The sequence below is a fragment of the Eurosta solidaginis genome, chromosome 1, assembly GCF_040869045.1.
Source record: "Eurosta solidaginis isolate ZX-2024a chromosome 1, ASM4086904v1, whole genome shotgun sequence".
NCBI classification, from domain to species: Eukaryota; Metazoa; Arthropoda; class Insecta; order Diptera; family Tephritidae; genus Eurosta; species Eurosta solidaginis.
The window spans coordinates 170,531,384-170,819,741 of NC_090319.1; the positions used below are offsets into that span (position 1 = coordinate 170,531,384).

The 288,358-nt window shown below is 40.0% G+C and overlaps 2 protein-coding genes, 1 long non-coding RNA gene and 3 pseudogenes across 3 annotated transcripts; 3 read left to right on the forward strand and 3 right to left on the reverse strand.

The window, feature by feature from the left end:
• The first annotated feature begins 35,015 nt into the window (after positions 1–35,015).
• On the forward strand, positions 35,016–226,002 carry Spf30 (Splicing factor 30). The gene is made up of 3 exons (XM_067760023.1): positions 35,016–35,147; positions 163,122–163,537; positions 225,668–226,002. Exons 1-3 carry the CDS (start codon positions 35,106–35,108, stop codon positions 225,936–225,938), a joined length of 729 nt encoding a protein of 242 aa, XP_067616124.1. The 5' UTR covers positions 35,016–35,105; the 3' UTR covers positions 225,939–226,002.
• On the forward strand, positions 90,121–193,080 carry LOC137236937 (putative nuclease HARBI1). The gene is made up of 5 exons (XM_067760024.1): positions 90,121–90,206; positions 190,292–190,591; positions 190,658–190,967; positions 191,021–191,291; positions 191,926–193,080. Exons 3-5 carry the CDS (start codon positions 190,711–190,713, stop codon positions 192,064–192,066), a joined length of 669 nt encoding a protein of 222 aa, XP_067616125.1. The 5' UTR covers positions 90,121–90,206; positions 190,292–190,591; positions 190,658–190,710; the 3' UTR covers positions 192,067–193,080.
• On the reverse strand, positions 139,891–141,705 carry LOC137238707 (diphthine methyltransferase-like; annotated as a pseudogene).
• LOC137238708 (T-complex protein 1 subunit eta-like) lies at positions 169,320–177,360 on the reverse strand (annotated as a pseudogene).
• Positions 199,816–202,639, reverse strand: LOC137236938 (uncharacterized). The gene is made up of 3 exons (XR_010948714.1): positions 202,449–202,639; positions 200,896–201,065; positions 199,816–199,956 (listed from the first exon to the last, which is right to left on the reverse strand). It is a non-coding gene; the product is annotated as an uncharacterized lncRNA (long non-coding RNA).
• A 40,283-nt stretch (positions 226,003–266,285) lies between the features above and the next one.
• On the forward strand, positions 266,286–267,396 carry LOC137238525 (uncharacterized; annotated as a pseudogene).
• Positions 267,397–288,358: the final 20,962 nt, after the last annotated feature.

Sequence of the window (288,358 nt, forward strand, 5' to 3'; positions counted from 1 at the left end):
ATTGATTTTGCTGATATTGTGTGAATTATGTTTCTTTTTCAATGCGGTACGTCTGCGGCGTTTCAAGCTGAAAACAAAAAATGGCGGATTCGCATAAAATTTTTTTGACATATTTGAGGGTACATAGCATGTAAGAAAAGGCAAGCATATATGGATCGGACATTTCAATTATGCCATCTCATTCTGTCATACTAACAATTGTGGAACAATGTGGGATATTTTGTTGTTGGTCGCCATTTTCGGTCACCAGATTTTTGCTGGGTAGCTACAGCTACAGGGTGTACCGATAAGCGGAGACATAACCCTCTGTTGTATTTCTGTGTATAACATGTAGCTGAATCAGTTGTGATAGATAGTGGACGCGCATAGAATACATGGAATTAGTGCAGAGTGTGAAACATGGACACATATTTCAGTTACATCTGCGTATAATGCGTTTTGAAATTTAGTAGAACTAATTTTATGCGTAGCAATTTCAGAGATGTATTTAAAGTTTGTCGCTTAGCAGTCCATATAAAGCTTAAGCGTAAACGTATATAGACGTGAAAGAAAAACACAGCTAGCTGTTGTTGTTGTTGTTGCTCCCCGAAGGCTTTGGGAAGTGTTATCGATGTGATGGTCCTTTTCCGGATACAAACCCGGAACGCTCCGGTACCACAGCACCATTAAGATGCTAGCCCGACCATCCCGGGAACGATTTATGTGGCCACATTAAACCTTCAGCCCATTCCCTCCTTCCCCACCCCGAAGTTCCATGAGGAGCTTGGGGTCGCCAGAGCCTCGTCAGAGCCGCGGATAGGTGAGGTTGACAATTGGGTTTGGAGAAGCTATATATTGCGCTTGCAACCTGAAGGTTTGTGCTACACAGCCCCTTGAATCTGGTATTTTAGTCGCCTCTTACGACATGGCTTACCTACCGCGGGTATATTCTGACCCCCTAACCCGCTGGGGGAAATAGACAGCTAGTAATATTGTTCGTTGATTTGCATTTAATTTAAATAGTAAGGTAGGACTAATAATTAATTATGTTATACCCTTACAAAATCTATTCTATTGGTAATAATTTTGATAAATTTTTTTCTTTCATATTTAAATACTAGTACTACGAGAACATTATCCAGCTTAAGTATTGGCTTAACTCTCGAGTAAATTAAAAAGGAACATTTTCCTTTTCTAATAATAGGTTATAAATTTAATTACTTCAAATGTTTACTGGATTCCATTATTGAGTACCTCATTACAAAAACAAGTAAAAAAATGGATTGGTCTCGTTTGAGTGTGCGTATCATTTAGTACAATAGTTACAACTACATATTGTAACGAATTTACTGAAATTCCGCTTATTCAAAATCTTCTACTAACGTTCGTATCGCTAAACTGTTGAATAAATAACTCCACTATTCAATAATGCAAAATTGCCTTTATTAAAGTACTTCACGATAAACACTTATACTTCGCAACTGATTCTCGCGCCTGTACTGTTGCTGCTTTTATACTGTGTGATTTCCTCGTTGCAACTTCTAAGCGCTTCCAGAATTTACTTAGTTACTGGTATATCATTATAACTACAGATGCACGTGTGTAGCTCTCATATGCGCGTGTATTTGTGAGCGACACTTCCACAATTATAATTGCATATTTAGGGAGCATCTCACATAAGATATCTGCATATGCTTGTACGCTGCTTCTCCATTGCGTGTACGTACATATGTGTGGACATAATGATTGAATTATTGCTTAGCATCGCTCAGAGATGACAGTACCCCTTAGTGTTGCTAATATTCCTGACACTGCCCTCCACCTAAGTGTAATCGTCCCGATCACACAAATCTCTCGATCTGAACGCCGCTAGCATTTCCAAATGTACCACTCTTCTAATTTCGTTTTCCAATGGTTTGTATGCGGTAGATGGTATCACTGATCATCTTCACAACTTTGTACGGGCATTCCCAACTGCACCGAAATTTTGATGGAACACCTTTCCGCCGGTGAGGGTTGTATAACAGTACCAAATCTCCCGCCCAAAAACCTTCCGAATTATTGTTCTCATCATACCTGCGTTTCATCTTACTACTCATTATCCTGGTTCGTTCCCTCGCACTCTATAGTTTGGCCAATGAACTACTTCGCAGAGCTTGCGCTTGACGGATTGGCTTCGCATAATCAGTATCGTTCCCACGTTTCACAACTGTGGTGCGTCCTGGCTTGAAACTACCCTCGCATTCCTCCTGGGAAATTCTTTCCTTCATTTTCGTGCGTTCCTTTGGTTTTATCAATGCCAGTGTTTCTCTCGCAGGTACTTTTGATTTCGGTTTATTTGGCCCTATTCCCTGTAACTGAAAGACTATGGGCATATGATAACCTTTACCTAAATAAATGTTGGAAGTATCCCTGAATAGTTTGTACACCTGACGTTGGAAAGAGTTAAGCCCAAGACACTGCTATGCGACTCCGTGTTGTCCACAGATCTATAGAAAGTATGTTTGTTATTGTTCAGACACCTAAGATCTGTAGTACTTAGCAGGTTATCTAGCATGGTACCCTTAGGAGATGATACTGTGTCACCAAAAGAAGCCAACTGCGCATTGAAATCGCCCGCAATAATGGTGTTGCCATTCTGGGTAGAAAAATTGAAAAGTTTGTTACAAGCGTCCGTGAAGTTTGCCAGAGGCAGATTCGGGTAAAAATATGTCGAAAAAATTTTTATATTTGGATTTAAATTTGTAGTGCGAATCCTTACAATTTCATAGTTACATGGGAAATTTATATGTCTAAACCTTATATGTTTTTTGATGCCTATAGCTACGCCGCCATGGATACCATTTCTAAATTTTTAAGTTAGATTGTAATTTAATAATATAAGGGTTGAATCATTTTCATTGAAAGATAAGATTTCCGAAAGCATTATGAAATCAATATCATTATTATTTATAAAATGTTCTAAATTATAATTTTTAGCGACCTTTTTACTTCAACTAATTGTCCTGTTTTGCTGGCTCGAGGTCCGTGTTTTATAAATTAAACACAATTGTTTCTTTTTTCAAAAAACCGATATATTTCGATTCCTCTACGGTAATCGCCTTCAAGGTTACAGAGCTAATAAAAACATAATAACAACAATTAACAAATATAGATATCAAGCATTTAACATATTTACACACTTTTCTTAACACGTTTGCTCTGTGTGACGTGGGGTATGGTACTGCCTTTTACTTAGCAGGTGTTTGTAAATATGAGCGGAATGGTCCACATCACTCTTATAGTTGAGTCGTATGTTTGTCGGTACGTTGATAATATGTAACATTTCAAGAGTAAATCGTTTATTATAGTGTTGTTCTTGTTGTAGTATTTTGGTCTCGTCAAAGTTAGGTATATGGCCGCTGTGAGTGCAGTTTTGTGATTATTTAGTTGATGGCATTGTTTTAAATCCGATTTGTGTTGTGATAATCTTGTTTTTAATTTTGACTTGGTTGTACCGACATAAATGTTATTGCAAGTTTCCCCAACATTGCCTTTACAGGGAATTTTGTATACAACGTTGCTTTTGTCCATATTTGATGTATTCGATTTGGTTTTATTGAAAATACTTTTTAATGTGTTAGAGGGCTTATGTGCTATTTTTACGTTTTCTTTGTTATAACAGTCAGACTTGGCCAGACGCTCCGAAAGTTTTGGTACATAAGCCAGCGACTTAAAAATAAATGGTTTCTCGGGGTTTTGAATGTTTTTTGGAAGTTTAGCTTTTTTTATTAATTTTTTAATTGTGTATTTCGGAAAATCGTTATTTCTTAATATTGTGAATATTTCCTTCTATTTCATTGTTGTATACTTCGTCCGAGGTGTGCAGCATTCTACGTATACAGCCCATTGCTGTATTGGTAATCATAGATTTAGGATGCTTTGAATTAAAATTTATTATTCGTCCTGAAGCTGTGGGTTTTTTATACCACTTTAATTTAAGTTGATTTCCACGTCTATTTATTTCGGAGTCCAGATAAGCTAATGTTCCATCGTTTTCTATTTCTAAAGTAAATTGTATACTCTTATCAAAATTGTTAAGTGTGTCCAGTGTATTTTGTACCTCATTCTCACGTACTATGGCGAAGAGGTCGTCGACATATTTTGTAAGTAACCTTGGTTTGTAGCGAAATTTTTCAATACTATTATCTAAAAGTTTTTCCATAATAATATCTGCTATAATTGGAGATGTTGGTGCTCCCATAGGCATTCCTTTCAATTGTGTGTATATGGTATCCTTAAACTTGAAATATCTGCTCTCTTGAATGAAAAATTTTAATATTTCCATGAACAGCTGTTTCGGTATCTTGGTATATTCTTTAATTATTTCCCATTTTTCTTGTATTGTGTCAAGAGCCAGATGTATAGATATGCTAGGAAAGAGTGATACGACGTCGAAGGAAATAAGTTTCTCGTCGTCAAATACTTAAGTGTTGTTCACCCTTTCCTTGAACTCCAGTGTATTTTGTTATGGAATCGCATTTACAGTGGAAGCAGTAAGGAAGGCGGTCGGCAGGATGTGTTGGTGCACAGTGGCTAGTCATTGTCGGCTGGGGCGGGTCCTTGCCAACCTTACTGTTCCTGCGCCATAAACAGAAAAAAAGTTCCTATCATGCCTATCAAAACTGAAAGCTGTCAAAATCAAAAACCCTGACAGAAGCGCAGAGACCGACTCAAAACGCTTATAAATTTAAACTAAAACGACATCCGGTCGAACCGGATGCCACGGACAGACCGTTAGACATTCAAAAATTTTAAATTCAAAAAGAAATAACCGCAAAAAAAAATGACCGGTTACTAATCGCTGAAAATCAAAATAAAAAAAAAACGCTGAAAAATTAAAGGAAACAAAAAGGCCGAATATACATAGGGGCGCCGCGGGTGGTTTTGCGACGCCCGGTGCATTATCCCATCCCTCAAAAACCATGGCCACCGTCGCCCCTATATTTCGGTGGCTCCTTACCTGGTTTACCCTATGCCTTCTAAATCATTGGCGACGCCAGCATTCCCATATTATTAACAACTTTTATTCAAAATTCATTATTACTACTAACATAGCTTTCTCCTTTTTTTCTCTTACTTCTTACTACAAGGGTTTTGAATATATTTAAGCTTATAAAAAATTTTTTTTTTTTTTTAAAAAACTTTATAGCAATCAAAAAGGCTATATATGTAATAAAATAAAAATTACTATATATGTAATAAAAAAAAAATCTTTTTTTCAGAAATTTGGATAAATGCCCTTTTCTCTTTTTTTGTTTTACAAATCTATCTTAGGGCTGTACAGTTTGAATACAACTTCTGATAATTGGGGCCCCTTACAAAATTAATAGTTGTTGTATTAAACTTACTTTGAGTTTAACTGAACATCATTTCGGTATTACACATAGTATAATGACAGTAATATGTACTATGCACTAAGAAATTAGTTATAAACGCAACTAGGACTAAACTTGGGGTAAATCCTACCCCTCAAAAAATATTGTTTCACAAGCTCAAGTAAAACGTAAGCTTTTAGATTCATGGAAAAATTACCGAAGTCATTCACCTGTTCAGGTAAAACATGAACCCTTTAAACTTATAGTACAATTAATGAAATTGTTTTACTTGTTCAGTTGAAACGTTAACTATTTTACATGTAACAGTCAGGGTTGGTATTGTTTCGGGTTTAGTTCGACTTGTTATTTGCGTCTCTCAATATAGAGTTAATGCATTTTACTGATAATGCAACTGAACTTGAATTACCAATAAAACTTTATTCCTTACCGAAACAATATCAACACTTTTGCTCACTCCAAAATCATATTCGCCACGATGGCATCAATTAAAAAAAAAAATGTAATAGTAAAATTCTACTACAACGCAAAGCAAATTTTAATACCTGAAACCCCTTTTCTTTGTTTCACAGGCAGTATAAATTGCACACTCTAATGACCATTAAAATATGCTTTGTTTGTGTTGGTTAAAATTTCTTTTCAGTATGCAACGACTGAACGTACAATAAGAATTGCTTCTTTTCTTTTTAACTTTTCATTTCCTCCGGTCATTGTGCATATTGCATTCGTATTCACAATTTGCTTTGATTCTACAATAGGGTGATAGCCCTAAATTGAGTATGGTGGTACATTAACATTACATAATGTTGCGGAGTCAAAAATACAATTTTAAAAGATAGGGTTAAGGCTACAAATACATAACTTTAGTTCAGTAGTGGAACGAACTCACCGCTTTAACCGCTGATGTTCGTTGTCGCAATTGGAATGCCCGCAGGCCTATACTCGCTGCCTCTGTGATCGTCATTGTAGCTGGTTTATTGTAGCCCGTCTGGTCGTAGCTGATACGGGTTGTGCTAGTATTGTTATAGCCGGGATGGACGCAGCCAATAAGGATGCGCTAGTAGTATTATTGCCGGTATGAACGCAGCTAATAAGAATGCGGCTAGTATTTGGGTCGGTGGTACCGCCTGTTGTTGGTGTTACCATTAGTGGCCGCAAGCCTATGTACGTGGCCCCGCTACGTGCGTTGCAACTGGTGTGGTGGTACGTCTGATGGTTGTTGCACTCGTGGTTGCGCTTATGAAGGAGTTGGGGGAGGTACTACCGATGGTGATGCCCGTGGTAATAGTAGGCACCGTTGGTGGCGGTTGGCGCTGTGGTCCGAGGTGACCAAATGACCCAGGTGGCGATAAAGCTTCGCGCTGGCCTTTACGCCGGTGGTAGTGTCCTCACTAGGTTAAGATTTATTACCACCCAATTTTTTTACATTTGCTGCGTTGCATACAATTGCCACTTGAACATGCCTAATGGTTGATAGGTTAAATGCAAATCTAATTCTGGCGTTGTTTCATTGATGGAAAATGTTCACGTTGTAGGTTCCAATAATCATTTATAAACACACTAGGTAAATACGTTTTACCACCATCATCTTTTTTGATGTCGATCTGGCCGGAAACTCGGCGATTTTTCTCGATTTTTATTTCTTACCAAAATTTTTTATCTTTCTTCATGTGTATGCCGCCGGAAACTCCTTGTCTTTTCTTCCCTAGTGATGGCAGGTCTGTCTTTTTCTTGTTTTCGATATTTTTTTATCGCCACTTTCGCCACATCGCTAGGTGTGTTCGCGTGAACACGCTCCAAGTGGATCGTAGCCGTAGACCGTAGCAGCAGACCGTAACAAACCTGCTTCGCTTTGGAGACTTGACGATGAAGCGAACAGGAAACCGGATCATCTGTGGAAGCTACTGTCAGGGATCTTCGACGACAAGCAACGTGGGGCACGACTCACCCCTGAGATAAGAGTCTCAAAGTCCTACTACGAAGCTAGCCGGGCAACATAGGTCCATCAAAAAAAACTAAGTCAGGTTGGGAATTAATTCTGTTTCCTAGTTTAAAAGGGCTTTGCGGCAATTAGACATTTGTTATGGAGAACTCGTCAAAACTCCGAAAGATGATTTCTAGTGGGTATCGCTCCCACAGGAATGCAAAATCAAAAAAAAAGGTGTAGACATTTTGATCTGGAGAACTCGTCAAAACTCCGAAAGGCTAGTCCGACCTAAGTGTGGACTGCCAGGGTGTTCACGGTCCTCGGCGATTACGCGCGTGAACATCCTATGAGGTCAGTGCTCGGGGAGAATACTGGGCGAGATGTCCCCGACCGCCAAAACGCCCAGACAAAAAAAAGTCCGATTGGTAGATATATAAAAAAGCATCAAATTGTAATTTAGCAAAAGAAACGCCCTTGTTGGTTCATTGCGGACGAATGTCCGAAGCATGGAAGCGACCTATCAATTTCCCGTTTAGGTCCTCGAGATCATACAATGCATTGCCTATTTTTCGGAGCACACGACACTTAAGGTATTTCGGCAGGAATTTGGCGTTAATACCCTGTTTAAAGTTACTTAAGGCAAAGTTTCTTCGGAAAACTTCCTGACCTTCCTTGTAGTTGACTTGCCTAGAGCGCTTGTTATAGGTGGTTACTCCCCTATCCTTAGCCTGATCTAAATTTTTACGGATTTGCTCACGAATATTAGTCAACTTGTCAATTCTGCTTACTATCGTAACTTGGTCTTCCCGAAGGCTGCCGAGCTTCGCTAAAATTTCGTACGTTGCGGCATGCTGGACCATATTTTGGCCATACAATGCAAAGTATGGAGAACACTGAATCGCCGTATGAAAATCACTTCTCAAAACTGATAAAATTTCGGGTATATGCTTATCCCAATCGGTGTGGTCAGGCTTATCCTTCAGGAAAATCCTAATCTTAGAAACAATTTCTCTATTGACGCGTTCAGATGCGTTCGCTTGGGGAGAATATAGCCCCGTCCTCACGTGCGTCACCCCGTAATTTACTAAAAATTGGTTCATTTCCTTCGAGGTAAACTGTTTACCATTGTCACTATGGATAAATTCAGGAACCCCTACAGTCAGAAAAATTTCGGAGGCGAAGTAATTTATAACGTTAACAGTGGTGGCTCTTTGCATGGGCTTTATCCAAACGTATTTTGAAAGATGGTCTAATACTATAAAAATAAATTGATTACGCCGCTTAGATCTTGGATACGGCCCTAGAAAGTCGCAATACAACCGCTGAAATGGCCTTTCGGATTCAAAGGTACTCCCTATAGGTGGTCTCGACTGCTGATTGGTGGGTTTTACCGTTTTGTTGTGTCACAACGCTGGACGTAGTCCCTGACGTCCTTAGCCTGCTGCGGCCAGAAGTACTTCTGCCTGACACGTTCTAAGGTTTTCTGCCATCCGCCATGGTAACTCCGGTTAGCGTCATGTGCTAATCTCACTGCTTCCTTAGTCAACCCTTTTGGCAACCATAAACGCCACAGCGAGTCTTCTTCACCTTCCACCCCCTTACGAAATTTAACTCTTTTGAAAACTACACCGTCCACAACTCGTAAATCTGGAAGTGATTCCTCGTTTTCGGTGACGGTCCGAATTAAGTCTAAATATTCGTTGCTGCTAAATTCGGGAGAGACTAAATCTATTTCTCCGGGTGTGGTAGTGAAAGACAACTCATCCGCATCAAAGCGCGACAGCGCGTCTGGTACTACATTCAGGGTGCCCTTACGATGTTCCATTCTAAAATCGTATCTTTGCAGTAAGAGTGACCATCTCGCCAACCTCCCGCTCAAGTCTTTTTGTGTCATCAACCACTTGAGATTGGAGTGGTCCGTAATAATCCGAAAAGGTAATCCTTCGACATAGGGTCGGAAACGCTTTACGCTGATTATGGCTGCAAGACATTCCAGCTCGGTTACTGTATAATTGCGTTGAGAATTATTCAGCTTTTTCGACACGAACGCGATTGGATGCTCAGCGCCCTCATCATCGACCTGGAACAACACTCCGCCAACACCTATTTTGGAAGCGTCGCATTGTATTACGAATTCTTTGGAAAAGTCTGGTTGGGCCAAGACAGGCGCCGAACTCAAGGCTACTTTTAGTTTTTCGAATGCCTCTATAGCTTCAGGAGTAAGCTTAAACGGGCCTGCTGACTTGCGGAGACGGTCAGTCAAGGGACCTGCCAAGTCAGCAAAATTGGTAATAAACGCTCGGTACCAATTCGCCATGCCCACAAACCTACGCACTTGCCGAGGGGATTTAGGGATCGGGAAGTTTTGCATTGCTTCTATTTTTCCCGGATCCACTTTCAAACACCCGCTGCCTATCAGGTACCCTAAATAGCGTATTTCTTTCTGGCAAAATTTACTTTTCTCGACGTTTATTGTCTTCAAAATTTGTACTACACACCATTAGATCATCTAGGTAGACGAAGACATTCTCTCGCAGACGCGAAGGGATTGCCTTGTCCATCAGCCTACTCATAGTCTGCGGTCCATTGCACAGACCAAATGGCATCACCTTGAAGTGGTACAGAGGCCTCCCCGGAACTGCGAATGCTGTTTTTTCCTTAGAGGACTCTGTCAATTTGATCTGGAAGAACGCGTCCTTCAGATCAATGCCACTAATAAAATGCGTATCCTTTAGTCTGCTCAATAAGCCGTTGATATGAGGCAGGGGGTACGAGTCTTTCTTAGTCACCGCGTTGACCTTCCTGGAATCTATGCACAGCCTAACTTTACCTGGTTTCCGGACCAGTACTACAGGACTACACCACGGGGAGTTGGATTCTTCTATAACTCCTAATTCGAGTAACCTGTCTAGTTCTCTAAAAGCTTCGGCTTGCCTCGATGGCGAAAGAGGGAAATGTTTGCTTTTTATAGGTACAGCATCACCGGTGTCGATGTGATGCTCCACTAATTTGGTTAGCCCTAGGCCTAATTTCTCGTATGAAGGAAACGTCTCGATGACCTTTTGTAATTCTAATTTCCGGTCTGGTGACAATTCATGGAGGTTAAGTTCCTCTTCCTTTTCAAGCCTAATCTCTAAACACTCTACGCTTGGGAATATTTCGGGAGCTAACGCAAATGCTCTCCAAAAATCTACCCCGAAGTATGCTTCTTGGAGCAATGAGGGAACAAGGTAAAAACGAATAACCTTTGTGATATTTTTGAAGGTGACTGGTAGGGATACTGGGCCTAAAATTTTTTGCTTGTTGCCGCCCGCGGTATATACGAACGCGTGTAAGGGCTGATATTCGAAGCCGTTATCCTCTAGGAATTCTACTCCATTTTTTCCCTAAGATGGAGACGTTGGCTCTCGAGTCCAACAACCCTACAAGAAAACTATCTTTAATTTTAGCCTTTACTAAAGGCCTTTCGTCCTCTGTAAGCGTTAACGTGGTGGCTTGCAGCAGTCTACGCTCCTGTACTCTCCTGTGGTATCTCTTTCTACACTTCAAAATATTTTCCGATACCGGGTAGTGTTCAAAAATGGTATGTCTTATTTGTTCATACTTATGTTCCCTTTCTTCTAGGTTTGGTGAAAGTTGCGTCTGGCAAGCGACATCCCTATGCCGGCGTCGCAGAATTTTAGTCGGCTCGCCCATCGCGGATGAAGACGTTTGACTCTCGGCTTCAGAACTATTCGAACTGTCCGTACTGTCAGGGTAAGTTATTATCACTTTTGAGGGCTCTTCTGCCAGGGTACTACTGCACCTCGGAAGCGTATCACCTCCATGCAGAGATTCACCCTCTGGTTCAGCGCACGGGACGACGCCTCGAGCACTGGCTGATGTGGGAGCTATGAAGCCGAACGAGGTTCCCCCGCCTTCTCGCTCGGGTACTGGTTTCCCTGCCTGCGATGGTCCCTAGGGCATTTAGGAGTAAATACACCCTTATACCCACTTTTAAAACAAAAGGGATTTTTTATGGGTTCCTCACAATATATATAGGAGTGCCCCATTCCCTGGCAATTCCAGCATTGGATTCCCGAATAGTCCGGTCTTCTGTTGCGTCGATATTCCAGCGCCTCTATCTGCGGATCCATCTCGCCGTCTTCGTTTTCCATCCTCATGTTCGGGGTTGTCACGCGTGCTTCGCTTACATGCCGTCCTGGGTAAGTGGCTCCCAGCAGCTTGCTTTCTTTCAGCACTTGTTCACCTCTGCGTGCTATATCGCGTAGATCATGAAGGGTCCTTACGTCCGCATTAAAAAGCATTAGCTTAAGGCTACTGTTGACGTTCCTTTTTATTATGTCAATCAGTAAAAGCGCGTTCAAGGAGATTATGTCCGTGTGAAACACGTCATAACACTCAATTGCTTTCTGCTTGCGCAGGGAGATCTCCATCATGATCTCGTGGTCAGTCTTCGAAGTACTAAATTCTCTTTTTATTGAGTAGCACAAACAGGCATATGCCGCGTTAGGGTTTTGTTTGGTGAATAGCCAGTACCACTCATCGGCTCGTCCAGAAAGGAACAAGTGGAAACTAACCATTATTTGTTCGTCCGTGCATTGTGTGCACCCACACAAGATGTTCAGTTTAAAAAGGAAATCGGCTACGCTCCCAGTGCCGTCGAACGAGATTTTCCACTCCTGCGGCTTCACTACTATATTGCTCGGAGCAGGGTATATTGGCGGTACCCCCGTTGGAAATGGGTTACGGTCCATCCTACTTGCGTTCCTGTTTTGCTGATTTGATTGCTGCGCGGATTCGAGAGCGGCGTTGGGCTGGTCCATATTGGTTCTAATTGACCCCATATCTCTCCGCATTTCCTCCCGCGAAGCCTGTAACAGCTGGTGTAGCACGTCAACACACGAGCCTCCACGAGTGGCTTCTCCCTGCATTCCTAGGGTATTCGCCCGATCACTTGTAGCGTCCCCAAAATTTCCCGTCTCCTGATTTGGTGGTAAAGCACCAGCTCCTTTGGGTGCATAGATCGATGCATTGGTTATTAGCCCCGAGATATCATGCGCGTTTAATAGGGGCGCGTTCAATTGACTGTTGCTTCCCGGTCTGTCCAATTTTTCGCGAGGGTCAGTCAGGTTCGGGCCCATATTCGGCCCCGCGGGATCTACATATGGTCCACCTACTGGGGTATGCACCACCAAGGGACGCCTAGCCTTGGGGAAAGCCCCCCTATTACTACCGCCCCGGTTCTGGTTTCCCCGATAATTCCCTGCACTTCCAAACGGAGTGTTCCGGCCCGGTTGCCCGAAAGACTGGTCGCGCGACATAATTAAAAAAAAATGGTCAAGTCGTAGGTCAAAAAAAAACTTTTGCCACGTAAGGCAGTTAAGGATTAAAAAAAAAGGTTTATGTATATAAATTTATATGCAAAAAAAAAGAACTTCCAAAAGCTGGAAAAAGAAAAGCGATTAAGCAATTTAAATATATCGTGAAATCAATGGGAATGCTGACATCCCCTTCCCGAAGGCACTCGGCTACCGGCGAAAAAAAAAGATTACATAAACTCATTCATACTTGTCCCTAGTGCTCCCAACCGCAGTGCGAGGGGGTCTTAAGGCCCCCCTCCGAGACTGGTTGGGGCCACTAGGGTCACTCCAGGCACACACGGGTTGGTCTCAACACGCCCAGCCGCAACGCAGGGGCAGTCTCCAGGGACTTGCCCCTGGGATGGTTGGGGGTGTTGAGGCCTCCCATCCATTCTCGCTGGACACCCCTCCTGCCTCCGCCGCAATGGGTGGAGCGGTTTCGGAACCGCTCCCCAGTCTGGTGGGACAGGAAGGGGTGTCACTCTGAATCCCAGCTCACCCCGTCACAATCCAGGTGGCACTATGGGTTGCCACCTTAGACGTGGGATGAGCTGGGGTCCTTGCAATTCACACACACACTCACTCTAACAACACAAATTCGGCATAGAAAAAAAAAACTATTAACTTTAAAAAAAAATTTAAAACCCCGTTAGCGGACAAATATTTTTCCAATGCCGACTAACGGACAACATTCCGGGAAAATAAAAACCCCAACTACAAAAAAAAATAAAGTGCGTGCAGCACTGCCTCATCGGGTGAAATAAAAAAAGTTCCGTATAACTTGACGTTAAGTCGCGTGGATCCCTCAGCTACCGGAGACGATGATCACTTCACAAGTTGACCAAAATGACCAGCGCGACAGCGCCTCGGGCACCAAATCCCGTTGGGCGCCATCTGTTATGGTTACGCATTTCCGATGGAAGCAGTAAGGAAGGCGGTCGGCATGATGTGTTGGTGCACAGTGGCTAGTCATTGTCGGCTGGGGCGGGTCCTTGCCAACCTTACTGTTCCTGCGCCATAAACAGAAAAAAGTTCCTATCATGCCTATCAAAACTGAAAGCTGTCAAAATCAAAAACCCTGAAAAAAGCTGAAAAGTAAAAGAAAGGGAAAAAGACCGAATATATAGAGGGGCGCCGCGGGTGGTGTTGCGACGCCCGGTGCTATGCCCACCCTCAAAATCCATGGCCACCGACGCACCTAAATTTCGGTGGCCCCTTACCTGGTTTACCCTATGCCTTCTAAATCATTGGCGACGCCAGCATTCCCATATTATTAACAACTTTTATTCAAAATTCATTATTACTACTAACATAGCTTTCTCTTCTTTTTTTTCTCTTACTTCTTACTACAAGGGTTTTGAATATATTTAAGCTTAAAAAAATTTTTTTTTTTTTTTTTTTAAACTTTATAGCAATCAAAAAGGCTATATATGTAATAAAATAAAAATATACTATATATGTAATAAAAAAATCTTTTTTTTTTCAGAAATTTGGATAAATGCCCTGTTCTCTTTTTTTGTTTTACAAATCTATCTTAGGGCTGTACAGTTTGGATACAACTTCTGATAATTGGGGCCCCCTTACAAAATTAATAGTTGTTGTATTAAACTTACTTTGAGTTTAACTGAACATCATTTCGGTATTACACATAGTATAATGACAGTAATATGTACTATGCACTAAGAAATTAGTTATAAACGCAACTAGGACTAAACTTGGGGTAAATCCTACCCCTCAAAAAATATTGTTTCACAAGCTCAAGTAAAATGTAAGCTTTTAGATTCATGGAAAAATTACCGAAGTCATTCACCTGTTCAGGTAAAACATGAACCCTTTAAACTTATAGTACAATTAATGAAATTGTTTTACTTGTTCAGTTGAAACGTTAACTATTTTACATGTAACAGTCAGGGTTGGTATTGTTTCGGGTTTAGTTCGACTCAGTCACCAAAAAATGTATACAACAAAAAGTTTTGTTTTGATAACGCAAGCTAACCCGCATTACTTGTTATTTGCGTCTCTCAATATAGCGTTAATGCATTTTACTGATAATGCAACTGAACTTGAATTACCAACAAAACTTTATTCCTTACCGAAACAATATCAACACTTTTGCTCACTCCAAAATCATATTAGCCACGATGGCACCAATTAAAAAAAACATGTAATAGTAAAATTCTACCACAACGCAAAGCAAATTTTAATACCTGAAACACCTTTTTCTTTGTTTCACAGGCAGTATAAATTGCACACCTATGACCATTAAAATATGCTTTGTTTGTGTTGGTTAAAATTTCTTTTCAGTATGCAACGACTGAACGTACAATAAGAATTGCTTCTTTTCTTTTTAACTTTTCATTTCCTCCGGTCATTGTGCATATTGCATTCGTATTCACATTTGCTTTGATTCTACAATAGGGTGATAGCCCTAAATTTGAGTATGGTGGTACATTAGCGTTACATAATATTGCGGAGTCAAAAATATAATTTTAAAAGTTAGGGTTAAGGCTACAAATACATAACTTTAGTTCAGTAGTGGAACGAACTCACCGCTTTAACCGCTGATGTTCGTTGTCGCAATTGGAATGCCCGCAGGCCTATACTCGCTGCCCTGTGATCGTCATTGTAGCTGGTTTATTGTAGCCCGTCTGGTCGTAGCTGATACGGGTTGTGCTAGTATTGTTATAGCCAGGATGGACGCAGCCAATAAGGAGGCGCTAGTAGTATTATTCCCGGTATGAACGCAGCTAATAAGAATGCGGCTAGTATTTGGGTCGGTGGTACCGCCTGTTGTTGGTGTTACCATTAGTGGCCGCAAGCCTATGTACGTGGCCCCGCTACGTGCGTTGCAACTGGTGTGGTGGTACGTCTGATGGTTGTTGCGCTCGTGGTTGCGCTTATGAAGGAGTTGGGGGAGGTACTACCGATGGTGATGCCCGTGGTAATAGTAGGCACCGTTGGTGGCGGTTGGCGCTGTGGTCCGAGGTGACCAAATGACCCAGGTGGCGATAAAGCTTCGTGCTGGCCTTTACGCCGGTGGTAGTGTCCTCACTAGGTTAAGATTTATTACCACCCAATTTTTTTACATTTGCTGCGCTGCATACAATTGCCACTTGAACATGCCTAATGGTTGATAGGTTAAATGCAAATCTAATTCTGGCGTTGTTTCATTGATGGGAAAATGTTCACGTTGTAGGTTCCAATGATCATTTAAAAACACACTAGGTAAATACGTTTTACCACCATCATCTTTTTTGATGTCGATCTGGCCGGAAACTCGGCGATTTTTTTCGATTTTTATTTCTTACCAAAATTTTTTTATCTTTCTTCGTGTGTATGCAGCCGGAAACTAAAAAATAAATAGTGATGGCAGGTCTGTCTTTTTCTTGTTTTCGATATTTTTTTATCGCCACTTTCGCCACATCGCTAGGTGTGTTCGCGTGAACACGCTCCCAAGTGGATCGTAGCCGTAGACCGTAGCAGCAGACCGTAACAAACCTGCTTCGCTTTGGAGACCTGACGATGAAGCGAACAGGAAACCGGATCATCTGTGGGAAGCCACTGCCAGGGATCTCCGACGACAAACAACGTGGGGCACGACTCACCCCTGAGATAAGAGTCTCAAAGTCCTACTACGAAGCTAGCCGGGCAACATAGGTCCATCAAAAAAAAACTAAGTCAAGTTGGGAATTAATTCTGTTTGCTAGTTTAAAAGGGCTTTGCGGCAATTAGACATTTGTTATGGAGAACTCGTCAAAACTCCGAAAGGCTAGTCCGACCTAAGTGTGGACTGCCAGGGTGTTCACGGTCCTCGGTGAGTACGCGCGTGAACATCCTATAAGGTCAGTGCTCGGGGAGAATACTGGGCGAGATGTCCCCGACCGCCAAAACGCCCAGACAAAAAAAGTCCGATTGGTAGATATATAAAAAAAAAAGATCAAATTGTAATTTAGCAAAAGAAACGCCCTTGTTGGTTCATTGCGGACGAATGTCCGAAGCATGGAAGCGACCTATCAATTTCCCGTTTAGGTCCTCGAGATCATACAATGCATTGCTTATTTTTCGGAGCACACGACACTTAAGGTATTTCGGCAGGAATTTGGCGTTAATACCCTGTTTAAAGTTACTTAAGGCAAAGTTTCTTCGGAAAACTTCCTGACCTTCCTTGTAGTTGACTTGCCTAGAGCGCTTGTTATAGGTGGTTACTCCCCTATCCTTAGCCTGACCTAAATTTTTTCGGATTTGCTCACGAATATTAGTCAACTTGTCAGTTCTGCTTACTATCGTAACTTGGTCTTCCCGAAGGCTGCCGAGCTTCGCTAAAATTTTGTACGTTGCGGCATGCTGGACCATATTTTGGCCATATAATGCAAAGTATGGAGAACACTGAATCGCCGTATGAAAATCACTTCTCAAAACTGATAAAATTTCGGGTATATGCTTATCCCAATCGGTGTGGTCAGGCTTGTCCTTCAGGAAAATCCTAATCTTAGAAACAATTTCTCTATTGACGCGTTCGGATGCGTTCGCTTGGGGAGAATATAGCCCCGTCCTCACGTGCGTCACCCCGTAATTTACTAAAAATTGGTTCATTTCCTTCGAGATAAACTGTTTACCATTGCCACTATGGATAAATTCAGGAACCCCTACAGTCGGAAAAATTTCAGAGGCGAAGTAATTTATAACGTTAACAGTGGTGGCTCTTTGCATGGGCTTTAGCCAAACGTATTTTGAAAGATGGTCTAATACTATAAAAAGAAATTGACTACGCCGCTTAGATCTTGGATACGGCCCTAGAAAGTCGCAATATAACCGCTGAAATGGCCTTTCGGATTCAAAGGTACTCCCTATAGGTGGTCTCGACGGCTGATTGGTGGCTTTTACCGTTTTGCAGGTGTCACAACGCTGGACGTAGTCCCTGACGTCCTTAGCCTGCTGCGGCCAGAAGTACTTCTGCCTAACACGTTCTAAGGTTTTCTGCCATCCGCCATGGTAACGGTTAGCGTCATGTGCTAATCTCACTGCTTCCTCAGTCAACCCTTTTGACAACCATAAACGCCACAGCGAGTCTTCTTCCCCTTCCATCCCCTTACGAAACTTAACTCTTTTGAAAATTACACCGTCCACCATTCGTAAATCCGGAAGTGATTCCTCGTTTTCGGTGACGGTCCGAATTAAGCCTAAATATTCGTTGCTGCTAAATTCGGGAGAGACTAAATCTATTTCTCCGGGTGTGGTAGTGAAAGACAACTCATCGGCATCAAAACGCGACAGCGCGTCTGGTACTACATTCAGTGTGCCCTTACGATGTTCCATTCTAAAGTCGTATCTTTGCAGTAAGAGTGACCATCTCGCCAACCTCCCGCTCAAGTTTTTTTGTGTCATCAACCACTTGAGACTGGAGTGGTCCGTAATAATCCGAAAAGGTAATCCTTCGACATAGGGTCGGAAACGCTTCACGCTGATTATGGCTGCAAGATATTCCAGATCGGTTACTGTATAATTGCGTTGAGCATTATTCAGCTTTTTCGACACGAATGCGATTGGATGTTCAGCGCCCTCATCATCGACCTGGAACAACACTCCGCCAACACCTATTTTGGAAGCGTCGCATTGTATTACGAATTCCCTTGAAAAGTCTGGTTGGGCCAAAACAGGGGAGGAACTCAAAGCTACTTTTAGCTTTTCGAAGGCCTCTATAGCTTCAGAGGTAAGCTTGAACGGGCCTGCTGACTTACGTAGACAGTCATTCAAGGGACCTGCCAAGTCAGCAAAATTGGTAATAAACGCCCTGTACCAATTCGCCATGCTCACAAACCTACGCACTTGCCGAGGGGATTTAGGGATCGGGAAGTTTTGCATTGCTTCTACTTTTCCCGGATCCACTTTCAGACACCCGCTGCCTATCAATTATCCTAAGTAGCGTATTTCCTTCTGACAAAATTTACTTTTTTCCACGTTTATTGTCAGCCCTGCGTCTCTCAAACATTGGGCCAATTCCGCTAGCAATTTCAGGTGATCCTCAAAATTAGTGCTACATACCATCAGATCGTCCAGGTAGACAAAGACGTTCTCTCGCAGACGCGAAGGGATTGCCTTGTCCATCAGCCTACTCATAGTCTGCGGTCAATTGCACAGACCAAATGGCATTACTTTGAAGTGGTACAGAGGCCTCCCCGGAACTGCGAATGCTGTTTTTTCCTTAGAGGACTCTGTCACTTTGATCTGGAAGAACGCGTCCTTCAGATCAATGCCACTAATAAAATGCGTATCTTTCAGTCTGCTCAATAAGCCGTTGATATGAGGCAGGGGGTATGAGTCCTTCTTAGTCACCGCGTTGACCTTCCTCGAATCTATGCACAGCCTAACTTTTCCTGGTTTCCGGACCAGTACCACAGGACTACACCACGGGGAGTTGGATTCTTCTATAACTCCTAATTCGAGTAACCTGTCTAGTTCTCTATAAGCTTCGGCTTGCCTCGGTGGCGAAAGAGGGAAATGTTTGCTTTTTATAGGTACAGCATCACCGGTGTCGATGTGATGCTCCACTAATTTGGTTTGCCCTAGGCCTAATTTCTCGTACGAAGGAAACGTCTCGATGACCTTTTGTAATTCTAATTTCCGGTTTGGTGACAATTCATGGAGGTTAAGTTCCTCTTCCTTTTCAAGCCTAATCTCTAAACACTCTACTTACTTACTTACTTAATTGGCGCTTAACCGTCTAAACGGTTATGGCCGTCCAACAAGGCGCGCCAGTCGCTCCTTCGCTCCGCCAACCGGCGCCAATTGGTCACACCAAGGGAGTTTAAATCGTTTTCCACCTGGTCCTTCCAACGGAGTGGGGGCCGCCCTCTACCTCTGCTTCCATAGGCGGGTTCCGATAGAAACACTTTCTTGGCCGGAGCATCATCATTCATTCGCATAACATGGCCTAGCCAGCGCAGCCGCTGCGTTTTAATTCGCTGGACTATGTTGATATCTGTGTATAGCTCGTACAGCTCATCATTAAATCTTCTTCGGTACTCGCCATCGCCAACGCGTAGAGGTCCATAAATCTTTCGAAGAACTTTTCTCTCGAACACTCCCAAAGCCGCTTCATCTGCTGTTGTCATGGTCCATGCTTCTGCCCCATATAGCAGGACGGGTACGATAAGTGACTTGTAGAGTATGATTTTCGTTCGCCGAGAGAGGACTTTACTTTTCAATTGCGTACCTAGTCCAAAGTAGCATTTATTGGCAAGATTGATTCTTCGCTGGATTTCAGTGCTGATGTTGTTGCTAGTGTTGATGCTGGTTCCCAAATAAACGAAGTCTTTTACTATTTCGAAATTATGGCTGCCAACAGTAGCGTGGTTGCCAAGGCGCATATGCGCTGACTCTTTGCTCGATGACAGCAGGTACTTCGTTTTGCCCTCATTCACCATCAAACCCATCTTTACCGCTTCTTTTTCCAGCTTGGAGTAAGCAGAACTAACAGCGCGGGTGTTTAAGCCGATGATATCAATGTCATCAGCATATGCCAGTAATTGCACGATTTTATAGTATATTGTTCCAGTGCGGTTAAGTTCTGCAGCTAGTATAATTTTCTCCAGCATCAAATTAAAGAAATCGCACGATAGACGGTCACCCTGTCTGAAACCTCGTTTAGTTTCGAACGGCTCGGAGAGGTCCTTCCCAATTCTGACTGAGCTGATGGTGTTGCTCAACGTCATTTTGCACAGCCGTATAAGTTTTGCGGGGAAACCAAATTCGGACATAGCGGCATATAGGCAGCACCTTTTCGTGCTGTCGAAGGCGGCTTTAAAGTCGACGAAGAGGTGATGTGTGTCGATTCTCTTTTCACGGGTTTTTTTCCAAGATTTGGCGCATTGTGAAAATCTGGTCGATGGTAGATTTACCAGGTCTGAAGCCGCACTGATAAGGTCCAATCAGCCGGTTCACGGTGGGCTTCAATCTTTCGCACAATACACTTGAAAGGACCTTATATGCGATATTAAGAAGGCTGATTCCACGATAGTTGGTGCATTTTGCAGTATCCCCCTTCTTGTGGACTGGGCAAAAAACACTTAGATTCCAACCGTCGGGCATGCTTTCGTCCGCCCATATTTTGCTAAGAAGCTGCTGCATGCGCCTTACCAACTCCTCGCCCCCGAACTTGAATAGCTCCGCAGGCAATCCATCAGCGCCCACGGCCTTGTTGTTTTTCAATCTGGTTATTGCTATTCTAACTTCGTCATAATCGGGCGGGGGGACATATATTCCATCATCATCGATTGCGGGATTGGGTTCTTCATCTCTGCGCGGTGAATTGCTGCCTCCATTTAGGAGAGCAGAGAAGTGTTCCCTCCATAATCTAAGCACTCTCTGGACATCAGTTACAAGGTCGCCGTTTTCATTCCTACAGGAGTTTGCCCCGGTCTTAAAACCTTCCGTCTGTCGCCGTATTTTTTGGTAGAATTTTCGGGCGTTATTCCTGGTGGCTAGCAGCTCAAGCTCCTCGCACTCACGCCTTTCTGCTTTTGCTTTTTTCTTCCTGAAAAGGCGTCTCGCTTCCCTTTTCAACTCACGATAGCGTTCACACACTCCTCTTGTCGCGCTCGCTTTTAACGTAGCCCTGTAGGCAGCGTCTTTTCTTTCGGTTGCAACGCGGCATTCTTCATCATACCAGTTGTTTTTTCGTGGCCGCCGGTAACCAATTTTTTCCTCGGCGGCAGTATGAAGTGCTTTGGAGATATGCTCCCACTGCTCATGTATTCCTTCAGGATGAGTTGTGCCCTCAGAGAGCAGGTGTGAGAGTCGAGTTGCGAAATCATTGGCAGTCTGTTGTGATTGAAGCTTTTCGACGTCTAGCTTTCCTTGTGTTTTTTGTTCCTTGTTTTTAGCCGCGTTGAGGCGGGTGCGTATCTTGGCTGCAACGAGATAATGGTCCGAATCGATGTTAGGTCCTCGGATCGTTCGCACATCTAAAACACTGGAGGCCTGCCGTCCGTCTATCACAACGTGATCGATCTGATTGCGAGTATTTCGATCAGGAGACAGCCATGTAGCTTGATGTATCTTTTTATGCATGAACCTCGTGCTTGATATGACCATGTTTCGAGCACCGGCAAAGTCAATCAGCCTCAGTCCGTTAGGAAAAGTTTCATTGTGTAGGCTGAACTTTCCGACTGTAGGGCCAAAAACACCTTCTTTGCCCACCCTGGCGTTAAAGTCGCCAAGCACGACTTTTATATCATGACGGGGGCAGCGCTCGTATGTGCGTTCTAATTGTTCATAAAAAGTGTCTTTCACCTCATCGTCTTTCTCCTCTGTCGGCGCATGGGCGCAGATGAATGATGTATTAAAAAATTTTGCTTTTATTCGAATAGCGGCGAGACGCTCGTCCACAGGCGTGAACGCCAGCACTTGGCGACGAAGTCTCTCTCCCACCACGAATCCGACGCCGAAACTGCGCTTATTCGCATGGCCACTCCAGTATATGTCACAATTTTTGATCTTCTTTCTTCCTTGCTTCGTCCAACGCATTTCTTGGATGGCGGTGATGTTAGATTTTGCTTTGACGAGGACATCAACCAGCCGGGCATCTGCACCAATCCCATTCAGGGAGCGGACGTTCCAGGTGCATGCCCTCAATTCATTGTCCTTCAAATGTTTGCCATGGTCGTCATCAATAGAGAGTGTATTTATCCGAGGCTTGTTGTTATATTTCATTGGAGTATGGTTTTACGTGGCGGGTTCCAAGCCCAGCGCACAACCCGCTCAGCGGGGGTGAAAATATTACTTGGCACGTTTATATAGCGAGCCGCTTGCTCCAAGACAGACGCCCGCTTGCAGCCGCACCTAGAGGTGTACAGACGCTGCCGATGAAATCTCCCTCCGGCTAGCCCTTAAACCGATTATGTCAGAGTGGCCTAGCCAGGTTGTCGCCTTCTCACATTAGCTCACCGCTAAACGGGTGTTTAGCGGCTACCCAGAGGATACTTGGCCGCAAGCGACCGGCAGTAGTGAGCTGCTTGAACCGCATGCAAAAGAATCGCTCTGGTCATTCCCAGGTGAATGGCGGTCAGAAGCTTTCCCCACTTTCGTGGACTTCTACACACGGCCTCACCTTCCAAACACTCTACGCTTGGGAATATTTCGGGAGCTAACGCAAATGCTCTCCAAAAATCTACCCCGAAGTATGCTTCTTGGAGCAATGAGGAAACAAGGTAAAAACGAATAACCTTTGTGATATTTTTGAAGGTGACTGGTAGGGATACTGAGCCTAAAATGTTTTGCTTGTTGCCGCCCGCGGTATATACGAACGCGTGTAAGGGCTGATATTCGAAGCCGTTATCCTCTAGGAATTCTACTCCATTTTTTCCCTAAGATGGAGACGTTGGCTCCCGAGTACAACAACCCTACAAGAAAACTATCTTTAATTTTAGCCTTTACTAAAGGCCTTTCGTCCTCTGTAAGCGTTAACGTGGTGGCTTGCAGCAGTCTACGCTCCTGTACTCTCCTGTGGTATCTCTTCCTACACTTCAAAATATTTTCCGATACCGGGTAGTGTTCAAAAATGGTATGTCTTATTTGTTCATACTTATGTTCCCTTTCTTCTAAGTTTGGTGAAAGTTGCGTCTGGCAAGCGACATCCCTATGCCGGCGTCGCAGAATTTTAGTCGGCTCGCCCATCGCGGATGAAGACGTTTGACTCTCGGCTTCAGAACTATTCGAACTGTCCGTACTGTCAGGGTAAGTTATTATCACTTTTGAGGGCTCTTCTGCCAGGGTACTACTGCACCTCGGAAGCGTATCACCTCCATGCAGAGATTCACCCTCTGGTTCAGCGCACGGGACGACGCCTCGAGCACCGGCTGATGTGGAAGCTATGAAGCCGAACGAGGTTCCCCCGCCTTCTCGCTCGGGTACTGGTTTCCCTGCCTGCGATGGTCCCTAGGGCATTTAGGAGTAAATACACCCTTATACCCACATTTAAAACAAAAAGGATTTTTTATGGGTTCCTCACAATATATATAGGAGTGCCCCATTACCTGGCAATTCCAGCATAGGATTCCCGAATAGTCCGGTATTCTGTTGCGTCGATATTCCAGCGCCTCTATCTGCGGATCCATCTCGCCGTCTTCATTTTCCATCCTCATGTTCGGGGTTGTCACGCGTGCTTCGCTTACATGCCGTCCTGGGTAAGTGGCTCCCAGCAGCTTGCTTTCTTTCAGCACTTGTTCACCTCTGCGTGCTACATCGCGTAGATCATGAAGGGTCCTTACGTCCGCATTAAAAAGCATTAGCTTAAGGCTACTGTTGACGTTCCTTTTTATTATGTCAATCAGTAAAAGCTCCGACATTGGCTCTCTTAAGCGCGCGTTCAAGGAGATTATGTCCGTGTGAAACACGTCATAACACTCACTTGCTTTCTGCTTGCGCAGGGAGATCTCCATCATGATCTCGTGGTCAGTCTTCGAAGTACTAAATCCTCTTTTTTATTGAGTAGCACAAACAGGCATATGCCTCGTTAGGGTTTTGTTTGGTGAATAGCCAGTACCACTCATCGGCTCGTCCAGAAAGGAACAAGTGGAACTAGCCAGTTTAAAAAGGAAATCGGCTACGCTCCCAGTGCCGTCGAACGAGATGTTCCACTCCTGCGGCTTCACTACTATATTGCTCGGAGCAGGGTATATTGGCGGTACCCCCGTTGGAAATGGGTTACGGTCCATCCTACTTGCGTTCCTGTTTTGCTGATTTGATTGCTGCGCGGATTCGAGAGCGGCGTTGGGCTGGTCCATATTGGTTCAAATTGACCCCATCTCTCTCCGCATTTCCTCCTGCGAAGCCTGGAACAGCTGGTGTAGCACGTCCACCCACGAGCCTCCACGAGTGGCTTCTCCCTGCATTCCTAGGGTATTCGCCCGATCACTTGTAGCGTCCCCAAAATTTCCCGTCTCCTGATTTGGTGGTAAAGCACCAGCTCCTTGGGGTGCATAGATCGATGCATTGGTTATTAGCCCCGAGATATCATGCGCGTTTAATAGGGGCGCGTTCAATTGACTGTTGCTTCCCGGTCTGTCCAATTTTTCGCGAGGGTCAGTCAGGTTCGGGCCCATATTCGGCCCCGCGGGATCTACATATGGTCCACCTACTGGGGTGTGCGCCAGCAAGGGACGCCTAGCCTTGGGGAAAGCCCCCCTATTACTACCGCCCCGGTTCTGGTTTCCCCGATAATTCCCTGCACTTCCAAACGGAGTGTTCCGGCCCGGTTGCCCGAAAGACTGGTCGCGCGACATAATTAAAAAAAAATGGTCAAGTCGTAGGTCAAAAAAAAACTTTTGCCACGTAAGGCAGTTAAGGATTCAAAAAAAAGGTTTATGTATATAAATTTATATGCAAAAAAAAAGAACTTCCAAAAGCTGGAAAAAGAAAAGCGATTAAGCAATTTAAATATATCGTGAAATCAATGGGAATGCTGACATCCCCTTCCCGAAGGCACTCGGCTACCGGCGAAAAAAAAGATTACATAAACTCATTCATACTTGTCCATAGTGCTCCCAACCGCAGTGCGAGGGGGTCTTAAGGCCCCTCTCCGAGACTGGTTGGGGCCACTAGGGTTACTCCAGGCACACACGGGTTGGTCTCAACACGCCCAGCCGCAACGCAGGGGCAGTCTCCAGGGGCTTGCCCCTGGGACTGGTTGGGGGTGTTGAGGCCTCCCGTCCATTCTCGCTGGACACCCCTCCTGCCTCCGCCGCAATGGGTGGAGCGGTTTCGGAACCGCTCCCCAGTCTGGTGGGACAGGAAGGGGTGTCACTCTGAATCCCAGCTCACCCCGTCACAATCCAGGTGGCACTATGGGTTGCCACCTGAGACGTGGGATGAGCTGGGGTCCTTGCAATTCACACACACACTCACTCTAACAACACAAATTCGGCATAGAAAAAAAAATTTAAAAAAACTATTAACTTTAAAAAAAAATTTAAAACCCCGTTAGCGGACAAATATTTTTCCAATGCCGACTAACGGACAACATTCCGGGAAAATAAAAACCCCAACTACAAAAAAAAATAAAGTGCGTGCAGCACTGCCTCATCGGGTGAAGTAAAAAAAGTTCCGTATAACTTGACGTTAAGTCGCGTGGATCCCTCAGCTACCGGAGACGATGATCACTTCACAAGTTGACCAAAATGACCAGCGCGACAGCGCCTCGGGCACCAAATCCCGTTGGGCGCCATCTGTTATGGTTACGCATTTCCGATGGATGCAGTAAGGAAGGCGGTCGGCATGATGTGTTGGTGCACAGTGGCTAGTCATTGTCGGCTGGGGCGGGTCCTTGCCAACCTTACTGTTCCTGCGCCATAAACAGAAAAAATTTCCTATCATGCCTGTCAAAACTGAAAGCTGTCAAAATCAAAAACCCTGAAAAAAGCTGAAAAGTAAAAGAAAGGGAAAAAGGCCGAATATATAGAGGGGCGCCGCGGGTGGTGTTGCAACGCCCGGTGCTATGCCCACCCTCAAAATCCATGGCCACCGACGCACCTAAATTTCGGTGGCCCCTTACCTGGTTTACCCTATGCCTTCTAAATCATTGGCGACGACTTCGCATTCCCATATTATTAACAACTTTTATTCAAAATTCATTATTACTACTAACATAGCTTTCTCTTTTTTTTTCTCTTACTTCTTACTACAAGGGTTTTGAATATATTTAAGCTTAAAAAAATTTTTTTTTTTTTTTTTTAAACTTTATAGCAATCAAAAAGGCTATATATGTAATAAAATAAAAATATACTATATATGTAATAAAAAAATCTTTTTTTTTCAGAATTTGGATAAATGCCCTTTTCTCTTTTTTGTTTTACAAATCTATCTTAGGGCTGTACAGTTTGGATACAACTTCTGATAATTGGGGCCCCCTTACAAAATTAATAGTTGTTGTATTAAACTTACTTTGAGTTTAACTGAACATCATTTCGGTATTACACATAGTATAATGACAGTAATATGTACTATGCACTAAGAAATTAGTTATAAACGCAACTAGGACTAAACTTTGGGTAAATCCTACCCCTCAAAAAATATTGTTTCACAAGCTCAAGTAAAACGTAAGCTTTTAGATTCATGGAAAAATTACCGAAGTCATTCACCTGTTCAGGTAAAACATGAACCCTTTAAACTTATAGTACAATTAATTAAATTGTTTTACTTGTTCAGTTGAAACGTTAACTATTTTACATGTAACAGTCAGGGTTGGTATTGTTTCGGGTTTAGTTCGACTCAGTCACCAAAAAATGTATACAACAAAAAGTTTTGTTTTGATAACGCAAGCTAGCCCGCATTACTTGTTATTTGCGTCTCTCAATATAGCGTTAATGCATTTTACTGATAATGCAACTGAAATTGAATTACCAACAAAACTTTATTCCTTACCGAAACAATATCAACACTTTTGCTCTCTCCAAAATCATATTCGCCACGATGGCATCAATTAAAAAAAAAAATGTAATAGTAAAATTCTACCACAACGCAAAGCAAATTTTAATACCTGAAACACCTTTTTCTTTGTTTCACAGGCAGTATAAATTGCACACCTATGACCATTAAAATATGCTTTGTTTGTGTTGGTTAAAATTTCTTTTCAGTATGCAACGACTTGAACGTACAATAAGAATTGCTTCTTTTCTTTTTAACTTTTCATTTCCTCCGGTCATTGTGCATATTGCATTCGTATTCACATTTGCTTTGATTCTACAATAGGGTGATAGCCCTAAATTTGAGTATGGTGGTACATTAACATTACATAATGTTGCGGAGTCAAAAATATAATTTTAAAAGATAGGGTTAAGGCTACAAATACATAACTTTAGTTCAGTAGTGGAACGAACTCACCGCTTTAACCGCTGATGTTCGTTGTCGCAATTGGAATGCCCGCAGGCCTATACTCGCTGCTCTGTGATCGTCATTGTAGCTGGTTTATTGTAGCCCGTCTGGTCGTAGCTGATACGGGTTGTGCTAGTATTGTTATAGCCGGGATGGACGCAGCCAATAAGGATGCGCTAGTAGTATTATTGCCGGTATGAACGCAGCTAATAAGAATGCGGCTAGTATTTGGGTCGGTGGTACCGCCTGTTGTTGGTGTTACCATTAGTGGCCGCAAGCCTATGTACGTGGCCCCGCTACGTGCGTTGCAACTGGTGTGGCGGTACGTCTGATGGTTGTTGCACTCCTGGTTGCGCTTATGAAGGAGTTGGGGGAGGTACTACCGATGGTGATGCTCGTGGTAATAGTAGGCACCGTTGGTGGCGGTTGGCGCTGTGGTCCGAGGTGACCAAATGACCCAGGTGGCGATAAAGCTTCGTGCTGGCCTTTACGCCGGTGGTAGTGTTAAGATTTATTACCACCCAATTTTTTTACATTTGCTGCGCTGCATACAATTGCCACTTGAACATGCCTAATGGTTGATAGGTTAAATGCAAATCTAATTCTGGCGTTGTTTCATTGATGGGAAAATGTTCACGTTGTAGATTCCAATAATCATTTATAAACACACTAGGTAAATACGTTTTACCACCATCATCTTTTTTGATGTCGATCTGGCCGGAAACTCGGCGATTTTTTTCGATTTTTATTTCTTACAAAATTTTTTTTATCTTTCTTCGTGTGTATGCAGCCGGAAACTGCTTGCCTTTTTTTCCCTAGTGATGGCAGGTCTGTCTTTTTCTTGTTTTCGATATTTTTTTATCGCCACTTTCGCCACATCGCTAGGTGTGTTCGCGTGAACACGCTCCCAAGTGGATCGTAGCCGTAGACCGTAGCAGCAGACACTCTATTTAATTTATTTGTATAATTTGTTCTTATTAAATTCAAAGGTGTAGTATTTTTTTCACTTTGTTCTTAATTTTAGAATATAGAAGTTTGCATTAATTTAGGAGCTACATATTTTGACAAGTATTCATTTTCTCTGAAATTCCTAATAGTAACAAATAATTTTTCGTTGATTTACATCTAATTTAAAATGAAAGGTAGGACTAATAATTAATTATGTTACACCCTTACAAAATCTATTCTATTGGGAATAATCGTGATACATTTTTTTCTTTAATATTTAAATACTAGTACTACGAGAACATTATCCAGCTTAAGTATTGGCGTAACTCTCGAGTAAATTAAAAATGAACATTTTGCTTTTAAAATAATAGGTTATAAATGTAATTACTTCAAACATTTGCTGGATTCCATAATTAAGTACCTCATTACAAAACAAGTAAAAAAATGGATTGGTCTCGTTTGAGTGTGCGTATCATTTAGTACAATAGTTACAACTACATATTAATAAAATTTGTGTATTTTTTTTTGTTGAGTTGGAACGAACTCAGCCGCAGTTGTTATTCTTGTTGTGGCTGCTGGTATGCCAAGAGGCCGTTAGGGTGGGCCTCTACCGTTTTGTTGTCGCTGCTGGTATGGCAAGAGGCCGTTGGGTGGGCCTCTGCTTTTTACTATCGCTGCTGGTATGGCAAGAGCCCGTTGAGGCAGACCTCTGCTTTTTGTTGTCGCTGGTGACCGGTGGTACAATGGAGGTGGTGGGGGTGCTGTTGATGGTGGAGCTACGAAATAAGAAAGTACACTTTGATTGTTTTATAAGCGACGAAAACGTATAAAAATTTACAAAGAATTATGTATTGCTGCATTTTGCAATAAAGCTAAATATTTACCCGCGATTGGTGTGATCCTGTTACGTGGCTGACTGTTTGGGTGGCGAGGGGCGGCGGCAAGCAGGTATGCTTGCGGGCCCAGGCAAGCTCGTCGTCCTGGGCGGGGTATTTCACCACCGTCCTCACCCACAGCCACATGAACAAAAAGGGGGTTCATACCTGCATATGTTGTAAAAGAAGGGAAAGCTGAAACAAATAGAAATAAACGTGAGGGGCAGAGTTAAGAGGGGAAAAAGATGGAGGCCTGTCCTGTCAGGTGGAGTCTAGCCTCCCTCTGCAGTGCAACTTGCACCGCACCTTGGGCACTGTGCTGACTCCTACTTCCTTACAGTGCCCCCAAACTTGACATGAGTCTGTCCCCTGTCACTCAGTCATTTTCCCTAAATACTCACCTTCACCTAACCTTTCCGCGCACAAGCGCAGCACCAACACCAAACTTAAAACTTTAGCCCTGCATAATGAATGTATTAAAATTTCATCCAAAGATAATTCTTATAATTTATTTACAAAATTTTTGGTTTCCAAATTACCAACTAATACACTACTACCAGTTTAATAATTTCAACAAAACTTTGAACTCAAAGTTTACTACAAAATAGTTTGCCAAGGATTCCAAAAGGCTTAACTAGTATCAATTTCTAATGTTTCTATTTACTCAAAGAAAAAAATGCTCAAATATAATGCTGAACTTTATTACTAGCTAACATTACAAATTCATGGGAATGCAGGAAGAAGTAGATAAATTTCAAATTTAATGCAATACAATATACCTATGACTAATAGACAAAGTGTCTGAACTCAAATATAGAATTTAAACTTTTAGGGCCACCCTAATGCACTATCTAAATCCTAAAGATACAAATTCAAATAAAATAAAATAAAATAAGAGGGCGAACAAAAAAAATCAAGTGCCCTAATCCCTGACCTACCGCAACCGCTCAAGCAAACATGAGATCAAAAGATGAAAACAAAAGATATTTTTTTATCGCCACTTTCGCCACATCGCTAGGTGTGTTCGCGTGAACACGCTCCCAAGTGGATCGTAGCCGTAGACCGTAGCAGCAGACCGTAACAATTTTTTACGTTATATGTCGAACTTGCCGTTAAGTTTTTTAATATTTCCGCGATATATTTGCAAAGTCCGTACGAGGGCGATCCAATGGCCAATGGGTTCCTTCTTTATGGATCTTCGGGAAGCCATAGATTCTGGGTGGCAATGCTGTGGTTGTTGTAAGTTTATTTCAATGGAAGATATTTTAATGGATTTAACAACATATAGGGTGCAAAGACAAGATCCAACATCACGACTACAGAACAAAAATAACTGCCTAGTAGAAAAACTATTTAAAATGGAATTAATAACAAAAACGGAGAGAAATAAACTTACAACAACCACAGCATTGCCACCCAGAATCTATGGCCTCCCGAAGATCCATAAAGAAGGAACCCCATTAAGGCCAATCTGTTCAGCCATTGGATCGCCCTCGTACGGACTTTGCAAATATATCGCGGAAATATTAAAAAACGTAACGGCAAGTTCGACATATAACGTAAGAAATACACTGGAGTTCAAGGAAAGGGTGAACAACACTTACGTATTTGACGACGAGAAACTTATTTCCTTCGACGTCGTATCACTCTTTCCTAGCATACCTATACATCTGGCTCTTGACACAATACAAGAAAAATGGGAAATAATTACATAATATACCAAGATACCGAAACAGCTGTTCATGGAAATATTAAAATTTTGCATTCAAGAGAGCAGATATTTCAAGTTTAAGGATACCATATACACACAATTGAAAGGAATGCCTATGGGAGCACCAACATCTCCAATTATAGCAGATATTATTATGGAAAAACTTTTAGATAATAGTATTGAAAAATTACGCTACAAACCAAGGTTTCTTACAAAATATGTCGACGACCTCTTCGCCATAGAACGTGAGAATGAGGTACAAAATACACTGGACACACTTAACAATTTTGATAAGAGTACAATTTACTTTAGAAATAGAGAATGATGGAACATTAGCTTATCTGGACTCCGAAATAAATAGACGTGGAAATCAACTTAAATTAAAGTGGTATAAAAAACCCACAGCTTCAGGTCGAATAATAAATTTTAATTCAAAGCATCCTAAATCTATGATTATTAATACAGCAATGGGCTGTATACGTAGAATGCTGCACACCTCGGACGAAGTATACCACGATGAAATAAAGAAGGAAATATTCACAATATTAAGAAATAACGATTTTCCGAAATACACAATTAAAAAATTAATAAAAAAAGCTAAACTTCCAAAAAACATTCAAAACCCCGAGAAACCATTTATTTTTAAGTCGCTGGTTTATGTACCACAACTGTCGGAGCGTCTGCCCAAGTCTGACTGTTATAACAAAGAAAACGTAAAAATAGCACATAAGCCCTCTAACACATTAAAAAGTATTTTCAATAAAACCAAATCGAATATATCAAATATGGACAAAAGCAACGTTGTATACAAAATTCCCTGTAAAGGCAATGTTGGCGAAACTTGCAATAACATTTATGTCGGTACAACCAAGTCAAAATTAAAAACAAGATTATCACAACACAAATCGGATTTAAAACAATGCCATCAACTAAATAATCACAAAACTGCGCTCATGGCCCACTATACAACTAGCGGCCACATACCTAACTTTGACGAGACCAAAATACTACAACAAGAACAACACTATAATAAACGATTTACTCTTGAAATGTTACATATTATCAACGTACCGACAAACATACGAATCAACTATAAGAGTGATGTGGACCATTTCGCTCATATTTACAAACACCTGCTAAGTAAAAGGCAGTACCATACTCCACGTCACACAGAGCAAACGTGTTAAGAAAAGTGTGTAAATATGTTAAATGTTTGGTATGTATATTTGTTAATTGTTGTTATTATGTTTTTATTAGCTCTGTAACCTTGAAGACGATTGCCGTAGAGCAATCGAAATATATCGGTTTTTTGAAAAAAGAAACAATTGTGTTTAATTTATAAAACACGGACTCGAGCCAGCAAAACAGGACAATTAGTTAAAATGTTCTAAGATCGCGGGCTCGAATCGAGCTCAAGGCCTAACAATAATTTTTTATCATTATTACATTATTAAGAACAAAAATTGTTAAAATGTTCTACGTTAAGTTTATTTGCTTTATAACTTTGGATTTTATGTTGGAGGAACCGCATTAAAATTTTTGGGGTAATTTTCAGGCTGACCACCATCTTGGTGTAAATTGTATTTAGTCATAAGGGGCTCAAACATATCTTTGGTTTTTGCGCACATTTTACTAGTTCGTTGATTATCTTTTCAAGCTCTGTAATCCGGTGTGGATTCACAAAACTTGCTGAAAGTGATCGAGGCTGCGCCTCTGGTGCTTTATATTTGTACGGTTGACTTGGCTGTTTAACTGCTTTTTCCTTGACTACACTGCTATACTTCTTTTTTGTGAGAATTTTTTTCACTTTCTGTTGAGTATTCCTTTCTGTTTCGGCTATGGCCTGACTACTGATTTCAGGGAACTCATCATCAGCAGTCTCTAAGAGGGCAAAACTGTTTTCAGAACCGAATTTGTTTTTAAATTCTTTGAACGATAAAATTTTAATTGTCATTATTTTTTGAATGTCTTGTCTTTTTGTTTTAACCGGACAGGACTTATTTTGCGAATCATGGTTTGTTGCACCACAGAGAATACATTTTAAAATCCCACATGTCCGATCGCATCGTGGGGTATTGCCACACTGGAGGCCTGCAAAAGCTAGCAATGTGTCCAAGGAGTCCACATTTCACACATTGTTTCACAGCAGGTACAAAATAATCTATTTGACATATTCACTTACATATTTTAACTTCTTTTGGTATTTTGTTGCCTTTAAAGGATATCTTTATCGAGGTGGTTTCAACATAAGAGTCACCATCTTTCCTAGTTAGTCTACTAATTTCCGCAATTAGGTATTTACTTTCAATGCTTTTCATAATGAAGTCAAAAGTTTACTAAGTCAACAGTGTACTTCACTGGGACTCGCCTAATGATACCATACTTATGTACGAGTGATCTAGGAATTTTTGCCGACAAGTTTTTGGCCTCAAAATCATTATTTTTGATAAAATTATTTCCATTGATTGCTGTATCAAAAATTAGTTTGGCCCTACCATTGCTTATTGCTGTTAAATCTTTTAATCCTATAAGGGAGAGGTCGTCAATCAGAGCCATAAGAAATAAATTCGAGAAAATCCTCTTTCTAATACCGTTTGAATCCGGTAGCACTTCAAGCAATACAATAAATGTCACCTGGTTATAGAAAAATGGATCCTTCTTTGTCGTGTTCATAATTTTTTTCTTATTTCCTCTGCAGAGGTAGCAGGAGCCTCCTCAGTCAGAGCAGCAAAAGCCAAGCAAGTACCAGCGGCCTCCTCCGCAGCAACCGTGACACCGCGTACTGCACCCATTTCATCGCTAAAAGTATTTGACATATTTGATTTCATATTGCTTTTTACGTTAGCAGAGGTGGCAATAACAGCAGCTGAAAAAGTGGCCTCTGTACTACTAGCACTCATTGAGTCATCTTCTTCACTGGATTCCATGTTCCGAATTTCTTCACAAGATTTAAATGTCTTCGCCATAGAAGACTGATAATTCCGCCCTTTTTTAGAGCATATGTCCCGGGTTTTTCTCTTTCTCTTTTCTTTTTTTCGCAGTTTGCCTTGCCCCCATGTGGAGGTGGGTAATTTAACACCGGAAAATTTATTATAAATGCACGAGAGTTCACAAGATAACCTCCGAAGAGATCTAAGGCCGAGCTTCTCTTCCAATTTGCGTCGTGCTCCTCTTGATTTTCCCTACAAATTGGCCGGACGGGACCTACATGTTTTATGCCGACTCCGAACGGCATCTGCAAGGCAGATGAGTTTTCACTGAGAGCTTTTCATGGCAGAAATACACTCGGAGCGCTTGCCAAACACTGCCGAGGGGCCACCCCGCTTAGACCAATTTTCTTCTAATTGAAAAACCTTATTTCTAAAATCGTTGATGTTGCTTTGCCCGGGGTGTGAACCCAGGGCATACGGTGTGGTAGGCGGAGCACGCTACCATCACACCACGGTGGTCGCCAGTGAATCATATATGTGTAGCCAATATTAACAAAAGCACACAAAAGTTGCTTTCGTCTATCGGGCTACACGTTTTTACGTTTGCTAAATTTGGAAATTAAAAAGCTTATATTTCATAAACTAAGAGTTTCCTAGAGCTGCGGATGATAATTTTGTGATTTATAGGACCCCCTCTACCCCTACAAATCAACAAAAGTTTGAAAATCGTGGCACCTTATATAAAATCCAACCCAAAAATTCTGTTAGCACTGATTGGGGCACGAGAAATACCATCGATAATTTTGCCGCTCTATTTTAAAGTCCAAGTGTGTTGAATTTGTGTTGAACGCAATTTCAAGAAATAGCCGAAGATTTACAAAATTATCAACTTCAGCTACAGCAGATGGTTAATTAGTTGTATGCGAATAACGAAAAATAACAGTAAATTCCATTAGTGCCCATTGACCACAGTCGAAGATGAAATTTGTCTCATAAAGGGGCCTTAGCTTTTTTTTCTGATAAAAATTCTGACTGCACTGATTGCTGTACGAGAAATACTATCGATAGTTTTGCCGCTCTACTTTACAGTCCAATTGTGTTGAATTGGTGTTGAACGTAATTTCAAGAAATGGCCGAAGATTTACAAAATTATAAACTTCAGCTACAGCAGGTGGTTAATTAGTTGTATAAGAATAACGGAAAATAACAGTAAAAAACGGTAGTAGTGCAGTTTACGGTACCCACCCTAAAGTTGGACCAAGATTTTCGAGTGAGGTATCAAAAGGCGTATTAATCTCACGAACAATAGGGGGACTCTTGAAAGCATATAAACTTATAAGGCGTAAAATTATATCAATTTTCACACGCGGTTATAGAAACCCACCTAGTAATACTCTTGATAAACTTGATTGTTTATCAGCTGTATTATTGCCAAACAAAATTTTTTTGATTGTTATACAAATTAAAAAATGCCAAGATTAAGTGAAAAATCAAAACTAAAACGACTTTAGTTGCTGTTGTTGGAGATTTCTGATGAAAATGCCGGGAAAATTTTAGAATAGCACCCCCGAGTTCGGGGTTTACCTTGGTATTAAATGAAAGAGGGAGTTGTCCCAATCACAAATGTATATATAAATTAGGTAATAGTCTAGTTGAGGGGTCGACTGCTAATACGCTACCAAAAATATCGAGAGAGGTGTCAAAAGACGCGTATTAATCTCGAGACCAATAATCCGATGGCGGAAAAGAAAAATTTTATCTATATCCGGAGATATTTGCAGTTGAAGTTGGCGATTTCCATGTGGTTGTTGTTGTGTTTGTACCCCCAAAAAAAATTGTGCATCACCGTGGCGGTAGCCACGGTTATACCACACACCCGGACTTGGCATGGCGTAGCCCAGGGTTATTTTTTATAAGCGCGGCCGAAGGCCGCCAACGCAGAAAGGTGTTCTGCGCAAAAATACTATGGATCCGACCCCCGGTTTCGGAGGTACCCGCGGGTCTTTTTCGGTTTTTCGTTAATATCTTTTGAACGCATTAAAATTTTTATTTTCCGCCTTCGGATTATTAATACTGATGTCAAGACGCGTCGTTTGACACATCTCTCGATATTTCTGGTAGCGTATTAGCAGTCGACCCCTCAACTAGACTATTACCACAATTTACACATCTTTCAAGACCTTAATCCTCATACATATCTATATAAATTGGCAACTATAAACTTAATTTGCATTTTTGTATATTTCACATTTCATTTTTGCATTGTTTTTACTTATAAATGTTTTTATTAAATCATGCGCATTAAATCAATCGTACTGGCGTAGCCTAGGGTTATTTTTTATAAGCGCGGCCGAAGGCCGCCTATGCAGAAAGGTGTTATACGCAGAATTAATGTGCATGGCGCAGCATGGATTGTGTATGGATTGGCTAACATAACAATAAACATAAGAGTTATAAGGTAATATCAGCTCGTTCACGAATGCAAAAAAGAGCTTTTAAAATTTTGATAAATAAAGACTAGAAAAGTTAAATATATATATCAGATGACAGGTATTTTTATAAGTTATTTTTCGATTCTGCACTTGTTCCGTTTTTAAGATGTGGCAACACAGATTTGTAATGTCATAAAATATATCTACGTATACACATATAGAAGGTGTATAGAAATTTGCAAAATATAACAACAAATAACTTTTAAATTATAAGTTTGCGCACTTTAAAATATATATATTTGTGATCGGGAATACTCCCTCTTTCATTTAATACCAAGGTAAACCTCGAACTCGGGGGGTGCTAAAACAAATCGCTGCCAAAATGCCTGCTGTAATGTCTGCAAGGTTGCATTCCTTTAAGTTTACCGCGTTTACACAATGAAATGTGCGCGTAAATTTATACAAATTGTGTAAATGATTTTTCATACAAAATTTGACAGCTCGTTTACGCACTAGATAAATTTATACGTTTACACTATAAGGCATTTATACGGTTACATAAGTCCCCCTAATATTCCGAAGGCGGATAAGAAAAATTTTATCTCTGGCCAGAGATATTTGCAGTTGAAGTTGGGTAATAGTCTAGTTGAGGGGTCAACTGCTAATACGCTACCAAAAATATCGAGAGAGGTGCCAAAAGACGCGTATTATTCTCGAGAACAATAATCCGGATTATTAATACTGATTATTAATACTGATGTCAAGATGCGTCGTTTGACACCACTCGATATTTTTGGTAGCGTATTAGCAGTCGACCCCTCAACTAGACTATTACCCGCAAAAATACTATGGATCCCACCCCCGGTTTCGGAGGGACCCGCTGGTCTTTTTTCGGTTTTTCGTTAATATCTTTTTAACAGGTAAAAAAGTTAACTTCTGCTTTCGGATTCTTGATCTAGACGTGAATACACGTCTTTTGATACCTCACTCGAAAAATTTGGCCCAAATTTGGGTGGGTACCGTAAACTGCACTATTACCTTTTTTCACTTTGTTCTTAATTTTAGTATGTAGAAGATTGCATTAATTTAGGAGCTAATAATTTTGACAAGTATTCATTTTCTCTGAAATTCCTAATAGTAACCGTGTTTTTTTTTTTACACGTTTATACGTTTCGTTTGCACGTGAAAAAACGCCTATCCTCGCTTAGATAATGCTTAGGAGACTCATCTAGCGGTAGTGGTCAAACAACTAGCTACAGCTATAGGGTGTACCGAAAAGCGGAGACATAACCCTCTGTTGTATTTCTGTGTATAACATACAGCTGAATCAGTTGTGATAGATAGGGGACGCGTATAGAATACATGGAATTAGTGCAGAGGGTGAAACATGGACACATATTTGAGTTACATCTGAGTATAATGCATATTGAAATTTAGTAGAACTAATTTTATGCGTAGCAATTTCAGAGGTGTATTTAAAATTTGTCGCTTAGCAGTCCATATAAAGCTTAAGCGTAAACGTATATAGACGTGAAAGAAAAACACAGCTAGCTGTTGTTGTTGTTGCTCCCCGAAGGCTGTGGGGAGTGTTATCGATGTGATGGTCCTTTGCCGGATACAGATCCGGAACGCTCCGGTACCACAGCACAATTAAGGTGCTAGCCCGACCATCCCGGGAACGACTTATGCGGCCATATTAAACCTTCAGGCCATTCCCTCCCTCCCCACTCAGAAGTTCCATGAGGAGCTTGGGGTCGCCCGAGCCTCGTCTGTTAGTGAAACAGGATTCGCCGCGGATTGGGTTTGGAGAAGCTATATATTGCGCTGGCAACCTGAAGGTTTGCGCTACACAGCCCCTTGAATCTGGTATTTTAGTCGCCTCTTACGACAGGCATACTTACCGCGGGTATATTCTGACCCCCTAACCCGCTGGGGGAAATAGACAGCTAGTAATAAATGATTGTTCGTTTCGGGGTTTGCGACCTGGCAACATGGCGCGATGAAACCCGTCGAGGGGTTGCCGTCGCGGAGACCAGAACATCTAGGAAAGTGGCACCACCCAAGACAGGAGCTGCATTGAGCGGATGTCGCAAACCTATATATTCTGTGCTGGCAGACGGTGCAAACGGAGGCAGGGACTAAGAGTCTGTTTCCCTGACATGCACGATTGCTGCCAGAAAAGAGGGGGGGGGAGAAGAAGACGGGGGAGGGGCTGATGCTCAGCATTGCTACCAGCTCTACTACGAAGGTAGTAGTTATGAGTGGTATCAGCTGTTTGAGTTGTTGGCGCCGTGGGGCGCGAGCAGCAGCGGGTACTTGTTGTGGCTTGCTGAGCAGCGAAGCTGCTGGAAGGTAGTGGGGATACGCTTAGGCGTAGACTACGGGACGCCCTTGGGCGTGAGCAGCAAGGAGCCACAAAAGATTTATAAAAGTTACGTGGACGTCGTGTTTTGGGATCAAGCCCAGAACAACCTGTCCGATGCAACCATCCATTGCACGAGACACACTGAACAGAGTATGACCGTCCTAAAAAGATTCTTTTCTGGCAAATGCAGCAAAACCATTTCTCAGGACCGGGGTCAGGAGGCGGACCCGGATTGGGTTCGATACCTTCCCGGAGTAAGAGAATATGTAGCAGTCCTGCTGCAAGGAGCTGCTGGGAGGATGACAATTTGTGGGAGGACGAAACAAATTAAATGGGGTCACACTGAAATGACAGTCCTTGGTCGGGAAAAATCCCGAGTCGCTCCGGTACATAGAACCGACTGCCTTGGGAAGCGACCGCAAATTATCTGGGTGGTCGGCAGGCATCGGTGCAATTCAGAAACGAAACATCAAAACAAAGGAGAATTAAACAAGGGGTGCCACAGGGTGGTGTCCTATCCCCGCTTTTGTTTAATTTCTACATATCTAAGCTACCTTCACCACCGGAAGGAGTCACAATCGTTTCCTACGCCGATGACTGCACAATAATGGCCACAGGCCCAGGCCCAGAGATCGATGAGCTATGCAATAAAATAAACGGCTATCTCCCTGATCTCTCCAGTTTTTTCGCCTCGCGAAACCTGGCATTGTCACCGACTAAATCTTCCGCGACCTTATTTACAACATGGACGCCCCAAATGTCGACCATATTGAACATCCACGTCGATGGCACTACGCTACCGACTGTCCTACACCCCAAAATCTTGGGTGTGACGTTTGATCAGGATCTACATTTTGGTGCGCACGCAACCCACAATTGTTCCAAGAATTCAGAGCCGTAATAAAATCCTCAAATCCCTTGCTGGCAGTACCTGGGGAAAAGATAAAGAAACGCTCTTGACCACATACAAAGCAATTAGCCAGCCGATTACGTGCTACGCGTCACCCATATGGTCGCCAAGCCTAAAAACCACCCACTGGAAGAAACTACAGGCCTGCCAAAATACTGCTCTCAGAATCGCCACGGGCTGTCTTCTTATGTCCCCAGAACACCATCTGCATAATGAGGCGAGAATACTCCCCATCAGGGAGAGAAATGAGATGCTGACCAAACAGTTTCTGTTGAATACCCAGAAACCTGGGCATCCCAACAGACATCTGATTGACGAACCAGCACCGCCTAGGGGCCTAAGGAGTCATCTCCGAAAGCATTTTTAAGAAATACGGCACCTGAGAACCGAGCCGTATGAAGCGAAAAAACACAAGCAGGTCCTTGGTGAACTCCATAGACAGGCGTCGGACCTTTATGTCGGGAATTGCCCGGTGAATCCAGTACTTGAAGAAAAATATCCAGAACTCGCAGAAGAGGAACGCATACTCCCCAGGGAAACGCGTGTCACTCTTGCTCAACTTCGTTCTGGATACTGTAACAGGTTAAATTCTTACCTATCCAGAATCAACCCCGACATACAAAATGTATGCCCCGCTTGCAATGTGTCCCCACATGACACCAACCATCTCTTTAATTGTAATGTGGAACCAACGCCTCTAACACCCCTTTCCTTATGGTCCACCCCTGTTGAAAAGGCAAGTTTCCTTGGACTCCCGTTAGAAGAGGATATTGATGACAATTTGTGATCGGTCGCGGCTATTAGGTGGGGCGAGCATTGCTACAACAACAACAACAACAACATAATTTGCGGTCCACCTTTTAAGACACGGGGGAAGGGTGGACCCTTCCAGGTTTCTATGTCGTTGTTGTAACAATGCTTCGCCCCACCTAACAGCCGCGACCGATCACAAATTGTCATCAATATCCTCTAACGGGAGTCCAAGGAAACTTACTGTTTCAATAGGGGTGGACCATAAGGAAAGGGGTGTTAGAGGCGTTGGTTCCACAGTACAATTAAAGAGATGGTTGGTGTCATGTGGGGACTCATTGCAATCGGGGCATACATTTTGTATGTCGGGGTTGATTCTGGATAGGTAAGAGTTTAACCTGTTACAGTATCCAGAACGAAGTTGAGCAAGAGTGACACGCGTTGAACAGAGTATGACCGTCCTAAAAAGATTCTTTTCTGGCAAATGCAGCAAAACCATTTCTCAGGACCGGGGTGAGGAGACGGACCCGGATTGGGTTCGATACCTTCCCGGAGTAAGAGAATATGTAGCAGTCCTGCTGCAAGGAGCTGCTGGGAGGATGACAATTTGTGGGAGGGACGAAACAAATTGAATGGGGTCACACTGAAATGACAGTCCTTGGTCGGGAAAAATCCCGAGTCGCTCCGGTACATAGAACCGACTGCCTTGGGTTGCTCAACTTCGTTCTGGATACTGTAACAGGTTAAACTCTTACCTATCCAGAATCAACCCCGACATACAAAATGTATGCCCTGCTTGCAATGTGTCCCCACATGACACCAACCATCTCTTTAATTGTAATGTGGAACCAACGCCTCTAACACCCCTTTCCTTATGGTCCACCCCTGTTGAAACGGCAAGTTTCCTTGGACTCCCGTTAGAGGATATTGATGACAATTTGTGATCGGTCGCGGCTATTAGGTGGGGCGAGCATTGCTACAACAACAACAACAACAGTGACACGCGTTTCCCTGGGGAGTATGCGTTCCTCTTCCGCGAGTTTTGGGTACTTTTCTTTAAGTGCTGGATTCACCGGGCAATTCCCGGCATAAAGGTCCGACGCCTGTCTATGGAATTCACCAAGGACCTGCTTGTGTTTTTCCGCTTCATACGGCTGGGTTCTCAGGTGCCGTATTTCCTCAAAATGCTTACGGAGATGACTCCTTAGGCCCCTAGGCGGTGCTGGTTCGTCAATCAGATGTCTGTTGGGATGCCCAGGTTTCTGGGTATTCAACAGAAACTGTTTGGTCAGCATCTCACATCTCTCCCTGATGGGGAGTATTCTCGCCTCATTATGCAGATGGTGTTCTGGGGACATAAGAAGACAGCCCGTGGCGATTCTGAGAGCAGTATTTTGGCAGGCCTGTAGTTTCTTCCAGTGGGTGGTTTTTAGGCTTGGCGACCATATGGGTGACGCGTAGCACGTAATCGGCTGGCTAATTGCTTTGTATGTGGTCAAGAGCGTTTCTTTATCTTTTCCCCAGGTACTGCCAGCAAGCGATTTGAGGATTTTATTACGGCTCTGAATTCTTGGAACAATTGCGGTTGCGTGCGCACCAAAATGTAGATCCTGATCAAACGTCACACCCAAGATTTTGGGGTGTAGGACAGTCGGTAGCGTAGTGCCATCGACGTGGATGTTCAAGATGGTCAACAATTGGGACGTCCATGGTGTAAATAAGGTCGCGCAAGATTTAGTCGGTGATAATGCCAGGTTTCGAGAGATCAGGGAGGTAGCCGTTTATTTTATTGCATAGCACATCGATCTTTGGGCCTGGGCCTGTGGCCATTATTGTGCAGTCATTCGCGTAGGAAACGATTGTGACTCCTTCCGGTGGTGAAGGTAGCTTAGATATGTAGAAATTAAACAAAAGTGGGGATAGGTCACCACCCTGTGGCACGCCTTGTTTAATTCTCCTTGGTTTTGATGTTTCGTTTCTAAATTGCACCGATGCCTTCCGACCACCCAGATAATTTGCGGTCCACCTTTTAAGACATGGGGGAAGGGTCTACCCTACCCTACCCTACAATCGTTTCCTACGCCGATGACTGCACAATAATGGCCACAGGCCCAGGCTCAAAGATCGATGTGCTATGCAATAAAATAAACGGCTACCTCCCTGATCTCTCGAAACCTGGCACTATCACCGACTAAATCTTGCGCGACCTTATTTACAACATGGACGTCCCAATTGTTGACCATCTTGAACATCCACGTCGATGGCACTACGCTACCGACTGTCCTACACCCCAAAAACTTGGGTGTGACGTTTGATCAGGATCTAAATTTTGGTGAGCACGCAGCCGCAATTGTTCCGAGAATTCAGAGCGGTAACAAAATCCTCAAATCCCTCGCTGGCAGTACCTGGGGAAAAGATAAGGAAACCCTCATGACTACATACAAAGCAATTAGCCAGCCGATTACGTGCTACGCGTCACCCACATGGTCGCCAAGCCTAAAAATTACCCACTGGAAGAAACTACAGGCCTGCCAAAATACTGATATCAGAATCGCCAGGGGCTGTCTTCTTATGTCCCCAGAACACCATCTGCATAATGAGGCGAGAATACTCCCCATCAGGGAGAGAAATGAGATGCTGATCAAACAGTTCCTGTTGAATACCCAGAAACCTGAGCATCCCAACAGACATCTGATTGATGAACCAGCACCGCCTAGGGGCTTAAGGCGTCATTACCGTAAGCATTTTGAGGAGATACGGCACCTGAGAACCCAGCCGTATGAAGCGAAAAAACACAAGCAGGTCCTTGGTGAACTCCATAAACAGGCGTCGGACCTTTATGCCGGGAATTGCCCGGTGAATCCAGCACTTAAAGAAAAGTACCCAAAACTCGCGGAAGAGGAACGCATACTCCCCAGGGAAACGCGTGTCACTCTTGCTCAACTTCGTTCTGGATACTGTAACAGGTTAAACTCTTACCTATCCAGAATCAACCCCGACATACAAAATGTATGCCCCGATTGCAATGAGTCCCCACATGACACCAACCATCTCTTTAATTGTAATGTGGAACCAACGCCTCTAACACCCCTTTCCTTATGGTCCACCCCTATTGAAACAGTAAGTTTCCTTGGACTCCCGTTAGAGGATATTGATGACAATTTGTGATCGGTCGCGGCTGTTAGGTGGGGCGAAGCATTGCTACAACAACGACATAGAAACACTGGCATTGACAAAACCAACGCACGAAAATGAAGGAAAGAATTTCCCAGAAGGAATGCGAGGGTAGTTTCAAGCCAGGGCGGACCACTGTTGTGAAACGTGGGAACGATACTGATTATGCGAAGCCAATCCGTCAAGCGCAAGCTCTGCGAAGTAGTTCATTGGCCAAACAACAGAGTGCGAGGGAACGATCCAGAATAATGAGTAGTAAGATGAAACGCAGGTACGATGAGAACAATAATTCGGAAGGTTTCTTGGCGGGAGAATTGGTCCTGTTATACAACCCTCACCGGCGGAAAGGTGTTTCATCCAAATTTCGGTGCAGTTGGGAAGGCCCGTACAAAGTTGTGAAGAAGATCAGTGATACCATCTACCGCATACAAACCATTGGGAAACCACGAATTAGAAGAGTGGTACATTTGGAGATGCTAGCGGCGTTCAGATCGAGAGATTTGTCTGATCGGGACGATCACATTTAGGTGGAGGGCAGTGTTAGGAATATTAGCAACACTAAGGGGTACTGTCATCTCTAAGCGATGCTCAGCAATAATTCAATCATCATGTCTACACATATGTACGTACACGCAACGGAGAAGCAACGCACAAGCACGTGCAGATATCTTATGTGAGATGCTCCCTAAAGTATGCAATTATAATTGTGGAAGTGTTGCTCACAAATACACGCGCATATGAGAGCTACACACGTGCATCTGTAGTTATAATTATATACCATTAACTAAGTAAATTCTGGAAGCGCCTAGAAGATGCAAAAAGGAAATCACACAGTATAAAAGCAGCAACAGTACAGGCGCGAGAATCAGTTTGATTTAAGCAAGCTATCAATCAGTTGCGAGGTATGTGTTTATCGTGAAGTACTTTAATAAAGGCCATTTTGCATTATTGAATAGTGGAGTTATTTATTCAACAGTTTAGCTATACGAACATTAGTAGAAGATTTGGAACAAGCGGAATGTCTGTAAATTCGTTACAATATGTAGTTGTAACGTATCATTCAGCGCACACTCAAACGAGACCAATCCATTTTTTTACTTGTTTTTGTAATGATGTACTTAATAATGGAATCCAGCAAACATTTGAAGTAATTACATTTATAACCTATTATTAGAAAAGCAAAAATTTCCTTTTTAATTTACTCGAGAGTTAAGCCAATACTTAAGTTGGATACTGTTCTCGTAGTACTAGTACTTAAATATGAAAGAAACAAATTTATCAAAATTATTCCCAATAGAATAGATTTTGTAAGGGTATAACATAATTAATTATTAGTCCTACCTAACAATTTAAATTAGAGGCAAATCAACGAACAATCATTTATTACTAGCTGTCTATTTCCCCCAGCGGGTTAGGGGGTCAGAATATACCTATATATAAGTATGCCTGTCGTAAGAGGCGACTAAAATACCAGATTCAAGGGGCTGTGTAGCGCAAACCTTCAGGTTGCCAGCGCAATATATAGCTTCTCCAAACCCAATTGTCAACCTCACCTATCCGCGGCGAATCCTGTTTCACTAACAGACGAGGCTCTGGCGACCCCAAGCTCCTCATGGAACTTCTGAGTGGGGAGGGAGGGAATGGCCTGAAGGTTTAATGTGGCCACATAAATCGTTCCCGGGATGGTCGGGCTAGCACCTTAATTGTGCAGTGGTACCGGAGCGTAGGAAACGATTGTGACTCCTTCCGGTGGTGAAGGTAGCTTAGATATGTAGAAATTAAACAAAAGTGGGGATAGGTCACCACCCTGTGGCACGCCTTGTTTAATTCTCCTTGGTTTTGATGTTTCGTTTCTAAATTGCACCGATGCCTTCCGACCACCCAGATAATTTGCGGTCCACCTTTTAAGACATGGGGGAAGGGTAGACCCTTCCAGGTCTTGCAGCAACGAGCCATGGTTGACCGTATCAAAAGCTTTTGATAGGTCTAGCGCTACGAGTACTGTTCTATGGTGGGGGTATTGATTTAAACCGCAATTTATCTGGGTGCTAATGGCATTTAGCGCGGTGGTAGTGCTATGGAGTTTTCTGAAGCCATGCTGATGAGAGGCTAGCTGCAAATTTGCTTGGAAATAAGGGAGCAAAATGGCTTCAAGCGTCTTTGCCACTGGCGATAGGAGAGATATCGGACGACGATACGACTCACCTATGTTAGCTGGTTTCCCAGGCTTTAGTAGCGGGACCACCTTGGCCATTTTCCATTTCTCCATGACAAAGGTGGAAGAAGACAGGTTGAAGACATGCGCTAAATATTTGAAACCCTCTTTCCCTAGGCTTTTAAGCATCGGCATGGCTATGCCGTCTGGGCCCACTGCTTTGGATGGTTTAGCGCGACCAATGGCGTCCTCAACCTCTTTAGCGGTGATGGTGATTGGTGACGCGCTGAATTTGTGTTTATGTGCCTGTCTATTGGCTCTCCGTCTATCTTTGTCGACCGTCGGATGCATTATATATTGTCGGCAGAAAGCGCTCGCGCATTTTTTCGCATCCGAAAGCACTTTGTCGCCAAAGGCGATGGAAACTTTGTCTTTGTGCTTAGTCGGATTTGATAGGGACTTTACGGTGGACCAAAGTTTACCCACACCGGTAGAGAGGTTACAACCTCTTAGGTGCTCCTCCCATTTCGCCTGCTTGTGTTCGTCCACAAGCAATCTGATGCGTTGGTTTATATCCCTTATTTGGGGGTTGCCTGGATCAAGCCGTCTTATAAGGTCACGTTCTCTCGCTAAGTTTGTGGCCTCCGCCGGGAAGGGGTGCCGGATTTCGGGAATTATCCCGGCGGGAATGAAACGTGCCGAGGCGGATTCAATGACCTTACGGAAGGCACGCTCCCCTTGGCGGGCATCAGTCGGGATAGGGAGGGCAGCAAAGCGGTTGTCTGTAAAAGATTTATATTCTTCCCACTTTCCTTTTTTGAAGTTTATGAAAGTGCGTTTTTCGGTGACGATGAAGTCGGGGGTACGCTCGAGCGAAATAAATATGGGCAGGTGTTCGGATGCCAATGTTACCATCGGCTGCCAGTTGACGCAGTTTACGAGTTCTGCGCTCACGATTGAGATATCTGGCGAACTGTGACAGCTTCCTATCATACGTGTGGGGGCGTCTCCGTTTATTGTGCAGAACGTCGTTTCTTCTATTTGATCCGCCAACATCTCACCCCTACTGTCCGCCCGCAAGTTTGAATGCCATAGATCGTGATGGGCATTGAAATCGTCCAAGATAATGCGATTGTTGTCAGTGAGTAAGGCTCTGATATTAGGGCGGTATCCACTGGGGCAACAGGTGGCAGGAGGGATGTAGATGTTGATGATTTCTAGGTTTGCATCGCCTGACCGGACAGATAGGCCTTGACGTTCTTAGACATTGTCCCTGCGGTCGATGCCAGGATCAAATATATAATATTGCACAGAGTGGTGTATGATAAACGCGAGGCCGCCTCCATTTCCGCTCTCGCGGTCTTTCCTGTGGACATTATACCCAGAGCAGGTCTGCAATGCAGATCTTGCTGTGAGTTTAGTCGCTTGAATCGCAGCAATGCGGATGTTGTGCCGCTTCATGAAATCGACTATCTCCGTAATCTTCCCAGTTAGTCCATTACAGTTTAACTGCAGAATTCTGAAGTACATAAGGGGAGACGCCGCCACTCTGGGGGTAAGTGACGGGTGAGTACGCCTGTGTTGTGGAAGGCCAGGACGCAATTGCTGTTGTGGCCCTGGGACTGGGCGTCCTTGGGCAAGCATTGGGGTTCCCGAATGAATTGGGTTTGCGACCTGGCAGCATGGCGCGGTGAAACCCGTCGGGGGGTTGCCGTCGCGGAGACCAGAACATCTAGGAAAGTGGCACCACCCAAGGCAGGAGCTGCATTGGGCGGATGTCGCAAACCTATATATTCTGTGCTAGCAGACGGTGCAAACGGAGGTAGGGACTAAGAGTCTGGTACCCTGACCTGCACGATTGCTGCCAGAAAAGAGGGGGGGGGGAGAAGAAGACGGGGGCAGGGGCTGATGCTCAGCATTGCTACCAGCTCTACTACGAAGGTAGTAGTTATGAGTGGTATCAGCTGTTTGAGTTGTTGGCGCCGTGGAGCGCGAGCAGCAGCGGGTACGTGTTGTGGCTTGCTGAGCAGCGGGGCTGCTGGAAGGTAGTGGGGGCGCTTAGGCGTATACTGCGGGACGCCTTTGGGCGTGAACAGCAAGGAGCCACAACAGATTTATAAAAGTTACGTGGACGTCGGGTTTTGGGGTCAAGCCCAGAACAACCTGTCCGATGCAACCATCCCTTGCACCAGACACACTGAACAGAGTATGACCGTCCTAGAAAGATTCTTTTCCGGCAATGCAGCAAAACCATTTCTCAGGACCGGGGTCAGGAGACGGACCCGGATTGGATTCGATGCCTTCCCGGAGTAAGAGAGTATGCAGCAGTCCTGCTGCAAGGAGCTGCTGGGAGGATGATAATTTGTGGGAGGGACGCAACAAATTAAATGGGGTCACACTGAAATGATAGTCTTTGGTCGGGAAAAATCCCGAGTCGCTCCGGTACATAGAACCCACTGCCTTGGGAAGCGCTCTCTTTTTATGTAAATTCTTGGCGTCGTTTGTGTCTGTTGTTTCAATTATTGCAGGTTTTAATCTATCAATAGGAATAGTTTTAATATTATTATCTATTTCAAGTTTGAAACATTTTTGGTCCTTTTCCACAATTTTGTAAGGTCCTTCATATGGTTGTTGTAATGAATGTTTATTAATGACTCGAACAAATGCAAATTTACAAGTTTGAAGATATTTTGGGACGTAAATTTCAGTATCAGCATCTTTATGATGACTTAAATTTGATCTAACATTTCGATAATGTTCACGTAAATTACTTAAAACTTCAGTTGATAAGAAATTTTTAGCTGATGGCACAACAAGTTCCCCTGGCAAACGTAAATTTTGACCGAAAACCATTTCCGCTGATGTAGCCGAAATATCTTCTTTGTAAATAGATCGCAAGCCAAGTAATATGACAGGTAACTCGTCATACCAATTATTTGTGTCCTCTCTAGCTATTATAGTAGTCTTTAATTGTCTATGAAACCTTTCAACCATACCATTTTCCTGAGGGTGATATGCGGATGTTGTAATTTGGTGACTACCAAATAATTTAGTTAACTCTGAAAACAATTTCGATGTAAATTGGCTACCTTGATCAGTTGTTATTATTAACGGAACTCCAAACCGAGAAATATATTCTCTAAAAAACTTATTTTCAATTGTAGTTCCTGAAATATATTTAAATGCATATGCCTCAGGCCAACGGGTAAATCTTTCAATAATCGTTAAAATATAACGATGTCCTTTTGAAATAGGTAATGGTCCAACTATATCTAGATGGATGTGTTCAAATCTATTCTTGGGAATTTGAATTTTGACAACAGGGGATTTTGTATAACGACAAACTTTAAACTTTTGACAATTAAGACACTCTTTTGACCAAATATTAATATCCTTATTCATATTAGGCCAATAATATTTTTTGACTATGAGCCGTTGTGTAGCTCTTGTACCCGGATGTGCTATTATTCCATGTAAAATATCAAATACTGTCTTTCGCAAATTACTCCGTACAAATGGCCTAGGAGTTTCTCCTGAATTTTCACACCAAATATTAAAATTTAAAATGGGAATACTAATTGGTTTTAAATTTAGATATTAAGAATCAGATACAAGTTGATTTAAGTCATCATCTTTTTGTTGTTCAGTTTGTAAAATTTTTAAATTCAATTCTGAATTATACATTGCATTAACCTCAAAAGCTCTAGATAGCGTATCTGCTACTGGATTATCCTTTAATGTATTGTATGTCATCAGTAAATTGTGCTATAAATTCCAAGTGTCTCGTTTGTCTAGGACTTTGTTCTGTTTTTGAATTTAAAGCAGTAGTCAAAGGTTTATGGTCCGTATTAACTGTAAATTGTCGTCCTTCCAAAAGATATCTAAAATATTTTATATTTAAGTAAATCGCCAATAACTCCCTATCAAAAGCACTATATTTAATTTCAGTTGGAGAAAGTTTTTTAGAAAATAACGCGATGGCTTCAATTTTATTATTGTAATTTTGTTGTATAACGCCCCCAATGGCTGTGTTAGATGCATCTACTGTTAAAGATAATTTAGCATCTTTGTTAAAATGATTTAACAGTATCGTAGATGCAAATTTATTTTTAATGCATTCAAAAGCTTCATTCGAATTCTCGTCCCATACCAAAGTTTTGTCACGTTTCTTACTTACTTTGTTAATTAGATCATAAATTTTGTGTGTAAATTCTGCTAGTTTTGGAATGTATCTATGATAATAATTTACCATACCAATAAATTTCTGTGCCTGCTTAACTGATTTTGGACGTTCGAAATTGCGAATAGCTGATACCTTTTCATCAGAAGGTCGAACACCTGTTTCAGAAATGTTATGTCCTAAAAGCTCAATACTTGGTACACCAAAAGTGCATTTACTTGGTTTAATGTTTAAACCGTACTCTGTAAGGCGTTGAAAAAGGATACGTTAATCTTTTAAATGTTGTTCTTCGTCTTTACTTGCAATAAGTAAGTCGTCGATGTAAGCATATACAAAATCTAAGTCACCTACTACCTCATTTATGAATCTTTGAAAGGTTTGTGAAGAATTTCTAAGTCCGAAAGGCATTCTCATGAATTCAAACATACCGAAAGGAGTTGTAATAGCAGTTTTATAAATATCTTCTTCAGCCATAGGAATTTGGTGATATGCCCTAACTAAATCTAATTTTGAAAATATATTTTATTATGAAGGTTCATATTAAAATCCTGAATGTGAGGTAAGGGATAATATCGGGAACAGTTACAATATTCAATCTTCTTAAATCACCACATGGACGCCAATCATTCAACTCTTTCTTAGGTACAAGGTGAAGTGGTGATGCTACTGAAGAATTTGAAGGCCGACAAATGCCTGTTCTCACTAAGAAATCAAGCTCCGTTTTCGCGACTTTGTTTTTTACCGGATCTAAGCGCCTGGGCTTAGAAAATGGAAGACTACCTTCTGTTACAAGTCGATGTACTGTTGTATGTTTAACAGGTTTAGTATAATCTGGCTCTGAAATAAGTGACGGAAACTCTTTTAATAATTTTGTAAATTTATTGTCAACCACAAATAATTTAGGTAATGGAATAACACAAAAGTAAGATACTGTATTAACTGAGAGATTGGTTAATGGATCTACTAAACGTTTATGTTTAATATCTATAAGAAGACCATATTTACAAAGAAAATCAGCGCCAATTATTGGCTTGGCTATATCCGCGATCAAAAATGTAAAGGGAAATTCACGTCTTAAACCTAAATTTACATTTAAAAGCATTTTCCCGTAAGTGGGAATTGTTGAGCCATTAGCTGCAGTGAGAATTGTGTCTGAAAGTTTCGTATGAGGAAATTTAGACGCGGGTAATACCGAAATTTCTGCTCCACTATCAATTAAAAAAATTTGTTTGTTTTCTCTATCAAAAATAAATAAGCGACGCGTCGAAAATTCTAAATTTCCGTTGTTGGTCGCTGCAACAACGGAAGAATTTAGTTTGTTGAATCTTTGTTTTTTGTTATAAGAACAAGGTTGTTCACAACTTCTAGCATTATTTCCAAATTTGTAGTGAAATCCACACAACCAATTTGGATTATTACTTGAGTTAACCCGATGTCTAAAATAATTTCTAAAATTATTCCTAGAATTAGAACGCGACCTAGATTTATTCCGATACACTTCTGTTTTAATTTCTGCTAATTCCAAAGAAAGTTTCTGAAAACTTTCACACATTAAAGAAGTGGTTTTAACTAAATTTTCAACAACCAAATTTTGAACTTTTGTGTCTGAATTTGTATTTACTGAGAAAACTTCGTTTTTATTCATAACTTCAGAAATGTTATCTGCTAATTTTGTTAACTCATTAGTATTGTCACAACTTGAGCTAGCCAAAATGGCATTTAAATTTTTTGGGAAGTTTTCTCAACCAAATTCTCTTTAAAATATTTTCACTAAAATTTGAACCGGCTAATAAAATTAATGACCGATAAAATTCAGAGCGCTTTCGATCACCCATCTCAGAATCGTTTAAAATTTTATCAAGTTTCGAATTTTCGCCGAGTATCTTTCTATCAACACTTTTAAGTTCAGTAAATTTGTTATTAATAGGGGGATTTTGGATAAAATCTAAAATAGTTATTATCACTTCCTGCGGAAGTGCTGTAATGATGTGTTCATATTTAGTGTTTTCTTGTGTAATGTTTTTAGCACTAAATTGTGTTTCGGCATGAATAAACCATGCTTCCGGACAATTAGTCCAAAATTGTGGAAGTTTGACTGATGTAGCACAAATTTCAGAATTATTTTGATTTGCATATGGATTTATTAATTCTTCTTGAGAAGAATTATTCTGTAAATCAATAAGCGAATCACTTAAATTTTGTGTAGAAGTATGTGTATTGTGTCGTGGAGAATAAAACATTTTAACTAAATTGAAGGAGTTTACAAATTTAGTAAAATATTAAATATCAATATTAAAAATATTTATATTTTATAATAACTGTTTAAATAAACAAAATATATATATATATATATATATATATATTAATTTAGAACAAACCAATCTCAAAATTCTTCTTCCAAAATTTTTGTTATTTTTTTTCTTCCAAATTTTGTTCCCTTTTAAATTGTGTGATTGCTTTAAAGTTGATTGATGAAATTTGACGATGGTTTTAATATTGTGCAATGGCTTTAAAATTGATTGATGAAATTGGTCAATGTATTGTACAATGGCTTTAAAATTGATTGATGAAATTGGACAATGCATTGTGCAATGGCAAAGGATTTCAAGTATGATAGTAGTTTTTGAAAATGCACTCCGCTGCTTTCAAAAAGTTTAGTTGTGCAGTAGTCTTTCCCCCTTTATTGAAATTTTCCAATTTTCATTATATAATGTTTGGTCATTGTTGCTCCATTAAATTCATACAAAACTACACTCAGTTGTCACTGTTATTGGTATTTTTTAGTTTTAGTTGTTGTTGCCACTGCACTGAATTCAATTAAATACGCGTTCTATGTATGTAGGTATATGTTAATGATTGGATCGCTGATCGATCTGTTGTTGATGTTTTTAAAGTTTATATTTTTGGTATTTTTCTTTCACTTCTGGCGAAGAGAATTTGCAATAATACAAAAACAAGTTGCTCTCCCGTTAGTTTTTTTTTTAAACTCTTTTTTTTAATATATTTTGCTCGGCGAGCAGTTACGATCAAATGTGCATGCCGTATTGTCTTCAGTAATTCATTCAACTCACGAGAGCGTTTCCGCTGATTTTATTTGGTTATTGCCGTTGTGTCGGTATGTGTTAGAAAATTCCTTTTCAATACTTTTTCTTTTTACGTCCACGCTGCTCTGCTCTTTTATCCAAAGTTAGTTGGCTTGCTTTTTCTTTCGCCTTTCACGTTGTTCGAAAAAAAATGCACGCTACACAATTTTTTAAAATAGGCAGAGATGGCCAATGTGGGGATTGAAACCACTTTTTAAATTTATATATAAAGAAACTTTTATTCAATAAAGAATACGCCTAAATGTATGCGTCAATATCTTTTATTTTTCACAACAATGAAAATTTTTGAAAATTGAAAATTCAATATTGAAACTTAAAATATTGATAATACATTTAAAAATTAGAAAGTTCAAAGTAACTAAAATACAAAGTTAAATAAAAATAATAAAAAACCTACAATAATTATAACTACAGATGCACGTGTGTAGCTCTCATATGCGCGTGTATTTGGGAGCGACACTTCCACAATTATAATTGCATACTTTAGGGAGCATCTCAGATAAGATATCTGCATGTGCTTGTGCGTTGCTTCTCCGTTGCGTGTACGTACATATGTGTAGACATAATGATTGAATTATTGATGTGCATACACGTCACTGCTTAGCATCGCTTAGAGATGACAATACCCCTTAGTGTTGCTAATATTCGTAGCAATATTAATAAAATTTGTGTATTTTTTATTGAGTTGGAACGGACTCAGCCGCAGTTGTTATTCTTGTTGTTGTTGCTGGTATGCCTAGAGGCCGTTAGGGTGGGCCTGTTGTTGTTGTTGTCGCTGCTGGTATGGCACGAGGCCGTTGGGTGGGCCCCTGCTTTTTACTGTCGCTGCTGGTATGGCAAGGGCACGTTGAGGCAGACCTCTGCTTTTTGTTGTCGCTGGTGATCGGTGGTACAATGGAGGTGGTGGGGTTGCTGTTGATGGTGGAGCTACGAAATAAGAAAGTACACTTTGAATGTTTTATAAGCGACGAAAACATATAACAATTTACAAAGAATTATGTATTGCTGCATTTTGCAATAAGGCTAAATATTTACCAGCGATTGTTTTGATTTTCAAAATAGATCCACCTGACAATGGTGTATTTAGTTTTCTTGATGCTGAGTTGACATTACTGGAATACTTGAATATTTAAGAAGGCACGTACGTTGCTTGTTATGTCTTTGTAATTCTCGGGGAAAATTACTTAGAAATAAGTACACTTTTGAAATCGTTTTCTCACAACTAATATATTTTCCAGCTTAATTAAAGAGTGCGTTTCGTGTCAATGGTCGCATACACGCCGCGCCACACTACTAGGTACTTGTACACCTTCAACCATACGTACACACATATATGTGTATTTGTTTAGGAACATAATAACATATCTCCATTTAGAGCTTAGTTCGAGATTTAGCATCTGAAAGGTTTTAACGTTAAATCTTACAAGTTTTAACCTACAAAATTAACTCTCGACACGCAGAAGATTTAAGTTAAATCTCATTAAATCTTTTGATCATTACAAATATTTCAGTTTGGCAAACTGCAATTCATATGTCATATAATGTTGGATAAGAAAATATTGAAAGGTTTGAGCAGTTTTTAAATTCATGTATGACAAATGCTTTGAAGATTTTTAAGTTAAAATTTGTATAACCAAATGTGAGTAAACTAGTAAAATGTACCAAGCTGGAATATTTAGATACTTTTTCTTCTATGAACACGTACGTGTCTAATTCGAAATTATTAAAATATTTTGTGCGAAAAAAAACCTTCTCAAAAGTTGAAACTGTGCATTTGCCTTACTTTATAAATTTTCAATAAAAAGAAAAATATACAGATATTTCTGATATTTTCAACAGAGTTTTCTATTCATATGACATTAATACCTGTGGAAAAAATAAAAGCCGGATAAACATATATTTAAACTTGCGTAGTTTTTTTTGTTTGTATAAATTACACATAAGTACATTTCATCCCTGCCTACCAAAACTGCGTAAAAAACTGGATAATGCACGAGTAAAAAAGTGGATAACTTTGTATAGGCAGTGTGCGGATTTTATCCATGGTGAAATGGAATATTTCGTGTACGTGTGAGCTGTTAGTCGGCAACTATTGCATACTTTTAGGAGCCAATGACACCTTTGAACGTCAATGTGTAGTGTTGCCAAACCGTCCTTTAAAATATCCAAAAACCATTTTCCTAATAGCTAAAAATTCCACATGCGGAATGAAAAATGCTCCAAATTTTTGTATTAACTGTGTTATGTACAAATATTCCATACTTTTTATTGATTCTTTTTTAATTTACAAATTTCATATAAAATTCATATAATTTACATTTTTGATACAAAAATTGTAATAAAATAACAATAGAATAAAATCAAATAAAATTGAAAATGATACAAAAAATAACATAAAATAAATTAAAATAAATTGAATTAAATAAAGTAAAATGAAACGAAACAAAATAAAATAAAAAAATAAAAGACAACTTTTTTTAAGTAAATAAGTAAAAATAAAATAAAATTTAATAAAATAAATAAAGTAAAAAAATAATTTGGAATGAATCTAAAGAAATTGAAATGGAATAAAATTAAAAAAATTGAATTGACATAAAAAAATGGAGTGGACCGATTTAAAAGAAAAATAAATTCAATGAAATGAAATGGAATGAAGTGAGATGAAACAAAATAAAATAAAACGGAAAGAAGTGAAATGAAACAGAAAAAAATTAACTGACGAAAAAATATGACACCATATGAAATTAAATGGAATGCAACGAAAAATTAGATGATATGGAAAGGAAACAAAAACGAATTATATGAAATCAGACGGAATGATATAAAATGAAATTAAAAACATATAAATCATATGGAAATTAAAAGAAATTAAACGAAATGATATGAAACTACATATATGAAATGCAACTAAATAAAATAGAATATTATGAAGTAAAACGAAATGAAATGAAAGAAATTAATTGAAATTAAATAAGATAAAATGAAATGACATGGAATTAAATGAAATGAAAAGAAATGAAATGGAATGAAATGAAATAAAACTAAATGAACAAAAAATGTAACGAAATGAGATGCAATAAAATTAAATTAAATGAAGTAATATAAGTGGTAATGGTAGGAAATGAAACAAGATTCAATGCAGTTAAAAGTATAGAAATCAAATGAAATGAAATGGAATAAAATGAGACGAAATAGAATAAAAGAAAATAAAATAAAACATAACAAAATAAAATAAAACAAAATAAAACAAAATTAAATTTAAATAAAATAAAATAAAAATAGAGTAACATAAAACAAAATTTAACAAAATAAAACAAAGACAATTGTTAATAAAACAAAAGAATAAAATAATATAAAATAAAATGAAATGGAGTGGAATGAAATTAGAATGAATCGAAAAAATTGAAAAAACGAAATTAAACAAAATGAAGTGGAATGAAATATGAAATACAATGAAATGTAATGAAATGATATAATGTGAAACAAAACGAAATCAAGTGGAATGATATTAAATGAAATGGAAATGAGGTAATATGAAGCAAAATGAAATAAAATAAAAAAAGTAAAATCAAATACAACGAAATTTAAACTAAACACAATTAAATAAAATGGAACGACATGGAATGTAATTGAGCGAAAAGAAATGAAATAAAATGAAATATATTGAAACGAATTTAAACTTCATGAAATATTACAAAATAATGGAAAGAAATGGAGTGAAATTAAATAGAATAAAATGAAATGATATGGAAAAGAGACAAAAAAATATGAAACTACACGAAATGAAACGGAATGGTATAAAATGAAATGGAAACAGTATAAATCACATGGAAATTAAAATAAATAAAACGAAATGATATGCATTTTGTTCTTTTTTTCCATCAAAGTTCGAAAAATGTCCTAAAAATAGGCTTTTCGAAAAACAGGTAGATCTGACAACTTTTATAAAAAAAAACAAATTTTATTTTTTGCTTCAACCTAGAATTAAATATTCTTTCGTTATAATACAAGAAAGCAGTAGGAGACCGTTTTATTTAGAGACAAACCAATTTTCAATACAACAAAAAAGAACAAAAACCACAAAATTTTCTAAGAGTTAAAAATTAATCAACTTTGAGCGTTTTTTGCCTCCTAAAACATCATTTTCTTTTTAATAAGAGTTATATATCGTTAGCTTAATGTGAAAAAGTGCTAAGTCACTTTTTTTGAAAAATTGTATTTTAATGCAGTTTTAAAACCGAATTCAAAATACATCGATCACAAAAAAAATTTTTAAATTTTAAATTTTTACGTGCTGTGGGCAATGATGTGTAAATGTGCTAAGTCAACCTGTAAATGATATCAATCTGAATTACTAGTAATTTCTTTCGGCGCGCATTTTATTTATTTATTTAATTCATTCAGTCTAAAAGTAAATGCTTTGTTGTCGTTATTGTATTAACGATAAAGACACTCCCCAAAGGCTTTGGGGAATGTTACCGATGTTGATAGCCCTTTGCCGGATATAGATCCGGTACGTTCCGGTAACAAAGCACTATTAAGGTACTGTTAGCTCCACCATCTCGGGAACGATTTATATGACTACATTAAACCTTCTAGGCCATCCCGTCGGCTGTCAATGAAACCGGATTCGCCACGGTTAGGTGAGTTGAAAATTGGGTTCGAGAAGCTATATATTGTGCTGGCAACCTCTTGAAATTGGATTTACCCTATTGATACATGCCTTTGGTGTATGATAAATGCTTTGCGCTGACTATGATCTACTTCAATTCATACATGTCGATAACTACATGCTTTCTTACAGACTAGTTAAAAATAGAAAACAATTCAAGCTTAAACTTATATAAGCTGTTATTAAAATTAATAACACTACTGAATCGATTTGTTAGATTTATAGTCCTAGCTATAGGTTTATTCATAGCATAATTCGTTTTATGAGTTATTTCGATAAATAATCTATTATGCCTAATATCATGCTGCGGAATATATGGAATGAACAAATTAGATAAATCAGAGCAATTCGTGCTAAAGTTTATTACATTATAGGCAAGCATGAGTGATATAAAAGTTCTTCTGTCATGCAAAGCCTGAAGACCAAGCAATTTGTGACTGCTGGTATATGATGGGAGGCCGTCTGGCCCGTGAAGCATACGTAAAGCAATTTTGCAAAAATTTTTGGAACTTTCTCAATTTTATAGGGGCTAGATTCATAGAAAGGATTCCATATTATTGAGCAATATTCAATACCACTTCTGATCAAGAATATATAAAGTGCCTTCAACGTCATAGGGTCCTTAAAGTCACTGGTGTTACGTCTACTGAACCCAACCATTGCAACAAATATTGAAACAACGAAATCAATGTGACTAGAAAAAGAGAGTTTGGAGTCAAAAATTACAACCAAGTCTTTACTCTCTTGACAACGATTAAGAGATTTAGCATTTAGTTTGTAGATAAAGTATGTGGCAGTTGTCTTAATGGAATAAGACACAGCATAGCATTTGTTTGAATTTACAAATAAGTTATTGTTTGCGCACCATCCGGCAAAAGAGTCCAGATCATAACCGTTAGAAATAAAATAAATAAATAAATGTAAGGCGCGATAAGCTCCGAAGAGATTTTAGGCCGAGCTTCTCTTCCAATTTACGTCGTGCTCCTTTTTTTAATTTTCCTGCAAATTGGCGGAACGGGACCTACTTTCTTTTCATGGCAGAAATACACTCGGAGTGCTTTCCAAACACTGCCAAGGGGCGACCCGCTTAGAAAAATTTTCGTTTAATTGAAAAACTTTATTTCTAAAATTTGGATGTTGCTTTGCCAGGGGTGTGCACTCAGAGTATTCGGTGTGGTAGGCGAAGCACGCTACCATCACACCACGGTGGTCGCCAATAGTTAGAAATAGTTTCACAAATAAATAGTATTTTTTGTGAAATATATAGTTTTAGTGTTATATTTCAATCATTAAAGGGGAGGAGTGATGGGGAAACATATTGAGTAAAAGGTGCTAAGTCAGGAGAAAAAATTTGTTTTTAGTGAGGAAATTGTGCTAAGTCATAAAATAGTTGCTGGGTTAGCATACATGATTTTTATTTATCTTTTTCAAAGCTTCTACACTCAAAAGTATTGCAACTAAGGTATCCTCATTCACAGTTTTTAAAAAAAAGGTTATTTCAAAAATTATTCAGTTTTTTTCGTCTCCTGTAAAATTCGTAAAAAGTGACTTAGCACGTTTTCACATTAAGCTAACGATATTCGTAATCCCTGGAAAATTCTCTATTTAATTCTCTATTGGGTTTATCGAACGCTTTCATGAAATTTTTGATTTTGGCCAGGCTTTTCGGGCAGAGGCGCCATAGTGCGCCGTGGGGCGCGTGCAACAGCGAGTACTTGTTGTGGCTTGCAGAGCAGCAGGGCTGCTGGAAGGTAATGGGGGGGGGGGGGGGGGTCGCTAAGGCGCAGGCTGCGGGACGTCGTAGGGCGTGAACAGCAGGAAGCCACAAAAGATTTATAGAAGTAACGTGGACGTCTGGTTTTGGGATCTAGCCCAGAACAACCTGTCCGATGCAACCATCCCTTACACGATACACGCTGACAAGAGTATGACCGTCCTAAAAAGATTCTTTTCCGGCAGATGTTATTGTCATTTTGTTGTTGTAGCAGTGCCACCTAACAGCTGCGACCGATCACAAATTGTCATCAATATCCTCTAACGGAAGTCCAAGGAAACTTGCTGTTTCAACAGGGGTGGACCATAATGAAAGGGGTGTTAGAGGCGTTGGTTCCTCATTACAGTTAAAGAGATGGTTGGTGTCATGTGGGAACGCATTACAAGCGGGGCATACATTTTGATAGGTAAGACTTTAACCTGTTACAGTATCCAGAACGAAGTTGAGCTAGAGTAACTCGCGTTTCCCTGGGGAGTATGCGTTCCTCTTCCGCAATTTTTGGGTACTGTTCTTTGAGTACTGGATTCATCGGGCAATTCCTGGCATAAAGGTCCGACGCCTGTTTGTGGAGTTCACCAAGTACCTGCTTGTGTTTTTTTTGCTTCATACGGCTGAGTTCTCAGGTCCCGTATTTCCTCAAAATGCTTACGGAGATGACTCCTTAAGCCCCTAGGTTGTCATGTCGTCCCGTATTGTTGCTCTGGCGCCGAGCCCTGTGTAAGAGCGTGTGGTGGCTGAGGGAGCATTTTCGGGAGCTAGATTTTGAGTCACGCTCCTCAGGCTTCATCACGAGAAACGCCTGGCACTGCCTTAGCACGTGTCGCTGCCCACATAGACGGCATTTCTGCATCTCCGTAGATCTGCGGGCCCGTATTTTTTAGGTGTGGGTGAGGGTGGCTTATATATCTTTTGAGATTGGTAGGGGCATGAAAGCAGGGGGTACCAGAGGTAGGGTTAGCACTGCTAGGCAGCTGGTAGTACGCACAGTTTGACAATATTTTGGGGTTATTAGTCCGTTTTGGGGTTTGAGTTCCACAACTCGAACATGGTTATCCGATCCAAGGTGTAAAGTGATTACCCGCCCCAAACGCCATTCATTCGGGGGTAATAAATCATCCTTTACCACGACTAAATCTCCAACTTGAATATTGCGTTGAGGGCATTTCCATTTGTACCGCTTGTGCAGCTCCTTGAGGTACTCGTTCTTCCATCGTGTGCTGATCTGGAGGTGAAGCACTTTCAGTTTCTGCCATTTGCTGACCAGTGTGAGATGGCCAGCAGTTGGCTCCGGCAATGACAAGAGTGGCGCGCCACGTAAGAAATTCCCTGGGGTTAGGACTATTGGATCCATTGGATCTTCGGACATAGGGGAGAGTGGTCGGGAATTGAGGAACGCCTCTATGCGTACTAAGAGGTAGTGAGACCAGCCTAATGTATGATGGGTTCTTGTTATATGTACTTGTCTCAGCGCGCAGAGTACAAGTTATATGGGTATATATGTACGTATGTATATATATATTTATAAATGGGTAAAATATATTTATTTATTTAATTATTTATTTATTTATTTACTAGCCTTTACCCGCGGCCCAGTCCGCAAGGAGAAAATAAAATATATGTGCTATTCACGTTAGCCTGTTTATCAAGTTGTCTGTTTAAAAATTTTTTCTGTCAATGTATTTTATTTTTTAATACAGTAAAAAAAAAGAGCTAACTGAGCTGATGGGCACGCTTACATGAATAGTACAATACACTTTTTTCGAATTAAAAAAAATACATTTTGTTTCTAAGTTAAATTAATTGATATGACAGGGGTAAAAGAATTACTACTCATAGAACAAAGGAGTGAAACTACAATTAGCTAAAACCAAAAAGAAGTTTTTAAATAAAAGCAGTGTTGCTTTTTCGGGTATTTAGTTGGTTAAATATTACAAAAATTTTAATTATAGTTGTAATAGTTCGTTACAGGATTCATTTAAAAATAGAACGAAAAAGCTGTGATATATTAAAGATAAAACATACCGAATTTTAATTACGAATAATTTGCCGTAAATCCACGGCCATGTGTGCTGAATTACCGGTTTCGAAGAGACCTAAAATGATCCCGGAAGTGTCCCTAAATGACACCAAATAGTCACGAAATGATGCCGACGGGATCCTGGACAAATCTCTAAAACTATCCAGAAATGATGCCGGAAGGGTCCCAAAATAATCCCGAAGTAGTCACGAAAAGTCCCGAAATGACCCTTACGGGATCCCGGACGGATCCCGAAAACCATCCAGATTTGATTCCTGAACGGTCCGCAAATGATCCCGATATAGTCCGAAAAAGTCCCGAAAAAACTCTGACGGGATCCCGGACAAATCCCGAATATCGCCCAGAAATTATCCCGGAGGAGTCCCAAAATGATTCCGAAATAGTAGTCACGAAAAAGGCCCGAAATGACCCTGACGCGATCCCGAAAACCATCCAGAAATGACTCTGGAGGGATCCCCAAATGATCCCGGAAAAGTCCACAAACCATCCAGAATTGATCTCTGAAGGTTCCGCAAATGATCCCGAAATAGTCCCGAAAGTCACGAAAAACTCAGACCCATCCCGAAAATCATGAAGAAATTATCCTGGAAGGGTCCCAAAATTGCCCCGAAATAACTCCGACGGGATCCCGGACAGATCCTGAAAATCATCCAGAACTGAGCTCTGAAACGTCCGCAAATAATCCAGAAATAGTCCGGAAAAAGTCCCGAAAAAACTCCGTCGGGATCCCGGACAGATCCCGAAAATCACCCAGAAATTATGCCGGAGGGGTCCCAAAATGATTCCGAAATAGTCCCGAAAAAGTCCCGAAATGACCTTGAGGGGATCCCAGACCGATACCGAAAACCATCCAGAATTGATCTCTAAAGGGTCCGCAATTTATCCCAGATAAAGTCGCGAAAAAACTACGAAGGGATCCCGAACAGATCCCGAAAATCATAAAGAAATTATCCCGGAAGGGTCCCAAAATGATCCCGAAATAGTCCCGAAAAGGCGCGAAATAACCCTGACGGGATCCCGGACGGATCCCGAAAACCACCCAGAAATGATCTTTAAGGGCAACTGACCCCGAAATAGTCGTGAAAGTCCCGAAATTACCCCGACGGGATCCCGAAAACCATCCAGAAATTATCCCTGAAGGATCCCCAAATGATCCAAGAACAGTCTCGAAATTCCCTGACATTTTCCCGAAAAAGTAAAAAAATAAACTCGGACGGATCCCGAAAACGATCCAGAAATGATGCCGGAAGGGACCCCAAATGATCCCGAAAAATTCCCGAAATTCCCCCGATGGGATCCCGGACGGATCCCGGATCATCCAGAAATGATGCCGGTTGGTACCCCAAAATGATCCCGAAATAGGCCAGAAATGACCCCGTCGGAATCCCGGACGGATCCCCAAAAGTATACAGAAATGATGCTGGAAGGTGAAATGATCCCCTTAAAAAAAGATGAAAAATGAAATGATCCCCTTATAGTTCCGAAATGATCCTGACGGGATTCCCGACGGATCCCGGAAACTATCCAGAAATGATGCCGGAAAGGTTCCCAACTTATCCCCAAATAGTCCCGAAATTACCCTCACGGTATCCCGGACGGATCACGAAAACCATCCGGAAATGATGGCGAAAGGGTCCCCAAATGATCCCGCATTAGTCGCGGGTTCCGAAATGACCCTGACGGGATCCCCGAAGGATCCCGGAAACTATCCAGAAATGATGCCGGAAAGTTTCCCAAGTTATCCCCAAATAGTCCCGAAATTACCCTGACGGTATCCCGGACGGATACCGATCTAGAAAAGTGGCCGGAGGATACCCCAAATGATCCCGAAAAAGTCCTGAAATGATCCAGACGGGATCCCGGACGAATCCAGAAAACTATCCATCTAGGTACCCCAAATGATCCCGAAATAGTCCCGAAATGACCCCGCCGGGATCACGGGCGGATCCCGAAAAAGTCCTGAAATGACCCCGACGGGATCCCGTACGGATCCCGAAAATCATCCAGAAATGATGAAGGTAGGTACCCAAATGATCCCGAAATAGTCCCGAAATGATCCCGGACGGATCCCGAAAACCAACCAGAAATGATGCCGGTAGGTACCCCAAATGGTCCCGATATGACCCCGTCGGGATCCCGAACGGATCCCTAAAACTATCCAGAAATGATGCCGGAAAGGTCCCCAAATAACCCCCTAATGATCCCGAAATTACGCCGACGGAATCCCGGACGGATCCGGAAACTATCCAGAAATGATGCCGGAGGAGACCCCAAATGATCCCGCTAAAGTCCCAAAATGACCCCGACACCATCCAGAAATGATGCCGGTAGGTACCCCAAATGGTCCCGATATGACCCCGTCGGGATCCCGAACGGATCCCTAAAACTATCCAGAAATGATGCCGAAAGGGTCCCCAAATGATCCTGTATTAGTCGAGAAAAAGTTCCGAAATGACTCCGACGGGATCCCGGACGGATCCCGAAAACCATCTAGAATTGATACCGGAAGGTACCCCAAATGATGCCGAAATAGTCCCGAAATGACATCGACGGGATCCCGGACGGATCCCGAAAACCATCTAGAAATGATGCCGGAGGAGACCACAAATGATCCCGCTAAAGTCCCAAAATGACCCCGACAGGATCCCGGACGGATCCCGAAAACCATCCAGAAATGATGCCGGCGGAGACCCCAAATGATCCCGCTAAAGTCCCAAAATGACCCCGACAGGGTCCCGGACGGATCCCGTAAACCATCCAGAAATGATGCCGGAAGAGACCCCAAATGATCTCGCAAAAGTCCCAAAATGACCCCGACAGGATCCCGGACGGATCTCGTAAACCATCCAGAAATGATGCCGGAAGAGACCCCAAATGATCCCGCAAAAGTCCCAAAATGACCCCGACAGGATCCCGGACGGATCCCGTAAACCATCCAGAAATGATGCCGGAAGAGAACCCAAATGATCCCGCAAAAGGCCCAAAATGACCCCGACAGGATCCCGGACGGATCCCGAAAACCATCCAGAAATGATGCCGGAAGAGACCCCAAATGATCCCGCAAAAGTCCCAAAATGACCCCGACAGGATCCCGGACGGATCCCGTAAACCATCCAGAAATGATGCCGGAAGAGAACCCAAATGATCCCGCAAAAGGCCCAAAATGACCCCGACAGGATCCCGGACGGATCCCGTAAACCATCCAGAAATGATGCCGGAAGAGACCCCAAATGATCCCGCAAAAGTCCCAAAATGACCCCGACAGGATCCCGGACGGATCCCGAAAACCAGACAGAAATGATGCCGGAAGAGACCCCAAATGATCCCGCAAAAGTCTCAAAATGACCCCGACAGGATCCCGGACGGATCCTGTAAACCATCCAGAAATGATGCCCGAAGAGACCCCAAATGATCTCGCAAAAGTCCCAAAATGACCCCGACAGGATCCCGGACGGATCCCGAAAACCATCCAGAAATGATGCCGGAATGGACCCCAAATGGTCCCGAAATGACACCGACGGGATCCCGGACGGGTACCGAAAACCATTCAGAAATGATGCCGGCAGGTACCCCAAATTATCCCGAAATAGTCCCGAAATGACCCTGACGGGATCGCGGACGGATTCCGAAAACCATCCAGAAATGATGCCGATAGGGTCCCCAAATGATCCTGTATTAGTCGAAAAAAAATTCCGAAATGACTCCGACGGGATCCCGGACGGATCCCGAAAACCATCTAAAATTGATACCGGAAGGTACCCCAAATGATGCCGAAATAGTCCCGAAATGACATCGACGGGATCCCGGACGGATCCCGAAAACCATCCAGAAATGATGCCGGAGGAGACCCCAAATGATCCCGCTAAAGTCCCAAAATGACCCCGACAGGGTCCCGGACGGATCCCGTAAACCATCCAGAAATGATGCCGGAAGAGATCCCAAATGATCCCGCAAAAGTCCCAAAATGACCCCGACAGGATCCCGGACGGATCCCGTAAACCATCCAGAAATGATGTCGGAAGAGACCCCAAATGATCCCGCAAAAGTCCCAAAATGACCCCGACAGGATCCCGGACGGATCCCGTAAACCATCCAGAAATGATGTCGGGAGAGACCCCAAATGATCCCGCAAAAGTCCCAAAATGACCCCGACAGGATCCCGGACGGATCCCGTAAGCCATCCAGAAATGATGCCGGAGGAGACCCCAAATGATCCCGCTAAAGTCCCAAAATGACCCCGACAGGGTCCCGGACGGATCCCGTAAACCAACCAGAAATGATGCCGGAAGAGACCCCAAATGATCCCGCAAAAGTCCCAAAATGACCCCGACAGGATCCCGGACGGATCCCGTAAACCATCCAGAAATGATGCCGGAAGAGACCCCAAATGATCCCGCAAAAGTCCCAAAATGACCCCTCAGGATCCCGGACGGATCCCGTAAACCATCCAGAAATGATGCCGGAAGAGACCCCAAATGATACCGCAAAAGTCCCAAAATGACCCCGACAGGATCCCGGACGGATCCCGTAAACCATCCAGAAATGATGCCGGAGGAGACCCCAAATGATCCCGCAAAAGTCTCAAAATGACCCCGACAGGATCCCGGACGGATCCCGAACACCATCCAGAAATGATGCTGGAAGAGACCCCAAATGATCCCGCAAAAGTCCCAAAATGACCCCGACAGGATCCCGGACGGATCCCGTAAACCATCCAGAAATGATGCCGGAAGAGACCCCAAATGATCCCGCAAAAGTCCCAAAATGACGCCGACGGGATCCCGGACGGATCCCGTAAACCATCCAGAAATGATGCCGAAAGGTTCCCCAAATGATCCTGTATTTAATACAGTGTATTAGTCGAGAAAAAGTTCCGAAATGACCCGACGGGATCCCGGATGGATCCCGAAACAATCTAGAAATGATGCCGGAAGGTACCCCAAATGATGCCGTAATAGTCCCGAAATGACATCGACGGGATCCCGGACGGATCCCGAAAACCATCCAGAAATGATGCCGGAAGAGACCCCAAATGGTCCCGAAATGACAGCGACGGGATCCCGGACGGATCCCGAAAACCATCCAGAAATGATGCCGGAAGAGACCCCAAATGATCCCGCAAAAGTCCCAAAATGACCCCGACAGGATCCCGGACGGATCCCGTAAACCATCCAGAAATGATGCCGGAAGAGACCGCAAATGATCCCGCAAAAGTCCCAAAATGACCCCGACAGGATCCCGGACGGATCCCGAAAACCATCCAGAAATGATGCCGGAATGGACCCCAAATGGTCCCGAAATGACACCGACGGGATCCCGGACGGATCCCGTAAACCATCCAGAAATGATGCCGGAAGATACCCCTAATGATCCCGAAATAGCCCCGAAATGGTCCCGACGGGATCCCGGACGGATCCCTAAAACCATCCAGGAATGATTACGGAAAGGACCCAAACTGACCCCGAAAAAGTCCCGTAATGATCCCGGAAACCATCAAGAATTTATCTCTCGAAGGTACGCAAATGATCCCGAAAGTACCCCGACGGGATCCCGGACGGATCCCGAAAACCATCCAGTAATGATGCCGGAAGGGTCCCCAAATGATCGCGAAATAGTCCCGAAATGATTCCGGAATAGTCCCGAAAATGTCGCAAAATAACCCCGACGGGATCCCGGACGGATCCCGAAAACTATACAGAAATGATCCCGGAAGGGTCCCAAAATGATCCCGAAATAGTCCCGAAAAAGTCCCGAAATTACCCCGGCGTAATCCCGGACCGATCCCGAAAACCATCCAGAAATGATCCCGGAGGGTCTCGATATGACCCTTACGGGATTACAAATAAGGTGAAGCTAATTATAAAACCATGTTAATAAGGCAGCAGGCGCATTGGAGCGAATAAAAAGTTACATAGAAACATACAGGTAAAGCTAATAAAAGCGTGCTAATAAAAACAATTGATGGAGGGCGGATGGCGGGAGTAGAGGAGAGGGCCACTGATCGTTCCTCCAAAATTGTCTAGATCTCGTTCTGTATGTACCAGATACCAAAAACTATTGATTTAGGAGAAAATTTATATTGAGTTATAACAATTTATAGATTTTACACCAGAGGGGGAGATAAAGGGGGGGGGGGGGGGCGGGCGGAGGGTGTCACTGCTTACTTTGTAAGCCCTCGACTTATTTGACCCCTTGAGTCTGTGATATTGGTGAAGGCCAGTATACGTAAAGTTATAATGTGTAAAAATTATTGAAAAATAATTTCTCGCAGGGGTCGTGGGACCCCCACCCCTCTTTCCATGTTCGAAAAAAATTTCGCTAGTAGACTACTGTCTGTGTCCCAAATTTCATCAAAATCCGTGTAGCCATTCTGGCGTGATTCAGTCGCAAAGACGAAAAAATATAATAATTAAATTATAACTGTTCCTAGGGGGCGGGGACTACGCCTCTTTTCAAAAATATATAGTTAGTAGATCCTTCTAGACTATTGGCTATATGTGTGCAAAATTTCATCCAAATCGGTCCAGCCGTTCTTGCGTGATTGAGTCACAAAGACAAACGTCTGGACAAACATCCAAACATCTTCACATCCAAACTTTGCCATTTATAATATATATATTAGATTAGATACTAGCCTTTACCCGCGGCCCCGTCCGCAAGGAGAAAATTTAATATATGGGATATTCACGTTAGCCTGCTTATCAAGTTATATGTTTAAAAAGATGTTTCTGTCCAATACATTTTATTTTTATAATTGAGTAAAAAAAGAACTAAATGAGCTGATAACCTGACAGGATCCCCAAATGATCCCGAAATTATCCAGAAAAATCCACGAAATGACCCCGACGCTATCGCGGACAGATCCCGAAAACCATTTAGAAATGCCACGGAAGGGTCTCCAAAATTTCCCGGAATAGTACCAAAAAACCCGAAATGACAACGACACGATTCTAGACTTATCCAGAGAACCACAAAGAAATGATGCCTGAAGGGTACCAAAATGATCCCGAAATAGTCCCGAAAAAGTTCCGAAATGATCCTGACGGGCTCCCGGACCGTTCTCAAAAACCATCCAGAAAATATCCAGGAAGGGTCCTTAGGGGATCCACGACGGATCGCGAAAACCATACAGAAATGATTCCGGAAGGGTCCCAAAATGATCCCGTATTAGTCCCGAAAAAGTCCTGAAATGACCCCGACGGGATCCCAGACGGATTCCGAAAACTATCCAGAAATGATGCCGGAAAGGTCCTCAAATGAAATGACCCTGACAGGATCTCGAACGGACTCCTAAATGACCCTGACGGGATCCCGGACGGATCTCGAAATCCATCCAGAAATGATCTTGGAAACCCAAAATAATCCCGAAACAATATCTGAAAAGTCCAGAAATTACCCCGACGGGATCCCTCACCGATCCCAAAAACTATCCAGAAATGATGCCGGAATGTCCTCAAATGATCCCCTAATAGTCCCGAAATGACCGAAAACCATCCAAAAATTATGCCGGAAGGGACCCCAAATGATCCCGAATACCATACAGAAATGATGCCGGAAAATACCTCAAATGATCCCCAAATAGTCCCGAAAAAGTTCCGAAATGACCCGGAAGGGATCCCGGACGGATCCCGAAAACCATCCAGAAATTATGCCGAAAGGGTCCCCTAATGATCCGATACCAGTCGATAAAAAGTCCCGAAATAACCCCGACGGGATCCCGGACGGTTCCTCAAAATCATATAGAAATGATGCCGGAAGGTACCCCAAATGATCCCGAAATAGTCCCGAAATGACCCTGGCAGGATCCCGTACGGATCCCTAAAACCATCCAGAAATGATGCCGAAAGGCTCCCCTAATTATCCCGTATTAGTCCCGAAATGACCCCGACGGGATTCCTGACGGATCCCGAAAAGCATCCAGAAATAATGCCGAAAGGGTCCCCAAATCATCCCGTATTAGTCAAGAAAAAGTCCTGAATTGACCCCGTCGGGATCCCGGATGGATCCCGAAAACTATCCAGAAATGATGCCGGAAGGTATCCCGAAATAGTCCCGAAATGACCCTGACGGGATCCCGGACGGATCCCTAAAACCATCTAGAAATGGTGCCGGAAGGTACCTCAAATGATCCCGAAATAGTACCGAAATGACCCCGACGGGATCCCGGGCGGATCCCGAAAACCATCTAGAAATGATGCCGAAAGCGTCCCCAAATGATCCCGTATTCGTCGAGAAAAATTCCCGAAATGGCCCCGACGGAATCCCGGACGGATCCTCAAAACCATATAGAAATGATGCCGGAAGGTACCCCAAAGGATCCGAAATAGTTCCGTAATGAACCTGACGGGATCCCGGACGGATCCCGAAAACCATCTAGAAATGATGCCGGAAGGTACCCCAAATGATCCCGAAATAGTCCCGAAATGACCCCGACGGGATACCGGACGGATCCCGAAAACCATCCAGAAATGATGCCGAAAGCGTCCCCAAATGATCCCGTATTCGTCGAGAAAAATTCCCGAAATGACCCCGGCGGAATCCCGGACGGATCCTCAAAACCATATAGAAATGATGCCGGAAGGTACCCCAAAGGATCCCGGAATAGTTCCGTAATGAACCTGACGGGATCCCGGACGGATCCCGAAAGCCATCTAGAAATGATGCCGGAAGGTACCCCAAATGATCCCGAAATAGTCCCGAAATGACCCCGACGGGATACCGGACGGATCCCGAAAACCATCCAGAAATGATGCCGAAAGCGTCCCCAAATGATCCAGTATTCGTCGAGAAAAATTCCCGAAATGGCCCCGACGGAATCCCGGACGGATCCTCAAAACCATATAGAAATGATGCCGGAAGGTACCCCAAAGGATCCCGAAATAGTTCCGCAATGAACCTGACGGGATCCCGGACGGATCCCGAAAACCATCTAGAAATGATGCCGGAAGGTACCCCAAATGATCCCGAAATAGTCCCGAAATGACCCCGACGGGATCCCGGACGGATCCCGAAAACCATCCAGAAATGATGCCGAAAGCGTCCCCAAATGATCCCGTATTAGTCGAGAAAAAGTCCCGAAATTACCCCGACTGGTTCCCGGACGGATCCCGAAAAGCATCCAGATATGATGCCGAAAGGGTCCCCAAATGATCCCGTATATGTCGAAAAAAAGTCCCAAAATGACCCCGACAGGATCCCGGACGGATCCCGAAAACCATCCAGAAATGATGCCGGAATGGACCCCAAATGGTCCCGAAATGACAGCGACGGGATCCCGGACGGATCCCGAAAACCATCCAGAAATGATGCCGGAAGAGACCCCAAATGATCCCGCAAAAGTCCCAAAATGACCCCGACAGGATCCCGGACGGATCCCGAAAACCATCCAGAAATGATGCCGGAATGGACCCCAAATGGTCCCGAAATGACACCGACGGGATCCCGTAAACCATCCAGAAATGATGCCGGAAGATACCCCTAATGATCCCGAAATAGCCCCGAAATGGTCCCGACGGGATCCCGGACGGATCCCTAAAACCATCCAGGAATGATTACGGAAAAGACCCAAACTGACCCAGACAAAGTCCCGTAATGATCCCGGAAACCATCAAGAATTTATCTCTCTAAGGTACGCAAATGATCCCGAAAGTACCCCGACGGGATCCCGGACGGATCCCGAAAACCATCCAGTAATGATGCCGGAAGGGTCCCCAAATGATCGCGAAATAGTCCCGAAATGATTCCGGAATAGTCCTGAAAATGTCGCAAAATAACCCCGACGGGATCCCGGACGGATCCCGAAAACTATACAGAAATGATCCCGGAAGGGTCCCAAAATGATCCCGAAATAGTCCCGAAAAAGTCCCGAAATTACCCCAGCGTAATCCCGGACCGATTCCGCAAACCATCCAGAAATGATCCCGGAGGGTCTCGATGTGACCCTTACGGGATTACAAATAAGGTGAAGCTAATTATAAAACCATGTTAATAAGGCAGCAGGCGCATTGGAGCGAATAAAAAGTTACGTAGAAACATACAGGTAAAGCTAATAAAAGCGTGCTAATAAAAACAATTGATGGAGGGCGGATGGCGGGAGTAGAGGAGAGGACCACTGATCGTTCCTCCAAAATTGTCTAGATCTCGTTCTGTATGTACCAGATACCAAAAACTATTGATTTGGGAGAAAATTTATATTGAGTTATAACAATTTATAGATTTTACACCAGAGGGGTGATAAAGGGGGGGGGGGGGGGGCGGGCGGAGGGTGTCACTGCTTACTTTGTAAGCCCTCGACTTATTTGACCCCTTGAGTCTGTGATATTGGTGAAGGCCAGTATACGTAAAGTTATAATGTGTAAAAATTATTGAAAAATAATTTCTCGAAGGGGTCGTGGGACCCCCACCCCTCTTTCCATGTTCGAAAAAAATTTCGCTAGCCATTCTGACGTGATTCAGTCGCAAAGACGAAAAAATATAATAATTAAATTATAACTGTTCCTAGGGGGCGGGGACCACGCCCCTTTTCAAAAATATATAGTTAGTAGATCCTTCTAGACTATTGGCTATATGTGTGCAAAATTTCATCCAAATCGGTCCAGCCGTTTTTGCGTGATTGAGTCACAAAGACAAACGTCTGGACAAACATCCAAACATCCAAACATCTTCACATCCAAACTTTGCCATTTATAATATATACTAGCCTTTACCCGCGGCCCCGTCCGCAAGGAAAATTTTAAATATATGGGCTATTCGCGTTAGCCTGCTTATTATCTGTTTAAAATTTTGTTTTCTGTCTAATGCATTTTATTTTTGTAATTGAGTAAAAAAAAGAACTAAATGAGCTGATAACCTGATAGGATCCCAAATGATCCCGAAATTATCCAGAAAAAGCTACGAAATGACCCCAACGCTATCGCGGACGGATCCCGAAAACCATCCAGAAATGTCTCCAAAAGTTCCCCGAATAGTCCCAAAAAAACCCGAAATGAGAGCGACACGATTCTAGACGTATCCAGAGAACCACACAGAAATGATCCCTGAAGGTGTTCCAAAATGATCCCGAAAAGGTTCCGAAATGACCCTGACGGGCTCCCGGGCGGATCTCAAAAACCATCCAGAAAATATCCAGGAAGGGTCCCTAAATTATCCCGAATAACTCCAGAAAAAGTTCCGAAATGGCTCCGAGGGGATCCACGATGGATCGCGAAAACCATACAGAAATGATTCCGGAAGGATTCCAAAATGATCCCGAAATAGTCCGGAATTGACCCAGATGGGATCCCGCACAGATCCAAAAATGATCCCGGAAGGGTGCAAAAACTATCCCGGAAAAGTAACAAAAAATCCCGAAATGGCTCCTACGGCATCCCGGACGGATCCAGAAATGATCTCGGAAGGGTCCCCAAATGATCCCAAAATGGTCCCGAAATGACCCTGATGGATCCGGCAAACCATCAAGAAATTGTGCCGAAAGGGTCCCAAAATGATCCCGAAATAATACAGAAAAAGGCACGAAACGACCCCTAGAGGATCCCCAAATGATCCCGTATTAGCCCCGAAAAGGTCCCGAAATAACCCGACGGGATCCCGGACAAATCCCGAAAACCATCCAGAAATGATGCCGGAAGGAATCCCAAATTATTCCGTAAAAGTCCCGCATTGATTCCGACGGGATCCCGAACGGATACCGAAAATCATCCAGAAGTGATGCCGGAAAGGTCCTCAAATGATCACCTAATAGTCCCGAAATGACCCTTAAGGGGTCATGGACGGATCCCATAAACCATCCAGAAATGATCCCGATATAGTCCCGAAGAAGTCCCGAAATGACCTGACGGGATCTCGAACGCACCCCTAAATGACCCTGACGGGATCCCGGACAGAGCCCGAAATCCATTCAGAAATGATCTTGGGAGGGACCCCAAATGATCCCGAAAAAGTCCCGCAATGATTCCGAGGGGATCCTGATCGGATACCGAAAACCATCCAGAAGTGATGCCGGAAAGGTCCTCAAATGATCACCTAATACCAAAATGACCCTGACGGCATCCCGGACTGATCCCAAAATCCATCCAGAAATGATCTTGGGAAGGTCCCAAAATTATCCCGAAATAGTCTCGGAAAAGTTCAGAAATTACCCTGACGGGTTCCCGGACGAATCCTGAAAGCCATCTCTAAATGATCCCGAAAGTCCCGAAATGACCCTGACTGGACCCCGAAAGGATCCCGAAAACTATCCAGAAATGATGCCGAAAATGTCCTCAAATGATCACCTAATAGTTCCGAAAAGACCCTGACGGGATCCCGAACGGATCCCGACAACTATCTAGAAATGATGCCGAAAGGGCCCGCAAATGATCCCGTATTAGTCGAGAAAAAGTCCCGAAATGAACCCGACGGGATGCCGGACGAATCCCCAAAACCATCCAGAAATGATGCCGGAAGGGACACCAAATGATCCCGAAAAAGTCCCGCAATAATTCCGACGGGATCCTGAGCGGATACCGAAAACCATCCAGAAGTGATGCCGAAAAAGTCCTCAAATGATCACCTAATAGTCCCAAAATGACCCTGACGGCATCCCGGACAGATCCCGAAATCCATCCAGAAATGATCTTGGGAGGGTCCCAAAATTATCCCGAAATAGTCTGGGAAAAGTCCAGAAATCACCCTGACGGAACCCGGACGAATCCTGAAAACCAATCTTAAATGATGCCGAAAAAGTCCCGAAATGACCCTGATGGGACCCGGAAAGGATCCCGAAAACTAACCAGAAATGATGCCGGAAAGGTCCTCAAATGATCTCCCAATAGTTCCGAAAAGACCCTGACGGAATCCCGAACGGATCCCGACAACTATTCAGAAATGATATCGAAAGGGCCCGCAAATGATCCCGTATTAGTCGAGAAAAAGTCCCGAAATGACCCCGACGGGATGCCCGACGAATCCCAAAAACCATCCAGAAATGATGTCGGAAGGGACCCCAATGATCCCGAAAAAGTCCCGCAATTATTCCGACGGGAATCTGAACGGATACCGAAAACCATCCAGAGGTGATGCCGGAACGGTTCTCAAATGCTCACGTAATAGTCCCAAAATGACCCTGAGGGCATCCCGGACAAATCCCGAAATCCATCCAGAAATGATCTTGGGAAGGTCCCAAAATGATCCCGAAATAGTCTCGGAAAAGTCCAGAAATTACCCTGACGGGTTCCCGGACGAATCCTGAAAGCCATCCTTAAATGATCCCGAAAAAGCCCCGAAATGACCCTGACGGGATCCCGAAAGGATTCCAAAAACTATCCAAAAATGATGCCGGAAAGGTCCTCAAATGATCCCCTAATAGTTCCGAAATGACCGTGACGGGATCCCGAACGGATCCCGACAACTATCCAGAAATTATGCCGAAAGGGTCCGCAAATGATCCCGTATTAGTCGAGAAAAAGTCCCGAAATGACCCCGACGGGATCCCGGATGAATCCCAAAAAACATCCAGAAATGATGCCGGTAGGTATCCCAAATGATCCCGAAATGACCTCGTCGGCATCCCGGACGGATACCGAAAATTATCCAGAAATGATGCCGGAAAGGTCCACAAATGATCCCCTAATAGTCCCGAAATTACCCTGATGGGATCCCGGACGGATCCCGAAAACCATCCAGAAATGATGCCGGAAGAGCCCCCAAATGATCCCGAAAAAGTCCCCAAATGACCCCGACGATATCCCGGACGGATCCCGAAAACCATCCAGAAATGATGCCGGAAGAGCCCCCAAATGATCCCGAAAAAGTCCCAAATGACCCCGACGAGATCCCGCACGGATCCCGAAAACCATCCAGAAATGATGCCGGAAGAGCCCCAAATGATCCCGAAAAAGTCCCCAAATGACCCCGACATACTCCAGAAAAGGTTCCGAAATGGCTCCTAGGGAATCAACGACGGATCGCGAAAACCATACAGAAATGATTCCGGAAGGATCCCAAAATGATCCCGAAATAGTCCGGAAATGACCCAGATGGGATCCCGCACAGATCCAGAAATGATCCCGGAAGGGTCCAAAAACTATCCCGGAAAAGTAACAAAAAATCCCGAAATGGCTCCTACGGCATCCCGGACGGATCCAGAAATGATCTCGGAAGGGTCCCCAAATGATCCCAAAATGGTCCCGAAATGACCCTGATGGATCCGACAAACCATCAAGAAATGATCCCGAAATAAAACAGAAAAAGTCACGAAACGACCCCTAGAGGATCCCCAAATGATCCCGTATTAGCCCCGAAAAAGTCCCAAAATGACCCTGACGGGATCCCGAAAGGATTCCGAAAACAATACAGAAATGATGCCGGAAAGGTCCTCAAATGATCCCCTAATAGTCCCGAAATGACTGTGACGGGATCCCGACAACTATCCAGAAATGATGCCGAAAGGGTCCGAAAATGATCCCGTATTAGTCGAAAAAAAGTCCCGAAAGGACCACGACGGGATCCCGGACGAATCCCAAAAACCATCCAGAAATGATGCCGGTAGGTATCCCAAATGATCCCGAAATAGTCCCGAAATGACCTCGTCGGCATCCCGGACGGATCCCGAAAATTATCCAGAAATGATGCCGGAAAGGTTCCCAAATGATCCCCTAATAGTCCCGAAATTACCCTAATGGGATCCCGGACGGATCCCGAAAACCATCCAGAAATGATGCCAAAAGGGTTCCCAAATGATCCCGTATTAGTCGCGAAAAAGTCCCGAAATGACCCCGACGGGATCCCGAACGGATCCCGAAAACCATCCAGAAATGATGCCGAAAGGGTTCCCAAATGATCCCGTATTAGTCGCGAAAAAGTCCCGAAATGACCCCGACGAGATCCCGGACGGATCCGAAAACCATCCAGAAATGATGCCGGATGAGCCCCAAAATGATCCCGAAAAAGTCCCCAAATGACCCCGACGAGATCCCGGACGGATCCCGAAAACCATCCAGAAATGATGCCGGAAGAGCCCCAAATGATCCCGAAAAAGTCCCCAAATGACCCCAACGATATCCCGGACGGATCCCGAAAACCATCCAGAAATGATGCCGGAAGAGCCCCCAAATGATCCCGAAAAAGTTCCCATATGACCCCGACGAGATCCCGCACGGATCCCGAAAACCATCCAGAAATGATGCCGGAAGGGTCCCCAAATGATCGCGAAATAGTCCCGAAATGATTCCGGAATAGTCCCGAAAATGTTCCAAAATAACCCCGACGGGATCCCGGACGGATCCCGTAAACTATACAGAAATGATCCCGGAAGGGTCCCAAATGATCCCGAAATAGTCCCGAAAAAGTCCCGAAATTACCCCGGCGTAATCCCGGATCGATCCCGAAAACCATCCAGAAATGATCCCGGAAGGGTCTCGATATGACCCTTACGGGATTACAAATAAGGTGAAGCGAATTATAAAACCATGTTAATAAGGCAGCAGGCGCATTGGAGCGAATAAAAAGTTAGATAGAAACATACAGGTAAAGCTAATAAAAGCGTGCTAATAAAAACAATTGATGGAGGGCGGATGGCGGGAGTAGAGGAGAGGACCACTGATCGTTCCTCCAAAATTGTCTAGATCTCGTTCTGTATGTACCAGATACCAAAAACTATTGATTTAGGAGAAAATTTAGATTGAGTTATAACAATTTATGGATTTTACACCAGAGGGGGAGATAAAGGGGGGGGGGGGCGGGCGGAGGGTGTCACTGCTTACTTTGTAAGCCCTCGACTTATTTGACCCCTTGAGTCTGTGATATTGGTGAAGGCCAGTATACGTAAAGTTATAATGTGTAAAAATTATGAAAAATAATTTCTCGAAGGGGTCGTGGGACCCCCACCCCTCTTTCCATGCTCGAAAAAAATTTCGCTAGTAGACTACTGTCTGTGTCCCAAATTTCATCAAAATCCGTGTAGCCATTCTGGCGTGATTCAGTCGCAAAGACGAAAAAATATAATAATTAAATTATAACTGTTCCTAGGGGGCGGGGACCACGCCCCTTTTGAAAAATATGTAGCTAGTAGATCCTTCTAGACTATTGGCTATATGTGTGCAAAATTTCATCCAAATCGGTCCAGCCGTTCTTGCGTGATTGAGTCACAAAAACAAACGTCTGGACAAACATCCAAACATCCAAACATCTTCACATCCAAACTTTGCCATTTATAATATATATTAGATTAGATATTAGATTACAGCGTAAGCCTAGTTTGAACAATATTTATTAAATCACATTCTAGAACTTATCTTATAGGTAAGGTTTTACAATGTTCATATAGCCTGCTTTTAAATACATAAATTTCTTCACATTTTTTATTTCATTAGGCAATTCATTAAAGTTTTTAAATCCTTTATGGAAAAGGTTTTGTGTGTCCACTTCAGTTCTATAGAGTGGCAGTTTAAAATCATTTTTTCTACGGGTATTAAAATTATGGGTTTCGTTTATATATACAACATTATTTGTTAAGTATTCAGGTACATTTCCCTTTCGTATATTGAAGATCATTTTCATAGTATAATAAAAAATAATTTGTTTGACACTTAGCCATTTTAGTTTTATTAGCATGTCGCTTATCGACGCATCTGACTTTTCCCGTAACACAAATCTCATACACCTAGTTTGCAAATATCTGAAGTCTATCTATTTTTGTATCTGGTATAATGAATAAGACTGATGGGCAATATTAAAAATTATATTCAATCAATGTTTTGTATACAATATCCTTAAACTCTCTATTTATAAATTTACAGGTTCTTTGCATAAAACCGACTTGTTTAGCTATCTTTCCTACAGTGTATCGAATATGTTCATCAAATTTGAGTTTGTTGTCATACAATCCCAAGATATTTTATTGCTCTAACATTTCATCTTTCACCCTGAGCTGAATACTCGCAACTTCGCTTTCGATTTTTCGGCTAATAACCATATATTTTGTTTTACTCACGTTAAGTTTAAGTCTGTTACCACATAGCCATTTATATAAACTATCTAAGTCACACTGCATTTTTGTCAATGCAGTTGTTAAACTACTTTCACTTATTCTAAGCAGAGCATCATCCGCAAACAGTTTTATGTTACAGTACTTTACAGCTTTAACAATATCATTAATATAAATCAAAAATAATAAAGGAGCCAATACAGAACCTTGCGGTAGCCCTAATGGGACCGAAATTTCGTTTGACACTTCATCACCGATTATGGCTTTTTGTTTTCTGCCAGTCAAGTAATTTTGGAACCACTTTAATTCTATACCCTGAATTCCCATGACTTTCATTATCTGGAGCAAAATGTCTCGGTCCACTGTTTCGAATGCCTTTTTCAGATCCAGGAAAACGCAAACAGTGTCTTTTTTGTTATTTAGATCTTCCTTCCAGTTAGAGATCACTATATTCAGTGCCGTTTCACATGAGTGTTTTCTTCTAAATCCCGATTGTTCACCTATTATTAATTTATTGTCTTCCAAGTAATTTTCTAACTTATTTTTTATAACTGTTTCCATAATTTTTTCATCACATGGTAGTGTATTTATAGGTCGCATTTCCTCAGGTTTATACGTATTTTTTATTTTTTTTTACTGGTATAATGGTCGACGTTTTCCATCTTTGTGGTACAATGCCCGTTTCCATGCTTTCATTTATAATTTTTGCATAAAAATAAGCTGTATACTCTATTGAATCTTTTAAAACTCCTTCTGATAAAAGATTTTTGCCACCAATTTTGTTGTTGAATAGCCGAACTATTTTGACAATGTCATCTGCTACAACTTTATTAAATTTGAATGTCGAACTGCTATCAGATACGGTTAAATTTAAATCAAAATGTTCGATACTTTGGTTTATTTCTAAAACACTGTTTACGAAAAAGTTATTGAGCTCATTCGCAATTTCGATCTTTTCTTCGATTTGCTTATCTAATATTTGAATTTTGTTTATTTGTTGATGATCTTTTTTCAGGTTTATGGTTTGCTTTAGATTTTTCCACATTTCTTTGCTATTATTTTTACTAATTAAGATTTTGTTTTCCATATATTTCGCCTTTTTCTTTTTGATAAGTTTTTTGTATCTTTTGTTTATTTCTTTATAATGTTCCCAATTTCCGGTTTTCCTATACTCATTTAAAAGATTATATTTAAGTTTATTTAATTTTGTAAGTTCATGATCATACCACTTATTCATGAGTCTTACTTTCACTACTTTTTCAAATGTTAACCCTGTCATACATTGTAGAATTGCATTGTTTACTATGTCTAATTGGGATTCTATACTGGTTGAATCATTTATCACAAAACTGCATGCGCGCAACAAGTTAAGTAGATTTTCTTTATTATAAAGCTCCCATGAGGTAATTGTTTTTGTTGTTCTCATTTTATATGGTGCTGATGTATTAATTTTTATTTCTATCGTTTCATGATCTGATATTTTATACTTGTCCATGTTTTGACAAATAACATCATTCGAATTTGAGTATAGAAGGTCGATTTTTGTTTCAGTTGTATCTGTGATACGTGTGTTGAAGAGTATTTTTTGGCTCATTGCCAAATCATTAAACATATCTGTTAATTTCTTGCTATAGGTGTTGTTGGCATTATTAACGTTAATGTTATAGTCTCCAACCACGAAGCAATTCACACTTAACTCAACTTTTTCCAACAATATTTCATTTAGATAATTTAAGAAGTCAGAATCACTCGTATTAGGTGAGTGATATAGAACCCCTATTTGCCATTTTTTATCGCACTCTTTTAGTTTTATTACGATGCACCAAATGTTATTATTAATGCTGTTATTATATATAACGTTGTATTTCACAGAGTTGTGAGCATATATTAAGACACCTCCTGTGTGTCTGCTATGTGAGTCACATCTAATTACCGTATAGGCATTAATATGTAATGCCGGTAAACTGTGGTGTACCAACAATACCTTTTTGTTTGCAAATGCCAATGCACTTGATCTATTGACAAAGTAAATGTATGCCAATATGTAACCTATGATCTTCTTTGTTGCTTCCTTCTATTGTGTAGTTACATATGGTCATGCACTGACTTTGTTGAGGGTGGGTTTTTGGCTTAAGCAAAAATATGTGCAAGTGCGTGTGGTTGTTATGGGTGCATATACTTGTAAATTTGTATGCAAAATTCTCTTAGGTGCACCGGTAAAATAAACTTTGAGAAAAGTGGCAAAATTTGGCAGTGGATTTTCCGTTGATACGGGAATACAAATTTATGTATTGAAAAGATTATAAGGGTTTTTGAAGGGGCTGTACTTTTGGTACCAGTGGGTAGGAAAATGATTTTTTTTTTTTTTTTTGCCGTTCAGGCTATATGATGTGGGTTATACATATACCCAGGGTCCGGATATTTAGATCGGAGGGGTATATAAATTGGGGAATTTTAGATTTTGGGTGCGTACTTGTACTGATATGTTTTGTACTGATATGTTGTGTTGTAATGTTGGTGTTGCTTTTGTTGTAGTGTTGATGTGTTTAAAATTTTTCAAACAAACTTTTTCCAAACTAATTTCCATTTTCTTTTCAAATTTATGTATATATATATCGATATATTTTTTTAAAATTTTCAAATATTTCAATTTTATCTTAAAATTTTCGTTTTTTTTTGTTTTTTTAAATTTTCACTTATCTTTTTTGATTTTCTTCTCCAAGTATTTTATTTTCTTTTTCTCAAAATTATATTTCTTCCACAAAACTTTTTTCTTTCTCAACCTCACCCTCATGTGTTTTTTCCTTCTGTATATAAGTATTTGTTTTTTATTTTAATGAACAATTTTTATCTTTCCTTTGTGTTTTTAGGTACACAAGTTGTTGTCTATCTACGTTTGTATATATTTTGTTCAACTTATTAATATTTTTAAATAATTTTGTTCCTTGTTTTTTTTTCTCAAATAATTTTTTGTTAATAACTTTTATCCTTTTGTGGCCGTACCGAACCGCGTTTTTATGTTAAAAATGGTTTTTGTTTTCTTTTTTAATATTTGTGTTTGTTTAAATTGAGTATTTTTTCCACAAACTTTACTTTCCCCCTTCTTTCGTATTTCAGATTTTGTGTTCACTTTTGTGTTGTATTTGTATGTATTTTTTTTTTGTTTTTTTATTAAATAGCTTTTTTTTTTTAATTTGCTTCAATAGATTTAACTTTTTTTAGTTTAAATTATTATATTTTTTTTTGGTACTTTCGGTGGCTGGTGTTTTTGGCCGCGGTAGGACCATGTATAAGTATTCACTATGCACCTTACAACAATAGCACAACAAACTCCTTTTATTTATGGTATATAGAACCGTTATATTATTCTATTTCACTTGTATTACACAATATTTATAATACGATCGATGCGTGTAGTTGGGTAGTTTTAAGTAAACTGATTTGATTGTGCGCTGTGGTAATCAGCGAGCACAGCTGAGATGCACTTGCGCTTGGCCGCACTGGCCGGGTGTTGCCAGATGGAGGGGGCGGACTTAGTCCGAAAATTGGATCATGTCTTCAACAAGGGTAAAATTCTAGTTGAGAGGTCGAAATCAAAATACGCGTATTAATCTCGAGAACAATAATCCGAAGGCGGAAAAGAAAAATTGTATCTCTGTCCGGAGATACTTGCAGTTGAAGTTGGCGATTTTCATGTGGTTGTTGTAATGTTGTTGTGCCTACAAAAAAAATTGTGAACATAAGTGTTTTGTGCGGATATAATTTTGGTCTCCAAACCGGTGTTGGACCTACCCAGGGTAATTTGTTATAAGCGCGGCGAAGGCCGGCAACGCAGAAAGGTGTTCTGCGTAAAAATACTATGGATACCCGACCCTCGGAGGTACCCGCGGGTCTTTTTTCGGGTTTTCGTTAATATCTTTCGAACGAATTAAAATTTTATTTTCCGCCTTCGGATTATTAATACTGATGTCAAGACGCGTCGTTTGATACCTCTCTCGATATTATTGGTAACGTATTAGCAGTCGACCCCTCAACTAGACTTTTACCAAAAATAGGGTATTTTAGTGTAACACTTAAATTTGCTCTTTAAATTTTACACAAATATATACGTATCAAAAAAAGGATTTGGTATAATTACCCTGGGTGGGTCCAACACCGGTTTGGAGACCAAAACACCACTTAGTACAATATCATATATTTGATCCTGACATCGGCCGCAGGAACAATGTCTTAGAACGTCACGGCTTATCTCTCCGGTCAGGCGATGTAAACCTAGAATTCATCAACATCTACATCCCTCCTGCCACCTGCTGCCCCAGTGAATACCGCCCTAATATCAGCGCCTTACTGGCAATAATCGCATTATCTTAGGCGATTTCTATGCCCATCACGATCTATGGCATACAAACTTGCAGGCGGACAGCAGGGGTGAGATGTTGGCGGATCAAACAGAAGAAACGACGTTCTGCACAATAAACGGAGACGCCCCCACTCGTATGGTAGGAAGTTGTCACAGTTCGCCAGATATATCAATCGTGAGCGCAGGACTCGTAAACTGCGTCAACTGGGAGCCGATGGTAACATTGGCATCCGACCACCGCCAATACCTATTTCGCTCGAGCGTACCGCCGACTTCATCATCACCTAAAAACGCACTTTCAAAAATTTTTAAAAATTAAAGTGGAATGAATACAAATCCTTTACAGACAGCCGCTTTGCTGCCCTCCCTATCCCGACTGATGCCCGCCAAGGGGAGCGTGCTTTCCGCAAGGTCATTGAATCCGCGTCGGCTCGTTTCATTCTCGCCGGAAGAATTCCCGAAATTCGGCCCACTTCCCGGCGGAGGTCGCAAATTTAGCGAGAGAACGTGACCTTATAAGACAGCTCGATCCTGGCGACCCCCAAATAAGGGATATAAACCAACGCATCAGATTGCTTTTGGATGAACACAAGCGGGCGAAATGGGAGGAGCACCTAAGTGGCTGTAACCTCTCTGCCGGTGTAGGTAAACTTTGGTCCACCGTAAAGTCCCTATCGAATCCGTCTAGGCACAATGACAAAGTTTCCATCGCATTTGGCGATAAAGTGCTGTCGGATGCGAAAAAATGCGCGAGCGCTTTCTACCGACAATATATAATGCTTTCTTCGACAAAGATAGACGGAGGGCCAACAGACATGCACATAAACATAAATCCAGCGCGTCACCAATTACCATCACCGCCAAAGGGGTTGAGGATGCCATCGGTCATGCTAAACCATCCAAAACAGTGGGCCCAGACGGCATAGCCATGCCGATGCTTAAAAGCCTAGGGAAAGAGGGTTTCAAATATTTAGCACATGTCTTCAACCTGTCTCTTTCCAAAAAATGGAAAATGGCCAAGGTGGTCCCGCTACTAAAGCCTGGGAAACCAGCTAACATAGGAGAGTCATATCGCCCGATATCTCTCCTATCGCCAGTAGCCAAGACGCTTGAAGCCATTTTGCCCCCCTACTTCAAAGCAAATTTGCAGCTAGCCTGTCATCAGCATGGCTTCAGAAAACTCTATAGCACCACCACCGCGCTAAATGCCATCAGCACCCAGATAAATTGCGGTTTTAAACAAAACCCCACCACAGAACAGTACACGTTGCGCTAGACCTATAAAAAGCTTTTGATACGGTCTACCATGGCACGTTACTGCAAGACCTGGAAGTGTCTACTCTTCCCCCATGTCTTAAAAGGTGGACCGCAAATTATCTGGGTGGTCGGCAGGCATCGGTGCAATTTAGAAACGCAACATCAAAACCAAGAAGAATCAAACAAGAGGTGCCACAGGGTGGTGTCCTATCCCCACTTTTGTTTAACTTCTACATATCAAAACTTCCTTCGCCACCAGGAGAAGTTACTATCGTTTCATACGCCGATGACTGCACAATAATGGCTACAGAGCCAGGCCCACAGATCGATGAGCTTTACAACAAAATAAACGGCTACCTCCCAGATCTCTCCAGTTTCTTCACCACGCGAAACCTGACATCACCGACTAAATCATCTGCGACCTTATTTACAACATGGACGTCTCAAATGTCGACAATTTTGAACATCCACGTCAATGGCACTACGCTACCGATTGTCTTACACCCCAAAATCTTGGGTGTCACGTTTGATCAGGATCTACATTATGGTGAGCATGCAGCCGCAATTGTACCGAAAATACAGAGCCGTAATAAAATCCTCAAATTTCTTGCTGGCAGTACTTTGGGAAAAGATAAAGAAACGCTCATTACCACTTCCAAAGCAATTGGCCAGCCGATTGCATGCTACGCGTCCCCGATATGGTCGCCAAGCCTATAGACTACTAACTGGAAGAAGGTACAGGCCTGCCAAAATACTGTCCTCAGAACCGCAACGGGTTGTCTTTTTGTTGTAAGTTTTATGAAATATATTATTGCCTTGCAGATAAAAACACGTCTAGCTGGTTATACGAACGATGTTAGAGATAGCGATTTTAATAAAGATAACTTTTGCATATCGATATACATTACATAGTATAAATGTAATGTTAATTCACAATACCCTCACTCAAAAGTTACATTTAAACTTGAAATAATAGTAATAGAAATATAAAAAAATAATGACATTTAAGATAATCCATATTGTTGAATAAATTGAGATAACTTTGAATTGTTTACTGGATTCGTCATGATATCAGCTATCATTTCCTTGGTACAAAGATAGCTAAGTTTGATCAAGCCTTCCTCAACTTTTTCACGTATGAAATGACTCTTCACGTCAATGTGCTTCGTGCGTGCATGATAGTTGTTGGTCTTGGCTATTTGTATGGCACCTTGGTTATCGCAATAAAGCTGTATAAACTTCGGTGAATATTTCACCCTCAAAACGCTTGAGCCAAATTGCCTCTTGCATAGCCGCAACGATAGACATAAACTCTGCCTCCGTAGAAGACAAAGCAACAGTAGGCTGCTTACGTGTGGCCCACGATATAGCACCTCCCTGTAGTTGGAAAAAATATCCAGTTATAGAGCGTCGCTCATCTTCACCACCTGCCCAGTCTGCGTCGCAATAGCCCACAAGTTGACCCTCACTGTCTTTGCGATAGGTAAGCTTCATGTCGACTGTACCCTTGAGGTAACGAAGTACTCGTTTGACTGCAACCCAGTGCGCCTTACCGTAGTTTGTCACCCCTATTCTGCATTTCGACTTGGATTGGAATTTTTTCGATTTAGCAAATTTGGTATTCTGTGTTCCAATCTCTTTCGATCCAACTTCGAATCGTTCGATTTTGTGTATTCTGCATTTCGATCGTAGTTCCATTTTTCTCAGTTGCAAATTAGTTGGCGGAAAAATATTTTCTTTTTATTTTTTTATTAATTTAAAACAGAATTTTAACAAAAAAGTAAGTAAAACTTGTTAAGAAACGTAGAAGGCTTGATGATGATTATATAAATCCAGGTCAAAATCAACATGTCGATGGCGATCTCCTTGGACGTATTTGCCCCGCAAAGGTATCTAACACATACTTGAAAGCATCCTTATTAAGTCGAAAGTTTTTTTTGAACCTAAATTAGAAAATAAGTCATTAAACTTTACCACTTTTAAGTTCAATTTCTTACAATTCGTCACTCATCTCAAATAGATTACACAAATCTCGCAGTATTTGCCTTTCCATTCTCGCCTTTCCATTTTCGTATGCGTTGCTTTCCAACTCCACAAATAATGCCGCGGCTATTGATTCCATTATAATAGACAGTTATAATTTGTGTCTGTTCGTTGGGTCCAAAGCAAGCTGCCGGAGTAGAGGAAGGTGCAGCGAAAACGTAAACAATCCTTGCGGAAAGAATAAATAAATCATCATAAAGTATTTTAGGCCAGTGCAATGAAATTAGCATCCATAAAATTCAGAAAATGGGGTGTGTATTAAATCTGCTAAGTGAACTTACAGCAAAACCAATATCAGGACGACTGATTTGTGCGGCGTAAATAATGCAACCAATCGGCTCTTGGCATGGTATTGACTCCATCTCCTGTTTCTGTTTGTCGGATTTTGGACACATAGCCTTTGATAAACGTTGGTTAGGATCCATTGGAGTATTTCCCGGATTACTATCTTCCAAATTGAATCGACGTATAATTTCTAACAAATATCGCGTTTGGTCTATAGAAATTGAACCATCTGTATTTCGAGTGATGTTCATGCCAAGTATAGACAAGCAATCCCCATGTCTTCCATTTTAAAGTGTTTCGACAGGGTCTTCTTAAGCTTTGTTATCATTGTGTTATTGCTACCAAAAATTAAAATGTCATTGACATATATTGCTAATATGATGATGTTTTGAGCCGAATGCCGATAATATATGCATTGGTCAACCATTTATCTCTCAAAACCAAGTTGTTGTATTAAAACGGAGTTCAACTTCAAATTCCATGTTCGGCTGGATTGCTTCAAGCCGCAGAGAGATTTGCGCAAACGGCACACTCTATTGCTTTCATCCGAAAAGCCCTGTGGTTGACGCATGTATATTTCTTCGTCCAAATCACCCTGAAGAAATGCACTCACTGTATGCATTTGATGGACTGCCAAGTCAAGCTTTACAGCGGTGGCCAAAAGAAAGCGTATTGATGAATAACGAGCAACTGGAGAGTACGTCTCTTCGTAGTCAATACCCTTGACTTGCGAGTACCCTTTGATAACTAGTCGCGCTTTGTATCGATCTATGGCCCCTTCGGAATTTGTTTTTATCTTAAAACCCCATTTGCTATCAGTCAACTCCCAAGTTTTATTTTCAATTAAGGCATTTTACTCACATAACATCGCATCAGTCCATTCCTTAGAGTTTTCGCTGTTTAATGCTTGTTTAACTGTTGCTGGTTCACTGACGTCAGACGTTGTTGTCAAAAACCCAAACTATGATGTTATTGTATAATTTTCACTGTCTGTGACAGCTCACGATCGGTAACATCGACGGAATCATTTGCAGGATTCTCAACAGTATTATCTCCCTCACTGAATCCGTAAGAGGATCCGACTGACATACTGTTTTTGCTACAATTTGCACTAGGTTCCACCACGTTTGCCGTTAGTTGATCGTGCAATGTGTTGTCTTGAGTGGAATTGGCAACAATAATTCGGAATTAAACACGATTTAATTAGATAAATTATACTTTATATTGAGCAGAAAAAATGTATGTGTTGTAGCTTGTAGCTTTATACAAAAAAAGAAAAAAAAAAGCAACTGAATAAAAGGAATTACAATAGTAGTAGTACATAGCAAAGGAATGAATGTAAAATCGAAACATTACCGAGTGAACATTATGATATGAAAATGAAAGTAATTTGAATGCGCTGCGGAACGTAATTCCGATTGTATTCGTTCCAACACTCCTCATTCAAATGAAACCAAGTTGCATTTTTCTTCTTAATGTTTTGATTCGATTAGATGCCAATGGTTTAGTCAACATATCCGCCACCATCTCCTCCGTAGGACAATATGTGCATTTGACGGTTCCTTTGTCGACGTGATCTTTGACGTGAAAAAACCTAGATCTATATGTTTTGATCGATTGGTGAATCGCTCTTATTTAGCTAGTTTTAAGCAGCTCTGGTTATCTTCAAATATAATTGTTGGATCATTTAATGGTAAATTAAAATATTCTAAGATGCGTCGAATCCATTGCGCCTCCTTGCATGCCTCGGATAAAGCAATAAACTCCGCTTCAGTGGACGAAAGAGACACACATGTTTGTTTCTTGCAACTCCAACTAATGATGCCACCAAACAGTTGAAAAATATACCCACTATTTGATTTTCTATCGAGTCAGCTTTCTCCCCAATTCGCGTCAGCATAACTAATAAGTTGATTCTGTTCATTTGCCATACCGAGCAATAGTGATAGGTTCGCAGTGCCCTTTAAGTATTTTAGTACACCTTTGAGCTCATTCCAGTCTTCTTGGTTCGGTTCGTTGACCTTCTGTGCCAAAATTGTTGCAGCAGCTGATATGTCTGGACGTGTGTTCACAGACACGTATAGTAAACAACCGATCAATCGCCTATATTCATCATTGTTGATGAGTAATTCTGATTCGCTACCCTTTCCGTATGAAATGTTTATTGGTATTTCCGATATTTTTGCATTTTCCAGCCCAAAGGCCTTTACTAGGTTTGTTATATATGATGATTGGTTGATTGAGTAAATTTCGTCTCGATTTCTGCTCACTTTTAGTCCCAGGTAATTTGATATTACGCCAAGATTGGAATTTGGATGAAATTGTACGTTCGCATAGAATTAGCAGAACATCGTATTCGCATGCAACAAGTACGTCGTCAACGTATATTAGTATGTAGCACGATTTTTCTCCTTTTGTAAATTTGTATAAGCATGGATCGTTTTGACTCTGAATGAAATTAGCGTCAATTAAAACTTAATGAATTATCATGTTCCAAACTCTTGCTAACTGCTTTAAACCATATATACTCCTCCTCCAGAGACAAACATGACTTTCCTTGCCTTTGGTTGCAAATCCCGGCGGTTGCTTTATGTATATTATTTCGTCCAGCTTCCCGTTAAGAAACGCTGTTTTTGCATCTAAATGGATAATCATTAAATTCTCTTTTGATGCAATGACAAGTAAAGTTCGGAATGTAGCTTGTTTTACGACCGGAGCGAAAACTTGATCGTAGTATGTGCCGAATTTTTGGGAAAATCCCTGAGCTACCAGTCTGGCCTTAAATTGTTGAGAATATTTACCGATTTTTATTTTGTACACCCATTTACAACCTATAGCATGACGATCCGCGGGCAGTTCAACAAGATCCCATGTGTGATTTTCCGTTAATGACTTTATTTCGTTCTGCATTGCTGCTATCCATTCCTCTCTGTGATTGGAAGTAATAGCTCCGTTATAATGCTTCGGTTCCGGTGATTTTCTTTGATGAAGATGTCAATTTCTTCAATTAATTTAAGTGGTCGGATACCTTTAGTTGTCCTTTGTGACCTGCGCAATGTCTCCGTCATATTTGGTTCTTCAATATTTTTATTTTATTTTCTTCTGTTGCGTTAACATTTGACGCGCTTCTATTTTCGATTTCATCGGTGCCTTTGTGCTCGATAATTATTTCCGTCGCCTTCTTAACTTGATGGGTTTTCCAATCGCTGTCTTTATGTATAAGCCTTACGTTTCGATCGACGACGACCTTTCCTGTTGACGGTACATAGCATCTGTAAGCTTTTGACGACATATCATAGCCAACTAAAATTGCTTTAATTGCCTTTTGATCAAGCTTTTGTCTTCTTTCATCTGGTATAGACGCGTAACACTCGGACCCAAAACGTTTAAAATGATCAATGCTTGGTTTGGTTCCGAACCAGTTTTCAAATGGTGTTTTGTCAATTTCTTTTGCAGGTAAACGATTTTGTACGTAATTAGCCATTGTGATGGCTTCTGCCCAACATTTATTTTCCATTTTTGCGTCTAAAATCATGCACCGTGCCATCTCAATTGGCGTCCGATTTTTCCGTTCGGCAAATCCCGTTTTGTTGTGGGCTGTATGGAGCGCTTCAATGCCATGCTGCTGTAAATATACGTAAAATTTGTGGTTTAGTACTCACCACCGTTGTCCGTTCGAATGCACTTGGGTATCTTGTTAAACATGTTCTGGCACATCTTTATGTAGTCTTTGAATCTCTCAAGAACTTCGGATTTATTTGTCAAAAGGTAAATAACTGTATATTTCGAATAGTCATCAATCAATGTTAATATGTATCTTTTTCCTGATGGTGATATGGTTTGCATAGGTCCACAAACATCCGAATGTACTAAGTCCAAGATTGCTTTAGATCTGTTTTCCGATTTTTGTGGAAATTTGATTCGACTCATTTTTCCTTGTAGGCAAATTTCACAATTTAATTGGTTGTTGCATTCGTTACCGCATGTTTTAAATTCTACTCCATCAACCATTTCCCCTGATGCCAATGATTTGACCACTCGAATGTCACTTTGACCAAGTATACTATGCCATTCATGAACGCAGCTGCCCGAATTATTATTTACCGTGTATATCTGATTTGCTGTTCGCAGTTTGTATAAATTGCCATCCATATAGCAAATAGCAATTTGTGTTTGACCTTTTCTAATTTCGCATTTACGGTCACTGAAGTTTACTGTGTACCCTTTTTCGGTCAACCGCTTTACCGAGATTAAATTTCCTTTAATGCTAGGAATGCACATCTGTAATATACACTGTATTTGTGTTACCTTCTTCGTTGACAAATTTAACGCAAATCGTACCTTTTCCATTCGCTGTAACCTCTTGACCGTTTGCAACTAATACTTTTTCCCTGAGATCCGCATTGAATTTAGTAAATAGATTTTCATTTCCAACGATATGGCACGTAGCCGCAGAGTCTACTATCCAACCGTCAACGGATGATGTTGAAAATATATATTGATCATTTTTTCCGCCTTTTGCCAAGTTTGCTTTTTGGTTACCTTTTTAGGCTTTGCTTCTGTAGCCACTTTTTATATTTAACACAGTTTTTCTTTCAGTGCCCTTTACCTTTGCAAAAATAACATGTGATTTCTTCTTTATTTCTCGCCGAGTTAACTTTCAGTGCCGTTGAATCTATGTTACCCTTTCCCCGTTCTTCTCGTCGCCTGTATTTTTCTATTACTTTCGAAGTGATCAAACTCACTGTTAAATCTTTTTCTTCGCGTACTTCAAGAGCTGTAATTAATGGGTCATAACTTGATGGTAAAGACCCGAGCCATGTTGCACTCATGAACACTTCTGGTTTTAAATCGGTACCTAAACCAGTCAACTTTTGGTAAAGTTCATTCATAGTATTGACATGCGTTTCTACATTACCGCCTTCATCCAGTCGCTGTGTCATGATGGTACGTAAGATGTTGACACGATTGCTGGTGGTGTCTTTTTCGTAAATTTCTTTTAACTGCATCCAAGCATCTTTTGCCGTTTCGCAATTTTGAATGTGTTGAATTTGATCGTCTTCTAGGTTAAGTGCTATAGTCGTATGCGCCTTTTCATCCTTTGCCACCCAAGATTCAGTTTTTGGATCCGGAGGACTGTCGCTTATCGTACACCAAACGCACTTTTCTTTCAGAAGCCTTTCGATTTTGTACCTCCAGTTGAAAAAATCCCTGCTGTTGTTTTTTTTTTTTCGATGGTATACTTTGATTCAGATGTCATTGTATGTGCCTTATGTAAATTTTTCCTTTTAACACGTGCCTTTATTTCTTTAGTTGTTTACAATTTACCTTAATATGCAAAAAAATATTGCCGCCACACGACGTGAGATGGCCCATAACCTGTTGTCTTGAGTGGAATTGGCAACAATAATTCGGAATTAAACACGATTTAATTAGATAAATTATACTTTATATTGAGCAGAAAAAATTTATGTGTTGTAGCTTTATACAAAAAAGGAAAGAAAAAGCAACTGAATAAAAGGAATTACAATTATTATTATTATTCTTAAAAAACGTAGAGATGCTAGAACGGCTGATATGTTAAAAAAGTTGAACTGGTTGAGTGTCAAGCAAAAAATTTATTTTTATACCATGAAATTGATATTTAATATAAAACATGGAAATGTACCTGAATATTTAAGTAGTAACGTAGTTCTAGTGGAGCAAACACACAATATAAATACTAGAAACAGACATAATTTTAAATTGGCATTTTTTCGAACAGAAATAGATAAGCAAAACATTTTTTACAAAGGCCTAAAGAGTTACAACGAGCTCCCATTGGAAACTAAAAACTGGAATGAAATCTTAGTTTTTAAGGCAAAATTATATGAATTTTCTAAAACTCTACCTATAAGATAGAATAGTACTATTTGTATCTTGAATTAGGCTTTAAGCCGTAATAAATAAATAACTAACTAACTAACTAACATAGCAAAGGAATGAATGTAAAATCGAAACATTACTGAGTGAACATTATGATATGAAAATGATGAATTTGAATGCGCTGCGGAACGTAACTTCCGATTGTATTCTTTCCAACACAATGTATGCTCTAAAGCTTTATCTGGGCAACGATTTCGAACTACATTCGCTGCACCCTCACTGAATTCAGGAAACTCTTCATCGTCGCTAGAGTCCTCATTGTCGACAACCGTAGCTTTCCGCTGGCTTGTGGAACTTCTTGTCCTTGGTGGTAAAAAGGAATTATTTAAATTGCTTTTATCAGTAATTACTTTATAATTTGTCGCTTCAAAGAAAGTCGCGTCACGGCTAACAACCGTTTGCTTCGTTTTTTGATTGAACAGCTTGTATGCTTTGGATTGTTCGCTATATCCAAGAAATATGCATGCCGTTGACTTCGAATCTAATTTACCTCGGTTTGCTTTGGGAACGTGTACCATTGCAGTACATCCGATCACCCGTAGTGATGACAAATCAGGTTTAATTTTTGTCCAGATTTCCTCCGGCGTAGTATTTTCCTTGTCTACATGGTGTTCTGTTGACTAAGTAAACTGCTGTGAGAGCTGCTTCCGCCCAAAACTGCTTATGCAAACCCGCATCAATGAGAATGCAGCGTACCTTCTCGATTATAGTGCCATTCATTCTCTCCGCGACTCCATTTTGTTCCGGTGTGTACGGTGCTGTAAGTTGATGTATTATTCCGTATTAACCCAGAAACCGTTTGAACGCATTATTGCAAAATTCTTTGATATTATCGGACCTTAAAATTTAATCGTAGAGCTTTGCTGGTTTTCCACTAGCTTTTTAAAATTTACAAACGATTCAAATGCGTCACTTTTGCGCTTCATAGGGTAAGCATAGACGTTTCTACTATAATCATCCACAAACGTGAGTAAGTACCGGCATCCACTAAACGAAGATGTTGACATTAGTCCACAAACGTCAGTGTGGATTATTTGCAATACTTCTGTTGCGCGTGTACCACTTTGCTTAAATGATTAACGTGTTTGCTTCCCTTCTGCGCATATTCTACATGGATCAAGTTTACCTTTAGATATGTTGAAACCCTCAACCGACTATTCTATACGATTTAAGTTATTGTCACATGAATGCCCCATACGTCGGTGCCATAAATTTCGATTTGTCACTGCTGTTAATGCCGCACGTTGTGTGATACAATTGAGCTGATATAAATCATTTACAAGCGGTGCTTCAGCTATTATCTTGTAATTCTCATTAAAAATACGACACCCTTTGTCATTGAAAACTAGCGTTTTACCATTTTTAGCCATTCGACTTACCGACGTTGTGTGATACAATTGAGCTGATATAAATCATTTACAAGCGGTGCTTCACCTATAATCTTGTAATTCTCATTAAAAATACGACACCCTTTGTCATTGAAAACTAGCGTTTTACCATTTTTAGCCATTCGACTTACCGACAATAAATTGGCACAAATATTCGGTAAGTACAACACATTGCTTATGGTTACTTGCTCATTGCTTGCACGGCCTTTTGGGCATATTGTCATTTGCACATCTCCAGCACTTTTCACGTCGAGAAGTCCGTTATCGCCTATGTTATGTATGAAACGAGATGGCAGCGCCACGACAATAAATTATATATATATACATCTGGCAACTGTGTTGCCAGAACATTCTTTATCTTTTTCTTTATTACTTTTTTATCTTTCAATTGATACTTTGACGCATTACCTTTAAAATGTAACAATTAACTTATTTCATTAATTAAATAAACACTCATATATAAAAGTGGTGTCAGAAGTGTATTTAAAGATGAGCCTTACACCGGAGGATTTAAAAACAGTGTTGGATGCGCTAGCAGGAGCAATCCGAGGAGCTGTGGAGGAGGCTGCACAGAGTGCTGCGGCAAATACAAATGTAAATCGTTCGTTGTCACCCAAACCGCCACCGTTTAGTATTACGGAATACAAATCGGAGGATGGATCCTCAGTACAGGATTATTTCACACGTGTAGATTAGGCATTACAGTTGAACAAGGTTCCAGAAGCGGAACTGCACAAGTTCGTACGTGTACACATGGGGGCAGAGCTTAATACAGCGCTAAAAATTCTTGTTAGCCCAAGAACACCAGACTCGCTCAACTACAGCGAAATAAAAAATATCTTGGTTCGCCATTTTGATGGCTGTAGGAATAAGTATGCAGAAAGTATCAAGTTCCGGCAAAACAAACAAGAAAAGGGAGAGCCGATTTGCAAGTTTCCACTTCGGTTAAGAGAAGCCGCTGTACACTGAGTATGGAGAATTCTTAAATAGAATGCTACTAGAGCAATTGTTGTATGGCGTAGAATCAGCAGTTATTTGTAATGAAGTTATAGCAAAGAAACCAAAAAATGTTGCTTAAGCATACGAAATTGCGTATACAATCGAATTAACACAAAACGCCACAACAGATCTAAAGTGCACAGAAGTGATACAAACAAGCGAGCCAACGTATAAACTGGGATACGCACCAATTAAAACAAAAAGAAATACAAATTCGAAAAAACCGAGTGGCGAAGAACCGATACAGAGGGCAAAAGAGAAAGGGTCCAATTGTTACGGATGTGGGGGGCAGCACCTTAGAAAAGACTGCAAATTTAACAATTCCAAATGCTTTGCATGTGGAAGAGTGGGCCACATCGCCAAAGTGTGTAAGACCAAATTAGATCAGATTTCAGAGGATGAATGTGAATCAGTGCAAAAATTAAACAGTGTTAATGGATGCAATGCAGTAGATAGAAAAATGGTTCCTATATATAGATGGGAAACAAATTCAGATGGAATTAGATACGGGTGCACGATGTGCAGTAATGAATTGCAAAACTTTGCGTTCGATTAAACCAAATTTTAGGTTGTTAAAGACAGATCGACGATTTACAAGCTATACGGGCCACAAGGTGAACTGCATTGGACGGGTCGTAGTAACTGCGACAATGGGGAAAACTTCACGACGACTTAATTTGTATGTCGTTCAAGGAGATTGTGATACACTTTGCGGCCGAGAATGGATATCGCAATTCGCACGAGAAATAAACTTCACTGAATTGTTTTCATCGTCTAACCGAATCAATACTATAAATTCAACAGCACCAAAACTATCAATAAACCAACAAACGCGACTGCAACATCTCATTATACGTTTTGAGGACATCTTCAGTACGACAGCTGGGAAGTTGAGTGGGCCACCTGCAAAAGTAAAGCTCGAAGCTGGAGCAACACCAGTTTTCGCGCGAGCGCGCTATGTACCGATGGCCCTGAGAGAGGAGTATGCCCAGGAAATAGATCGTAAAATTCAGTCAGGTTTTTACAAGAGAGTGGAGCATTCAGAATGGGCCTCAACAACACACGTAGTAGCAAAAAAGAATGGGGGTATTCGCATTACCGGTAATTATAAGCCCACTGTCAATCCAAAAATGATCATCGACGAACACCCGATTCCAAAAGCAGAAGATTTGTTTAATAAAATGAAAAACGCTACAATATTGATATAACAGATGCATATACGCATTTAACAATTGACGATGAGTTTGCGCATGTATTGACATTAAATACAGTGACGCATGGGTTAATACGACCTACTCGTGCGGTATATGGAGCAGGAAATATTCCAGCTGTCTGGCAAAGAAAAATGGAGACTGTGTTACTTACAGGGAGTCCCAAATGTTTTAAATTTGTTAGATGATATCTTGGTGTTTGCTGAAAACTTGAGCAGCTACTGATAGTTTTGGAAACGACACTAAATCGCATTAAATCACATGGTTTGCATTTGAACAAGTCAAAGTGTGTCTTTGCGACACCATCGGTGGAGTTCCTTGGCCACCGCATCGACGAACAGGGCATACATAAATCCAAAAAACACACTGAAGCGGTACTAAACGTTCCCAAGCCAACAACTTTCGAAGAGTTACAGCTGTTTTTAGGAAAAAACACGTATTATAGCGCATTTATTCCAGATTTGGCCACAAGTGCACGGCCATTGCGGGATATGCTAAAAAGAGAGAAATTTTACTGGACTAAGGAGGCAAACGCAGCGTTTGCCCTATTGACGTTGGTTTCTTTCACCTCAAGTGTTGATGCCATACGACCCAACACTACCTGGACTACTGGCAACAGACGCGAGTCCAACAGGACTAGGAGCCGTGCTTTCACACCGTTTAGAGAACGGGACCGAACGACCAATTGCATACGCAAGTCGAACATTGAATGCTACAGAACAACGCTATCCACAGATTGACAAAGAGGCATTGGCAATTGTGTGGGCGGTTCAGAAATTTTTCAAATATTTATACGCGCGTCATTGGAGACTACTCACCGATCATAAGCCATTGTCACAAATATTACAACCCGACAAATCGCTTCCTGTATTATGCATAAGTAGAATGGGGAACTACACAGACTTTTTAAGCAGATTGGATTTCGAGGTAGTGTACAAGAGCTCAAAGGCGAACGCGAATGCCGACTATCTTTCACGCGCCCACTTTCAGCCACCGAAATCATTACAAATTAAGCAGTTGCAGCAGACAGCCATGGCGAATCTAGACGAATATGATGAGTTCGACCACTTCATGATTCGCCGAATCAACCAATTACCACTAAGTTCAGAACACATAGCAAGAGAGTCCAGAAAAGATGAACGAATGGTTAAAATAATTAAACTACTGGAAAGTGGCCCGTGCTTGAAAAGGGCAGGGTAAAAATCCCCAGAAATCAATTATAAGTTGTCCTCCGGATGTTTGACGTTCGAACATCGTGTTGTTATTCCACCAAAATATCGAAACAAACTGCTTGACAATTTACACACGGGCATTTAGGAATTGTTAAGGTGAAAGGGATTGCTCGCTCATTCATATACTGGCCGGGCATAGACAATGATATCGAGAATATTGCGAACCAATGTGATGCATGTGCAAGACAGGCAAACAAACCGACAAAAAGTGAGAATCATCATTGGGAATACCCCAAGGGACCATGGGAACGTATTCATATCAACTATGCCGGACCTTTCGAGGGAGCGATGTTGCTGGTAATCTCGGACGCATACAGTAAGTGGTTAGAAGTGAGAGTTACTAAATCTATAACAGCAACGGCGACAAATGCAGTGTTGGACGATGTGTTTGCGGCTTACGGCGTGCCGCTAACTGTCGTTTCTGATAATGGAACAAATTTCACTTCTGCAGAATTTAACAACTTTCTGACAGCAGTTGATGTTAAATATCACAAATATTCAGCGCCGTATCACCCAGCAACTAACGGACAAGCAGGGCGTAGCGGCGTAGCGTACAAACAGTCAAGAAAGCATTGAAATCGATGGGTACTACGAGTAGTTCATTAAAGATAGGCCGCATGCAACCACAGGGTCATCACCAGCACTACTATTTATGGGGCGACAGTTGCGCACAAGGTTTAATCTGATTCGACCAGAGGAAGGTTCAAAGAAGGTAGAAGAGAAGCAATACGTAAAGTCCAAGAAGACTATTAGAGAGTTTGAACCAAATCAAAATGTTTACTTTTTGTCTGGAAATCCACGAATTTGTAAGTGGCTCAGGGGAACCATAAACGCACGTCTAGGTGATCTGCACTATGAAATACTCTTCAATGGGAAAAGTGTAAAACGGCATGTGGACCAAATACGCAAAGCCCGGTTGGACCTGATAAAACAGCTCGGGAAGTTGATTATTACAAGGCGAGGCTGTCAACCGAAGACAACGCTAATGAAACCGAAGCATCAGCTGAAGTAGATAGCACTGAAGCAATAACGCAACCGGTGGTTACTGAAACTGCGCAAACTCGTGGGGATCGGAAGATTTTGAAGGCTTTGCTTCGGCCAATAGTACAATAGGGCAAAATCCTACATCGACACCGCATACAACACCCGAAAAAAATAGGATACTCAAATTCCACGGCGATCAACCAGACAGAGAAGGGCACCTGTCGGATACTCACCGTAGCCCTTGCAGAGGAGGGAAAAATGTTATGTATGAAACGAGATGGCAGCGCCACGACAATAAATTATTTATATATACACAGTTGCCAGAACATTCTTTATCTTCTTCTTTATTACTTTTTTATCTTTCAATTGATACTTTGACGCATTAACTTTAAAATGTAACAATTAATTATTTCATTAATTAAATAAACACTCATATATAAAAGCCGACAATAATCTCTTTGGATTTTGCTTCTCGCAATTTACTCAAATTGTTCGAAGACTTAGTCGTATGGGCAGATGCCCCAGAATCAATAATCCACGCATTATCTTTACTGATGAGCAAATGATGTTGACATGAGCAACAAATTTTTGATGACTTCTTCAATTTTGCTGGACATTTGTTCGCATAATGCCCCTTTTGATTACACTCAAAACATACAATCGATTTTTTGTTATTCTTCGCCGTCAATTTATATTTATTTTTCTTCGATATAAGCGCTACCGTATCATTGTGCATCGATTCATGGTTGATTTCTTGTAATAAATTGGTTCGTACTAAATCATTAGTCAACGCCTTCCCGCTATTTGCCAGTGCCATTACCATTGGGCGAAATTCGCTTGGCAGACCGCTCAGCATAATTTGCGCCACAATGTCATCGGGAATTTTGGTGCCAGATTTGTCTAATTTTTGTTTTGTGCTAGTCATTTTATTGACGTAGTCTTCCATGGAAGAACAGTCCGACAATTCCAGTCGCATCAAACATTTTAGCAAATCCATCCGGCGCAGTACCCCGTTGTCCTCAAATGCAGTTTCAAGTGATTTCCAAGCAACATTTGCGTTTCCACAATTCTGTATGTACGAATAATTTGATGGCTCTACTAACAGCCCTAATGCTGATATGGCATGTAAATTTTGCCTTTAAAAATTTCGCATCCTGCTCCGTACCTTCAATACAAGGCCAGTACCCCTTTTTAACACCAGATATGACTTCGCTGCAAATTTCCACGAGTCGTAATTTTCTCGTCCTCTTAATTTTTCAATTTTGTCAATTCCCATTGTAATTTGTACAAGCACGTGATTCTAACCTCAAAATCACCACAATTGCTCACCGCAACTAATATGTGCATAAATATACCAAATTGGTCGCAAAGTGAAAGGATCCTTCAGCAAATGTTTATACTTTAAATATATTGGCAATTATTTCATAGGATAAACGTAAGGCCCATAACCTGTTGTAAGTTTTATTAAATATATTATTGCCTTGAAGATAAAAACACGTCTTTCTGGTTATACGAACGATGTTAGAGAGAGCGATTTTAATAAAGATAACTTTTGCATATCGATATACATTACATAGTATAAATACAATGTTAATTCACAATACTTCTTATTTCCCCAGAACACCATCTACATAATGAGGTGATAATACTCCCCATTAGGGAGAGGGTGCTCCCTATTAGGGAGAGAAATGAAATGCTAACCAAACCCCCCAGCGGGTTAGGGGGTTAGAATATACCCGCGGTAGATATACCTGTCGTAGGTTGGGTTTGGTTGCAAGGGCTGAGCTGGACACTATAGTAACAGCTCACTACTTAGGCCACCAATGGGCCCATTGTAATACCTTATATGGTCTCAAAGAGGACCACTACCCTGCCTAAAGCGGGTCAAACGACTTCGTGGAATTTATATATTTTGCTAGAGCATTGACTTCATAGCTAGAGACCTCAGCAAGGTCATGTAGAAAAGGTTTACCAAGGATGGCCAACCTACGCCTACTAAGCGCTGGACAATGACAGAGAAGGTGCTGGACACTCTCCTGCTCTTCTGTACATCTGCAGCTGCGACAATAGTGGAAGGTCGTTGCCCCCATTCTAGCACCATGCGTGCCTATTAAACAATGCTCTGTTAGAACCCTTATCAGGGACGTTAGAACTGATTTGTTTAAAACCAGAAGCGCTCCTGTGCGCCCCTTGTCATATGAGGGCCAGGTTAGCCTGGATGTCTCACACGATGATATGGCTGACTATAGTGCATTTGCAATTATTATAGTGCTTGTGTTCACACGAAGCCTGAAAGTGGCCATGGGTATACCTACCGAATCATTTCCCGGAAGGATATGGTCGGTGGTGCCTCTTCTGACCAGCTCGTCTGCTCTGCAGTTGCCTTCAATATCTCTGTGCCCAGGTACCCATATAAGGCTGATGCTGAAGTGCTGAGCCATCTCGTTAAGAGGTCTGCGGCATTCAGTGACCGACTTTGCGTTGTCGACGAATGAGTCCAGGGCCTTTAATGCGGCCTGGCTGTCTGAGAAAATAAACACCCGTTTACCATCCTTAGGCATAGACCCGAAATGGTTCACAGCCCTGTGTATTGCCAGCATTTCCGCTTGGTAAATACTGCAGTGATCTGGTAGGCAAAAAGAGACCTCTAGACCCAGTTACGGTGAAAAGAGGCCTGCTCTCACCTTCCCGTCAAGCTTAGAACCATCCGTGATTGATGGCACCCGATACCGTATGTTGTCTGGTATTCCAGTCTTATCGCGATGGTATATATATACTATAGTTTTTAACGAAGACGTTCTTTAGCCTGCAGTAGTCAGTGCGCACCGGTATTGGGACTGGGGTGTTGCGTGTCCACTAGATCCACTTGACCAGAGACCTGTTTCGCTTATGCGTAGAGCGGCGATGACCGCTATTTCCTTCGCCACCAGATCAAGTGGTGGAAGGTATAGCATTGTTTTGAGTGCTTCAGACGGAGTTGAGCCGAGAGCCCCGGTAATGCAGAGCTCCGAACTCCGTTGCACCTTGTGAAGCATTCTAAGATAGGTACTTTTAGCTAGTGCAGGCCACCAGACCAAGGCACCATAAAGAAGAATGGGCGCACAATGGCTGTGTAAATCCATTAGGCTACCTTAGGGGAGAATACGCAAGAGGTGCCAATTGCCCTCTTGCAGGTGAACAGCGCTGCTGATGCCTTCTTGGATGTTGTTGTTGTTGTAGCAGTGCTTCGCCCCATCCAATAGGTGCGACCGATCACAAGTTGTCATCAATATCTTCCAACGGGAGTCCAAGGAAACTTGCTGTTTTTCCATTTTTTTATTTTTCGGGAATGACAAAGGTGGAAAGAGACAGGTTGAAGACATGCGCTAAATATTTGAAACCCTCTTTCCCTAGGCTTTTAAGCATCGGCATGGCTATGCCGTCTGGGCCCACTGCTTTGCATGTTTTAGCATGTCCGATGGCATTCTCAACCTCTTTGGCGGTGATGGTAATTGGCGACGCGCTGAATTTATGATTATGTGAGTGTCTGTTGGCTTTCCGTTTATCTTTGTCGACCGTAGAATGCATAATATATATATTTTTTTATTTATTTATTTATATAGTAAAGAATGGCTGTATCGTTAAGACATAGTCTTTTATAGTACATCAACTTATAAGTAAATACAGGAATTATAAAAAATAATAACTTAAAATATTTATATACAACTAATTGCGTATGTTTATATTAGAATGTATGAGAATTAAATGCGGTATTTGTTGGAGAAAATAAGATTTTACGTCAAAGAAGTAAGGACTTACATTAGCACACTGAGATAGAAATAGAAATAGGATGGAGCTAAACCGCAGTTACATTTACCCATTAGTTCCAAAGTAATTCTGTATAACGATCTTATAGTTACCTCGATTTATGATTGCCTTAATAGATTCAGGAATGGAGTTCCATAGTCTCACAGCATGAACAAAGAACAACCGCGAAGAAGATAAGTAGGAGTATATAGGGAGAATTAAATTATGATGCCTATTAGATCTTGTGAATTTTAGCTTCTCGTAAAGATAGCTAGGAGTTTTGAATTCAATAAGCTTATACAGGAATATACAGTTCCTAGCTGCAAGATAATCTAAGATACTGCATCCCAGAAGTTTATTCTTCCACAAGGAGATGAGGTCATATCGCTTTAAGCCGTAGACGTAGCGGGTAACATTATTGAACAGAACTAGAATTTTATGAGAAGAGACAGAGTCCAGCTTACTATATACAAGATCGGAGTATGTAATATGAGGTAGAACTAATTGCACAGCTAATTTTTTTCTTGTGTCTAACGGTGTAAACGAGGCTGACATACTTAGCCTGCGCAAAACAGCGTACACGTTGCTTACAACTTTGTTTATATGGTTCGAACAGCTCAGCGAAAAATTCATAATAAAACCCAAATTTTTTATCTTGTCAGTAAACATGAGACAGTTATTACCAACAAAAAGCTTGGGAATATCTTCAACATGGACAGTACTATTACTGATGGGTAACACATACGACTTGGACGCGTTTAGACGGAGACAATTTTTCCGGGCCCATTCGGAAATGGCTAGCAGATCACAATTTATTTTAAAGCACAAATCCTCGACAAGACCAATTCAACTGGACAAATACAACTGAATGTCATCAGCATAGGCATGCACACTGGCATACTGGCACACAGAGAACACATCATTAAGAAAAAGACTAAACAAGAGCGGACCAAGTATAGACCCCTGTGGAACTCCGGATCCAACACCAATTGACAACGAAAACCCAGCTCTACCCTTTACCTTTTGAGATCTTCCTGGCCATAAGTTTAACAGCACTATTTGAAAATGCAAAGTAGTATTTCAGCTTTTTACAAAGTAGATCATGGCTTACCAAGTCAAATGCCTTAGAAAAATCCAAAAGGCAAAGAAGAGTCAGATCTCCATCATCAAATTTTATACGAATGTCGTCCATTATTTTCATCATAGCTGTAGCACAGCTACGCTTAGGTCTAAACCCTGACTGTAAAGGAGACAAAAGATTATGTCTTTGTATAAACGACAATATTTGAGAGGCCTTAAAGACTCACACACTTTAGAAAAGGTCGGCAAAATACTTATCGGCCTGTAATCAGAAGGGTTAGTGGGAGTATTCTTCTTCGCAACAGGGATTATGATAGCCATTTTCCATGCAGAAGGAAAAGATAAGACAGTGAAAATATGATTAATTACATGTGTTAGCGTTCCCAGGATGAAAGGCAATACCAGCTTAACGAATTTTAAGGAAATTCCGTCCTCTCCAACTGCATTGGACTTAATGGCCATGACTGAAGTAACAACTTCTGTCCCAGTGATACCAACGAAATTGAACTCCTCACTCAGCTCATGCTGCACTGTGAAGTCTTGGGCTATTAAAATATTTATTTAGTACATTGGGATCAAGACTACATTCTGACTTCAGTCTTCCATGTACATTCAAGTTTCTAAGATTGCGCCATAAATCTTTAGATGAAAGCGAAGGGTTCAACTTAAAATTACAGAATTTACGCTTGGCCTCTCTGGTTATGGCAGTAGCTCTGTTTCGGGCGGCCTTTTACTGTGCCCAAGCAACATCAGTTTTGATTCTCCTCCACTTTGAGTGAAGCCTATTACGCACTTTAATAGCTAATTTAACACCATGATTGTACCAGGGACAAGACATATTCTTAACATTCTATTCCTAAGCTTGTCAAGATCGGACGACCACCATGGTGGTTTGTGAGTTTCCATAACCTTTTTAGTCGGGCAAGCCCTACCTAAAGCATTCCTACATTTTTGACTGAAATTATTTACAACCACGTCCAGCTCCTCCTCGCTTTCTGGGGCTCGCACCTCTTCAGATAGCTTTTTACTTATTATCTTCTTATAGTAGCCCCAGTTCGTTTTTCTAATATTTTGTATGTACTTAGGACTTATGTGCGCCTGTGATATAGAAAAGCTTATATATCTATGGTCAGAAAAGGGTGCTCCTTTAGAACTCTCTATGAAACGATCAGGTCACTGAAAGAGTATGTGACCGGGGTTATGTCAAGGACCTCTTCGCGCTTCGTCGTAATGAAAGTGGGGTCATTTCCCCTATTACATATACTTATATTAGTGCCTAAAAGATAGTTAAATAAAGACTCACCTCGGTCATTTGTATCACTGCTGCCCCACTGGGCATGGTGAGCATTGGCATCGCCCCGAGTAGGATGAAGTGATTTCGTGGATTTGCTGCTCTCACGAACTCCCTGAAATTATCCGGTGGTAATGCGTCTTGGTGATCGTGCGCAAGGTAGAAGGAAGCAAGTTTAAAGCTCCTCCCTAGCATCTCGACGCTTACCGCTGTCTGATCCCCGTCGCTAAAATTGGGTAGAAGAAAAACATTAAGAGTAGACTTAGCCAATATACATGTGCGAGGCTTACCCTTTTCCTGAGCGTTATAAAGCTTATACGCTGGTGTCCGCAGGCCACAGATCCTATTGCCAGTCATCCACGGCTCCTGGACTAGTACGATGTCTACCGTACCTGATGACAGGTGTAGTAGGAGTGCGGCTGATGCTGCTTTGCAGTGATGCACGTTTATTTGGAGGACCCGACTCACGGTTTGATTGGGCTCTCTTCTGTGAGCGTCGCGTCCGAATCGCCATCCTCCAGAATTTCACACTCAGAGTACAACCCTCTGAGAGCCAAGCTACCGCCCGAGCCTGACGAAGCGTAGCCCCCAGCTTCTTCGCCCTCGTCTACCTCCATCTCGTCTTGTTGTTCTTGTTGTTGTAGCAGTGCTTCGCCCCATCCAATAGGTCTGACCAATCACAAATTGTCATCAATGTCCTCTAACGGGAGTCCGAGAAAACTTGCTGTTTCAACAGGGGTGGACCATAATGAGAGAGGTATTAGAGGCGTTGGTTCCACATTACCATGGAAGAGATGGTTGGTGTCATGTGGGGAGACATTGCAAGCAGGGAATACATTTGTATGTCGGGGTTGATTCTGGATAGGTAAGAGTTTAACCTGTTACAGTATCCAGATCGAAGTTGGGCTAGAGTGACCCGCGTTTCCCTAGGGAGTGTGCGATCCTCTTCCGCAAGTTTAGGGTATTGCTCTTTGAGTACTGGATTCACCAGGAAATTCCTGACATAGAGCTCCGACGCCTGTTTATGGAGTTCACCAAGGACCTGCTTATGTTTTTTGGCTTCATACGGCTGTGTTCTCAGGTGTCGTATTTCCTCATAGTGCTTACGGAGGCGACTCCTTAAGCCCCTGGGCGGTGTTGGCTTATCAATCAGATGTCTGTTGGGATGCCCAGGTTCTGGGTAATCGGATTATTCTGGCCTTATTATGTAAATGGTGTTCTGGGGACATAAGGAGACAACCCGTGGCTGTTGTGAGGGCAGTATTTTGGCAGGCCTGTAGCTTCCTCCAGTGGGTAATCTTTAGGCTTGGCGACCATATCAGGGACGCGTAGCATGCAATCGGCTGGTCAGTTGCTTTGCAAGTGGTAATGAGCTTTTCTTTATCTTTTCCCCAAGTACTGCCAGCAAGAGATTTGAGGATTTTATTACGGTTCTTGATTGTCGTGGACGTTCAAAATGGTCTACATTTGGGACGTCCATGTTGTAAATAAGGTAGCCGATGATTTAGTCGGTGATAATGTCAGGTTTCACGAGGTGAAGAAACTGAAGAGATCAGGGGGGTAGCCGTTTATTTTGTTACATAGCTCACCGATCTGTGGGCCTGGGCCTGTGGCCATTATTGTGCAGTCATCGGCGTAGGAAACGATAGTAATTCCTTCTGGTGGCGAAGGTAGCTTTGATATATAGAAGTTAAACAAAAGTGGGGTTGGCAACTCTGAAAAGAGAAAGACTTAATTTTTGGATGCTCTTGCGAAAATTTTGTTAAATTATTAAATAAATTGTTATATCCAAAGTATCTTGCTTAAAAAATAGTGTATTAATTGAAAATAAGCACAGGTACATGGAAGCAATTGATGTAGTTGGTGAGGAAGGATGGAAGCAAGATATGACGGGTGCAAAGGCACCATTAGGACTGAAGTGGCGATTCTTAGGTTTATGTGCGATGATTGTTTGCAGTACATAAGTAACGTTGATGACATCCTTAAAGATATGCAAATGGTTGTGATACAAAATGGCCAAAAGCAAGCTGAATATAGAAACGAGCTCGATATTTCTCTGAAGAAAAATGAAGACGAAATTAAGCAAGTACGGAAGGCGGTAGAAATAGCATTTGCTGAAAGAATTAAGGCAATGAAAAAAGCTCAAAAGACATGTGAGAAATGTGTTAAAGAAGTAAATGAACTCCGTGATATAGCTGATGTTCTAAAGCAAAATAGCGAGCAGGTACGTAAGGTAATTGAAAACAACAAAGAAGATAACAAGAAAATGGTTGAAGCAATAACTGAAGAAAATGAGAAAATGTGTGCAGAAATAAAGAAAAATACAAAGAGAAGAGTTGCCAGAGCTAAGAAATGTAGTTCCTCTAATAATTAAGCCTAGTACCAAACAGGAAGTTGAAAAAACTAAAAAGATCTTAACTCAAAAGTTGATCCCAAAGAGTTACAAATTATGAACATAGTGGGTGGACAAGATGGAGTGGTAATCGTAGAAAGTGCAAAAAAACTAGAGAGAAAAAATATGAAATGCAATTGAAAAATAATTATGAGGTGAGGATCCCTAAACAAAATTAACCCATCTGTTCTTATAACCGGAATAAGTTACAAATATGAGATTGAGGAGCTTGCTCAAAGAATTAAAAGACAGAATAATTGCTTAAGCCAAACCGACATAAAAATTACCAAGTTATACCAAGTAAATAAAAATAGAAAGATTTACTACAATGCAGTTCTAGAATTGGGTGTCAAAGAATTTGCGAAGCTATTAGCTGAGGAAAGGTTTACTGTAGGATGGGAACGATGCAAAGTCTACGATGCAGTGCAGATTTTGAGTTGTTTTAAGTGCAAATGCTTCAACCATAAAGGTAAAGACTGTAAAGAAATGGAAGTGTGCACTAAATGTCATGGCGCACATATTTCCAAAGAATGCAAGGAAAGGTTTACTGTAGAATGGGAACGATGCAAAGTCTACATGGCGCACATATTTCCAAAGAATCAATGAGACAGCAGTTAATAAATGTATCAACTGCATTAGAGCAAACAAAGATCTGAATATGGGACTAGATATAAACCACGATACTATGGACAGATAGTGCTCTGTATATCAGCAGGAGCTGAATGTTAGGAAAAACATATGGGATACTAGCAACAAACCAAATATAATATGACTATATCACGGAAAACTAAAGCGTATACCACACGTAATAAGGAAGGCTGTATCCTGCAGTGCATATATCTTAATATTAATAGTATTGTATCAAATAAAGTAGAACTAGAACGTCTTATCGAAGTTAAACAACCAGCCTTAGTAGTGTGCTCCGAAACTTGTACAACATATAAATAATGGACTCCGAGTTAAATATTTCTATATATAAATTAATCCGTTGTGACTCACACAGTAGGCACACGAGTGGTGTGTTATTTTATATACATGAACAAGTAGAATTCAACAATGTATGTAATAAGTCTTTCGACATAAACATGTGGTGTATTATTATAAAAATTAAAAAATGCACTCTAAAGTGGAAATTTGGAGTAATCTATCACTCACCTAGTAGCAGCGATGCAGATTTTGTTAAATATTTAATTGAGATCGTCACAGAGCACCTTAAAGATTCGGATAATAATCTAATTATTGGGGACTTTAATATAAACATGAATATATCACCCACGTACTCTAACCAGCTTACAAGTGTATTTGCATAAATGGCCATGATACAAAGAATTGATTTTAACACGAGAGTAACGGAGCACTCAGCTACAAAAATTGACCTACTATTTGCCAATAATGACCAGATCAAAATTGAATGTGCCAGCGAATATAAAATATCTGATCATGAGACAATCTGCTTTCAAATACCTACTTCAAAATATTGCAGAAGGGGAAAATATGCTAATGCCGTCTATTGGGAGAACTATAGCGCGGAGAACCTGATAAATCTGCTGCGGATATGTGATATACGTTCTATATCTAATACAGTAATAGAAAATAGGGTTCAAGCTTTGAATGATATCTTGTCTGAAGCCATGCAAACGTTGACATACGAGAAGAGGATCAATATACAATTGCGAAATAAGTGGTACGACCGTGGACTAACAGTACTACATAAAAGAAAATTTGAATTATATAAAATTGCGATTAGCACAAGTCATTGGGATGATTATAATGCCGTTAAAAATATATATAAAAAAACTATAATACTTATAAGGAAGAAATACATGGAATATCAAGTGATTATTAATAAAGGAAATATGAAATCCATGTGGAAATGTTTGAAAGATGCTGTGGAACTTTCAGACAATTAAGAGCATATTAAAAAAATAGCATTTAACGGTGAATGTCTAGAAAATAGCAAGGATATAGCTAATGTCTTGAATTGTTATTTTGTTCAGAGCATAATCCAATGATAGTATTGAAACAATTGAACTTGTTGATGAAAGTGAAACAACCAACTCGGTAGCAACGTTTGAGCTCACCAGTATCGAGTTAGAAGATGTAATGAACATCACAAAATCATTTAAAAATAAATATGGCGGTAAAAATCTATTGTCAGAGGGTGTTATCAAGGCCTCTATGGTGTACATTGCACACTTATATAAGGACATTATAAAAGACGCGCTTGATAGTGGAATTGTTGAAATGCAATGAAACCTGACGAGCTGCGTCCGATTAATACCCTACCTGTTGATGAAAAAATTATGGAAACAGTGGTGAAAAAGCAGCTAGTGACATACCTAGACGATCATAATATAATCATACCAGAGCAATCAGGCTTCAGGAAAAGCCACTACTGCGAAACAGCATTGAACATGGTAATTGCAGAGTGGAAAGAGGTCGTTGCTGATAAAAAGGTAGTAGTATCTTGCTTCTTAGACTTAAAGAGGTCGTTTGAAACAATCGATCGAAATGAATTGCTGAAGTTAGTGGATAAAATTGGGATCAAGGGAAAAGCTTTGAAATGGTTTCGTAGTTACCTGAGTAACAGAAAGCAGAGGACGGTAATTGGAGACGCAGTTTCATCGGTTGTTGATGTTAACATAGGGCTGACAAGGCTCAGTACTTGCTCCGATATTGTTTATAATTTACATCAATGATATAAAAACTTGTTTGAGAAATTGTAAAATAAGTCTTTTTGCGGATGATGCATTAGTTAGCATTAGTGACAAAAATTTAGATTGCGCTGTCATGAAAATACAAGAAGACTTAAATAATTTATATAAGTGGCTGTGCAGCAGAAAGCTGTTGTTGTTGTAGCAATGCTCGCCCCACCTAATAGCCGCGACCGATCACAAATTGTCATCAATATCCTCTAACGGGAGTCCAAGGAAACTTGCCGTTTCAACAGGGGTGGACCATAAGGAAAGGGGTGTTAGAGGCGTTGGTTCCACATTACAATTAAAGAGATGGTTGGTGTCATGTGGGGACACATTGCAAGCAGGGCATACATTTTGTATGTCGGGGTTGATTCTGGATAGGTAAGAGTTTAACCTGTTACAGTATCCAGAACGAAGTTGAGCAAGAGTGACACGCGTTTCCCTGGGGAGTATGCGTTCCTCTTCTGCGAGTTCTGGATATTTTTCTTCAAGTACTGGATTCACCGGGCAATTCCCGACATAAAGGTCCGACGCCTGTCTATGGAGTACACCAAGGACCTGCTTGTGTTTTTCCGCTTCATACGGCTGGGTTCTCAGGTGCCGTATTTCCTCAAAATGCTTACGGAGATGACTCCTTAGGCCCCTAGGCGGTGCTGGTTCGTCAATCAGATGTCTGTTGGGATGCCCAGGTTTCTGAGTATTCAACAGAAACTGTTTGGTCAGCATCTCATTTCTCTCCCTGATGGGGAGTATTCTCGCCTCATTATGCAGATGGTGTTCTGGGGACATAAGAAGACAGCCCGTGGCGATTCTGAGAGCAGTATTTTGGCAGGCCTGTAGTTTCTTCCAGTGGGTGGTTTTTAGGCTTGGCGACCATATGGGTGACGCGTAGCACGTAATCGGCTGGCTAATTGCTTTGTATGTGGTCAAGAGCGTTTCTTTATCTTTTCCCCAGGTACTGCCAGCAAGCGATTTGAGGATTTTATTACGGCTCTGAATTCTTGGAAGAATTGCGGTTGCGTGCGCACCAAAATGTAGATCCTGATCAAACGTCACACCCAAGATTTTGGGGTGTAGGACAGTCGGTAGCGTAGTGCCATCGACGTGGATGTTCAATATGGTCGACATTTGGGGCGTCCATGTTGTAAATAAGGTCGCGGAAGATTTAGTCGGTGACAATGCCAGGTTTCGCGAGGCGAAAAAACTGGAGAGATCAGGGAGATAGCCGTTTATTTTATTGCATAGCTCATCGATCTTTGGGCCTGGGCCTGTGGCCATTATTGTGCAGTCATCGGCGTAGGAAACGATTGTGACTCCTTCCGGTGGTGAAGGTAGCTTAGATATGTAGAAATTAAACAAAAGCGGGGATAGGACACCACCCTGTGGCACCCCTTGTTTAATTCTCCTTTGTTTTGATGTTTCGTTTCTGAATTGCACCGACGCCTGCCGCCCACCCAGATAATTTGCGGTCCACATTTTAAGACATGGGGGAAGGGTGGACCCTTCCAGGTCTTGCAGTAACGAGCCATGGTTGACCGTATCAAAAGCTTTTGATAGGTCTAACGCTACGAGTACTGTTCTATGGTGGGGATATTGATTCAAACCGCAATTTATCTGGGTGCTAATGACATTTAGCGCGGAGGAAGTGCTATGGAGTTTTCTGAAGCCATGCTGATGAGGGGCTAGCTGCAAATGTGCTTGGAAATAAGGGAGCAAAATGGCTTCAAGCGTCTTTGCCACTGGCGATAGGAGAGATATCGGACGATATGACTCACCTACGTTAGCTGGTTTCCCAGGCTTTAGTAGCGGGACCACCTTGGCCATTTTCCATTTCTCGGGTATGACAAAGGTGGAAAGAGACAGGTTGAAGACATGGGCTAAGTATTTGAAACCCTCTTTCCCTAGGTTTTTAAGCATCGGCATGGCTATGCCCTCTGGGCCCACTGCTTTGGATGGTTTAGCGCGACCAATGGCGTCCTCAACCTCTCTAGCGGTGATGGTAATTGGTGACGCGCTGAGTTTGTGTTTATGTGCGTGTCTATTGGCTCTCCGTCTATCTTTGTCGACCGTAGGATGCATTATATATTGTCGGCAGAAAGCGCTCGCGCATTTTTTCGCATCCGACAGCACCTTATCGCCAAAGGCGATGGAAACTTTGTCTTTGTGCTTAGTCGGATTCGATAGGGACTTTACGGTGGACCAAAGTTTACCTACACCGGTAGAGAGGTTACAACCTCTTAGGTGCTCTTCCCATTTCGCCCGCTTGTGTTCGTCCACAAGCAATCTGATGCGTTGGTTTATATCCCTTATTTGGGGGTCGCCTGGATCAAGCTGTCTTATAAGGTCGCGTTCCCTCGCTAAGCTCGCGGCCTCCGCGTAAGGCCTCGATATTAGGGCGGTATCCACTGGGGCAACAGGTGACAGGAGGGATGTAGATGTTGATGATTTCTAGATTTGCATCGCCTGACCGGACAGATAGGCCTTGACGTTCTAAGACATTGTCACTGCGGTCGATGCCAGGATCAAATATATGATATTGCACAGAGTGGTGTATAATAAACGCGAGGCCGCCTCCATTTCCGCTCTCGCGGTCTTTCCTGTGGACATTATAACCAGAGCAGGTCTGCAATGCAGATCTTGCCGTGAGTTTAGTCTCTTGAATCGCAGCAATGCGGATGTTGTGCCGCTTCATGAAATCGACTATCTCCGTAATCTTCCCAGTTAGTCCATTACAGTTGAACTGCAGAATTCTGAAGTGCATGAGGGGTGACGCCGCCACTCTAGGGGTAAGTGAGGGGTGACTACGCCTAGGTTGTGGAAGGCCAGGACGCAATTGCTGTTGTGGCCTTGGGACTGGGCGCCCTTGGGCAAGCATTGGGGTACCCGGATGATTTGGGTTTGCGACCTGGCAACATGGCGCGATGAAACCCGACGGGGGGTTGCCGTCGCGGAGACCAGAACATCTAGGAAAGTGGCACCACCCAAGGCAGGAGCTGCATTGAGCGGATGTCGCAAACCTATATATTCTGTGCTGGCAGACGGTGCAAACGGAGGCAGGGACTAAGAGTCTGTTTCCCTGACCTGCACGATTGCTGCCAGAAAAGAGGGGGGGGAGAAGAAGACGGGGGCAGGGGCTGATGCTCAGCATTGCTACCAGCACTACTACGAAGGTAGTAGTTATGAGTGGTATCAGCTGTTTGAGTTGTTGGCGCCGTGGGGCGCGAGCAGCAGCGGGTACTTGTTGTGGCTTGCTGAGCAGCGAAGCTGCTGGAAGGTAGTGGGGATACGCTTAGGCGTAGACTACGGGACGCCCTTGGGCGTGAGCAGCAAGGAGCCACAAAAGATTTATAAAAGTTACGTGGACGTCGGGTTTTGGGATCAAGCCCAGAACAACCTGTCCGATGCAACCATCCCTTGCACGAGACACACTGAACAGAGTATGACCGTCCTAAAAAGATTCTTTTCTGGCAAATGCAGCAAAACCATTTCTCATGACCGGGGTCAGGAGACGGACCCGGATTGGGTTCGATACCTTCCCGGAGTAAGAGAATATGTAGCAGCCCTGCTGCAAGGAGCTGCTGGGAGGATGACAATTTGTGGGAGGGACGAAACAAATTAAATGGGGTCACACTGAAATGACAGTCCTTGGTCGGGAAAAATCCCGAGTCGCTCCGGTACATAGAACCGACTGCCTTGGGAAGCAGAAAGCTAAAACTTAATATTGATAAAACTAAGTATATGATATTTCACAAGAACCATAATAACTTAATCCAATCTAGTCTGAAAATAAAAACCAATGCAATTGAAAGAGTAGATCAAATGAAGTATCTAGGTGTAATAATTGATGAGAAACTAAGTTTCACAGAACATATGAATCATTTAGAGAAGAAAATTACACAGAAAATAGGATTTATGTATCGAAAATGTAAGCATATTAGCCAACTTCACAAAATATTAGTATATAGATCAATTGTAAAACCACATTTTATTTACTGCCCAACTACTACTAGTAACAAATGATACGTTAATTAATAAGCTCCAAATACAGCAAAACAAAGCAATGCGTTTGATACTAAAATGCTCTTATAGAACATCAAAAAGTATTATGCTTCCTATGTTAAATTGGCTTAGTATTAAGCAATTAATCTGTTATACATTACATAACACACGGAATGTTACCAAACTATCTGAGTGATAGGATACAGTAGAATCATGAGATCAAAAACTATGGAACTAGGAGTAGCAGAAATTTAAGACTACCCAAAGTAAGAACCGAGTTCGCAAAAAAGACCTTAGAATACGTAGGCTATAAAATGTATAATGAACTACAGCAGAGATAAAAGACTGTGAAAACGTTGATAAGTTTAAAGAAAAACTATTTCTATACTGTAAAAATTTAAATATGTAATACTGGTTAAACAATGATTTTACTCATTTCTTTTTAATGAAATAGTTTTAAGAAGCAATTATGAATTTTGTAAATTGTACTATACAATGAATAAGGCTTTTTTGGCCGTAATAAATAAAATAATAATAATAATAATAGGACACCACCCTGTGGCACCCCCTGTTTAATTCTTCTTGGTTTTAATGTTTCATTTCTAAATTGCACCGATGCCTGCCGTCCACACAGATAATTTGCGGTCCTCCTTTTAAGACTTGGGGGAAGGGTAGACCCTTCCAGGTCTTGCAGTAACGTGCCATGGTTGACCGTATCAAAAGCTTTTGATAGGTCTAGCACAACGAGTACTGTTCTATGGTGAGGGTCTTGGTTTAAACCGCAATTTATCTGGGTGCTAATGGCATTTAGCGCGGTGGTAGTGTTGTGTAGTTTTCTAAAGCCATCCTGATGAGAGGCTAGTGGCAAATTTGCCTTGAAATGGGGCAGTAAAATGGCTTCAAGCGTCTTAGCTACTGGCGATAGGAGAGATATCGGCCGATAAGACTCCTATGTTAGCTGGTTTCCCAGGCTTTAGTAGCGGGACCACCTTGGCCATTTTCCATTTTTCGGGAATGACAAAGGTGAAAAGAGGCAGGTTGAAGACATGTGCTAAATATTTAAAACCCTCATTTCCTAGGCTTTTAAGCATCGGCATGGCTATGCCGTCATGGCCCACCGCTTTAGATGGTTTTGCTTGACCGATGGCATCCTCAACTTCTTTGGCGGTGATGGTAATTGGGGACGCGATGAATTTACCTTTGGGCGCGTGTCTGTTGCGCCCGCCTAGCTTTGTCTACCGTAGAATGCATTATATATTGTAGGCAAAAGGCGCTCGTGCATTTTTTCGCATCCGACAGTACTTTATCGCCAAAGGCGATGGAAATTTTGTCGTTGTGCTTGGACGGATTCGATAGGGACTTTACGGTGGACCTCCCACTTCGCCCGCTTGTGTTCATCCACAAGCAATCTGATGTGTTGGTTTATGTCCTGTTGTATAACTAGCCGTTGGGGTAAGGCGGAAGTGGCATGTGGCATGCTGGCCAGCCCCGGCTAGCTCGTCGGGTGAGTTCAGTTTTTGCTCACCCGCCTTACCTACAGTTATACAAACAAAAGAGAGGTTCATGCCGGAAATCTACGAAAGGAAAGAGAGCGTTGGAAGAAAAGGTCTGTTCGTGTCAGGTGGAGTCATCCCTCCCCTTCCGCGTAATACATTGACGCAGTCTTGGGCGTTGCACTGACTCCGAACCTTTAGCAACGCCCCCTTAGCCTGACATTTTTTCTGTACGTTAATGTCCCATATCCCTAGCCCGTCTAGTCTGTCACAGTCCCCTCACACCCATGTCCCCTTCATTTCACTCGTGCAACACCGACACCAATTTAAAGTGTTTACCCGCTCATTATGAGATAAGCTCAACCCATTAAACTAATGAATATGATAGTTTGAATATCTTCATAAAACGTTATAAAACTCTTTATTTAATAGTTATACTAAAGTAATGATCAACAAATTCAAAACTTCACTAATATTGAATTTTCCTTAACACATTGACTGCCAAGGCACTTTCAGCAAATAAGATGCTGTGTCCACAGCATTTTTTTTTCTAATCTCATGACAGACATCAAAATTGGAATTTAGGGTAGTGATGGTAATATTTTCTGCTTAAAAAAAGGCAGTTTTTAACTAATTAGTGTGTCACACACATATGTTCGGCGTGGCGCCTACCGACTTTTTTTACTTCAGGGCCATGGCGGACATATATGCACGACAAAGACATTCAGCCCAACTCTAAACCAATATTCCGTGCGAGTTTTTTCCCTTCTCCCATTCCTCGTATTCTAAATAAAAATTCCTTGTGAGTTTTTTCACTTCTCCCTTTCCTCCTATTCTGAACAATGTTCGAAAAAGCGTGCTAAAATATGTATGTACATTCTACCACAATATTCTCACTGTTAATACAACAACAACTACAACCACAATATTCTTTATTTTAAGTCGAAAAGTATATCATAAGCAACGGTAGAGCTCTTGGTATACATATTTGATGCAGCTATCCAGAAATTGCGCAAGGATTTTTTAATAAGGCTTAAATAGATTTGGGCATATGACGAAGGACGAATTCAACTCAACTTGGCCGCCAGAAAATTGCTTTGCTGAATGAAAGCAGGCAACTCCGACAGATTTGTGTTATGCGGCCGCCTTCTTCTTATGTTCCGCTGTTGATGTTGCTGTGGCACCAATTCATTACTCATTTCAGTGAATACCACATGAAATGCAATAAATACTGTGCATTGTTTATATTTTATTTCGTAATTTCCAACAAATTTGCAACAATAATTAAACTTTTCAATTTTTTAAACAAAATAAGAAATGCGCAACGAAATTTCAATTGACAAAACAGATGACTTCGAAAATTCGAAATTCCTATTCCCCAATTATTGTTCTCCCTAGGAGAACAGAATTGGAGGAATTTTTCCGCGGGAATAAAAAACTCCGCGAGAATATTTAGAATTGGTCTGATTGGCTAAACATCAAAATACATCGTCGTCATACAAGCTCTACTTTAAGGAAGTTACGCAAACTAGGTATAGAATATCTGTTGAATATTATCAGTAGTAAATGCTTTTGTGTACAAAGAAAGATACGAAAAAAAATAATGCAAAAATACGGTGGTTTAGAGAACAAATTACTTCATCACTTCTAAATTTTCAGAAACCAGAAAAACATATGAAGCCAAAATCAGGGAATATTCATATTTTAAAAGTAAAACTAAGAGCAATTAATACAAAAGTACGTCGAACATGTACTTTATGTTATCCCAGAATAAAACAATTGGAAGGAAGGGAGATCGCCAGAAAGAGGGCTAAAAGAGTACACACGTATTGCCCGGATTGTCCCTAAGAGCAATTTATGTGTTTAGAATGTTTTAGGAATCACCGCAAACAAGTTTAATGGGTTCATTTGTATAACTACTTTATAAAAATAATATGTAAACATTTTTTTGTTCCTGTAATAAAATGAATAAAATTTTTTTGTTTCAAAACCAATTGTTTTTTGAGCTACGCCGAAACCACTATAACAGAAATTTCATTGTAAGCCATATAATTTATTATTGCAATAAAATCATATTTATCGTCAATCGGTGTTGTGTGACATGGCGAGAGAGAATAATAGTCGTGTCGGACATATATGTCTGACGTGGCGTAAGCCGCATAGTACAGTGTCACACATATATGTACGACGTGGCAGTCAATGTGTTAAGGCTAATTGTTTGAAACTAATTCTATCTAATTATATGTGTAACAAAAAATAATAACTGAGGATGATAAAGTTGCTAAGTTGAAGATAATAGAGAAAAGGAAAACGAAACTGGGTTGTAAGATTACCGCGAAAAGCACGTTACGCAATTCAAAAAAATTTTAAATTGAAAACTATTGAATAAAAATGAAAAGGGTTTTACGTAAAAAAAAAGAAAAATTGGAAAGTGCACCAAAAACTTAACTTGAAAATTACAGAATAAAAATGTGAAACTTTAGCGTAAAAAAATTAAAATTGAATATTACTAAACACCAATAATGCCGTCGTTATCGGACCGCCACTGTAGCCCAATAACTCCTTAGCCTCTGCTGGCTTCCAGTAGGCTTGTTTACAAATTATATATATATACGTATGTTTGTATTTAGACTATTTATGTAGGTAACGTTAATAACTTATAACTATAGCACTTACCGATGAATCCCGCGACGGTGGCGCCTGCGTCGAAGAGAGAGCGTGGCTGCAAAAGAACGTATACATACATATGCCTACAAACCTATGTTGGAAAGTGTTCCAGCCTAACATGGGAGGTATGTGAGCCAATGAATTACAATGGAATGTTATTCCGATCCGTGGATCAGAGGAACAAAAATAATATAAAAAGACAAGAATGAACTGATAAGAATTAATAATAATTCGAAATTCAAAGTCTATTAAAAAAACTATCTGGGTAAGGGGCTGCAAACAATTTTAAAGACATTTAAAAAAATTAGTAAGCCTACAGTGCGAAAGAAAACGCAAAGAAAAAAAAACATGCTGGGAAAATAGGTGGTGGTGAAAAGAAAGAAGAAGCAAATAAAAAAAACTATTCGTATGTACGAAAAGAAGTGCTGAAGTGAAGTGAAGAAAAGATAAAAATTTTGAAGTTATAAAGGAGATATTAAGGCAATACGAAAAGGAAAGGTAGATCGAATGAACGTAATACAAAAAGTTAATGCTTGAAGAAAATTTATACTAGGGTGCTATAATAAAGTTCAAAAAAAATTCAGTTCCGATAAAAACCTAGCATACAATTAAATGAAAATCAAAATTTAAAAATCGTAAATGACATTACACAAGTTTAGGGCAGTGAAATAATAAAAAAATGTAAACCCAAACTCCTAAAAATCCTAACTGGAAGTACGTTGCAGTTGGTAAACTTAAAAAGTAAAATAGACGAAAACCAAAACTAAACTAATGTATTTCAAACAAAAATGCCAAGGTCCCAATGCTGCAGCGCTGCTGGCCTCTCTTCTCTCCTCCAACTCGTGTTCCTCCAGTCTATGCTCAAGTTATAGTGTGTCGGGACAGGAGGGTCAAGATGCTCCTCCTTTCCCTTTGACGTGTAGACCGGCACCGTCTGTGTGTGTCCTCTGCCCTTGGTATATTCGTTACTACCCCGCTTTTGTGTATGTTTGTGACTCTCGATGGTGGTGCAGATGTGGCAGGCTTCTTGATAATAAATACTACCCCGCTTTTGTGTGTATTTGTGACTGTGCGTAAGCACTAAATGATGATGACTAGCGTGGCAAGTTTTAAACTTTTGCGCCGCAACCTAGAGGCAAGAGGCAAAATTTTAGGGACTAGGGTCATGCTAGCAATGAAAGGATACATTGGGGTGCATGTGAACTTATTGTATTTATTGCATTTTATCTAGTTATGTTATTTTATTTATTTACTTGCTTTTATCTATTTATTTCATTTTACCTATTTATGTCATTTTATTTATTCATTTGGTTTTATTTATTTTACTTAATTCTATCCATTAGATTTTTATTAAATATCTGGCTTTATTTATTTATGTATGTAATTTTAGTTATTTTAATTAGTTTTATATTTTATTTTATTTTATAATTTTAGTTAATTTATTTTAATTTTATTTTATTTTTAACTTTCATTATTTTATTTAATTCTATTACTTAATTTTATCTTTGTATATAATTTTATTTATTTTACTAAATATTATTGATTTTAGGTATATAATTGTATTTAAGTTCAATTTTCATTTTTAACATTTTTTATTTATCTTCACTATTAGTCCACATGCACCATGGACCGGGGAAGGGGGTTTCACTGAACTCACCCGTACAGGACACCGAATTTCTTTTTGTGTGGGCCAATAACGCGGTTAGCAACAACCGCAAGCCGAAACCAAAAAAACTGAATTTGCCAAAAAACTGAATTCCACTGAATTTGCACTTTAAATGACTAAGATTCCGCACTCACTTGCATGTACTTTGCATTTAGAACATGCCCTGTCATCGTTTAGCGATCGCACCCCATCGATCGAAAGCCCTTTTTTCTCACCACTTTCACTCAAGAACGAAATACACCAATACATACAATCCCATTTTGGCGGGAAACGACAGACATAAACTTTCACGATACTAATTTCACCCACACTAACAGATACATATTCATACATCTAAATCACGTTACTAACACACATAAGGGTAACTCCGTTGCTGTTAACGGACAGATACAGCGGTGTTCGGACTTTTGCAATGTTGCATTGACCCACAGGCTGCCACTACAAGCTCGGATGCCGCCGATGTTGCCTGCAACATGGAGCGTGTCCGTAAAAAGACTCAAAGCGCAGTCTGTACTATCTTGGTTTGGTGTGCCTAACATGTGGCTTCGACCCACGACCCAAAGCCGGTCTATCCCCTTACTTATTCATTATTTCGCTAAGGTAACGCGTATTTATTTTAGGGGCAATACTCAAAATTATTTTGTCTGATGTCTACTAAAATCTATATCATAGTTTATTATGTAAGGACTAGAATAGTATACATTCTCCGCTGCATTCCCTTGAGGGGAATAAAAAGCAGTTCTTATATGTTTAACTCCATACTTATCTAAAAATTTAGCAAATATGTCGGAGACAAATTGTTTCCCATTATCGAAATAAACGTATTCCGGGACACCAAAAATGTGAAATACTTCTTTTTCTAAAAATCTACAAACATCTACAGACGTGGCTTTACGCATTGGTTTCAAAAAGACAAACTTTGAGAAATGATCCAGACACACAAACACATAAACATTACCATCACCAGTACGTGGGTATGGACCCATAAAGTCAATAAACAAACGTTGAAAAGGTATTTTGGTTACGTGTTGCTTTCCCAAGGGTGGGTTATGAAATACGTTTTGTGTTTTGTTTCCCCAGCAAACTTCACATTCTTTAAGGAAAGTTTGTACATCGGTTACCATGCCAGGCCAATAGTATTTTTCGCGTATTCGGGCTAAGGTTTTATGGATGCCCCCGTGTCCGGCCGAAGGTGAGCTGTGGGAGGATTCCATCAGTCCTGCGTGCAACTCCGACGGTACCCAAAGTTTCCAGGCTTGGTCCTGCTGAAGATCGTCCCCCGGTAAAACTGAGTCCGTTTATATACGTAACCGTCCGACACGCATAGTTCTGGAAGTTTGTCCTGGTTTTCTGTCACGGTTTTTCTAAGTTCGTCATACTCTTCAGTTTAAAAGTAGTCCGAGTCCAAGTCAATGTCCATTAGTCTGTCTGATAGCTGCATTTCCACCATATGCGCTAGCGACAGCGTATCGGGTACAACATTGAGTGCTCCTTTTCTGTGCTCGATTTGAAAGTCGTACGCCTAAAGTTTTCAACTCCACCGCGCGAGTCTTCCTGACAGGTCCTTTTGGTTCTTCAACCATTTAAGACTCCCGTGGTCGGTTCTGATGGTGAAGGGTAAACCTTCGACGTACGGCCTAAACCTTTACACACTTATCACCGCAGCGTAGCACTGAAGCTCGGTGATACTATAATTACGCTGCGCTTTGTTTAGTTTGGCGGAAATGTAAGCTATGGGTCGTTCGTTGTTCTCGCCGTCTAACTGAAAGAGTACCCCGTCCACTCCGTCTGTCGAAGCATCGCACTGGTTGTAAAAGCCTCTATCAAAGTCAGGGTGTACCAGTACGGGAGCGGAAATCCAGCTCTCTTTTAGTCGCTCAAACGACTTTCTTGCTTCTTCTGTCATCGTAAACCTTTTAATTTTTTCTTTTGTGAGACGGTCGTGCAGCGGCGCTACAATGGTTGCGTAGTCTTGGACAAAACGGCGGTACCAGCCTGACATCCCTAGGAACCGTCGGAGCTGTTTTGGCGTGTTTGGTTCGGGAAAATCCCTCACAGCCGCAACCTTGTTCGCGTCGGTTCGGATGTATCTATCGCCCACTACATAACCTAGGTACCTAACTTCCTTGAAACAAAACTTGCTTTTCTCGACATTTATGGTAAGGTTAGCTTCACGTAAACACTTAGCGCCCTTTTCCAACAAACATAAATGAGACAAAAAATCGACAGAACATACTAACAAATCGTCTAAATACACAAAAACACAATCACGTAAAGAAGCGGGTATAACATTGTCCATTAATCTACACATTCTTTGTGCTGCATTACACAGTCCAAACGGCATGACTGTGTACTGGTAAAGGGGACGCCCTGGTATTGTAAATGCTGTATTCTCTCGAGACTTCTGGACCCAGCATGCGGTCTAGCTAAGCAAATACAAGTTTTTCAGCCCAATTCTAAACGAAAATTCTGTGCGAGTTTTTTCCCTTCTCCCATTCCTCGTATTCTAAATAAAAATTCCTTGTGAGTTTTTTCACTTCTTCCTTTCCTCCTATTCTGAACAATGTTCGAAAAAGAGGAAACCGGTTATGGGAGAAAAGTAGGTATTATGAATGTGAGGGAGAGGGAGATTTCTTTGCCATTTCATAGGAGTTTTTTCACTAGTTAAATTAAAGGGAATGCATCTAAATAGTTAACGGAAATTGGTTCTTTTAAGAAAAAACACTTATTTGTACAAATTTGTGCTAAAATATGTATTTACATTCTACCACAATATTCTCACTGTTAATACAACAACAACAACAACCACAATATTATAATAAAAGTATAACATAACCATAAAAGTATAATCATAACAAACTCTTTGTATATTTGACGCAGCCATCCAGAAATTGCGCAAGGATTTTTTAAGAAGGCTTAATTAAATTTTGGCATATGGCGAAAGGCGAACTCAACTCGACTTGGCCACCAGAAAATTGCTTTGCAGAATGAAAGCAACTCCGGCGGATTTGTGTTATCCCGCCGTCTTCTTCTTATGCTCCTCTGTTGCTGTTGCTGTGGCACCAATTCATTACTCATTTCAGTGAATACCACATGAAATGCAATAATGTGCATTGTTTATACCTTATTTCTTAATTTCAAACAAATTCGCAACAATAATTAAACTTTTAAATTTTTTAAACAAAATAAGAAATGCGCAACGAAATTTCAATTGACAAAACAGCTGACTTCGAAAATTCGAAATTCCTATTCCCCCAATTTTTCCTCTCCCTAGGAGAAAAGAATTGGAGGAATTTTTCCGCGGGAATAAAAAAATCCGCGAGAACAAAATTCCGCGAGAATATTTAGAATTGGTCTGTTTGTATCGCCGGTGATATCGGATAGTGCCTCTGTTTCACGGGGAGATTCTCATCGAGGACCTCAATCACGTGTTCCTCCACGTTGGTTTTCCCCAACCCCAATACAGTAAAGGATGGGAACTGCGCCCTTACTCTTTCTAGGGCAATACTTTGCTCTTTCGTGAGGACATGTTGCACGGCATCAAACAACAAATCGCCCTCAGCGGGTACCAATTCCGCAACGGCAGTGCGGGTTGAACGCACCATCTTTCCTCGACTAACAACATCTAGGTCGAAAGCCTCCCAAAAGTCTACCCCTAAATAAACTTCCTGTTGGAGGCCTGGCACGATTAGGAATTCGAAATCTTAAGTTCTCCTTCCCATAGAACTGACAGAGAGATAGCACATACTACCGGCGTTTCACCGCCGCACATAGGTAGATATTAGACATTTAGGCGGCCATAATATAATTTCTGAAAGTTGCCACAATTACAAAAAAAAGCACTCCCACAGCTTAAGAATAAACAGGGCAACAATAATTCTACCCCTTCCCTGTTGTGTGGGAATATTTATAAATTTCTTTTCATCACAACCCTTTAAGTATAAATTAAATACCGCCAAAAATTTTATACATAAAGTACTGACCATCAGCAATCAATGTTTTCATAACGCTAATATAGAAAAAATCAAAATGACGCTAAGAAATAACAATTATCCCAATAAATTAATATGTAATCTAATTGACCGTAAACAACAAGAATTAATAAATATTCCCACACAAAGCACAACGAAAGAGTCGCCGAATGAGCCAAAACGATATTTTAGTACGACCTATATTCCCAGGCTCTCAGAAAATCTAGCGCAACACATAACAAAAAACCCAAAAGTAACACTGGCTTACAAATCTAACCACACTCTATCAACATTCTTTACAAAAACAAAAGCCCGATCGACATACAACAACAAAGTAACGTGGTATACCAAATAGAGTGCAAAGGAAATAAAAGTGAACTTGCAATGTTGTATTGGCACTACGAAGAGGGCGCTAAACACACGACTTGCAGAGCACCAAGACGATATCAACAAAGAAAAACACAGCACGGCGTTATCACAACACGCGGTAAACAACAAACACACAGTAGATTTCACAACAACAAAAATAATAGACAAGGAGACGAGAGAAAGAACAAGGTACACACTCGAGAGCCTAAGAATAATGCAAAACAGAGAAAAGGCAATGAACAAGAAAGAAGGTACACAAGACATAGCCGCGACTTACTTATTATGCCTATGACACAGATAATTAGTTTTAGTTTGACAAGTTTACCATATAGTGATGGTAGCATTTAATGTTTTTGTAAAGTAATAATAAAATCTTTTTTTAAATACCAATGTCAGTGAATATACATAATTGTTTGTGGAGTAATATTTCATGTAAAATTCAAATTTATAATTGTGCAATACTTTGTTTGAAACTATGTAATTTAGATCGTTTAATTTTATTTCTAATGTTTTTTTTGTCTTTTGTATTTTGTTATAAACAAATATAACCGCCCCTGAGGAAGATAAGGATAATTATCGAAACGTTGGGCTAAATGGTGGAATAAATCGCATTTTATTTGCACTTGACCCTAATAGGTAAAGCTGAAAAACTACATACAAAGTGAATATTTTAAGTTTTAAGACAATTGAATTGAGTAATTGTGATGGATTCTGGTATTTCAGGTGAATACTAACATTATTAATGATGTTTGTGATTTTTAAAAGTTATAAATTGATGAAGAACAAATTTTATTTAGGATGTTAAAAATTTTTATAAATTTTTTTTTTGATTTTTGTTGTTCAAAACCAGTTTCGTTATGTTTCCAAGTCCGTCCAAGTGAAAATTAGTTTTGAACATGGTACTTGGCACAATTAGCTTACCAACAGCATTAAATTTAGCTGCAGATACTTGCAGATAGGGGGTTAGATTGAGGGTTTGATACACCCTTGTTGCTGTACAAGCAAAATAGCCTCAGTGCGCAGGTATTTTTTAGTGTTACACAGTGGAATATCGATTTTTTTAATATAACCGATTAATTACACAAATTATTATAACTTTTCATTTATTAAACAGTTTTAAGAAGATATAGGCAATAAAATATTTTTGGCCGCCTAAAACTTGAAAATCTACCTATGTGCGCCGTTTGCCGTACGGATGATGAACTTAATGATGCTATCCTCTCTGCCTTCTATCAGTTTTTCATAATTTTTACCTAGACAAATCGCGCCAGCCCCCGAATCTAACAACACTAGGTGATCCTTGCCTCCAATTTTAGTTTTCGCAAAGAAGCGATTATCTCCCTTGAGGGTTACGATAGTTGACACAATCTTATGCTGAATTCTTTTCATCATATTCCGCCTTTCGCGCTTTATAGGAATTTCTTCAAAAAAAAAAAAAAAATACGATGCCTAGCTTCCTCATAGTCTATTTTCCTGTGGTGTAGACTTTTTGGCTCGGCTTTCTTCCCTTCTGCTTTATTTTCCCTATCCTTCACCCCGCTTTCCCTCTTTACAATTTTGACGCTGGGTTGGTCTCCGGGTAGTCTGTCTCCTGGCGAGAGCTCCCGGCAATCTCCGCCAGTTGGGAGTTTCCCTTCTTAAACACACAAAAAGACTATCCTTACCACACGCAAGACAGATCATATTATGGAACGGGGATTTACAATGGGTTCCTTTCTTTAGCTCGGACGAATTCTTTACAAAAAAGTCGACAGGCATACCACACGCATAACACAACGTTAAATGGTAAGGGGACGCACAAAAAGAAATGGTGGTGGGATTAGGGTTCAACGTTGCCTTCGGCTGTGCCGAATTTCCTTGAATTTTTGTAGTCGTTTGTTGCTGGAACGGCGCTTTACGCTGGAAATTATTGTTCGTGATCGCGTCTACGGGAGCCTGCTTTACTTCCTCATCCGCAAGGGTCGCTTCGGGATACCCTAACTCACTAACTGCTTTGGCCGTACTTTTATTTTCTTTTATGAGCCGTTCCGCTCTCCTACACTCAGCCTTTAACTCAGCCAGCTTGTCGATTTTCGACGCAAACGTTAAATTTGCCAAGTAGGGCTTCAGGTTCCCCCTAATTATCCCTACCAGCTCCTTCTCTGGGATACTTTTCTGGAGCCGGAAAGTCAAATATGGACCTCACCGTAGAAGTCGTCGAACCTTTCCAGTGGTTGTTGTTTGCGTTCCGTTATCTCGCGGATTATCTCATAATCGGACTCTGCTGTCTTGAAGTGGGCTAGCAGCTCCGCCCTTAGCTCGGAGTACCCTAACTCGGGTTCGTCCGAGTGGTCCTCTAAGGCCTGCCAGTACCACTTCAAGGCAGAGTCCGTTACGAGACAATTGAAGTCGGTGAAGAGCTGAAAGTGTGAAATATTATGTTGCTGTCGCAACTTCTCAATTCTAAACAGAAAGCTCTCCATATACGATTCCTTTACTCGTACCGTAAAACTTCACGTGCCACTTGTCCAGGTCCAACGTCTTCCACTTCGGTGGGTCTTTGGTGATGCTCGATGAACCTGAACCCCCGAAGGTAGCATTTGAATCGACACGCTGGTTGGCTGCTTCATCCCTACCATTCTTCTCTGGAGTCGCTGACTGACCAGGCCGGTTTCCTATCCCTTGCGCCGAGGTTTTCATCGCAGCGACTCGGTTACTGAGGTTTGCAATATTGTCGCGGATATTGCGCACCTCATCCATATTCTGCACCATCACTTCATTTTGTTGCGCCATCATTGCCATCATATGGCTCAGCTGATTTATGTTGATGGCCGTTGAAGTTGATCCGCCTTGCCGCTGTTCCGCAACATCAGCACCCTGGTCCTTTGATGGCTCCTTGCGTTTAGAGATAGTCCCGGGTCCTAATCCGCCAATTACGCCACCAACTGCTCCATCTTGCTCCGTGTCGGACATATTGAAAAGTTCGTCGATTTTCCTCGAAAAACTACCTTCCCCGCCGGATAATGAAAACGTTTCGGTTACTCTAAAACTAGACGGACGGACTGATTGGACTATCTGTTCCCCCGATGACCTAAAAACCTGCGAAGCGCACCTGTTAATTAGGTCCGTTGGTAAGCAGTCGGAATGAGGTATTCCCGTATCGGTTTGGGTGAGTTTAAAATTAAAAAATAACGATAATTATCACTAGAAAAAAATTATTGTTCTGGCCTTGAGCTCGAATCGAACCTTGAATCATTTATCAATAGGCCGATAAAAACAAAAACAATTATGAACTAATATGTTTAAAAAAAAGTAAATAAAACGAATTTCAAAAAATGCTTACCTGTCGTACTGAATTCAACTCAGGAGTTTAAGTCGGAAATCAAATTTAATACAGGGCAAAAAAAAATCTAAAAATCGAATTATAAAATTATTGCCGAACCGTCAAAAAAAAATAAAGAGGAAAATTCTACTTAAAGTAAAATATTAAAGTAAGATTTCATATGTTCAAAAACAAAATTAAAAAAAATATAAAGGCAGTCCAACCAGGGTTAAGCTTAACTTCAACCTTGTAATCCCCGACTTCAAATGGGCGAAGCCTACAAAAAATACAGCGCAAAAAACAAACCCTCAAGCTGTACCGCTTCCTATGCAGAAAAAACCAAAAATACACCCCATCAAAAAATCTAACCCACCATCCAGCATTACTCCAACAGCATCCACAACAAACAAGTCACCGATGACCAACAAATCAACCAAAGCATCCACAGCCAACAACACAATCGCACCAACCAAACGCCCGGCCTCCTCCACAAACCCTTCTACGGAAGAATCCAAGAAAGTTATCCTAACCAACAACAACCTTTCAACCACCAAAACTACAAGCAACTTACCAAACACCCCAAAACATAATCAAGCTGTTACCACCAACAGCAGCACTCAATCACCTTTCTCCAATCTTACACAAATACTACTAAGCCAAAACGATTATTATATACAACAACCAGCGTCGGACCCTGTGTCCAACGACAACTTATAATTTATTTCGCCCATAATGATAGACAAATTCAACATATTGCAATGGAACATCAAAGGTTTCATTAACAAAAATATTGATCTTGAACTCCTTCGAAAGGAACACCAACCACATCTTATAGCCCTACAAGAAACGAATTCCCCAGCGGCTTTAATCCTATCCCTCCCAGAAACTATACTGCATACTTCGTCAACAATTCAACTACTTACGCAAAACAAGCAGCTGGCGTTTTGATTAAATCAAACGTGCCACACAAATAGACACCAATCCCTTCTCCAATCCAAAACGTCTGCATAGAAATAACCCTAAACTTTAAGTTCACAGGGATCTCACTTTACATTCCACCAAACCAAAATTTTACAACACAAGAAATAGATAACTTAATACGAAATGTCCAAAAACCTGTAGTACTGGTGAGCGACATCAACAGTTGGAACACTATGGGGCTCGCGAATAACCAACGCTAGAGGTGTAACATTTGAAAACGCCATCACACAACACAACCTGTGCATTTTAAATGACCAGCAACCAACTCACTTATCTACCCACAGCACACTCACGCACATAGACGTTGCTTGTTGCTCCGCATCCCTACTCTTAAACACATCCTGTTACACATTACCCGACTTACACAATAGTGATCACTTTCCGATCAAAACATCAATAACGCTGTGCAACACACAGCATCCACAGCCGTTCATACCTAAATTTATTCGACAAAAAGCCGACTGGGAGAATTTTGAGAAGACTATAAATAAAGAATTGGATAAAAGAAGTTTCACAAACCAAACGGTCAGAGACGCCTACATACTTACAAAATCTATCCGAGTATCCGCTAAGCTACACATTCCACAAACACGTCCACACAAAAAATCGACAGTACCATGGTGGTCAACTGAACTTTCTCAAAATGAACAGTTTGTACTCCTTTAAACGGCACCCAACGAAAGAAAACCTCATTCGCTACAAAAAGCATAACGCCAAATTTCGCAAAGCAGCAAAACTGGCAAAATGTTCATGGTTTCAACAATTCGCCGCATCCATAAACCCAAAAACCCCAATTGACAAAATCTGGAAGCAGTTAAGGCTGCTAAATAACAAAAACATTTACACTCAAATCGTTACGATAAATAGCAACAACAACCTGCTAAACAGTTTGTACTCCTTTAAACGGCACCCAACGAAAGAAAACCTCATTCGCTACAAAAAGCATAACGCCACATTTCGCAAAGCAGCAAAACTGGCAAAATGTTCATGGTTTCAACAATTCGCCGCATCCATAAACCCAAAAACCCCAATTGACAAAATCTGGAAGCAGTTAAGGCTGCTAAACAACAAAAACATTTACACTCAAATCGTTACGATAAATAGCAACGACAACCTGCTAACCGACTCAAAGGAAATCGCCAACCACTTCTGCTCGGAATGGACTGAATACAGTTCGGATCGAAACTTCTCCCCCGAATTCAATTGTGCAAAAAATAGAGCCAAACATTTATTGCCAAGAGCACCATCAAACGCACAAGCAAAAGCCCTCGAAACCCCTATCAACTTTTCAGAACTTACACATTCTTTAAACCAAGCAAAAGGAAGTACGCCAGCGGCTGATCGTATTACGTACCAAATGCTACGACACACCTCCAACTTTACCAAGAACAAACTGCTAAAACTTTACAATAACATATACAACAACGGGCACCTTCCTATTACCTGGAAAACGGCCCTATTAGTCCCTATTCCCAAAGCCAACAAAGATCCAAAAACAACGTCGAGTTACCGGCCATTATCGTTGCTCTCGTGTATTGCAAAAACATTGGAGAAAATAATCGCCAAACGCCTATCCTGGTTCATCGAAACATGGAAACTAGTTGCTCCAAACCAAGTCGCTTTCAGACCCAATCGGGGCTGCACCGACGCTCTTCTACATATATATTACTATACATCTGAAGCTCTGTCTTCACGTAATCATGTCTCTATACTCTCTCTAGATTTCGAAAAAGCCTTTGACAGGATTGGCCCTCACGTTATCTTGGAAACACTACATATGTGGGGCGTCGGACCCAAGATGTTAGCTTACATAAAAACATTTCTCCTCAACCGTCGCGTTATAGTAAAAATTAACAATACCTTATCCGAATCCAGACAACTGCAGAACGGAATCCCACAGGGATCCCCTCTCTCAGTAATTCTCTTCCAAATTGCGTCCAACCGCCTTAGTACAATCATTTTTCAACATAAGTCATTAGATCACTGCATCTTTGCCGACCTATACATCATGGCTAAAAGGAATTCGAACGACGACAACAACAGGTTATTCTCCTCAATAATAAGCGATATACATAATTGAAGCAACAAGCCGGCGCAAAAATCAACCTCCAAAAAACTTCAATACTACATATCTGCAGGAAACACGGTAGTACACCCAAAAACCTAACAATCAACAACACTCAAATCAACTATGTGGACAACTTAAAAATACTTGGCATAACATTCACAAAAAACTACAAATGGAAAGTTCATATTTCCAACTTAAGGAAATCAATAACTACCAGAACCAACATAATCCGTTACCTATCGGGAAAAGGCTATGCACATACAAATACTCTAACATATCTCACAAGGACCCTCATCCTGAGCAAAATCGATTACGGATTATTTTTATACGGCAATGCACCGAAGTCCACCTTAAACATATTAAAACCTGTATACCACCAAGGCATTAGGAAAAGCCTATACGCATTTCCCACTACACCCATCGCTAACCTTCTCACAGAATCAGAACTACCGGGTCTCGAAGAACGGTATAATTCATCAATTTACAGACTTTTGCCAAAAACAATCTACAAACAAAACTCAATCATTGACGCTGATGTCACCAAAGCAATGGCCAATAAAAGGCATCCCAGGCTCCCTTCTGCCATTCATCGCATTATTAGCAATCCGGCTCGAGACCGCTTGGACAGATCCCAACTTAACCTTCCGCAAAAAACACATCCGTGGCTTTTCAGCCCAAAATCATGTTTAATTGAGCTCACCGAACTCCCCAAACACAGTACATCAGCCGAAGCCTACCGCCAAGCATTCAACGAGTTAATATCCACATATCGATACCAAAACTATCAAATACTGTACACGGATGCATCAAAAAGCGTACACAACTTGGCCTATGCTGTAGTCGATTTCCAAGGACGAACAATCAAGAACAACATCTCCAACGATATAACTTCAATATTCTCCGCAGAAGCAGCTATACGTATAAGCAAAGAAAAACAGAAAAAACTTGTTATATGCACCGACAGCCTAGCAGTACTAAAAGCTACACAAAACCAGTTCAATTTGGATTGGGGATTAGTAAACACAATTCGTGACCACATATACAAAAACAAAAATATTGTAACGAATTTACTGCAATTCCGCTTATTTCAAATCTTCGGCTAAGGTTCGAATCACTAAACTGTTGAATAAATAACACCACTATTCATGAATGCAAGATGGGCTTTATTAGACTAGAAAACCAAGAAACCTTCCGAATTATTGTTCTTGTTTAGGCCCAATGCCTAACTTTCACTCGATTGACGGCGCCCCTCCCTAATGTTTTAATAATATTTCCAGCCACCCACACTCACGCCGCATTTGTGTGCATGCATGCACATGCATGCGTTGCGTACACATGCATGTGTGTGTGCAGGTTGTCAGCACCCATGCACGTATACGTAAGGGTGGTGTGTGTGCGGTTTTTTCCCCTCCTTAATACCAGAGGACCTTTTCGCGGCTTAGCGGTTGTCATCAACGGCACAACCGGCCTCTTTTTCGATCGACCGCCAACCAGCACACATCGCCGAGTATCACCGTCATCAGTTTTACACTCAAAGGTAATATATATTGTATATATTTTCCTACACTCTAATTAAAACACTATTATAACGAGGAAATCCTCTTTGCGTTTTGTTCTTTTACTTTCTTTCGAGAGCACTATCAACCCGAGATCGACCCCTGTGCGCCTACCCACTGCCGGTTCCAGACGCACTCAGGCCGAACATTGGTCCTCCTCACCAGGAACTAAAAGCGCCTCTTTATATATACAGTCCACAACACAGCACATTTGCCTACTACTGAATTTGCACGAATTGCCACAAAAAAAAAAAATCATCAAAAGTTTTATTTGTCACAGCATAGTCCAGCAGAACCACCAAAAAGTTGGAAGTTTGATAGTATACACGACATTAGCAGCCGCCGGAGCCACAGCCATCACATCAATTTTTCCACAAAAACAAAGTAAGTTTATATTTCTTGCCACTTTTTTTTTGAGTGTTGTTTTTTGCAAAGTAAAGAAAAAATCCCCGTGTAGTGCGCGAAAAATTAAAAATAAAAGTGAAAACAGTGAAGTGATTTAGTGAGCACCAATTTATTTTTCTAATTTCAAAGGTTAAATCACTCGGTTTGTTAGCCTTTATTTTCAGTCCTTGTGATTATCTGGTCTATCCCCCCACCAGTGGTAAGGTTTTCCAGACACAACACAAGGAAGAGGGCAACCTAACCTCACTTTCCGCACCATACTAAATAGGTTTTTGTTGTTTTTTTTTGTACTTCACAAACACGAAATTAAGTTCACTTTAATTAATTAATCCGGTGCTCACTTCACTTTTTAAACACTTTTTACACTTTTTTGGCGCTTGTTTTGCAATATCGCACGCATTTTTTCACTTTCACCAAAATACACCCATTATTTGTGGAGGTGGCGAGTGGTCCCCTTTTTGTTGTTGCCGCTGAGACAAAAAGTCTGTAAATTAAACCTTTTTGCTGTTGTCGCTGCTGTGACAAAAAGTCCATAAAATAAACCCTTTTCGTTGTCGCTACCAAGACAAAAAGTTTGCAATAAACAAAATAAATAATAAACTCGAAGTTCAATAGTTTTTATTTAGGGCTGGGCAGGCATATTAACTCAGAAAAGTTCTATTTTACTAATCGGAAATTTTCTCGTTAATAAACGTAAATAAAACAATGGAAACCTACATCCGTTTAGCAGAATCAATCGCAGAGTTTGATAAAGATTACAGCCTTATTCCGGAGAGCGACCATAGCAAACACACCCTTGCAATACAGCAGGAAGAGTTGCGGCTCTTGTGGAAGAAGGTAAAGTCTGCGTTTGATTCGCTATTGGGATCTGATGAGGTGTCAGCGGATGACGTTATGGCGATCAGAAAGAAGCAAAAGGCAGCATACGCAATCTACGTGCGATGTTCAGCGTCTATATCTGCTGAGGCAGAAAAATACAAGAAGGATGAAAAGAACGTCAACCCTGAGCAAGAACCTCATGGGCATAAAATTCGCCTCCCGCCTTGCGACACGGAAGTTTTTAAAGGGGATTATCTGTCTTGGCCAACTTTTCGCGACCTTTTCACGGCAATTTATATAAACAATTCCAGCTTGAAAGGGGTGGAAAAGTTATTCCATCTCAACAACAAAACGCAGGGCGAAGCAAAAGATATCGTTAAAAAATGCCCTCTCACAAATGAAGGTTTCGAGATGGCCTGGAAAAACTTGTGTGAAAGATACGAAAACAAACGTATCTTAGTTAACACACAACTACAAATTTTATTTAACTTAAAAAAGGTAGAGAGTGAGTGTGGCAGTTCAATAAAAAAGCTGCAAAATGATATAAATAATTGTATTTCGTCCCTCAAATGCCACAAAATTGACACTTCCAATTGGGATGCGATCCTGACTTATCTCTGCTCAACCAAGCTACCAGAGAGCACGTTGGCTCTATGAGAGCAAAGTATAGATCATAAAATGGACATATCCAAGTGGGAGGATATGGATAAATTCCTGTCTAATCGGTTTCAGACACTTGAAACAGTGTCTGGTTTTACAGGGCATGCCACTTCGAAAGTGCAAAAACAAAACGCGTCGCGACAATCGTCAGAAACCCCTACGAAAAGACTTGGTGCTTTTCAAACGAAAGTATCCAAACAAACAATAAAATAAATTTGTAAAATGTGTAAATCCCCTGAACACAGATTACGCAACTGTTCACGCTTTTGCGAGTTAACCCCTCCAGAAAGGATTAAATTCATAAAATCTACAAGTGGTTGTCTGAATTGTCTATCCCCAGGACACACAGTGACCAGATGCACCAGTTCCTACAACTGCAATACGTGCCACTCTCGTCACCATACGCTCCTGCATGCGGATACCCTACAGAAAAACACCACCTACAACCCGCCCCAACACTCCTACGATAATAGGCCCTCTACTTCTAGACAGGCATTAGCGAGACAGGAATCAGAAAAACCAGGTTCAAACGGGAACCAAAATGTGACATCCTGTCATACGAATTCCAGCACAGGTGTGCTATTAGGAACTGCTCGCGTACACATTCGCCATAATGGTACCGACTTCTCCGCACGGGCATTAATTGATTCAGGGTCTGAATGTTCCTTTATAACTGAAAGACTGAAACGCAGAATCAATTTGCCAGCGAGAAAAATGCATGCCCAAGTTTCAGGCATCACAAATGCGGTGTCAGCTCAGGTGAAAGAGGCATCCAAAATTGAATTACGTTGACCAGTGGATGCCTGCTTCAGCCTGACTACACCCGTTCTAGTCCTAGCCAAACTCACTGGGAATCTTCCATCCTGCCATATCAACGCCATGACTATGCAGGCATTCCCAGACTTGGTTTTGGCAGATAAAAGGTTCTACATCAACGAAGACGTAGACCTCATACTTGGAGGAGACATATATCCCCAAATTATACTGAGCGGTCTGAAAAAGAATGTACTAAATACACTTTTGGCCCAAGAGACAGTGTTCGGTTGGATACTAACCGGTCGCATCGAAGCACCGAGTCCAACGAAGAGCATCATGTCATTCTACAACGAGGTTGCGTTAGACAATCAATTAAAAGCTTTCTGGGAGGTAGAAAATGTGCCCAAAAATAAAATGCTTAATGAAGAAGAAAGGTATTGTGAACAATTATTTAAGGACACAACAAAACGTGATGAAAGTGGAAGATATACCGTTTCGCTACCATTCAGGCAGGATTACCCTGAGAATATTAAATTAGGACCGTCCCTAAAGCGCGCATGTTCACAATTCTTCAGAAATGAGGGGCGATTACTGAAAAACCAAGAGTTAGGGAAAGAATATGTTCTGGTGTTATCCGAATACGAAACGCTTGGACATATGAGAAAAATCAAAAACAACATTCCATCCGACGATTCCGATAGTTATTTCCTGCCCCACCACGCCGTGGTAAAAGCGGAAAGTACCACTACCAAAGTGCGCGTCGTCTTCAACGCGTCAAGTCCGACAGCAAATGGCATTAGTCTAAACGACATACTCCACCCAGGTCCAGTACTCCAAGCAGACTTGCCTATTTTAATTTTACGTTGGCGACTGTATCGCTTCGTCTTTAATAGCGACATCGAAAAGATGTATAGGCAAATTTGGGTGAACGAAAATCACACCAAATTTCAACGGATTGTCCATCGAACATCCCCCAACGAACCCATCAGTCTTTACGAACTAAAGACTGTCACCTTTGGTGTAAACTGCGCCCCCTACCTCGCGATACGGTCACTTCTACAATTGGCTGATGATGTAGAAAATACGCACCCAATAGCATCGGGTATATTACGAGAAAGTATGTATGTCGACGATGTTTTATCTGGAGGACATACAATAGCGTCAACCATCAGAGCAAGAAACGAGATTCGCGAAGCATTACACTCAGCTGGCTTTCCACTGCGCAAGTGGACATCAAATTGTGAGGAAATCCTTCAGGACATCCCCAAAACTGATCTGCTCAGCGAGGACTTCCTAGCGTTTGAAGAGGCTAGCTCGGTGAAGGCACTCGGAATACGATGGAACGCGCATTCATACATGTTTTACTTCACCGCAGGAGCTTTAGAGAGTAGCGAGAACATCACCAAACGCGTAATCCTATCCGCTATAGCCAAACTTTTCGACCCTTTAGGCTGGCTTGCACCAATAGTCATAGTGGCAAAAATACTAATGCAGCATATCTGGTTAGAGGGCACCGGGTGGGACGAACCTGTCTCCCCAACTACCTTAGAACGGTGGGAAAATTTCACCCAACACTATAACGAAATAGATAACATTAGGATACCGCGATGGGTAAATTTTACGCCCGAGGACGACATCGAAATACATGGTTTTTGCGATGCATCGGAAAAGGCATATGCAGCAGCAATCTACATGCGCGTAAAAATGGATGATACAATTTTCACAAATCTCTTGCTAGCCAAAACCCGAGTAGCCCCAGTGAAAACCATCTCACTACCACGTTTAGAACTTTGCGGCGCCGTGCTGCTCGCAGAAATCATGGAATCAATATTCCGAAACATTCATTTGGGGCCAGCAAAAGTTCACCTCTGGACGGATTCAACCATCGTACTCGCATGGATAAGAAAGCCGCCCTGTTCCTGGTCAACCTTCGTCGCACACCGAATCACTAAGATCATCGATATGGTCGGTAGAAAGGACTGGCTTCACGTGGACTCGGAATCTAATCCAGCGGATCTAGGAAGCAGAGGACTACTTGCCTCAGAGTTGGTAAACAATTCGTTGTGGTGGCAGGGACCTTCTTGGCTGCAAGAAGACAATTCCCACTGGCCAGCACAAGAGACCGAATACAAAACGTCCGTTGAGGAGAAGAGGGCACAAACATATGCCACGACAAGGGTAGATCAGGTAGATATTCTCGACCGTTTTTCAAATTTACCCAGGGCTTTAAAGGTTCTATCCTTTGTTAGGAGATTTTATAAACGAACTCACCCAAAAACTAAAGCAATGTTCCACGAAAGGTCGTGTATAATCTCAGCCGATGAGATTAAGGCAACGACTCAAGCATTAATACGAGTCTGCCAGAAAAAATTTTACGGTACAGAATATTTAAAATTGAAAAATAGGGAACCTATTGATCGGAAGAGTGAAATCCTGTCACTCAACCCATACATCGACAAAGATGGTATTATCAGAACAGGAGGGCGTCTAGGGGCTTCAAAAGACATGTCATACAACGAGCGGCATCCGATCATCTTGCCTTACAATTGTAGGCTGTCTCGCCTCACAGTTATGATGGCTCATCATGACTCCCTTCATGGCGAGAACCAGCTCATGCTCCGTCTCATCCGAACCCAATACTGGATACCGAATGTCAAGACCATGATCAGAGCCGTCATCCACAATTGCAAAACCTGCATTATTCACCGAAAGCAGGCACAGTCCCAACTTATGGGGACCATTCCATGCGAACGGACTACTTTTACCCGCGCGTTCACCAATACCGGGGTAGACTTTGCGGGGCCTTTCGACATCAAAAGCTACCGCGGTAGGGGATGTCGACTGTCAAAAGGCTACGTATGCCTTTTCGTCTGTTTTTCCACTAAGGCCATCCACTTAGAAGCCACTAGTGACCTTAGTACCCCAGGCTTCCTCGCGGCTTTTTCGCGTTTTATCGCGAGAAGAGGATGTCCGAAGAACATCTACTCCGACAATGGTACGAACTTTGTCGGAGCTTCCAGATCTCTACGATCGGAATTCAAAGCCTTCCTGGCAGAAAGCCGAGACAAAACAGTCTCCAAGTATAGCCATCAAGCATTAACTTGGCATTTTATTCCCGCTGGCGCTCCACATATGGGCGGCTTGTGGGAGGCGGGAGTGAAGAGCTTCAAAAGCCACTTCAAAAAGATCGCATCTCCCCATAAGTACACCATGTAGGAGTTCCAAACCATTTTGTGCAGGATTGAGGCGTGCCTCAACTCACGCCCACTCAGTCCAGGGTCGAATGATCCGACGGATCTGGAACCACTAACCCCAGGACATTTCCTAACGGGCAGCCACCTACTGGCTCCGCCAGAACCAGATGCTAGTGAGAGCTCTGCCTCGATGATAAATCGGTGGCAGAAACTCAAAGCCCTCCATCATACTTTCTGCAAGCGATGGAAGGTGGAATATCTATCCGAACTTCAAAAACGAGTGAAGTGGAAGCATCCCAAAGAAAACATACAAGTGGGAGATCTCGCCGTCCTCAAAGAGGACAACTTATCTCCCAACGAATGGAGGTTAGGTAGAGTCGTCAACGTACACCCCGGCGAAGATAACCGAGTACGTGTAGTCGACCTCATAACCGAGAAGGGTCAAGTCAGACGACCTTTGGTCAAACTGATCCTTCTCCCTACGGAGATCGAGTGTGGGACGACCACGAGTTCCTCCTAACAATCCGTCCGTTCCTCCACATACCTCCTGCCAGAAAATTCAACCCCAGCTCTCGTTCACCAGGAACGAGGCCAACCAACAACCCTAATGCAGATCCGCATCTGCCACAAAATACTTATTTTCAATTTCCAAAATCAAACCCCAATTCACTCACTCCCCAGAGCGAGGACACCAGAATCCTAACGCAGATCCATGATCTGCCACATAATGCATATGCACTCGTTCAAAGGCACTCGGCCAACAGAATTTATGAAAATTCATCCCATCACCCAAAACCTTTTGTTAAAAAAAAAAAAAAAAAAAAAAAAAACAGAATTTCTTCTACTCATAAATTTTGAGTTTTCCAATGAAAAAATCGAAAAATTAGCAAAAACAAAAACTTTTGTGAAAGAAGGACTGGCAACAAATTATAAAACAAGTTAAAATGCAAACCTAGATGCTTATACATATCGGACGATGTGAGCATCTACATTAGTAGCAAGTCAAGTTCTAAACTCACCCTCTTTTTGTTCGTTGATTGATAGTTGCGTGCTGTGACTGGATGTGTAACTCGTTCCACCACCAGATAAGTTCGGTACTTCCTGATCCATAATTTCATCGGGTTTCACTGGTTTCATAACGTCCGCAATGAATTGTGGATGCATATAAGCGTAACGTCTTTTATTGGGAAGCACACGACACCTAAATTTATGGAAAAGGAAATATGAGGTTTTCCATCACACATATTCATTGATATAAATACGGTTTATATCGTCTATGAAAGCTCAAACCACATATAAAAGTTTTCTACCATAGATGGGCCTTAATAACAAAAAAGTGGAAATAATCCCATAGCCCGGTAGTAAGCCGACAGTCTTGGAGGCGATTTGGTATAATCACTTCAAAAACTCAAAGAATACAACAACAAGAACAGTTGGTCGGAACTTTCACCGACGATATATATTTTAGATTACAAATTCTACTAACCGTAAGCTATTGTACTCTCGGTCAGGTCTACACTCAAGTTCTCTGTACGCTCAAGTTCAAAATCTTGTAATATTAAATAAACTAATAGGCAATAATTTATGTTGTGCTAGGTTTACTATTTTTTAAGCGGCCGTTTCTATTAAAGGAATATCCAATACAACTTAATATAAGGCTATGAAAGAGAAAAAAAAAAAAAAATCATTTCTTTGCCGTCAAAGGAAATGTATAGAAAACTTTACCAATCGATTATTTTATCTTGTAAAATGGAATACAAAAGCCTGTGCCAAATAAATCTCATCGCAGGCGTCGGTATTGAGGACATAAATAATATGAATATTGCATTCCCGAATTGGTCATAGTGTGCATGACACTTATGATGTTCCAAACGTTTATGTTTGCCACAATCATAGCCAGAACACATTGGTCAATTTCAAAATGCTTTGGTAAATTCCGAGCCATGCACCGTTCCACATTCTGTAGTTGAGTTGCAACTAAAAAATACGCTATGTGCCATAGCACGCAACTCATGAAGACTTGGAACTGCTCCACATGTTACACATATCACATTTGTTGGAGCCAATGGAATTGGTACAAATCTATATGGTAGCATTGCATCTCGTTTCGGCAAACAAACTGGAACATCATTTTGTAATGTAAGTGACGAATTCAATGGTAACAGAAGAAATTCCCGGTCTATGGGATCCAAATCCCACCAACCTTCGGTACCAACCGCAACACTATTACCAACAACGAAACGAACAAAAAGCAAAAGGTGGAAAACTACGTGTCTTCGAAAAAAAAAAAAAAAAATTCTATTAAAACTTAACATTTTCCATCAAAATTAATATATTTTTGGAGTCAATCAGCCTGTTGGCTGTGCGTGCTACCAACAACGGCGAAATGCAACTGTTACTTTCATCAATATGTCTGGCGTTGACGAGCGTCGTGATTGGAATAGCTCAACTTATTTCAAATAACTTCTAGTTTTCTTCTTACATAAAAGATTTAACAATCCTAGGACGGAAGGGAATTTTGGTACTTGAGTTAACTGACACTGTACAATTTAACATTTGCTTAAAATAATTGTGCGTCCTTTACGTGAGCTACATTTAGTTTATGATCGTAAAACGACCATGTCTCGACGTAGAAATCTTGATTTTCAATGCATTTATATTGCGGCACCAATCTGCACCATAGCAAATACCTTTATGTGCAAAATATTCGCCAACAATGGTGGGAACAATCAATTCCTCGTTGGAAAGTTGCAGGATACTAAAATTATGATACATGCAAGCTGCTAAAATGCGATCACCATGGAAAGGATCGGCCTTCAAACGCCAAATACCACCGCCAAGATTCAATTGTTCTAGTGGTGCTTTCATTGAGCGCGTATCGAATATGCGTAGATGTTCATCATAAGATCCAGTTAGTAATAAATGTTCTCGCATTGAATGACTAAGCAATGAAGTAACGCCGGCATTATGCGATTTGTTTGTGAAAATTCGGGAGGATGATCGTAGATCGTATGCTTGCAGGAGTATATCATCGACACCGCTGTAAATGCGGTTAATATCCCATTTATAAAAGGCACATGTCCATGCTTCGAAGCCATGTGCTGAGAATGTGTCAACTTTTTGAGACCCAGCTCTGGTTTGTAATCGATTAGGTTTAAGCCACCTTTCGAATCTGAGATTAGTATTTGAAATTGCTGACTTGTTGAACATCCCAAACGTCGCCAATCCAATGATAATGCTAATATATCATCATAAATAGGATTTAATTCCAAGTTACTTATCATTCTTAATATATCATCTTTCATTTCATATAATTCGACTTGACCAAATGAATTGACAGCTGCCAATAAAGGATTATCCTCAGATTGAGTATGTAACCACTTCATATCGAGAATGGCAGCTGTTTCCATAGGATAAATTTCCTGTAGTTGTTTTGTAGTCGAACAAAATCTATAAAGATATACGACCTTTTTAAATGCAAAAATATGCTTATTTAGCTATCAAAGTGTGTCTACATGTATACATACAAATATGTATATTCAATATCTACCTACCTACTACAAATTTAAATTTAATTTTTTTTGAATTCTCAACGCTTTTAAATAGCCAAGCGTGTATGTGATTTGTTTATATTGGAGGCTGGAACTTCCGTCGGTCGCGCATATCAAATCAACAAATTAAATAAAAAGCCTATAACAAAATAGCGACTTTGAAAGAATTTACCAAAACACTACAAAATAAAAAAAAATTCTTTGAATTAAGATATAAGCATCTGGATATAGCAACAGGAATTTTGAATCAACAACAATCCGTGCGCACAACAGCAACACATTTTGGATCGCTTACATTTTTTGCAACAACATTTTCACATACAACAACAACAACATTTGCCTCTAGAACAACAATACCTCAATCAGTTACATCATTTGCAACATTTACGCCAACAACACTACGATTATTATCAACAACAACGCTATCGCTTGTCCGCGCCGTCAGCAACGTTGCTGCCGCGTCGACAGTTGCAAGTGCCACACGAACCACAACAACAACAGCTAGTACAACCTGTGCAGGCGTTACAGCAGCAACAACAACATCATCAACATCAACACCAACATCAGCAGCCTCTGACGGCATCAACGACAACCCCAACGCCGCCGCCGCCGCTGCCGCCATCAACCACAACATCCTTAACATTGTTGTGCCAGGAAAACGACAACAACATTGCTGCTGCTTCCACAAACAGCCTCACAAGCCAAATATGATTGGTACCACAAGCCAAATATGATTGGAAATGTGGATGTGGGCACCATTCCACCGAATCGGCAGAATATTCCGTATCGACTGACTTCAAAGTGATGAAGTTAAGCTTTTGCATTGCGTATCCTTTATTTTAATTTACGTTCTCTAGAAATTAACACGCTTTTGTTTTTCTACCCAACGAACAAGAAAAATGTATTTGGTACTTGTGGTAAACGGCATAGTTGCCAGCATATTTCCTCTATACTTACGCGTTTAACTCAATCTTATGTTATGATATTCGATGATCGATTTTGTAATTATTTTCAATAGCGACAATATTTGTCCAGCGAGTCGCTACCAGCCGAATCGTCATTCTTGGCGTCCATTCTAACCGGCGCCGTTGCGTTTTACCCAAATACACTTGTTGTTTGGGACAAATACAAATATTACACTGTACAGCTATGTGGTGGATTGTGAAACGATTCCTGTTACCAATCTGCAGGATACCCTGCTTTGTCGAGTCTACGGCCGTGTGAATGGTCGGTCGCCGCACGTATTACATCAATATTTGCAAATGTTCTTTCGCCAATGCGCGGCTCTTTGAACTCTCATGTAGTTTTACACGTAGTTAGCGTTTTTGGCCGAATTTTTTTCCTTTATTCATGCAAAAGGAAACATTTTGTTTAAAAATGTTTTTTTGAGTCTAAGAGCAAATTCGCAAATGATTGTACTACGGCCACGCGCCGTAGTAAAAAGAATGAAACAACGGAAAAAATCTTTCGATTAGTCCCGTTTGTTTCAATTCTGAGAAATTTGCATCCTATACACGGGCGTGTATGAATGTTCGCAATTTTTTTTGTCTTTGCTGCCGGTAAATATCTACCAGTACGCGGACTTTTCAAGAGGAAAATGTTGGTAAAAAAAAAAAAAAAAAATTAAAATAGTAGTAGTTGGTAGATTTTTTACCAAGAAAACAACAGCTATAGTTCTTATTTGTCCCAAACACTTAATAATTCATTGTAAAACAAATAACGCGCATTTCAGAAAATGACACTTTAAAACTCGTAAACAAGACAAAATTACATGTACATTTGTATATACCTATGTACATTGCTTATGCCTATACGATACTCACTTTTTTCCTGTATCGTGAGTGAGAAATACCGACAAACATGCACCAAAACGTCTAATCACAACAATAATATTCCAAAGTACCAAAGGTACCGCCACAAAATAACCGATCTCGGCAGGTAATCGTTTCCGTAGAACCTTTTAGTTTCGTTCAAATCATTCAAAAATTTCTCTACTCAAAAATTTATTTCCTGTTTAAGTTCTTCAGAAATTTTTCAACATTGACTGAGTTGGTCAGTATCGCCTCCTAGTGTTAATTGGGTGGGCTCTGCAATTCAATACTTTAAAATTATCGCAGTATACGTTTTCAGTGCGAAAATACTGAAATATTGGTAGAATCTAAGTTTTTGGTAGCAGAAGTAGTAGAAAAAGGAAAATGGGTCAAAAAGGTCGGTCAAACTACCAATGCGGTAAAGTCCGTGCACTGACTGCCCATATACTTATACCAACGTATGTACATATATATGCCGAGTTAAATGTACATTATGTTAGGGATGCATAAAATGATGCAAACGGGTACCCAAAAACCCGTTTCCGGAAAAATCGGTACCGGAGCCAAATACCCTTCGGGAACCGTGTCGCTTGCTAAACGCCATCAATGAAACGGGACTACAAGCGTACTTGGGAAAGATTGAATAAATAACCGAAAGGTAATACAAAAAGAGAAAAATGATACATTCTACAAATGATTCTCCTCATCCAAAACGAACATTTTTTTTGTATGATTTTTAATAATCGGGGATTGCCCATATTGCTTTTTTTTTTTTTTTTTTTTTTTTTTTTTTTTTTAAATGTATGAAAACATTTGTTTGAAGCAATTTTTTAATTTTATAATTTATTTAATAATTTGGGAAAAATTTAAACAACGTGACATCAGGACGGACAAGGCGACAGCTGTTTCGATTATACCTTGTAAATCTCTTCAAAGCCTTTTCTCCCGGGAGTGGGAGTCGAACTCGCACCCCTACGATAGTTGAAATGGTTGTAAACGCATTCAGCTACGTCATGCCTGTTGTGAAGTCTTTCCCAATTGCCTTCTTTATGCATATTTTAATCTTTTACACATTGCATACTTCGTATGCAATTATGTGTTAAAGCTATGCTTGGTACGGCGGTTTTCAAAGAAACTTTGGTTTTTGTTGCTGTTTTCGTTCTATTTATAGAACTACAACGAATTAACCAATTTTGTCTGTTTGTATGATTTTTAATAATCGGGGATTGCCCATATTGCTTTTTTTTTTTTTTTTAAATGTATGAAAACATTTGTTTGAAGCAATTTTTTAATTTTATAATTTATTTAATAATTTGGGAAAAATTTAAACAACGTGACATCAGGACGGACAAGGCGACAGCTGTTTCGATTATACCTTGTAAATCTCTTCAAAGCCTTTTCTCCCGGGAGTGGGAGTCGAACTCGCACCCCTACGATAGTTGAAATGGTTGTAAACGCATTCAGCTACGTCATGCCTGTTGTGAAGTCTTTCCCAATTGCCTTCTTTATGCATATTTTAATCTTTTACACATTGCATACTTCGTATGCAATTATGTGTTAAAGCTATGCTTGGTACGGCGGTTTTCAAAGAAACTTTGGTTTTTGTTGCTGTTTTCGTTCTATTTATAGAACTACAACGAATTAACCAATTTTGTCTGTTTGTATGATTTTTAATAATCGGGGATTGCCCATATTGCTTTTTTTTTTTTTTTTTTTTTTTTAAATGTATGAAAACATTTGTTTGAAGCAATTTTTTAATTTTATAATTTTTTTTATTTTTTCTTTACATCGCATACAATTTTGCTGTCCAAACATTTTTTTTGTGGCGGGCAGGGAAGTTGTGGGGTTTTAGCACCAACAACACAAATAACAGCGAATCAAAAGAACCCACGCTATACACTTTCTACCCGGTCCGGCACCAGAATGTGCGAACCGAAAAATCGTAAATGCTCATTTTCTGCAGCACTAGTGTGCCCGTGGCCAACTAAAACGCTACCGGGTGACACAAAATAAACAAAATAAGGCACTAAAGACCCAGGCACATAACGTGCGGGGAAAGAGGCCATGCATAATGCACGCCACATATGAATATTTTTTTTATGCAGCGACAGACGTTTCCCCTTATGCGCGCGCTAATAAAATTTCCCAAATCCCCAATAATACAACTAGGGACCACTCGCCCCCGCATTTTCGAGAATGACTCGACCCAGTCAAACATATTGCTTTTCTTTCAGAAAAATGGGTCGCTTTGCCGCTATGCAACGAAGCGCTGCCAAGAACGTCATGCGTTATACGTCGGAATGCCGCGCTTGTTTTAAGCAACATCCCATACGCCTGTGCCCCATCTTTCGGGCCAAAAAACCCGAGGAGCATCTTTACTTAGCGATCCGCGGGAGCTGCTGTGGAAATTGCTTGGCTCTAGACCACCGCTCGAATACGTGCCCAAGCCAAGGCCGATGTAAAAAATGCGGCGAAAAACATCACACGATGCTCCACATCTCCTCGATTGATGAAGAGGAACAGCTACTCCACGAAGCCCGCTCCAAACCATGGAGTGTACAAGTTGAGGAGGAGCTGGAATCACCCCGTGAGCGGATTGACGACTCCATCTCGTTATATGCGTCAGATGCTGGAACGGAGACTGGGCCTCTTCGTCCAGCTCGAATCCACCGAACCGGAGCGGAGACTCGGTCTCTTCGCCCGAACACAACACCAGCAGCCAAATCGTATCGACCGCTTTTGCAGCACGAAAGGAAGCGGCTCCAGCACAACCCATCTACAGTCCAGCGCCATGTTCGTGACGGCCGAGCGGAGACTCGGTCTCTTCGCCGGCAAACTAAGGACCCTCAACGAAGACAACCACCGCGCGATCGCAGAGCGGAGACAAGGCCTCTTCGCCTGCAACAACGACATCACACCCATCATCAACCACGAGATCGCAGTCACGGATCCAACTCGCTGCAGCTCACCACCGTGTCCGCCTTCCGGGCAGGGCTCCTAGCCCCGCATTCAGCTGCCACCGCCACCATGATACCGACGGTAGCGATCACCCCCACCGCGGTCGTGAAAATAGAAGCAGGGGGGCGGCTACACCTCGTTCGCGCCTTAATCGATGGATGCTCCCCCACCACAGTGATTGCGGATGAGCTCGCCCAGGAGCTCCAACTTCCTACCAGCAGCATTGGCGGGCAAGCAGGATGTCTGCTGCGTATCCGAGGAAGACACGGACAGAACAAAAGGATTGCGACCCATGCTGCGGTCGTATCCAATTTTCGGCACATGACACCCACGACCAGCATCGACAGCGCTATCGCAGCCCCGTACGCACATCTCCGTCTTGCGGATCCGCAGTTCCATGCATCCGCGCCGATCCGCCTCATCCTAGGAACAGATGTCTATGCGGAGATAATATTACCAGGGATTCTGCCCACCACGTTTGGCCCTTTGCTGGCTCAGAGTACCATCTTCGGTTGGGTACTCTCGGGCACAACCAAGGCCTAACATGAAAATGTTCGGTAACGACCGAAATACAGGAATTTTTACACTTTTTATTCTTTTTTTATTTATTTTTTATTGAATTTCTGTTGTACACAGTCGCAAGAGGTGTGCATTGTGACTTCGTACAAGTGAAAAATCTTTCTACCCCTCCATTGCCATACCTACGTGTCAAATCATAGCTGACAGGGAGGACGGCTGTCGCGAAGGGCCAGAGAATGGAAGAAAGGTTTCTTTTCCTTGTGTTCGCCGTTATTAAATCGAAGTGCCATGAATTGCGCATTTGTTTCAAATCAGCTTTTCCTTTAAATTTGTATACAGAAAATCAGACTACAGATTAATACTCACTCGCTGGTCACTATTGTGAACGTTTTATCAAAAATTCGCCACTTGTATGAATTTACAATGGAGGTGTGCGTTTAAAATCCTGTATCATTACAATAAGTTATTTTTCATTGAATTTTCTTCATACAAAATTCTATGCTTGTTCATTTCCAATGAATTTGTAATAAACGGCAAGAAATATGAACATATATATCTTTTTACTTTTTTTGCAATCCCTAGCTCTAGGCAAACATGGCTCCGGCTTCTAACCATGACGGGAAAGTGGCGAATGACCGAGGCATCCGCAACCAAGCTCGCACACTACGCAACTCATCGTGCGTGCTGCCAAGCCGGCGGACTGGCCGTCGTTAGGTTAAGTTAGTTATAAGTTTTTTATTTTTTCCTCTTCTTTACGGTCGGTGATCCTTGGATGACTGTGAGGTTGCGTACCGCAAGGGGGGCGGCATGTTTAGGCCCAATGCCTAACTTTCACTCGATTGACGGCGCCCCTCCCTAATGTTTTAATAATATTTCCAGCCACCCACATTCACGCCGCATTTGTGTGCATGCATGCACATGCATGCGTTGCGTACACATGCATGTGTGTGCAGGTTGTCAGCACCCATGCACGTATACGTAAGGGTGGTGTGTGTGTGGTTTTTTCCCCTCCTTATACCAGAGGACCTTTTCGCGGCTTAGCGGTTGTCATCAACGGCACAACCGGCCTCTTTTTCGATCGACCGCCAACCAGCACACATCGCCGAGTATCACCGTCATCAGTTTTACACTCAAAGGTAATATTGTATCCTTGTATATATTTTCCTACACTCTAATTAAAACACTATTATAACGAGGAAATCCTCTTTGCGTTTTGTTCTTTTACTTTCTTTCGAGAGCACTATCAACCCGAGATCGACCCGTGTGCGCCTACCCACTGCCGGTTCCAGACGCACTCAGGCCGAACAGTTCTCATCGTACCTGCGTTTCATCTTACTACTCATTATCCTTGATCGTTCCCTCGCACTCTGTTGTTTGGCCAATGAACCACTTTGTAGAGCTTGCTCTTTACGGATTGACTTTGTATCATCAGTATCGTCTTGACGTTTCACAACAGCAGTGCGCGCTGGCTTGAAACCACCCTTGCATTCTTTCTGGAAAATTCGTTCCTTCGGTTTTGTGCGTCCATTTGTTTTTGTCAATGCCAGTCTTTCTCTCGCAGGTACTTTTGATTTCGCTTTATTTGGCCCATTCGATCCATCAACCTTTGCCTTTGACTTTCGTGGTCTTTATTAAGTCTTCTCCACCAGTACTCGATTACTACTGAGCCCTTTCGCCAAACTGAAGTTAAGTGGTATATCCGGGTTCTTATAACGCATAATCCTTCTCTGCATGTCGATCCTGATGTCATGGTCAACTAAGAAGTCCACTCCCAATATGACTTCATCAACGATCTCTGCCACAACGAATTTGTGTAGAACCATGATCTCCCCAATTAAGACTTCACATACCACTTCTCCCTGGACTTGGTTATACTCGCCAGTAATCGTACGCAATCTTGCTCCAGGTAATGGCTTTACTCTCTTTTTGACCAAATATGATCGGATTAAAGAATGAGATGCGCCCGTATCTACAGTCAGTACACGCTCCTTGCACATTCACATTTCCTTTGACGGTAAGACTGCTCCATTTCCTTCCAGTTTGCGAGATAGGTATCACCCGACATTCTATAGCTGGGGCAAGTTCTCGATCTTTACATTTGACTCGCTCTTGCTTATCTCCTCCAGCTTTGCGTTTACGACCAGCCAAGTTGGAACTACCATGACCGGTGCTGCAATGACGTGCAATGTTACTTGGGTTACCGCACTTGAAACATCTTCATAACTCCGGCTTTTTTTGTTGTAATCCCTTCAGTGCTTCTAAAATTGTGTCTACCCAATCTGGCCTTTCCACTTCCACGCGATGAGCTTTGTATGCGGGCTTACTCAAAAGTGACGCTGTTTTCTGAGTCAGTGCATGGGATACCGTTTCAGAAAATGTTGGCTTTGGGTTCGCATATGTAGCTCGTTTGGTTTCGGCATCCCGTATTCCATTTATAAAGCTCTGAATTTTAACCCTCTCGGTGTATTCCACGGGTGCGTCTGCATTTGCGAGATGAGCCAATCTTTCAACATCCGATGCAAACTCCTGCAAAGTCTCATTCGCCTTTTGGTAACGATTTTGCAACTCAATTTCATATATCTTTTTCCTATGCTCGCTTCCGTAACGTCTCTCTAGAGCACTCATCAATGTTTCATAGTTGTTCCGTTCGTACTCTGGAATTGTCTGTAAGATTTCAGCTGCAGGCCCTTTCAGTGCCACGAACAGTGCAGCAACTTTATCTTCAGCATTCCAGTTGTTCACTGCTGACATCTTCTCAAACTGTGCTTCGAGTTGTAATGTTTTGCGTGCCTCTTGCTCTTTTAATTGTTCTGCAATTTGTGACGCCATGTGTGTTTTCTGTTCATCCAATTGTGCTGCCATATATTTGTCTTCTGTTCTGCCAGTTGAGATGACACTGTCGATGAGCAGATATTGCAGCCAAAATCGTGCTCAAGTCTGTGCTCGTAACCGTCTGCGATGTTTCGTTTTTCTCTTCAATTTTTGTTGTTGTCTCGTCGACATCGAGATGAAAGAAATACTCTTCCACGTTAATTCCCTTTGCTTCCATTGCCTCTCGTAGCCGTGCCTGAAGTTCGAGTTTAACGCCGCTTGTATTCAATCCATGGCTCTCCAACTCCTTCAGTTGCTGGATCTTCAATTCACTTAACTTTGCCATGTCCTTGTTGTATTCGAAATCTTCGGAATTTATTCAACAATTCCTCTTCTGAAACCAATTGTAACGAATATACTGCAATTCCGCTTATTTCAAATATTCTACTAAGGTTCGAATCACTAAACTGTTGAATAAATAACACCACTATTCAGTAATGCAAAATGGTCTTTATTAGACTACTTTCAAAATAACACTTCTATTGCTCGACAGATAGCGTGCTTAATCAAAACTGACTCTCGCGCCTCTACTGTTGGTGCTTTTATACTCTGTAATTTCCTCGTTGCATCTTCTAGGCGCTTCCAGAATTTACTTAGTTACTGCCATATAATTATAACTACAGATGCACGTGTATAGCTTCTCATATGCGCGTGTATTTGTGAGCGACACTTCCACAATTACAATTGCATACTTTTGGGAGTATCTCAGATAAGATATCTGCATGTGTTCGTGCATCTCTTCTCCGCTGCGTGTACGTACATATGTGTAGACATAATGATTTAAGTATTGATGTGCATAAAGTCACTGCTTAGCATCGGCTTAGAGATGATAGTATCCCTTAGTGCTGCTAATATTTGTTACAATATAGTACTTATATGGTGCCCAGGACATGTTGGCATAACAGGAACTGAATGTGCTGACAAAGCAGCAAAGCTGGCTTGCATCTCACCAACAATACTTAATTCTTTAACTGAGAAAATTAATTTACAGCGTTACATTCACCACCAGATAAAGACCAATCACTCACTTCCCTCAATCAACAAGCACACTACAAAAACATAAACCTCAACCTTATGCCACCAAGATATCCAGCTAACATTGAAAAGCACAAAATCATAACTTTTTCCCGCCTACGGCTCGGGCACACTAACTACACCCACTCACACCTATTAGACAAAAATAGAAACAACCTCTGCCAATACTGTCAGGCTGCTACCACTTCTGTTTGGGACCGAAAACCCTATGACATTATTGCAAAACCCAACAATGGAAAACATCAATAAAATCTACAAATACATAAAAGCAATTAATATCAAAATATAACTATACCATAACACCACGTCATATATGTACTCGCAATTGATACGTACATACATATACTTTTTACATTTGACTACCTAGCCGATAGCCCCAGCAGCTAGTGCTAAATAAGCTTTAAAGTTATAGTTTTATTATAAGTTTAATTGATCAAATAAATAACTAAATAAAAAAAATGAATATTGCTAAACGCCAATAATGCCGTCGTTATCGGACCGCCACTGTAGCCCAATAACTCCTTAGCCTCTGCTGGCTTCCAGTAGGTTTGTTTACAAATTTTATATATACGTATGTTTGTATTTAGACTATTTATGTAGGTAGCGTTACTAACTTACAACTCTAGCACTTACCGATCAATCCCGGGACGGAGGCGCCTGCGTCGAAGAGAGAGCGTGGCTGCAAAAGAACGTATACATACATATGCCTACAAACCTATGTTGGAAAGTGTTCCAGCCTAACATGGGAGGTATGTGAGCCAATGAATTACAATGGAATGTTATTCGGATCCGTGGTCGCGGTCTGAATCAAAGGCTGTAAATAGTTATAGAGGAACAAAAATAATATAAAAAGACAACAATGAACTGATAATAATTAATAATAATGCGAAATGCAAAGTCTATTAAAAAAACTATCTGGGTAAGGGGCTGTAATAACGCAAAAATGTAAGGCAAAAAAGTTTAAAGACATTTAAAAATATTAGCAGGGTGCTATATAAAGTTCAAAAAGAATTCAGTTCCGATAAAAACCTAGCATACAATTAAATGAAAATCAAAATTTAAAAATCGTAAATAACATTAAACAAGTTTAGGGCAGTGAAATAATAAAAAAGTTAAACCAAAACTCCTAAAATTCCTAACTGGAAGTACGTTGCAGTTGGTAAACTTAAAAAGTAAAATAGACGAAAACCAAAATCAAACTAATGTATTTCAAACAAAAATGCCAAGGTCCCAATGCTGCAGCGCTGCTGGCCTCTCTTCTCTCGTGTTCCTCCAGTCTATGCTCAAGTTATAGTGTGTCGGGCAGGAGGGTCAGGATACTCCTCCTTTCCCTTTGACGTGTAAACCGGCACCGTCTGTATGTGTCCTCTGCCCTTGGTATATTCGTTACCACCCCGCTTTTGTGTATGTTTGTGACTCTCGATGGTGGTGCAGATGTGGCAGTCTTCTTGATAATAAATACTACCCCGCTTTTGTGTGTATTTGTGACTGTGCGTGAGAACTAAATTATGGTGGCTTGCGTGGCAAGTTTTAAACTTTTGCGCCGCAACCTAGAGGTGCAAAGAGGCAAAATTTTAGGGACTAGGGTCATGCTAGCAATGAAAGGATACATTAGGCTGCATGTGAACTTATTGTATTTATTGCATTTTATCTAGTTATGCTATTTTATTTATTTAATTGCTTTTATCTATTTATTTCATTTTACCTATTTATGTAATTTTATTTATTGATTTGGTTTTATTTATTTTACTTAATTTTATCCATTAGATTTTTATTAAATGTCTGGCTTTTTTTATTTATGTCTGTAATTTTAGTTATTTTAATTAGTTTTATATATTATTCTATTTTATAATTTTAGTTAATTTATTTTAATTTTATTTTATTTTTAACTTTCATTATTTTATTTAATTCTATCACTTAATTTTATCTTTGTATATAATTTTATTTATTTTACTAAATTTTATTGATTTTAGGTATATAATTTTATTTAAGTTAAATTTTAATTTTTAACATTTTTTATTTATCTTCACTATTAGTCCACACCATGGACTGGGGAAGGGGGTTTCACTGAACTCACCTGGATAGGGTACAGGACATCGAATTTCTTTTTGTGTGCCGGTGCTTAATGGGCAAATAACGCGGTTAGCAACAACCGCAAACCGAAACAAAAAAAACTGAATTTGCCAAAAAACCGAATTTGCACTTTAAATGACTAAGCTTCCGCACTCACTTGAATGTACTTTGCATTTAAGACATGCCCTGTCATCGTTTGGCGATCGTACCCCATCAATCGAAAGCCCCACTTTCTCACCACTTTCACTCAAGAACGAAATACACCAATACATACAATCGCATTTTTACTGGAAATGACAGACATAAACTTTCACGATACTAATTTCACGCAGACTAACAGATACACACATAAGGGTAACTCCGTTGCTGTTAACGCACAGATACAGCAGTGTTCGGACTTTTGCAATGTTGCATTGATCCACAGGCTGCCGCTACAGTCCCTTATTTGGGGGTCGCCAGTGTCTTATAAGGTCACGTTCTCTCGCTAAACTTGCGGCCTCCACCGGAAAGTGAGGCCGAATTTCGGGAATACTTCCGGCGGGAATAAAGCTAGCCGCGGCGGATTCAATGACCTTGCGGAAAGCACGTTCCCCTTGGCGAGCATCAGTCGGGATAGGGAGGGCAGCAAAGCGGCTGTCTGTAAAGGATGAAAGTGCATTTTTCAGAGACGATGAAGTCGGCGGTACGCTCGAGCGAGATGAGTACTGGCAGGTAGTCGGATGCCAATGTTACCAGCGGCTACCAGTTGACGCAATTTACGAGTCCTGCGCTCACGATTTATATATCTGGCGAACTGTGACAGCTTCCTACCATACGAGTGGGGGCGTCTCCGTTTATTGTGCAGAACGTCGTTTCTTCTATTTGATCCGCCAACATCTCACCTCTGTTGTCCGGCTTGCAAGTTTGAATGCCATAGGTCGTGATGGGCATTGGCATCGCCTAAGATAATCAGCCCAATTCTAAACGAAAATTCCATGCGAGTTTTTTCCCTTCTCCCATTCCTAGTATTCTAAATAAAAGTTCCTTGTGAGTTTTTTCACTTCTCCCTTTCCTCATATTCTGAACAATGTTCGAAAAAGAGGAAACCGGTTATGGGAGAACAATAGGTATTATGAATGTGAGGGAGAGGGAGATTTCTTTGCCATGTCATAGGAGTTTTTTCACTAGCTAAATAGTTAAAGGAAATTCGTTCTTTTAAGAAAGAACACTTATTTGTACAAATTTGTGATAAAGTATGTATTAACATTCTGCCACAATATTCTCACTGTTAATACAACAACAACCACAATATTCTTTATTTTAAGTCGAAAAGTATATCATAAGCAACGGAAGAGCTCTTTGTATATTTGATGCAGCCATCCAGAAATTGCGCAAGGATTTTTTAAGAAGGCTTAAGGAGATTTTGGCATATGGTGAAAGGCGAACTCAACTCGACGTGGCCGCCAGAAAATTGCTTTGCAGAATGAAAGCAAGCAACTCCGGCGGATTTGTGTTATCCCGCCGTCTTCATCTTATGCTCCTCTGTTGATGTTGCTGTGGTACCTATTCATTACTCATTTCAGTGAATACCACATGAAATGCAATAATGTGCATTGTTTATACCTTATTTCTTAATTTCAAACGAATTCGCAACAATAATTAAACTTTTAAATTTTTTAAACAAAATAAGAAATGCGCAACGAAATTTCAATTGACAAAACAGCTGACTACGAAAATTCGAAATTAATATTCCCCAATTTTTCTTCTCCCTAGGAGAAAAGAATTGGAGGAATTTTTCCGCGGGAATAAAAAAATCCGCGAGAACAAAATTCCGCGAGAATATTTAGAATTGGTCTGAATGCGATTGCTGCCAGTGAGTAACGCACTAATATTAGGGCGGTATCCACTGGGGCAGCAGGTGGCAGGAGCGATGTATATGTTGATGATATCTAGGTTTACATCGCCTGACCGGACAGATAAGCCATGACGTTCTAAGACATGTTATTGTGTTGTAGCAATGCTTCGCCCCACCTAACAGCCGCAACCGATCACAAATTGTCATCAATATCCTCTAACGGGAGTCCAAGGAAACTTGCTGTTTCAACAGGGGTGGACCTTACTGAGAGGGGTGTTAGAGGCTTTGGGTCCACATTCCAATTAAAGAGATGGTTGGTGTCATGTGGGGACACATTGCAAGCGGGGCATACATTTTGTATGTCGGGGTTGATTCTGGATAGGTAAGAGTTTAACCTGTTACAGTATCCAGAACGAAGTTGAGCAAGAGTGACACGCGTTTCCCTGGGGAGTATGCGTTCCTCTTCCGCGAATTTTGGATACTTTTCTTTGAGTACTGGATTCACGGGCAATTCCCGGCGTAAAGGTCCGACGCCTGTTTGTGGAGTTCACCAAGGACCTGCTTGTGTTTTTTCGCTTCATACGGCTGGGTTATCAGGTGCCGTATTTCCTCAAAATGCTAACGGAGATGACTCCTTAAGTCCCTAGGCGGTGCTGGTTCATCAGTCAGATGTCTGTTTGGATGCTCAGGTTTCTGGGTATTCAACAGGAACTGTTTGGTCAGCATCTCATTTCTCTCCCTTATGGGGAGTATTCTCTCCTCATTATGCAGGCGGTGTTCTGGGGACATAGAAGACAGCCCGTGGCAATTCTGAGAGCAGTATTTTGGCAGGTCTGTAGCTTCTTCCAGTGGGTAATTTTTAGGCTTGGCGACCATATGGGTGACGCGTAGCACGTAATCGGCTGGCTAATTGCTTTGCATGTAGTCAGGAGCGTTTCTTTATCTTTTCCCCAGGTACTGCCAGCGAGGGATTTGAGGATTTTGTTACGGCTCTAAATTCCCGGAACAATTGCGGCTGCGTGCTCACCAAAATGTAGATCCTGATCAAACGTCACACCCAAGATTTTGGGGTGTAGGACAGTCGGTAGCGTAGTGCCATCGACGTGGATGTTCAAAATGGTCGACATTTGGGACTTTCATGTTGTAAAGAAGGTCGTGGAAGATTTAGTCGGTGATAATGCCAGGTTTCACGAGGCGAAACAGCTGGAGATCAGGGAGGTAGCCGTTTATTCTATTGCATAGCTCATCAATCCCTGGGCCTGGGCCTGTGGCCATTATTGTGCAGTCATCGGCGTAGGAAACGATAATAACTCCTTCTGGTTGCGAAGGTAGTTTTGATATGTAGAAATTCAACAAAAGTGGGGATAGGACACCACCCTGTGGCACCCCTTGTTTAATCCTTCTTGGTTTTGATGTTGCGTTACTGAATTGCACCGATGACTGCCAACCACCCAGATAATTTGCGGTCCACCTTTTAAGACATGGGGGAAGGGTAGACCCTTCCAGGTCTTGCAGTAACGAGCCATGGTTGACCGTATCAAAATCTTTTGATAGGTCTAGCGCTACGAGTACTGTTCTATGGTGGGGGTTTTGATTTAAACCGCAATTTATCTGGGTGCTAATGGCATTTAGCGCGGTGGAAGTGCTATGGAGTTTTCTGAGGCCATGCTGATGACAGGCTAGCTGCAAATTTGCTTGGAAATAAGGGAGCAAAATGGCTTCAAGCGTCTGCTACTGTCGATAGGAGAGATATCGGACGATACGACTCTCCTATGTTAGCTGGTTTACCAGGCTTTAGTAGCGGGACCACCTTGGCGATTTTCCATTTATCGGGTATGACAAAGGTGGAAAGTTCACCATGCGTTCCGCTACGACAGTTGATATGAAACTTCGCGAGGCCCCGGTATCGATGATGGCTTCTGCTAGTTGCCCGCCAAGTTGGACTAGGGTGTAGAGACGGCCACGCTCCTTGTGCAAGCTTACTGGCATTTTGGCTCCGGGTTCTGTGGTTTCACCGCACCTTGTCCTTGGTGAATCCCTTTATCGTTTCTCGCACGTCGACGGGAGCATTCTATTGTTCGTCAGGCACTCCCAACAGAATAACCTTCTCGGATTTTGGCATCTGTCAGCGTAGTGCCTTTCTTGGCCACACCTTCTGCATACGTTGTTCGGAGTCGATAAATGCTTACAGGAGTACCTGTCTTCGTAGACCTACCTCCGGTGTAAAGCACAGATCAATGTCCGTTGATCTTCAGCCCAACAAGTTGGTACCAATCGGTGAGCTGGGGTGTTGGAGTCCACCAGCCTTGGTTTGGCCGAGGAGGACTATCCACCCTCCTCTTCCATTTTCGGGTAATGGCACCCGGTTGAACGGCAACTCCACCGCGAGTTCCGTGCTTGCCTCAGTATCCCTCTTTCATTGATTTTATAATCTCGGGTATCTAATTGTCAGGTCAATCAGATCGAGATTTGTGTTTTGTCGCAATTTAGGAATGTGACCAACCTTTTCTGTCATGTACATGAATATTATGAACAAAGTTTAAAGCTAAAAAAATGTCTTTGAAATATAATCTAAGAGAAGATGGACACGAGGCGTAGCTTCATAGACGCATATTAGGCACAGCATAAGCAATCTTGAGGTGTAGAGAGATCTGTTGCATGCCATATTTTGCAGGCGTCTACGAAGCTACGCCTCTTGTGTATCTTGCCTAAGTTCAACTTTTTAGGAGATCTAACATTTTTAATTAATATTGATGAATAACACCTAAAGCAAATACGCTTAAGGTGACTTTTGCGTCGTTTTGGCGCTTGCGTTGCGTCTACATCTGACTTTGAACACACGTGCTGTAATTGCTTCAGTCCATAAAGTTTCTTGCATTTTAGAAAAAAAAAACGGATTTTCTATTGCCGTTCAACTAAATAAAAAACATAATTTTTTATTCATATCGATTTCGTGATCGATCAGGAGAGACGGTGGAACATATCCTCCTGGAACGCGACGCAATCTGATGAGGGCACAATAGATCAACGGTCGCAGTGCAATCCCCAATAAATTTTCTATCTATCTTCATGTTATAAAAATTGTTGTATTTCATTTTTCCTCATGTGACAGGGGAACTTTTAACGTCCGTTATTTTAAAGTAACCCTTATTTGACGAATCACTGAACGATTTATTTCAAATAAAGTGTTTGTTAGCGTTCACCGAAGATGGTGAAAACGGCCCCTGGAATTGTTAGCTTATATAGCCAATGAAAGTTATGCATAAGCAAAATTTAGTCAGCACAAAACGTTAGAGAAATAGTTAGAGAAAATTTAAAATATAATGCAAATTTATAAAATGCATGCAATTTATGAAATCATTTTTATTATATAAAATTAGTCTGACATATCAGATTTGTCAATATTATTTTAGTCCTGCTACTTTTAACACATTTATAATATTTAAGAAGAACATTTAAGAAGTAAGAAACATGATTATTGCTTACATTAATACGTGTTTCATTTATTTTCATTGAGGAATAAGTTCGTAAAAATAAAAAGCACTTTTTTATAAAGTGCATGTGAAGCTCCATAGATAAAATGAGTAATAGAAGGAACATTGGTTTATATATTACATTTTTAAAATGAAAATCTCCTGCTAAAAAGTAATAGAATGAACATTGCTTTGTACATTACATTTTTAAAATGAAAATCTCCTGCTAAAAAAGGAGCAAAACCTAACTACATTTTTTTATTTTCGTACTTAACTACACTCCCTTTTGTGATTCAGGACTTCGGGCAAATTTTGAAAAAACTCCGAACATCAATTCCTTCATTATATGACATTCGACTGCCTAGTCCACTGCCTTCCACTCTATTCGCAACCTAACCTCAATTTAATCTGCCAAACTATATAGTAAACAATGGGCGAGAAGTTCCGCTAAACTGGTGAAATCTCGCCGGCGGATATACAGTAGGTAATTCGGACGGCTGTTCCGAAATATCCTCTACATCCGTTGCTCGTAACTGTAGCCGGCATGCCGCACCGCCAGCACGTAATCCTTGTATTTCTCCCGTGCGTGTTGTCTTCGCTGTCGTATGTCGTCGTCTAGACGCTCGAAATATCTGGCCGGTAAGAAAAATCGGAGGAAATCACACTTGAAGGCCGCACAGTTGGTCCAGTGTTCGTTGTTGTTGCGGTACCACTAAAGGGCGGTGTTGCATAGTAACTCTGGCATAGTCTTCGGGAGGCGGTCTGCGTTTACCGTGTATACCTCTGCAAATTCTTCCAGCCGTTCTATGAATGCTAGGGGAACCCGTCCACCATCGTATTTCACTGACCACCTCCGTACCCCTGTGGGCTAGGGGAAAGAATATGCCCACGGTAGGTATACCGGTCGTAAGAGGCGACCATAATACCATGGGTACCCAATCCATGAGTAAGGTGTTTTACTCGAAAGGTAGCAGGGTGGACGCGGGTATCACCCTGTGGGACCCTAGGCAAGGTCTTTATAAATACTGCTACCGCGGGAGCAGGAGAAGCCAGTGTGATCTGATGCACTGCATCGAACGATGCTTTGTTCTCAGGTCTCACCTCCTGTCCTGGGATGGCCCCCTTGTGGGAGCATCGCGGTGGTTGTGGTTTCGAATAAGAGTTCACGTTATGAAACGCTCTGAGTAGACTTGTTTTCCCTTGGGGACGCAAGACCCAAGGGAATTCGGTCTCTTGCTTGTCACAGATACCCAAATTTCATTGAGAAACTGACCCTGAGGGGCAGATGAAAGGTTGGTCACATCCCATAATTGTGGCAACCGGAGATGCCGGAGAAAGATGGTGAAACACGGTTGAAAGATGGTGAAAGAAGAAACGTATGTCTATCGTCAGCCGAAAAACAATCGATAATTGTACGAGTGGGCCGATGCTCATCTCGTCTTTTGAGATGTTTGAGGCTGCTTTAGACTGCGTAGCGAATAGGAGGCGTTCGCAGAGTGGATGGCCACATCCAAAAATGTGGCAGATTTAACGATGTTAGATCACTGCAGTGTGGCAAGCTGCTGTTGCAAAGATATTGCTGAGGCGGGGAAGCCCCCCAACACAGGTCTACGGTTGAAAAGGTTGGCCACAGCCCTAAATTGTGGAATAAAATGGAGCGTAATTTGAAGAATAATGAAGAATAATGAGGAAGATTATACAACGAAGCGAGTTATTAGAAGTTGTATACCACAGTAGCAAATAACGATGAATATGTGGGCATATATAAAGTAGCAAATAATGCAGAGCAAAGTTGCATAAAACTGAATAGAACGTTTAGCTGTGTTCAGTTGCAACATGATCATAAACGCACAAGTACCTGTGACTAGCGAGATGGGTCTTGATGTGCAAGTGGGTTATTACCATGATTAGTGAAGATGTATCTTGCGAGTGTTTGTGTCGTAAGTACTTGTGAGCATCACTGTCTGTTGACCAAACAACAGATAGTTTTATTCACAAGGAATTGTATGACGCTCTCACTCTATAGAACATTTAAGTAGCTATTCATGAGGAAAGACACTTGCGCTGATAGATTACATCGGTAGTCGGTTCACGGCGAACGGGCGGTTTTGATCATAACATGTGGTGCATAGCGTTGGAGGGAGGTGCCGCCTTCAAGCAATGTCTGAGCAAAATCAGCTCCGTCGTTAACAATGTATTATACATTGTTGTAACACTGCAGGACAGAAAAGGTTGGTCACATTCCTAAATTGCGACAAAACACAAATCTCGATCTGATTGACCTGACAATTAGATACCCGAGATTATAAAATCAATGAAAGAGGGATCCTGAGGCAAGCACGGAACTCGCGGTGGAGTTGACGTGCAACCGGGTGCCATTACCCGAAAATGGAAGGGGAGGGTGGATAGTCCTCCTCGGCCAAACCAAGGCTGGTGGACTTGAACACCCCAGCTCACCGATTGGTACCAACTTTTTGGGCCCAAGATCAACGGACATTGATCTGCCTTTTACACCGGAGGTAGGTTTACGAAGACAGGGACTCCTGTAAGCACTTATCGACTGACCACCTCCGTACTTGTTCGATAACAGGTGTGAGTACAAGGATCGATGCCTGATTACCTTGGGTTATCACATCTTTGGGGGTTACGGCGTTTGCTCCTGGTGGGGGTTGCCGGTTCTGTGTCGGAAATGCTAATTGTAACATTTCTGGTGTCTTTGTAGGACCTCTCGCTCCTGCCCCACTTGGAGTTCGTGGGATTGGTGCCTTTGGCCCATTCACGTTCATTCAAATTGGTTTTTGCGCTCCTGTATGTGGTTTCAATACATATGAATTTTGCGTATATCTCAGAGTCGGTCGGTGCCTTGGAAATTGCTAAAACTATCCGTTTTCGGATCTCCCGCGCTGTGCCTGTGTGCTCGATGTCTAGCTCTTGTGGATTGACACCAACTGCTCTTTGGCGACATTATCGAGCCACTTGGTATCAAGCAGGCATGCTTAACGAACGAAACGATATCATTTCGTTACGATAATCAACGCTAATAAACGGAACGAAGTCACTTCGTTTCGTTTATTAACGTTAAGATCGTCAAATTAACGTTAATTTGACGTTATTAACGTTAATAAACGAAACGAAGTGACTTCGTTTCGTTTATTAGCGTTGATTATCGTAACGAAATGATATCGTTTCGTTCGTTAAGCATGCCTGGTATCAAGTGACTCCAACATCTTAAATATTTCTATCGGGAGTTTTTCCCTCTGAATAATTAGTTGTACGACTTGGAGGGGCCCTGCTCGGGCGCCAATTGTTACGAACCTTCCCCTTGCCCCGTTGCTTTTTTAATAATTGCTGAGGTATACTCGCCGTGTCCAGGGTTCCGTACAATAAATTTATACTTTTCCAAGTCGTACACTTCACTTTATTTAAACTTATTTTACACTATCCCTTAAATGTATTATAATAAATATTTCACGTATTTCATTTGTTACCTTTTATTTGTACTGGGCGATTACGTGGCCTGCTTGGTAACGGTCCACGCGAGTCCCGTTGGCGTGCCTGCCCGCGTGTTTGCAGATACATATATTTTTTGAAAAAGTAGATTTATTAAAAGCGTTCTTACCAACTTAAGGACAAGAAATTAACAAACTCTTTGGCTTACGAATTCAACCAGACTTCTATCTGGATTTATCTGGCTCAAATCGTTGTTGTTGCATTTACATGCTAAATTGTTTATCTGACTCCGGAACATTACCACGGGATGATCGCTTCCCAAGGCAGTCGGTTCTATGTACCGGAGAGACTCGGGATTTTTCCCGACCAAGGACTGTAATTTCAGTGTAACCCCATTTAATTTGTTGCGTCCCTCCCACAAATTGTCATCCTCCCAGCAGCTCCTTGCAGCGGGACTGCTTCATATTCTCTTGTTCCGGGAAGGTATCAAACCCAATCCGGGTCCGTCTCCTGACCAAGGTCCTGAGAAATGGTTTTGCTGCTTCTGCCGGAAAAGAATCTCTTTAGGACGGTCAGACTCTTGTCAGTGTGTCTCGTGCAAGGGATGGTTGCATCGGACAGGTTGTGCTGGGCTAGATCCCAAAACCCGACGTCCACGCAACTTTTATAAATCTTTTGTGGCTCCTTGCTGTTCACGCCCGTAGTCTACGCCTTAGCGCCCCCACTACCTTCCAGCAGCCCCGCTGCTCAGCAAGCCACAACAAGTACCCGCTGCTGCTCGCGCCCCACGGCTCTACCAACTCATACGGCCGCTCCCACTCATACCTACTATCTCCGTAGTAGAGCATGTAGCAATCCCGAGCATCAGCCCCTGCCCCCGTCTTCTCCCCCCTCTTTTCCGGCAGTAATCGTGTACCTCCTACCTACCCTACCTCCTTTTGCACCGTCTGCCAGCGCAGAATATATATGTTTGCGAAATCCGCCCAATGCAGTTCCTGCCTTGGACGGTGCCACTTTCCTAGATGTTCTGGTCTCCGCGACGGCAACCCCGACGGGTTTCATTGCGCCATGTTGCCAGGCCGCGCAAACCCAAACACACCGGGTACCCCAGTGCTTACCCAAGGACGTCCAGTCCCAGGGCCACAACAGCAGTTGCGTCCTAGCCTTTCACAACCCAGACGTAGTCACCCGTCACTTACTCCCAGAGTGACGACGTCTCCCCCGTTGCACTTCAGAATTCTGCAGTTAAACTGTAATGGATTAACTAGGAAGATCACGGAGGTAGTCGATTTCATGAAGCGGCACACCATCCCCATTACTGCGATTCAAGAGACTAAACTCACAGCAAAATCTGCTCTGCAGACCTGTTCTGGGTGTAGTGTCCACAGAAAAGATCGCGAGAGCGGAAATGGAGGCGGCCTCGCGTTTACCATACACCACTCTGTGCAATATCATATATTTGATCCCGACATCGGCCGCAGGAACAGTGTTTTAGAATGTCAAGGCTTATCTGTCCGGTCAGGCGATGCAAACCTAGAAATCATCAACATCTACATCCCTCATGCCACCTGTTGCCGCAGTGGATACCGCCCTAATATCAGTGCCTTACTCACTGGCAATAATCGCCTTATCTTAGGCGATTTCAATGCCCATCACGATCTGACATTCAAACTTGCAGGCAGACAGTAGGGGTGAGATTTTGGCGGATTAAATAGAAGAAACAACATTCTGCACAATAAACGGAGAAGCCCCCACACTTATGGTAGGAAGCTGTCACAGTTCGCCGGATATATCAATCGTGAGCGCAGGACTCGTAAACTGCGTCAACTGGTAGCCGATGGTAACTTTGGCATCCGACCACCTGCGTATACATTGCGCTTTCACGTTCACATTTGCTCGTATAACACGATTGAAAGTCTACCGCTGTAGTAGTATATAGCAGTCGACCCCTGTTGTAGAATATTACACTGACGTTATATATGACTGTATATATGCCTTTTTACTGCTTAAAAAATAACCCCCTTATTTATAAAGTTGTTTAAAATAACATTCCCTTTTCATGCAAACTCCCAATTATAAGAATTTAATTATCCAATTTTATTTTTTATAAATAAGGGGGAAAGTTTTAGTACTAATAATATGCCATTCATGTACATATGTATAACAATACCATGTATGCACATATAAAGAAGTTGGTTGTTCTTAATGTTGAACAGGTCGAAGCAGGGTTACAAACGGATCCCAGAAATGTCGAACTACTAAAATTAAAAAAGGGCCTCATGGAAGTTATAGAATTAACTCGCGATCTGTTAAGAACACAGTTCGAAGAGCAAACAAAATCATCATACGTAGAACCTTCATCTGGGGTATCTATATCCGAATATTATGAGGAAATCGAGGCCGCTTTATTAGCTGCTGAGAAGTTGGTAACTTCCCCGCAGAACTGGAAGCCAGGTGACAAATGTCAAGCTAAATGGGCAGAAGATGACCGCTATTACGATGCTATAATTGAAGAAATAGGAGATCATGGGGAAGTAAGCGTTATATTTGATGCGTATAAAAATCGAGTGAAAACGTCTATTAACGAGCTGAGAGAATGTGCAACACACAACGAAGTATTTCCGACACCAAAGTAAGTTTACAATTTGATACCAAGCTTTTTGACGAGTTCCAAACCAAAACGCAATGAGTGCACTTTTAAATTTTTTTTGAGATGTTGATGGGGTTAACATTCAATTTCTGAAACCTTGTAATATCCTTATGGGAAGTCAAAAACGGAAAATTTTGCCATTCTGGAACATTCCAAACACTATGTTTTATAGCAAAACCAGGGTTCGTATTCGTAAACTTGTGGGAAATAAATTATTACGGAACTCAATGCACATACACATGAGCTGTGCAATATTAAAAAAATATTGAGCACACAACTCGTATGTGCGCCATATGGAATAAATCACATGCACACGCGTGTTCTTTTTGATTCAAATACTTTATAAGATCGCGGATTTGAATCGAGCTCAAGGCCTAACATTAATTATTTTATCATTATTATTGTTATGATACATTTTATCTTAATTGAAAAAAAAAATTTTTAATTAGAATAGAAGAAAGAAAAAATGTATACAACTGCCATAGCTCGTTGTATAGATCCATTTCGGGAACTGCTAAATTCCTTCATCGGCAACGTTTAGGCGCCGCTGCTATAACCATTCAGATATCACAGCGGTTTTTTGGTTGGCCTCATTATTTCTACTTCTATTCTGGTTCTTACCAATTGTTATTCACAGCACTGCGACATCTGTTGCAGAATGGATGTGAAAATTGGACTTGTTTCATGGCAATGATGCCATAGTGTCATATTTTATTGACACTTATTCCCCATGCTCTGGGATGTATTAACAATTTTTGTTGTTATATCGGCCTACTGATTTGTAAGATCGCGGTTTGAATCGAGCCCAAGTCCTAACAATAATTATTTTATCATTATTATTGTTATGATACATTTTTTCTTAATTGAAAAAATTAAGAAAAAATGTATCAGAACACAACAAATCACTCACAACGCTGTTGGTGATAAGGTCGTAAAAATATATCGTCCGTAAAAATATTAAATTTGTTGTGTTTAATAACATTGTCTGCATTTTGTACAAGTGGCAAACAAATAGCAATACATTTTGGTCATTTTGCATAGTGTTACATACTTAGTTTATTGTTTGACAGTGCCTTTACTGTGCGAAGATGTAAAGTAATCTGAAAAGTACACATACAAACACACAAGCATACATACATACATTTTCAATACATTATTATTGCGCCATTAGTTACGTTCCATTGAGACTTGAGCGAGATACGGATAGAAATTTAACATGCAAATGCAACAACAACGTTGTGATCCTGATATTTATCTGGTTCAATTTCTGATCCGTATAGCAGTTCTGTTCGTTTCGTTTTCTGTAGTAGATTTTTTGACAGCTAACCACTTTTGAGTTGGTAGCACTCATGGCTCAACTATATGGTTGGTTCATCTCTACAGCAACAACATACATTTGTTCACATTGCCAAAATCAGAGTGTTGCTGTCAGACGAATGGAATGTGTGATATATTAAGATATATTAAAATGAAAGAGGACAAACTTCGTTTTCGTATAAATTGCAACCCGGAAGAGAGCGCTTTTTTTGTTTCTTTATTTGACATTTGTTATAGCATTGCCACATCGGCATATACAAGAACTCAACCTAATGGCATGTTTACATAGTTCAACTTAACGCTACAATTTATGTATTAGCTTATCTCTCACAATACCCCCTTCTTAATTGGTAACATATACATGATTTTAATACAGACTTTCGCGCTTAGGATACATAATTTTGTTTGACAAGAAATTGTTATTTTCTCGGTCTTAAATTATAATGAGTAGTGGGTTCCCGTGACTTCGTTTTCTCATTACAAATAATATCGTTGGGTACGTTATAACTTGTATGTGTAGTTGTTTTTGTATTTTTGTCTGTACTTGTATCATCGGGACCACAATTATTAGTTAATATGTTTTGATTTTCATTACTTAAATTTGTTAAAGGTTGTAGTGGATCATCTAGTGATGAGTGCGATGATTCTTTTTGCGATAAGATAATTTGATTTGCGTGTCTTTTCCAAGATTTATTATGGTAAGTTTTTACAATATACATTTGCTTTCCAATTCTTTTGGAAATCACAGCTTTTGTCCATTTTACTTTCCCTGGAACCGAATAATCTTTAACTATCACCGCGTCATACACGTTAAAGTTGTTGTTTTGCTTTCCTTTAAAATATCTCTTTTGTTCATTTTTCTTTTTTTCAACAAATGCTGTGATTTCAGTATTGGTTAGATTAACAACATTTCGCTTTCCATTGAGTAAGTCTAATCGACATCTTAATTTCCTTTTATTAAACATAATGTAGGCTGGAGATACGCCCATACTAGCATGTACAGTATTTCGATAATCTAACAAAAAATTACTCAGAACTTTATTGAAGTCAGACAACGGTGTATTAAGTAAATTCCGTTTTAAGGCGGTCTTAACTGTTTTAACCGCATTTTCCGCCTGACCATTAGTGGGTGGGTGACCTACAGGAGATGTTACATGTGTAATTCCATTCTGTTTCAAAAAATTGGTAAACTCATTCGATGTGAATGACGTACCATTGTCCGAAACCACGCATTTTGGTAACCCAAAACGTGCAAATATTTCTCTCAACACTGCTATAAGAGCTCGGCTAGTTATATTCGTTCCCATGTCTATGCATTCCACCCATTTACTTGTGCTGTCTACAACGATTAAGCACCAGCGGTTTTTAAAAGGTCCAAAGAAATCTAAATGGATTCTCGACCATACTTCCTGGGGTCTCTTCCATGGGAGAAGCTCTTGCTTTGGTGGGTTCGGACGATTAAGTAAACAGGGCTCGCAACTTTTTACTACCTTCTCCAAATCTTTTCCCTGGTTCGGCCACCAACAACACTCACGAGCCATGCATTTCATTTTCACAATTCCCATGTGTGTCGCATGTAAAAATTCGACAACTTTATTTTGCAATGCTTTTGGAACCACAACCCGAAACCCCCAAAATAAGCAACCTGATTCTTCGCCCAATTCCAATCTTTTATTAAAATATGGTAACAACTCTGGATCCCGACATTTCTCTGGCCATCCCTCATGGTGAAATTTCTTTACTCGTTGTAGCGTATTATCCTGTGCAGTTTCAGTTTTAATGCTTTCTAGGTTAATCATTTCGCTTCGTCCCCCAAGCTCTTGAAAATAATTTACATAAACATCATCAGGCAAAACGCATTGATCCTCGGCACTGCTGTCGGGGTTTCGCGAGAAATAATCTGCTATATTGTTTTTAGACTTGACGTATTCAATGTCGAAACGATAACCTGATAGCGTTAGAGCAATACGCTGCAATCTATTTGACGCCATTTCTGGAATTCCTTTTTTCGGACTAAAAATGTGTTGTAACGGCTTGTTGTCAGAAACCAAGGTGAAATGCCTACCGAAAATATACTGATGAAACTTTTTTACACCAAACAGTATAGCCAATGCTTCTCGGTCAAGTTGCGAATACCTTTTTTCAGTATCCGACAATGTTCTTGAAGCAAACTCTATTGGTTTCTCTATTTCACCAGTCTCTACTTGCGTTAGAACCGCACCTACTCCCGTGGGACTAGCATCCACCGTTAATTTAATTCTTTTTTCGAGGCAAAAATGGGCTAGGCATTTCTCTGATGCCAATAAGTCTTTAAGTTTTGAAAATGTTTCCGAACATTCTTTTGACCATTCGAATTTTGTATTCGCCTGCAACAACTGATAAAGTGGGTGAAGCAAAGTAGATAAATTAGGTAAAAATCTTCTATAGAAATTTATCACCCCTAACAAAGATTGAAGCTCTTTTACGTTTGATGGCTCTTTAGCGCCTCTAATATCTTTCACTTTATCAGGATCCATATGCAAGCCCTCTTTGTTTATAATATGCCCTAAATATTTAATTTCGTCAACAAAAAACTCACACTTCGATTTAGACAACTTTAACCCTGCCTCACTTAACAGGGCTAACACTTTTTCAAGTCTTCGAGTAAGAAGTCTGACGTTGGTTGCTGTTATTAGTATATCGTCGAGAAATACTACCACGCCCTCAATGCCTACTAATAGTGTGTCCATAATTTTTTGAAAAATGGCGGGTGCGGATGCCAACCCGTATATCAGTCTTGTATACTGAAAAAGGCCTTTTGACGTCGAAATTGTTGTGAATTTGCGAGATTGTTCATCCAACTCGATTTGCTGGTACGCTGTACTTAAATCCAGTTTTACAAACTTCACCCCGCCGTGCATCTTGGCAAAAATCTCTTCAATACGTGGTAAGGGATACTTTTCCACATGCAGATGTGGGTTTAAGGTCACTTTAAAATCACCGCATATGCGAATTCCCCCATCTTTTTTTTGCACTGGAACAATCGGTGTCCCCCACTCGCAATAATCCACTGGTTCCAAAACTTTCAGTTCTACTAACTTGTCTATCTCCTTTTCAACTTTTTCTTTAATCGCTAAAGGTAATGGTCGAGGCCTAAAAAATTTCGGTTCGGTGCCTTCCTTTACATGTAAATGGGCTTTACTCTTCTTAAATAATCCCAAAGACCCATCAAATAGTTTGGAAAATTTTTGTAAGACATTGACGTCGCATCTGATTTGTTAGAAAAATTTAAGCTAGATAATTCAATACCAAAACTGTTTAAGAATTTTCGACCTAACAACGGCGGACCGCCGGCCTTAATAACCAAAAATGAAATGCATTTGCGTTGCTCTTTAAAGTGTACATCCACCTCAAACTCACCAAGCGGCACAATACTGCCACCGTTGTATGTCTTCAACAAAATTGATATCTCATTTAGTATATTTTTTCTAAAATGGCTTTTGTATGTCTCTTCCGACATCACATTGTTTTCTGACCCTGTGTCGAGCTGCATATCAATAGCGTTGCCTTCAACAAAAATGGTTACAACAATAGGTTTATCTTTCGCACTATTAAGTGAGAATAAACTTAACTCGTCTGCATTATTCAAAAAATTTAAACTTTTCTCTTTGCACATTTTTTTTAGGTGCCCCCTTTTTTTACAATTATTACATTTATAATTCTTAAACTTACATTCACTTTTGCTATGGTTAGTGTAGCCGCACACTTCGCATGGTTGCTGTTTCGGCTGGCCTTGATTTGACTTGTTTTTCCAATTTTGCTGTTTCTTTTGCTCTGCTTGCGACTTCTGATTTTTCTTCAAAAAATTTAGCTCTTCCTGTTTTACTTGTATAATATCCTCTTGTTGTTGCTTAATGTACTCTGCTGTATTTGCTATCGCTATCACTTTCTCGAAAGTTGCGCCTACATTTTCCAAAAAAATTTTGTCCCTGGCTGGACCCTTTTCCAGACCCATTACAAACTTGTCCCTTAGCGCCATATTTAAACTTTGGCCAAACTCACACTTTACAGCTAACGCTCTCACTCTAGCTGCCCAATCATTTATTGATTCTGACGCTGTTTTTGTAGCATTGTAAAATTTGTAACGCTCCACAAACGCAGATGTTGTTGGCCTATAATGGCTTCGCAGACAATCGAGACACTTTTCCAAAGTTACGCTGTTATCTTCCAACGCCTCCGGACGTACTAAGTTGTCCAACAGAGTATACGCACTTTCGGATAACGAAGTTAACAATATTGCCTTCTTTTTTACCTCCTCAATGTTAGCAGCAATGAAGAATTGCAACAACTGCTTCTCAAAGACAAACCATGAGTTTTTTTCGTGGTCAAAAAATGGAATATTAAAATTGTTGGTTGCCATTTTGCCAAAATATTATTAGCCGCTGATCACCAAGCACTTGCTACGCGTTTATAAATCAGTTTGAATTGTTTTCTGCTCGTCGCCACTGTGATATATTAAGATATATTAAAATGAAAGAGGACAAACTTCGTTTTCGTATAAATTGCAACCCGGAAGAGAGCGCTTTTTTTGTTTCTTTATTTGACATTTGTTATAGCATTGCCACATCGGCATATACAAGAACTCAACCTAATGGCATGTTTACATAGTTCAACTTAACGCTACAATTTATGTATTAGCTTATCTCTCACAGAATGGAATGAAAACATAAAACTTAGCAGCATTTGTATTTAGTAAGAAAATGTTGTAAATTCGTTGGTTTCATTTTAAGTTTGCCATCTCCTTCTGACAATCCCTACTACAGTGAAATGAAAAAAATAAAATCAGCTGGTGAGATGAGCCAACCATATAGTTGAGCCATTGTAGCACTGAACTAAATATGTGTACATTTGTGTATACATAAAAGAATTCGCCATATTTAAAAGCAAAAACACTGAAAGAGTAAACAACTTGAAGATGATGTAAGGAAAATAAATAGTTTGCTTACGTGCGAAACTATTTAAATGTTAATAATTCTATCAGTATCTTAAAATTTTGTGTACGTTTCTACTTATTTTCAACAAAACAGATGTTTTATATTAGTGCTGCCAGTTCTCATAAAGTTGATCCAGATCGTTCCAATGAGATTTTAGCCAGAGCCAGAGCTCGATAAACCAATGGAACGGCCCTAATATCTTTTGAGCGAAAAACGACCCAAGTAAGTGTCAAAACATTATTGAACAGGGTTGCCAGTCAGCTAACATATATGTTAACCCAGCAAAAACCGTACCCGTAAATTGCTTAGTTAAATGACTAAAATCTGTGTCGATGGAACACGTAAATCGTTAAGTAGCGTTTGTACAGGGCGGCGTTAACTTTTGTGACCAGTCCATTCCGTCGTACCTATTTATGTGATTGTCCATACTGCTCACACATATACGGTATTAGGTTATCGAAATGTAAACAAACTATAGTGCTGTACTGTTCTTACATTCACGTTAACCGTCAAATGGCAGTCATTTTTTAAGTTATATACCTGTAACTTTACGAGTATTTTTACAGTATTTTTACGTTAATATGACCGCCTTTTGACTAGTATTACGACCGTTTTTAGACTGAGTTGAGCAGAGCTCACAGAGTATATTAACTTTGATTGGATAACGGTTGGTTGTACAGGTATAAAGCAATCGAGATAGATATAGACTTCCATATATCAAAATCATCAGTATCGAAAAAAATTTTGATTAAGCCATGTCCGTCCGTCCGTCCGTTAACACGATAACATGTGAAAATATTGAGGTATCGTGATGAAATTTGGTATGTAGGTTCCTGGGCACTCATCTCAGATCGCTATTTAAATTGAACGATGTCTGACTTCGATATCGAAAATTTCGAAAAATCGAAAAAGTGCGATAATTCATTACCAAAGACGGATAAAGCGATGAAACTTGGTAGGTGAGTTGAACTTATGACGCAGAATAGAAAATTAGTAAAGTGTTGGACAATGAGCGTAGCACCGCCCACTTTTAAAAGAAGGTAATTTAGAAGTTTTGCAAGCTGTAATTTGGCAGTCGTTGAAGAGATCATGATGAAATTTGACAGGAACGTTACTCCTATTACTATATGTATTCTTTATAAAAATTAGCAATTTCGGAGAACGACCATGCCCACTTTAAAAAAAAAATTTTTAAAGTCAATTTAAAAAAAATGTTAATATCTTTACAGTATATAAGTAAATTATGTCAACATTCAACTGCAGTAATGATATGGTGCAACAAAATACAAAAATAAAAGAAAATTTCAAAATGGACGTGGCTCCGCCCTTTTTCATTTAATTTGTCTAGGATACTTTTAATGCCATAAGTCGAACAAACATTTACCAATCCTTGTGAAATTTGGTAGGGGCTTAGATTCTAGGACGATAACTGTTTTCTGTGAAAAAGGGCAAAATCGGTTGAAGCCACGGCCAATTTTTATACACAGTCGACTGTCTGTCCTTCCGCTCGGCCGTTAACACGATAACTTGAGCAAAAATCGATATATCTTTACTAAACTCAGTTCACGTAATTATTTGAACTCACTTTGTATTGGTATAAAAAATGGCCGAAATCCGACTATGACCACGCCCACTTTTTCGATATCGAAAATTACGAAAAATGAAAAAAATGCCATAATTCTATACCAAATACGAAAAAATGAATGAAACATGGTAATTGGATTGGTTTATTGACGTAAAATATAACTTTAGAAAAAAACTTTGTAAAATGGGTGTGACACCTACCATATTAAGTAGAAGAAATTGAAAAAGTTCTGAAGGGCGAAATCAAAAGCCCTTGGAATCTTGGCAGGAATACTGTTCGTGGTATTACATATATAAATACATTTGCGGTGCCCGACAGATGATGATCTGGGTCACCCTGGTTCACATTTTGGTCGATATCTCGAAAACGCCTTCACATATACAACTACCACCACTCCCTTTTAAAACCCTCATTAATATCTTTAATTTGATACCCATATCGTACAAACACATTATAGAGTCACCCCTGGTCCACCTTTATGGCGATATCTCGAAAAGACGTCCACCTATAGAACTAAGGCCCACTCCCTTTTAAAATACTCATCACCTTTCGTTTGATACCCATATTGTACAAACGCATTCTAGTGCCAACCCTGGTCCACCTTTATAACGATATCCCGAAAAGGCGTCCACCTATAGAACTAAGGCCCACTCCCTTTTAAAATACTCATTAACACCTTTCATTTGATACCCATATCGTACAAACAAATTCTAGAGTCACCCCTGGTCCACCTTTATGGCGATATGTCGAAAAGACGTCCACCTATAGAACTAAGGCCCACGCCCTTTTAAAATACTCATTAACACCTTTCATTTGATACCCATATCGTACAAACAAATTCTAGAGTCACCTCTGGTCCACCTTTATGGCAATATATCGAAAAGGCGTCCACCTACAGAACTATGGCCCACTCCCTCTTAAAATACTCCCTAATAAACATCCATTTGATACAAATTTCATACGAACACATTCCAGGGTTACCCTAGGTTCATTTTCCTACATGGTGATTTTTCCTTATTTTGTCTCCATAGCTCTCAACTGAATATGTAATGTTCGGTTACACCCGAACTTAGCCTTCCTACTTCTTTTACTTAGATTATATCTGAAATTGCTATATAAATAAAACATTTCTTTAATACAAATCCATTAACATTTCTTTTATTCAACATTTTTATAATATATTAGATTATTTATAATAGTTGTAAATTATTAACTATAAGTCATAAGGAAGGAATAGTTTTTCAGTCTTGTTGGTGAGCCGTAAATACAAATTTTATTGTATGTGATTGATGCATACAAAGTTAAGGGAAACTTAAATGAATTAATTAATGATATAGAAAACAAAAGAGAAGAACTAACAGAACTATTGGTTGCAGTAAACCATCAATTCGCGAGTAGGCAATTCACAATTTGAGTAAGTTGACTTGTAATTCGCCAATTTTAATACTATACCTTTTTTATTTTAGTTCAGAAAGCTGCAATTGAGGTTCGAAACTTACAATTGAAGTTCAAAAATTTCAATTCAAGTTCAGAAAATTTTAATTCAAGCTCAGAATTTCTATTTGTAGGTCAGAAAATTATAATTGAAGTTCAGAATTTCTGTTTGTAGTTCAGAAAATTATAATTGAACTTAAATTGTAATTTTCTGAACTTCAGTTGTAATTTTCTGAACTGCAGTTGAAATTCCTGAGTTTCAATTATAATTTACTGAACTTCTATTGAAAATTCCGAACTTCAATTGAAATTCCCGAGCTTTCAGAACTTCAATTGCAACTTTCAGAATTTTTTTACATAAAATGAACAATTATCATTTTTTCTGACAGTTAAAGTGGTGAATTGCCTACCAGTGGTTTGAAACGACTTGCATTCGTGTTGGCGATTCTCTGTATCATTAATATAACAATATGTTTTTAATAATTTAATTAATAGATAAATATAAATTTTTTTCCTTTACATTTTAGAACTGTGTACAAAAATATGTAATTTTACATATCGCAACCTAAACCAAAAAGTATTTCAACTCATATTCAGAGTAACTTTGTGTTGAATGTTGATTTATACCACAAAAATAACAAAGTTCTTAACAAAACCAGGCTAAACGATAACGTTAACTACCAAAAAAAAAGTTATTTCACGATGCTTTCATGAATCGAGTTACACTTAAATACCGATTTAAAATTTTTTAAGTTTTCACATTTTTTAGTGTAAAAGGCGATATATGGAATGATTTTAGATTGAGGGTACTTCGTGCAATTTTCTGTCTTCGTGATTTTACAATAATAAACGTATGTACTCATAGTAATTTTTTGTTTTGAATTATGTGATTACAATATTTATAAGGACCATTTAGTTGATGGTATTGGTACTGTCAGTTAAATTCATCAGCAATTATTTATATTCAAAATATTTTTTTGTTATACATCTATTTTATAAATTATGGTTAAAAATTATTGACAAATTCGTTGCAATAAAATCGCTTTAAAAATCTTTGCAAACTTTACGAGATTGTTGAATATTATTTTAATTAGAGCATAAAAAGCTTATAATAGTAGCGTAGGAAAAAACTTAGAATTATTTCAGTTAAGTTCATCACAAATATTTATATTCAAAATACTTTTTTGTTATACATCTAGTTTATAAATTTTGGTTAAAAATTATTGACAAATTCGTTGCAATTAAATTGCTTTAAAAATCTTTGCAAACTTTACGAGATTGTTGAATATTATTTTAATTAATAAATAAATAAATGTAAGGCGCGATAACCTCCGAAGAGATCTAAGGCCGAGCTTCTCTTCCAATTTGCGTCGTGCTCCTCTTGATTTTCCCTACAAATTGGCCGGACGGGACCTACATGTTTTATGCCGACTCCGAACGGCATCTGCAAGGCAGATGAGTTTTCACTGAGAGCTTTTCATGGCAGAAATACACCCGGAGCGCTTGCCAAACACTGCCGAGGGGCGATCCCGCTTAGAAAAATTTTCTTCTAATTGAAAAACCTTATTTCTAAAATTTTGATGTTGCTTTGCCCGGGGTGCGAACCCAGGGCATACGGTGTGATAGGCGGAGCACGTTACCATCACACCACGGTGGCCGCCGAGCTTAGATTAGTAACGTAGGAAAAAACTTAGAATTATTTCGGTTAAGTTTATCACAAATATTTATATTCAAAATACTTTTTTGTTATACATCTAGTTCATAAATTTTGGTTAAAAATTATTGACAAATTCGTTGCAATTAAATTGCTTTAAAAATCTTTGCAAACTTTGTGCGATTGTTGAATATTTTTTTTTTAATTAGAGCATGAAAAGCTTAGAATACGAACGTAGGAGAAAGCTTAGAATTATTATATTCTTAGATACTTTTTAACCAAGATTATTTTAGTGTGTGTTGTTCGTTTGTTGTACAAATTCGATGTATATTAATTTTCAGATCAAGAATACTCAAAGTTGTCGTGGCATCGTCTTGTTGGTCAATCGCACGCCGCAATATCCATTGATGGGAATTGACATTCATTATAAAGTAGCGAAAGCACGGTCCTGCGCAAACACATCGCCAACCTGTGTTGGCAAAAGATATGCTGAAATGTAGAGGAATAAACATTTTTAAAATTTAATAAAATCAAAATTATATTTCTGCTAAAAAGGGGTAAAGTATTGTATGTTAAAGTATAGCAAAGTCTCAGCGGCTTTATCCTGATAAAAATTGAGTTTGAATAGGTCTCATTCTTCATTCTCAGAAACATTTACAAAGGTACCTCGTAAGATATTAAAAATCCTCAACGCTTTTTGCAATAACTTCAAAAAAAACTCACATTCAAACCGGTGTCCTATCCCTACTTCTGTTTAACTTCTACATATCAATAGCTATCTTCAGCACCAAAAGGAGTCACTATTGTTTCCTACACCATATGGTCGCCAAGCCTAAAGACTACCCACTGGATGAAGCTACAGGCCTGCCAAAATGCTCCACAAACAGTCGTCGGACCTCTATATCAGGAATTGCCCGGTGAATCCAGTACTCAAAGAACAATACCCTATACTTACGGAACAGGAACGCACGCTCCCTAGGGAAACGCGAGTCACTCTAGCCCAACTTCGATCTGGATACTGTAACAGGTTAAACTCTTTCTTACATATCCAGAATCAAACCCGACATACAAAATGTCCCTGCTTTCAATGTGTCCCCACATGACACCAACCATCTCTTCAATTGTAATGTGGAACCAACTCCTCTAACACCCCTCTCATTATGGTCCACCCCTGTTGAAACAGCAAGTTTCCTCGGACTCCCGTTAGAGGACATTGATGACAATTTGTGATTGGTCAGACCTATTTGATGGGGCGAAGCACTGCTACAACAACAACATCAGAAGGCACACGAAGACGATGCCTCAAAACTAACAACCAAAAGCAATAATTATCATTTCACTGACACAAATTTTATAGTTTTTTCTTCCGTAGTTGGACACAATCTTTTCATTTTCATTTTTTTCAATTTGTATTTTGACTTTCCAGCAACAGCAGAATTATGTTTAATTGTACGCCGCACAATCATTATAGCATCATGTAACGAAAATTGTTCGGCAGTGCCACGTAGAATCAATGTACATGTTCTAGAATTAACGCAACCTTTAAATAATTATAAACTATACAAATAAAATTAATGTCAAACCCACTATCAAACCTTGGAAAATGTTAAAACGTTCACCACCAACTTGACGTTCTTCAAAGTAATCACATTGACCCAAAACACTTGAATTAATATCATTAGCTGTAGTAATAACAGCACCACCACAAGCTTTCATTGTACGTTTCAAATCTTCTTCTGGTACACGAACAGCACAGAACATATCATGATCTGCAAAATACTGTGTACCAACATCACAAATTGGTAGTTTAAATAACACAACATTGGCGCCTTACTTAGCTAGTTTATTGTACAGAATACGCCATTCATCATAAACAATTTTCTGATACTCTTGAACATTATCAACACGTACTTCAGCATTATCACGCTCAGCCTTCAATTCCAATTCTATATTTAATAATGGGAATTCAATTTTTTTTGGGTAACTTTGGGTCCATCAAAGGAAAGTACAGCATCCAAAACCATTTTAGAAAAGAAATCTTTTTGTTGATGAATAAGTTTGGAGGACATTGCTGTGGCAGCGCTTTTTTTCCAATAAAGCACGTTGATGTTCCTTTGATTGGCGCTTCGACATGTACAGCCATGTTATATTTTGGGCATGAATAATTGTAATGCTTTACGTACAGCTTTAATGATGATACGTGCATACACGCCTTCCTCAACATATGGTTTAACTTGTTTTAAGATTTCACCTGCTTAAAGTACTACTGAAGTGGTGCCATGGCCGACCTGATAAGAGAAACATTTTTATTCTACACATTCTAATATAACAAAAACCTTACCTCAGCATCTTGAGATTTGGCGATTTCGACTAGAGTTTTACGGCTGGATGCAAAAAATCCAATAGTTCATTTGAAATTGTGGCCCTACAACTGGAATCAACAATATGCTTGCCCATACTGTGTGAACCCAATGTAGTGCGTACAGCGTCCACAATTGATTGCGAGGCATTGATGTTGGATATGAGTTGAGGTTTACCTTGAGAGCTATCGGTACCCACACATTTTTTACACAAAAACTCATAGTACCCAATACGCTGTCCGGTGTGGTGTATGTTGGAAATATTCAGTTGGCACTGTTGAGAAAAAATATGGATCAATGAACACAAGTAAAAGTGAAAGATTTTTTTACCATCTGTTGTTACTTTACACATTAGACATTAGAACCGACGACCAGCATCTACAAATTGCATTTTAGCCTTGCAAACGATTACATCTAATTGAACCCGATTCAGCAAGATTTACAATGGGTGGCTCATATTCACCCTCAACCGTGCGTGCCATTGTGAGATGGTAAGTGTAAAGGACAAAGCTGTTGTTTTTAATAAATCAGCTGTTGCAGGTATGCAATACAAAAACGCCTGCCAGCGAGAAAGACCAATGTAATTGCCGAACAAAAAATTAATTTCGAATATCAATACCTAACGTAACGTGGCGAGGAGTTACCCTGATCTTGTACCACATATTTTGTGGTCACCAATGGTGGCAATAAACCTTGTTGATTAGTAATAAAAGCACCACAAACGCTGATTTTCAATGATAACGCTTATCGGATTTGGCATCTGATCGAGATCTAAACGGCGGTGGGCTTGATCATACTATTGCGCCTGTTGATATATACCAGTACCAGGTGCAGGTGGTTGCTAAAGAATATAATACAAAAATAATCATCAGCAATATTTGAAATATATTAGTTGTATTAGCATACATTATAACCAGGATGTGCGGGTATTGGGGGTTGACCCGGCATGGGTGGCTGACTGACCATTGGCGCTTGTCAGGTTGTGTTGGTGGCATCACTTGACCCACGTAACCACCTGGTGCACCTGGTAGTTGTATAGGATAACCTGGATGTTGAGGTTATGGAGAACAACCAGGTGGACCAGGTTGTGGTGGATAGCCCGACTGTTTTGGAATTGGCAGATAGGTTGTTGCTGCTGCTGTCGTGACATTGCACAACCCGGTTGCTGTTGTGGTATATACCTTGGCATAACTGGATGTGGTGTCATTACCCCACCTGGTCCAGTAGATGCGTGCGGCATACCTGGTGGACCATCCCAGCAAAAATCTAGTGACCGAAAATTGCAACCAACAACAACAGCTTGGATAAGCTATATATTTTGCGCTGGCAGCCCCTTGAATCAATTTGGTATTTTAATCGCCTCTTTCGACAGGCATACAGGGATTGTACGAGGCCACGAAATCAGTGGACACGGGCACGCCACAGGAAGCGGTGCTATCACCTCTGCTGTGGACGCTGGTCATCAACCAACTGCTCAGGCTTTTCGATGAGGGACCCGTAAAACTTACGGCTCAAGCAGATGACGTTGCAATTGTCATAAGTGGAAAGTGCCTTCCAACGATTAGTTCTTTGATGGATCGGGCGCTTCGGGATATTCATACCTGGGTCGGGTTGAAAGTCAATGCGGAGAAGACGGATATGGTCTTGTTTACAAAGAGGTACAAGGTCCCAAATTAGACGAGGTCTAAGTTAGGAGGGGTGACCTTACCTTGCACAAATTATCTAGGAATCATCCTAGACAGTAAGCTTTCATGGAAGCTCAACTTGGAGAAGAGGGTCAAGAGGGTCTCAACGGCACTCTATGCATGTAAAATAATGCTGGGGTGTACGTGGGGCTTATCGCCCTCTCTTTCTAATTGGGTTCAGGCCCTATTCTATACTATGGAGTTCTTCTTTGGTGGAAAGCCACACAAAAAACAACATACCTCAAAAAATTAGAGGGGGTATGCAGACTATCGATGCTCAGCATTACGGGAGCCCTGAAGACAACCCCGACGGCTGCACTGTATGCCATTCTGCACATTCCACCTGTAGACCTGGTAGCAAAGAACATAGCATTAACAACCGCAACCATGCTCGATGCCTCGGGGCAGCTTGAGCGCCGACCATATGGCCATAGTAGTATAGCGTCATCAATCACAAGACGAACAGACTACCTGATTCACTATCTACGCTTCTTAAGGCAATAGGAGTGGACGGTTGGCGAAAGGGTGCACAAATGGCGGACGAGACGATATATGTGTACACAGATGGTTCCAAAGTAGTGGAAGGAGTAGGGTCTGCGGTATACTGTGCTGATCCGGAAATAAGCAGATCCTACAGGCTGCCGGATTACTGTAGCGTTTTCCAAGCGAAAATATTAGCCGTAACCAAAACAGTAGAAACCCTGGAAGAGAATAGCTTAAGCTGCAACCGTGTTAACTTTTATATTGACAGTCAAGCAGCAGTTAAGGCAATAATCTCGCATAGCACAGCATCTAAATTCGTGTTAGAGTGTAAGCAGTCTCATGTGGGAACAAATGGGAATGAAAAAGCGAACGAACTAGCTAAAAAGGGCGCATCCCTTGAAGCTTGCTCCGTAGACGTCCCAATTAGACTGGGCGAGATTAAGCGAAGGCCAGAGGTGCACATGATCGACCAAGCGGGAAAGACGTCGGTTCAAGATTATGTGTAGGTCTTACAACCTTAGACTAACAAAGTTGCTTCTATCATTAAAAAAAGAGGACTGTAGACCCATGACGGGTATTCTGACCGGACACTGCCTTCTGGCTTCACATGCCTTTAAATTAGGCTTGGTCAGTGATAGCAGATGTAGGAAGTGTGGGTTGGAGGAGGAAACGATCGAGCACGTTCTGTGCTCGTGCCCTGCACTTGCTAGGCTAAGACTCCAGCTATTAGGAGTGATACAGCTGTCAGATCTAGAAGCAGCAAGTGGCTTAAGTCCTAGGAATCTTCTAGTATTTGCCAAGAGGACGGAGTTATATTATAACACAGGTCCTGGTTTTTGATAGGGTTTTTCAGTTTGGTCGTTAAAACAAACTTCTGCTAACACTACGGACCCAATCAGTCTATGTGAGGTCCTCATGGACCGGCCAGTTCAACCTAACCTAACCTGAACAAAGTACTATCTCCGTTTTTCGAACTTAGCCTCCAAAAAATAGATATGGGCTTACGAAGTTCGAAATTCTACATTTCGTAATTTTTTTTTTTTTTATTAACGCGTTCAGCAAATTGAAAAAGCAAAAATGTGGTCGTAGTTCGCTCTTTTCCCTTATTTGAAGGGCTGAATTATTTTTTTGAGAAATTTGAACGGAAAATTGAAGCTTTTCAAGGACAGAATAATGACATATCAATTTTAAAAATCGGACGTCAAATAACCAAGTTACAACGAAAAAACCTTTTCGGCTGTTTTTCGAAGGATCAAAAAAAAATTTAAAAAAATTTTTCCGAAACCCTCTCAACATAATCTTTAAATTTAGAGGCGGACATTAACAACTTTTTTTTTGTATGGGGACCAACCCAGTGTAGTGTACTCTGCGCCAATTGCCACAGAGTCAACCTACTTAATATCGCGTATAAGGTTCTATCCAGGGTACTGCGCGGAAGACTGCAGCCCATAGTTAACAAACTGATTGTACCTTGTCAGTGCGGCTTCAGACCTGGTAAATCTACTATCGACCAGGTTTGCACGATGCGCCAGATCCTGGACGAGAGTCACGACAAGAGAATCGACACTCACCATCTTTTCGTCGGCTTCAAAGCAGCATTTGGCAGCGGGAAAATAAGCAGAGTTTAAGAAGATATGCCAATAGTGCAGGGAATAAAAACCCAAATGTTCGCTTGCTAGGACATCTTGTTCGAATGGACGAAGACGCCTCGCCAAGAAAGTATTTCAGTCGACACCTCAAGTTTCAAAGCACAGGACGGGAGAGGCAGGTGGAGGAAGACTTGACTTCCCTTGGTCACTTCCCAAGGCAGTCGGTTCTATGTACCGGAGCGACTCGGGATTTTTCCCGACCAAGGACTGTCATTTCAGTGCAACCCCATTTAATTTGTTGTGTCCCTCCCACAAATTGTCATCATCCCAGCTCCTTGCAGCGAGACTGCGCCATATTTTCCTGCTCCGGGAAGGTATCGAACGCAATCCGGGTCGGTCTCCTGACCCCGGTCCTGACAAATGGTTTTGCTGCGTTTGCCGGAAAAGAATATTTTAATCATACTCTTGTCAGTGTGTCACGTGCAAGGGATGGTTGCATCGGACAGGTTGTTCTGGGCTAGATCCCAAAACCCGACGTCCTCGTAACTTTTATAAATCTTTTTTGGCTCCTTTCTGTTCACGCCCAAGAGCGTCCCGTAGAGTCCCAGGGCCACAACAGCAATTGCGTCCTAGCCGTTCACAACTCAGGCGTAGTCCCCCGTCACTTACTCCTAGAGTGACGGCGTCTCCCCCTATGCACTTCAGAATTCTGCAGTTAATCTGTAATGGATTCAGTGGGACGATCACGGAGATTGTCGATTTCATGAAGCGGCACAACATCCGCATTGCTGCGATTCAAGAGACGAAGCTCACAGCAAGATCTGCTCTGCAGACCTGTTCTGGGTATAATGTCCACAGAAAAGATCGCGTGAGCGGAAATGGAGGCGGTCTCGCGTTTATCATACATCACTCAGATCAATATAATATATTGATCCCGACATCGGCCGCAGGGACAATGTCTAGGAACGTCAGGGCTTATCTGTCCGGTACGGTGATGTAAACCTATAAATCATCAACATCTACATCCCTCCTGCCACCTGCTGCCCCAGCGAATACCGCCCTAGTATCAGCGCCTTACTCACTGGCGATAATCACATTATCTTAGGCGACGATCTATGGCATTCAAAATTGCAGGCGGACAGCAGGTGTGAGATGTTGGCGGATCAAATAGAAGAAACGACGTTCTGCACAATAAACGGAGACGCCCTCACTCGTATGGTAGGAAGCTGTCACAGTTCGCCAGATATATCAATCGTGAGCGCAGGACTCGTAAACTGCGTCAACTGGCACCCGATGGTAACATTGGCATCCGACCATCTGCCAATACTTATTTCGCTCGAGCGTACCGCCGACTTCACCATTTGACTACATTTCGTATCTTTTCTCTCAGATAGTTGCCAATAGAATAATTGTAGCATTCAATATCAAGCACCCCACGCTTTTTACTGTGAATTAAATTATTCTGTTAATAACTTAAATATTATTATAATTTTATTTTGAGGTGATTAACTATAAATGATTGTTTGTCCTTCTACTACTGTTATATAAACTCTTTTTAATTGGAAATTATTTTCTATTTTTTATTTCGGTTAGCTATAAAAGCGTGTTTTTGTAGTTTTTTTAAACTATTATTTATTTTTAATTTTTTAGTTCAAGTAATTTTAAAAGTTTTAGTCGAGAGTGATGAAACCTCGAAACGCCAGCGGTCCATGGATGAATCCAACCCCATGGCACCGAAAAGGGCCAAGACGCAGGGAGGCTGGACGCGGTATTTCGCCGAAATTGCCAAGGGTCGGCAGATCATTGGCAGCAGGATCCCAAAACAACAGTGGAAGTGGATCGGGGACGCGCTCGCTACGGTGGCGTTAAGGTTAAGAAAGACAACCCTGGTCCACCGCCATCTTACACCGATGCAGTGTGGTTCCAGGGCAATGTCAAGCTAATTGCCTGTGACGACGCCAGGTCGGTAAACCTCTATAGGGCCGCCGTCACGCTGATAGGGGTGGTATATCCGGGCGCGCGCCTCAAGGTAGTGGAGACGCGTGATATCTCCTCACGACCAAGGGCTAGAGCCTGAGTTCCAGTGACGCCAACGGACCCAGCTGACATCCTGGACCTGCTCCAGGAGTACAACCCGGGTATACCGTTCAAGAACTGGAAGGTGGTCAACGGGGAGAAATTTGAACGGGCCACGATGCAGATAGTCCTGTTGCTTGACAGCGCTAGCGTCGAAGCGCTGAAAAAGCAGGACTTCAAAGTAAGCTACGGCTTCAAAAATATAAGCCTTAAGATTTAGAAGGCTGATGTCGAAGCCTTGGTAAAGCTTCAGTCTCGCACGGAGGTGGTTGAACTCCCCCCCCCCCCACTGAAGACGAGATGGAGGTAAACGAGGGCAGTGGCTACGCTTCGTCAGGCTCGGCTGGAAGCTTGGCTCTCAGGAGGTTGAACTCTGAGGGTCAGCTTCTGGGGGATGGCGACCCGGATACGACGCTCACGGAGGAGAACGCAGACATTTTATGATCAGGGTCCTCCAAATTAACCTGCATCATTTTAAAGCAGCATCAGCTGCACTCCTACTGCACATCTGCGTCACCATGCGGGGGAAATTTCCGCAAACTCTTTGCAACCTAACGGAAGGGGCACTATCCAAAATTTCGCACTGGGCCACAGCCACAGGTTTGGAAGTCAACCCAGATAAAACCGAGCTTGTCCTCTTCACGAGGAGGTACAAAGTACCAAATCTTACACCGCCAAGAATTGGGGGTGCGTTCTTAGAGTTTATCAGTCATTCTGCATAAGAAGCTATTATGGAGTGACCATATAGTGGAGCTATCCACGAAGCCAGCAGCAGAGCTGTTCACCTGCAAGAGGGCAATTGGCACTTCCTGGGGATTCTCCCCTAAGGTGGCCTACTGGATTTACACAGCCATTGTGCGCCCGATTCTTCTTTATGGTGCCTTGGTCTGGTGGCCTGCACTAGCTAAAAGTACCTATCTTAAAATGCTTCAAAAGGTGCAACGGAGTTCGGAGCTCTGCATTACAGGGGCTCTCGGCTCCACTCCAGATTCCGTTACATACATACATGGATACATAGATAGATACAGGCCAAGCTAATAAAAGCGTGTTAAAAAGGGCTCCAGTATGCTCTTTCGTAGATGTGCCATGCCTCCACTTCTATCATTAATAAAGGAATGCGTTTTTCGCATTATGTGCAAGGTTTTAATTCTATGGCCATTTGGGGTGGTCATAAGTTCAATTGACCTTCTGTCCGTTAACCTTATGTCACCCCACCATCACATTATTGCATTGTCGTAGAGCCTTGATATGTGTGCAAAGTTTCAATCAAACTTATGGCCATTCAAAGTGGTAATAAGGCCAATTGACCTTATGGCCGTTGACCTTATGTCACCACACCATCACATTAATGCATTGTCATCGAGCCTTGATACGTGTGCAAAGTTTCAATCAAACTTATGGCCATTCAAAGTGATAATAAGGCCAATTGACCTTATGGCCATTGACCTTATGTCACCCCACCATCCCATTAATGCATTGTCATCGAGCCTTGATACGTGTGCAAAGTTTCAATCAAACTTATGGCCATTCAAAGTGGTAATAAGGCCAATTGACCTTATGGCCGTTGACCTTATGTCACAACACCATCACATTAATGCATTGTCATCGGTCCTTCATACGTATGCAAAGTTTCAAATTAATCAGACTTCTAGAAACCGGTGAAAATTAAGCTCAAAGATTCCGTTACATACATATGTAGATACAGGCCAAGCTAATAAATGCGTCTTAAAAAGGAAAGTTGGATGAATACAAATCCTTTACAGACAGCCGCTTTGCTTCCCTCCATATCCCGACTGATGCTCGCCAAGGGGAGCGTGCTTTCCGCGACGTTATTGAATCCGCCTCGGCTCGCTTTATTCCCGCCGGAAGAACCCCCGAAATTCGGCCTCATTTTCCGGCGGAGGCCGCAAATTTAGCGAGAGAACGTTACCTTATAAGACAGCTCGATCCCGGCGACCCCCAAATAAGGGAAATAAACCAATGCATCAGATTGCTTGTGGAAGAACACAAGCAGGCGAAATGGGAGGAGCATCTAAGTAGTTGTAACCTCTCTGCCGGTGTGGGTAAGATTTGGTCCACTGTAAAGTCCCTATCGAATCCGTCCAAGCACAATGACAAAATTTCCATCGCCTTTGGCGATAAAGTGCTGTCGGATGCGAAAAAATGGGCGACCGCCTTTTGCCGACAATATATAATGCATTCTACGGTTGACAAAGTTAGACGGAGAGCCAAGAGACGCGCACATAAACATAAATTCAGCGCAATTACCATCACCGCCAAAGAGTTTGAGGATGCCATCGGTCAAGATAAACCATTTAAAGCAGTGGGCCCAGACGGTGTAGCCATGCCGATGCTTAAAAGCCTAAGAAAAGAGGGTTTCAAATATTTAACACATGTTTTCCACCTATCCCTTTCCACCTTTGTCATTCCCGAAAAATAGAAAATGGCCAAAGTGGTCCCGCTACTAAAGCCTGGGAAACCAGCTAATATAGGAGATTCATATCACCCTATATCTCTCCTATGGCCAGTAGCCAAGACGCTTGGAGCCATTTTGCTCCCCTATTTCAAAGCAAATTTGCAACTAGCCTGTCATCAGCGTGGCTTTAGAAAACTTCATAGCACAACCACCGCGCTAAATGCCATTAGCAACCAGATAAATTGCGGTTTAAATCAAAACCCCCACCATAGAACAGTACTCCTAGTTAGACCTATCAAAAGCTTTTGATACGGTCAACCATGGTACGTTACTGCAAGACCTGGAAGGGTCGAACCTTCCCCCATGTCTTAAAAGGTGGACCGCAAATTATCTGGGTAGTCGGCAGGCATCGGTGCAATTTAGAAACGAAGCATCAAAACCGAGAAGAATTAAACAAGGGGTGCCACAGGGTGGTGTCCTATCCCCACTTTTGTTTAACTTCTACATATCAAAGCTACCTTCGCCACCAGAAGGAGTTACTATCGTTTCCTACGCCGATGACTGCACGATAATGGCCACAGGCCCAAGCCCACAGCTCGATGTGCTTTGCAACAAAATAAACGGCTACCTCCCTGATCTTTCCAGTTTTTTCACCTCTCGAAACCTGATATTATCACCTAAATCATAGGCGACCTTATTTACAGCATTCACGTCCCAAATGTCGCTACCGACTGTCATACACCCCACGTACGTTTGATCAGGATTTACATTTTGGTGAGCATGCAGCCCTAATTTTACCGAAAATCCAGAGCCGTAATAAAATCCTCAAATCTCTTGCTGGCAGTACTTGGGGAAAAGATAAAGAAGCGCTCATTACCACTTACAAAGCAACTGGCCAGCCGATTGCATGCTACGCGTCTCCGATATGGTCGCCAAGCCTAAGGACTGCTCACTGAAAGAAGCTACAGGGAACACGGGTTGTCTTCTTATGTCCCCAGAACACCATCTACATAATGAGGCGAGAATACTCCCCATCAGAGAGAGAAATGAAATGCTAACCAATATCCATAAACCTGGGCATCCTAACAGACATCTGATTGATAAGCCAACATCACCCAGGGGCTGAAGGAGTCATCTCCGTAAGCATTATGAGGAAATACGGCACCTGAGAACACAGCCGTATGCAGCCAAAAACACAAGCAGGTCCTCAGTGAACTCCACAAACAGCTGTCGGAACTCTATGCCAGGAATTGCGCGGTGAATCCTGTACTCAAAGAACAATACCCTAAATGTTCAAAAGAGGAACGCACTCTCCCTAGGGAAACGCGAGTGACTCTGGCTCAACTTCGATCTTGATACTATAACAGGTTAAACTCTTACCTATCCAGAATCAACCCCGACATACAAAGCATATGTCCTGCTTGTAACGTGTCCCAAAATGACACCAACCATCTCTTCAACTGTATTGTGAAACCAACGCCTCTAACACCCCTCTCAGTAAGGTCCACCCCTGTTGAAACAGCAAGTTTCCTTGGACTCCCGTTAGAGGATATTGATGACAATTTGTGATCGGTCACACCTATTGGATGAGGCGTAGCATTGCTACAACAACAACCTCCCTTGGTGCTCCCATTAGGCGTCAGTTATTGCGAAACAGGGATAGCTGGCGTGACTTCTTACGAAACGACCAAAATCGCTAAGTCAGGTAAGCGCTAATAAATGATGAATGAACATTGAAATCTAGTACGAGCTAGAATAAATTGTACATTATCGTTGTTTAAAAAAAAAAAAATTAATTGTACATTGTCGTTGTTAAAAAAAACAGCGCAATTGAAACTCTCTGGATATTTAATTCAATACTTTACTATACAAATGTTGAAAAAAAGTTGATCAAAGAGTGCATAATTAAAAATATAAAGGCATGCTATATCATCTACATATATCTATATATATCGTACTAGCAGCTCGTGTGCGACGTTGCTCGCAAAACGGATGTTTATTGTTGTACAAAATAATAACAAATTATACGTGAGGTATGTTATTGATATTAGAAAAGGGAATTACTGTAAATATATATATGGGGTATTTATTTAATTCTATAACTTAACGTACTTCCGAATACACTACATTTTTAGTTTTATTATCTGAAGGTAGCAGTATAGTTTGATTCTGAGGGTTCCCAGTTCTCGATATTGCAACATACAACTGCCCATGGGTGAAACACTCTGCACGCAAGTCAATACCAACATTGTGGAAAGTTTGGCCTTGTAATTTGTTGATTGTGACTGCAGAGGAAACCTTCACAGGAAATTGTAACCGTTTATATTGGAAAGGCATATCCATTGGAATAATAGGTATGCGGGGTATGAACGATATCTCTCCGGCCGCAGGACCCGTGAGGATCATTGCCTCGAGGATATTGTTATGCATTCGTTTTATTTGTAATCTCGTTCCATTGCATAGAGTTGGTGGCTTGATGTTACGCAGCAAAATAATTGGAATATCGTTTTTTAACTTCAAATTATGGGGCGGTATGCCAGAGGGATTAAGCGAATTTAAAAATTCAATTGGACAGTGTACGACATCTTCATTATTAAGAACAGTGTCATTTGATACTCGTTAACTTCGCCAGTAACTCTATCTAGAATTATCTATATATTAATAAGCTAACAAAATTTCCATACAATCAATTGACAGGCTGTTTCGCATACTTAGCATACGTAAAATCATATAAAAGTTATGAATCGATTCGTATTGATCAGCCGCAGTGCATAGATCTATTTTTGTTAACAAATATTACTCTATTTGTTTATAATTAATAGAAAAAGTTTTTTGTAAATTCGAAAATCTGTGCACCTATCGAAATTGCCATCTGTAGGACGCATTAGGTTCACAAACCCCCCTGAGTACATAGCACCAAATTCTCAATTGTCGCGTTGCTCAAATGTTTCATCTCTACATATGTATATATTTGTATACGCCAAACGGTGAGAGAACTACTGCTTCGCTCATTTTCTGTTGAAATAAAATATTGTTTCCCATTGTTGCCAATTACCTATATGTACCAAAATCCTTAAAAAATTGTTCTAAAATAACTGTTAGCGCACAAAAAAACTTTAAAGAGAAGTAATAACTTAACCGGCCTATTTTTTGGACAAATTTTACTTACACGTAAAAGCATAGGTCTTTATTTAACAGATTCTTTGTTTTTCATTTTAGGTGCTTTAAAAAAATGAAATCAGAAATAATGAGTCAACTTTTGTTCAAACTCACTAAATTTATTTATTTGCCATCGGTTATACTACAGGATATTACCATTAAGTATGAGTCGGTCGTTAATAGTTTAGGGTTCAAACTAAATTCCAATTTTAACTGTGTTGATCATATTAACTACGTTTTATCAAAAATTTATTTTGTGTTAAGGAAATTGTGGTACACAGCTGCTTTCATTCCTCCAAATGTCAAATTAATGTTAGTCAGATCACTAATAGTTCCTTTCATTTCGTTGGGAGGGTTAGTGTTTGGTGATATAGACTGCAGGTCTAGAAATAAGCTACAACTTGCATTGAACAATTGTGCAAGATATATCTACTTGAAGCGTAAATTTGACCACATATCAGAGTTTTCGTTTAAAATACTTGATTGCAGTCTTACTACCTTCCGAAACTATCGCAATCTAATTTTCCTGAATAAATTAATTTATAAAAAACAACCAGAATACCTATTCCGAAATTTATGTTTTGCTAGATCTGACAGAACCTGTAACCTCATCGTTCCACACCATAAATATCTCTCATCATCAAGGACGTTCTTTGTCAGTACTATCAAAGTATGGAACTCATTACCTAATTTTCTTAAAAATGAGCCCAATGCATCGCGCTTTAAATTGGCTTTGTCTGAATTTTTTGATATACGAAAAACACTATTCTAGCTATTTTCTCGAATCTACATTGTCTATTTCTGTTATTTGTTTTATATTAATATAAATATTGTTATACTCACATTATTATATTGTACACATATCCAAATATCGATGTACTTTAAGAGACAATAGTCTCACTTGTACAAATGTGTTAAATAAATTGAATTGAATTGAATATAACAATTAATTGCAAATTTGACCCAAATGTTTTTTGCATTTCCAGATTTTATGCTCATTTTAGATATAGCACGTCTTATAGTGAACAAAAAATAAATAAATTTGCTACAAAGATATTACATTAAAATTTGTATATTGTCTTTTATGCTAATTGATTTTGGTATTTCTTATTTTATTTTATTATATTATCTTTTATCACGTTGTATATTCAATTTGCTACAAAGATATTACATTAAAATTTGTATATTGTCTTTTATGCTAATTTATTTTGATATTTCTTATTTTATTTTATTATATTATCTTTTATTTCAACTTACTTTATTATTATTTAAATGCAACTTGATTGAATCGGAAAATTTCACGTTGTATATTAAACGAAAAAAACGATCCAAAAACGTTTTCCATTTTAGGTCGAAATATTGCATAGGCAGTATATTACACACTCTCTATATATTAATACGCTAACAAAATTTGCATACAATCAATTGACAGGCTGTTTCGCATACTTAGCATACGTAAAATCATATAAAAGTTATATGAATCGATTCGTATTGATCAGCCGCAGTGCATAGACCTATTTTTGTTAACAAATATTACTCTATTTGTTTATAATTAATAGAAAAAGTTATTTGTAAATTCGAAAATCTGTGCAACTATCGAAATTGCCATCTGTAGGACGCATTCAGCCCAATTCTAAACACAAATTCCGTGCGAGTTTTTTCCCTTCTCCCATTCCTCGTATTCTAAATAAAAATTCCTTGTGAGTTTATTCACTTCTCCCTTTCCTCCTATTCTGAACAATGTTCGAAAAAGCGGAAACCGGTTATGGGAGAAAAGTATGTATTATGAATGTGAGGGAGAGGGAGATTTCTCTGCCATTTCATAGGAGTTTTTTCACTAGTTAAATTAAAGGGAATGCATCAAAATAGTTAAAGGAAATTGGTAATTTTAATAAAGAACACTTATTTGTACAAATTTGTGCTAAATTATGTATTTACATTCTACCACAATATTCTCACTGTTAATACAACAACAACAACAACCACAATATTCTTTATTTTAAAGCTTGGTACGCAGATCACAAGTAATTGCTCAAGAAAAATTTTGCCTTTTTTCTTGCGTGAAAAATAGTAGTATGGAAGTAATTTTGACGTTTAAAAATCCACGATGAATAGCGAAGCAAGCGAGAAGAAGAGCACATAAACACAAGAAATGTAAATATTATAAAATAAACAAAAGAAATGAAAATATAAAACTGCAATAAAAGCTCGCGAATTTTTTCTAAGTTTTATACCTGCTGTTGTAGAAAATTACGGATTTTTTGGTGTGCTATTGAATTATACTTTTTGTAGTGATGGACGACGAGTAAGTAACACAAAATTTCACACAATTATGTATTGTTTTTGCATACAAATTTTAATTTTATTGTAGGATAAATTTTTTGAATCTACTAAGCTGTGGAGCCATGATGGCATACAGAGGAAATGCAGAGAAGCAAACGACGCAAGAAGGCAAGGCATTGGGTAAGCCCATACCTGAAAGATAGGAACGAAAAGGGCAGGTTCGCGAGTGACTTCGAACATTTGCACATGGACAGCAGTAGGTTCATTGAAAATTTCCGTATGCCGCCGGAAATTTTCGACGAACTTTTCGAATTATTGCAGCCGCACCTCCGTCCAAAAAAGAATACGAGGCCAAAAGATGGTATCCCCACCAAAACGAAATTAGCAATTGTGCTAGAGTAAGGTTTTAAAACATTGATAAAAATCAAATTTTATTGGTTTCTTTTCTTAGATACATGGCTGCTGGAACTTTACAGAGTCATATCGCCTCTTGCTACCACATTAGCAAACAGCATATTGGAAAAATCGTTTCCGATGTATGCAAGGCGATTTGCTGTGCCCTGAAGCAGGAAATTGCAGAGTGGACAGAGGCCACATTGCGGGAAGTAGCTGACGGTTTTCAAAAGCAGTGGAATTTCCCAAACTGCGTTGGTGCCATTGATGGGAAACATGTCGCTATAAAAGCACCACCAAATTCTGGAAGCTTATTCTATAATTATAAAGTAAGTTTTTGCACATACACATAGGTAATCCTAAATACATTTCATTCTTTGAGTGGTAGAGTTAACACATTTAGGATTCTCCAATGGAATAGTATCATTCCGAATCACTATAAAAGACTATGGGTCATGTTAATAGTCAGAATTAAGAAGGTACTTGAAGTAAGTACTATATATATAACAGTTTTTTGACATAATTTGCAATGGGCTATGTGTCAAAAAAGCTGCAACTAGTTTAAAGTACCTTCTTAATATTGCTTATGAATACGCCTCTATCGTAATTTAAAGCATTGGGAAGACTAGCATAATTTAGGTACCAGCATTGAGGAATATACTTTTACAGATATTCCAGTGAAAGATATTTTAAGGAATATCTATATATAAATAAAATTTTTTTTAATTTCTTTTGGTAAGCCCTTTGTCCGATTTGAAGCAACAATTATAAATAGAATGTTAAACTTCTAAGGAGAAAGAGTCCTGGACCGGCCATTTCAACCTAAAGAGTACGAGGAGGTTTAGGAAAGATGGAGTATCTTCAACACAAGTTCAAATATAAATAGAATTGCTTATGCTCAACTACCTCAGATTTGCATATTTAACCAAAAATAATAAACGATTTTAATTTATTTAATTACAGGGTTTCCATTCAATTGTATTAATGGCTACATGCGATGCGAATTATAGATTTACTTACATCGATGTTGGCGCTTATGAAAGTGAAGGTGACTCCAACGTGGTTAAAAATTCGAAGTTTGGCTCAAGTGTCCTTAATGACTAGTGTAACTTTCCTCCGGACACCTTCATCGATGGAAAAAAATACCGCAATTCATTGTAGGGGATGACGCATTTCCACTATGCAAGCGAATTATAAAACCAATTCGTGGCAAACCCCTTTCTACGTAAGAAAGGATTTTTAACTATAGGTTGAGCAAGGCAAGACGCTGCATTGAAAATGCGTTTGGAATTTTGAGTTCCAGGTGGCTTTGCCTGAGGAAAGTTTTAATTTGCCATCCTGATCGTGCGCAATTAGTTGCTTCAGCATGTTGCCTGCTGCATAACTTCCTTTTAAATAAGTCTCGGCAAACGTATAATCCAGCTATGTTCTCTGGATTTTAGACCAGCGACGGGAATTGGGAAGCAGGACAATGGCAAACAGTTCAGGAAGAAAGCTTAGAAAAGTTAGGTGAACTAGGTGCCTACCGAGGAAGAGGCTCTGATTATGGGAAATATATACGAAATGTACTGAAAGATTATGTTAATTCTGTCGCTGGGTCAGTTCCCTGGCAAAACAGTGCTTCATTTCTTTAATATATGTATGCACAGTGAAAATGAACTCTATTTTGTAAAATGTCAATTGGATTATGTACAGTTACAGAAATAAGTACACACTTGGTTTATTCTGATAAAAACTCATATTCAGTGGCTCACAGCTTAATTATTAATTTTTATTAAATAATTTTCATTAAAAACATCGCAATTTCCCTTACGGAAACCAAATTTAAAAAAATTTCAAAGGTCAGGAGAGTTAATCAAAATTTGAAAAATGGCCATCAAAATTTTTCGATATTTTGTATCAGAGTTTCGAGAAATTTTTTGAGTATGCAGTTTTGTAGCCCATTAAATTTTAGTATAATAATGTGCAAGTTAGAAAAAGCCCAAAAATTTTCCGGAATTTTCAGAATTTTTTTTGTTAATGCAATGTATGGAAGAAATTGCTCAACACCCTCGCCGAAAATAATTCTCAAAATTCAGGAAAAATTTTGAGCTTTTTCTAAGTAACACATTATTATACTAAAATTTAATGGGCTACAAAACTGCATACTCAAAAAATTTCTCGAAACTCTGATACAAAATATCGAAAAATTTTGATGGCCATTTTTCAAATTTTGATTAACTCTCCTGACCTTTGAAATTTTTTTAAATTTGATTTCCGTAAGGGAAATTGCGATGTTTTTAATGAAAATTATTTAATAAAAATTAATAATTAAGCTGTAAGCCACTGAATATGAGTTTTTATCAGAATAAACCAAGTGTGTACTTATTTCTGTGAGTAACCGTATATTAAAATTTAAATAGTATTTCTTTTATAAACTTTGCTGTATTTACGTATACTTTTAAGGACGCTGTTATCTTAATAAAATGCAGTACCATTGAAATAAGTATTTTTTTAATTAAGAACTTCATCGTTTGTTGTTTATATTTATTCAGTCTATAATTTTCACTTTCAAACTATGTATATATATAAAGAATCATTAAAAACTAAAAATAAGTATAGATACAAACAGTGGCTCAGAAATCTATAATAGAAACCACCTAAACAAAAGTTGCAAAAGTTACAAAAAATTAATTAAACTTTGAAAAACGTACATCAAAATTTGCACCTTTTTTGGCAGAGGGTCTAGCAAAATTTTGAGTACGCAGTTTTGTAGCCCAATCAATTTCAGAATAATGGTGTAAATGCTAGAACGACTAAAAAGTTTATCTGAATTTTCAGAACTTTTTTGTAGAGGCTGTTCAACATTTTCTTCCATACAAAAGAAACATTTTCTCATGCGTTGTATGGAAGAAATTTCTCAACAGCCTCTACAAAAAATTCTGAAAATTCAGATAAACTTTTTAGTCGTTCTAGCATTTATACCATTATTCTGAAATTAATTGGGATACAAAACTGCGTACTCAAAAATTTGTTAGACCCTCTGCCAAAAAAGGAGCGGTGTGAAGTTAGCCCCCCCAACTAAAATTTTTTAATTTTTTTAAATGCTAATCGTTTGATAGTCGTTTGATAATGATTGATACGCTTCTATTTTCGTTTGATAGTTATTCGTTTGTTAGAAAAAAAAAAATTTAAATATCTATGTGAAGTTAGCCCCCCCAACTAAAAATGTTTAATTTTTTAAAACGCTAATCGTTTGATAGTCGTTTGATAATGATTGATACACTTCGATATTCATTTGATAGTTATTCGTTTGTTAGAAAAACAAAATTTTTTAAAATATCTATGTGAAGTTAGCCCCCCCAACTAAAAATTTTTAATTTTTTAAAACGCTAATCGTTTGATAGTCGTTTGATAATGATTGATACACTTCGATATTCGTTTGATAGTTATTCGTTTGTTAGAAAAACGAAATTTTTTAAAATATCTATGTGAAGTTAGCCCCCCCAACTAAAAATTTTTAATTTTTTAAAACGCTAATCGTTTGATAGTCGTTTGATAATGATTGATACACTTCGATATTCGTTTGATAGTAATTCGTTTGTTATAAAAACGAAATTTTTTAAAATATCTATGTGAAGTTAGCCCCCCCAACTAAAAATTTTTAATTTTTTAAAACGCTAATCGTTTGATAGTCGTTTGATAATGATTGATACATTTCGATATTCGTTTGATAGTTATTCGTTTGTTAGAAAAACGAAATTTTTTAAAATATCTATGTGAAGTTAGCCCCCCCAACTGAAAATTTTTAATTTTTTAAAACGCTAATCGTTTTATAGTCGTTTGATAATGATTGATACACTTCGATATTCGTTTCATAGTTATTCGTTTGTTAGAAAAACGAAATTTTTAAAAATATCTATGTGAAGTTAGCCCCCCCAACTAAAAATTTTTAATTTTTTAAAACGCTAATCGTTTGATAATGATTGATACGCTTTTATATGCGTTTGATAGTTATTCGTTCGTTAAAAAAAATTTAAATATCTACATATGTCAAATTGCCCCCAGTTGATAATTTTTCAGGCTCTAGAGGCCTAGGAGCTCGAAGCGATGTCTATGTCATTCTCTGGTTGATAATACGTGATAATGCAACTGGCTGCACTCCCCTCGTTGCGGCTCTTAAGTTAGAAGGGCATACACATTTTATGTCATTTTTATATATAGGAAGAAGATAAACATTAATTTCAGGGTACCTCTTATCCGTAGTTTTGATTATATCTGTTAAACGGCTTTAAATAAACCAAATAGTTTACTTTTATGTCATCAGCATCTTTATTTGATATCCATTTTGTACAATTACATAAAAAAAATTCCGGGGTCCCTAATATGGGTCTCGACACCATAGGCAATAATAATAAAAAAGACTTTAGCCGATTGTCATATCCAATAGGTATACAAAATTTTATGAGAATCGGTCCAGCTGTTTCGGAGGAGTATGGTAACGAAAATTGGGCCACGAGAATTTTATAAGGAGAGTTACATATGTACAAACTTACATACAGGTTCAATTAATAAAAGAGTGTTAAAAATATTAAAATTTCATGTGAAGTTAATTCCCCAATTGATAAGTTATAATTTTTTCGAGTTGGGTACATGTATGCATATTTTTCTGAGTTTTAGTATTTTTTCATAACGAATTTTGGTCCCAAAAATAAACGCGTTGTGGCAACAATATAATGCAGTAGAATTCAAAACTACATACATATATTAAAATTTAAACCTATATTTTTGCATTGATTGTTATACCGTTAACTTCAAGTGATAGCCACGTCGGCGCTGACGAAAATCAACATACTGTAGACCATTAAGTTGAATAATTAGGGCTGATCACATTCAACACGGCGTCTACATACTACAACCACAATAAAGATAAGCTTGGCGACAACCGTAGCGAATGTCAGGGTCAAATAGATTATATTGCACAGAGTAGTGGGTGATGAAAGCAAGTCTTTTCTGTGACGTTGTAACCGTGTGCAACTCCAGAACTTCTAGGAAAGTGAGACCGCCCAAGGCAGGAACTGCACTGGAGGGATGACGCAAACGTATATATTCTGTAGTTGCAAACAGTGCACAACGGGACAGGTACTAAGAGATTGTGTCCACGACGTGCTTGTGTGTTTTTGCTGGAAAAGATAGGGGACGATGGGGGCGGGGGCCGATGCTCGGCATTGCTCCTGACTGTGCTACTATGATTGTAGTGATGGGTTGGAGCGGCCGTAAGAGTAGGAGGCGCCGATCGGCGCCAGCAACAGCGGGCAGTAGATATAGTATGCAAAGCAGTGTTGCTGCTGGAGTGTTGCACAGGTACGGTTCTGCGTCGGCCGCGGGGCGTCGTTAGACGTGAACAGCAGGGAGCCACAAATGCGTTGAAAATTTTTCGGGGACGGGTATGGAGCAAACCAGCAGGGTATGGAGCAAACCAGCTGCAGGGAATTGCTCCGAGGATAACAATTTATGGGAGGGACGCAACAAATAAAATGGAAAGTGCAGTTATGCTAGTTTCGAAATTAAAAAGGAAGTAAATGTAAAATTATAAATATTTGTGATTATTTAGAAAATAAAACTATGTAACACATTGTTTTAACACGAAAATAAAATAATTAAAAACAAATTTTTAATTATGAAAAAATACTAAAACTCAGAAAAATATGCATACATGTACCCAACTCGAAAAAATTATAACTTATCAATTGGGGGATTAACTTATTAATGTTTATCTTCTTCCTATATATAAAAATAACATAAAATTTGTATGCCCTTCTAACTTAAGAGCCGCAACGAGGGGAGTGCAGCCAGTTGCATTATCACGTATTATCAACCAGAGAATGACATAGACATCGCTTCGAGCTCCTAGGCCTCTAGAGCCTGAAAAATTATCAACTGGGGGCGATTTGACATATGTAGATATTTAAATTTTTTTAACGAACGAATAACTATCAAACGCATATAAAAGCGTATCAATCATTATCAAACGATTAGCGTTTTAAAAAATTAAAAATTTTTAGTTGGGGGGGCTAACTTCACATAGATATTTTTAAAAATTTCGTTTTTCTAACAAACGAATAACTATGAAACGAATATCGAAGTGTATCAATCATTATCAAACGACTATAAAACGATTAGCGTTTTAAAAAATTAAAAATTTTCAGTTGGGGGGGCTAACTTCACATAGATATTTTAAAAAATTTCGTTTTTCTAACAAACGAATAACTATCAAACGAATATCGAAGTGTATCAATCGTTATCAAACGACTATCAAACGATTAGCGTTTTAAAAAATTAAAAAATTTTAGTTGGGGGGGCTAACTTCACATAGATATTTTAAAAAATTTCGTTTTTATAACAAACGAATAACTATCAAACGAATATCGAAGTGTATCAATCATTATCAAACGACTATCAAACGATTAGCGTTTTAAAAAATTAAAAATTTTTAGTTGGGGGGGGCTAACTTCACATAGATATTTTAAAAAATTTCGTTTTTCTAACAAACGAATAACTATCAAACGAATATCGAAGTGTATCAATCATTATCAAACGACTATCAAACGATTAGCGCTTTAAAAAGTTAAACATTTTTAGTTGGGGGGGCTAACTTCACATAGATATTTTAAAAAATTTCGTTTTTCTAACAAACGAATAACTATCAAACGAATATCGAAGTGTATCAATCATTATCAAACGACTATCAAACGATTAGCGTTTTAAAAAATTCAACATTTTTAGTTGGGGGGGCTAACTTCACATAGATATTTAAATTTTTTTTTTCTAACAAACGTATAACTATCAAACGAAAATAGAAGCGTATCAATCATTATCAAACGACTATCAAACGATTAGCATTTTAAAAAATTAAAAATTTTTAGTTGGGGGGGCTAACTTCACACCGCTCAAAAAAGGTGCAAATTTTGATGTCCGTTTATCAACGTTTGATTAACTCTTTGTAACTTTTGCAACTTTCGTTTAGGTGGCTTCTATTATAGAGTTAGCTATTTTTTGAAAATTAGAGTGCCTTTCTGTTATGCAAATTATACAGCCTTCCTGTTATGCATTTTAATCGAGATTTTGATACAATATAGAATATTTAATGGTTCATCTAATGGCCTGATTAGATCAAAATTTAAAAAATGGCACACTCACGCTTCTGGCAAGCAAGTGACGATATGTACAGTGTTTCGCCAAAAATAAAGCACCGAAAAGTCTCTGTTGCTTTTGGTTAAATAAAATCTTCAGTTCAAGTTCTTAATTCAATGGGGCGTATACTTTAAATTAGTTGCAACTTTTTTGACATATAGCCCATTGGAAGTTTTGTCAAAAAGCTACAACTAACTTTAAGTACCCACTTAATTCTGACTATGAATATGCCCCAATATTTTGCTTTTATTTATGAAGACCATATAGACGGCTGGGTGGAACATCACCGTATTTCAAAACATTTTTCGAAAATACCCTTTCTCAGAAATTGTTTCACGAACGCCTTAAATTAGAACTTGTTGTTGTTGAAAATGCCCCATTTCAAAACTTAGTTCAAGAACGTCCTATATCAGAATGAGTTTCAAAAACGCCCTATCTCAGCTGGAAATGTATTTAGTTTTCGTTCAAATATGACATTTTGTAAATTCATTCTGAGATACGGCGTTTTGGAACTAAGTCATAAAATAGGGGGTTTTGGAAAAAATTCTAAGTTAAGGCGTTCTTGAAACAATTTCTGAGAAAGCGCATTTTTTTTAAATGTTTAGAAACAGGGTGATCTTCCACTCAGCCGTCGATATACTAAACATTTATATATTATATTGAGTATATGTTCTTCCTTAATAAAAGAGACTTAACATCCTAGAACTTATAATTTGACTTTTGTTGAGCTATGTAGATGTTCTGAAAGGAATTTCGGTGCTTTATTTATGTCGCACACTATATATCATAAATTTCACCAACAGACTTCAATATTTACTCTTGGAGAGCTCATTAATAATACAATACAATAAATAATAAAAAGGCATGCTTTCAATAAGCGCCTATAAACTTCCCCTCTTATCCATAAAAAAAATAAAATAGGTTTATTAAGCTCTTATAATTGGAAATTTGTATAGAAATGTCATTTTAAAATGCTTTATAAACCTTCAATATTTTATATGAATAATGGGATTAAATAAATATACCCCCTTATACATAAAAAATCATGAGGGTTTATAAAGATTTTTAAAATGACATTTCCATACAAATTTCCAATTATAAGAGCTTAATAAACCTATTTTATTTTTTTTTTTTATGAATAAGGGGTATAATTTATAACAAACATAAAATAACATTTCTTTTTATCTAATAATATATTAGGTAACATGAACAAAAGAGTTTGCTAATAGACTTCAATATTTGGACGCTTTAAGAGCTTATTAAATTCATTAAATGTATACTTTCAATAAGGGCCTGTATTAGGCTGAGGCGATTTCGTACGAACCAAAAATTTAATGTTGTTATAAAAAAAATTAAAAACTTAGAAGGAATCATTCGCAAATCTAAATCTTTTCCATTTTGAATTCAGAAAACGTCAACTGAATTTCAGAATAGGTAATTGGATTTCAGAATAGGCAATTGAAATTCAGAATGTGTGAAGTGGATTTCAAAAATAGACAATTCAATTTCGGAAGGCATCAATTGGATTTCAGATATCAAACAATTTATCACGCAAAGTTGGAAAATAATTTGTAAGTTCAAGGCAAATTTTATTTATTATTTATAGAACGTCATGCTGTTGCGCTTATTGCCAGACATCAACGCAGAATGTGATGCTGGTGCAAATGCGCAATACTGCTGTCGATATTACCATCTGCACCCATACTCACATAGTCGTATTGGGAATCGTTGTCACTAATTTGCGTGCTGTTCAAGTCCTCTGAGGGATCTAAGGGAGATTGGCTTGATTCCTCACTGAAATTCGATGAAGATGTAAATGTCCTGCAAGAGAGTACATGTACAATGTTAACATTTTTTGAAGTATACACACAGAATTCATGACAATGGATCAAACTTCAAAAACTTTTTTTATCAAAACTTGAATTTTTTTATCCGAATTTCCAAAAATTTTTCGAATATGCAGTTTTGTAATGTCCAAGTTAGAAGTTTCTCAGAAGTTTCCCCGAATTTTCAGAACTTTTTTTGTAGACAGTGTTGGTTATTTTCTTAAAAAAAAAATAAAAAATATTTCGTTTTTTATTCGATATTCAAAAGTTTCATTTCGTTGATATCAAAGTAAAAAAAATTGATTTTTAGAGTTTGAGTATGTTTTTCCATACAAAAAACGCTCAAAAAATTACAAAAAAATTCTAAGTTTTTGATTTTGTTTCTGATGCCAACATAACGAATTAAAAAAATTTTTTTTTGACTTCGTTGTCGAAAAAAAATGTTTGTTTATTTCGTTGTGCAGCCTTGTTTTCTTCCATACAACTCATGCACAAAAGTGATTTTTCAATCAAAACATATGGAAAAAATATTCAACACATTCGACAAAAAAAATTCTGAAATTTCGGGGAAACTTATGAGGTACTTCTAACTTACACATCTATCTATATATATAAAAATCAAATTATGTATGTATATATGTATGTATAGATCGAGTTGCGTCCTAAACGTATCGACCGATCACAACCAAATTTGCACAACCCACTAGAAACCTTCCAAGGATGGTCATAGGCTAAAAATAATATCGATATATAAAAGGGGCGCAGCACCTCCCATGCAAAATGAATATTTAGTACTACATAACTCTGAATATATTCATGCTAGAACATTGAAATTCAGTAAGGAGTTATATGAGGTCAATCCCCAACACAAACAAAATGTGGGGAGGGGGAGAAGGTCATCGGGAAGTTAGTTAAAAGTGGATTGCAAAATTACCTTCGTTTTTGTGAAACGTTTGGCAAGAATGCCATTTCCCCGGCAAACTCCCAATATAGCCGCATCCAACGCAGCGCCGCCGCTACTGCCACTCTTTTGCCGCTTGGATGCTCTGGCGTGGTAGCGATAGCTTTCCCGAAGGCTGGTCCACGCGTCTTTGCTTTCAATCACTAATGTAAATAACACATACAATTAAATGTGACACTTTGCATTTGCTCACACAATTGTTAAAACATGTCCAAAAATGTCGCGAGAGGTATATAAAGATACGTTTTGACTTCCGTACCAATAACACACTTGCAGCTTTCGGAACACGCAATACTTGTGCGTACACGAACCAAATGGAAATTACAGCAAATTTCCAACTTTGCTAGCAAATACCTATTTATGAAAGACAAAACGCGTCTTTTGACACTCCTCCATATATTTTTGGACGTGGTTTAACAGTTTTGAGTTAAAGTAAATAATTACCAATTAAAATACACAAATATGGTAATTGTTTACTTTAGCTCACAACTGCAAAAACCCGACCAAAAATATCGGGAGAGGTGTCATAAGACGAGTTTTGATCCCAGGACCACGAATCCGAGAGCGGAAATTCAAAATTTTATTTCTGTCAAAATTTATTTCCAAAAAACCGAAAAATGGCCCCGGAGCGCTCCGAAACCGGGGGTGGGATCCATAGTTTTCTTGCGCAGAACACCTTTCTGCATTGGCGGCCTTCGGCCGCGCTTATAAAAAATTACCCTGGGTGGGTCCAACACCGGTTTGGAGACCAAAACTATATCCGCGCAACACACTTTTACCCACAGTTTTTCTTGTGGGTACTACAAAACCATCAAAACAACAACAACCACATGAAAATTTTCAATTTTGTTTGCAAATATCGGTAATAGTCTAGTTGAGGGGTCGACTGCTAATACGCTACGACGCGTCTTGACATCAGTATTAATAATCCGAAGGCGGAAAATAAAAATTTCAACTCGTTTAAAAGATATTAACGAAAAACCGAAAAAAGACCCGCGGGTACCTCCGAAACCGGGGGTGGGATCCATAGTATTTTTGCGCAGAACACTTTTCTGCGTTGGCGGCCTTTGGCCGCGCTTATAAAAAATAACCCTGGGCTACGTCATGCCAAGTCCGGGTGTGTGGTATAACCGTGGCTGCCGCCACGGTGATGCACAATTTTTTTGGGGGTACTAACACAACAACAACCACATGAAAATCGCCAACTTCACCTACAAATATCTCCGGACAGAGACAAACTTTTTCTTTTCCGCCTTCGGATTATTGTTCTCGAGATTAATATGCGTCTTTTGACACTTCTCTCGATATTTTTTGACGCGTATTAGCAGTCGACCCCTCAACTAGACTATTACCCAAATATCTCCGAAACGAAATAAAATTTTGAATTTCCGCCTTCGGATCCGTGATCCTGGGTGCAAAGCGCGTCTTTTTACTCCTCTCCCGATATTTTTGGACGAGTTTTAGCAGTCGTGAGCTAAAGTAAACAATTACCACAAATATACATACAAAAAGTTTTATTAACATACCTTCTTTCCCAAGGGAGCTACTTAAGTGGACCCAGGCCTGATCCACTGCATTTTTGTTGCAATGCAATGGATCAGAAGTATCCCATATCCTGGGCCACTCTTTCACTTCCCTTATCAGAGCCCGTTTCTCCTCCGTCGTGAAATTTAATACGCGCTTTTTGCGTTTTGGTGCTGCAGCAATATTTATTTCCATTTCTGAAATAAAATAATTATTTATTGCAGAAAAATTAAAAAACCATTTGCTTACCTAAAATTTCCAGTTGTTTACCTTTTTTTCTTCAAGAAATATATGGCACTTGACATATTTCTTGCGGAAACCGGTGTTGCCGTATGTAAATTTGATGGAAAAATAGTAGTAAAGTATCGTACTAAATTTCTTGTAAACTGCGTACTACTTCCAGAAAATTTACCACAAGGAATTTTCTTGAGCATTTCTTGAGTGTTTTTTATATGGAATTTTTACTTTCTTGTGGTCTGCGTACCACGCTTAAGTCGAAAAATATATCATAAGCAACGGAACAGCTCTTCACATATTTGATGCAGCCATCGAGAAATTGCGCAAAGATTTTTTATGAAGACTTAAATAGAAATAATAAAATAATAAAATAGAAAATTGCTTTGCAGAATGAATGCAGGCAACTCCGGCGGATTTGTGTTATCCCGCCGGTCTTCTTCTTATGCTCCTCTGTTGATGTTGTGTGGCACCAATTCATTACTCAATTCAGTGAATACCACATGAAATGCAATAATGTGCATTGTTCATACCTTATTTCTTAATTTCAAACAAATTGGCAACAATAATTAAACTTTACAATATTTTAAACAAAATAAGAAATGCGCAACGAAATTTCAATTGACAAAACAGATGACTTCGAAAATTTGAAATTCCTATTCCCCAATTATTCTTCTCCCTAGGAGAAAAGAATTGGGGGAATTTTTTCGCGGGAATAAAAAAATCCGCGAGATCAAAATTCCGCGAGAATATTTAGAATTGGTCTGATTATGTTCACAAACCCCCCTGAGTACATAGCTCCAAATGCTCAATTGTCGCGTTGCTCAAATGTTTCATCTCTACATATGTATATATATTTCTACACGCCAAACGGTGAGAGAAATATTGCTTCGCTCATTTTCTGTTGAAATAAAATATTGTTTCCCATTGTTGCCAATTACCTATATTGGTATGTACCAAAATCCTTAAAAAATTGTTCTAATATAATTGTTAGCGCACAAAAAAACTTTAAAGAGAAGTAATAAACCGGCCTATATTTTGGACAAATTTTACTTACACGTAGAAGCATACGTCTTTATTTAACAGATTCTTTGTTTTTCATTTTAGGTGCTTTAAAAAAAATGAAATCAGAAATAATGAGTCAACTTTTATTTATAACAATTAATTGCAAATTTGACCCAAATGTTTTTTGCATTTCCAGATTTTATGCTCATTTTAGATATAGCACGTCTTATAGTGAACAAAAAATAAATAAATTTGCTACAAAGATATTACATTAAAATTTGTATATTGTCTTTTATGCTAATTTATTTTGATATTTCTTATTTTATTTTATTATATTATCTTTTATCACGTTGTATATTAAATTTGCTACAAAGATATTACATTAAAATTTGTATATGTCTTTTATGCTAATTTATTTTGATATTTCTTATTTTATTTTATTATATTATCTTTTATTTCAACGCAAAAAAAACTTTAAAGAGAAGTAATAACTTAACCGGCCTATTTTTTTGGACAAATTTTATTTACACGTAAAAGCATAGGTCTTTATTTAACAGATTCTTTGTTTTTCATTTTGGGTGCTTTAAAAAATGAAATCAGAAATAATGAGTCAACTTTTGTTCAAACTCACTAAATTTATTTATTTATACCAATTAATTGCATTTGACCCACATTTTTTTTGCATTTCCAGATTTTATGCTCATTTGAGATATAGCACGTCTTATAGTGAACAAAAAATAAATAAATTTGCTACAAACATATTACATTAAAATTTGTATATTGTCTTTTATGCTAATTTATTTTGATATTTCTTATTTTATTTTAGTATATTATCTTTTATCACGTTGTATATTAAATTTGCTACAAAGATATTACATTAAAATTTGTATATTGTCTTTTATGCTAATTTATTTTGATGTTTCTTATTTTATTTTAGTATATTATCTTTTATCACGTTGTATATTAAATTTGCTACAAAGATATTACATTAAAATTTGTATATTATCTTTTATTTCAACTTAGTTTATTATTATTTAAATGCATTTTGATTGAATCGGAAAATTTCACGTTGTATATTAAACGAAAAAAACGACCCAACAACGTTTTCCATTTTAGGTCGAAATATTGCATAGGCAGTATATTACCCACTATCTATATATTAATACGCTAACAAAAATTCCATACAATCAATCGACAGGCTGTTTCGCATACTTAGCATACGTAAAATCATATAAAAGTTATATGAATCGATTTGTATTGATCAGCCGCAGTGCAAAAAATAAATAAATTTGCTACAAAGATATTACATTAAAATTTGTATATTGTCTTTTACGCTAATTTATTTTGATATTTCTTATTTTATTTTATTATATTATCTTTTATCACGTTGTATATTAAATTTGCTACAAAGATATTACATTAAAATTTGTATATTGTCTTTTATGCTAATTTATTTTGATATTTCTTATTTTATTTTATTATATTATCTTTTATTTCAACTTACTTTATTATTATTTAAATGCAACTTGATTGAATCGGAAAATTTCACGTTGTATATTAAACGAAAAAAACGATCCAAAAACGTTTTCCATTTTAGGTCGAAATATTGCATAGGCAGTATATTACACACTCTCTATATATTAATACGCTAACAAAATTTGCATACAATCAATTGACAGGCTGTTTCGCATACTTAGCATACGTAAAATCATATAAAAGTTATATGAATCGATTCGTATTGATCAGCCGCAGTGCATACGCCTATTTTTGTTAACAAATATTACTCTATTTGTTTATAATTAATAGAAAAAGTTTTTGTAAATTCGAAAATCTGTGCAACTATCGAAATTGCCATCTGTAGGACGCATTATGTTCACAAACCCCTCTGAGTACATAGCTCCAAATGCTCAATTGTCGCGTTGCTCAAATGTTTCATCTCTACATATGTATATATTTGTACACGCCATACGGTGAGAGAACTACTGCTTCGCTCATTTTCTGTTGAAATAAAATATTGTTTCCCATTGTTGCCAATTACCTATATTGGTCTGTACGAAAATCCTTAAAAAATTGTTCTAAAATAATTGTTAGCGGAAAAAAAAACTTTAAAGAGAAGTAATAACTTAACCGGCCTATCTTTTGGACAAATTATACTTACACGTAAAAGCATAGGTCTTTATTTAAGAGATTCTTTGTTTTTCATATTAGGTGCTTTAAAAAAATGAAATCAGAAATAATGAGTCAACTTTTGTTCAAACTCACTAAATTTATTTATTTATAACAATTAATTGCAAATTTGACCCAAATATTTTTTGCATTTCCAGATTTTATGCTCATTTCATATATAGCACGTCTTATAGTGAAGAAAAAATAAATAAATTTGCTACAAAGATATTACATTAAAATTTGTATATTGTATTTTATGCTAATTTATTTTGATATTTCTTATTTTATTTTATTATATTATCTTTTATCACGTTGTATATTAAATTTGCTACAAAGATATTGCATTAAAATTTGTATATTGTCTTTTATGCTAATTTATTTTGATATTTCTTATTTTATTTTATTATATTATCTTTTATTTCAGCTTAGTTTATTATTATTTGAATGCAACTTGATTGAATCGGAAAATTTCACGTTGTATATTAAACGAAAGAAAACGACTCAAAAACGTTTTCGATTTTAGGTCGAAATATTGCATAAGCCGTATATTACTCTACTATCTATATATTAATACGCTAACAAAATTTCCACACAATCAATTGACAGGCTGTTTCGCATACTTAGCATACGTAAAATCATATAAAAGTTATATGAATCGATTCGTATTGATCAGCCGCAGTGCATAGGCCTATTTTTGTTAACAAATATTACTCTATTTGTTTATAATTAATAGAAAACGTTTTTTGTAAATTCGAAAATCTGTGCAACTATCGAAATTGCCATCTGTAGGACGCATTATGCTCACAAACCCCCATGAGTACACAGCTCCAAATGCTCAATTGTCGCGTTGCTCAAATGTTTCATTTCTACATATGTATATATTTGTACACGCCAAACGGTGAGAGAACTACTGCTTCGCTCATTTTCTGTTGAAATAAAATAATGTTTCCCATTGTTGCCAATTACCTATATTGGTCTGTACCAAAATCCTTAAAAAATTGTTCTAAAATAATTGTTAGCGCACAAAAAAACTTTAAAGAGAAGTAATAAACCGGCCTATTTTTTTGGACAAATTTTACTTACACGTAGAAGCATAGGTCTTTATTTAACAGATTCTTTGTTTTTCATTTTAGGTGCTTTAAAAAAAGTTAAATCAGAAATAATGAGTCAACTTTTGTTCAAACTCACTAAATTTATTTATTTATAACAATTAATTGCAAATTTGACCCAAATGTTTTTTGCATTTCCAGATTTTATGCTCATTTTAGATATAGCACGTCTTATAGTGAACAAAAAATAAATAAATTTGCTACAAAGATATTACATTAAAATTTGTATATTGTCTTTTATGCTAATTTATTTTGATGTTTCTTATTTTATTTTAGTATATTATATTTTATCACGTTGCATATTAAATTTGCTACAAAGATATTACATTAAAATTTTTATATTATCATTTATTTCAACTTAGTTTATTATTATTTAAATGCATTTTGATTGAATCGGAAAATTTCACGTTGTATATTAAACGAAAAAAACGATCCAAAAACGTTTTCCATTTTAGGTCGAAATATTGCATAGGCAGTATATAACACACTCTCTATATATTAATACGCTAACAAAATTTGCATACAATCAATTGACAGGCTGTTTCGCATACTTAGCATACGTAAAATCATATAAAAGTTATATGAATCGATTCGTATTGATCAGCCGCAGTGCATACGCCTATTTTTGTTAACAAATATTACTCTATTTGTTTATAATTAATAGAAAAAGTTTTTGTAAATTCGAAAATCTGTGCAACTATCGAAATTGCCATCTGTAGGACGCATTATGTTCACAAACCCCTCTGAGTACATAGCTCCAAATGCTCAATTGTCGCGTTGCTCAAATGTTTCATCTCTACATATGTATATATTTGTACACGCCATACGGTGAGAGAACTACTGCTTCGCTCATTTTCTGTTGAAATAAAATATTGTTTCCCATTGTTGCCAATTACCTATATTGGTCTGTACGAAAATCCTTAAAAAATTGTTCTAAAATAATTGTTAGCGGAAAAAAAAAACTTTAAAGAGAAGTAATAACTTAACCGGCCTATCTTTTGGACAAATTATACTTACACGTAAAAGCATAGGTCTTTATTTAAGAGATTCTTTGTTTTTCATATTAGGTGCTTTAAAAAAATGAAATCAGAAATAATGAGTCAACTTTTGTTCAAACTCACTAAATTTATTTATTTATAACAATTAATTGCAAATTTGACCCAAATATTTTTTGCATTTCCAGATTTTATGCTCATTTCATATATAGCACGTCTTATAGTGAACAAAAAATAAATAAATTTGCTACAAAGATATTACATTAAAATTTGTATATTGTATTTTATGCTAATTTATTTTGATATTTCTTATTTTGTTTTATTATATTATCTTTTATTTCAGCTTAGTTTATTATTATTTGAATGCAACTTGATTGAATCGGAAAATTTCACGTTGTATATTAAACGAAAAAAAACGACCCAAAAACGTTTTCGATTTAAGGTCGAAATATTGCATAAGCCGTATACTACTCTACTATCTATATATTAATACGCTAACAAAATTTCCATACAATCAATTGACAGGCTGTTTCGCATACTTAGCATACGTAAAATCATATAAAAGTTATATGAATCGATTCGTATTGATCAGCCGCAGTGCATAGGCCTATTTTTGTTAACAAATATTACTCTATTTGTTTATAATTAATAGAAAAAGTTTTTTGTAAATTCGAAAATCTGTGCAACTATCGAAATTGCCATCTGTAGGACGCATTATGTTCACAAACCCCCATGAGTACACAGCTCCAAATGCTCAATTGTCGCGTTGCTCAAATGTTTCATTTCTATATATGTATATATTTGTACACGCCAAACGGTGAGAGAACTACTGCTTCGCTCATTTTCTGTTGAAATAAAATATTGTTTCCCATTGTTGCCAATTACCTATATTGGTCTGTACCAAAATCCTTAAAAAATTGTTCTAAAATAATTGTTAGCGCACAAAAAAACTTTAAAGATAAGTAATAAACCGGCCTATTTTTTTGGACAAATTTTACTTACACGTAGAAGCATAGGTCTTTATTTAACAGATTCTTTGTTTTTCATTTTAGGTGCTTTAAAAAAAAATGAAATCAGAAATAATGAGTCAACTTTTGTTCAAACTCACTAAATTTATTTATTTATAACAATTAATTGCAAATTTGACCCAAATGTTTTTTGCATTTCCAGATTTTATGCTCATTTTAGATATAGCACGTCTTATAGTGAACAAAAAATAAATAAATTTGCTACAAAGATATTACATTAAAATTTGTATATTGTCTTTTATGCTAATTTATTTTGATATTTCTTATTTTATTTTATTATATTATCTTTTATCACGTTGTATATTAAATTTGCTACAAAGATATTACATTAAAATTTGTATATTGTCTTTTATGCTAATTTATTTTGATATTTCTTATTTTATTTTATTATATTATCTTTTATTTCAGCTTAGTTTATTATTATTTGAATGCAACTTGATTGAATCGGAAAATTTCACGTTGTATATTAAACGAAAAAAAACGAACCAAAAACGTTTTCGATTTAAGGTCGAAATATTGCATAAGCCGTATACTACTCTACTATCTATATATTAATACGCTAACAAAATTTCCATACAATCAATTGACAGGCTGTTTCGCATACTTAGCATACGTAAAATCATATAAAAGTTATATGAATCGATTCGTATTGATCAGCCGCAGTGCATAGGCCTATTTTTGTTAACAAATATTACTCTATTTGTTTATAATTAATAGAAAAAGTTTTTTGTAAATTCGAAAATCTGTGCAACTATCGAAATTGCCATCTGTAGGACGCATTATGTTCACAAACCCCCCTGAGTACATAGCTCCAAATGCTCAATTGTCGCGTTCCTCAAATGTTTCATCTCTACATATGTATATATTTGTACACGCCAAACGGTGAGAGAACTACTGCTTCGCTCATTTTCTGTAGAAATAAAATATTGTTTCCCATTGTTGCCAATTACCTATATTGGTCTGTATCAAAATCCTTAAAAAATTGTTCTAAAATAATTGTTAGCGGAAAAAAAAAGAGAAGTAATAACTTAACCGGCCTATCTTTTGGACAAATTATACTTACACGTAAAAGCATAGGTCTTTATTTAAGAGATTCTTTGTTTTTCATATTAGGTGCTTTAAAAAAATGAAATCAGAAATAATGAGTCAACTTTTGTTCAAACTCACTAAATTTATTTATTTATAACAATTAATTGCAAATTTGACCCAAATATTTTTTGCATTTCCAGATTTTATGCTCATTTCATATATAGCACGTCTTATAGTGAACAAAAAATAAATAAATTTGCTACAAAGATATTACATTAAAATTTGTATATTGTATTTTATGCTAACTTATTTTGATATTTCTTATTTTATTTTATTATATTATCTTTTATCACGTTGTATATTAAATTTGCTACAAAGATATTACATTAAAATTTGTATATTGTCTTTTATGCTAATTTATTTTGATATTTCTTATTTTATTTTATTATATTATCTTTTATTTCAACTTACTTTATTATTATTTAAATGCAACTTGATTGAATCGGAAAATTTCACGTTGTATATTAAACGAAAAAACGATCCAAAAACGTTTTCCATTTTAGGTCGAAATATTGCATAGGCAGTATATTACACACTCTCTATATATTAATACGCTAACAAAATTTGCATACAATCAATTGACAGGCTGTTTCGCATACTTAGCATACGTAAAATCATATAAAAGTTATATGAATCGATTCGTATTGATCAGCCGCAGTGCATACGCCTATTTTTGTTAACAAATATTACTCTATTTGTTTATAATTAATAGAAAAAGTTTTTGTAAATTCGAAAATCTGTGCAACTATCGAAATTGCCATCTGTAGGACGCATTATGTTCACAAACCCCTCTGAGTACATAGCTCCAAATGCTCAATTGTCGCGTTGCTCAAATGTTTCATCTCTACATATGTATATATTTGTACACGCCATACGGTGAGAGAACTACTGCTTCGCTCATTTTCTGTTGAAATAAAATATTGTTTCCCATTGTTGCCAATTACCTATATTGGTCTGTACGAAAATCCTTAAAAAATTGTTCTAAAATAATTGTTAGCGGAAAAAAAAACTTTAAAGAGAAGTAATAACTTAACCGGCCTATCTTTTGGACAAATTATACTTACACGTAAAAGCATAGGTCTTTATTTAAGAGATTCTTTGTTTTTCATATTAGGTGCTTTAAAAAAATGAAATCAGAAATAATGAGTCAACTTTTGTTCAAACTCACTAAATTTATTTATTTATAACAATTAATTGCAAATTTGACCCAAATATTTTTTGCATTTCCAGATTTTATGCTCATTTCATATATAGCACGTCTTATAGTGAACAAAAAATAAATAAATTTGCTACAAAGATATTACATTAAAATTTGTATATTGTATTTTATGCTAATTTATTTTGATATTTCTTATTTTATTTTATTATATTATCTTTTATCACGTTGTATATTAAATTTGCTACAAAGATATTGCATTAAAATTTGTATATTGTCTTTTATGCTAATTTATTTTGATATTTCTTATTTTATTTTATTATATTATCTTTTATTTCAGCTTAGTTTATTATTATTTGAATGCAACTTGATTGAATCGGAAAATTTCACGTTGTATATTAAACGAAAAAAAACGACCCAAAAACGTTTTCGATTTAAGGTCGAAATATTGCATAAGCCGTATACTACTCTACTATCTATATATTAATACGCTAACAAAATTTCCATACAATCAATTGACAGGCTGTTTCGCATACTTAGCATACGTAAAATCATATAAAAGTTATATGAATCGATTCGTATTGATCAGCCGCAGTGCATAGGCCTATTTTTGTTAACAAATATTACTCTATTTGTTTATAATTAATAGAAAAAGTTTTTTGTAAATTCTAAAATCTGTGCAACTATCGAAATTGCCATCTGTAGGACGCATTATGTTCACAAACCCCCATGAGTACACAGCTCCAAATGCTCAATTGTCGCGTTGCTCAAATGTTTCATTTCTATATATGTATATATTTGTACACGCCAAACGGTGAGAGAACTACTGCTTCGCTCATTTTCTGTTGAAATAAAATATTGTTTCCCATTGTTGCCAATTACCTATATTGGTCTGTACCAAAATCCTTAAAAAATTGTTCTAAAATAATTGTTAGCGCACAAAAAAACTTTAAAGATAAGTAATAAACCGGCCTATTTTTTTGGACAAATTTTACTTACACGTAGAAGCATAGGTCTTTATTTAACAGATTCTTTGTTTTTCATTTTAGGTGCTTTAAAAAAAAATGAAATCAGAAATAATGAGTCAACTTTTGTTCAAACTCACTAAATTTATTTATTTATAACAATTAATTGCAAATTTGACCCAAATGTTTTTTGCATTTCCAGATTTTATGCTCATTTTAGATATAGCACGTCTTATAGTGAACAAAAAATAAATAAATTTGCTACAAAGATATTACATTAAAATTTGTATATTGTCTTTTATGCTAATTTATTTTGATATTTCTTATTTTATTTTATTATATTATCTTTTATCACGTTGTATATTAAATTTGCTACAAAGATATTACATTAAAATGTGTATATTGTCTTTTATGCTAATTTATTTTGATATTTCTTATTTTATTTTATTATATTATCTTTTATTTCAGCTTAGTTTATTATTATTTGAATGCAACTTGATTGAATCGGAAAATTTCACGTTGTATATTAAACGAAAAAAAACGGCCCAAAAACGTTTTCGATTTAAGGTCGAAATATTGCATAAGCCGTATACTACTCTACTATCTATATATTAATACGCTAACAAAATTTCCATACAATCAATTGACAGGCTGTTTCGCATACTTAGCATACGTAAAATCATATAAAAGTTATATGAATCGATTCGTATTGATCAGCCGCAGTGCATAGGCCTATTTTTGTTAACAAATATTACTCTATTTGTTTATAATTAATAGAAAAAGTTTTTTGTAAATTCGAAAATCTGTGCAACTATCGAAATTGCCATCTGTAGGACGCATAATGTTCACAAACCCCCCTGAGTACATAGCTCCAAATGCTCAATTGTCGCGTTCCTCAAATGTTTCATCTCTACATATGTATATATTTGTACACGCCAAACGGTGAGAGAACTACTGCTTCGCTCATTTTCTGTAGAAATAAAATATTGTTTCCCATTGTTGCCAATTACCTATATTGGTCTGTACGAAAATCCTTAAAAATTGTTCTAAAATAATTGTTAGCGAAAAAAAACTTTAAAGAGAAGTAATAACTTGGCCGGACTATCTTTTGGACAAATTATACTTACACGTAAAAGCATAGGTCTTTATTTAAGAGATTCTTTGTTTTTCATTTTAGGTGCTTTAAAAAAAATGAAATCAGAAATAATAAGTCAACTTTTGTTCAAACTCACAAAATTTATTTATTTATAACAATTAATTGCAAATTTGACCCAAATGTTTTTTGCATTTCCAGATTTTATGCTCATTTTATATATAGCACGTCTTATAGTGAACAAAAAATAAATAAATTTGCTACAAAGATATTACATTAAAATTTGTATATTGTCTTTTATGCTAATTTATTTTGATGTTTCTTATTTTATTTTATTATATTATCTTTTATGACGTTGTATATTAAATTTGCTACAAAGATATTACATTAAAATTTGTATATCGTCTTTTATGATAATTTATTTTGATATTTCTTATTTTATTTTATTATATTATCTTTTATTTCAACTTAGTTTATTATTATTTAAATGCAACTTGATTGAATAGGAAAATTTCACGTGGTATATTAAGCGAAAAAAACGACCCAAAAACGTTTTCGATTTTAGGTCGAAATATTGCATAGGCCGAATATTACTCTACTATCTATATATTAATACGCTAACAAAATTTCCATACAATCAATTAGCAGGCTGTTTCGCATACTTAGCATACGTAAAATCATATAAAAGTTATATGAATCGATTCGTATTGATCAGCCGCAGTGCATAGGCCTATTTTTGTTAACAAATATTACTCTATTTGTTTATAATTAATAGAAAACGTTTTTTGTAAATTCGAAAATCTGTGCAACTATCGAAATTGCCATCTGTAGGACGCATTATGTTCACAAACCCCCCTGAGTACAAAGCTCCAAATGCTCAATTGTCGCGTTGCTCAAATGTTTCATCTCTACATATGTACATATTTGTACTCGCCAAACGGTGAGAGAACTATGCTTCGCTCATTTTCTGTTGAAATAAAATATTGTTTCCCATTGTTGCCAATTACCTATATTGGTCTGTACCAAAATCCTTAAAAAATTGTTCTAAAATAATTGTTAGCGCACAAAAAATCTTTAAAGAGAAGTAATAACTTAACCGGTCTATTTTTTTGGACAAATTTTACTTACACGTAAAAGCATAGGTCTTTATTTAACAGATTCTTTGTTTTTCATTTTATGTGCTTTAAAAAAAATGAAATCAGAAATAATGAGTCAACTTTTGTTCAAACTCACTAAATTTATTTATTTATAACAATTAATTGCAAATTTGACCCAAATGTTTTTTGAATTTCCAGATTTTATGCTCATTTTAGATATAGCACGTCTTATAGTGAACAAAAAATAAATAAATTTGCTACAAAGATATTACATTAAAATTTGTATATTGTCTTTTAGGCCAATTTATTTTGATATTTCTTATTTTATTTTATTATATTATCTTTTATCGCGTTGTATATTAAATTTGCTACAAAGATATTACATTAAAATTTGTATATTGTCTTTTATGCTACTTTATTTTTATATTTTTATTTTATTTTTTATGAAGGTATTCTCTATTCTATTCGAAATTTTCGTTTTCGTTTACATATTACATATGCATTTATAATTAATTTAATTTAATTAATTATAATTTAATTTAATTAATTATAAATACATATGTAATAGTAAAGCGCCAATTGCATATCTAACCGGTGGTGTGAAATAGGTTAAATTCCTTCAGCACATTTCTTCTTTCTTAAATAAAAATTCGTGTTTTTTGAATTATGACGCTATTGAAGTAAATGGGCGATATATGTATATGTAGTTTATATTGGTGATATAGGCCTACTCGGGAACCGAGCACCCAAAACTAACTTCGGTAGCGCGCCAACGGCGTATCTCCCGGGTGGTGTGGAAAAAGCAAATTTTCAATTCAATTTCAAGTAATTTCACCACAATTCTATGTAAATTTCATTTGATTTTACATTTTTGTTATATTTTTTTTTAGGAACTCCATACCAAAACTTATAATTACATTTGAAAAGTTTGTAGAAAATTTAAGAAAATACAATCAAAGATTATAACGTCTTAGGTCAAATTCAAAATTTGAATGAGAACTTTAAGTAAGATAGATCAGTTTGCTATATTTCCACTCACTGCTCAACTATTAACGCATTATTGCACTACCCCAACACTGGATGCATAGAGTGAGTAGAAAAAAATACAAGTTGGTCGAATTTCGACCACGGCGATACTAGTGTTATTTATTTCGTCTACAGTCTTATTCCTTGGTGAAATGATAGCCCGTTCGCATAGCCAAGTATATGGCTTGCTGAATAGCTCTTCAATATTTGGGTAAACTTCTGATATTAATTCGCTCACGTTGTGTACCACATTCCCAAGCTTTGAATCTACTATAAAGAAGGCGTTCTCAGTGAAAATTTTACCATCTCCAATATCTAATAAATCCTGGGGAAATGTATTTATAGTTACGTTAAGACGTGCTCTTATATTTGTTCGCAGACACAATTTTTCGAGGTGAATCCATAATAACGATGATTTGAAGCACGATTTAAAAATATCAGCTCGAGTTCCTTTCGCGACTATTGGCAAAGTTTGACGAAAATCCCCTGCAAAAAGGATTGTTACCCCATCAAAGGGTTTGTCGTTTGATCTTAGGTCTTTTAATGTACGATCTACTGCTTCAATATGTGCTCGGTTAGTCATTCCCGATTATGCTACAATCAGCGCCACGTGACCTTTACATCTGACATATGCGAGAACAATATTAAGTAAAAAGGTTTTTCCACAACCACCAGGAACATCGAAGAAAAATGCTTGACCACTTTTGTTTTCAATGCTGTCAACGACTTTATCATATGTCAGCTGCTGATCCCAAACCATTTTCGATATATTAGCTTGAAGGTAGTCATTTAAATAATTTAAGTCACATGGGCGCCTCAGGATTGTCTCGAAAAAAGAGCATTCCGGTCATTGAATATCACGATTTGGGGAAGGCAACCCAAAACTGGATAAATCTTTTTCGCAAAGGCCTATTACTTTGTCCTCGATGTCAATCAAATCTTAAAAGAAATGTTAACTACTTATTCAATCATTATCATAATAGTCGTAAAATTTTTTCAAACCTTGATTTATTAAATCTTCAGAAATTTGTAGATCGGGATCGTTACGCCTTCTGCGTTCATTGAGAAGGAAGTCTTCACAGAAGTCATCCTTTAACGTGTTCCATAATAACTCACCGCTGACAAAAAACTATTAAAATGGAAAAGAACTCTCTTAGCCTTGGCGAGTGCAAAAGAGCTGCCTCAGCTATGGCATTTTCCAATGGTTGTCGTTTTCCAAAAGTTGTAGTTCTCTGCAAGCGGCTTGAAAAGTTGGAAAAAGTACACCATTTACAGTCCTCAAGCTTTCAAAAGAGGTAGAACCTCGAATATTGTGAGGCAATAAGCGTATATAAAAACTTCCGTTTGATTGGGATATCCATTGTAAACTCTACCAAGTGCCGAATCCTTTTAAATCCCTGGGTTACCTTCAATAGATATTCCTTCTTGGAAAATTTATTATTGCTCCACGTATAATGAGACGGCACTTCATTAAGTGTTTTCGCAAAGGAATCGGTAGCGCATAGCTCAAAAAATGCTATCAACATAGTTTCACGGGGGTTTTCCAGAACTCGGTGTACATTATCTTCCGAGAAGTACACTCATTGCCCATTATCTAAATGCACTAGTAAGTGTAAAACAGTTGGATATCGCTCATGGATTGGAAAATCAAAAAAACGCCAGAAAGACTCTGAAGTGCTTATATACCGACCGTTGAGATATTTTTGAATCTCACCCGAAGTATTTTGAAAAGAAAATGTAGCTTGATCTGTGCCCTTATTAACATATTTGCAAATGTATTTAATAGCTTTAACGGAATGACAGTAATTCAACAACCCATCTATTGTCTATCCGGGTCATATTTCCACGTACATCAAGGTCGGTAGTATTACCTCCGTTTTCAGGACACCGTCTACCGTATGTTGGGTAGCCATCTTCGCCAGACGGGCGTCTCAGCGCTATAATTGCGGGGAAATCTCTTCACACACTTACCATCTGCCACGCATGGGGAAAATATATTATGTTGTCCACATGGTCCATGTATCATATTTTTGCACACAATTTCGTACAGGAGTGGGTCATCGTGTTGGCTGGGTATTCCAGCACAAATAATGCTATCTATTTCGTGTGGTTGAATTTTCGTCTGCAGCCAAAGCAATATATGACAATGCGGCAACCGACGTTTTTGCCATTCTACTGAGACCATGTAGCACCTAACTTCTCCAAATATGCATTTTTTGGTTAAAATAATCATTAGATTTCTCATTTTTAAGTGAGCAACTGTAGCTACAATATCATGTCGATCATGTGACTTTTGTGAATCAAAAGCTCTTGAGTTATTTCTAACCATTCAGGATTACATGTGAATGTTATTAATAAATCAGGGCGTCCATAATGACGTACATATGTCATCGCGTCTTGTGTTTTTTCCTGCATATAACGCGCTGAGCCCGTAAATGACGATTGAAGTATAACTTTTTGGCCTATAGTAGAAACATTAATATTAGAATCTTCATTGATAGCATCACGTAAGTGTATATATTCTTCAGCACGTAGTTTTTGCTGATTTCTGCCTATGAAATTCAATCTTTCGCAAATCATCTTTGCCATCATGTCCACGGAGTATTGATTAAATAAATTTTTAAAATAATGAAGGTGATTTAAAAAGTTATCTTTGATCATGAACCGGTGAGCATAGAACTGCATGCAAGATATATATTATGTTTGATCACAATTTGGCATGTTCAAACAGTATCAGTCTTCTATTACAAACATGGCCGGATATTGAAGAGGATCATACGCTCGATGTAGCTCAGAAACTCTTTGGAGTTGCCCTGTGCGACAGTGCAATACAATATCTCTAAGCCCCTATTCTTCATCTATCAAAAGGACGGCTACTTCATTTACTAAAGGTGAATTATATCGTCCCCTGTGATCATTACCCGGTAATTTGTCGGCGTGTATAACTAACCGAAAATCATTCGCAGACTCGGGCATGGGCATACGTTCCCTATTGCACTTAAAGCTTGAAATTAATGAATTATACATGTGCAATAAATTTTGGCGCATTTCAATAACATCCACATTTAACGAAGAATTCATGTTTGAGCGAATAGATGTTTGGTCAGCTTCAGAAATAAAATAAGTTCGTAAGTATTTAGCAAGTACATACGGTTCTGGCCAATGAAGAGGTATACCTGCCCTTGAATTTTGTATGTCGGCATGAAATTGCCTTCTCTTATCTCATGTGTACCAAAAGACGTCATAATAAGCTATTGTACTTTCTTGCATTATTTAGAAAATTCTTTAATAATGGATGATTACCAAGAATTAGGGACTTTAGCAAATCCGGTGGCTCCTGAAGATTATAAATAATAACTTTCCCTCCCGCACAACAAAGACTTCGCACCGCAATGTACACAAAGTACTTCCATTCTTCCTATTTGAAGGTCTTCTGAATTAGGATAATCTATATTTGCATGGTAATCAAACGCGCATCTATTGTAAAACAAATAAGCCCGCACCCGTTCTTCTACACGATATGAAGCAGCCGTTAACGTATTGTGCGGTGTTTTTCGGGATAGTCTCGTTCGCACTTTCGGCATTTTTCAATTCGTAAAAACTAACTTTCACTGATTTTAATTATTTTAAGTTATTTTTCAAATTCACACACATTCGCTACATAAACTTTCACAAAAGTAAAAAAATACTTTCAAACAAACCGCAAATTAGCTTTCAAACAAACTGAAAATCGTAACGAATTGTCTAAAACTAAATTCATACGCGCATAATCATAGTCCAATTAAAATAGGTTTTAAATTTAGTTTCAGCTTTTTTGACAGATAGCTCATAGAAAATTATGTCAAAAAGCTGCAACTAAATTTAAAATCTATTTTATTTTGACTATGATTATGCGCCATACTTTTTAAATAACAGCTGATAAAGGGATATTATAGTCAATGACATAACGATTAGACAGCCAAAAAAAAATCGCAATCCCCATCGCAAGTAAATAAATGCGGGTGTGCGATTTATCATCTCCTTTCCCGGCGCTTTTGATTCCTCTCCCCTCTGCTGCTTCCCCCAACTCCCATTCTCATTATACGCCGCCCTCACCTTCACCCTCATATGAATTAATATCCCCCAAAAATAAGAAATATGCAAATAAAAACGGTTTTGTATAGATGCAACCGTCAATAAATTGTCTTTGATACCCATAATATATGTATATAAACTTTCTGAGGTTACCCCGTTCCACATTTTCGATATCTCCCAAAGCAACTAAGGCAAAATTAAAACTACCTTGCATTAATATCCTCGTCAATGCCTATCGTTTGATACCCATATCGTATGAAAACATTATAGAGTTATCCTGGTCCACATTTTGGTCGATATCTCGCAATCTAAGTTTGATATTGAAATGAAATCAACTCTACATTAAAACCCTCGTCGATACCTATCGTTTGATACCCATATCGCATGACCACATTTTAGGGTTACCCTGGTCCACATTTTGGTCGATATCTCAAAAACGTTTCTAAATCTTTGCAGTTTTTAAGCCTGTAACTATGTCGAGCCACCACCAAATCTATGCTCAAAATTTCACCTCAATCGGTTCGGCCGTTCTCGAGCTTTGCGGTCCAGAAAAAACGGCTTTCGAATATATATTATACATATATAGATATAGATAGATAAGTGCACTTTATGCAGAATAAAGTGAAGATGCATCCGGGTGGTGCAATACAAAAATACAAAATGCAATACTTATCTTTTGTCACGTCTGGCATTTTTTTATTCGGTATTGAAATACAATTCATTTATCATAATTATTGACTGTTAGTGAATTACTGCGTCGATTTGTTTTTAAAATGTTTTCTTTTAACAATTATTGTTGCCTGAGTCAAAAAAATGAAGCTGTATATAAAAACTTCCAGCAAGGTAAAACTTGTTGGATTCACATTTAAGCCTTTGAGAATTCAATTATTTTCTCTCATTATTTCTTTCATTTCAGTCTACAGTCTACCAAGTTTTGTTCAAGCATCTGTAGTCTTTTGAGGGGTTTATAAAATGTTTGAAAAGATTTGTAAACCGATAAATGGTTTACAATTTAGTACCCCCATTACCGTTTACAACTCAACTCTGGTTAGGTTGAAATTTCGCAATTTGGTATTACAGATTACAATTCAACCTATCAAAAAAAGTTGAGTTGTCTAGTCTAACAACTTTTTGTGGCATTACCGTTTACAACCTTGTGTTGGTGTAGTTGTCAAAGACGTCAAAATCTTACAAATGATTACTAGCAGTTGTCTCATACAATTTTGCAGTTGTTTTGAAAAATGTAACGTTTTAGAAGACGGTTCACCACCTAATTTTTAACAAAAATTTTCAAAGTTTGGTATGAAAAGACGCGTTTCGACCTCCGATTTAAGAATCCGTAAACAAAAATTAAAAATTTAATTTCTGTCATATCATTTCGGCTAAAATTTTCATGTGGTTGTATTTTGCCAGATTTTTTGTACGCACTAATGCAGAAAGGCGTTGGAGCCACGCAGCAATATTTTAACATATCGCGGCCAAAGGCCGCCAACACAAAGATCTTCTGTGCAAAAAAACTGTGGATCGGGCCTCATATTTCGGACCCTCTCGGGCCATTTTGTAGGTTTTTGTAAATATTTTGCGACGCAAATAAAATTTTTAATTTCCGCTTTCGAATCCTAAAAATGGAGATCGGAACGCGTCTTTTGATACCACCTTTGATAAGAGTTATATGGTTGATGGGCTCATAAAACGTTACCAAGAAAAGCAACCAATTAGCAACCGATAGTTAAACCTTTTTTAATCAAACAATAATCAATAATTTTGTACACATTTATAGAAAAAATAACGTTTAAACGAAGGATTACGTTGAATAACTTTTTGTCTTTATGGAGCGACATTCCGAAGTTGGACGAGGCTGGCCGCAGTTCGGATGCAGCCAAAATAGATGAAATTATGCGAACGTGAGTCCCATTGATACTAATCACTACTCCTGGGAATCCTGTTTTAGAGTAAAATACAATTTTTGCTGTTTGGGTTTTAATCCAATTCGCACAAATATGCTCCTCAATAATATCTAAAACCAGTCCAACACCAAAATCATTTCCACAGCATTTTTGATAGCTGCCATATCAGCAAGGAAGCTGAGGGTGCCGCATAATTTTCAAATAGGGGTACAGCCTTCCCTGTTGTTTGCCCAAAGCGTTTGCGGAAATGGTCCTTAATTTTGTTTAGTAATGAGCAAAATGCTTTCAAATTTGCAAAATATCTTCATTTGAAGCTCATCATTTGTCACTTAAAAATTTATTACTTGGTGCATGGTAGTTCCAAGGGATTGGAACGCAATGATCACGCGAATGTTTTCCGTATTCGCGACATGTCAATCACAAACATTTTCGCCATTATAATATTGATTGCATGACATATAATATCTTGTAATAACAAAATCACTTTTGAAAATGCTTAAATTTTCGCCACAATTTTTTAACAGCTTTTCATTTATCTGTCAAATCATCACTTTCTTAGGTTGGCAATACCAATTCAACTTCAACTGAAATAAGTTGTAATTCGTAATACCAAACAGGAGATGAGTTGTCTGAAAGTTGAGTTGTTTTAACTACAACCCAACTAAGTTGAGTTGTATACCGTAATAGGGGCATAGGTTAAAATTTCTAACCGTGTATAATATAATAAGTACCATTTGAAAATGTGCCACCATTTAGGACTAGCCACCTTTTTCTCATTTGTCTAAGGACTTGTCATGAGTCATTTATTGTGTTTTGCTTGGAACTCCTTTTTTTTTCTACTTGACCCGGTTATGGGAAAAGTTTTAGTTGACTATGAATTATAGAAACCCCAAATATTCCTAAAACCAGACATTTTTTTTGGATTAATATGGTTGTAAACAAGACAAAAAACAACAAAAACGCGTGGTGGGCGGTATTTACATAAATATGGATGTAAGGGATTTTTTCAAACTAAATAAATGTGTAATTGAATTTTGAAATCTTTTTCGAATGTTATTAAGTATGTATGTCACACTCAAATATGTGATGAGTAAAATTATCTGATTCGTCGCAAATTAGAATTAGTTGTATGTATAAATTTCATATACATAAGTTTTCTGAAGCGTGTGTGTGCCAGGTAAGGAATCCAGTTATTACTATTATTTGGTGAGCACTAATTGTGCATTAATGAAACAATAATTGTTAAGGTCGATTTCTAAACGTTTCTGTAAAGACATTTGGTCTGTGATTATATTGTTCGATAAAAAGTGTGTACCAATTTGGCATTATTCGAATAAATTTGTATTTGTATAACTACATATTCGAATGAAGACATTTTCTAAGAAAATTTGTCAAAGCCAATTTATTCATGAATAAGTTATATCTGATTAAATTGTTTATAAATAACTTATTTTAGCATACGCGAAATTCGAATGAGTTTTGGACGTATTGCACAATAATTTATATGTTTTTTATGTGTTTAAAAAAAAAAGAAGGAGAATCCCCGAGTGAGATTCGAACTCGAGTCGTCAAATTTCTAACACCACAGGCGTACCATCAGGCTATATTTGCGTTTTCGCGTTTGTTCTTTGTTATTTATATATTTTTTATTTCCTTGGTGCAGTAGAGCCGAATCATTCTGATTCTATGTGTTACTCTGTGCACAAGGCTTTTTGTGTTGTTGCTTTTGGTTAAGCAGCAACTATCACATGAACTCTAGGTTTATTGTGATCTTTGATTGACATTCATAAAATTTGAATGAGTTTCAGACGTATTGCACAATCATTTCTTGATTAAATTATTGTACTTTTATTATGATGGAAAAACTGAAAGAAAATGGACATACTGGCTAATATTATAGCTATTTCGACCATGCCAAAGATCTCTTCAAATATCTTTGTATTTTTAAATTAAAATTATATTCCCGCGAGTGAGGTTCGAACTCATTTCTTCAAATTTTTAGCTTCATTTTTTCCCGTTTGTTGTTTTTTGTTATTTTTATTTCATTTTAGTTGCTGGATACAGTGCACCGGTTGTGGTAGAACGATACAAGTACTAGTGAGAAGTCTCGACAATTTTCCAGAAATATCTCAAGTATTTTGTACGCGATGCTTTTTACCAAGTGTTGAGTAATGTATCGATACCTTATCTCCGAATATATTTCTGCCATGAAAATCTTTTCAGCGAACGACGCAAATTCGAAGATCAGATCGACCTACTCTCTTCGGAGGCATATCGCGCCTTTTTATATGTCTTAAGATTTCTTCAGATTATAATTTAATGTACATGAATGAACTTTCTTTTGACTAGGGGCCAGCCTCTAGGAACATTTTTAAAGTCTGTTTCATTTCTTAGCTGATGTATTTTGAAAATGTGAAGGTTTTTTGTGTAGTTTTTCCTCAGTAGTAAGCAAGCAATCAGTCTATCAATGAAAAAATAGCTTTGCTTTATGAGAAATGTCTCAAGCGTACCACGATCCCGTGCCATTTCGTGCGTTTCCGTAAAATTGTCAACCAAGAGCAAAAAAATAATGTTTTCCTATAATAATTTCAAAGATGTCAATGGAAAGTTGCATAACTCGGTTTTTAAGACACGAAATATTGGACTGGTTTGTTGGCTGATATAGAAGATAATAACGGGTAATCACTATACTTAGGTGTGCATAGCGTTTGCAGAATTTGTTTGACAAAAAACGTAGGAGCCCCAATCAGGTGCCAGGACTTATGTCCTCCATCCTCTTGGTAAATACTACAAGTTTTCTAGAACCTAGCTTAATTGCTGCCTCGATATCTGGCAACTCTGCCGCCCCTAGTAGCTGCAGCCTTGACCTGGCGAGCGCAGGACACGAACACAGAACGTGCTCAACTGTTTTTTCCTGCAGCTTGCACTTTCTGCATCTGCTGTTACTTACGAGGCCTAACTTATAAGCATGTGACGCCAGAATGCAGTGTCCAGTTAGCATGCCCATTGTGAGCATTAAGTATTCTCTCTTCAGAGATATGATCCACTTTGTGAGTCAATATCGTAGGATTTGCACATGATCTAATAAATTTTGAAGCCCCGCGCTTCAGTCCACGCCTATCCCACTTTATGGACCATATGCAACTTCTGTCACCTATATTCTCCCAAACGGATTGGGACGTTTACCGTCGATTCAGCGATTGCTGCACCCTTCTTTGACATCTCTCGGCCTTTTCGTTACCTTCTATCCTTTTATGACCGGGAACGCAATATTGATGTACGTTCCGGCCTGAGCGAAGTTTTTCCAATGCTTGTTTGCATTCATGACACTTCTTGATAAGGTACTGTGTGAGATTATTGCCTTTATTCGCCACCTGATAATCAAAATATATATTAACGCTACTGCAGCTTGAGCTCGCGTCCTCCAGAATTTCTGCGGCTTTCTTCTCGGCTATAATTTCCGCCTGAAAGACGCTGCAGTAATGTGGCAGCCTGTAGGATCTACTTATTTCTGGATCGGCACAGTAAACAGCAGACCCAACCCATTCCATCAATTTGGAACCACATGTATAACGCATGTATAGTATTTTCTGTCATTTCTGCACCCTGGCTCCAACCCTCCGGCTGAATTGTGGCCCGTCCCCATATCTCGTTCGATACACAGGTACGGGACCATATGTGACCTGGAATCATCAAACGACCCTATTGTGCGAAAATACCCCTTTTCACTTTTTGAGTGATTCTTATAGGAAACAAATCGCATTTAAAGTACAAGCTGAATACCCCTACACGATAATTCAAATCTTTAAACGCGTTTTTCTCGAAAATTTTTATAAAAGTTAATAGAAATAAATAAAACTTATTTTTTTGTTTACATTTATTTATAATTTATTTGGTCGATATTTCGATCGACTCTCGATCATACATATCCATATGTCCCTGATGATGACTTCAGATTGAAGTCGAAATATCGACCAAATAAATTATAAATGAATATAAACAACAAAATAAGTTTTATTCATTCTGTGAAGCCTTCTAGCTCATCAAATCTAACAATTTACAAGATTCTTTTCCGGCAAACGCAGTAAAACCATTTCTCTGTACAGCGATCAGGTACAGGCCCCATATTGGGTTCAATACCTTCCCAGAGCAGGAGAATATGGCCCAGCCCCGCTGCAACGACCTGCTGGGAGGATGATGGCACGGTAGTGCACAAAGTTGGTACCAAAATGTATGCTACCATATCTAATATTATTTTATTTTCAAATTCATTGCAGGCGTCATCACCCTAATCAAAAAGAGTACTTAAAAAAGCGGAAGCAGAAAAAGTTACAGCGTTTTAAGGAATTAGAGGAAGAGCGAGAGTCTGACAAAATGAAGTGGCTACGTTTTAAAAATAAAAATTTGAAGAAACCTGGAATGAAAGTAAAAAGCATTTTCGCATCTCCTGATACAGTTACTGGCCGAGTTGGTATTGGTACATGTGGCGTATCCGGGAAGGGTATGACGGAGTACACGGTGGGAGAGAAGTATCGTAAGGGTTTCTAGTCATAAGAATGCATACTGTGTCATTAATCACTGCTAAATAAACAAAGTTTGTACCATAGGGACATTGGTTGGAGTTTATTCATTAATGAACTAGGGGGTGGGAAGGGCGGTATGGCCTAGAAGGTTTAATGTGTAAATCGTTCCTGAGATGGTCGGGTTAGTACCTTAATGGTGCTTTGTTACCGGAACGTACCGGATCTATATCCGGCAAAGGACCATCAACATCAATAACACTCCCCAAAGCCTCCGGGGAGTGTCTTTATCGTTAATACAACAACAACTACATTTCCAATTCGTATAGGGACAGCGTTTTTGTCGAACCATTTTGTCCTTTCGTCAACTAAGGTAAATATTCTCGCAACAATCTTTTCCAGAAATGATCTGCCACTTGTCCAGAGATTCGTAGGTTTTTATGCCGCAATATCAGTCTCATCAAAGCAGAATTTCCTTTCCTCGTTTGAACTACCCACCACAAAATGATTAGGCGTAATCGCGAATATAAGCAATCGGCTTTTCCCTAAATCGGATTAGCATGTCTACAAGAGACTTCGTGATTTCGGAATTTACGGACATATTATTAACAGCGGCGGCCGCATCCCACACCAGCCGAGTTTTGTTTCTGTTGACGTTAGGGACAGTAAAAATTGGAGTATACCCCAATCTAACACTATGCACAGTGTCCGAAATTGAAAATTAGGACGACAAAAATCATAAGTTGAAAACTCATGGATATAAAATTTCTAAATTTTGCACACATCATTTTCGTAACGAAAAGTAGGTTCAGGCAAAAAATTTTATAAATTCGCCCACTGCCACGTTCGGTTTACATAGGAACCACACAGTGGAAATGTTTTCCAACCTCAATAATGTATGTATATTGTTACATACAATGAAAAACCAAAATAAACTAATAAATTAGGTTTTTACTATCATCAAATTCCATATTTAATAATGGGCCTTTAAGCAATTTTATTATATATGAAGTAATGGCTCCTTTCTTGGTTTTGGGAGATTTCCTTAAGTTAGAAATATATCGATCAGACAAAATTATAAGTCTTTTTAGTAAATTGTTGTTTGTTTGGGTTCGAAAATTTTTTCGTCTGAACTCTAATCTGTAGCGTTTATTGTACTTATTTCTCGATTCTTTGGCTTCTTCAGATAATTGGCCAATAGGAAGAATGCAATGATCAATTACAATCTGGTCATGGCAAAGCACTTTGTGTAACGTAACTGGCATATAATACCAGTTAATAAATAAAAGTCCATACGTTCAAACGAATAAAGATCAAACGCCTCTGCATCAATGGAATATCCAGACATTAAGCATTCAAGTGCCACATGGAATAGTTGCAAAAGCTCTAAATATATTCCGCTTATTTCTGCCGACTTTCCTGAATTTCTAAAAAAAAACATTTAGCTGTTTTGCCGTCATTATACTCAGCTGAGCAGAGCTCACCGAGTATATTAATTTTGTTCGCATAACTTTATCCCGTAACGGCATAAACTAATCGAGATAGATATTGACTTCCATATACCAAAATCATCAGTATCGAAAAAAATTTGATTGAGCGATGTCCGTCCGTGTTTTCGTCCGCCCGCCTGTCCGTTAACACGACAACTTGAGTAAATTTTGAGGTATCTTGATGAAATTTGGTATGTAGGCTCCTGGGCACTCATCTCAGGTCGCTATTTAAAATGAACAATATCGGACTGTAACCACGCCCACTTTTTCGCTATCGAAAAACCGAAAAAGTGCGATAATTCATTACCAAAGACGGATAAAGCGGTGAAACTTGGTAAGTGGGTATATCTTATGACGCAGAATAGAAAATTAGTAAAATTTTGGACAATGGGCGTGGCACTACTCCTGGGAATCCTGTTTTAGAGTAAAATACAATTTTTGCTGTTTGGGTTTTAATCCAATTCGCACAAATATGCTCCTCAATAATATCTAAAACCAGTCCAACACCAAAATCATTTCCACAGCATTTTTGATAGCTGCCATATCAGCAAGGAATCTGAGGGTGCCGCATAATTTTCAAATAGGGGTACAGCCTTCCCTGTTGTTTGCCCAAAGCGTTTGCGGAAATGGTCCTTAATTTTGTTTAGTAATGAGCAAAATGCTTTCAAATTTGCAAAATATCTTCATTTGAAGCTCATCATTTGTCACTTAAAAATTTATTACTTGGTGCATGGTAGTTCCAAGGGATTGGAACGCAATGATCACGCGAATCTTTTCCGTATTCGCGACATGTCAATCACAAACATTTTCGCCATTATAATATTGATTGCATGACATATAATATCTTGTAATAACAAAATCACTTTTGAAAATGCTTAAATTTTCGCCACAATTTTTTAACAGCTTTTCATTTATCTGTCAAATCATCACTTTCTTAGGTTGGCAATACCAATTCAACTTCAACTGAAATAAGTTGTAATTCGTAATACCAAACAGGAGATGAGTTGTCTGAAAGTTGAGTTGTTTTAACTACAACCCAACTAAGTTGAGTTGTATACCGTAATAGGGGCATAGGTTAAAATTTCTAACCGTGTATAATATAATAAGTACCATTTGAAAATGTGCCACCATTTAGGACTAGCCACCTTTTTCTCATTTGTCTAAGGACTTGTCATGAGTCATTTATTGTGTTTTGCTTGGAACTCCTTTTTTTTTCTACTTGACCCGGTTATGGGAAAAGTTTTAGTTGACTATGAATTATAGAAACCCCAAATATTCCTAAAACCAGACATTTTTTTTGGATTAATATGGTTGTAAACAAGACAAAAAACAACAAAAACGCGTGGTGGGCGGTATTTACATAAATATGGATGTAAGGGATTTTTTCAAACTAAATAAATGTGTAATTGAATTTTGAAATCTTTTTCGAATGTTATTAAGTATGTATGTCACACTCAAATATGTGATGAGTAAAATTATCTGATTCGTCGCAAATTAGAATTATTTGTATGTATAAATTTCATATACATAAGTTTTCTGAAGCGTGTGTGTGCCAGGTAAGGAATCCAGTTATTACTATTATTTGGTGAGCACTAATTGTGCATTAATGAAACAATAATTGTTAAGGTCGATTTCTAAACGTTTCTGTAAAGACATTTGGTCTGTGATTATATTGTTCGATAAAAAGTGTGTACCAATTTGGCATTATTCGAATAAATTTGTATTTGTATAACTACATATTCGAATGAAGACATTTTCTAAGAAAATTTGTCAAAGCCAATTTATTCATGAATAAGTTATATCTGATTAAATTGTTTATAAATAACTTATTTTAGCATACGCGAAATTCGAATGAGTTTTGGACGTATTGCACAATAATTTATATGTTTTTATGTGTTTAAAAAAAAAAGAAGGAGAATCCCCGAGTGAGATTCGAACTCGAGTCGTCAAATTTCTAACACCACAGGCGTACCATCAGGCTATATTTGCGTTTTCGCGTTTGTTCTTTATTATTTATATATATTTTATTTCCTTGGTGCAGTAGAGCCGAATCATTCTGATTCTATGTGTTACTCTGTGCACAAGGCTTTTTGTGTTGTTGCTTTTGGTTAAGCAGCAACTATCACATGAACTCTAGGTTTATTGTGATCTTTGATTGACATTCATAAAATTTGAATGAGTTTCAGACGTATTGCACAATCATTTCTTGATTAAATTATTGTACTTTTATTATGATGGAAAAACTGAAAGAAAATGGACATACTGGCTAATATTATAGCTATTTCGACCATGCCAAAGATCTCTTCAAATATCTTTGTATTTTTAAATTAAAATTATATTCCCGCGAGTGAGGTTCGAACTCATGTCTTCAAATTTTTAGCTTCATTTTTTCCCGTTTGTTGTTTTTTGTTATTTTTATTTCATTTTAGTTGCTGGATACAGTGCACCGGTTGTGGTAGAACGATACAAGTACTAGTAAGAAGTCTCGACAATTTTCCAGAAATATCTCAAGTATTTTGTACGCGATGCTTTTTACCAAGTGTTGAGTAATGTATCGATACCTTATCTCCGAATATATTTCTGCCATGAAAATCTTTTCAGCGAACGACGCAAATTCGAAGATCAGATCGACCTACTCTCTTCGGAGGCATATCGCGCCTTTTTATATGTCTTAAGATTTCTTCAGATTATAATTTAATGTACATGAATGAACTTTCTTTTGACTAGGGGCCAGCCTCTAGGAACATTTTTAAAGTCTGTTTCATTTCTTAGCTGATGTATTTTGAAAATGTGAAGGTTTTTTGTGTAGTTTTTCCTCAGTAGTAAGCAAGCAATCAGTCTATCAATGAAAAAGATAGCTTTGCTTTATGAGAAATGTCTCAAGCGTACCACGATCCCGTGCCATTTCGTGCGTTTCCGTAAAATTGTCAACCAAGAGCAAAAAAATAATGTTTTCCTATAATAATTTCAAAGATGTCAATGGAAAGTTGCATAACTCGGTTTTTAAGACACGAAATATTGGACTGGTTTGTTGGCTGATATAGAAGATAATAACGGGTAATCAACTATACTTAGGTGTGCATAGCGTTTGCAGAATTTGTTTGACAAAAAACGTAGGAGCCCCAATCAGGTGCCAGGACTTATGTCCTCCATCCTCTTGGTAAATACTACAAGTTTTCTAGAACCTAGCTTAATTGCTGCCTCGATATCTGGCAACTCTGCCGCCCCTAGTAGCTGCAGCCTTGACCTGGCGAGCGCAGGACACGAACACAGAACGTGCTCAACTGTTTTTTCCTGCAGCTTGCACTTTCTGCATCTGCTGTTACTTACGAGGCCTAACTTATAAGCATGTGACGCCAGAATGCAGTGTCCAGTTAGCATGCCCATTGTGAGCATTAAGTATTCTCTCTTCAGAGATATGATCCACTTTGTGAGTCAATATCGTAGGATTTGCACATGATCTAATAAATTTTGAAGCCCCGCGCTTCAGTCCACGCCTATCCCACTTTATGGACCATATGCAACTTCTGTCACCTATATTCTCCCAAACGGATTGGGACGTTTACCGTCGATTCAGCGATTGCTGCACCCTTCTTTGACATCTCTCGGCCTTTTCGTTACCTTCTATCCTTTTATGACCGGGAACGCAATATTGATGTACGTTCCGGCCTGAGCGAAGTTTTTCCAATGCTTGTTTGCATTCATGACACTTCTTGATAAGGTACTGTGTGAGATTATTGCCTTTATTCGCCACCTGATAATCAAAATATATATTAACGCTACTGCAGCTTGAGCTCGCGTCCTCCAGAATTTCTGCGGCTTTCTTCTCGGCTATAATTTCCGCCTGAAAGACGCTGCAGTAATGTGGCAGCCTGTAGGATCTACTTATTTCTGGATCGGCACAGTAAACAGCAGACCCAACCCATTCCATCAATTTGGAACCACATGTATAACGCATGTATAGTATTTTCTGTCATTTCTGCACCCTGGCTCCAACCCTCCGGCTCAATTGTGGCCCGTCCCCATATCTCGTTCGATACACAGGTACGGGACCATATGTGACCTGGAATCATCAAACGACCCTATTGTGCGAAAATACCCCTTTTCACTTTTTGAGTGATTCTTATAGGAAACAAATCGCATTTAAAGTACAAGCTGAATACCCCTACACGATAATTCAAATCTTTAAACGCGTTTTTCTCGAAAATTTTTATAAAAGTTAATAGCCGTCAATATTGTAAATTGTTAGATTTGTTGAGCTTGAAGGCTTCACAGAATAAATAAAACTTATTTTTTTGTTTACATTTATTTATAATTTATTTGGTCGATATTTCGATCGACTCTCGATCATACATATCCATATGTCCCTGATGATGACTTCAGATTGAAGTCGAAATATCGACCAAATAAATTATAAATGAATATAAACAACAAAATAAGTTTTATTCATTCTGTGAAGCCTTCTAGCTCATCAAATCTAACAATTTACAAGATTCTTTTCCGGCAAACGCAGTAAAACCATTTCTCTGTACCGCGATCAGGTACAGGCCCCATATTGGGTTCAATACCTTCCCAGAGCAGGAGAATATGGCCCAGCCCCGCTGCAACGACCTGCTGGGAGGATGATGGCACGGTAGTGCACAAAGTTGGTACCAAAATGTATGCTACCATATCTAATATTATTTTATTTTCAAATTCATTGCAGGCGTCATCACCCTAATCAAAAAGAGTACTTAAAAAAGCGGAAGCAGAAAAAGTTACAGCGTTTTAAGGAATTAGAGGAAGAGCGAGAGTCTGACAAAATGAAGTGGCTACGTTTTAAAAATAAAAATTTGAAGAAACCTGGAATGAAAGTAAAAAGCATTTTCGCATCTCCTGATACAGTTACTGGGCGAGTTGGTATTGGTACATGTGGCGTATCCGGGAAGGGTATGACGGAGTACACGGTGGGAGAGAAGTATCGTAAGGGTTTCTAGTCATAAGAATGCATACTGTGTCATTAATCACTGCTAAATAAACAAAGTTTGTACCATAGGGACATTGGTTGGAGTTTATTCATTAATGAACTAGGGGGTGGGAAGGGCGGTATGGCCTAGAAGGTTTAATGTGTAAATCGTTCCTGAGATGGTCGGGTTAGTACCTTAATGGTGCTTTGTTACCGGAACGTACCGGATCTATATCCGGCAAAGGACCATCAACATCAATAACACTCCCCAAAGCCTTCGGGGAGTGTCTTTATCGTTAATACAACAACAACTACATTTCCAATTCGTATAGGGACAGCGTTTTTGTCGAACCATTTTGTCCTTTCGTCAACTAAGGTAAATATTCTCGCAACAATCTTTTCCAGAAATGATCTGCCACTTGTCCAGAGATTCGTAGGTTTTTATGCCGCAATATCAGTCTCATCAAAGCAGAATTTCCTTTCCTCGTTTGAACTACCCACCACAAAATGATTAGGCGTAATCGCGAATATAAGCAATCGGCTTTTCCCTAAATCGGATTAGCATGTCTACAAGAGACTTCGTGATTTCGGAATTTACGGACATATTATTAACAGCGGCGGCCGCATCCCACACCAGCCGAGTTTTGTTTCTGTTGACGTTAGGGACAGTAAAAATTGGAGTATACCCCAATCTAACACTATGCACAGTGTCCGAAATTGAAAATTAGGACGATAAAAATCATAAGTTGAAAACTCATGGATATAAAATTTCTAAATTTTGCACACATCATTTTCGTAACGAAAAGTAGGTTCAGGCAAAAAATTTTATAAATTCGCCCACTGCCACGTTCGGTTTACATAGGAACCACACTTTGTGTAACGTAACTGGCATATAATACCAGTTAATAAATAAAAGTCCATACGTTCAAACGAATAAAGATCAAACGCCTCTGCATCAATGGAATATCCAGACATTAAGCATTCAAGTGCCACATGGAATAGTTGCAAAAGCTCTAAATATATTCCGCTTATTTCTGCCGACTTTCCTGAATTTCTACAAAAAAAACATTTAGTTGTTTTGCCGTCATTATACTCAGCTGAGCAGAGCTCACCGAGTATATTACTTTTGTTCGCATAACTTTATCCCGTAACGGCATAAACTAATCGAGATAGATATTGACTTCCATATACCAAAATCATCAGTATCGAAAAAAATTTGATTGAGCGATGTCCGTCCGTGTGTCCGTCCGCCCGCCTGTCCGTTAACACGACAACTTGAGTAAATTTTGAGGTATCTTGATGAAATTTGGTATGTAGGCTCCTGGGCACTCATCTCAGGTCGCTATTTAAAATGAACAATATCGGACTGTAACCACGCCCATCGCCCACGCTATCGAAAAACCGAAAAAGTGCGATAATTCATTACCAAAGACGGATAAAGCGGTGAAACTTGGTAAGTGGGTATATCTTATGACGCAGAATAGAAAATTAGTAAAATTTTGGACAATGGGCGTGGCACCATCCACTTTTAAAATAAGGTAATTTAAAAGTTTTGCAAGCTTTAATTTGGCAGTCGTTAAGATATCATGATGAAATTTGGCAGGAACGTTACTCCTATTACTATATGTGTTCTAAATAAAAATTAAGAAAAATCGGATGACGAAAACGCCCACTTTAAAAAAAAATTTAATATCCTTACAGTAGATAAGTAAATTATGTCAACATTCAACCCCAACATTTGTCTCCAAAGCTCTCAGCTGAGTATGTAATGTTCGGTTACACCCGAACTTAGCCTTCTTTACTTGTTTTTATTTATTTTCAGGTGATTGCTTTGGCATATCTATAATAACCCCATTTCCGATCTAAATTTCTCCTGAATAAAAGTTTTTCCCCGCTGTACTCTGCATTTTCTGATCCCCGAAATTGCCATGATTTAATTTCCAACCTATAAGTTATATCCAACATGCCTTCCACAAACCGTATCCACAAGTGTAACGGTGACAAGCCAAATTCTAAAAATTCGGAATCCCCACACAAATAGCATACATATTAGGAACGAATTATATTTGGAAAGGGCAGTGCAAACCTTTCCACCAATCATGCATAAAATTACTTTTGGCTGAACATTAGGGCGGGTCGATTAAAAATCGCTCATTGCTCTGTGAAAATCGTATTCCAGGGATCAAAATAAGAAACTTTGCCGAAGGAACCATACCTCTAAAACGAATTCTGATGTTTCCCCCCCCCCCCCCCCCCCCCCCCCTTTGGGTCGAACTTTTGGGTAGGGGCAATTTCAATTCTACCTGCTGTGTCTTGTGTTGGCTTAAAAAAAACAACACAAGCAATTTTACGATCTGCAATTGTGTCACAGTGATACCTTCATTTTTTAAAACGGTTGAATAAAAAACCCACACAACTATGTTTACGACATGCAAATGCATCACAGTGATGCCTTGGTTTTAAAAGGGGGTTGTAAAAACGCTAATTTCTAATAATTTTTTTTAATTTATTTTCTATTACTAAGTTAAATTCATTTTTTCATTTACATATATTCTGACCAAATAAATTTCTAAAGAGAAAAATAAACTCCAAAAAGAAAAAACATAGGCATTTCAAAGTGGGATTTTTCAAAATTTGCAAGTTCGACCCAAAGGGGGGGACATCAGAATTCATTTTAGAGTTATGGTTCCTTCGGCAAAATTTCTTATTTTGATCCCTAGAATATGATTTTCACAGAGCAATAGGTAATTTTTTTGCCTTCCCACAAATCGATCCGGCCTACTGAACATATATACGTACGAATATATAGCGTTGGACCTCATCAACCAGCACGTTCACATTTGTTGGGCGACGTTCTGCTATTGGCTCCTTGATGCATATATATTAGCTCGATTAGTGGCCAGTCAGTGGTTTCCTTAGCAAACATAATTTTAATAGGACGGCAATGTCGAGCAGAGTTCGGAGCAGGATTTTGGTACAGTAGCAACATCTCACCTTTAAAATTATTCACATACAATTGAATCGGAAGAAGGGATATGCTAAATAAGTTTACATCGCTATTCCGCTCGTCTGACCAATTTTGCTTACAAGAGCTCTGATTTGCACCATCGCATCCCCATTTAAATGAAATTTGCATTTCAATATCAGTACATGAGTCTTGGTTCTCTCCAAAACAATATTACATGTAGCACCCAAGCTTTTTACGGTGTGATTTATCAGCGGCTGTAAATTTATTCAGCGAACGATTCCATCACTGTAATGTTTTCAGGGTAGCAGAACTGAGGGATATGAGGTATACAAATTAAGGCGTATAATTAATATATATTGTTACGAATATTAGCAACACTAAGGGGTACTGCCATCTCTAGGCCGATGCTAAGCAGTGACGTGAATTCACATCAATAATTCAATCATTATGTATCTACATAAAAGAATCAATAATTGCGTCTACACATATGTACGTATACGAGCAGCGGAGAAGCAATGCACAAACACATGCATATATCTTATCTGAGTTGTCACAAGAGAGGGCAATAATTTGTGCAAGTATTACTCAAATGAGAAGTTATAAACGTAGTTGTGGCTGGCGATTTTGTAGCTGATAACTAACTAGTAAGTTCTGGAATGGAAAAGACTAGAAGTATGCAATGAGAAATCAAATAGTATAAAAGGCGCGACAATAGAGGCGAGAATTCAGTTTCATTTGAGCTATCAATCAGTTTGGTTATTAAGCAAGCTATTCGTTGCAAAGTTTGAGTGTTATTGTGAAGTACTTTAATGAAGGCCATTTTGCATTATTAAATATTGGAGTTATTTATTCAACAGTTTAGTGATTCGAACTTAGCAGAGGGTTGCAAATAAGACGATTTGCAAGTAAATCCGTTACAATTGGTGTCAGAAGAGGAATTGTTAAATAAATTCCAGAGGACAACAAGGACATGCCAAAGTTCAGTGAATTGAAGATCCAGCAACTGAAAAAGGAGTTGGAGAACCGTGGATTAAATACAACCGACAATAAGATCGAACTTCAAGCACGGCTACGAGAGGTAATGGAGTCCCAAGGAATTGATGTGGACGAGTTTGTCTTTTATCCTGATGGGGACGAAATAACAACAAAAATTGAAGAGAAAAAGGAAACATCGCAGACAGTTACGAGCACAGACTTGAACATGATATTGGCTGCAATAACTGCTCAAACATCGACAGTGGCATCTCAGCTGGAATCGCAGGAGACACGTTTAACATCCAAGATGGAAGCACAGGAGGCACGCATTTCAGAAATGTCGTCACAAATGTCATCTCAACTGGAATCGCAGGAGACACGCATAACATCGAGGATGGAAGAACAGAAAACGTATATGTCATCACAGATGGAATCGCAAGAAACACGCATAACATCTAAGATTGAAGCTCAGGAGACGCGTATTTCCGAATATGATCCAGGAATTACAATTAAATCGCCTAGCTGTTTCAGCGAGTAATCCAAAGGTAAAAACACCATTCTTTGACGGTTCTGTTCCTTTCCAGGTCTTTAAGCTACAGTTTGAGAAAACTGCGGCAGTGAACAACTGGAATGCGGAAGATAAAGTTGCTGCACTCTTCGTAGCATTGAAAGGACCAGCTGCCGAAATCTTACAGGCTATTCCAGAGTACGAACGGAACAGTTATGACACATTGATGGCTGCTGTAGAACGACGTTATGGAAGCGAGCATAGAAAACAGATATTCCAAATTGAGTTGCAAAACCGCTACCAAAAAGCAAATGAGAAATTGCAGGAGTTTGCTTCAGATATTGAAAGATTGGCTCATCTTGCAAATGCGGACGCACCCGTGGAATACACTGAAAGGGTAAAAATCTAGAGCTTCATAAATGGCATACGAGATGTGGAAACGAAGCGGGCTACATATGCTAAACCAAAACTAACATTTGCTGGAACGGTATCCCACGCACTGACTCAGGAAACAGCGTCACTTTTGAGTAAGCCCGCATACAAAGCTCATCGCGTGGAAGTGGAAAGGCCAGACTGGGTAGACACAATTTTGGAAGCATTAAAAGGAACGCAGCAGAAAAACGATAGTGCCGTCAAATGCTTTAAATGTGGGAAGCCAGGGCACATTGCACGTTTTGCAGTACCAATCCTAACAGTTCCAACAATGTGGGTGGTCGTAAACGCAGAGCAGAAGGAGACGAACAAATCTGCAAGACCACTCAATCGTTAAACTAAAGCGAGTCAGCCGCAAGGGGCGACAGCTGGCTCCCTCAATTGAATGCCCCATAATCTCTATCTCGCAAATTAGAAGAAGGTCAAGCAATCTTACTGTCGGAGGACATGTGGATGGAAAGGAACGGTTACTGACTGTAGATACGGGTCCTTCCCATTCCATCATTCGATCAGATTTAGTCAAAAAGGAGATAAGACCATTGCTTGGAGCAAGATTACGTACAGCTACGGGAGAGGACACCCATGTAATTGGAAAAGTAGAATGTGAAGTAGCAATTGGGAACGTCACGGTACTACACAATTTTATAGTGGCAGGTATTGTTGATGAAATCATAATTGGAGTGGACTTCTTAATAAACCAAGGCATCAAAATCGATATGCAAAGCATGACGATGCGATATAAGAACATGGATGTGCCACTTAATTTCGGCTACGAGAGAGGCTACAGCAGTAAACGAGTGCTGGTGGAAGAGAGTCAGCAAATACCACCAAAATCAGAAGCAGTCATCTGGGCAAAGGTTGATGGAGATTGTGGGACAAACAAATTGTGGGTTGTCGAAGCAGCAAATAAATCAGCACTGAACATACCCTGGCTATGACAAAACAAGATGGACGTATTCCGGTAAGAGTACTCAATGAGTTCAAGTCACCATTCAATTTGACCAAAGGAGCTATTTTGTGAAGATGCCAATTAGTTATTAACTGTGAACAGCTCCAGGAACACGTTTCATCTAGTAATACCGATCCGTCAAATGACATCACGGCATGGACGCAGGGGTTAGAGGAAGCCTATCAGAGTAAGGCAAAACAAATGCTCCTAAAGTACGCGAACATATTTCACCAGATTGGTTCCAAACCAGGCCGCACCAATGTTGTGAAACATCAAATTGACACTGGAGATGCGAGACCGATCCGTCAAGCTCCACGTAGTGTTCCACTGGCGAAGCGGGAAGTTGTGAGTCAAATCATACAGGAAATGAGCGACAGCGGCGTCATCGAACCATCAGCTAGTCCATGGAGCTCACCGGTAGTACTTGTAAAGAAGAAGGATGGAAAAATGAGGTTTTGCGTGGACTACCGGAAGTTGAATGACGTAACGAAAAAGGATAGCTACCCATTGCCAAGAATTGACGACACTCTGGACTCGCTATCTGGTACGAAATGGTTTTCCACGCTGGACTTGAAAAGCGGCTACTGGCAGGTTGAGGTGAAGGAGGCAGATAAAGAGAAAACAGCCTTCAGTGTCGGTGATGGTCTTTGGCAATTTACAGTGATGCCTTTTGGACTTTGTAATGCACCAGCGACTTTTGAGAGAATTATGGACCAGGTACTGGAAGGACTACATTGGAAAACATGCTTGGTGTACCTGTACGACATCATCGTATTGGGCAAGAATTTCGATGAACATCTTAAGAACTTGGAGGAAGTTTTCCAGAGAATAGCTGGCGTTGGTCTGAAGTTAAGTCCCAAAAAGTGTGCGCTGTTTAAAAAGGAAGTAAATTATTTGGGTCACAAGGTAACGACAGAGGGCATCTGCACTGCGAACGAAAAGATAGAGGCTGTAAAGGATTGGCCAAGACCACAGAACCTACATGAATTGAGAAGTTTCCTTGGGCTGTGCACATGTTACCGCCGATTTGTACCAAATTTATCCAGCGTAGCCCATAGCATCCATGAGCTTAAAAGAAAAAATAAAGCTTTTGAATGGAAGAAGGAGCAAGAAGTGGCTTTCCAAACATTGAAGGAGCGTTTGTGTACTGCCCCAGTGTTAGCATATCCGATTCAAGGAGCAACATTTATTCTAGATACAGATGCGAGTGGATATGCTATAGGAGGCGTGTTATCACAACTGGTCGATGGACATGAGAAGGTACTTAGTTGCATATTACAGCCGTTCGATTGGAAAACCAGAGAGGAACTACTGCGTTACGCGGAGAGAGCTGTGGGCATTAGTAGAGTGCACTAAACATTTTCACAAATACCTGTACGGCCAGCGATTCCGTGTCAGGACAGATCACGCAGCGTTAAAATGGCTTCTGCAATTCCGCAATCCGGAAGGACAATTGGCACGGTGGATCGAGCGACTTCAAAGCTATGACTTTTCCGTTGAGCATCGGAAAGGTAGTACCCATGGAAATGCCGATGCAATGTCACGAAGGCCATGTAGTTTGGAATGCAAGCACTGTTCAAAGGCCGAGGCTAAAGAAGTCATTATAGATGTCCGGCTAATGACTATAACGTGTACGGATGAATGGAACAAGGAACAACTAAGAAAGTGTCAGCTAGAAGATACAGATCTGTCACATGTTATGCAAGGGCTCGAACGAAACGAAAGACCAAGCAGAGAGGAGATGTCAGCAGAGAGTCCCATTGCGAAGTCATATTTGGGCACAGTGGAACAGTTTAGAATTGATATCCGGTTGCTTGCATCGAGTATGGGAGAGTGAGGATGGTCAATGCAAGAAGAAACTGATAGTTGTTCCCAGAAAGAGGATTCCTGGCGTGCTCAGGGAGCTGTACAATGGTCCAAGTGGAGGTCATCTTGGAATCACGAAGACACTCGAGAAAATTAAGCAGAGATTCTATTGGGTTGATTGCCGTCAGTCGGTCACCGAGTGGATTGCCAATTGCGAGGTATGCAACAGAGCCAAAGGGCCCAAAACCCGAAGTCATGGCCAGATGAAGCAGTATATTTCAGGTGCACCATTTGAAAGGATCGCTATGGATGTCGCAGGTCCATTTCCTACTAGCAACCGCGGAAACAAATACGTACTGGTTGTTATGGATTATTTCAGTAAATGGCCAGAGGTATACCCAATCCCAAACCAAGAAGCAGAAACAGTAGCAGAAGTGGTTAAAAACGAATGGGTTGCAAGGTATGGTGTACCAATGGAGTTACATTCTGACCAAGGCAGGAATTTTGAATCAGCTGTGTTCCAAGAAATAAGCAAGAAGTTGGGCATTCGAAAAACACGGACAACTGCATTGCATCCTCAGTCCGATGGTATGGTGGAACGTTTCAATAGAACATTGGAGGAGCATTTAAGGAAAGTAGTTGACAAGTACCATAAGGACTGGGATACACACATATCATTATTCTTGATGGCCTACCGATCGGCAGTACATGACACAACGGGCCAAACTCCCGCAAAGGTAATTTTTGGCAATGACCTTCGACTGCCAGCTGATTTGAAGTATGGGATAGATGCCGATGCGGAGAGGAATGTCAAGAAATCCACTGGTGTCTTGGAAGAAGAGCTGAGAGATACACGATCTGGTAAGGCAACGAGCAAAGATTATGAGTGACAAGATGAAAGCGAGGTACGATAAAGCAATTCGGAAGGGTTTCAGGAAGGAGATTTGGTGCTGCTATACAGCCCACAACGGAAAAAAGGTTTGTCCCCGAAATTGCAGTGTAACTGGGAAGGCACAAAGTTGTAAAACGGATCAACGATGTAGTGTACCGCAGTGTAGTGTTTCCATTTAATTACCATTGGCAAACCACGAACCAAAATGAAAGTGGTTCATTTGGAGAGGCTAGCAGCGTTTAGATCGAGAGATTTGTCTGATCGGGACGATCAGACTTAAGTGGAGGGCAGTGTTACGAATATTAGCAACACTAAGGGGTACTGCCATCTCTAGGCAGATGCTAAGCAGTGACGTGAATTCACATCAATAATTCAATCATTATGTATCTACATAAACGAATCAATAATTGCGTCTACACATATGTACGTATACGAGCAGCGGAGAAGCAATGCACAAACACATGCATATATCTTATCTGAGTTGTCACAAGAGAGGGCAATAATTTGTGCAAGTATTACTCAAATGAGAAGTTATAAACGTAGTTGTGGCTGGCGATTTTGTAGCTGAAAACTAACTAGTAAGTTCTGGAATGGAAAAGCCTAGAAGTATGCCAACCCCTAATCCAGGGTGTTATGCGGACCGTGCCTACTGGACGATTTGCAGCCAGGGGATAAATTCGGCTGTATTCGAACGGAGCCTTCCCGATACCGGGCCATCTCGGGAAGTATTTATGGCCTTACCGCAGTAAGGGGCGCTGCTGTGGCGGACGGTTCTTTCCCCGTATATAATACTGGACCGCTGAGCCCGCCTTGTCGGGCAGGTGGTCGTACGACCAAGATGAACAACTCATTACCTGAACGTAATAAGGAGGATGTAAAGAGGAGGACTGAGTCGCAATCCAGGGACGACAAATACGAGTTAAGCGATGCGTCGGACTCGGGGAGCGAGAGTAGTGCTGATTCAATGAACTCCGTGTTGGAGAAGCACACAAATGAAAACGGAGTAGAAGAGTGGAGAAGGGTACGGAGCAGAGGAAGTAAAAGAGCTCTCTCGCAGTATCGTGCAGCACTAAGAATTGTACAACGCTTGGGAGCAGTGGTCGACCCAACAGAAGTGGAGATCGAGCGCTTGGAATGGGCCCATGAAGCGGTAGAAGTAGGTCGAAGGCAGTTCAAAAGGTTTGCTGCGAGAAACCCTCGGTTCTGCAACCGTTACGAGGAGGAAGAAGCGTCGAATAGCAGAATGAAGAGGCAACGTTCGGCAGAAGGCGACAAGCCTGCTTTCAAGAGGCAGAAAGGACCCAGTCCTAGAGCCGCGAGGCAGGGCAGTCGCATAGACAAGACAAGTAGGCCCAAAGCTGTAAGACAGATGGGTTCCAATAGCGAGGTAGCAACTACCTCGAAAGCTGCCAGTCAGAGGGAAGTTCCAACTACGGAAGTAGGAGATAAGCCAAAGGGAGATAACGCTAAGACTCCGGCTTTCTCGGAGGCGCTAAAGGGAGTTAACGCGAAGACTCCGGTGTTCTCGGAGGTTCCAAAGGGAGATAACACTAAGACTCCTGCTTTTCCCGAGAAGATGAGTGATGTGGCAAAGCAGTCACTGACTGTGGCGCTGGTTGATCGTAGCAGTCCGTTCGGACAAATGACTACTGAAAGGTGGAGATCTGTGGAAAGGGAGCTTATTAGCTTAATGCTTAAGATGATGCGGGAACAACCAAGTAAGCCCCTTCCAACCTTTGATTCGGGGGGATGGTATAATGGTGTGAAGATGATAGCGTGCGACAACATCGCGAACTTGCGGTGGCTGGAGGAAGTCGTTCCAAACCTCCAAAGGCAAGGCACGAATGCGCGGTTTGAGGTGGTGGATAAAGCGCAAATCCCCACGGTACCAAAAGTTAAGGTATGGATACCATGCGTGATGAAGTCGGAGGATACACTGCGACTTCTGCAGAATCAGAATCCGAACATACCGACACAGGATTGGAAGGTACTTACTGTATCTCGGCCTACCGAGGATGGTCAGTTCTACATCTTCCAAATAAACAAGCAGGCGGAGGATATTTTGTACACGCAGCTTGGCAAAATGTCCTTTGGCACCGGCAAAATTTACATGCGACTCAGGAAAAGAAGTCCCGAGGATAAAAATCCTAACACGCTGGAAGTGGGCGAAGTCGAAAAGGACCTCAGAAGCCTAAGGGAAAAAAGACAGGTGGAGGTCCCCGACGTCACCACGAACGTGCTAGAAGAGGACCAAACGCTAAATGGTGCTGTGACTCGCACAGAGGAACACACGGCACAACATTCACGAGGGGCTGAAGGGCGCCTCGAATACTCTAAACCAAAAGGGCAAGAGGAGGACGACGACGTCAAGACGAAGGTGCTGGAGGGGGACAAACAGCTCAATGGTGCTGCGAGTCCTACAGATAAACCTCCAACACAGTAAAGTGGCGTCGAGCGAACTCCTCCTAACCCTTGAGGAGGGTTCGTTTGACGTGGCGCTGATCCAGGAGCCGTGGCTCTCATCGGGAGGAAAGGTTTCTGGACTTAGCGCGCGCGGGTTTGGGGTTTACTACGCACAAACGGAAGGACGGGTGCGAGCTGTAGTAATGGTAAGGAAACAGCTGCATTCATATATGCTGCCTAATTACACCACCGAGGATCTCGTAGCGGTGGCCGTTGAGCAAAAGAATAAGCAGGCATTTATCCTGGCGTCCTGCTACATGGCCCATGCTGCGGAGGTTCCACCGATGGAGTGCAAAAGGCTAGTACAGGAGGAAGGGCGCAAAGGGCGGTTGGTCATAGGCGCAGATGCAAATGCGCACCACAATGCGTGGGGAGGAGCAGATACGAACGAGAGAGGCGAATCTCTATTTTGTTACATCCTGCAAAACAATTTGCAGATAGCCAACAGGGGAAATGTTCCTACATACATTGGTCCAACATCCAGCAATGTTCTGGATATTACATTGAGCTCCGAGCGTGATATATCAAGGTATGATTGGATGGTTCTCGATAGACCATCCTTCTCCGACCATGCGTATATAAGCTTCAGCATCCCACTAAAGAGGGTAGAGAAGGGAGGAACCTTTAGAAACCCTAGGGCAACGAATTGGACTAAATTCCAGAAACATGTAGAAACGAAACTGGGACAACCCAAAGAGGTTGATAATGTAGAGGAACTGGAGGAGTCGAATGAATTCCTAACAAGGACGCTTATGACTGCGTATAACAAAGCTTGCCCTCTAAGAAGATTCAGAGGAAAAGCAAAGCCGCCATGGTGGAGCAATGAGCTGAGTCTTCTAAGAAGACAGGTAAAAGAAATGTTTAAACTCGCAAAGACCGCGGAAAGCGAAGCGTGTCGGGACGAGTACAGGGATCTACTGAGGATCTACAAGCGTGAAATTACCAGGGCGAAGAGAAACTCATGGAAAAGTTTCTGTACGGACATAGAGTGCTCCAGTGAAACAGCACGGTTGAAAAAAGTCCTAGCAAAGAGAAACATAGTCCAGGGACTAATAAAGAAAGAGAACGGGGAATGGTCACGTGATAGTGAGGAATCCCTTGAGGTGCTTCTCGATACACATTTCCCATCGGGAGACGGTTTAGAAGAACCAGCAGACATCACTCACACTTCGATCACGGAGCTAGTGGTGCCGGGCTTGGTGACCGATACCAAGATCGAGTGGGCAGTGAAGACGTTTTCTAAGTTTAAATCGCCGGGCCCAGATGGTATATTCCCGGCCATGCTACAAGTCTCAAGTAGGGCGGTCGTGGAATGGCTTCAAATAATATTCGATGGGTACATAAGACTGAATCATGTACCGCACTCTTGGAGAACTGCTCGTGTAGCTTTTCTACCAAAGGCGGTGAAGATCGGTCACGTGTATCCCAAAGACTATAGACCCATTAGCTTAACATCATTTCTGCTCAAAACCTTTGAGAGGCTGATAGATGTGTACATAAAGTCCAACGTGGATGAAAAGCTGCTCTCCACAACACAGCATGCGTACACCAAAGGCAAGTCGGTAGACACCGCATTGCATAGGGTGGTAATAAGCATAGAGAAATCCCTGGAATATAAGGAGTATGCTCTAGGAGTCTTCTTGGACATTGCCGGGGCTTTCAATAATGTTGCAAAATGGGCGATTATGGATGGTCTTAATTACATTAAAATACATCCTGCCTTAATCAGATGGATCGGCTGCATGTTAAATTGCAGGAAGATTACATCACAATGGGGATTGTACGAGGCCACGAAATCAGTGGACAGGGGCACGCCGCAGGGAGGGGTGCTATCACCTCTGCTGTGGACACTGGTCATCAACCAACTGCTCAGGCAATTCGATGAGGGACGCCGCACCAATGTTGTGAAACATCAAATTGACACGGGAGATGCGAGGCCGATCCGTCAAGCTCCACGTAGTGTTCCAGTGGCGAAGCGGGAAGTTGTGAGTCAAATCATACAAGAAATGAGCGACAGCGGCGTCATCGAACCATCAGCTAGTCCATGGAGCTCACCGGTAGTACTTGTAAATAAGAAGGATGGAAAAATGAGGTTTTGTGTGGACTACCGGAAGTTGAATGACGTTACGAAAAAGGATAGCTACCCATTGCCAAGAATTGAAGACGCTCTGGACTCGCTATCTGGTACGAAATGGTTTTCCACACTGGACTTGAAAAGCGGCTATTGGCAAGTTGAGGTGAAGGAGGAAGATAAAGAGAAAATAGCCTTCAGTGTCGGTGATGGTCTGTGGCAATTTACAGTGATGCCTTTTGGACTTTGTAATGCACCAGCTACTTTTGATAGACTCATGGACCAGGTACTGAAAGTACTACGTTGGAACAATGCTTAGTGTACCTGGACGACATCATCGTATTGGGCAAGAACTTTGATGAACATCTTAAGAACTTGGAGGAAGTTTTCCAGAGCATAGCTGGCGCTGGTCTGAAGTTAAGTCCCAAAAAGTGTGCACTGTTTAATAAGGAAGTCAATTATTTGGGTCACAAGGTAACGACATCTGCATCTGCACTGCGAACGAAAAACTAGAGGCTGTAAAGGATTGGCTAAGACCACAGAACCTACATGAATTGAGAAGTTTCCTTGGGCTGTGCACATATTACCGCCGATTTGTACCAAATTTTTCAAGCGTAGCCCATAGCCTCCATGAGCTTACAAGAAAAAACAAAGCTTTTGAATGGAAGAAGGAGCAAGAAGCGGCTTTCCAAATATTGAAGGAGCGTTTGTGCACTGTCCCAATGTTAGCATATCCGATTCCAGGAGCAACATTTATTCTAGATACAGATGCGAGTGGATATGCTATAGGAGGCGTTTTATCACAACTGGTCGATGGACAGGAGAAGGTAGTTGCATATTACAGCCGTTCGATTGGAAAACCAGAGAGGAACTACTGTGTTACGCGGAGAGAGCTGTTGGCATTGGTAGAGTGCATTAAACATTTTCATAAATACCTCTACGGCCAGCGATTCCGTGACAGATCACGCAGCGTTGAAATGGCTTCTGCAGTTCCGTAATCCGGAAGGACAATTGGCACGGTGGATCGAGCGACTACAAAGCTATGACTTTTCCATTGAGCATCGAAAAGGTAGTACCCATGGAAATGCCGATGCAATGTCACGAAGGCCATGTAGTTTGGAATGCAAGCACTGTTCAAAGGCCGAGGCTAAAGAAGACATTATAGATGTCCGGCTAATGACTATAACGTGTACGGATGAATGGAACAAGGAACAACTAAGAAAGTGTCAGCTAGAAGATACAGATCTGTCACATGTTATGCAAGGGCTCGAACGAAACGAAAGACCAAGCAGAGAGGAGATGTCAGCAGAGAGTCCCATTGCGAAGTCATATTGGGCACAGTGGAACAGTTTAGAATTGATATCCGGTTGCTTGCATCGAGTATGGGAGAGTGAGGATGGTCAATGCAAGAAGAAACTGATAGTTGTTCCCAGAAAGAGGATTCCTGGCGTGCTCAGCGAGCTGCACAATGGTCCAAGTGGAGGTCATCTTGGAATCACGAAGACACTCGAGAAAATTAAGCAGAGATTCTATTGGGTTGGTTGCCGTCAGTCGGTCACCGAGTGGATTGCCAATTGCGAGGTATGCAACAGAGCGAAAGGGCCCAAAACCCGAAGTCATGGCCAGATGAAGCAGTATATTACAGGTGCACCATTTGAAAGGATCGCCATGGATGTCGCAGGTCCATTTCCTACTAGCAACCGCGGAAACAAATACGTACTGGTGGTTATGGATTATTTCAGTAAATGGCCAGAGGTATACCCAATCCCAAACCAAGAAGCAGAAACAGTAGCAGAAGTGGTTAAAAACGAATGGGTTGCAAGGTATGGTGTACCAATGGAGTTACATTCTGACCAAGGCAGGAATTTTGAATCAGCTGTGTTCCAAGAAATGTGCAAGAAGTTGGGCATTCGAAAAACACGGACAGCTGCATTGCATCCTCAGTCCGATGGTATGGTGGAACGTTTCAATAGAACATTGGAGGAGCATTTAAGGAAATTAGTAGACAAGTACCATAAGGACTGGGATACACACATATCATTATTCTTGATGGCCTACCGATCGGCAGTACATGACACAACGGGCCAAACTCCCGCAAAGGTAATTTTTGGCAATGGCCTTCGACTGCCAGCTGATTTGAAGTATGGGATAGATGCCGATGCGGAGAGGAATGTCAAGAAATCCACTGGCGTCTTGGAAGAAGAGCTGAGAGAGATACACGATCTGGTAAGGCAACGAGCAAAGATTATGAGTGACAAGATGAAAGCGAGTTACGATAAAGCAATTAATTCGGAAGGGTTTCAGGAAGGAGATTTGGTGCTGCTATACAACCCACAACAAAAAAAAGTTTGTCCCCGAAATTGCAGTGTAACTGGGAAGGCCCATACAAAGTTGTAAAACGGATCAACGATGTAGTTTACCGCATACAAACCACTACCAAACCACGAACCAAAATGAAAGTGGTTCATTTGGAGATATTAGCAGCGTTTAGATCGAGAGATTTGTCTGATCGGGACGATCAGACTTAGGTGGAGGGCAGTGTCACGGATATTAGCATCACTAAGCTATACCATCACTAAGGCGATGCTAAGGACATGCTAAGTGATATTTACGTCAATATTCAAATAATGTGGACACATATATAAGGCAGCCGAGAGATGTCACACACAGATGCATTTACTTATACGCCTATGTGTGCGCGAGAGACTGTAAACTACAAACATTCACATCAATAATTCAATCATTATGTATCTACATAAACGAATAAATAATTGCGTCTACACATATGTACCATGTACGTATACGAGCAGCGGAGAGTCAATGCACAAACACATGCATATATCTGAGATACTCCTATAAGTATGCAATGAGAAAAACTATAAAATTGTGCAATTGTAGTTACAGCTGAGATGTTTGAGAGCTAATGGACTAGTAGATTCTGGAAGCGCCTAGAAGATGCGAATATTAAAATCAAAGAGTATAAAAGGCGACAGATGTAGAGGCGCTGGAATTCAGTTTGATTTGAGCTGTCAAGTAGTTTCGATTAAGCGCTATCTAGCGAGCTATAGCAGTATTATTTTGAATAGTAGAGTTTCATTTGAGCTATCAATCAGTTTGGTTATTAAGCAAGCTATTCGTTGCAAAGTTTGAGTGTTATTGTGAAGTACTTTAATAAAGGCCATTTTGCATTATTAAATATTGGAGTTATTTATTCAACAGTTTAGTGATTCGAACTTAGCAGAGGGTTGCAAATAAGAGGAATTGCAAGTAATACGTTACAATATGTATACCTTTATGAATTATACCCTAAATACATATATTCTGTTGTACATTGAATTGATAATTATTAAATTGAAGGACAAATTAGACTTGCGCACTTTTGCACGCAAGCAAAATATTTACATTTTCGCAAACATAAATTTTAAATATAGGATCACCCTAACACGCATTGAATATTTGGAAGGGAGGTAGATACGCACAAAACATAAAAATGCAGCGGTTAATCAACCCTTTGCACACTCAAAATCCAATACACCCAGCTACAAATACAGCATACATAATAACTTAAGTGAACGGAGATCAGCAGCAAGTCGTCAAAATAAGCGCTGCCACTAATTGAAATTTCGCTATACATGTTTACGCACTAGCATACAACACACCAATGCACGCCATACAACAGACGGTAGAAGCATTGCGCAAAGCAAAACACAACATTAGAATCAGGTGACCACAAACAAGTGTACACACACACAATAGTTAAAGCAAAGGCTGGAAAGGACGGTATGAGTAAGTACAAAGGCATTGTATTCAATAGGTAGCATTATGGTGCGTGGAAATTCATGGGAAGGAAATATTCACCGTAATAACAGTTGTTTTATAGTGTTAATACTATTAGTTAGAAGTTGTTATTGTAAAATAACCGTTTGCCTGCGTGCAAAAATTAGTATATAAGGGCGACGAGTTCGCATTAAATTTCAGATATTAGGAGACAGGCATACGAGTCGGTAGGTTTTATGACTACCGACCAAGAGTACACCTGAAGGTTTTTGACTTCATTTGTACTAAAAGTATATTCGTCTGGAGATTTTATTACTCCATTCGACCGCAGAGGTTGGCCGAGAGCTTTATTACCTCAGTCACCTCTTACAAAGCAAGGAAATCAGCTAGGAGTAGAAATAGCATTTTTATTAAATAAATGCTTTTATAGCGTTTTTTATACAAAATAAACAGGGTTATTTGTTTATAGATGGACCAATTTATAATATTTGTGTTTGCTGGGTTGAGCACATATGGTCAAACTACAAAAATTGGAAACGGGCTTTCTACAAAAACTACTGAATTTGGAAATAAAGGAAGCAAACATAAACATTAAAATAATTGATAAGGACTTGAAACAAATAACGAACACACTAAGGGAGAGATTAGAAGTGAAAGAATATGAAACTTTGGTGGAAAAACGACACAATTTTTCGAAGCACATTAGCACTATAACAGAAAAAATTTACCAAAAAAAGCTGCAAGCTCAAATAACACAAAACAGTGACAAGTTTGGAATAAGGTTTAATGAAGATTGGTTCATCAACAAAACCAGCATTGAAGTACCACATGAAAGCCGTTGTTTACTCTCGTTTGGAACAAAATTTGCATTACCAGTAACAAAAGGTAACAACAAGAAAAATACATAATTCAAATGTTTGAAAACACAAAGAAATTTCTACGACAGCACAAGGGCAGTGTGGTGTTAACACAGTCGGATAAAGGAAACAAAACGGTTCTGATGAACAAAACCGAGTATGAGCAAAAAATGAGTGAACTACTTAACAACAGAAAAGTATACAAAACAATAAAGATCCAACGCAACAACTTATGCGAAAAAATAATGCAATTGTTAATGATTTATTTAAAGAAAACAAAATCAACATAAGAGAAAAATTTCAACTAGCTAGTACAGCAGCCATCGCGCCAAGATTATACGGTCTTCCTAAAATCCACAAAGAACATATGCCACTAAGACCAATCTCATCATCTACAAAGGTACCTTGTTACAAATTGTCCAAACATATTGGTGCGGTACTAAAAAACATATATCGGAAGATTTCAACATAAAAAATGCCTTTCAACTAAAAGACATATTACAGATTATTAAAATAGAAGATGATGAAACACTCATATCGTTCGACGTCATTTCACTATTTACAAACATTCCAACACACTTAGCAATACAGACGATAATGAAACAATGGTCACAATTGGAAAAACACACAAATATCTCAAAAAAACAGTTCCAAAATATATTAGAGTTTTGTTTACGAGAAAACAATTATTTTATGTACAACTCGAGGTTGTACCAACAAACGTACGGGATGCCAATGGGGAATCCCTTATCTTCGACTATAGCAGCTATAGTATTGGACAAAATACTTGACGACAGCATAGCTGAATTAAAAGAAAAGGACATATACATCAAATACATCAATAAGTATGTAGATGATGTATTCGCAATCATAAAAACCAAGGACGCGGAAGACATCTTAAAAATATTAAATGCGCAACATACAAGCATAAAATGCACTACGGAAAAAGAAGAGGCAAATAAAATAGCCTTCCTAGATGTAGAACTAAGTAGAAAAACAAACGGTTAGTAATGAATTGGTATACTAAATCCATCGCATCGGAACGACTAATCAATTATCACTCAAACCACCCATGGAAGCAAAAAATTAATACGGCAACATGTATGATTAGACAAGTAGCGCTACTCAGTGATGAACAGTACATTGAGGAAAACATGAAGAAAATAAAAAATATATTATTCAAAGATAGCTATCCAAGCACCCTCATTGATAGAATAATTCAAAACACAATAAACAGAATTAGTCAAAAACGCGACAATTTACCGCCGGACAGCACCAACAAAAAACACATCGGTGTAACATACATACCGGGTCTTACAGACAATCAAATACTACATAAAACAATAAACAACAAAAACATTAATTACGCGCACCATCCGAACAACACACTTAATTATATTTTTACAAAAATTAAAGACCCAATCCCAAAAGATCAACAAAACGATGTGGTTTACAAAATATCATGCAATGGTCGCGATGATGATAAATGTGGAAAATGTTATATTAGCACAACCAAACGACAACTGGGTATACGTATTAATGAACACAGAAAAGACGCAGCAAACAAAAAAACGAACACCGGTTTAGCCCATCACTTAACAAAGAGCAACCACGTAGCGGACTTTTCAAATGTTGAAATATTAGATATCGAAAAAAGATAAAAAACGAGAATTTCTCTTCAAAGCATACGAATACAACAACAAATACACAACACACTAAATTTCAAAGAAGACTTTGACAATATCAGCAGCGTCTACTCAGCTGTTATTCAGAGATGTAAATCAAAGTAAACAAAAATGCAAGTGCCTGTTTATGTATATTTGTTAAAATAAAGTGCAATAGTTAATTTAATTATAATACAATTAATGTAAGTAAATAAAAAATTTGTATGATGTGTCAGTTTCATGTTAATTGTTAGAAAGTGTTAGAAAAAAGTATCAAAATGTTAATATGTATATTATTTCTGCATATATATCATTAAAGAAATCCCCAGAAGATGACGTGAAAAAGGAACATCGAAACGCGTCGGGAAAAAGCAACAACAACTGTTGTTAATTTTTGACCATATGTACTCAACAGGGTTATTCTTTTAGAAGGACCGGTAGGAATTTCTACTTTCAGGAACCCTGGACGGACTGAGGCCAACCCCGGCAAAGTCAAAGGAAAAGTCCGTCACATCGTTTCCTACGTCGATGACTGCACAATAATGGCCACAGGCCCGGGCCCACAGATCGATGAGCTTTGCAACAGCATAAACGGCTACCTCCTTGATCTCTCCAGTTTTTTCGTTTCGCAAAACCTAGCTTTATCACCGACTAAATCATTCGCGACCTTGTTTACAACTTGGACGTCCCAAATGTCGACCATTTCGAACATCCACGTCGATGGCACTACGCTACCGACTGTCCTACACCCCAAAATCTTGGGTGTGACGTTTGATCAGGATCTACATTTTGGTGAGCATGCAGCCGCAAGTGTACCGAAAATCCAGAGCCGCAATTCAATCCTCAAATCTCTTGCTGGCATTACTTGGGGAAAAGATAAAGAAACGCTCATTACTACTTACAAAGCAATTGGTCAGCCGATTGCATGCTACGCGTCCCCTATATGGTCGCCAAGCTACAGGCCTACCAAAATACTGCTCTCAGAATCGTCACGGGTTGTCTTCTTATGTCCCCAGAATTCTCTTTATGTCCGCGTATTCTCCCCATCAGGGAGAGAAACGAGATGCTAGCCAAACAGTTCCTGTTGAATACCCAGAAACCTGGGCATCCCAACAGGTGTCTGATTGATAAGCCAACGCCGCCTAGGGGCTTAAGGAGTCATCTCCGTAAGTATTATGAGGAAATACGGCACCTGAGAACTCAGCCGTATGAAGCCAAAAAACACAAGCAGGTCCTCAGTGAAATCCACAAACAGGTGTCGGACGTTTATGCCGGGAATTGCCAGATGAATCCAGTACTCAAAGAACAAAACTTGCGGAAGAGGAACGCACACTCCCCAGGGAAACTACCTCAACTTCGATCTGGATACTGTAACAGGTTAAACCCTTACTTATCCAGAATCAACCCCGACATACAAAATGTATGCTCCGCTTGCAATGTGTCCCCACATGACACCAAACATCTCTTTAATTGTAATGTGGAACCAACGCCTCTAACACCCCTCTCATTATGGTCCACCCCTGTTGAAACAGCAAGTTTCCTTGAACTCCCGTTAGAGGATATTGATGACAATTTGTGATCATACGCACCTATTCGATGGGGCGAAGCACTGCTACAACAACAACAACAGCTCGACTTCTTATAGGCTTAGACAACATTAAACTTTGCATGCCACAGAGATTGCAATCGAAGGTAGGCTGTTTACTGATGAAAAACTCAGGGCATGTTTTTGCAAGTGATTTGTAATCAAAGTCAATTGTCAGCGGTTCTGCTCTTCTGACTCCACCAACATCCACCTCAACAAGGAACATGCATATAACGCACATTCTTTCTAAAAATAAGAGAGAAAATTCTGCACTTTTATGAGGAAATTAAATTTCAGTATGAGGGCCTCTAAAATATCGCATAGAATTTTGTTTAATATGACCTAAAAAAAAAATAAATGCGATAAAATAATTGACTTTATAATTATGAATTATAGCAGCGGACCAACACCTATCGATGTTGATAGACTTAAACTCTTTTCTTTACGTCTATATTGAAAATTTGACGGAAATGAGCAAATTCGAATGGAGTAAAACCTCTATTTTGCATGATAATGATAAATGACTTGCAGATGTCATCGATTTATTTACAAATATCGCTGTGAACGAAAGCCAGTCCAGAGGTCGATCTGCAATTATCTTCGATGAGTGCAGTCAAAGTAAAGAAAAGAACGAAGAAACTTACATAAAACACTGAAAGTAGTCAATTACTTTTCGCTTTGCGCTCGTCTTGGAAGAGAAGCTCAGCAGGTATAGTAAAATAGCTCCTTTTCGCATCTCCAGAAAGGGCCTTAATATTGTAACGGATTTACTTGCAAATACTCTTATTTGCAACCCTCTGCTAAGTTCGAATCACTAAACTGTTGAATAAATAACTCCAATATTTAATAATGCAAAATGGCCTTTATTAAAGTACTTCACAATAACACTCAAACTTTGCAACGAATAGCTTGCTTAGTAACCAAACTGATTGATAGCTCAAATGAAACTGAATTCTCGCCTTTACTGTCGCGCCTTTTATACTTTTTGATTTCTCATTGCATGGTAGGTAGGTAGGTTGAACTGGCCGGTCCATGAGGACCTCACATAGACTGATTGAGTCCGTAGTGTTACCAGAAGTTTGTTTTAACGACCAAACTGAAAAACCCTATCAAAAACCAGGACCTATGTTATAAAATAACTCCGTCCTCTTGGCAAATACTAGAAGCTTCCTAGGACTTAAGCCACTTGCTGCTTCTAGATCTGACAGCTGTATCACTCCTAATAGCTGGAGTCTTAGCCTGGCAAGTGCAGGGCACGAGCACAGAACGTGCTCGATCGTTTCCTCCTCCAACCCGCACTTCCTACACCTGCTATCACTGACCAAGCCTAATTTAAAGGCATGTGACGCCAGAAGGCAGTGTCCAGTCAGAATACCCGTCATGAGTATACAGTCCTCTCTTTTTAATGATAGAAGCAACTGTGTTAGTCTAAGGTTGTAAGACCTACACATAATCTTCGACACTTTACAGCCCCGCGCTTGAACCCACGCCTTTTCTGCTTGGTCGATCATGTGCACCTCTCGCCTTCGCTTAATCTCGCCCAATCTAATTGGGACGTCTACGGAGCAAGCTTCAAGGGATGCGCCCTTTTTAGCTAATTCGTCCGCTTTTTCATTCCCATCTATTCCCATATGCCCTGGGACCCAATATAGATGTATGCTTCTCCCTGTCCCGATTCTCTCCAGAGACTGCTTACACTCTAACACGCATTTAGATGCTGTGCTATGCGAGATTATTGCCTTAATTGCTGCTTGACTGTCAATATAAAAGTTAACACGGTTGCAGCTTAAGCTATTCTCTTCCAGGGTTTCTACTGCTTTGGTTACGGCTAATATTTCCGCTTGGAAAACGCTACAGTAATCCGGCAGCCTGTAGGATCTGCTTAATTCCGGATCAGCGCAGTATACCGCAGACCCTACTCCTTCCACTATTTTGGAACCATCGGTGTACACATGTATCGCCTCGTCCGCCATTTGCGCACCCTTGCGCCAACCGTCCACCTCTATTGTGGCCTTAAGATCTCCCTCAAAGTGCAGGTAGGGAATCATGTAGTCTGTTCGTCTTGTGACTGAGGACGCTATACTACTATGGCCATATGGTCGGCGCTCAAGCTGCCCCGAAGCATCGAGCCTGGTTGCGGTCGTTAACGCTTTGTTCTTTGCTACCAGGTCTACAGGTGGAATGTGCAGAATGGCATACAGTGCAGCCGTCGGGGTTGTTTTCAGGGCTCCCGTAATGCAAAGCATCGATAGTCTGCATACCCCCTCTAATTTTTTGAGGTATGTTGTTTTTTGTGTGGCTTTCCACCAAACAAGAACTCCATAGTATAGAATAGGGCTTACAATCGCTGTAAAAACCCAATGAGAAAGAGAGGGCGATAGGCCCCACGTACACCCCAGCATTCTTTTACATGCATAGAGTGCCGTTGAGGCCTTCTTGACCCTCTCCTCCACGTTGAGCTTCCATGACAGCTTACTGTCTAGGATGATTCCTAGATATTTTGTGCAAGGTTTCTCCTGTAAGGTCACCGCTCCTAACTTAGGCCTGGTCCAATTTGGGACCTTGTACCTCTTTGTAAACAAGACCATATCCGTCTTCTCCGCATTGACTTTCAGCCCCACATTAGATGCCCAGGTATGAATATCCCGAAGCGCCCGATCCATCAAAGAACTAATCGTTGGAAGGCATTTTCCACTTATGACAATTGCAACGTCATCTGCGTAAGCCGTAAGTTTTACGGACTTTTTTTTTGTTGTGGGTTGTATAGCAGCACCAAATCTCCTTCCTGAAACCCTTCCGAATTAATTGCTTTATCGTACCTCGCTTTCATCTTGTCACTCATAATCTTTGCTCGTTGCCTTACCAGATCGTGTATCTCTCTCAGCTCTTCTTCCAAGACGCCAGTGGATTTCTTGACATTCCTCTCCGCATCGGCATCTATCCCATACTTCAAATCAGCTGGCAGTCGAAGGTCATTGCCAAAAATTACCTTTGCGGGAGTTTGGCCCGTTGTGTCATGTACTGCCGATCGGTAGGCCATCAAGAATAATGATATGTGTGTATCCCAGTCCTTATGGTACTTGTCTACTAATTTCCTTAAATGCTCCTCCAATGTTCTATTGAAACGTTCCACCATACCATCGGACTGAGGATGCAATGCAGCTGTCCGTGTTTTTCGAATGCCCAACTTCTTGCACATTTCTTGGAACACAGCTGATTCAAAATTCCTGCCTTGGTCAGAATGTAACTCCATTGGTACACCATACCTTGCAACCCATTCGTTTTTAACCACTTCTGCTACTGTTTCTGCTTCTTGGTTTGGGATTGGGTATACCTCTGGCCATTTACTGAAATAATCCATAACCACCAGTACGTATTTGTATCCGCGGTTGCTAGTAGGAAATGGACCTGCGACATCCATGGCGATCCTTTCAAATGGTGCACCTGTAATATACTGCTTCATCTGGCCATGACTTCGGGTTTTGGGCCCTTTCGCTCTGTTGCATACCTCGCAATTGGCAATCCACTCGGTAACCGACTGACGGCAACCAACCCAATAGAATCTCTGCTTAATTTTCTCGAGTGTCTTCGTGATTCCAAGATGACCTCCACTTGGACCATTGTGCAGCTCGCTGAGCACGCCAGGAATCCTCTTTCTGGGAACAACTATCAGTTTCTTCTTGCATTGACCATCCTCACTCTCCCATACTCGATGCAAGCAACCGGATATCAATTCTAAACTGTTCCACTGTGCCCAATATGACTTCGCAATGGGACTCTCTGCTGACATCTCCTCTCTGCTTGGTCTTTCGTTTCGTTCGAGCCCTTGCATAACATGTGACAGATCTGTATCTTATAGCTGACACTTTCTTAGTTGTTCCTTGTTCCATTCATCCGTACACGTTATAGTCATTAGCCGGACATCTATAATGTCTTCTTTAGCCTCGACCTTTGAACAGTGCCTGCATTCCAAACTACATGGCCTTCGTGACATTGCATCGGCATTTCCATGGGTACTACCTTTTCGATACTCAATGGAAAAGTCATAGCTTTGTAGTCGCTCGATCCACCGTGCCAATTGTCCTTCCGGATTACGGAACTGCAGAAGCCATTTCAACGCTGCGTGATCTGTCACGGAATCGCTGGCCGTAGAGGTATTTATGAAAATGTTTAATGCACTCTACCAATGCCAACAGCTCTCTCCGCGTAACACAGTAGTTCCTCTCTGGTTTTCCAATCGAACGGCTGTAATATGCAACTACCTTCTCCTGTCCATCGACCAGTTGTGATAAAACGCCTCCTATAGCATATCCACTCGCATCTGTATCTAGAATAAATGTTGCTCCTGGAATCGGATATGCTAACATTGGGACAGTGCACAAACGCTCCTTCAATATTTGGAAAGCCGCTTCTTGCTCCTTCTTCCATTCAAAAGCTTTGTTTTTTCTTGTAAGCTCATGGAGGCTATGGGCTACGCTTGAAAAATTTGGTACAAATCGGCGGTAATATGTGCACAGCCCAAGGAAACTTCTCAATTCATGTAGGTTCTGTGGTCTTGGCCAATCCTTTACAGCCTCTATTTTTTCGTTCGCAGTGCAGATGCAGATGTCGTTACCTTGTGACCCAAATAATTGACTTCCTTATTAAACAGTGCACATTTTTTGGGACTTAACTTCAGACCAGCGCCAGCTATGCTCTGGAAAACTTCCTCCAAGTTCTTAAGATGTTCATCAAAGTTCTTGCCCAATACGATGATGTCGTCCAGGTACACCAAGCATGTTTTCCAATGTAGTACTTTCAGTACCTGGTCCATGAGTCTCTCAAAAGTAGCTGGTGCATTACAAAGTTCAAAAGGCATCACTGTAAATTGCCACAGACCATCACCGACACTGAAGGCTATTTTCTCTTTATCTTCCTCCTTCACCTCAACTTGCCAATAGCCGCTTTTCAAGTCCAGTGTGGAAAACCATTTCGTACCAGATAGCGAGTCCAGAGTGTCGTCAATTCTTGGCAATGGGTAGCTATCCTTTTTCGTTACGTCATTCAACTTCCGGTAGTCCACACAAAACCTCATTTTTCCATCCTTCTTATTTACAAGTACTACCGGTGAGCTCCATGGACTAGCTGATGGTTCGATGACGCCGCTGTCGCTCATTTCTTGTATGATTTGACTCACAACTTCCCGCTTCGCCACTGGAACACTATGTGGAGCTTTACGGATCGGCCTCGCATCTCCCGTGTCAATTTGATGTTTCACAACATTGGTGCGGCCTGGTTTGGAACCATCCTGGTCAAATATGTTCGCGTACTTTAGGAGCAGTTGTTTTGCCTTACTCTGATAGGCTTCCTCTAGCCCCTGCGTCCATGCCGTGATGTCATTTGAAAGATCAGTATTACTAGATAAACGTGTTCCTGGAGCTGTTCACAGTTAATAACTACTTCGGCCTCTTGGCATCTTCCCAAAATAGCTCCTTTGGTCAAATTTGATGGTGACTTGAACTCATTGAGTACTCTTACCGGAATACGTCCATCTTGTTTTGTCGTAGCCAGGGTTTTTCCTACAAGTATGTTCAGTGCTGATTTATTTGCTGCTTCGACAAACCACAATTTGTTTGTCCCACAATCTCCATCAACCTTTGCCCAGATGACTGCTTCTGATTTTGGTGGTATTTGCTGACTCTCTTCCACCAGCACTCGTTTACTGCTGTAGCCTCTCTCGTAGCCGAAATTAAGTGGCACATCCATGTTCTTATATCACATCGTCTTGCTTTGCATATCGATCTTGATGCCTTGGTTGATTAAGAAGTCCACTCCAATTAAGATTTCATCAACAATACCTGCCACTATGATATTGTGAAGTACCGTGACGTTCCCAATTGCTACTTCACATTCTACTTCTCCAATTACCTGGGTCTCCTCTCCCGTGGCTGTACGTAATCTTGCTCCAAGCAATGGTCTTATCTTTTTGTTGACTAAATCCGCTCGAATGATGGAATGAGATGCACCCGTATCTACAGTCAGTAAACGTTCCTTTCCGTCCACTTGTCCTCCAACAGTAAGAGTGCTCGATCTTCCAATCTTGCGAGATAGAGATTATGGGGCATTCAATTGCGGGAGCCAGCTGTCGCCCCTTGCAGCTGACTCGCTTTAGTTTAACGATTGTGTGGCACTGCCCTTCACCTAAGTCTGATCGTCCCGATCAGACAAATCTCTCGATCTAAACGCTGCTAATCTCTCTAAATGAACCACTTTCATTTTGGTTCGTGGTTTGGTAGTGGTTTGTATGCGGTACACTACATCGTTGATCCGTTTTACAACTTTGTATGGGCCTTCCCAGTTACACTGCAATTTCGGGCACAAACTTTTTTTTCGTTGTGGGTTGTATAGCAGCACCAAATCTCCTTCCTGAAACCCTTCCGAATTAATTGCTTTATCGTACCTCGCTTTCATCTTGTCACTCATAATCTTTGCTCGTTGCCTTACCAGATCGTGTATCTCTCTCAGCTCTTCTTCCAAGACACCAGTGGATTTCTTGACATTCCTCTCCGCATCGGCATCTATCCCATACTTCAAATCAGCTGGCAGTCGAAGGTCATTGCCAAAAATTACCTTTGCGGGAGTTTGGCCCGTTGTGTCATGTACTGCCGATCGGTAGGCCATCAAGAATAATTATATGTGTGTATCCCAGTCCTTATGGTACTTGTCAACTACTTTCCTTAAATGCTCCTCCATTGTTCTATTGAAACGTTCCACCATACCATCGGACTGAGGATGCAATGCAGTTGTCCGTGTTTTTCGAATGCCCAACTTCTTGCTTATTTCTTGGGACACAGTTGATTCAAAATTCCTGCCTTGGTCAGAATGTAACTCCATTGGTACACCATACCTTGCAACCCATTCGTTTTTAACCACTTCTGCTACTGTTTCTGCTTCTTGGTTTGGGATTTGGTATACCTCTGGCCACTTACTGAAATAATCCATAACCACCAGTACGTATTTGTTTCCGCGGTTGCTAGTAGGAAATGGACCTGCGACATCCATGGCGATCCTTTCAAATGGCGCACCTGAAATATACTGCTTCATCTGGCCATGACTTCGGGTTTTGGGCCCTTTCGCTCTATTGCATACCTCGCAATTGGCAATCCACTCGGTGACCGACTGACGGCAACCAACCCAATAGAATCTCTGCTTAATTTTCTCGAGTGTCTTCGTGATTCCAAGATGACCTCCACTTGGACCATTGTGCAGCTCGCTGAGCACGTCAGGAATCCTCTTTCTGGGAACAACTATCAGTTTCTTCTTGCATTGACCATCCTCACTCTCCCATACTCGATGCAAGCAACCGGATATCAATTCTAAACTGTTCCACTGTGCCCAATATGACTTCGCAATGGGACTCTCTGCTGACATCTCCTCTCTGCTTGGTCTTTCGTTTCGTTCGAGCCCTTGCATAACATGTGACAGATCTGTATCTTCTAGCTGACACTTTCTTAAATGTTCCTTGTTCCATTCATCCGTAGACGTTATAGTCATTAGCCGGACATCTATAATGTCTTCTTTAGCCTCGGCCTTTGAACAGTGCTTGCATTCCAAACTACATGGCCTTCGTGACATTGCATCGGCATTTCCATGGGTACTACCTTTTCGATGCTCAATGGAAAAGTCATAGCTTTGTAGTCGCTCGATCCACCGTGCCAATTGTCCTTCCGGATTACGGAACTGCAGAAGCCATTTCAACGCTGCGTGATCTGTCACGGAATCGCTGGCCGTAGAGGTATTTATGAAAATGTTTAATGCACTCTACCAATGCCAACAGCTCTCTCCGCGTAACACAGTAGTTCCTCTCTGGTTTTCCAATCGAACGGCTGTAATATGCAACTACCTTCTCCTGTCCATCGACCAGTTGTGATAAAACGCCTCCTATAGCATATCCACTCGCATCTGTATCTAGAATAAATGTTGCTCCTGGAATCGGATATGCTAACATTGGGACAGTGCACAAACGCTCCTTCAATATTTGGAAAGCCGCTTCTTGCTCCTTCTTCCATTCGTCCCGATCAGACAAATCTCTCGATCTAAACGCTGCTAATCTCTCTAAATGAACCACTTTCATTTTGGTTCGTGGTTTGGTAGTGGTTTGTATGCGGTACACTACATCGTTGATCCGTTTTACAACTTTGTATGGGCGGCCACCGTGGTGTGATGGTAGCGTGCTCCGCCTATCACACCGTATGCCCTGGGTTCAACTCCCGGGCAAAGCAACATCAAAATTTTAGAAATAAGATTTTTCAATTAGAAGAAAATTTTTCTAAGCGGGGTCGCCCCTCGGCAGTGTCTGGCAAGCGCTCCGATTGTATTTCTGCATGAAAAGCTCTCAGTGAAAACTCATCTGCCTTGCAGATGCCGTTCGGAGTCGGCATAAAACATGTAGGTCCCGTCCGGCCAATTTGTAGGGAAGAATCAAGAGGAGGACGACGCAAATTGGAAGAGAAGCTCGGCCTTAGATCTCTTCGGAGGTTATCGCGCCTTACATTTATTTTTTATTTTTATGGGCCTTCCCAGTTACACTGCAATTTCGGGGACAAACTTTTTTTTTCGTTGTGGGTTGTATAGCAGCACCAAATCTCCTTCCTGAAACCCTTCCGAATTAATTGCTTTATCGTACCTCGCTTTCATCTTGTCACTCATAATCTTTGCTCGTTGCCTTACCAGATCGTGTATCTCTCTCAGCTCTTCTTCCAAGACACCAGTGGATTTCTTGACATTCCTCTCCGCATCGGCATCTATCCCATACTTCAAATCAGCTGGCAGTCGAAGGTCATTGCCAAAAATTACCTTTGCGGGAGTTTGGCCCGTTGTGTCATGTACTGCCGATCGGTAGGCCATCAAGAATAATTATATGTGTGTATCCCAGTCCTTATGGTACTTGTCAACTACTTTCCTTAAATGCTCCTCCATTGTTCTATTGAAACGTTCCACCATACCATCGGACTGAGGATGCAATGCAGTTGTCCGTGTTTTTCGAATGCCCAACTTCTTGCTTATTTCTTGGGACACAGTTGATTCAAAATTCCTGCCTTGGTCAGAATGTAACTCCATTGGTACACCATACCTTGCAACCCATTCGTTTTTAACCACTTCTGCTACTGTTTCTGCTTCTTGGTTTGGGATTTGGTATACCTCTGGCCATTTACTGAAATAATCCATAACCACCAGTACGTATTTGTTTCCGCGGTTGCTAGTAGGAAATGGACCTGCGACATCCATGGCGATCCTTTCAAATGGCGCACCTGAAATATACTGCTTCATCTGGCCATGACTTCGGGTTTTGGGCCCTTTCGCTCTGTTGCATACCTCGCAATTGGCAATCCACTCGGTGACCGACTGACGGCAACCAACCCAATAGAATCTCTGCTTAATTTTCTCGAGTGTCTTCGTGATTCCAAGATGACCTCCACTTGGACCATTGTGCAGCTCGCTGAGCACGCCAGGAATCCTCTTTCTGGGAACAACTATCTGTTTCTTCTTGCATTGACCATCCTCACTCTCCCATACTCGATGCAAGCAACCGGATATCAATTCTAAACTGTTCCACTGTGCCCAATATGACTTCGCAATGGGACTCTCTGCTGACATCTCCTCTCTGCTTGGTCTTTCGTTTCGTTCGAGCCCTTGCATAACATGTGACAGATCTGTATATTCTAGCTGACACTTTCTTAGTTGTTCCTTGTTCCATTCATCCGTAGACGTTATAGTTATTAGCCGGACATCTATAATGTCTTCTTTATCCTCGGCCTTTGAACAGTGCTTGCATTCCAAACTACGTGGCCTTCGTGACATTGCATCGGCATTTCCATGGGTACTACCTTTTCGATGCTCAATGGAAAAGTCACAGCTTTGTAGTCGCTCGATCCACCGTGCCAATTGTCCTTCCGGATTACGGAACAGCAGAAGCCATTTCAACGCTGCGTGATCTGTCCTGACACGGAATCGCTGGCCGTAGAGGTATTTATGAAAATATTTAATGCACTCTACCAATGCCAACAGCTCTCTCCGCGTAACACAGTAGTTCCTCTCTGGTTTTCCAATCGAACGGCTGTAATATGCAACTACCTTCTCCTGTCCATCGACCAGTTGTGATAAAACGCCCACTCGCATCTGTATCTAGAATAAATGTTGCTCCTGGAATCGGATATGCTAACATTGGGGCAGTGCACAAACGCTCCTTCAATATTTGGAAAGCCGCTTCTTGCTCCTTCTTCCATTCAAAAGCTTTGTTTTTTCTTGTAAGCTCATGGAGGCTATGGGCTACGCTTGAAAAATTTGGTACAAATCGGCGGTAATATGTGCACAGCCCAAGGAAACTTCTCAATTCATGTAGGTTCTGTGGTCTTGGCCAATCCTTTACAGCCTCTATTTTTTCGTTCGCAGTGCAAATGCAGATGTCGTTACCTTGTGACCCAAATAATTGACTTCCTTATTAAACAGCGCACACTTTTTGGGACTTAACTTCAGACCAGCGCCAGCTAATCTCTGGAAAACTTCCTCCAAGTTCTTAAGATGTTCATCAAAGTTCTTGCCCAATACGATGATGTCGTCCAGGTACACCAAGCATGTTTTCCAATGTAGTACTTTCAGTACCTGGTCCATGAGTCTCTCAAAAGTAGCTGGTGCATTACAAAGTCCAAAAGGCATCACTGTAAATTGCCACAGACCGTCACCGACACTGAAGGCTGTTTTCTCTTTAGCTTCCTCCTTCACCTCAACTTGCCAATAGCCGCTTTTCAAGTCCAGTGTGGAAAACCATTTCGTACCAGATAGCGAGTCCAGAGTGTCGTCAATTCTTGGCAATGGGTAGCTATCCTTTTTCGTTACGTCATTCAACTTCCGGTAGTCCACGCAAAACCTCATTTTTCCATCCTTCTTCTTTACAAGTACTACCGGTGAGCTCCATGGACTAGCTGATGGTTCGATGACGGCGCTGTCGCTCATTTCTTGTATGGACCAGCCCAGCGCGCGTAATGCGTACGCGGTAGAGATGACCCTCAATAAAGCGTTTGAAAGACCGCTGTCGTCGTTTCTGTGCCTGCTGTTGTGGATGGTGTAGGTGTCGTTGAATGTCCTTGGTGAGTTGTTCTGGCAGTGGCTGAATACCGGAGCGATTCTCCCACGTCTCTGACGTGTCGGTTTGGGCGCTGTTCAGCCATTGTTGGATTTCGCCTATCATACTGCTGCCGTCTCCGTCGTTATTGTTGCGGTCGCCGATGTCCTCGTTGCTTGCCGTCAGACTTAGCACGTCGCTGCTGATGTCTTTGAGGCTGCCGTTGACCTCGCTGGCCATACGGCTTAATATGTTGATGTCGTCGTTGTCGTCGTTGAGGCTGACGTTGGCCTCGCTGGCTATACGGCTTAATACTTCGTTGTTGTCGTCGTTCGTTGTTGGTGGTTCGCATATCGCCTCCACGATCCTCTGCTTGGCCGGGGGTTCGGTTTCGACATGTGCGTTATATATGCGCATTCTGAGATTGACGCGCCGAGTGTACTCCACGAACCCTCGGCCCTGAGTCTCCTCGTCTTCCTGGCGTATCGAAAACTCGACCTGCTGTTTTGGTGGTGGTTCGTTGTCGTCTTCGTCCTCGCTCTCTGAGAAAATGGGGATCGGGGTAGGGTCCCGAACGAACGCCCACTCCTCGGATTCGGACCTGTAATCCTCGGTGCTGTCATCGCCACTTCCCTCCTCGTATGGGGCAGCTGGTGTCGTTCGCCGTAGCCGTATTCTCAACGGGGCCCACTCGCACCCTTCACTCTGGTTTTCAGAAAAATTGGAATAATTAGGCGTATTCATTGCTACTCGCTTTACGATACTTTGAGGTTTGGCCTACCGCGGCCCGGTTTATATATGTTTTCTTCTGACGCGTTCGACGGTACCTTTCCTGGCAGCGGGTATCACTCAATCCTTCTTACCAAATTAGTTTTTGTAACTTTCATCAGGATGCTGCTATGTTGTTGTTTGTCGCTTCCCTTCTAGTTGGTGGTATGTATGATGCCAGCCTGTACTTTAAATGAAAACTGGTGGATTTTCCTTAGGGTGTTTCCACCGTGTATGGTGGAATAAAAAAAAAAAAACGTGGTATATCATGCGCATAGTTAAAGAGTATATTTATGGGATATTTATGTAATTGTGGTTAGAGTTTACCGAGCTTTTAGTGGTTGATTCGACTTCCGGGTACTTCTTAATACAAAATTTCTTCGTGTATGATTTGAGACTGTCTCGGTTGGGCGTGTCCGTTACTACTGATTTCATTCGGATTGAAGTAGAATCTTACAAAATAGTCTGTAATTCCGCAGTTGTCTCGGGGTGTGTGTTCGTTTAAGGCTGCCATAGCGAACTGCCTTCCCAAGTGTAATCTTGATCCATGTGTCGGTTCTCTGGCGGTCTGTAATTATTTTCTGGAAATATTCGTACCTGATTCTCCGCAATGTTTTGTACTTGACCGTATCTGTATGCTATCAGCTGCGGACTTGTACCTTGGTTCTCTCCGTGTTGTCTCTCGGTCTCTTCGCTGACTCGTGTGAGCGTACCGCAAATGGCTACCTCGCTGTTATTTCTATGTTGTTGTACCTCGGGATTGTTGTTTGCTGTTCGATTTGACGATGTTGACGCGGTTTGATCTTCACTAGCGTCCTTCTTGTATCTCTGTTTATGACTTTGCCTCCTGGATTCGTTGTTGTCGGCGGCGTCGGCTGCCTGGTATGCTTTCAGCTCACTTAGGTGGGCTGTCCTCCTCCTTCCTCTGAAGAGTTTGTCTAGCTCTACGATCACTGGGGACACAAAGTTCGTTACCCGGTGAGGTCCACTGTACCTGGACGCTAGTTTGGCTGCAAAGTTATCCGCCGCTTTTGACAGCTGATGTTCCTTTACCAGCACTAGGTCGCCTATCGCCGGTCGCCATTGCCTTAGTCTTAAGTTGTAATACTTCGCTTGCTCCATAGATGCTCGGCCTTATCACGCACTCCATCGTATACTGTTTTTCGGAGAAGTTACTACAAAAGCATTCATTCATTTCGAACAACTCCGAACGTAAATTCGAAATTCGGAGAATAGCATTCACTGAACACGCTCTAAATATCAAAGTGTTAAATTTCCCACAATTTTTCTACGACAAGTTTTTGTAAGCGGACAATCCACGAAAAATTGAAATAAATTAAAACAAATTGAAAAAATTATAAAAATGTAAGTATTTATTGATAAACGCGTAATCAGTATTTAATTTGTCAAAATACAGGTCAAAAATAACAACAAGGCAACAGTATGCGGCTTTGCTGGAGTTGCTGCAAGAAAAGTCTTCTATGGTACACGGCTTTTCAAAGTGCTCTAACGAAGAAGCGTCGGAGTTTTGGAAAAGGTGGCGGAAGAGCTTAACAGCATGGGCTCACCTCAGAAAGACATCACTAGCTGGAAAAAGGTAAAATGTGTAATTTACTGTGCCTTGCTTGTGTGTATATATGTATATATATCGTGTTTATTAGGTATGGCTAGACTCGAAGGCGTATATTAAAAGGAAGCTAGCGGAAAACAAAAAAGAACAGAGAGCTACTGGTGGCGGTCGAAACAGGCAGCAACATTTTAATGAAATGGAGGAAGCTGTCATCCGATTGACATCACTAGAGACTAGCACGAATGGAATTGAAAACACTCTGAGCGTTGGGCTACCTGTTGCAGCCGACTCTGAAAATGAGATCGAGGCTGACGTGTCAATGACGTCATCAAGCCGCAGTCCAGCACTTCCGAGACGTGTTTCCTCTGCGCGCAAGCCAACTGATACAAATACAATACTTCAAGACCATTTTTTTTTACAAGGCATTTCAGGAAAAGACCATAGCACACTATTCAATACAGGAACAAAAGCTGGAAGATATTTGTTCCGGTATACGACGCTTATACCGGGCAATGGAAAAGCACTGCGGCCTGAAGAATGCAGAAGTGGAAGAAACTCGTAGACACAACCAATCCATGGAAGATTTGATCAATGCTAAAAATTCAATAAAAAAAATGTTATTAGTTGAAGAAAAAAGCTTAAATGCGATTTCCAAAAAACACTGAAATTTATACATATGTAAGTATTCCTTATATGTAAGTATTATTCCTTTATTTAAATACAAGTGCCTATCAAAAGTTTCAATAAAAAAGTGTAAATGAATTAATACGTATATGTATATGTACATAGCTTTATTTATATACCAAAAGTTTCAATAAAAAAAGTGTAAATGAATTAATACATATAAGTCTTGCTATTTTTTAATTGAATATTATAGTCGTGTTAATGTTGAAGATATAGATTCCCTTATCCGAATAGCTGCATCAGTATATGTTGAAGGAGAAGCTTCATACGTTTGATTAAAATGGTTTTCTTCAACATTTTCTGAAAAATCATCCGCCACGCGGTAATGGATACAAATATTGTGCAATGCTGCGGTAACATTCACTATTTGGCAAACCTCCATGGGTTCATAATAAAGCTCACGAGCACCCAGAAGGCATCTGAAGCGATTCCTAAATACACCTATGGTCCTTTCTATAGTATTTATCGCTTTTGCATGCATTTTATTGTAGTTTCCTTCGGCGCTTTCTGTTGTAGGTGAACGAAAAGGTGTCATTAACCAAGGCTCTAGAGCGTATCCAGCGTCTCCTGTGGAACAAATAAAATCATTTTAGCAAAAAATTATTCAAACGGTCTATATGTGTATGCACATACCCAAAAGCCAAGTGTTTCGTTCACCGTTTAGGTATTTATTTTCAAAAAAATTTCGCGCGCTGCTTACGTTCCAAATATGAGCATCGTGGTTGCTGCCAGGATACTGCGCATTCACGTAAAGTAAATGGATTGAGCCATGGGAATGTCGAAGTCTTTTACCACTCCATGCTGGCACCCACCCTCCGCAAAAAAACGTAATACGGAAGACAAACGATGGAGCGAAGAGATGGAGCACGGCCTCTGTGAGCGTGCATTCCCATCTACGACACTTAAGACGTACAAAAAGGCCGCCTTATTCAAGCGATAATTTTTAGTAAACCTGTTTCATAAAATAAAGTTAACCTATGAAGTTATTCCTATACTTACATTGTGTCCTCGACATCGAGCGGATTGCTTGCGTCCCTTAATATTTTTCGTTGAATTTTCATATTCGATCTACTTCTTTCACCTTCCGCCTCCACCAGCATTATAGAAAATATCAACGAAGAATCCGTAACACTTAAAAGCTTTGTTCTTCCAATATATATTTCAGTTTATTTAAATTTATTTACCCTTGTATTTATAGAAATTTCAATTTATTGCAAAACATCTGATTTCGAAACGTCAAACTTTAAAATATGGCAACAACTTTTTCGAATTCACATGGGTTGCATGATAAAAAATTGCTCCGATCCGGAGCGGACATTTACATTCGAAAATTTGCTACGATGGATTGTGTGATAGGGCAGGCTGTCTCTTGCTTCCGTCGTACCATCTCGAATATTTCTTTCATCCTCGTTGACTTCTCTCCTGGGTTCGCTAATTTCTCACCTGTACCAAATATCTGCTCATCGTAAAGGCTGTTGGGGATTCTCGGTTCCCTCCCTTGTGCTATGTGTGCTGGACTGTAACCTGTCGATTCACATTCACTTGTAGTCAATGCCAGCGTTATCTCTGGTAACAACTCATACCATGTCTTCTGCTCTTTTCCCGTAAATTGTGCTATCATCCTCTTGAGATTCCTGTTTGCCCTCTCTGCCGGGTTCTCCTGCGGTGTGTACAGTGCCGGTTATTGGTGTTTCACGCCAAGTTCCTCTAAAAATCTCTTAAAACGTCTGCTGATAAACTGTGCTCCGTTGTCCGTAATAAATACTTTTGGGACGCTGAACCATGCCAAAATCCTCTCTCAAAATCCTCTTATTAAACATTCTGTCGTGGCCTTTCTGATTGGTACTACCTCTACCCATTTTGAAAATTTGTCTAGGAAGACTAATGCCATCGTGTTGCCATGCTTCGATCGTGGCATTGGACCAACAAAGTCTGTACAGACTGTCGCCCAAGACTCCTCTGAAATCTTCGTTAGCATCTTACCCGCGGCTGGCTGTTCGGTTTGTATATTTGACATGTGTGACACTGCTGTACGTACTTCCTTATATCCCTGAACATTCCTGGCCAGTAATAACGTGTTGTTGCTCTTGCTATCGATTTTCGGATGCTCATATGCCCTGCGCTCGGTGTGTCGTGAATCTCCTCTAGCACTCTGCGTCTCTGTAGAGTCGGCACACATAGCTTCCATGGCACTGCATCTTCGCCATCCACCTGACTTCCTATGCGTCTGTACAACTTTCCATCCTCGATAACGTACTCTGGGAATTTCTCCGGGGCCTTTCTTATATCTTCCATCTTTGCTTTAAGCCACTTACACTCGGCTTTTCCGTCATCCGTCGTCAACGTACCCAACTGCTCGTCCATCGGTTGCCTTGATAATGCATCTGCCACAATGTTCAACTTTCCTTTTCGATACTTTACGTCAAATGAGTATTGCTTAGTTCCAGCGCCCATCTCGCAATCCGACCAGTCGGACTCTCTATCGCATTCAACCATTTCAACGCTAGGTGATCTGTTATTACTGTAAACGTGTATCCTTCTACGTATGGCCTCATCTTTCGTATTGCCCAGACTATTGTCAAACACTCCTTTTCTGTCTGTGAGTAGTTCATCTCTGCCTTGTTTAACCTGCAGCTTGCGTATGTTATTACTCGCCCTTCGTCGCCTGAACCTTGCGTAAGTACTGCACCAAGACCAAAATCACTTGTATCCGTCTGTAAACTAAACTTCCTTGAGAAATCTGGACAAGCGAGTACCGGCGCCTGCGCCAGTGCTGCCTTAAGTGCTTCGAATGCTGGTTGCTGCTCTTCAGACCACCTCCACTTATTACCTTTCTTAAGCATCGATGTTAACGGGTGTGCGACTTGTGAGAAATCCGGCACAAATATTCTATACCATGACACGACTCCTAGAAAACGTCGTAACTCTCGTATATTCTTCGGTGGTTCCAGTTCTTTGATGGCTCCTATCTTGTCTGGGTCGGAATGGATGCCTTCCTCGCTAACGACATGACCTAGATATTTTAACCTTTTCTTAAAAAACTCACATTTTTCCCGGTTTATCCTCAGTTTCGCTCTATGCAGCCTCCGAAATACTTCGGTTGAATGTGCAATGTGCTCTTCCAATGTTTTGCTTGTAATGATATATCGTCAAGATAAGCAAACGCGTATGGTTCCAATTCTGGTCCTATGACACGATAAAGTGCTCTCTAGAAAGTTGCTGGGGCTGAGTGCAAGCCAAATGGCATTACCCTCCATTGGTATAGTCCACGCCCAGGTACTGTGAATGCGGTGAATTGCTTGCTGCTTGCTTCCAAAGGGATTTGCCAATATCCATTTTTCAAGTCAAGGCGCGTTTCTTAATTTGTCCAAGATATGTTGTACACGTGGTAAACATATCCTTTAGCCCAAATTCCGTGCTGTAGGCTACCAGATCCTCTCGAGTGAGATAGTATATTCACGATACCTTTACCATTGTTATGCTTTATATCCTCGTCGTATTAACCCAGAAATGTGTGAATCTTGTTTCCCTCTTCGTTTCTGATGCTCTGAAAGTATATCTTAAAATTTGATTTGTTTCACCTGCTCGGGCGCCAAGATGTGACGGACTTTTCCTTTGACTTTGCCAGGGTTGGCCTTAGTCCGTCCAGGGTTCCTGAAAGTAGAAATTCCTACCGCTCTTTCTAAAAGAATAACCCTGTTTATTTCGTATAAAAAAGCATTTATTTATTAAAAATTCTATTTCTACTCCTAGCTTTTTCGACCAATCCCATTTCGACCAATTTTGAACCCGACCCCTTTAGAATTGGCTGAACGTTTTTCTTCTTTTTCTAGCTTGCGAAAGACGTTTTTCAGAATTTTTTTAACTTTTTTCATCCAACTCAAAAAAAGTTATGAATTTAAAAAAAAACACCGTTTTTGTTTTCAAAATGCTATAACCTTTTCAAAAATTGACCGTATGGGATCTTTTTTTTAATTTGTTTTTAAATGTACTTTTCGGAAAAAATACAAAAAAATTTTTAAAGTTTTTTTTTTATTTTTTAATTTTTCAGTTTTTCGTGATTTTTCGAATTTCGCCATTTTTTTTTCTCATAAAAACTTCAATCGATTCTGCAATCATCCCCACTAATCCCGGAGTAGGCCGATTTTGTTTATATTTTTTTTTATTTAATTGAAAAAAAAATTTTTATTTTTGAAAATTTTATTGATATAACAAAAAAATGTAAGAAAATGATTTTTAAGTATTCTTTTCTTTATATATTATTGTAATCTACGATTAAAATAACCAGGATTAATGACTGACACAGTAAACATGTAAGTTTTCTAAAATGAACCATAATATGTATATAAAAAAAAGAAGACTTAAAAATCATTTTCTTACATTTTTTTGTTATATAAATAAAATTCATAAAAAAAAATTTTTAGTTTTGAAAATTTTTTTTTCAATTAAATAAAAAAAAATCGGCCCACTCCGGGATTAGCGGGGATGATTGCAGAACCGATTGAAGTTTTTTATGAGAAAAAAAAAATGGCGAAATTCGAAAAATCTCGAAAAACTGAAAAATTAAAAAAAAAACTTTAAAATTTTTTTGTATTTTTTCCGAAAAGTACATTTAAAAACAAATTAAAAAAAAAAGATCCCAAACGGTCAATTTTTGAAAAAGTTATAGCATTTTGAAAACAAAAACGGTGTTTTTTTAAAAATTCATAACTTTTTTTGAGTTGGATGAAAAAATTTGAAAAAATTCCGGAAAACGTCTTTCGTAAGCTAGAAAAAGAAGAAAAACTTTCAGCCAACTCTAAAGGGGTCGGGTTCAAAATTGGTCGAAATGGGATGGAATACCCCATATGTATTTAGGGTATAATTCATAAAGGTAAACATATGTATATTTCATATAAAATGTATAAGTGACAAATTCAAATATAAATTCCAAGTTATTTCAAAATGTATGTTGTTTACAAAAATATATAGATATGTGTATGTTGTGAGGATACAAAGCCCTTGGATTTGGGGTCCTCACAACGATAGTAACTCCTGGTGCGAATGTAGCTTTGATATGTAGAAGTTAAACAAAAGTGGGAATAGAACATCACCCTGTGGTACCCCTCTCCTTGGTTTAGATGTTTCGTTTCGAAATTGCACCGATGCCTGCCGTCCACCCAGATAATTTCCGGTCCACCTTTTAAGACTTGGGGGAAGGGTATAGACCCTTCCAGGTCTTGCAGTAACGTGCCATGGTTAACCGTATCTAAAGCTTTTGATAGGTCTAGCGCAACGAGTACTGTTCTATGGGGCTTTTGATTTAAACCACAATTTATCTGGGTGCTAATGGCATTTAACGCGGTCGTGGTGCTATGGAGTTTTCTAAAGCCATGCTGATGACAGGCTAGCTGCTGAAGTAGGGGAGCAAAATGGCTTCAATCGTCTTGGCTACTGGCGATAGGAGAGATGTCGGGCGATATGACTCTCCTATGTTAGCTGATTTCCCAGGCTTTAGTAGCGGGCCCTTTGGCCTTTTTCCATTTTTCGGGAATGACAAAGGTGGCAAGAGACAGGTTGAAGGCATGCGCTAAATATTTGAAACCCTCTTTCCCTAGGATTTTGAGCATCGGCATGGCTATGCCGTCTGGGCCCACTGCTTTGAATGGTTTATCATGACCGCTGGCATCCTCAACCTCTTTGGGGGTGATGGTAATTGGCGACGCGCTGAATTTATGTTTATTTGCGTGTCTGTTTGCCCTCCGTCTACCTTTGTCGACCGTAGAATGCATAATATATTTTCGGCAGAAAGCGCTCGCACATGTTTTCGCATCCGACAGCACGTTATGGCCAAAAGCGATGGAAATTTTGTCATTGTGTTTAGACGGATTTGGTGGGTTTCATCGTACCCGTCCTGCTATATGGGGCAGAAGCATGGACCATGACAACAGCAGATGGAGCAGCTTTGGGAGTGTTCGAGAGAAAAGTTCTTCGAAAGATTTATGGACCTCTACGCGTTGGCGATGGCGAGTACCGAAGAAGATTTAATGATGAGCTGTACGAGCTATACGCAGACATCAACATAGTCCAGCGAATTAAAACGCAGGGGCTGCGCTGGCTAGGCCATGTTATGCGAATGAAAGATGATGCTGCGGCCAAGAAAGTGTGTCTATCGGAACCCGCCTATGGAAGCAGAGGTAGAGGGCGGCCCCCACTCCGTTGGAAGGACCAGGTGGAAAACGATTTAAACTCCCTTGGTGTGACCAATTGGCGCCGGTTGGCGGAGCGAAGGAGCGACTTGCGCGCCTTGTTGGACGGCCATAACCGTTTAGACGGTTAAGCGCCAATTAAGTAAGTAAGTAAGTTTAGACGGATTCCATAGGGACTTTACGGTGGACCAAAGTTTACCTACACCGGCAGAGAGGTTACAACCGCTTAGGTGCTCCTCCCATTTCGCCCGCTTGTGTTAATCCACAAGCAATCTGATGCGTTGGTTTATATCCCTTATCTGGGGGTCGCTGGGATCGAGCTGTCTTATAAAGTCACGTTCTCTCGCTAAATTTGCGGCCTCCGCCGTAAAGTGAGGCCGAATTTCGGGAATTCTACCGGCGGGAATGAAGCGAGCCGAGGCGGATTCAATGACCTTGCGGAAAGCACGCTCCCTTTGGCGAGCATCAGTCGGGATTGGGAGGGCAGCTAAGCGGTTGTCTGTAAAGGATTTGTATTCGTGCCACTTTCCTTTTTTAAAGTTTATGAAAGTGCGTTTTTCTGTGACAATGAAGTCGGCGGTACGCTCGAGCGAAATAAGTATTGGCAGATGGTCGGATGCCAGTGTTACCATCGGCTGCCAGTTGACGCAGTTTACGAGTTCTGCGCTCACGATAGATATATCCGGCGAACTGTGACAGCTTCCTACCATACGTGTGGGGGCATCTCCGTTTATTGTGCGGAACGTCGTTTCTTCTATTTGATCCGCCAACATCTCACCCCTACTGTCTGCCTGCAAGTTTGAATGCCATAGATCGTGGTGGGCATTGAAGTCGCCTAAAATAATGCGATTATTGACAGTGAGTACCGCGCTGATAATAGGGTGGTATCCGCTGGGCCAACAGGTGGCAGGAGGGATGTAGATGTTGATGATTTCTAGGTTTGCATCGCCCGACCGGACAGATAATCCTTGACGTTCTAAGACACTGTTCCTGCGGTCCATTTCGGGATCAAATATATGATATTGTACAGTGTGGTGTATGATAAAAGCGAGGCCGCCTCCATTTCCGCTCTCGCGATCTTTTCTGTGGACATTATACCCAGAACAGGTCTGCAATGCAAATCTTGCTGTGAGTTTAGTCTCTTGGGTCGCAGCAATGCGGATGTTGTGCCGCTTTATGAAATCGACTATCTCCGTGATCTTCCCAGTTAATTCATTACAGTTTAACTGCAGAATTCTGAAGTGCATACGGGGAGACGTCGTCACTCTGGGAGTAAGTGACGGGTGACTACGCCTGGGTTGTGGAAGGCCAGGCGCGACTGTTGTGTGGCCCTGGGACTAGACGTCTTTTGGTAAGCATTAGGTTACCCTGTGTATTTGTGTATGCGGCCTGACAACGTGGCGCAACGAAACCCGTCGGGGAGTTGCCGTCGCGGAGGCCAAAACATCTAGGAAAGTGGCGCCGTCCATGGCAGGGGCGCTAAGGCGCAGACTACAGACGTCCTAGGGCGTGAACAGCAAGGAGCCACAAAAGATTTATACAAGTTACGTGGACGTCTGGCTTTGTGGTCTAGCCCAGAACAAACTGTCCGATGCAACCATCCCTTACACGAGACACACTGACAAGAGTATGACCGTCCTAAAAAGATTCTTTTCCGGCAGATGCAGCAAAACCATTTCTCAGGACCGGGGTCAGGAGACGGACCCGGATTGGGTTCGATACCTTCCCGGAGCAAGAGAATATAGAGCAGTCCCGCTGCAAGGAGCTGCTGGTAGGATGACAATTTGTGGGAGGGACGCAACAAATTAAATAGGCTGACACTGAAATGGCAGTCCTTGGTCGGAAAAAATACCGAGTCGCTCCGGTACACAGAACCCACTGCCTTGGGAATCGAGAGAAGTCGAGCTCGTACTGCGTCTTGTTGATCCAGATATTGAAATGGTAAATTGAGGTTTGACACTGTACGAGCATTATAATAAATAAATACAAGGCGCGATAATCTCCGAAGAGATTTTAGGCCGAGCTTCTCTTCCAATTTGCGTCGTGCTCCTTTTTAGTTTTTCCTACAAATTGGCGGGGCGGGACCTACTTGTTTAATGCCGACTCTGAACGGCATCTGCAAGGCAGCCATGAAAGGCTGGCAGAAATACACTCGGAGTGCTTGGCAAACACTGCTGACGGGCGACCCCGCTTAGAAAACTTTTCTTCTAATTGAAAAATTTTGATGTTGTTTTGCCCGCGGCGTGAACCCAGGATCATCGGTGTGGTAGGCGGAGCACGCTACCATCACACCACGGCGGCCGCCTGTACACTGTAGCAGCATTATGTAGATAGAAATCTGGCGCTCTATTTTGTGCTGATATTTTCCACCCACCGTCCATTGTAGATAAAGTTCTTTCTCTGGGCTGTCCAAACCCAACTCGTTTGCTAAACTGTGCTCTATTACCGAGCATGCTGATCCTTCGTGTGTTTTGGCCGAACAACTTCACAGGTACATAACGAAACAGAGTGCGTTTACTATCCTTCAGGTAACATAAAATGGGAGACCATGATTCAATCGCAAGAGGTTTGCTCGGCAGTCAAAATTTTTGACAATTGCGGCCATCTTGCTCGCAAGTTGAGCTGACATCCCCTGACTGTGTTGCTTCTTGGCAAGTTTTTTTAAAAAAGGTAGTTAAAAAAAAATCTTAGTATAAAAGTATATTTCAGCAACTCTTATATCTATTTGACGTTATAGTTGTTATTTATTCTTGAAAAAAACAAAAAATAGTTGTCATCACATGAAAATTGGTAAGTTTAGACATAAATTTAAAGCTGCTGAATACTGCTGCTTAATGGTAAATTCGTATGCTTATTTTGAGGTAAGACAAGAAATTGTAAAATATAAATTTGAATTTTATTCGTAATCATTTTTCAGATTAAGCAAAAATATAGGGCCCCCATCCAAAACCATTGAGACGTGGAGTGACCGGTTCTGCACATATGAACAAGTAGTTTTTATACTTTGTGCAAAACTAGCATAAAAATAATAAAAATTTTGAAGTATGTTTAAGTCGTTCACTTTTAGTTTTAGCTCATTTAAATTAGTTGAAAGCACACACACATATACATACATATATACATTTACATATAAGTGCCGCTTCCCAGGTGGACGAAGTGTCTTACAGTCTCAAATGCGAATGCGCCGATTCTTTTTTTGATGATAGCAAATTTTTCGTCTTATCCTCATTTACTGAAAGACCCACTTTTTCACCTCTATATCTAATCCAATGAAGGCAAAACTCAAATAACCAAGTTGTAGCAAATATTTTAATATTCGCTTATACCCAATTTATTTCTTTATTTATTTTTTCGAAAATCAAAAACAACAACGGTTCTTACTGACTAAAACGAATAACTAAGCCTAACTACAAGAAGGAGAAAAATCAAGCATAATAGAATTAGAGATATCATTAAGTACACGTAGAGAGCGCGACAATGGAGCATTTATCGCATAGTTAGTAGACTGATTGCCCCTATTACGGTTTACAACTCAACTTAGATGAATTGTAATTAAAACAACTCAACTCCTGTTTGGTATTACGAATTACAACTTATTTCAGTTGATGTTGGCAGCCTAAAAAGTGATGATTTCACAGATAAATGAACAACTGATCAATTTGTGGCGGAAATGTAACCCTTTCAAAAAGGGATTTTTCTTTTAATAGCAAAATTATGACCTTCTAATGAAGTAATTTTGCATATTTCTAAGTAATTTTCGTTTAAATAAGGAAATATTTAGCTCCTTACTAAATGAAGGACCATTTCCGAAAACGCGTTCGAGGGATTTTAGTGTTGGACTGGACAACATCTACAGTTACACTAGATCACAAATTCCAATTTTTTTCTGCACCAGAGATGCCATTATGCAATTCCTATGTAAAATCACCGCCTGATTAGAAAATCGGGGTTATTTTTAATTCCCTGGTAAGGTTTTTGAGATATTTACGAATTACCGTTTTTTCAAAAAAAAAAAAAATTAAAAAAAAATTAATAAAATGGGTCCATTTAATCATATATATATCAATAACGAAATGAGTAATTCCAAAACGGTCCATTTAATCATATATATCTCAAGAACGAAATGAGTAATTCCAAAACGGTTGTTGTTTTGCCCGGGGCGTGAACCCAGGATCATCGGTGTGGTAGGCGGAGCACGCTACCATCACACCACGGCAGCCGCCTGTACGCTGTAGGAGCATTATGTAGATAGAAATCTGGCGCTCTATTTTGTGCTGATATTTTCCACCCACCGTCCATTGTAGATAAAGTTCTTTCTCTGGGCTGTCCAAACCCAACTCGTTTGCTAAACTGTGCTCTATTACAGAGCATGCTGATCCTTCGTGTGTTTTGGCCGAACAACTTCACAGGTACATAACGAAACAGAGTGCGTTTACTATCCTTCAGGTAACATAAAGTGGGAGACCATGATTCAATCGCAAGAGGTTTGCTCGGCAGTCAAAATCTTTGACAATTGCGGCCATCTTGCTCCCAAGTTGAGCTGACATCCCCTGACTGTGTTCCTTCTTGGCAAGTTTGTTTAAAAAAAGTAGTTAAAAAAAATCATAGTATAAAAGTATATTTCAGCAACTCTTATATCTATTTGACGTTGTAGTTTTTATTTATTCTTCAAAAAAAAAAAACAAAAAATAGTTTTAATCACATGAAAATTGGAAAGTTTAGACATAAATTTAAAGCTGCTGAATACTGCTGCTTAATGGTAAATTCGTATGCTTATTTTGAGGTAAGACAAGAAATTGTAAAACATAAATTTGAATTTTATTCGTAATCATTTTTCAGATTAAGCAAAAATATAGGGCCCCATCCAAAACCATTGAGACGTTGAGTGACCGGTTCTGCACATATGAACAAGTAGTTTTTATACTTTGTGCAAAACTAGCATAAAAATAATAAAAATTTTGAAGTATGTTTAAGTCGTTCACTTTTAGTTTTAGCCCATTTAAATTAGTTGAAAGCACACACACATATACACACATATATACATTTACATATAAGTGCTGCTTCCCAGGTGGACGAAGTGTCTTACAGTCTCAAATGCGAATGCGCCGATTCTTTTTTTGATGATAGCAAATTTTTCGTCTTATCCTCATTTACTGAAAGACCCACTTTTTCACTCTATCACCTCTATATATAAGGTTTTTGAGATATTTACGAATTACCGTTTTTTCAAAAAAAATAAATAAAAAAAAATAAATAAAATGGGTCCATTTAATCATATATATCTCAAGAACGAAATGAGTAATTCTAAAACGGTTTGAAGGTAAAAAGGAAGGTAATAAAAAAAGGTAATAAAATTTGATATAAACTGTGCATACAACACTTTTTGCTAGGCCCTGTATATTCAAAAATAACGACCAATCATTACGGATTTTTTTCAATTTTTTTTTATAAAAATATAAAAAAATTTGGACTTTGCGAGGAAGGATCTCGACAACTTTTTATTTTTTTGCAGATTTTTTCTTTCTTTATAAGCTCTGTTTAATTACAAAAAAAAAAAAGCTTTCATTCAACAAAATCGATGGAGTAATACAAAAGTAATTAGCATTCAAGTTGTTTAAGCGACTTACGTCACTTGAAGTCTTCGCGTGACCTTTTAAAAGCTTCAAACCGTTTTGGAATTACACAATTCGTTCTTGAGATATATATGATTAAATGGACCCATTTTATTTTTTTTTTTGTATTTTTTTATTTGAAAAAACGGTAATTCGTAAATATCTCAAAAACCTTACCAAGGAATTAAAAATAACCTCGATTTTCGGAATCAGGGGGTGAAATATACATAGGAATTGCATAATGGCATCTCTGGTGCAGAAAAAAATTGGAATTTGTGATCTACTGTAACTGTAGATGTTGTCCAGTCCAACACTAAAATCCCTCGAACGCGTTTTCGGAAATGGTCCTTCATTTAGTAAGGAGCTAAATATTTCCTTACTTAAACGAATATTACTTAGAAATCTGCAAAATTACTTCATTAGAAGGTCATAATTTTGCTATTAAAAGAAAAATCCCTTTTTGAAAGGGTTACATTTCCGCCACAAATTGATCAGTTGTTCATTTATCTGTGAAATTATCACTTTTTAGGCTGCCAACATCAACTGAAATAAGTTGTAATTCGTAATACCAAACAGGAGTTGAGATGTTTTAATTACAATTCATCTAAGTTGAGTTGTAAACCGTAATAGGGGCAATCAGTCTACTTACTTACTTACTTAATTGGCGCTTAACCGTCTAAACGGTTATGGCCGTCCAACAAGGCGCGCCAGTCGCTCCTTCGCTCCGCCAACCGGCGCCAATTGGTCACACCAAGGGAGTTTAAATCGTTTTCCACCTGGTCCTTCCAACGGAGTGGAGGCCGCCCTCTACCTCTGCTTCCATAGGCGGGTTCCGATAGAAACACTTTCTTGGCCGGAGCATCATCTTTCATTCGCATAACATGGCCTAGCCAGCGCAGCCGCTGCGTTTTAATTCGCTGGACTATGTTGATGTCTGCGTATAGCTCGTACAGCTCATCATTAAATCTTCTTCGGTACTCGCCATCGCCAACGCGTAGAGGTCCATAAATCTTTCGAAGAACTTTTCTCTCGAACACTCCCAAAGCCGCTTCATCTGCTGTTGTCATGGTCCATGCTTCTGCCCCATATAGCAGGACGGGTACGATAAGTGACTTGTAGAGTATGATTTTCGTTCGCCGAGAGAGGACTTTACTTTTCAATTGCCTACCTAGTCCAAAGTAGCATTTATTGGCAAGATTGATTCTTCGCTGGATTTCAGTGCTGATGTTGTTGCTAATGTTGATGCTGGTTTCCAAATAAACGAAGTCTTTTACTATTTCGAAATTATGGCTGCCAACAGTAGCGTGGTTGCCAAGGCGCATATGCGCTGACTCTTTGCTCGATGACAGCAGGTACTTCGTTTTGTCCTCATTCACCATCAAACCCATCTTTACCGCTTCTTTTTCCAGCTTGGAGTAAGCAGAACTAACAGCGCGGGTGTTTAGGCCGATGATATCAATGTCATCAGCATATGCCAGTAATTGCACGCTTTTATAGTATATTGTTCCAGTGCGGTTAAGTTCTGCAGCTAGTATAATTTTCTCCAGCATCAAATTAAAGAAATCGCACGATAGGGGGTCACCCTGTCTGAAACCTCGTTTAGTTTCGAACGGCTCGGAGAGGTCCTTCCCAATTCTGACTGAACTGATGGTGTTGCTCAACGTCATTTTGCACAGCCGTATAAGTTTTGCGGGGAAACCAAATTCAGACATAGCGGCATATAGGCAGCTCCTTTTCGTGCTGTCGAAGGTGGCTTTAAAGTCGACGAAGAGGTGGTGTGTGTCGATTCTCTTTTCACGGGTTTTTTCCAAGATTTGGCGCATTGTGAAAATCTGGTCGATGGTAGATTTACCAGGTCTGAAGCCGCACTGATAAGGTCCAATCAGCCGGTTCACGGTGGGCTTCAATCTTTCGCACAATACACTTGAAAGGACCTTATATGCGATATTAAGAAGGCTGATTCCACGATAGTTGGTGCATTTTGCAGTATCCCCCTTCTTGTGGACTGGGCAAAGAACACTTAGATTCCAACCGTCGGGCATGCTTTCGTCCGCCCATATTTTGCTAAGAAGCTGCTGCATGCGCCTTACCAACTCCTCGCCGCCGAACTTGAATAGCTCCGCAGGAAATCCATCAGCGCCCACGGCCTTGTTGTTTTTCAATCTGGTTATTGCTATTCTAACTTCGTCATAATCGGGCGGGGGGACATATATTCCATCATCATCGATTGCGGGATCGGGTTCTTCATCTCTGCGCGGTGAATTGCTGCCTCCATTTAGGAGAGCAGAGAAGTGTTCCCTCCATAATCTAAGCACTCTCTGGACATCAGTTACAAGGTCGCCGTTTTCATTCCAATTCCAGTCTACTAACTATGCGATAAATGCTCCATTGTCGCGCTCTCTACGTGAACTTAATGAGATCTCTAATTCTATTATGCTTGATTTTTCTCCTTCTTGTAATTAGGCTTAGTTATTCGTTTTAGTCAGTAAGAACCGTTGTTGTTTTTGATTTTCGAAAAAATAAATAAAGAAATAAATTGGGTATAAGCGAATATTAAAATATTTGCTACAACTTGGTTATTTGAGTTTTGCCTTCATTGGATTAGATATAGAGGTGAAAAAGTGGGTCTTTCAGTAAATGAGGATAAGACGAAAAATTTGCTATCATCAAAAAAAGAATCGGCGCATTCGCATTTGAGACTGTAAGACACTTCGTCCACCTGGGAAGCAGCACTTATATGTAAATGTATATATGTATGTATATGTGTGTGTGCTTTCAACTAATTTAAATGGGCTAAAACTAAAAGTGAACGACTTAAACATACTTCAAAATTTTTATTATTTTTATGCTAGTTTTGCACAAAGTATAAAAACTACTTGTTCATATGTGCAGAACCGGTCACTCCACGTCTCAATGGTTTTGGATGGGGGCCCTATATTTTTGCTTAATCTGAAAAATGATTACGAATTAAATTCAAATTTATGTTTTACAATTTCTTGTCTTACCTCAAAATAAGCATACGAATTTACCATTAAGCAGCAGTATTCAGCAGCTTTAAATTTATGTCTAAACTTACCAATTTTCATGTGATGAAAACTATTTTTTGTTTTTTTTCAAGAATAAATAAAAACTACAACATCAAATAGATATAAGAGTTGCTGAAATATACATTTATACTAAGATTTTTTTTTAACTACCTTTTTAAACAAACTTGCCAAGAAGGAACACAGTCAGGGGATGTCAGCTCAACTTGGGAGCAAGATGGCCGCAATTGTCAAAGATTTTGACTGCCGAGCAAATCTCTTGCGATTGAATCATGGTCTCCCATTTTATGTTACCTGAAGGATAGTAAACGCACTCTGTTTCGTTATGTACCTGTGAAGTTGTTCGGCCAAAACACACGAAGGATCAGCATGCTCGGTAATAGAGCACAGTTTAGCAAACGAGTTGGGTTTGGACAGCCCAGAGGAAGAACTTTATCTACAATGGACGGTGGGTGGAAAATATCAGCGCAAAATAGAGCGCCAGATTTCTATCTACATAATGCTCCTACAGCGTACAGGCGGCCGCCGTGGTGTGATGGTAACGTGCTCCGCCTACCACACCGATGATCCTGGGTTCACGCCCCGGGCAAAACAACAACCGTTTTGGAATTACTCATTTCGTTCTTGAGATATATATGATTAAATGACCCATTTTATTTATTATTTTTTTTTTTTTTTGAAAAAACGGTAATTCGTAAATATCTCAAAAACCTTACCAGGGAATTAAAAATAACCCCGATTTTCTAATCAGGGGGTGATTTTACATAGGAATTGCATAATGGCATCTCTGGTGCAGAAAAAAATTGGAATTTGTGATCTAGTGTAACTGTAGATGTTGTCCAGTCCAACACTAAAATCTCTCGAACGCGTTTTCGGAAATGGTCCTTCATTTAGTAAGGAGCTAAATATTTCCTTACTTAAACGAAAATTACTTAGAAATCTGCAAAATTACTTCATTAGAAGGTCATAATTTTGCTATTAAAAGAAAAATCCCTTTTTGAAAGGGTTACATTTCCGCCACAAATTGATCAGTTGTTCATTTATCTGTGAAATCAGCACTTTTAGGCTGCCAACATCAACTGAAATAAGTTGTAATTCGTAATACCAAACAGGAGTTGAGTTGTTTTAATTACAATTCATCTAGGTTGAGTTGTAAACCGTAATAGGGGCAATCAGTCTACTAACTATGCGATAAATGCTCCATTGTCGCGCTCTCTACGTGATCTTAATGAGATCTCTAATTCTATTATGCTTGATTTTTCTCCTTGTTGTAGTTAGGCTTAGTTATTCGTTTTAGTCAGTAAAACCGTTGTTGTTTTTGATTTTCGAAAAAATAAATAAAGAAATAAATTGGGTATAAGGGAATATTAAAATATTTGCTACAACTTGGTTATTTGAGTTTTGCCTTCATTGGATTAGATATAGAGGTGAAAAAGTGGGTCTTTCAGTAAATGAGGATAAGACGAAAAATTTGCTATCATCAAAAAAAGAATTGGCGCATTCGCATTTGAGACTGTAAAACACTTCGTCCACCTGGGAAGCAGCACTTATATGTAAATGTATATATGTATGTATATGTGTGTGCTTTCAACTAATTTAAATGGGCTAAAACTAAAAGTGAACGACTTAAACATACTTCAAAATTTTTATTATTTTTATGCTAGTTTTGCACAAAGTATAAAAACTACTTGTTCATATGTGCAGAACCGGTAACTCCACGTCTCAATGGTATGGATGGGGACCCTATATTTTTGCTTAATCTGAAAAATGATTACGAATAAAATTCAAATTTATGTTTTACAATTTCTTGTCTTACCTCAAAATAAGCATACGAATTTACCATTAAGCAGCAGTATTCAGCAGCTTTAAATTTATGTCTAAACTTACCAATTTTCCTGTGATAAAAACTATTTCTTGTTTTTTTCAAGAATAAATAAAAACTACAACGTCAAATAGATATAAGAGTTGCTGAAATATACTTTTATACTAAGATTTTTTTTTAACTACCTTTTTTAAACAAACTTGCCAAGAAGCAACACAGTCAGGGGATGTCAGCTCAACTTGGGAGCAAGATGGCCGCAATTGTCAAAAATTTTGACAGCCGAGCAAACCTCTTGCGATTGAATCATGGTCTCCCATTTTATGTTACCTGAAGGATAGTAAACGCACTCTGTTTCGTTATGTACCTGTGAAGTTGTTCGGCCAAAACACACGAAGGATCAGCATGCTCGGTAATAGAGCACAGTTTAGCAAACGAGTTGGGTTTGGACAGCCCAGAGAAAGAACTTTATCTACAATGGACGGTGGGTGGAAAATATCAGCACAAAACAGAGCGCCAGATTTCTATCTACATAATGCTCCTACAGCGTACAGGCGGCCGCCGTGGTGTGATGGTAGCGTGCTCCGCCTACCGATGATCGCGGGTTCACGCCCCGGGCAAAACAACATCAAAATTTTTCAATTAGAAGAAAAGCTTTCTAAGCGGGGTCGCCCGTCAGCAGTGTTTGCCAAGCACTCCGAGTGTATTTCTGCCATGAAAAGCTTCTCAGTGAAATCTCATCTGCCTTACAGATGCCGTTCAGAGTCGGCATTAAACAAGTATGTCCCGCCCGCCAATTTGTAGGAAAAACTAAAAAGGAGCACGAAGCAAATTGGAAGAGAAGCTCGGCCTAAAATCTCTTCGGAGATTATCGCGCCTTGTATTTATTTATTATAATGCTCGTACAGTGCCAAACCTCAATTTACCATTTCAATATCTGGATCAACAAGACGCAGTACGAGCTTGACTTCTCTCGATTCCCAAGGCAGTGGGTTCTGTGTACCGGAGCGACTCGGTATTTTTCCCGACCAAGGACTGCCATTTCAGTATAACCCCATTTAATTTGTTGCGTCCCTCCCACAAATTGTCATCCTACCAGCAGCTCCTTGCAGCGGGACTGCTCCATATTCTCTTGCTCCGGGAAGGTATCGAACCCAATCCGGGTCCGTCTCCTGACCCCGGTCCTGAGAAATGATTTTGCTGCATCTGCCGGAAAAGAATCTTTTTAGGACGGTCATACTCTTGTCAGTGTGTCTCGTGTAAGGGATGGTTGCATCGGACAGTTTGTTCTGGGCTAGACCCCAAAGCCAGACCTCCACGTAACTTGTATAAATCTTTTGTGGCTCCGTGCTGTTCACGCCCTAGGACGTCTGTAGTCTGCGCCTTAGCGCCCCTGCCATGGACGGCGCCACTTTCCTAGATGTTCTGGCCTCAGCGACGGCAACTCCCTGACGGGTTTCATTGCGCCATGTTGCCAGGCCGCATACCCAAATACACAGGGTAGCCTGATGCTTACCCAAAGACGTCCAGTCCCAGAGCCACTACAACAGTCGCGCCTGGCCTTCCACAATCCAGGCGTAGTCACCCGTCACTTACTCCCAGAGTGACGACGTCTCCCCCTATGCACTTCAGAATTCTGCATTTAAACTGTAATGAATTAACTGGGAAGATCACGGAGATAGTCGATTTCATGAAGCGCACAACATCCGCATTGCTGCGATTCAAGAGACTAAACTCACAGCAAGATTTGCATTGCAGACCTGTTCTGGGTATAATGTCCACAGAAAAGATCGCGAGAGCGGAAATGGAGGCGGCCTCGCTTTTATCATACACCACACTGTGCAATATCATATATTTGATTCCGACATCGACCGCAGGGACAGTGTCTTAGAACGTCAAGGATTATCTGTCCGGTCGGGCGAGGCAAACCTAGAAATCATCAACATCTACATCCCTTCTGCCACCTGTTGCCCCAGCGGATACCACCCTATTATCAGCGCTGTACTCACTGTCAATAATCGCATTATGTTAGGCTACTTCAATGCCCACCACGATCTATGGCATTCAAACTTGCAGGCAGACAGTAGGGGTGAGATGTTGGCGGATCAAATAGAAGAAACGACGTTCCCCACAATAAACGGAGATGCCCCCACACGTATGGTAGGAAGCTGTCACAGTTCGCCGGATATATCTATCGTGAGCGCAGGGCTCTTAACTGCGTCAACTGGCAGCCGAAGGTAACACTGGCATCCGACCATCTGCCAATACTTATTTCGCTCGAGCGTACCGCCGACTTCATTGTCACAGAAAACGCACTTTCATAAACTTTAAAAAAGGAAAGTGGGACGAATACAAATCCTTTACAGACAACCGCTTAGCTGCCCTCCCAAACCCGACTGATACTCGCCAAAGGGAGCGTGATTTCCGCAAGGTCATTGAATCCGCATCGGCTCGCTTCATTCCCGCCGGTAGAATTCCCGAAATTCGGCTTCACTTTACGGCGGAGGCCGCAAATTTAGCGAGAGAACGTGACTTTATAAGACAGCTCGATCCCAGCGACCCCCAGATAAGGGATATAAACCAACGCATCAGATTGCTTGTGGATTAACACAAGCGGGCGAAATGGGAGGAGCACCTAAGCGGTTGTAACCTCTCTGCCGGTGTAGGTGAACTTTGGCCCACCGTAAAGTCCCTATGGAATCCGTTTAAACTTACTTACTTACTTAATTGGCGCTTAACCGTCTAAACGGTTATGGCCGTCCAACAAGGCGCGCCAGTCGCTCCTTCGCTCCGCCAACCGGCGCCAATTGGTCACACCAAGGGAGTTTAAATCGTTTTCCACCTGATCCTTCCAACGGAGTAGGGGCCGCCCTCTACCTCTGCTTACATAGGCGGGTTCCGATAGAAACACTTTCTTGGCCGGATCATCATGTTTCATTCGCATAACATGGCCTAGCCAGCGCAGCCGCTGCGTTTTAATTCGCTGGACTATGTTGATGTCTGCGTATAGCTCGTACAGCTCATCATTAAATCTTCTTCGGTACTCGTCATCGCCAATGCGTAGAGGTCCATAAATCTTTCGAAGAACTTTTCTCTCGAACAATCCCAAAGCCGCTTCATCTGCTGTTGTCATGGTCAATGCTTCTGCCCCATATAGCAGGACGGGTACGATAAGTGACTTGTAGAGTATGATTTTCGTTCGCCGAGAGAGGACTTTACTTTTCAATTGCCTACCCAGTCCAAAGTAGCATTTATTGGCAATATTGATTCTTCGATGGATTTCAGTGCTGATGTTATTGCTAGTGTTGATGCTGGTTCCCAAATAAACGAAGTATTTTACTATTTCGAAATTATGGCTGCCAACAGTAGCGTGGTTGCCAAGGCGCATATGCGCTGACTCTTTGCTCGATGACAGCAGGTACTTCGTTTTGTCCTCATTCACCATCAAACCCACCAAATCCGTCAAAACACAATGACAAAATTTCCATCACTTTTGGCCATAACGTGCTGTCGGATGCGAAAAAATGTGCGAGCGCTTTCTGCCGACAATATATTATGCATTCTACGGTCGACAAAGGTAAACGGAGGGCAAACAGACACGCAAATAAACATAAATTCACCGCGTCGCCAATTACCATCACCCCCAAAGAGGTTGAGGATGCCAGCGGTCATGATAAACCATTCAAAGCATTGGGCCCAGACGGCATAGCCATGCCGATGCTCAAAATCCTAGGGAAAGAGGGTTTCAAATATTTAGCGCATGTCTTCAACCTGTCTCTTTCCACCTTTGTCATTCCCGAAAAATGGAAAAAGGCCAAAGGGCCCGCTACTAAAGCCTGGGAAACCAGCTAACATAGGAGAGTCATATCGCCCGACATCTCTCCTATCGCCAGTAGCCAAGACGCTTGAAGCCATTTTGCTCCCCTAATTCAAAGCAAATTTGCAGCTAGCCTTAGAAAACTCCATAGCACCACGATCGCGTTAAATGCCATTAGCACCCAGATAAATTGTGGTTTAAATCAAAAGCCGCATAGAACAGTACTCGTTGCGCTAGACCTATCAAAAGCTTTTGATACGGTTAACCATGGCACGTTACTGCAAGACCTGGAAGGGTCTACCCTTCCCCCAAGTCTTAAAAGGTGGACTGGAAATTATCTGGGTGGACGGCAGGCATCGGTGCAATTTCGAAACGAAACGTCTAAACCAAGGAGAGGGGTGCCACAGGGTGATGTCCTATTCCCACTTTTGTTTAACTTCTACATATCAAAGCTACATCCGCA

Bases quoted from the DNA above. Each gene is read 5' to 3' on its own strand.
- Spf30 (XM_067760023.1), top strand. From the start codon at position 35,106: ATGGCCGAAGATTTACAAAATTATAAACTTCAGCTACAGCAG. The intron at 35,148-163,121 runs GTGGTTAATTAG...AATGTTGAACAG, and splicing joins ATAAACTTCAGCTACAGCAG to GTCGAAGCAGGGTTACAAAC. The intron at 163,538-225,667 runs GTAAGTTTACAA...AATTCATTGCAG, and splicing joins GAAGTATTTCCGACACCAAA to GCGTCATCACCCTAATCAAA.
- LOC137236937 (XM_067760024.1), top strand. From the start codon at position 190,711: ATGCAGAGAAGCAAACGACGCAAGAAGGCAAGGCATTGGGTAAGCCCA. The intron at 190,968-191,020 runs GTAAGGTTTTAA...TTCTTTTCTTAG, and splicing joins AAATTAGCAATTGTGCTAGA to ATACATGGCTGCTGGAACTT. The intron at 191,292-191,925 runs GTAAGTTTTTGC...ATTTAATTACAG, and splicing joins GCTTATTCTATAATTATAAA to GGTTTCCATTCAATTGTATT.